The sequence below is a fragment of the Oncorhynchus mykiss genome, chromosome 28 (genome assembly GCF_013265735.2).
Source record: "Oncorhynchus mykiss isolate Arlee chromosome 28, USDA_OmykA_1.1, whole genome shotgun sequence".
Lineage (NCBI taxonomy): Eukaryota > Metazoa > Chordata > Actinopteri > Salmoniformes > Salmonidae > Oncorhynchus > Oncorhynchus mykiss.
Genome location: NC_048592.1, coordinates 23,224,782 through 23,513,139, shown reverse-complemented (window position 1 = coordinate 23,513,139; position 288,358 = coordinate 23,224,782). Strand labels below are relative to the sequence as shown.

The 288,358-nt window shown below is 42.3% G+C and overlaps 6 protein-coding genes across 22 annotated transcripts in view; 5 read left to right on the top strand and 1 right to left on the bottom strand.

Annotated features, from left to right (window-relative positions):
- The window catches only part of LOC110508770 (receptor-type tyrosine-protein phosphatase N2), a 144,468-nt gene extending 75,269 nt beyond the window's left edge, over nucleotides 1–69,199 (top strand). The window contains exons 14-25 of the mRNA XM_021589572.2: nucleotides 5,620–5,684; nucleotides 27,329–27,541; nucleotides 34,137–34,343; nucleotides 40,026–40,173; nucleotides 40,605–40,678; nucleotides 51,605–51,682; nucleotides 53,252–53,371; nucleotides 53,744–53,910; nucleotides 60,799–60,852; nucleotides 63,782–63,846; nucleotides 66,160–66,233; nucleotides 67,191–69,199. Of these exons, the coding sequence (XP_021445247.1) occupies nucleotides 5,620–5,684; nucleotides 27,329–27,541; nucleotides 34,137–34,343; nucleotides 40,026–40,173; nucleotides 40,605–40,678; nucleotides 51,605–51,682; nucleotides 53,252–53,371; nucleotides 53,744–53,910; nucleotides 60,799–60,852; nucleotides 63,782–63,846; nucleotides 66,160–66,233; nucleotides 67,191–67,262 (1,337 nt within the window). The 3' untranslated portion in view covers nucleotides 67,263–69,199. The remainder of the gene's footprint in view (nucleotides 1–5,619; nucleotides 5,685–27,328; nucleotides 27,542–34,136; nucleotides 34,344–40,025; nucleotides 40,174–40,604; nucleotides 40,679–51,604; nucleotides 51,683–53,251; nucleotides 53,372–53,743; nucleotides 53,911–60,798; nucleotides 60,853–63,781; nucleotides 63,847–66,159; nucleotides 66,234–67,190) is intronic.
- Nucleotides 69,200–105,418: 36,219 nt separating this feature from the next.
- On the top strand, nucleotides 105,419–156,827 carry LOC110508769 (nuclear receptor coactivator 2). Of its 9 annotated transcripts, none has more exons than XM_021589568.2 (23): nucleotides 105,419–105,570; nucleotides 112,629–112,696; nucleotides 121,882–121,992; nucleotides 122,520–122,692; nucleotides 128,657–128,760; nucleotides 130,818–130,995; nucleotides 131,423–131,620; nucleotides 132,597–132,698; nucleotides 133,888–134,028; nucleotides 134,148–134,295; nucleotides 138,251–139,568; nucleotides 140,657–140,876; nucleotides 141,226–141,429; nucleotides 141,634–141,816; nucleotides 142,028–142,151; nucleotides 143,376–143,544; nucleotides 144,230–144,496; nucleotides 148,576–148,653; nucleotides 148,924–149,413; nucleotides 151,606–151,789; nucleotides 152,530–152,734; nucleotides 155,352–155,399; nucleotides 156,191–156,827. In XM_021589568.2, the coding sequence occupies exons 3-22, from the start codon at nucleotides 121,901–121,903 to the stop codon at nucleotides 155,361–155,363; spliced, it is 4,590 nt and encodes a 1,529-aa protein (XP_021445243.2). In that variant the 5' UTR covers nucleotides 105,419–105,570; nucleotides 112,629–112,696; nucleotides 121,882–121,900; the 3' UTR covers nucleotides 155,364–155,399; nucleotides 156,191–156,827. The 9 variants fall into 9 exon arrangements, with proteins under 9 accessions (XP_021445243.2, XP_021445245.2, XP_021445241.2 ...); XM_036966053.1 differs by lacking the exon at nucleotides 155,352–155,399 and adding an exon at nucleotides 105,861–105,934 and having other exon boundaries at nucleotides 105,464–105,570; XM_021589570.2 differs by lacking the exon at nucleotides 155,352–155,399 and having other exon boundaries at nucleotides 148,579–148,653; nucleotides 148,924–149,179.
- A 3,150-nt stretch (nucleotides 156,828–159,977) lies between these two features.
- Nucleotides 159,978–195,565, top strand: LOC110508185 (solute carrier organic anion transporter family member 5A1-like). Of its 2 annotated transcripts, none has more exons than XM_036966466.1 (10): nucleotides 159,978–160,154; nucleotides 162,669–164,051; nucleotides 181,396–181,528; nucleotides 181,888–182,105; nucleotides 182,846–183,010; nucleotides 183,882–184,080; nucleotides 187,884–188,043; nucleotides 188,718–188,959; nucleotides 189,978–190,042; nucleotides 191,467–195,565. In XM_036966466.1, exons 2-10 carry the CDS (start codon nucleotides 163,085–163,087, stop codon nucleotides 191,937–191,939), a joined length of 2,622 nt encoding a protein of 873 aa, XP_036822361.1. In that variant the 5' UTR covers nucleotides 159,978–160,154; nucleotides 162,669–163,084; the 3' UTR covers nucleotides 191,940–195,565. The 2 variants fall into 2 exon arrangements, with proteins under 2 accessions (XP_036822361.1, XP_036822360.1); XM_036966465.1 differs by having other exon boundaries at nucleotides 159,978–160,158.
- A 3,131-nt stretch (nucleotides 195,566–198,696) lies between these two features.
- On the top strand, nucleotides 198,697–226,634 carry LOC110508767 (brefeldin A-inhibited guanine nucleotide-exchange protein 1). Its single transcript, XM_036966251.1, has 38 exons — nucleotides 198,697–198,982; nucleotides 202,585–202,615; nucleotides 203,625–203,781; nucleotides 203,987–204,133; nucleotides 204,713–204,892; nucleotides 205,825–206,110; nucleotides 208,630–208,749; nucleotides 209,547–209,737; nucleotides 210,008–210,141; nucleotides 210,625–210,859; nucleotides 210,998–211,097; nucleotides 211,387–211,526; nucleotides 211,621–211,729; nucleotides 212,303–212,507; nucleotides 212,718–212,829; nucleotides 213,012–213,217; nucleotides 213,937–214,021; nucleotides 214,131–214,296; nucleotides 214,491–214,642; nucleotides 216,080–216,367; nucleotides 217,855–218,005; nucleotides 218,306–218,396; nucleotides 218,533–218,573; nucleotides 218,810–218,979; nucleotides 219,113–219,264; nucleotides 219,530–219,702; nucleotides 219,898–220,058; nucleotides 220,357–220,487; nucleotides 220,893–221,022; nucleotides 221,196–221,331; nucleotides 221,469–221,607; nucleotides 221,722–221,788; nucleotides 222,940–223,099; nucleotides 223,368–223,507; nucleotides 223,707–223,875; nucleotides 224,537–224,675; nucleotides 225,025–225,142; nucleotides 225,406–226,634. Exons 1-38 carry the CDS (start codon nucleotides 198,862–198,864, stop codon nucleotides 225,577–225,579), a joined length of 5,607 nt encoding a protein of 1,868 aa, XP_036822146.1. The 5' UTR covers nucleotides 198,697–198,861; the 3' UTR covers nucleotides 225,580–226,634.
- An 88-nt stretch (nucleotides 226,635–226,722) lies between these two features.
- Nucleotides 226,723–250,270, bottom strand: LOC110508768 (centrosome and spindle pole-associated protein 1). 8 transcript variants are annotated; one of them, XM_021589556.2, is made up of 30 exons: nucleotides 249,589–250,266; nucleotides 249,174–249,251; nucleotides 248,646–248,766; nucleotides 248,420–248,495; nucleotides 248,208–248,311; nucleotides 247,935–248,000; nucleotides 247,358–247,719; nucleotides 243,539–243,694; nucleotides 242,928–243,019; nucleotides 242,715–242,811; nucleotides 241,744–242,073; nucleotides 241,221–241,345; nucleotides 239,581–239,722; nucleotides 238,814–238,928; nucleotides 238,694–238,732; nucleotides 238,334–238,481; nucleotides 237,524–237,655; nucleotides 236,870–236,976; nucleotides 236,469–236,618; nucleotides 236,120–236,263; nucleotides 235,805–235,921; nucleotides 235,610–235,676; nucleotides 235,390–235,516; nucleotides 232,894–233,039; nucleotides 229,173–229,319; nucleotides 228,949–228,992; nucleotides 228,771–228,831; nucleotides 228,401–228,504; nucleotides 227,960–228,110; nucleotides 226,723–227,815 (listed from the first exon to the last, which is right to left on the bottom strand). In XM_021589556.2, exons 3-30 carry the CDS (start codon nucleotides 248,748–248,750, stop codon nucleotides 227,595–227,597), a joined length of 3,675 nt encoding a protein of 1,224 aa, XP_021445231.2. In that variant the 5' UTR covers nucleotides 248,751–248,766; nucleotides 249,174–249,251; nucleotides 249,589–250,266; the 3' UTR covers nucleotides 226,723–227,594. The 8 variants fall into 8 exon arrangements, with proteins under 8 accessions (XP_021445231.2, XP_021445233.2, XP_021445230.2 ...); XM_021589558.2 differs by lacking the exon at nucleotides 249,174–249,251 and having other exon boundaries at nucleotides 226,723–227,812; nucleotides 249,589–250,265; XM_021589555.2 differs by lacking the exon at nucleotides 249,174–249,251 and having other exon boundaries at nucleotides 249,589–250,264.
- Nucleotides 250,271–259,233: 8,963 nt separating this feature from the next.
- Nucleotides 259,234–266,473, top strand: LOC110508766 (deubiquitinating protein VCIP135). Its single transcript, XM_021589552.2, has 3 exons — nucleotides 259,234–262,059; nucleotides 262,976–263,062; nucleotides 263,209–266,473. The coding sequence occupies exons 1-3, from the start codon at nucleotides 259,398–259,400 to the stop codon at nucleotides 264,030–264,032; spliced, it is 3,573 nt and encodes a 1,190-aa protein (XP_021445227.2). The 5' UTR covers nucleotides 259,234–259,397; the 3' UTR covers nucleotides 264,033–266,473.
- The last annotated feature ends 21,885 nt before the right edge of the window (nucleotides 266,474–288,358 follow it).

Genomic DNA, 288,358 nt, shown 5'->3' with positions numbered 1-288,358 from the left:
ACTTATCAAACCTCTATGCCCAATCTCTCCCTCCCTTCAGCCCTCCCTCCATCTCTATTTCTCCCTCCCTCCCTCCCTCCCTCCCTCCCTCCCTCCCTCCCTCCCTCCCTCCCTCCCTCCCTCCCTCCCTCCCTCCCTCCCTCCCTCCCTCCCTGTCTCCCTGTCCCTCCCTCCCTCCCTCCCTCCCTCCCTCCCTCCCTCCCTCCCTCCCTCCCTCCCTCCCTCCCTCCCTCCTCCCTCCCTCCCTGTCTCCCTCCCTGTCTCCCTCCCTGTCTCCCTGTCCCTCCCTCCCTCCCTCCCTCCCTCCCTCCCTCCCTCCCTCCCTCCCTCCCTCCCTCCCTCCCTCCCTCCCTGTCTCCCTCCCTGTCTCCCTCCCTCCCTGTCTCTCTCTCCCTCCCTCCCTCCCTCCCTCCCTGTCTCCCTGTCTCTCTGTCTCTCTCCTTCCATCCCCGGAAAGGTGCAGTAAAATGTGTTATTTTACAGCAGGGATAATCTACTAGATTCAGCTGCGGAAGGTTTTTTTCTTGAGCGCATGGTCAGGGGGCCTGAACATAATTGCAAATCATTTGTAGTCTGTAAATTGACCACAAGAAGCCCAAACAGATATAACGATTGACTAAAGCATAATAATTTCAAACCTTGCTTACATTTGTATACGATCAAATCAAATGTTATTTGTCACATGCTTTGTAAACAACAGGTGTGGACTAACAGTGAAATGCTTACTTACGGGCCCTTCCCAACAACGCAGAGAGAACAAAAAGAGAAATAATAACATAAGGAATAAATACACAATGAGTAACAATAACTTGGCTATATACGCGGGGTACCAGTATCAAGTTGATGTGCAGGGGTCCAAAGTAATTGAGGTAGATACTGTATGTACATATAGGTAGGGAGGAAGTCACTAGGCAACAGATAGATAATAAACAGGAGCAGCAGCGTATGTGATGAGTCAGCTTGGGCATACTTTGGAACAGATTTCCAAAATGTAAATCACTTGGAGCTGTTTTGCTGCTGTTTTTTCAGTATTTTATGTCCCCCCCCCCCCCCCCCCCCCCCCAAAAAAAAAGTTTTGCTAAGAAAACTTGGGGGCCCAAATAAATTCACCTGAGGGCCAATTCTCCAGTTGGGGAACCCTGTTTTACATGGTCAGCCATAGTAGTGCAAAGCTCCTGGAGCAAATTGTCGGCTCGGGTATTCGAATCAGCGACCTTTCGGTTACTGGCCCAACGCTCTAACCGCTAGGCTACCTGCCCACCATCCGTCCATCCCTCACACAAAGAAAAGAGAGACATCCCTATTCTGTGAACCATGATGGATGAGACACATGTAGACTAGACATTCTCTTACTTTTAAAGAGATCTTACTTTAGACTGTGAGATCCTTCATGAGAATGTATAGATATTCATAGATCTTTGGGCTTAGTTCTTATATAGCATTAGTGTGATGCATAAATGTATTACTTGGTTCATTACCCATCACTCTATTCTTGGTTAAAAATTAGTTGACAGCGTTAACAGCACAGTATTAAAGCTTCCATTACAGATTGTAATATGATGCTGATTGCTGTTGAAAGTCGAGGCTGCGATGTCGTAGTCTGCATTACATGTTAGTGCAGGAACCTCAATTCATTTATGCAGGGTCATTAATTGTTGTTGGCGGGTGTTGTTGTTGTTTACCCTCTGTAGGAGGGTTGTTTGTGTCATAGGCTGAATCCTAAATGGCACCCTATACCCTATAGTGCACTACTTTTAACCGGGGCCCATAAAATCAGATGTTTGTATACTGTACATTGTCATTGCAGTTTAGTACCTGCACCTGAATGCAACAGAAAAATAACTGCCAGTGTGGAGTGACAACATTACATAACATGTCACCATCTAATACCCAAATAAAATATGAACGGCAACATCTAATAATAAAATATGAACAACAACAAAACAAAAGTATTGTCTCAACAAAACTGCCGTGTTATGAGAATCAGTATCATTTTCATATTGAGACCAAGCACATTACACAACAAAAAAAGATATTCTTAGATATTTGGTATTATAACCGTTACTCAAAGTGGAACCATGTAACAGTAACATACAGTGTGTACATTTTGACATGAATATCATTCCGTTCACAGTGTTAGCCAGACTCTCCAAGCAGTGGAGAGTGATGATAAATGTTTCGATAGAGATGGAGCTTGTTTACCATTATTCAGCTGCCAGACAGTGACTGCTTCCCAAATGTTACCCTATTCCCTACATAGTGCACTACCTTTGACCAAAGCCCTATGGCACTATAAAGGGAATATGGTGCCTATTTGGGATGCAGGCAGTGTATGATGGAGTGCTGCTCTCTCCCCTCCACAGAGAGGTAATGGCTCCTTGCCCCAGGTGGCCTGGGATGCCATTTCTCCCCCTGCTTTTAATTTGATTACATATTGCATTGTCTTTGTGATGCTCTAAGTCGTCTCCCATTGCTCATTGCTTCATATTGCAGTGTAAATTACTGGAGGCAATAAGGCTAGGGTGTTGGAGATTGGTGAAAAACATCATTTGAAAGAGATTGAAGGCTGAAATGTTGATATCAGAAATCAAATTGATGCAAGTGAGACCTCCGAATACAATATGTAATTAAAAGCATTTGAAAAATGACTCTGGAATTGGTTTTGACAACTGGATGGTGACATGGTCTTTAGACACAAAATATTATAAATATTATTTATCAAGTCACCTTCCTTCTCACGCTGTCATATTTCAGAGAGCAGAAAACACACCACGATATATTAGATTATTTTCAGGTGTTATCATGATCAGGTAATGTGATTACATCTGTGTACTGTATCACAAAGTGATGGGGTTGTTATTCCCATCAAATGTGCTCAGAAGCAGTCCCCGGTGCGACACAGCATCCCATTCTGGGCTCTGAACTCATAGACATAGAACCAGGCCTTTTCCTTCAGTCAATGGTTAAATATTGAGCATTTTTTGAATCCAGGCTGTTTTGTTCCCCTCAAGGTGCCTCTGATACATTGAGTTAACATAAAGCAGCACTGAGAACACGGGGTGACAAATGAAACTCCTATGTATATTCTCGAAGGAAAAAAGGCAGCTACTCGCTCATAGAGGGAGATCTTTCTTATACAACAATCTGGCCTGTGATACTGTGTAACAAAAGATGGAGCACACTGAAAATGGTATATATAAAATGGAATGATGGGGATATGAAAATAATATAATACATGCAATGAAAACCTGTATCTAGTTTACTTTTGCAATGTGTATTCAAAGTGTCTCATCATACCTCAGACATTTCGAAACCTGCAGGTATGCAAATTGTTAACAAAATAGCCAAATGACCCTTGCCCGCTTTGTAGTTTGTTGGTAGTTTCAAAGATCCATCCATGCAGGTTATGATTTGGGAATCACTCAGTGTGATACAAATGAACTTGCTCATTCTGGTGTTGAGTTGCCGTGCTCTAGTTAGGCAGCTGTTCATTAAGAGTCTGTAGGAGAGGAGAGGAGAGGAGAGGAGAGGAGAGGAGAGGAGAGGAGAGGAGAGGAGAGGAGAGGAGAGGAGAGGAGAGGAGAGGAGAGGAGAGGAGAGGAGAGGAGAGGAGAGGAGAGGAAAGGAGAGGAGAGGAGAGGAGGCTGGATGTGGGGAAGCCACGCTCCACAATGTGGTGTTGCGATGCCAAAAGTATTGTCTAATGAAAGACTGTCTGGCTGTAATTACATTCAAGCACCAGGAAGAGAAGTCCCGCTTGTTGCTGTGTACTTGTTGGATCCCTCCCATGGACAGCATTGGGAGTCTTTTCATGTTCATTTGTCTGTTTACTTGTTTGATTGTTTATTTTATGCTCATCATGTTGCGATGTCTGGTTGTAGTTAATTGACTGTCTGGGTTTTTATGTCATTGTCTTTGTGGGCATGTTTCACTTGCTAAGGCAGTGCGTTACCACTGGCTGCACACAAGTTTCTGCTCTGCAAAGCATGTACTGGACAGTGGCGTAATGGCTATGGAGTAGACTGACTCCAGTGGCTGTGGTTCAGTAGAAATGGCCCAGTGGTCATTACGTATGTGTGTAGCCCAGGTGGTCTGGCTCTGACAGCATTATTAAGACATCCTTTTTGACAGGCTGGTCCATGGCAGACATGGTGGTCACGCTCCCCTCCTCAGGTTCAGAGCTTAGTTCAGTTCAATCAAATCACCCATCTGAAGCCGCCCAGCGTAATTATACTGGATTCTGCATAAATTGACGAGAGCAAAGAATTACTGTGATAGATTAAAACACTCATTAGATAGGCTATTGGATGGATTTGGAGAACGTTATAGAGTTGAGTGTTATGTCTCAAATGGCATCCAATTCCCTACATAGTGCACTACTTTTGACCAGAGCTCTATAAGGCCCCGGTCAAAAGTAATGTACAATAGGAAATAGGATGCCATTTGGCATCCTAGAAGAGCTCTCCTCAGGTTATTTGCATATCCTTCATCTGCCGGATGTGTCAACAAAGGAGGTGCTTTCACATGGAAAACAAAGTGAATGCCAATTATGCACAGTTTTTCATAACATTTTGTTCTTCCTTTAATATTAGTCCTCCATGAATTTCAATTAAACCTCACAATTATTTCCTCTTAAGGCAGTGGAAGGAAAGAAGGAAGGTTTCAACGTGAGTTTTATAAATCTATTTCGGGTACGATTCGCCTTAATATATTCAACAGTTGCAAAAAGAGATGGAAATATAATTTACCAGTAAGAAAATATACATACGTTATTGCTAGTTCAATCACCAAGAGGTAAATAAACCTTGATTTTGCTTTTATATCAAATACCCTCAGGCCTATTTAAAATACACTCGATGCCTTAAGCACATTATTTAATCTAGTGCTAGTTATTAACCAATTGCGTAGAAATAGATAGACAGTGGTGGTGTGTGTCCCAAATGACTCCCTATTCCCTATTGAGTGCCCTACTTTTGCCCTTGGTCAACAGTATATTGGCATAGGGCACCATTTCGACATAGACTGTCTCTCCTTGGAGCAGCTCCTCTAACCACCTGCTTCACATATTCTACTATAAGAGAGATTGGCTGCCTTTCCTTCCAGTTCTCTGCTGCCAGTGACTGGAAGGAATTACAAAAATCGCTGAAGTTGGAGACTTATATCTCCCTCACTAACTTTAAACATCAGCTATCTGAGCAGCTTACCAATCGCTGCAGCTGTACATAGCCAATCTGTAAATAGCCCACCCAACTACCTACCTCATCCCCATATTGTTTTAATTTACTATTTTGCTCTTTTGCACACCAGTATCTCTACTTGCACATCATCATCTGCTCATGTATCACTCCAGTGTTAATCTGCTAAATTGTAATTATTTCACTACTATGGCTTATTTATTGCCTTACCTCCTTACTCCATTTGCACACACTGTAAATAGATTTTTCTATTGTGTTATTGAATGTACTTTGGTTTGTCCGATGTGTAACTGTGTGTTGTTTTTGTCACACTGCTTTGCTTTATCTTGGCCAGGTCTCAAATGGTTAAATAAAGGTGAAATATATATATTTTTAATTGACAGCAGTCTAGTCTCACACAAGCTCCTGTTTCTCCCGTTCCCAGTTCACCAGAAGGATGCAGTGGAGAAGGAGGCCAAGGTGATCATTCTGGAGGCTGGAATCACAGATGTAAGTTCCCTTCTTTCTATGGGCTGCATCTCAAATGGCACCCTATTTGTCGTTTCAGTTGTTGTCCTATGTCCTATGACATTGATTTGAGTGGTTTCCTCATGGGCTGCTACAGCAAAGCATATTTGTGAGAGTGTCTGTTTTCCTGAGAGCATAAAGACATACTTTGACAGATTTTGTGTCGAAAATACATGTAAACAGTGAACATGACAGAGCAAATAAACTAGACAAACTCTTTATTTTCTGTGCTCAGCAGTCAGCAATATAAAGCACCTTTATGACGGTGGACGTGTCAGGTGAAACAGCACCGGCTGCCACTGGCTGGCTTGCTTTCCTGGGCTCATGTCGTGAACATTACCGTTCTCTACCACATCTCTATTAAATATACCATGGAGTGTCTCTCCTATTTGTGTTACTGATTTAGCAATGACTGTGTTACATTCAGGGAGGGAGGGAGGGAGGGAGAGAGAGAGAGAGAGAGAGAGAGAGAGAGAGATATATACTTTGACAATGTACAGTATGTAATTTAACTTGCCATGTCTATAAAGTCTATTGAATTGAGAGAATGAATTCAATACTAGAGGCCTGAATGGAGCCTATTATCACCAATTGAACTACTGTTGTGAGAGGGAAGGGTATGTGTCCCAAATGGCACCCTATTCCCTATGTAGTGCACTACTTTTGGCCATTGCCCATAGGGGTCTGATCACATTTCTTGGTATTTTAGCTGTTGCAAAAGCTTCTCTTCCTGGGGTCCACATGAAACATAATACAGAACATTAATAGACAAGAACAGCTCAAGGACAGAACTACATAAAATATAAATAAAAGGCAGTCTACATATCAATACATACACACAAACTATCCAGGTCAAATAGGGGAGAGGCGTCGTGCTGTGAGGTGTTGCTTTATCTGTTTTTTGGAGAAAAAAAAACGTTTTTAAAAATTGAAGCATTTTGCATATGAGTGGCCCCAAATGTTTTTTATATTGCACTATGTAGGGCATAGGGTGCATTTGGGACACAAACAAGGCCTATTCAGATTATGTCTGGTGCTGCACTGCTACCTCAATCTTCTTTGCCTAGCCTGGGTCGGGTGGAGAGTGCTACTCCATTTCACAATTCTGCTCCGAAATGGATTCTCTGAGAACACTGAGATGGATCATGTCTACTGTAACCAGACAGAGACTGAGTTAAGTTTTTTCAAAGTGCCCTCCTTCAAGGTTTTTCTATTCTACATACTGTATGTTCTGCTGGATATACTATATTTTTCTCATTGTAGATTGTAGGAGTCAGAAAAGGTGATGACGGGTAGAGCACCCATTTAATTTGTCAATATCTGAGTTTGAAATAAAACAGAAATTCACATTTGAAACAGAAATATACCATTAGACAACACAGGCATTGGTTGTTCCCCAAATGTCACCCTATTCCCTATATAGTGCTCAAGTTTTTAGCCAGAAGCATACCACCCTGCATACCACTGCTGGCTTGCTTCTGAAGCTTAGCAGGGTTGGTCCTGGTCAGTCCCTGGATGGGAGACCAGGTGCTGCTGGAAGTGGTGTTGGAGGGCCAGTAGGAGGCATTCTTTCCTCTGGTCTAAAAAGTGCCCCAGGGTAGTGATTGGGGACAATGCCCTGCGTAGGGTGCTGTCTTTCGGATGGGTTGTTAAATGGGTGTCCTGACTCTCTGAGGTCATTAAAGATCCCCATGGCACTTGTTGTAAGAGTAGGGGTGTCAAACCAGGTGTCCTGGCTAAATGCCCAATCTGGTTACCTAATAATCCCCAGTTTACAATTGGCTCATTCATCCCCCTCTCCTCCCCTGTAACTATTCCCCAGATCGTTGCTGTAAATGAGAATGTGTTCTCAGTCAATTTACCTGGTAAAATAACGGATAAATAAAAAAGGTTTTGACCTAAGCCCTGTAAGGGAACTATATACGGAATAGGTTATTATTTGGGAGACAGGCATTGTTGTTTCCACACTTCTTCAACACAGGTCCAATTATGAGTAGTGTTATATAAGGAATCTGGGCAGAAGCCAGATTATAATTGTCCTGAAGTAGCTACCACTAATCCCAGTCAGTTCCCTGCGCTGCTTTGTTCAGCTTGAGTTGTTCTCCTTCCAATCTGTCCTCAAAACTGTGTTTTAGACAGTAAGGGGAAGGAATGAATCAAAAAGAAAACACAAGCGTGGTTAGTGATTAGATAGCCCCACACAGCAATTTTAATTGATTACAACCATGGTGGCTACAAGTAACCTATCCTGGGAGAGATTGGTTGTGTCCCAAATTGCACCCTATTCCCTATGTAGTGCACTATTTTCGACCAAAGCCCTACAGGCCCCTGGTCAAAAGTAGTAAATTAAATAGGTTATAGGGTGCGGGACAAAACCACTGACTGCACAACTCTGTCTATAAAAAGGATTAAAGCTATCTGTTATGGTTTTACCGCTCTAAATACAATACGCTTTAATGCCTTTACTGTGTGGCTGCCTCCTGATGACATGTTATAATTGTTTTGATAGTAATAAACAGACAAACATTGATTTCATTTGAAATAAATAATTTATTATTATTTAATTATATGGCTGTTTAACCCATTTCACATAGATTGGAAGTCAATCTCATGCCTAGATGCCCTATCAAAAACATTTGTTGATATTGTATAGGAATATTACAAATGTTTAATTAATGTGAATGATGGAGCCCCATTTCAATGGATCAAGAAACAAATATATATATATACAGTACCAGTCAAAGGTTTTATTTGTACTATTTTCTACATTGTCGAATAATAGTGAAGACATCGAAACTATGAAATAACACATATGGAATCATGTAGTAACCAGAAAAGTGTTAAACAAATCAAAATATATTTTATATTTCAGATTCTTCAAAGTAGCCACCCTTTGCCTTGATGACAGCTTTGCACACCCTTGGCATTCTCTCAACCAGCTTCATGAGGAATGCTTTTCCAACAGTCTTGAAGTAGTTCCCACATATGCTGAGCACTTGTTGGCTGATTTTCCTTCACTCTGCGGTCCAACTCATCCCAAACCATCTCAATTGGGTTGAGGTCGGGTGATTGTGGAGGCCAGGTCATCTGATGCAGCACTCCATCACTCGCCTTCTTGGTCAAACACAGCCTGTGGGATGGCGTCTCGCTGTAGAATGCTGTGGTATCCATGCTGGTTAAGTGTGCCTTGAATTCTAAATCAATCACAGACAGTGTCACCAACAAAGCACCCCCCACACCATCACACCTCCTCCTCCATGCTTCATGGTTGGAACCACACATGCAGAGATCATCCATTCACCTACTCTGCATCTCACAAGATACAGCGGTTGGAACCAAAAATCTCCAATTTGGACTCATCAGACCAAAGGACAGATTTCCACCGGTCTAATGTCCATTTTCCACATTGACTGACCTTCATGTCTTAAAGTAATGATGGACTGTTGTTTCTCTTTGCTTATTTGAGCTGTTCTTGCCATAATATTGACTTGGTATTTTACCAAATAGGGCTATCTTCTGTATACCACCCCTACCTTGTCACAACTGATTGGCTCAAACGCATTAAAAAGTAAAGACATTCCACAATTAACTTTTAACAAGGCACACCTGTTAATTGAAATGCATTCCAGGTGACTACCTCATGAAGCTGGTTGAGAGAATGCCAAGAGTGTGCAAAGCTGTCAAGGCAATGGGTGGCTACTTTGAAGAATCTCAAATATAAAATACACTTTTTTGGTTACTACATGTGTTATGTCATAGTTTTGATGCCTTCACTATTAAATAAAGGTTAAATAAAAAATTATAAAAAATATTCTGTAGAAAATAGTAAAAATAAAGAAAAACCTTTGAATGAGCAGGTGTCCATACTTTTGACTGGTACTGTATATATTTTTATTGTCACATACACCAGATAGGTGCAGTGAAATGTGTTGTTTTACAGGGTCAGCCATAGTCGTACAGCACCCTTGGAGCAAATTAGGGGTAAGTGCCTTGCTCAATAGCACGTCAATAGATTTTTCACTTTGTTCAGCTCAGCTATTCAAACCAGCAGCCTTTCAGTTAGTGGCCCAACGCTCTAACCACTAGGCTACCTGCCGCCCACTACTAAGCTACCTGCCCAGAGAGAGAAGGCTTATCTGTTTACCGGCATACAGACATTATCCCAGCTCAAATTTCCTTTACAAAGAGAGAAAAATATTGGGACATCAGTGCTATGGAGAAAAATACATCTGCATCTATTGTAATAGATATTTAAATGTATCTGTGAAAATGTTATCAATAGGCTATTGAAGTACTACCTCTATTTTTATGCCCAATATATCAGCATCCACATGGGGTTTGATATGGTAATAAGGCCCAGCGTGCATGCAAAATGGCAACCCTTTCCCCTATATAGTGCACAACTTTAGACCAGACCTCTATGGGCCTGGTCAAAGTAGTGCACCATATAGGGTGTCATTTGGGATGCATCCCCACTATGAGGCCTGTGGCCAGGGGCATGCTGGGATAGCGCTAGAGTTATTCACCAGATCAGATGTTGCTCTTGGATCGCTATGGTGCTGTTGCACATAACTATAAATACAACGGGTAGGTGACTCTCACAGTTCAAAACCAAACAGACTCACATATAGACTCTCGATCACAATCTCCATCTCTGTCTCAATCTCTGTCTGGTTTCTGTGCTATCACAGTATTTTAGAGCTGTAATGCAAAGAGCTGTACTGTATTAGTCGTGTTGTACCATCTCAGCCTCAGTGATCTCAGCAGGGACTCACTGTTGGTAGTGACATATGTGTTTTGGGTCTGTAGTGTGTAATGTATTGGTATGTACTCATAGGGTACATTTTTGGTCTTCTTAACAGCCCTCCCAACTCACTATTTTCATTATTGGGAGGGAGGGAGGGGCTGAGCAGTGTGAGTTAATTCCTGACCTTTAGAGCAGGTGGGTTCCCGGGGCTGTTGCGGTATGAGGAGACAGTTTGTTATCATCAACTCCTTCCCTTCTGCCTCGTGAACACATTAAGCATCATCATGTGACTCAGGACGGATCTCATCAGATGATTTCTGCAGAGACAAATATGAAAAAGACCAGTTTTTTATACAAGTTTCTTTGGTATTTTTTGTATTTTATCAGGATCCCCATTAGCTGTTGCTATAGCAGCTGCTACTCTTCCTTGAGTCCATAGAAAACATGAAATAATACAGAACTTTATTAGAGAAGAACAGCTCATGGACAGAACTATATAAATGTAAAAGGTCACACATAGCCTACATGTGTGTACATACACACAATATCTAGGTCAAATGGGGGAGAGGCGTTGTCCGGTGAGGTGTTGCTTTATCTGTTTTTTGAGACCAGTTTTGCTGTTCACTTTGATGGGAGTTCCATGCAATCATGACTATATAATACTGTATGTTTTCTTAAATTAGTTTTTTGGGGACTGTGAAAAGACCCCTGGTGGGGTAAGTGTGTGTCTCAGTACTGTGTGTAAGTTGACCATGCAAACAATTTGGACTTTTCATAACATGAATGTTTCTTATAAAAACAAGAAGGGATTGTTTTAGCCAAGAAAGACTGGCATGCGTAGTATTGATATTAGCCCTCTGATTACAGTGAAGAGCAGCACCTGACCTTCTTTGCAGCACCTGACCATATGACTGGGCAATAATCAAGATAAGGTAAAACTAGAGCTCTTTATCACAGACAGACCTCTCCCCAACTTCACAACCATTGAATCAATATGTTTTGACCATGACAGTTTGCACACCAAGTCATTTTGTAAAGTGTTCGCAGGGAGTCGGGAAGCAAGTTCAGGGAGTGAATAATTTAATAAATGAACAAAACATAATACAAAACAAGATATACGAACAACGCACAGACATGAAACTGAAACAGAAACAATAATGCCTTGGAGAGGAACCAAAAGGAGTGACATGCATAGGGCAGGTAATCAAGGAGGTGATGGAGTCCAGGTGACTGTCATGAGGTGCTGATGCATGTGACGATGGTGACAGGTGTGCGCAATAATCAGCAGCCTGGTTGACCTAGAGGCCAGAGAGGGAGCACACGTGACAAATTTAGTTTACTCAACTTGTTCAACAGCCACATTATTCATGATCAGATTCAGCTGAGGTCTAGAACTTAGGGAATGATCCGTACCAAATACAATGCTCTTAGTTTAATAGATGTTCAGGAGTTTAATAGATGTTCAGGACTAGTTACTAGCCACCCATTCCTAAAACCGACAGCAAATCTCTGTTTAGGTTTGCAGTGATTTCTCTAGTTGTGATTGCTGATGCGTATAGGGTTCAATCATCAGCATGCATAGACACACAGACTGTTTAATGTCAATGGCAGGTCATTTGTTAAAAAAATAATGTTAAATAATTGACGACCAAGAGAGCTGCCCTGCGGTACAACACCCTTTACATGTTTAACATTAGATAAGCTTACATTAAAGAAAACCCTATGTGTTCTATGACAGAGGTTGAAAAGCCATAACACATACGTTTTTTCAACAGGTTATGGTCAATGATATCAAAGGCTGCACTGAAATCTAACAATACAGCTCCCACAATATTCTTATTATCAATTTCTTTCAACCAATCATCAGTCATTTGTGTCAGTGCAGTACATGTTGAGTGCCCATTTCTATAAGAATGCTGAAAGTCTCTTGTTAATTTGTTTACAGAGAAATAGTATTGTATCAGGTCAAACACAATTTTTTCTAAAAGTTTGCTAAGAGTCAGCAACAGGCAGACAGCATTGTGTCGAGGCACAAAAATGGGGAAGGGTATCAAAAAATGTCTACAGTATTGAATGTCCCCATGAACAGTGGCCTCTATCATTCTTAAATGGAAGAAGTTTGGAACCACCAAGACTATTCCTAGAGCTGGCCGCCTGACCAAACTGAGCAATCGGGTGAGAAGGGCCTTGGTCTAGCAGGTGACCAAGAATCTGATGGTCACTCTGACAGAGCTCTATAGTTCTTCTGTGGAGATGGGAGAACCTTCCAGAAGGACAACTATCTCTGCAGCACTCCACCAATCAGGCCATTATGGTAGAGTGGCTAGACGGAAGCCACTCCTCAGTAAAAGACACATGACAGCCCACTTGGAGTTTGCCAAATGGTACCTAAAGACTCTCAGACCATGAGAAACAAGATACTCTGATCTGATGAAACCAAAATTGAACTCATTAACCTGAATGCCAAGCGTCACGTCTAGATGAAACCTGGCACCATCCCTAATCTGAAGCATGGTGGTGGCAGCATCATGCTGTGGGGATGTTTTTCAGCGGGAGGGACTGGGAGACTAGGAAAAAATTAACTGAGCAAAGTATAGAGAGATCCTTGATGAAAACCTGCTGCAGAGCTCTCAGGACCTCAGACTGGGGTGAAGGTTCACCTACCAACAGGACCACGACCCTAAGCAAACAGCCAAGACAACGCTTTGGGACAAGTCTCTGAATGTCCTTGAGTGGCCCAGCCAGAGCCCGGATTTGATACTGATCGAACATCTCTGGAGAGACCTGAAAATAGTTGTGCAGTGACGCTCCCCATCCAACCTGACAGAGCTTGAGAGGATCTGCAGAGAAGAATGGGAGAAACTCCCCAAATACAGGTGTGCGAAGCTTGTAGCGTCATACCCAAGAAGACTAGAGGCTGTAATCGCTGCCAAAGGTCTTTCAACAAACTACTGAATAAAGGGACTGAATACTTATGTAAATGTGATATTTCCGTTTTTTTACAAACCTGTTTTTGCTTTGTCATTATGGGGTATTGTGTGTAGATTGATGAGAGAAAAAAAAACATTTGAATCTATTTTAGAATAATGCTGTAACGTTTCAAAATGTGGAAAAAGTCAAGGGGTCTGAATAGTTTCCGATGTTTGTTTGTTTATTGTGTGTCTCTTCTTGGACTTCTATTTAATCTGCATGGCGGAAAGTTCAGTTTTACAGCGTGATTGAAATTGAAAGGCAATTTTCCTGCTTTAGCGGAGACTTCATTCATGCTATGCGCTGGCTATGTCGGCTCAATCGGAAATTACCTTTACATTTCTATCACGGAATCTGTAACGCTTCAGCTTTACAGATTGAATAGAGCCCTTTGATTTAATAATCAACATTACAGCGTTGTCTTGCACAAATTTCTCATGATATTAATTTAATGTAATTGAAATCATAAAAGGTCAAGGTAACATTTGTTCAGTTGTAGGCTTATACTGGTATTGTTGCTCAGTTGTTTTACATATGCATTTAATACATTACTTTAGTAGTAATATTGTTGTTTGTCTTCCTCCTATATCGGCAAATTGAGTTGTTTTTAATCGGAGCATGCAGTGTATGCTGAACAATTAGCTGGAGTTAATTTTCCATTTAGTGTATTACTGGTTTCTGTTATATTCCCTACCTGATCAAACACAATAGGATGTCTACATCTATATTATGATTAGCAATTGGTACTTCCTGTGCCAGACATTTCACCAACATTTCACCAATAACTATAATTTTTTTCCAAAAACAATCTCTGCTGGAGAAGGGAAGACCGAAGCATTGGCAGAGAGAGAGAGAGCTAGAAAGAGCGAGAGAAGAGGTTGTTGGAGACCGAGAATAATAGCGAGAGAGCAATCTCCCATCGGATTGACCTTGGTAGCTTTTATCAACTAATTACTGAATAGATGTAATCATTTTGATGGCAATATAACTATTTACTGCTCACCACCAAACACTACATTTATCCTATCCCAGAGCAACAAAAAAACAAAACGATTTCACTTTTGACAGATTTTTATCAAGTTTATCATTTGGATCACAGTGAAAAGATTTAAATGTTGATGTAGTTTTATCTGTTTCCTCTCAAAGGGCATCTTAACACACCCCTGCAGGATAGAAAGGTCTCTGTGGAGATCAGGCACTTTCACTACCAAGAGAGACATTTCAAATGAGTAACTGATAATTACATATTTTCATTTGAATACGCATAAACAACAAAAGTAGAACAGGCAGGCACCATGAAATGAGCACAAGCCCAAATGTAATGGATGAATACCTGTCGGAGGTATCTGTCTCAAGTGACTGATTGCATATCAATTATAAATGCATAAGGAGAAATTTGATTAGAATGTTTCTTAAATTAAAATAGAAGGTTCAGGAGTTTCCCTCATCACCTCCTCCCTTCTTCCCACAAATCCGTCAGTCAATGAGTAATAAAAGAGAGGCAACATTTATTTGGAATATTATTTGTTTTTCATTTTTGTTTGTAAACATATTTGAATTGCGCATTGCAGAGCTGTGCAAGAGCTGTGCGAGCTACTGTGCCGTAAAATGCAGGATCCTGTGCAATATAGAATGTAGTAGAACTCTTCATTACAAATTCACGTTTACTTACTTAAGGGTACAAAGTCTTCATGTAAAAATAATATCAAGCTCAGAAACGAATCCTGGTTTCTTATCCCAACACCCTGTCCTGACATTCCCCTGTGTTGCTACTTTGTGTGTGTGTGTGCCAACCCATTACCATTGGCCACACTTCCTCAGATTAGCACTAATTAAACTGTGAAATCAGAGCCATTGCCTTAAGTCACTCTGTACACCATGAGACACCATGAGACATGAGCCAGGCTGGCTGGCCAGAGAAAGGGGTGGCAGGGGAGGGGATGGCTCAGGCTCAAGCACCCTGGCCCACTGCCACTCTCCCCTCCCTAACCATCAGAGACATGGGGTAATGTACAGTATGCGTCTCAAATGGCACCCTATTTCATATATAGTGCACTATGCTCGGGTCAAAAGTAGTGCACTATGTAGGGGATAGAGAGCCTTTTGGGAAGCAGACACAAGTTGCTTGCCTGGAGGACATTTTCAGTTGAGAGCGGGTCACATTGGTGTTTGGTGTTTGAGCGGTGGGGTGGGGAGGGTGCTGTGGGGGTGGGGAATATTGTTGTCATGACAATGACATGGGCCTGGTCCAGAGGGGGTGCAGCTAATGATGAATAATTATGCAAGCTTTTAATGTTTTCTTTTTTCTCTCCTTCCCATTGTGGAAAATGTGACCTCACCCCCTTCCTGACTTGTAGTGTTTAAAAAAAAATAACATGACTTTGATAATGGCCACAAAATTGTTGTGAAAAATGTGCCACAATGTTACCCTCTGGCTGTGTAGCAGATTTTGTTACTAGTGCTCTCAGGTCTTCAGTGTTTAAAAGTCACCCAGTTGTCTGTTTTCTTCTTCAACTAATGTGGCTGATTAAACCCCACCAGAGCCACATTAACAACACTGTGAGGGTCGGGTGATGAATACATGTCTGTACCAAGGGGAAGGCCTATCCTATCTCAGTCACAGTACGAGAACGTTAAGTCAATATTGTATTCTCTTTCTTTGTTTCTGTGAGTTGAATTATATTTCAGTTATTGTATTCCATGCTGTATTTCACTGAGACTCTTATATCTTTCCAATAGAATAGAATAACATCATTTTCCCTTAGGTTCTGTATAAAGTATATGACGAACAGCTGTGGAAGACCACCTCCACTGACAACAGCACATCCCCAGCTAGCCACCTGTAACATTATGCCAGTGAAATGCATGCTCTCGGAGAGCAATCCCATTCAGTGGATAAGCGTTGAACATCCTGCTCGCTTAATTTCAAGGTTTCTTCATTCACCCCGGCAGATACACAGGTGGTCAGTCAAAAGACACTTGGGAGAGACGACGTCTCCTCCCAACAATAACTGTTTTCAGAATTCTAATTGTGTTCGTAGCATGCATAGATCTTTTCAACATAGAGCGCCCATGCGCGCTTGCACACACATCTGAGAATGCCTCAGAGTCTCCTGAATGAATTGGCTCTCTTCGTTCCTGGCAGGCTGAGGGGATTGTGATAACAATAAGGTCCCTGACAATTCTAGGCTTTTTTTTTACATCTGGTAGTTCTTTGCTTTATGATGTACTTATGGAGCCAGACCTCAGTCTACTCAGTACCAACCAGTCTACTACTACTCCTCTTCTTCTTATACTGTGTAGTGGAAGAATGTGCTAAGTAACTGTACCTTATCTGAGCTACTCATTTCTTACACTCTCATGCACTAGCAGTTTTTTCTATTAATTAAAATCCTACATTCTGGACACAGTTGATGATTTTATAACCATGGGATAAGGGCTGTGACAGTAAGATGATCATTTGATTATTTATTTGAGAATTCATTGTGAGAAAATAACTAGAATACCTCAGTGGCATATTGAAGGGGTAGAGTATGTTTCCAGATGTAAATTAAAGCCTACCCATTTTAGGACTGATCACACTATTCTGCGACCAACCAAGGACTATGTGACCCGGGATGTGAAATCAAGCACACAGCATGAAATGCTCAATTTGGTGGAAATCCTGCAGACACCTGTCAGACTGCAGACAGAGCCTGAGCCCGGCCAGTCTCTCCGGCACGCACACGCAGGCTGGTTATATGGGCTTGCTTGTCAAAAATGTTCCACCTTGTGAAGTGAGCTTACTCTGGTCAACAGCAATGTACTATATAGGGAATAGGGTGCCATTTGGGACGCAGCCTCTGTGTGGGCTGTCTGGACAGGTACAGCTTGAGCAGCGTGAAGAAGCACCCGGACTGCAGAGAAAATAGCCTTCCTTTGCTTGCTTATTCTCTCTGTGTCCAATCCTTTTCAATATCACTATAAATCCTCTCTGCCCTTATGAGTGCCTCGTCACAGTTGGTTTTTCAGCAGCAAAGAGAGGATGTGGAGGCGAGGTGTTATAGGTGCATAATGGTGTACTGCGGCCTATGTTGAGGGGATACGAAGGTTAACAATGGGCCTGGACAAAAGTAGTGGACTTTTTAGGGAATAGGGTGCCATTTGAGACTCATCCAGGCTTTTGCTTTGCATGTTTGTTTTGTTCAGAATACCAAGAGACTTTGACAGGTGGAGAGATTAGTTTGGTGGGCTGCTACTGAATTTGTGCTCTCAGCTTGGCAAAAGAAGTTGCACTTATTTTTTCCCCATCTCTCATATCAAATGTATTGCCATAGCATCATGGACAAGAGAGGTCAGGGAACTCGCCGCAGTTGGTTTTATATTTGCACCTCATTCGGAGCGGAAGCTATGAATAGTAAATCAATATAAATGAATACGTTCCAAAACAACACGTTTTTTTTAAACTCCAACGATTAATCCACCATAGAGTCTTCTTGCTGTGTCCTGCCTTTTAAGATGCTGCTTAGAGTTAGAAAACCCCTGTGCTAGCCAGCCTATCCTAATGGAGAGTGTTTGCATGCTGCTAAAGGGGAAATGAGATATTGAAGCTGTAGCTGGCTGTGGCATCCATTCTGTTTGTCCGAGTGTGGCCCGGTGCACAGTGAAAGGGCCCTGTTTTGTTCAAGAGCTGAGCCTGTCACCTCCAGCTGTCACACAGGGGAACAATGGACCAACGAACGCAAGAGTGGGGCCTGAATAGAAAGATAAACTGAAGCATCCCACCAAGACTTGTCATCTGCATTAGACAAGATCCCCTTCTCTCCCCTATCTAAGTTTGCTTCCCAAATGGCACCCTGTTCTCTATTGACCCTGGTCAAAAGTAGTGCACTATATAGGGAACAGGATGCCATTCAGGACACATACCTAAACTGAAGCATCCCACCAAGACTTGTCATCTGCATTAGACAAGATCCCCTTCTCTCCCCTATCTAAGTTTGCTTCCCAAATGGCACCCTGTTCTCTATGGACCCTGGTCAAAAGTAGTGCACTATATAGGGAACAGGATGCCATTCAGGACACATACCTTCTTTAACTCTTTCTCTCCCATCCACCGCTCCCCTCGTCCCCCTCCTGGTTTCTCAGACCCAGCAACCCAGCCTTCCTTCCCCCATGTTTGCTGCAGCTGTTGCCCTACATAGGAGCAGTCCTTTCTGGTGCTAATAACTAATTACCAGTATTTGTTGATTGTTTTTTGGGGGGATGTTTGTCCCTGTGTGTACTGTAGCAGACTAAGTCTCTGCTTCCTCTCTCTGCATATTGTGGTCTTTTGAGGGTAGGACATTGTGAGTCACTACTGCAGTTTATGGACATTGCTGACACCTCCAATACCAAACACCAGATACCTAGTTTTGTGTCTCAGCAGCACTGGCATAAGACAGCAAGAATGATGGTTGTCAGATTTTACTTTTTATGATGGCATTTTTGGGGGGAGCAGGTGAATGCTAAAGGATGATTTTCAACCCACAGATGTAAATGAATTCTATGGTTTCACCCCTTTGCTTCCATTAATTTGGTTGTTCCACGAAATGAGTGCCTTTTGTGGTAGTGTAACAAGGTGAAAGAAAACGTTGACATTCTGTCATGAAGAGCACATGTTCAATTGAATGAAAAACATATTTTACGATCTCAAGAGGTTCAATATTTTTTTTTTTATACGATAGTAAGTGCTTACTAAGTGACATAATGTAACAGGGTTGACCGTAACAGGGTTGACGATGTAATCTTAAATCTGCTATAAATCCCCTTTTGACAGAGTGAATGGAAGCTTGTTGTGTGCAACAGGGAGGGGCAATTGAATGCAAGCTTCACAAAAAAATGTGACATTGTAAAAAAAATGTCTAGCCTGTCTATCTATGGGTAACAGGGTTGACATGTTATGGTTGACCCACAGTTTTCTGCCACAAAACACCAGAAAAGTGCTAAAAGAGTAGAACCAGCTCACCTGCTTTTACACTATGATTTGACTATTAGATGTTCAATGTTTCTTTTGAAGGAATAGTTTCACTATATATTTGTTTTACCTTAAAATGAATCACTAGTCACATTAAATAAATAATTTACTTCAGAAATGAATTTGTCAAAGCAACAAAATAACTAGGGCTTCACAAAGATGCGGAAAACTTGGAGAAATGTTGGTTGTTAAGGGGTTTAGAAATCTTCCTGGAAGTCACAGAGTGCACAGAAGGACTTGACACCAAGCTTCATTTGTATTCATATTAAACATCAGATTTATTACATTTTCAATGCGGTCTATATTAAAGGGCACTTCATTTAATATAACAGGCATTTAAAATTCAATATTGGTGCATCATTTATACTTAAAATATCAGAGTGATGCAGAACGTACTATTTTCGTGGAATGACACAATTAGTAATCATGTCCAAGAAGGAAACAAAATAAATAGAAAGAAGTTTGGCTATTCCATCAACTAACCCTAAACAATTTTATAAATGAGAGGCAAGCAATTGCGCAGGGACCATTCATATTCCCGACAAGCTTTTCAACAGCCAGCTCTGAGCTCTACTCAAGCTTTCACTATGTTCACTGCACTGTCCGCAACATGTGGAGGCATCACCATAGCAACCAGTGGATGTGACGTGATGTGTTTCAGACACGGACTCGAGGACCGCTGAATATAAGGAGCCTCTCACTTTCTAGTCTTCCAAAGCGATAGAATCACCCACAGGCTTCTCCTTTCCACTGAAGCAGCTTTCAGCGTGCTGGTACAGTTGAGGCTTCTCTTACTTCAGAGTTTGTCGAGATAAAAAAAATATGTTGGTGTATTACATTTTTCTCCAAGCTTTCACCTCATTTGAGGAGTACGGAGCAGTGCAACCGCTGCCTTTGTCACAGATTAAATGAATGGAAGAGAGAGGCTGTGAACTTTTGAGAGACGAAAGACCAGTCATTCTTGCTGATGTCGCCGCAGCTGCTAGTGTCTGTGCATCCACTGCCGTGTCGCGCGTGCTCTCAGATGGAATAGGGAATAGCTGAAACTCAAGGAATCTCCGTAGCATCTCAACATGGATTTGGGTAAATACTCGCTTCTGATTACGCATTATTGCAACACCACTTGGCTTCACTTCTCTCTATCTCGAGATATATCATGTTCAGCAGGCGTATGTTGTGTAGGGTATTGATTAATCATCATTTTGATTGTGCTTTGAGTTCATATGCTTATCTATTAACGTATTTTGTTTTGTCATGCATAGGCTATAGCTATAGCAGTAGGATACTACTCAATATGGATAATTGCGCAACATGCATTGCGTTTTTGTATTTGATATGATGGCCATGCGTAATCCTCCTGTGGTAATATTGTATATTAATTAACCAAAGGCTGAAATCATAAAATAATATTTTAATTCATGTCTCTCACATTTTCGATCTATTTTGACAACACTTTTATAGCAATCAGAAGTTAGCGCGTGCAGTACCTGGAGTTTACTTTACGCATCACGAAGATTTGATGGCTCACAGTTGCCAGGGGTGGACTCCGTGCATATGTCTGTAGCCTAGACAATCTAGATTATTTTATAAAAAATATTCATAACGTTATATGTATCAGGTATATTTTTGTCTAGTCTATTCAGTATTATCAGGTATTCTGATACATTGAAGTGAGCAGACCTTATTGAATATAGAACACTTATTATGCCTGCAATAGTGGCACTTCATGTTGTAATTTATATGGATAATTTACTTATTTTAATGTTGTGTACATATCATTCATTTGGAGGACCATCGTGAATCACAATATGAGTGCATTATATCAAAGTTAAAAAGCTATGTTTATCAGACAGAGATCCAAAGAACAGAATAAAATAGAAGCAACTTCCAGTAGAGTATGTGTGAAAATTGTGTTACCAATTTATACACTCTTGAATTGTTAAATTGCTCTCCTGAAAAGTGGGCGTGGGTGTGTGTATGTGCGCACACGCCTGTTTGCTGAAAGGTTTTGTAAATGGGGTGAACTTTTCAAAGGCATTGTATTATCCGAGGTTAGGGAGAGATCATTGTTTCCTCACAAGTAGCTGGCTGGGAACAATAGTTAGGCGCCTCTCTCCCCCCTGACCTTTTTTCAATGATTTTGAGTAAGCCAGAGCTGTAGAAATCCATCTGCCTTTTATCTAAGGGAGCCCCCTAATCCGTCATGCCCCCTCACCAAGCCAACCAACATCCCTCAACTCAAGCCCTCTCTCTATGCCTTCTATTTCAAATTTAAGAATTGAAAAACATGTTGGATGGGATTTAGGAGGTCTCTAATTTTGCAAGAGAGAAGAAGAGACCTTTGTCTCAGTATGACTACGTTAAAATGAAGGTGAAAATAAAGAGCCCGTTACTCAAATCCACCTCTGCATTTGTATTGCCCAGGTTTTTCTGCCCATTTAATTCAAAGGTCTTAGTAACTTTATTTGGTATGTTTCGCTGTAGAACAGAATCCTAACAGTTTTCTCTCATCATACTGTAAACCTGTATAACCTATGGATTGTATGAGAAATACACTTGTCTTATATGGTGTCAATTTTGCGGCAAGAATACATCTATTTGAATGAATTTATCTGCATGAATTGAATGGTTTTTAATTAAGTATCCTTTCTCTCTCTTTCTTGAGATTATTGCAGCCTATAGGATATTCTTTCTCTCAGAAGAATCAGTGTTATTTTGGGCAGACTCGCCTACATCTGATATGTGTTGAAATGAAAAGCTTGAACCCAGAGTGTGCAGCATCCATCCTTGACGGCTATGCTAATGTTTTTCTCCAATGCATGCTGAGGAGGAGCTGTGTATGTCAGATGACGTTTGCCTGTGTGATATGGAAATTTGCAAGTACAATCACTTTAGGACAGACGAACAATAGACCTCTCGTCATAAAAGGAACTCCCTTCTCTTTTGCTCTCAGACATTATTTTCAGTTTATTCTATATATATTTTTTGCATTCCATTAAATATGGTTGAAACTAAATATTTGTTTCTTAAAATTGAGGTAGACAAATGTAAGTTAAAAACCCAACAGTAGCCTAAATATTATGTAAAACATTAGATGTCAGACTACAAATGATCTTTATACCAATCACATTTGTTTTCAAGGAAATCTGTGTCAAGTCATGATTTAAAAATATATATATTCATACTGGCACATATATTTTTTGTTAATCTATTTTTGACCAAACATAATTAAGAAATGCAAATGTTTCTGCATTTATTTCCATATATAATTTGATTCAGTCGTACACAGTCCTCTGTGCGTCAAGATGTTGCCATGTCATTTGATTGAAAGTGCTAAGCCTTTGGAGAGAGTTGTAGGAAATGAAGGCCCTGGAGCTGCAGTATTAAAGAGAAGATTCTGTCTGTCCGTCTGTCTGTCTAGCCTGCCTGGTCATCTCTATTCTATGTTGCTTTTGTACTGAATATTCTTTTGGTGTTCAATTTTATTTGTAAATGCATGAAGGGAAAAATGTGTCCTTCAGATAATACATCTCACACACTGTATAGGCATATTTATCTGGAACGTTCTCCCTCTGCAAGCTTTTTGATTTTCAATTATTATTATGTTTTTGCTCTATTCCATAGCATCTGGTTCTGTGGTTCTGCACCACAATCAGAACCTCAGCTCCTCATTTTTCATAGACGTGATTTAAAACGTCCCAACTTCACTGACAACCGCACCCAATGTTGATTAAGCAGAGGAAGTCAGGCTACATTTGTTTGAATCAATAGAAAGAGAGAGGGAGAGAGAGAGAGGCATAAGAAGGCAGCTATGAAGAAGAGAGTAAGTATTAGAAGCTAAAGCATCTGTCCAGTGAGGAATGAGTGAACAGTTACAGATTTTAGACTAAATATGGCCATTACTATCCAAGCAAAATGCCGTCAATCTTTCTCAATGAAATGTAATTTGACAAAACAAAAATACAAATTAAGTCATTTGATCTGTGTAAAAATATATTTTGCACAGATATTTTGCATTGGAATCAAAGCAAGTGTGTCATGCAGTTAAAATGTGTTATTAATGAGAGTGTTTACAATAAAAATTCTGCTCAGTTCATTTTGCAATATTTCTGTTAGCTACATCAGAGCGTTACATTATTTTTTTTCTCCCAGGGACTGAGAGAAGGTCAGTGGGAATAGAATGTTAAGAATCTTTTAGAGTGTAATCTTTAGAAATAATATAGTCTTTTTTGGATTCTACCTCCCAGACTGAGAAATGCTAGTTTTCGTCATAGCACTGAGACAAGAGATAAGAGAGCTTTCCACTGTTTCCTTTTAACACCATCACATTACCATTCAACCAGGCTTTACAGTAGGACTTAATGCTCCCAGGCAAGTTGGACCCCACAAAGCATTGGGCAACTGTTGTCTCCCTTTGTGGGGCTTTCTGTGTCCATTCTTTCAAGGTGCTGAATACAGCCAGCTATGAATGAAATCAGGGGGAACAGATCTACACCGCTCAGTGTAGTGGTGGGGTACCCTGCTTCACAGCCTCACAACACAAGGCATTCCAGAACAATCCTTGTGCAGCGCTCGTTGGCCGCCCCTTCCCTTCCACCCTTCCACCTCCCAGGGGCTTACACGTCTGTGACAGGCAGGCAGGCCCAAGCAGAGCCCATCTCACAGGCCACGTCCCAAATTGCACCCTATTCCCTATATAGTGCACTACTTTTGACCAAAGCCTTGGTCAAAAGTAGTGCTCATATAGGGAATAGGATGTCATTTGGGATGCCATCACAGCCTCTTTCAACACACATTTCCATTAACTGGGATGCAGACTGGTCCGGCCCTAATCCCAATGACCCCTGGCCTGCCACCGACCGACCAGGTTCCACTGGGCCCTTTTCATTTTTTTTTAGACCCACAATATTTGCTTGCCAGGTCTTTATGATGCAGAGATACAGAGCCTTCACTGTAAATGAGGGCCTTGCATTTCTGCAATGTAATACAGGGTAGAACATAGAATGTGGCACGCTGAATACATAGCATTACATTACTATTAGAACAAGATAATGAATAGCCTAGTGAGACATTTATAATTGTGAGAGAGAGGGCGGTTGGAAAATATATATTTATTGTAACACTACAAAGAGGATGTAAAAAAAAAGAAGAAAAAAAATGGGTTAAGGAATTATTCCCATCTTGTAGCAAGCAGCACAGAGTCAAGCCAAGCAACCAAGCCTTTCTCACTATTGATTTCTTTTGAAAATTCTGTAAAAAGGGGGAATTGTAGGTCTGGTAGTTGGGATTGCAATTTGCAGCTCTCGTCTCTTCATTCTTCCCACTGCTCCGTATTGTTGCTAACATCATTTATGCTGTCTCTAATGAGAGATAATTATCAGGCTATTGTTGATTTACTGTGGATGGGACTGTGTCCCAAATAGCACTCTATTCCTTTTCCCAAATGGGACCCTAGAGACCCTGTTCAAACGTAGTACACTATAAAGGAATAGGATGCCATTTGGAATGCATCCCTGTTTGAATGGAGCAGGGCCATTATCCATAGATCACTGGCCTCTGAAATGAATTCCATGTAGCAGTAAGACAGTCTGCTTTTAATGAATAACATAATGAATATCCCTTCTCTAATATGTTTTTCTACATGTAATGCTTTTTCCATATGTAGCCTATTTGGGTGTAGGTTTATATGGTGTTTTAATTTAGCACTCTGTATATTGTTGGGCTTTCTTCCTAGCAATGTATTGTGCCAAATGAAGTAGGCTGTTTCACATCCCAATATTTGCTTTTAGAGGTATTTTTCTTTGCAGTGGATTACGTGCTTGACAGGTTGTAGCTACTCAACTAGTCATTGGCTACGAGTCTCAGGTTCTACTTTCAATGATGTCATAGGAAAAATACAGCAGGGAAACTATTGTGTCCAATGAAGCAAACAGTGGTTGCGTTACTGATTTCAAAATATACTATTTTATTCAATTTGTTCCTAAATAATCTAGATCTTGTTTTTCTATTTGGGGAGTTTACATATTTAGTGCACTAATACGCACAGATGATGGAACAAAAACATGATCAGCTTTTTATCTGCAACTTCGATGTGCATACTTACAGTTGAAGTCGGAAGTTTACATACACCTTAGCCAAACACATTTAAACTCAGTTTTTCACAATTCCTGACATTTAATCCTAGTAAAAATTCCCTGTCTTAGGTCAGTTATGATCACCACTTTATTTTAAGAATGTGAAATGTCAGAATAATAGTAGAGAGAATTATTTAATTCAGCTTTTATTTCTTTCATCACATTCCAAGTGGGTCAGAAGTTTACATACACTCAATTAGTATTTGGTAGCATTGCCTTTAAATTGATTAACTTGGGTCAAACATCTTGGGTAGCCTTCCATAAGCTTCCCACAATAAGTTGGATGAATTTTGGCCCATTCCTCCTGACAGAGCTTGTGTAACTGAGTCAGGTTTGTAGGCCTCCTTGCTCGCACACGCTTTTTCAGTTCTGCCCACAGACGATTGAGGTCAGGGTTTTGTGATGGCCACTCCAATACCTTGACTTTGTTGTCCTTAAGCCATTTGCCACAACTTTGGAAGTATGCTTTGGGTCATTGTCCATTTGGAAGACCCATTTGCAACCAAGCTTTAACTTCCTGACTGATGTCTTGAGATGTCAATATATCCACATAATTTTCTACCCTCATGATGCCATCTATTTTGTGAAGTGCACCAGACCCTCCTGCAGCAAAGCACCCCCACAACATTATGCTGCCACCCCCGTGCTCTATGGTTGGAATGGTGTTCTTCGGCTTGCAAGCCTCCCCCTTTTTCCTCCAAACATAACGATGGTCATTATGGCCAAACAGTTCTATTTTTGTTTCATCAGACCAGAGGACATTTCTCCAAAAAATACGATATTTGTCCCCATGTGCAGTTGCAAATCTTAGTCTGGCTTTTTTATGGTGGTTTTGGAGCAGTGGCTTCTTCCTTGCTGAGCGGCCTTTCAGGTTATGTTGATATAGGACTCGTTTTACTGTGGATATAGATACTTTTGTACCTGCTTCCTCCAGCATCTTCACAATGTCCTTTGCTGTTGTTCTGGGATTGATTTGCACTTTTCGCACCAAAGAACGTTCATCTCTAGGAGACAGAACGCGCCTCCTTCCTGAGCGGTATGACGACTGCATGGTCCCATGGTGTTTATACTTGCGTACTATTGTTTGTACAGATGAACGTGGGACGTTAAGGCGTTTGGAAATTGCTCCTAAGGATGAACCAGACTTGTGGAGGTCTACATTTTCTTTTCTGAGGTCTTGGCTGATTTCTTTTGATTTTCCCATGATGTCAAGCAAAGAGGCACTGAGTTTGAAGGTAGGCCTTGAAATACATCCGCAGGTACACCTCCAATTGACTCAAATTATGTCAATTAGCCTATCAGAAGCTTCTAAAGCCATGACATCATTTTCTGGAATTTTTCCAATCTGTTTAAAGGCACAGTCAACTTAGTGTATGTAAACTTCTGACCCACTGGAATTGTGATACAGTGAATTATAAGTGAAATAATCTGTCTGTAAACAATTGTTGGAAAAAGGACTTGTGTCTTGCACAAAGTAGATGTCCTAACCGACTTGCCCAAACTAGAGTTTGTTAACAAGAAATTTGTGGAGTGGCTGAAAAACAAGTTTTAATGACTCCAACCTAAGTGAATTATAACTTCCGACTTCAACTGTATGTCCAACCAAAACATAAACATTTTTAGATAAAGAAAATGTGTGAGGTCTTAAAACATCCTCTCATCATGTAAAAATGTGTAATCCTCTCTCTCTCCCTCTCTCTCTCACCCTCTCTCTCTCTCCCTCTCTCGCTCTCCCTCTCTCGCTCTCCCTCTATCTTCCACCCCTCTGTCCCCCTCCCTACAGAGAAGCCAGATAAACCAGATCCCTACCAAGTACAGCACGGCCGAGTCCACCAAGTACATGATCCTGACAGTGGTGTCTATCCTGTGTATCGTGGCTGTGCTGCTGGCCTCCGCTGTGGTCTACTGCCTCCGACACCGCTCTCACCACAAGCTCAAGGAGAAGCTCACCAACCTGGGAACAGACACAGGCAGCGATGCTACCTCCACCTATCAGGTAAGAGGATATATGTCAGACGTTAGTTAGTCTTTATTTCAATACCTGCGTCCCAAATGGTACCTTATCCCTATGGGCCCTGGTCAAAAGTAGTGCACTATTTTAGTTAATAGGGGACCAGTTGTGACGGACACAAAAAAATACAGATGACGTGATCTGTTTGGTCTTTTTTTTTTCATTCTGAATCTCAGTGTATGTTAGATTGTTTTGAGTGTGTACACTTGTTAATCTACTTGGATAGTGTAATATATACATTTTATGTGGTGTAATTTATGTCTGTATTTGCCATTTTTCTTACTGTGGAGTAGATTCCATTCTGAGTGTTTGGGAATTGGGAAAATGTAAGATGATATGAACCCAACAGGTTTGCGGGTGGCAGTGTCTATCTGTGCTGGAAATCATTTAAATTCCCCTCTGGCGTAATTATCCAACGGCCTACAAGTCCAATTAATATAATACAATATTAAGTGCCTTTTTAAGCAAAGAGTTAGATTTACATTTCCACCACTGACCATTTCTCCCCTATGTTTTTAAATGAGGGCAGTCCGGTGAGCATTGATTTAAGAATGCCCTTCTCTTTAGTATTTACATTTACTGTAGGTGCTTTTCTCACGTCTTATTTCAATAAATAATACTAGTGTAGGTTATTCAATTTAGTTTCAATCTGCATTTACATTTGAGTCATATAGCAGACACTCTTTTCCAGTGACTAACAGTTAGTGCATTCATCTTATGATAGCTAGGTGGGAAACAACATATCTCAGTCATATTAAGTACATTTTTTTCACAGTAAAGTAGCTATCAGCGAAGTCAGTGCTAGTAGAAAAAAGCCAAGTGCTAGAGTTAGTTCACGATAGGCAAGGGGGGTAGTTCTTTTTGGGGTTTTCTTTCAGTGAGGGGGGATGGGGGTGTGCCGTGGGATTATTTAAGATACTCATTGAAGAGGTGGGGTTTCTACTTTGAAATGTATATGTTTGACTGTGACATTATAGGATGTATTTCATATTAACCAACAAGGTGGCTGGATAGTTTTATTAGTCTTAAATCATTTTCATGATCCACTTACTGCTGGGCTCCTGCACATTTCCACTTAATTGATGTTTACTGTGCCTTTACACAATTCCAGTAGGAGTCAGTGGCTTTTCCTAATGCATTTACCACCTTGGCCATGCAACTAAAACGCAAATATTTTAAGTGTGTGTGTGTGTCTGTGTGTGTGTGTGTGTGTGTGTGTGTGGCCCAGTAGCAGGGGACTCTTTAGACCTACATGCAATTAAAGCAGAGGGGTAGCAGCGGGCAGCCTGACACACACACACACACACAGCCTTGCTGCATGCTAATGACCCAGGCCCTGGGTGCGTCTGTCTGAGGCCATGCTCACACACACTCATACACATCTATATACCCCCACACACAATGCTCCCGTTGCGTTAGTGTCCAACCAGATTTCTGTTTATCACAGAATCCTCTGAGCCTTAGCTAGGTCTCCAAGTTGTCAGGCATATTTTCCTGTGTTATGAAAGTATGATGTTGACACTGAGAGAGAAAAGCTTGATTGACAGGCTGCCTGTCGTACCTGAGTGCTTGCTGTTGGCTTTCATCTTGGGGGATATTGTGGATGATACCTCTCTGTCAGTCTCCTTCTCCCTTGATAGCCAAGCGAGACATGGGAACTGCCTGTCATACTGTTGAAGAGTCTACTGAGGCTTATGTTATGTTCTGGCCTTCCTCCTCTGTCCTCCTCCCTCACCCTCCCCTCTCTCTGCTCACCCGAAAACCCACCCACCCACTCTCTCTGCCCAGCCTCTCCCTCTCTCTATTCTTTCTCTCTCTCTCTCTCTCTCTCTCTCTCTATTCTCTCTCTCTTTCTCTCTCTCTTTCTCTCTCTCTCTTTCTCTCTCTCTTTCTCTCTCTCTCTCTCTCTCTCTCTCTCTCTCTCGCTCTCTCTCTCTCTCTCTCTCCCTCTCTCTCTCTCTCTCTCTCTCTTTTTCTGTCTCTCCACCACATTGTGCCAGAGGGTTTGTTTGTTTGATTATTTGTTTTAGCATGAGGGCAAAGCGGTGAGAATGTCCCCTACATTTGTTGGAGGGCGTGCAAACCCTGTGCTGTTGTAGCGTTGCTACCCTCTGCCACCCTCCCTATTAGCACTCTATTATAGATGGCCTACATCCCAAATGGCACCCTATTCCCTATATAATGCACACATTTGGGCCATAGCCCATTGGAATAGCGTTCCATTTGAGATGCAGCTATGGACTGGTGTTGGAGGCTCGCCCACACTGGCCACTCTTCACAGACGCTCCCAATGCCCAGGGTGATGTATGGGTGCCTCACAAATGGTACCATAATCCCTATTTTGTGCACTGCTTTTGACCAGAGCTCTATGGGAATAGGGTGCCATTTGGGAGTCACATGACTTATAGGCCTCTTGTGTCTTTGTCCATTTTTTTAATGTTATTATTTTATGTCAGGCCAGACTTTGTTTTGTGAGATAGCTAGTGCTTTCTGTATCGTCTGAACCAAACCAATTGGAATACATTTCCATCATGAAACATTTTTCTTCATTTCTACCATGTACACTTAAACAAAAACATCTGTGTTCCATTACATATTTGTGTGTGAGAAATATAACATAACACAACCATAGCTTGTTTTCAAACATCATTTGGAAGCATGAAACATGAAACATCTTCTGTCTCTGGCTCACACTGGAGAACAGATGTATCTTTTGACGCAGGGTTTTTGTTTTCAACATTCCTCCACATCCTACAATACAACATGGTGATCAACCATATACAGTATAACAGACTGACACCAGGGTTGCGTGTTAAATGGCACCCTATTCCCTACATATTCCCCCTTGGGCGCTGGTCAAAAGCAGTGCACTAGAAAAGGAATATGGTGCCATTTGGAATGCAGAGGCATAAATTCCTGATTAAGTGTATAGATGAAAATCAATATCCCATAAATTAGGATACATCTGAACTGCATCTCAAATGGCACTCTATTCCATATATAGTGCACTACTTTTGACCAGGTTTTGATCAAAAGTAATGCACTATATAGGGAATATGGTACTATTTGGGACGCTGTTCATTTCTCCATTGCCTGGGCAGTGCCATACTGAAGCTGTAAATAATGTGTTATTCAATGTGAACCTGACCTTGGTGGAACGTTTAAAAAAATGTTCTCCTTGCCTGGTTCATTTGGGCTTTTTGCAGGCAGCTAATTGAATATCTCAGGAGAGGCCATTTTCATATGGGGATTTTTTTATTAGGACTTTTAACTGGTACAAAGTTTAGCATGTAGAGTTGTTCTAATGTGAATGTTAGAGCCTGCAGTAACGCTGTGGCTGTCTGGCTGTAATGGGGTTGTAGCAGGGGGATGGGGGAGAGGCAGGCCCTCCCTGGTGGCTGCGGGGACAGATAAGCGAGCTGGCTGGCAGACAGACAGACAGGCAGGAAGATAGATGGTCAAGCAAGCAGATAGACGGTCACGCAGACAGACAGACAGGCAGGCAGGCCGATAGACGGTTACGCAGGCAGATATACGGTCACGCAGGCAGACGGACAGACAGACAGGCAGGCAGATAGACGGTCAGTCAGGCTGGCAGGCAGATAGACGGTCACGCAGGCAGACGGACAGACAGGTAGGCAGGCAGATAGATGGTCACGCAGACAGACGGACGGACGGGCGGGCAGGCAGGCAGGCAGACGGAGAGATTTTTGTTGAATTTAGTGGTTATAAGCTACTAGACTTCTAGCATGTTAATATAAACATGACTAGCTGGATTCCTGTATTTTTCTATAACGTTGCAGATATTGTGTGTGCTTACTCTGAAGCAGAGTGTAAGCACACATTATATCCTTACCAGTTAATGGTACTAAGTGTATGGTTGCTGGTAAAACACAGACAGACCTAATTGCCATGGTTATGGTTTAGACGACAGCCAATAGATCAAGGTCAGAGGGAGAATGAGGAGTAGTGAGATAATGAAGGGATGGTGAAATGACTTGTGTTGTCACTCACAGCAAGTGTTAATCATGATTATCTCTCTCCTAAGGACTGGAGCATGTGTAACTCGACGTCCTCTGACATTAGCTAGGCTACATCACTGCTACCCCAACAGATATCCTCACTCAGCTGTGACTGAGAAAAAGTAGAATTTGAACTCATTATTAGAGAAAATGTCATTCTATCGTCTGTCTCTGGCTCACACTGGAGAACAGATGTATCTTTTGACGCAGGGTTTTTGTTTTCAACATTCCTCCACATCCTACAATACAACATGGTGATCAACCATATACAGTATAACAGACTGATACCAGGGTTGCGTGTTAAATGGTACCCTATTCCCTACATATTCCCCCTTGGGCCCTGGTCAAAAGCAGTGCACTAGTAAAGGAATATGGTGCCATTTGGAATGCAAGCCCAGATCATGAAGCAGAGAAAAATAATAATTTGAACACATTGTCTTGGCGAAAATGTCGTAACTATTTCAGTATTCCTTAAATATTCCTCTAATAATATTAATATTTCAGTTTTACTGAAATAACAGGTTGAACACATGCTTGAGCACAAAATACTAAAATGACTCTACAGAGGGGCCTTTTATATAGGCCTTTTGTATTTTCATTAGATGTGCCAAGCCACCAACATCATGTAAGCTGAGAGTATGCAAACTGTAAATGTTAACGTGCGCAATAGCAAAAGTTATATGACATCAGTCAAACCCTCACTGATTGTGAATGTGCACTCCTAAAGGTAGTGTATAATAGTGACGTACATTTAGCAACGGCAGCCGTTTCCTTGGAGGTGGTCATTAACATGGTCATTAACACCAAAACCGTTTGGAAGCAGGAAGCAGGAAGCCTTAGGAACATCTAAACTCAGCAAAACAAGAAATGTCCTCTCACTGTCAACTGCGTTTATTTTCAGAAGACTTAACATGTGTAAATATTTGTATGAACATAAGACTCAACAACTGAGACATAAAATGAACAAGTTCCACAGACATGTGACTAAAATAAATGGAATAATATGTCCCTGAACGAATCGGGGGTCAAAATCAAAAGTAACAGTCAGTATCTGGTGTGGCCACCAGCTGCATTAAGTGCTGCAATGCATCTCCTCCTCATGGACAGCACCAGATTTGCCAGTTCTTGCTGTGAGATGTTACCCCACTCTTCCACCAAGGCACCTGCAAGTTCCCAGACATTTCTGGGGGGAATGGCCCTAGCCCTCTGATCTAACAGATCCCAGACCTGCTCAATGGGATTGAGATCCGGGCTCTTCACTGGCCATGGCAGAACATTGACATTCCTGTCTTGCAGGAAATCACACACAGAACGAGCAGTATGGCTGGTAACATTGTCATGCTGGAGGGTCATGTCAGGGTGAGCCTACAGGAAGGGTACCGCATGGTTCCCTGTAACGCACAGCGTTGAGATTGCCTGCAATGACAACAAGCTCAGTCCGATGATGCTGTGACCCACCGCCCCAGACCATGACGGACCCTCCACCTCCAATTCGATCCCGCTCCACAGTATAGGCCTCGGTGTAACGCTCATTCCTTCGACGATAAACGCGAATCTGACCATCACCCGCGACTCGTCAGAGAAGAGCACTTTTTGCCAGTCCTGTCTGGCCCAGCGACGTTGTTGCGACGTTGTTGACAGTCTGAGCACTGATGAAGGGATTGTGCGTTCCTGGTGTAACTCAGGCAGTTGTTGTTGCCATCCTGTACCTGTCCCGCAGGTGTGATGTTCAGATGTACTGATCCTGTGCAGGTGTTGTTACACGTGGTCTGCCACTGCGAGGACGATCAGCTGTCCGTCCTGTCTCCCTGTGTCTTAGGCGTCTCACAGGGACATTGCAATTTATTTCCCTGGCCACATCTGCAGTCCCCATGCCTCCTTGCAGCATGCCTAAGGCACATTGACACAAATGAGCAGGGACCCTGGGCATCTTTCTTTTGGTGTTTTTCAGAGTCAGTAGAAAGGCCTCTTTAGTGTCCTAAGTTTTCATAACTGTGACTTAATTGTCTACCGTCTATAAGGTGTTGGTGTCTTAACGACCGTTCCACAGGTGCATGTTCATTAATTGTTTATGGTTCATTGAACAAGCATGGGAAACAGTGTTTAAACCCTTTACAATGAAGATCTGTGAAGTTATTTGGATTTTTACGAATGATCTTTGAAAGACAGCATCCTGAAAAGGGACGTTTCTTTTTTTTGCTGAGTTTATATTTTAAACAGCCTATTAATAATAAATTTAATGTATACCATAAAAATACATTGTTTCTGTATAGGTAGGTCTTAAGAAACATTAGGATATGAAAAACGTGTATTTCACGGAATAAGTGAGTTTACTTTGTTACTTGGGGCGGCAGGTGGTTAGAGCGTTGGATGAGTAACCGAAAGGTTGCATGATCAAATCTCCGAGCTGTCGTTCTGCCTCTGAACAAGGCAGTTAACCCACTGTTCCTAGGCCGTCATTGAAAATAAGAATTTGTTCTTAACTGACTTGCCTAGTTAAATAAAGGTAAAATAAAACTGTGCTTATGGTCTACCCGTGTCCCTCCTTCTGCTCCTAGGAGCTGTGTCGTCAGCGGATGTCGGTCAAGCCGCCGGCGGAGCGCCCAGAGCCGATGCACAGTGTGTCGTCACGGCTCAACAGTGTGTCGTCCCAATTCAGCGACGGGGGGCCCATGGTCAGCCCCTCGGCACGAAGCTCCACCTCCTCCTGGTCTGAGGAACCCGTCCACTCCAACATGGACATCTCCACTGGACACATGATCCTGGTAAACATCCTTATTTCTGTCTGACTTTTTGTCTGTCTGTCTGTCGTTGTGTCTCATCTCTCTCTATCCCGTCTGTCTTTCTTTTTATTTCTCTCTCTTGCACATAGTCTCTTTTTTCCTCTCCTCCTACTCTGTCTCTCTCTCTCTCCGGCACCATCTCTCTCTTTGTTTCTATTCATCTCATTATAGCCACATTTCCATGAGCAGGCTTGTTCCACATGTCTTATTTTCACACAGATTAAAATATCCATTGATTCTGAAAAACTCAGTCTACCATAATTGCAATACATAGCTATTCTTCACATAACTCTGTCCTCCTGCTCTGAGTCTACATGCATCATATGCTTCTCACAGTGATAGAAGGGCCCTGGGATGTGTTCAATTGGCATGAAGCTCTTAATTGCCCCTGAGATTTACGCTGGGAGTATATGAGACACACAGACATGCACATGAACGCACACACACACACACAACGGTTGACCCTCTGTCTGGCTGTGCTATTCTGACTGACTGACAGTGAGTGGAGCAGCAGGGTAACATGAGAGAAAGCTCTGTGAGCTTCAGTACCTTGGACAACTCCCTGGCAGCAGATAGTAACATGTGCTGCTACTCAACTGAGCCCATTATCAATGGATCGGCCAAAATGTTTGTCCCGTCCTCCCACGTACGCCAGTTTAAATATGAGAATGAACTGGGCCACGAGGCCGTCTTTGGAGAGGTTCTGTTCAGTGTTCATGATACTGGGCCTTTGGTGGGTTGGTGCATATTGGAGCCAGCCAGGGCAGGGAAGCAAAGGCAAATTATTCAGGAGGTGTGAGCCACGCTCCCTGCCTTCCCACTGCGCCCCTGGCCCCGCCCCCCATCCTGAATGCACTGCTTCATTACATACTGCAAGAGACGTGGGCAGATCCAGGGGCACGCATCTCTCTTCTCCTGCAATTAATCCCCCCTCTCCTCTCTCTCTCCTCCTCCCCATTTCCTCTATCTTCTCTCCTCTTTCTCTCCTCTCCCACTCTTCTCTAAAATAAAGAAGAATGCCATCTTCTTGATAGAGAAGGGTTGATGTTTCCCTTTGTTTTTCCTGAAGCTTTCAGGTCAAGGGATACTTTTTCTTTGTTCAGTACTGTGTGTGATAAGCTTTTACTTGATACGTTGTTAGTAGTCTGTATTTTAGTTTATGTTTTTTATGGTCTGTAATTTAGTTGATACGTTGTTAGTAGTCTGTATTTCAGTTGAAATGTTTTTAGTAGTCTGTATTTTAGTTGAAATGTTTTTAGTAGTCTGTAATTTAGTTGATACGTTGTTAGTAGTCTGTATTTCAGTTGAAATGTTTTTAGTAGTCTGTATTTTAGTTGAAATGTTTTTAGTAGTCTGTAATTTAGTTGATACGTTGTTAGTAGTCTGTATTTTAGTTTATGTTTTTTATGGTCTGTAATTTAGTTGATACGTTGTTAGTAGTCTGTATTTCAGTTGAAATGTTTTTAGTAGTCTGTATTTTAGTTGAAATGTTTTTAGTAGTCTGTAATTTAGTTGATACGTTGTTAGTAGTCTGTATTTCAGTTGAAATGTTTTTAGTAGTCTGTATTTTAGTTGAAATGTTTTTAGTAGTCTGTAATTTAGTTGATACGTTGTTAGTAGTCTGTATTTCAGTTGAAATGTTTTTAGTAGTCTGTATTTTAGTTGAAATGTTTTTAGTAGTCTGTATTTCAGTTGAAATGTTGTTAGTAGTCTGTATTTCAGTTGAAATGTTTTTAGTAGTCTGTATTTTAGTTTAAATGTTTTTAGTAGTCTGTATTTTAGTTTATGTTTTTTATGGTCTGTAATTTAGTTGATACGTTGTTAGTAGTCTGTATTTTAGTTGAAATGTTTTTAGTAGTCTGTATTTTAGTTGATACGTTTTTAGTGGTCTGTATTCATTCCAAACACCATAGCAATTCTTATGGACATCAACACGGAAGTCCATAATGCCCTCAAATGCCCTTTCTTAAAAGTGATTGTTCATCTAGACACAGGAAATGTTCTGAGCAGTTTCCTCAGACATATCATATGACCAGTGTCAGACCAGCACTATTCTGAAATGATATTGAGTTTGCACAAGCAGTACTGAAAGACAGTACCAACAGTACGAGCTGCATACTTACAGTACATTGTAGAGTGATTAAAACTGTGGGTGTCAGAAAAAAGCATAATTGCTTACTAAGTTTTTTACACTCAAAATGAATTGCCTTCTGTAAAGCTGCAAATCCCACAACATCATGATCCCCGACTGATTTTAATTTGAGAAATGGCTTGCACCATCTTATCTATGCTAATGTATTACTTTTTCCCATGTGACTCATTCAGAATATGACTCCATACAGAGACTTGGCTGTGCCTTAAACGGATTAACTTGCCCCATATATAAAGCACATTATCTTGTCTTTTGTTGTTGGCCCAGTAAGTGTTATAGATTATACTGCTTGGAGTCTATATAGATTAGGGGTTTGTGAAGCCGGCAAGTCGGAAGTTATTTTGAGTGTGAGGGTGTGTGCTGAGGTGTAATTTGGAGTGTTGATTTACACCACAATGTTGCAGGCACAATGTGTATATGAAGTAATATGTTGTATAATCACTTTAAAACAGCAGTGTCAGAGGAAAACCCTACCGGGAGCATTTATGTTGGAAAGCACAATATGTGTTCAGGAGCAGGTCTTAATCTTCCATGATACCCCCTATTCCATGTCTGTGTCCCAAATGGCACCCTGTTCCCTTTATAATGCACGCTCTTTGATGGGCTCTGGTCAAAAGTAGTGTCATCTGGGACATATCCCATATAAACTTAATCCAGGATTTTTTTAAGCTTGCCTTATTAGAACCATGTGATACTGTAGCTACCTCACTGTACTGTGTAAGTTGCAGTTGTACGCTAGTTCCTTTTCCTGGCATCTCCATGTCTACGTCCAAAATGGCCCCCTGTTCCCTATTTAGTGCACTCCATTTGATGGGCTCTGGTCAAAAGTAGTGCATTACAGTATAACGGGAATAGGGTGCCATTTGTGAACCACCCCATCAGTGTAAAACCAAACCTGCTTATACAGTATGTGCATATGTCCTTCTCCTACCCAGGTGCTCTATTCTAGTTCATTACGAGGCTCTAGCCCTGCCTCAACGTCATCGACAGCTCTGAGCAGCCCTGAGCCGAGCGCTAGTTCCTCATCGAGCGTTATTTCATTCTGATTTTATTGAGCACCTTTGGCAGCTGTAAACCCAGCAGTAAGGGGATTAGCCAGTGTTTGCCTGACACATGGTGATCTCAGCACCTCCTGATTGGATTGCAATAATCCCTTTACACAGTACAAAACCCCATTACTCTGGCATTAGCACAGAGGAGAGTGTGTCTCTCTGATGCCCTGGCAGGTAGGGCTGGTGGAGGAGGGGGGATGCAGGGGTAGAGGAGGGGGTATTTGGGAAGGGGATAAGTACAGAATGAAGCTGCTATTCGATAAGGGGCTAAATCAAGGAAGGGCCATGAATTCGTGCCCTGCTAAAAAATTTAGCCCGTTTCCCAGACTGTGTTCAGTGTGTCAGCACATAATGTAATAAGTGTTGATATGATATGGAGACCGATGTGTACCGGGGTAGTGTGGGCAGGGATTAAAGTAGCATTGTTAAATGGAATGTGTGCGTGTGCGTGTGTGTGTGTGTGTGTGTGTGTCACACGCGCGCCTCTGTATGCTGTATTCCACTATCCTTTTTCATTATCATAGTGAGTAAGAGTCAGACAAGGATACATCCAAAATGGCACCCTATTCCCTAGTGCACTACAGTACTTTTGACCAGGGCCCATACGGCTCTGGTCAAAAGTAGTGCACTATACCCTGTTACGAGTAAGTCTATTAAGCCCCTTTGAGTAATGAACATGAATCCAGATTATGTCCCTACTCATTTGTAACCTTATGTTATTAATAGAATTACATTAGGGTTGTGTCCAAAATGGCAGCCTATTACCTACTGTATACTGCTTTTGACCAGATCCCTATGGATCTGGGTAGTATGGTAGTAGTATGCTACATAGGAAATAGGCTGTCATTTCTGACGCAGACATTGAGTCCGTTTTAGGAGACTATTTTATTTAATTAATACAAATTCTAATAGTTCACATAATTTAAGTTTGTGACAAAACAAGACATTTAGAAAATCATTGTACCATCTAAAACGTTGTGAAATATCTTTCAATAACCGAAAATATAGTATTTTGAGCTGATTGAAACTGGTGTACAAAATTGAAAGCAAAAGGCGCAAAAACTAAATTTAAGATTGGGAAGCGTAGAAATAGCCCACATAGAACAGATCTACAATTTCTTAGACTTGTTTTCAATGAGAATGACAGATCTATAACTCAAATTTCTATGTGAATTTGGTTGGGTCGCCCAAAAAGTGACATAATGCAGCTTTAAAGAGACATTTCTGGTGATTGTTTCCTGCCTGTTTGTGTATGGACCCTGGATAATCATTGATGTCCAACAACCATCTCAGTCCAACTGTCCTCTATCAACAGAGAGGAACAATAGCTATTCTACCCGTTTGGCCCCTGTGCTAAAACATGCTACAGTAGGTTTCACATTTAGCTTTGACAATCTCATTAGCGGCAGTTAATCAAAGTCAGTGCTCCTGACTTAATGATGAATACAGTATGAGAGGTAATGGGCTCGGTTGAATGGCTTATCATTGTGAGGGAACTATTCCTGTTCCTGACTACAGATGTAGTTTCTTCATTTGAGCCAGTTTGCTCCACCAGGAAAATAATCATGCAGCAACAGCCAATTTGAATTATTATGTGGATTATAATTAAAGATGCACTATGCAGAAATCTCTCCGCCATTTCCTGTTTGCTAAAATTCGAATAGTTTGCCTTAATTTCAGTTTGTGATTAAACAAGAAATATATTGTAGAGAATCGTTGTACCATCTAAACGGTAAAATATATTTTCAAAACCCGAAAGTAAAAAATGCAAAAACAAAAATTATGAATGCAAAACATTGAACAGATATTCCACTTCTTAGACCTGCTTTCAATGAGAATAAAATATCTATAACACACATTTCTCTGTGGATTTGGTAGGGTTGCCCAAAAAGTTGCATATTGCAGCTTTTTTGGACATTTTTGTAGTGGTTGATACATTTTTTTGTTCCGGCAAATCAAGTCAAATTTTAAAGTAGAAATTACTAACTTTTGAAGCCTTTTTAAAACCTAAAATACACTACAATATTGCATTTCCTGCTGTGAAAGAAATTTCTCAGCAACAAAAGAGTCTACTGTACATGGCTAGGACCACATAGAGACCATAGATAACAATAATAAAGACACACACACACACACACACCTCGGAATCAAATGCCACAAAACATTAGCATTATTATTCATATAATTATAAGAACATTTCTACTAGCTCATCTTTACTCCTGCTGAATTAAGAATATTCTATTTTGAGTTGTTTGTATGTCTTTCTTTGCATTGCTCCTTCTTGGTCAGATCATTATTGTCAAAGAGAACGTCTTCTCAATTGGCTTACCTGGTTAATATATTCTCTTTCCTCAACCTCCTTAGTCTTACATTGAGGAGGAATACACACCAACTGACATGATGGGTATAACTGTAGTTATTGAATGCATATTGACTCCATGTCTTCTTTTTCCTCCCTAGTCTTACATGGAGGACCACCTGAAGAACAAGAATCGTCTGGAGAAGGAGTGGGAGGCTCTGTGTGCGTATCAGGCTGAGCCCAACGCCTCCACTACAGGCCTGGGGGCAGGGAACACAAAGAAGAACCGCTCCAATGCAGTGGTGGCCTGTAAGTAATTATTCTGTTTTTAAAGGAGTGGCAGTCCCACTCCTTCCGTATTGTTCCATGTTTATTGGATAGAGAGGAAAGGTAGAAGAGAGTGTGCTAAAAGAGCAGTGAATGGGATTTGAACCCATGCTCACAGCAGTACATCAGGCAGCAGCTTAGACCACTAGATCACCCCAGGTCACAAGGCCTGTAAGCTCTCCTCCTGTTAGATATCATGCTCCTGTCAATTGCACCCATCTGAGACTATTTCAAATAATAAGATATATGGAGCAGGTTTGCTTTAGGTTTGAGTAATAGCTTAAAGGTTATGTTTGAGGGTGTATTCTTGAGTATTTGAGCAGTCCAGTGCTTATAACACACTTCAGGCAGGCCTAGCACGGTGATGAGTCCTTGTTGAGTTGGTGCAATAAATTCCTCCATTTATATTTCAGATGATCACTCAAGAATTACCTTGAAGGTTGAAAACAGCCACAGCAATTCAGATTACATCAATGCCAGCCCAATTGTAAGTACCGTTTCAGTATACTAAACTCTGCTTTATAGTGTTGGGATGCTTTAGAACGAACTAAAGCAAAGCAGTGCTTTACAATATACAATTTGATGTAACAGATTGCTTAGCTTTAGTAAGATGCCTGGTATTGCTTATGCACACTGTTTTTCATGCGTTGAATATTAATGATTGTTTTATTAGAAATAATGAGTGAATATTCACATGGGGAATGGGTGGGGAAGGGTACCGCGCATGATTCACCCTATTCATTCCCTCATTTTGAAAGCACAGTTGATCTGTGACTGTTATTGACCTTGAATTATGCTAATGTACTGTTTTTCACAGCTATGCAGTTCAGTTTTGTTGTGCTTTGATGTTGCCTATATACACTATGTACCTGTGTACAATTCATTCCATGACATAGACTGACCAGGTGAATCCCTTATTGATGTTACTTGTTAAATCCACTTCAATCAGTGTAGATTTTAAAATGTTTCTTTAACCTCTATTTTAACAGGGAAGACATATTGAGAGGTACAGTATGTCTCTTGTAAATGCGCCTTGTATAATACAACATAAATTTACACATTTACCCCAAATATACAGAACCAGTCACAAGTTTGGACACACCTACTCATTCAAGGCTTTTTCTTTATTTTTACTATTTTCCACGTTGTAGAAAAAATAGTGAAGACATCAAAACTATGAAATAACACATATGGAATCATGTAGTAACCAGAAAAGTGTTAAACAAATCAAAATATATTTTAGATTCTTGAAAGTAGCCACCCTTTGCCTTGATGTTGTTCCTAGATGTTTCCACTTAACAATAACAGCACTTACAGTTGACCGGGGCAGCTTTAGCAGGGCAGAAATTTGATGAACCGACTTGTTGGAAAGGTGGCATCCTATGACGGTGCCACGTTGGAAGTCACTGAGCTCTTCAGTAAGGCCTACTGACAATATTTGTCTATGAAGATTTCATGGCTGTGTACTCAATTGTATTTACCTGTCAGCTACAGGTGTGGCTGAAATATCCAAATCCACTCATTTGAAGGGGTGTCCACATACTTTTGTATACAGTACCAGTCAAAAGTTTGTACACACCTACTCATTCTAGGGTTTTTCTTTCTTTATTTTAAAAAAATGTTTACTATTTTTCACTGTAGAGTAAAAGTGAAGACAGCAAAACTATAAAATAACACATGGAATCATATTTATATTTGTGTTACGGTTTTCTTCGGTTGAAGGAAAGTCAGACCAAAATGCAGCGTGGTTAATTCGATACATCTTTAATAAAGACGAAACAAAAACAATACAAAAACAATAAACGTAACGTGAAAACAAACACAGAGACAGGAACAATCACCCAAGAAACACTCAAAGAATATGGCTCCCAATCAGAGACAACGATAATCACCTGCCTCTAATTGAGAACCAATTCAGACAGCCATAGACTTACCTAGAAAACCCCACTAAGCCACAATCCCAATACCTACTAAAACCCCAAGACAAAACACACCACATAAATAAACCCATGTCACACCCTGGCCTGACCAAAATAATAAAGAAAACACAAAATACTACGACCAGGGCGTGACAATTTGAGATTTTTCAAAGTAGCCACCCTTTGCCTTCATGACAGCTTTGCACACTCTTGGCATTATCTCAACCAGCTTCATGAGGTAGTCACCTGGAATTCATTTCAATTAACAGGTGTGCCTTGTTAAAAGTTCATTTGTGGAATTTCTTTACTTCTTAATGTGTTTGAGCCAATTAGTTGTCTTGTGACAAGGTAGGGTTGGTATACAGAAGATTTACCAAATAGGGCTAAGACCAAGTCCATTTTATGGCAAGAACAGCTCAAATTAGCAAAGAGAAACGACAGTCCATCATTACTTTAAGACATGAAGGTCAGTCAATGAGGAAAATTTCAAGAACTTTTAAAGTTTCTTTAAGTGCAATCGCAAAAACCATCAAGCGCTATGATGAAACTGGCTCTCATGAGGACTGCCACAGGAAAGGAAGACCCAGAGTTACCTCTGCTGCAGAGGACAATTTCATGATTGTTACCAGCCTCAGAAATTGCAGCCCAAATAAATGCTTCACAAAGTTCACAAAGACACATCTCAACATCAACTGTTCAGACGAGACTGCATGAATCAGACCTTCATGGTCGAATTGCTGCAAAGAAACCACTACTAAAGGACACCAATAAGAAGAAAATTATTGATTGGGCCAACAAACACAAGCAATGGACATTAGACCAGTGGAAATCTGTGCTTTGGTCTGATGAGTCCAAATTTGAGATTTTTGGTTCCAACCGCCGTGTCTTTGTGAGACCCAGAGTAGGTGAATGGATGATCTCTGCATGTGTAGTTCCCACCGTGAAGCAGGGAGGAGGAGGTGTGATGGTGTGGGGTGCTTTGCTGGTGACGCTGTCTGTGATTTATTTAGAATTCAATGCACACTTAACCAGCATGGCTACCACAGCATTCGGCAGCGATACGCCATCCCATCTGGTTTGCGCTTAGTGGGACTATAATTTATTTTTCAACAGGACAATGACCCAACACACCTCCGGGCTGTGTAAGGGCTATTTGGCCAAGAAGAAGAGTGATGGAGTGCTGCATCAGATGACCTGGCCTCCACAATCACCCGACCTCAACCCAATTGACATGGTTTGGGATGAGTTGGGCCGAAGAGTGAAGGAAAAGCAGCCAACAAATGCTCAGCATATGTGGGAACTCCTTCAAGACTGTTGGAAAAGCTTTCCAGGTGAAGTTGGATGAGAGAATACCAAGAGTGTGCAAAGCTGTCATCAAGGCTTCTTTGAAGTATATACAATATAAAATATATACAGTTGAAGTCGGAAGTTTACAAACACTTAGGCTGGAGTCATTAAAACTCGTTTTTTAAACACTCCACACATTTCTTGTTAACAAACTATAGTTTTGGAAAGTCGGTTAGGACATCTACTTTGTGCAAGACACAAGTCATTTTTCCAACAATTGTTTACAGACAGATTATTGAATTTATAATTCACTGTATCACAATTCCAGTGGGTCAGAAGTTTACATACACTATGTTGACTGTGCCTTTAAACAGCTTGGGAAAAATTCCAGAAGATGATGTCATGGCTTTAGAAGCTTCTGATAGGCTAATTGACATCATTTGAGTCAATTGGAGGTGTACCTGTGGATGTATTTCAAGGCCTACCTTCAAAATCAGTGCCTCTTTGCTTGACATCGTGGGAAAATCAAAAGAAATCAGCCAAGACCTCAGAAAACAAATTGTAGACCACCACATGTCTGGTTCATCCTTGGGAGAAATGTTCAAATGCCTGAAGGTACCACGTTCATCTGTACAAACAATAGTACGCAAGTATAAACACCATGGGACCACGCAGCCGCCATACCGATCAGGAAGGAGACGTGTTCTGTCTCCTAGAGATTAACGTATTTTGGTGCGAAAAGTGCAAATCAATCCCAGAACCACAGCAAAGGACCTTGTGAAGATGCTGGAGGAAACAGGTACAAAAGTATCTATATCCAAAGTAAAATGAGTCCTATATCGACATAACCTGAAAGGCCGCTCATTAAGGAAGAAGCCACTGCTCCAAAACCGCCATAAAAAAGCCAGACTATGGTTTGCAACTGCACATGGGGACAAAGATCGTACTTTTTGGAGAAATGTTCTCTGGTCTGATGAAACAAAAATAGAACTGTTTAGCCATAATGGCCATCGTTATGTTTGGAAGGAAAAGGGGGAGGCTTGCAAGCCGAAGAACACAATTCCAACCGTGAAGCACGGGGGTGGCAGCATAATGTTGTGGGGGTGCTTTGCTGCAGGAGGGACTGGCGCACTTCACAAAATAGATGGCATCATGAGAATAGAAAATTCTGTGGATATATTGAAGCAACATCTCAAGACATCAGTCAGGAAGTTAACGCTTGGTCGCAAATGGGTCTTCCAAATGGACAATGACCCCAAGCATACTTCCAAAGTTGTGGCAAATGGCTTAAGGACAACAAAGTCAAGCTTTTGGAGTTGCCTTCACAAAGCCCTGACCTCAATCCCATAGGAAATGTGTGGGCAGAACTGAAAAAGCGTGTGCGAGCAAGGAGGCCTACAAACCTGACTCAGCTACACCAGCTCTGTCAAGAGGAATGGGCCAAAATTCACCCAACTTATTGTGGGAAGCTTGTGGAAGGCTACCTGAAACATTTGACCCAAGTTAAACAATTTAAAGGCATTGCTACCAAATACTAATTGAGTGTATGTAAACTTCTGACCCACTGGGAATGTGAAGAAAGAAATAAAAGCTTCAACTGAATATTTGTTTAACACTTTTTTGGTTACTACATGATTCCCATATGTGGTATTTCATCATGTTGATGTCTTCACTATTATTCTGCAATGTATGAAATTACATTGAAATACAATAACATAGTCATGGGAAGCACAAAATAAAACAGCACAAATCACCCAGATAAACAGTTTAATTCATCCACAAATACGTCCCAAATCAATACTTTAAATTGCCCGAATGACACCAGAACATCAATATTAAAATGTATTTTGATTTTTGCCTAGCTCATTGGAGACGCTAGAAACCTCAAGAGTTAACCAATCCTGTGAATGGATTAGGCAACTCAGGTGTCTATACTTCAACAGCAAAGTTAGATAAGATGGAAGTTTATGAAGAAGGGGCTTGTAAACAAAAAGGGAGTAATGTAGTGATCTACGGGTCTTTAGCGAAGTCCAGCCAACCTGCAGGGATGAGTATCAAACCTGTAAAAAACAAAGGGCACTATGATAGATGGCATCCAAAGGTTTAAGAGTTGTAGCAGTTGGACTTTGATAAATAATATCACCATAATCAAGAACAGATAAAAACGTTGACTGAAGGACTTGTTTCCTGAAGGCAGCATCTGTTGCTGTAGCTTCTTAACCAGCTCATCTATATGTTTTTTGAACGTTAAATCCACATCAATCCAAATGCCAAAATATTTATATGCGGGAACACGTTCGATTGGAGAACCCTCTGAGTGAACATGTAGTTCATCGGAAACATTCTTATGAAATTTTAAAAACAACAATGTATTTTGTTTGGCCTGTATTAAGCACACATTTTAAATTAGGAATGGATTCCTGCATAGCTATAAAATCTGACTGTCGTTTTAACACAGCCAGATCAACAGTCGGGGCAGTAGCATACATAATATTATCATCCGCATATAGATTAAGTTTACAATTTTAAACAGATTGACCAATGGTGATTATATAAATAGTGAAGAGAACAGGTCCCAGAATCGACCCCTGTGGTACACCTTTATGGACTTCAAGAAATTCAGACTTAACCCCATCAATCACGATGGCTATGCCCAGGCCTAAACCCTGATTGGTTTACATTCAAAACATATTTCTCAGATAAAAAAAAGAGAAAAGGTCTACATTTACCAAGGATTCAAGATACTTAGCAAGAAAAGGAAGTCTTGAAATGGAGAGATAATGATTAAGATCACTACTATCCCTGTGCTTGTGGAGTGGCAGAACAACAACAGAATTTCCATACTTTTGGAATATTTCCTGATAACAATGTTAAATAAATCAATAAAATTAAAAGCCTGTATACTGAAGTTTTTAAAGTTCCTCTTTGTGATAACATTAGGCTTAGATTTTTGTATTCTCACTTCTCTTAGACAAACAACATATATTTTGTTTGTCTGAAGCCTGCATTTCCCAATCATAATTTTGGTCACCCAGGATAATAACTTCGGATTTAATAAAATAATACAACAAACGAGTTAACTCTTCAAGTGTACAAAGGTTAGCCGATGAAGGACGGTAGGTAGACCCCTATAACAGTTATAGAAACATTTTTACCCAGACAAAGGCTTAAATATAGTAGCTAAACATTTTTGGCAAGGGAAATGGATTTCAGTCAAGAGAGAGAAATTATTTTGAATAAAAATAGCCTCTCCACCACCTCTACCCTGTCTGTCAGCTCTGAACCAATTATAACACTCAATATTAATATCGGAGTCCAGAATATCCCCAGAGATCCAAGTTTCAGTCAATACTAGAATGTCAGAATTTGTCTGCGTAGCCCAGATCTTGATGTAATTAAGTTTAGGAAGTAAGCTCCTAGTGTTTAGATGCATCAACACAGTCAATACTAGAATGTCAGAATTTGTCTGCGTAGCCCAGATCTTGATGTAATTAAGTTTAGGAAGTAAGCTCCTAGTGTTTAGATGCATCAACACAGTCAATACTAGAATGTCAGAATTTGTCTGCGTAGCCCAGATCTTGATGTAATTAAGTTTAGGAAGTAAGCTCCTAGTGTTTAGATGCATCAACACAGTCAATACTAGAATGTCAGAATTTGTCTGCGTAGCCCAGATCTTGATGTAATTAAGTTTAGGAAGTAAGCTCCTAGTGTTTAGATGCATCAACACAGTCAATACTAGAATGTCAGAATTTGTCTGCGTAGCCCAGATCTTGATGTAATTAAGTTTAGGAAGTAAGCTCCTAGTGTTTAGATGCATCAACACAGTCAATACTAGAATGTCAGAATTTGTCTGCGTAGCCCAGATCTTGATGTAATTAAGTTTAGGAAGTAAGCTCCTAGTGTTTAGATGCATCAACACAGTCAATACTAGAATGTCAGAATGTGTCTGCGTAGCCCAGATCTTGATGTAATTAAGTTTAGGAAGTAAGCTCCTAGTGTTTAGATGCATCAACACAAGTCATTTACGATTTTTTGAGTCACATGGACTCTCCAACTCAAACAAGCTACATTCAATAGGTAGTTGCAGGTCCTGTCTGATGTTTTTTATTTTTTATTTTATTTAACTAGGCAGGTCAGTTGAAATTCTTATTTACAATGACGGCCTACCCTGGCCAAACCCGGACGACGCTGGGCCTATTGTGTGCCACCCTGTGGGACTCCCAATCACGGCCGGATGTGAGAGGCCTCTTGCACTGAGATGCAGTGCCTTTGACCGCTGCGCCACTCAGGAGCCCATTGATATAGTTGATAGAGATGAAGGGGAGGAGACAAGTTAAAGAAGGATTTTTAAGCCTTGAGACAATTGAGACATGGATTGTGTATCTGTGCCATTCAGAGGGTGAATGGGCAAGTGCCTTTGAATGGGGTATGGTAGTAGGCGCACCGGTTTGTGTCAACACTTTCCCATGTGTATTAAGAAGGGTCCACCACCCAAAGGACATCCCGCCAACTTGACACAACTGTGGGAAGCAATGGAGTCAACATAGGCCAGCATCCCTGTGGAATGCTTTCGACACCTTGTAGATTCCATGCCCCGATGATTTGAGGCTGTTCTGAGGGCAGGGGGGGGAACTCAATATTAGGAAGGTGAGCTGTTTTGTACACTCACTTAAAAATCCTTCTATAACCTGTCTCCTCCCCTTCATGGACACTGATTGGAGTGGATTTAACAAGTGACATCTTTAAGGGATCATAGCTTTCACCTGGATTCATATGGTCAGTCTTTGTCATGTAAAGAGCAGGTGTTCCTAACATTTTGTACACTCAGTGTATCTATTCAGGTTTAGTTGATTACATGTAAGCCTACACATTGGCAGCAGGGAATCAGCATGGGAGCTGATGCATTTATTTATACCGTTTCTACTGGTGCATTTTTAAAGGCTAAATCAGGAGTTTAATTAAAGACCCACTCCTTTGCCTCTCACAAATGACAACCAGTGTATAAATTGGGTAATTTACACACACTTAAGCATCAAACAATACATTTTGAGCAAATGTTTTTTTTTACTCAACTGTGAATGTCCAAGAACCAAACATTTGTAAGAAAGAGAGAAATAGGAGCCATGTGAATTCAGGATCTGAGCATACCCATTTGAAAAAGGTGGTCAAATCAAATAGATGCAGTTATCTTCCCCTGGAGGCAGATACAGAAGTATTCCATTATAAGAAACTGAAATGCTATGCATTTCAAATCCAAGGTCTTGTCCAAACTGGCACCCTGTTCCCTTCATAGTGCACTACCTTTGACCAGGGCTCATAGGGTTCAAAAGTAGTACACTATATAGGGAAAGGGGTGCCATTCGGGACACTGGCCCGTTGTCGTTGCACCAAAGTGCCAGGATGTGACGACACAGAAGCACCATTTCCTACACACCGAGCTGGATGGGTACAACTAGATATTTGTACACTCAGTGTATCTATTCAGGTTTAGTTGATTGACACAGAAGCACCATTTCCTACACACCGAGCTGGATGGGTACAACTAGATATTTACAGAAATACCTCTGCTGCTGGCAATTTGATTTCCTCAACAACACTTACTGGCTCAGCGCAAAACATTGTTGTCGGCACTCTGGAGAATGTTTGTCTGCAAAGTAATACTGTGAATCACTGTAAAACTTATGACGATCTTATAAGAGGAATTGTGTAACTCCCTTGTGATTGTCGCTTTAAAGAGCCTATTATTTCTCTTGCTACTGTGGGATATCTGGCTTCAAGCTAATTGAGCTGTTATTGTATGGCTTCATTTCGAAGACATTACTGTTGGTGTTACATTGATGAAGTAGAGATTCTATGGGCGCTCTAGATCGTCTTATGGACTCTTGCTTTCACATCATCACCACTAGCCCCTCACAATACATGGGAAACCTGTTCTAACACCTCTGAAATGAGGACCAGAACAGAAGTGAATCTCCTGTGAGAGAGTATCTTTGCCTCCCTCTCCCTGGTCTCACAGTGTAGTGGGTGAAACAAAGAGCTGACAAGCCTTGGTCCCCCACGGTGCAGTGGTGACAGACAACCAGAGGCAGAGCAGTGCTCTGCAATAACTACTGCTGCCACCGGTAGCCACTGGCCAGTAGGGAAGAAAGCCTGATAATTACAGCACACAGACCCTGGCTGGGCAGAACAAAACGGCCATGATTACGCCTGTCACGTTGCCGCTTGCTCCTCATTAGGTCCCAGGGAAATCATCCACTGGTAAACAATGTTTCATCTCTCTCTCTCTCCCTCTGCAACTCCAACCAAGAAGTTGGGTGGGTGGAAGAGGGAGGGATGGACAAGGGACAATGGGTTCCTGGAGACCCATCAACAGCATTAGCCCCTCAGCCTACTGACGGCTGAATGGACAGACACACTCAAGAATGTCATTAGCACCAGTTCTTAGTTCAGAGACAGCAGACACTTGAAATTGTCAGGAAACATTGTGTCTCCAAGAGATTGGAGAGAGAGACAGAAGGGGAGCATCAGAGAGAGAGAGGTAGAGAGCGCTAGAGAGAGAGAGAGAGAGAGAGATATGTATACTTTGACAATGTACAGTATGTCATTTAACTTGCCATGTCTATGAGAGAGAGAGAGAGAGAGAGAGAGAGAGAGAGAGAGAATAGAGTTTATCTGTACTGAGTGTACTGCAGACACTGAGTTTCTCTCAGTATTGAGTCTAGACCAATGACAGTCAGTTTCTCTGTTGCAGCAGCAGACCCTCTCCAGGGGTACAGCATCAAACACTAGACATTGTTGTATTTCTTTTTTCTGCCAAAGCTAAAATGTTTTACTTGTTGTTAGCATTCGTCATTATTGACAATTATATAAAAGGACATAAAAGCACTCTCCCATTCACAGCCCCTCCTCTATTCTCCTCCATCTGTTAACAAATGCACTTTGCAGTGACAGTTTTTCCGTTTTAATTGAAATGCAAACCCCTTGTTAAAACTGTGCCTTTCTTTTCCCAGTTAATACATTTACGTTAAAAGCTTAATCTTCTGTGTAAACCCAAGTTTATTTAAAACATTCTATTATTTTAGTTCATAAAGCAACAGAAGGCTATTAAACATCATTTTCTGTGTGCAAGCCTTGGAATTATCTGTCTTTCCCATAATTGCTTCCAGATAAATTGGCCTATCCAATTATAACATTTTCCATACAATTTGCATGGTAATAGGTATGACTGACACTCAACTATTCTCTTCTCGCATTCGCCACACATTTCTGGACCACGCTTATTTTTTTAAGATGGCATTGCTCTCCAATTTGTGAGAGTTTAGCAGCCTTGTTGTTTTAAGCACTGCAGAATAAGAAATGACGGCACACAGACAACATTTGGGATTCATAGAAAGGATTTCTTCCACAAACGTTTGGTTAACAATACATGGGAAAACTCTGATCTCATTCCCATTGAATACCTATTCAAACATATCCAAAATGAAAATCAGAACATAAGTGAATGGCTTTGCACACTGTATTGAACCTTGAACGCTTCACTGACCACCTACACTATTTCTCAGGGAGGGAAGAATAGGCAGTAATACTCTGAATTTCCTCTTTCTACAGCGTAGAAAGTGGGTGTTACTTTAAAGCGGAAATAAGCGGTTGAAGCAATAGCGTTCTCCCCGCCCCCGTTTCGGTAAAAAGCTGTGGGATGGGGCTGGAGAAACGTGACCACTCTCAAATTCATAGAAAGAGCTATGGATGCAACAACTGACCATCCATTACATCAAAATAATAGTTTTAACCATGTTTTTAGGATACATGGTGTTTATTTACAAACATTGGAGTATAACAAGCTTATATTTTAGGATCTGATGGGGTACGACAGTTGAACTAAGCTCAGGAGGCATTTATAAGTTGTTTTCTTCAAGAATCAATGGGTAAATATCATACATTTATGAGTGGAATGTAGCAACTATGGATTGCCCCTTTATTTCAACATTTTGCTACATCATTTTTTATTTGACTTTAAGTTGGTATGTTTTTCACTATATCCAGTGTAAGAATATTGTTCTTTCTCAAAGCACTCACTAGGGTAAACCTTGTGGTCCTTTACTTGATCAATAATTAAGTAATAACATTGCTCTTTCTCTCAACCTCTCTCTCTCTCTCTCTCTCTCTCTCTGTCTCTCTCTGTCTCTGTCTCTCTGTCTCCCTCCCAGATGGATCATGACCCACGGAACCCAGCCTACATCGCTACTCAAGGCCCTCTTCCCTCCACGGTGGCTGATTTCTGGCAGGTACAGTCCTCTCTTTCATAAAATCAATATCTTCTCCAGACTTAAACAACAAGGGAACAGTGTTATTAGAAGTGTAAGTCAAACTGGAGACAAGTGCTTTTTGTAATCCCACCATGGCCTCCATATATACCACTACACAATCTACTTGCAAATGATAATCAAATATTGCTGCACATTTTATGTATACAGATATGCCTGGTTGTGTCACACTATAGGAGAGAAAGGGAGGCTGTCTTGAATTATATTAGATGATTTTATGTAATTGATAAGGTGCATGATAATGGGAGAATTCCGAGGATGGAATTGTTCAGGCCGCATTCCAAATGGCACCCTATTCCATATAGTGCACTACTTTTTTCACCAGGGTGCATAGTGCTCTGGCCAAAAGTAGAGCACTATGTAGGGAATAGGGTGCCATTTAGGATGCAATCCTCTGTCACCCGTGTGCTACTTGTAGGCACTACTTTTTTCACCAGGGTGCATAGTGCTCTGGCCAAAAGTAGAGCACTATGTAGGGAATAGGGTGCCATTTAGGATGCAACCGTGTGCTACATGAATTTTGTTACTGAGTGGATGGAATGTCTGGCCCAACATGACAACCAGAGTATGGGCCTCGGCCTGGGCCCCCTCTCTGCCTAATCCCTGTTTGGCTCTGAACAAACTCTGAGAGGGGGGGTGGAGGCTCTCTCTCCTCTCTTCTCCCTAATCTTCTCCCTCCTGTCTTAGTAAATTATACTTTTTTTAAAGTGCATTTTACATGGGTCACAACACACTCTACATCATTAAACTATATTAGAACTTTGTCAAGTGTGCTAAACTTTGTTCAATGTGCTAAACATTAGCAAATGCTCTTGGTAACTGTGAAATCATGAGCCATGGGTAAGAGAGCCAGCCCCCTGGTCATCTGATGAGTGTAACAATAATGTTTTATTAGCTTCATTAACCAGGCTGCTGTCTTTCTATCCTGCCAATGGCTCTCTAGAGCCTACCTACCTTCTGACCAGCGCCATCTAGAATGTATGTTAGCGAGAAAAATTCCCCCTAAACAGACACTCCTAGTTCTGGAAGGACACAATAGGGACAATAGTGTATTTATTTGTTAAGGGACAAATACAATTAAAACATTGATACATTGAATCGTCGATATGCTTTAGCTTGCGCTGATTTGCACCATCAGCCCCCCCCCCCCCCTACATATGAAGCTGTTAGTTTTTTAACCTAACTGTTTTACTATTGTTAAAGTTTACAAAAATACTTTTTAAGAATTTCACAGCGACAGCTAACAGTGTTTTCCCCAAGTATGAAAAGTAGATTGTACTGTAATTTAGATGCAGATGATTCAATAAGAAGGAATGGATGATAATTCATAATTTTAATCAAGCATTTTTTCCATATTCCTGTTTGTCATGTTTTGTCTTTTCCCTCTAATACTAGTAAATGGGCTCATACATAAACGTTTGAAGTGTATGTGGGAGCGTCTCAATAGAATAGCGTGAGGGTGCATGTCACGAGGCAATTACCGGGTGTTGCCTTGTGACAAAATGGCCGTTCTCTGTCTTTTGTGTGCAGATGGTTTGGGAGAATGGCTGTGTGGTCATTGTCATGCTGACGCCCCTCACTGAGAGTGGAGTCAAACAGTGCTACCACTACTGGCCTGACGAGGGGTCCAACCTCTACCACATCTACGAGGTACCAGGCCTGGTTATCCAATGTCTGATGTTCGCTCAAAATGATTTTTTTTTAGTTTTTCTAGTCTTATCTATTGTTATTGCTCTAAATCGGAAATATGGTTATAGTCGTTTTTATTTTAAAATTCATGTGTAATTTCAACATAATTTGGTTGCAAATGTACTCAGTTTTAATTGCATTCAACTGTTTACTTATATACTGTAAAAGCACAGTCAGTAATACCCGTTTTCTAACTTTTCTGTAAGGTGCACAGTGCACTGCATATTTAAAATCAAGTGCACATGTTTTACTGTGTATTCACGGATAACTTACAATAGAATAAGAATGAGAACTCATTATATTTATATGACTCTGACATAACTTCCTCTATAGGTGAACCTGGTGTCGGAGCACATCTGGTGTGATGACTTCTTGGTTCGTAGTTTCTACCTAAAGAACATGCAGACCAACGAGACTCGCACCGTCACACAGTTCCACTTCCTTACCTGGCTCAACCAGAATGTCCCTGAGTCCAGTCGGACACTCCTGGACTTCCGCAGGTAGGACTTCCTAGAGTCAGGGCTCCACAGGGCTGTCCTCACCACTATCTACAGTTGTAAAAATCTGCAAACTTTCAAAAAAATCCCAGGTTTTCCAGAAATCCTGATCGGAAGATTCCTCGGAAAACATGGATTTCTAGAAAATCTGGGAAAGTTACTAGACTTTTGCAACCCTATTGCTGTCAGATTGATATGGTAACAATAAGGTATTTTGTGGGATTAAACCTTTAGTTTCCTTCTTTTCCTCTGACTTTATGTGCCAGTCTTCAGTCTTCTTAAGATATACTATGACTCAGTAAATCTCTTTATTGCTAACCTTGCTGCTCTCTTAGGCCCACTGAGGAATTTTTCAAATAACAGGACAAGTCTGAGTACTGTGATGTTATATATCCTGGTGTTATTGTATTTGTGCTGCACACTTATGAGGTTAGATCTTCCGGGAAAGAGCAGGGCCAGAATATGTGGTGAAACACATCATACTGCCATCAAGCCACCAACTGTGGTCAGTGTAGGCATTTATCATGGGGTGAGGGAATGGTGAGGAGAAATACTAGGATTAAAAATGTGTTCTCGCTCAATTTCTTATCACATGCTATTGCAGTAACACTTGAATCTGAATCTTAGTTTGTGGTTTCGACAGCAATTATCACACTTGAGGGTTCGAGATCATAAACTGCGAGCTAATTCCTCTCTCTGTATGCCGCCATGTATTTAATGAACAAGTCTTACTTCTGATCGTGCAGCACTTTCTTTTATTTCTCAGTTTCATAGCTACCTACCTGTTTTGGTTTGTTTTCTTCCTTGTGTTATTTTGCCAGCTAATTAGCGGTTGCCAGTGTCATTTTTGTGATGTTGCAGCTAGTAATATGAGCCCAGTTGCATAGTCACAAAAGTGATCATTGGAAACTGTGACTCTGCAACCAGGGGCCTTGCGGAATCTCCCTGCTCCTCCTCTCTCTCCTCAGCCTCTCTTCCTCTCTCTAATGACCTCTCACCTTTTGCTTGCTCATGATTTGCTTGACTTCCTCTGAATGATACTCTATACGTTTAACTTATTTAAGGATCACCTCCCTCCTTTGAATTCCCCCACTTCCCCCCAACCCCCCATTGGTGATCTGCTGTTGTTCCTAAGGTAATTTGGTTCATGGTGGGTTTGGTACTTCTGAATTGTGAATTGGTTTTTCGGTTTGTTGCGTAACATTTTCTGTCAATTTACTTTTGATCGATGAAGGAATACTATTAATTTAAATCCAGTTTCTTAAAGAGATAAACATTGGGGAATATAGTGAGAGCTTGAAATAAATCCCTAGGCATAAGTATTCAGTGTCCTGCCTAACATACAGTAATTGTATACAGTTGAAGTCGAAAGTTTACATACACTTAGGTTAGAGTCATTAAAACTCGTTTTTTCAACCACTCCACAAATTTCTTGTTAACAAACTATAGTTTTGGCAAGTTGGTTAGGCCATCTACTTTGTGCAAGACACAAGTCATTTTTCCAAAAATTGTTTACAGACAGATTATTTCACTTATAATTCACTGTATCACAATTCCAGTGGGTCAGAAGTTTACATACACTATGTTGACTGTGCCTTTAAACAGCTTGGAAATTCCAGAAAATGCCTTTAGAAGCTTCTGATAGGCTACTTGACATAATTTGAGTCAATTGGAGGTGTACCTGTGGGTGTATTTCAATGCCTACCTTCAAACTCAGTGCCTCTTTGCTTGACATCATGGGAAAATCAAAAGAAATCAGCCAAGACCTCAGAAAAAAAATTGTAGACCTCCACAAGTCTGGTTCATCCTTGGGAGCAATTTCCAAATGCCTGAAGGTACCACGTTCATCTGTACAAACAATAGTATGCAAGTATAAACACCATGGGACCACACAGCCGCCATACCGATCAGGAAGGAGACGTGTTCTGTCTCCTAGAGATGAACGTACTTTGGTGCGAAAAGTACAAATCAATCCCAGAACAACAGCAAAGGACCTTGTGAAGATGCTGGAGGAAACAGGTACAAAAGTATCTATATCCACAGTAAAACGAGTCCCATATCGGCATAACCTGAAAGGCCACTCAGCAAGGAAGAAGCCACTGCTCCAAAACCGCCATAAAAAAGCCAGATTGCGGTTTGCAACTGCACATGGGGACAAATATCGTACTTTTTGGTGAAATGTCCTCTGATGAAACAAAAATAAAACAGTTTGGCCATAAAGACCATTGTTATGTTTGAAGGAAAAAGGGGGAGGCTAGCCGAAGAACACCATTCCAACCGTGAAGCACAGGGGTGGCAGCATAATTTTGTGGGGGTGCTTTGCTGTAGAGGGACTGGTGCACTTCAGAAAATAGATGGCATCATGAGAGTAGAAAATTATGTGGATATATTGAAGCAACATCTCAAGGCATCAGTCAGGAAATTAATGCTTGGTTGCAAATGGGTCTTCCAAATGGACAATGACCCCAAGTATACTTCCAAAGGTGTGGCAAAATGGCTTAAGGACAACAAAGTCAAGGTATTGGAGTGGCCATCACAAAGCCCTGACATCAATCGTATAGAAAATGTGTGGGCAGAACTGAAAAAGCTTGTGCGAGCAAGGAGGCCTACAAACCTGACTCAGTTACACCAGCTCTGTCAGGAGGAATGGGCCAAAATTCACCCAACTTATTGTGGGAAGCTTGTGGAAGGCTAAACGTTTGACCTAAGTTAAACAATTTAAACGCAATGCTACCAAATACTAATTGAGTGTATGTAAACGTCTGACCCACTGGGGAATGTGATGAAAGAAATAAAAGCTGAAATAAATCATTCTCTCTACTATTATTCTGACATTTCAGATTCTTAAAATAAAGTGGTGATCCTAACTGACCTAAGGCAGGGAATTTTTACTAGGATTAAATGTTTAAATTTATTTTCGGCTAAGGTGTATGTAAACTTCCGATTTCAACTGTAAGTACTGTAGTAGGGTTGAATATTTTCCTGATATTTTACAAATGTTACAACCTGAAAGTAAATCACTTTTCTCTCGGGTAAATCGGTATTTCCCGCCAAAACGGGAAGTGTCATTCAAAAGAATTATAGAGCATACAAATATGTCTGGATTTGATTAGAGCTTTGATCAGGATGAAAAAATTAAACCCTGATGCTACCTGAGCCTGATGAGTCATGTATTAAATAAAAATTGTATGATCCCTAGATAAATTAAATTTAATGAGCCCAAGCCTAAAAAAGCCCAAATGATTGTGCCATTGTCCAATACATATAACCTATGATATAGGCTACTGCACATTACGCACAACAGAAAAACATAACAGCCCATAGATGTAGCTAGCTACAGTATATGAGCTCTTGGGTAAATAAATTAAACTAGCTCCAGTAGGCTAATCATTTTGAGTGTGAACTGTATTACCCTACTGTATTGTATTATACTGTATTATATGGGCTGGAATTACGCACATCATTCAAGCCATGATAAAGCAGAAGAGAACATGCAAATGTGGTGCAGCAAATGCGGTCTACAAAGTTACAAGTATAAGCTAGTGAATTTGATTTTAATTTTGAAATATAATAGAGCCTATTTGTATAATTAGTAGGCTGACGCATATATACCTTTCATAATATTTCCCATAATGTTATTAGCCTACCTCCTCTTTCTCTCTCTATTGTTGCTTCATTCCTTCCTCTCTTTCAACGGTTAAATGAAACAAGTTTTGTTGTACTTATCTTCATCATTCTAATGACATGCTTCAATAATATAGGACTTGAATTAGATGCAGAAGGCTTTCACTTCTCTTCATGAAGATTGAATGATTATCGGTCTGAATAAATAACTGCTTTAGCCTACCACCATCCCTCATTCCCTCTTCTTTCAAACTACCTGTGAGTTCTATTAGCTTCTGTATTTAACATTTAGCAAACAAGAGCTTGCATCCCTCTTCAAATAGTCTATTGGTATAAGAAATGCCCAAAAGATTATGTCCAGCAAGCTATTCTAGTCTAGCTTTTCCTGCATGGGACTCCAAGAGCTGAGTAGCGTTTTTTTAAGGAGAGGCCATTGAAGCACTGCGGCAAGAGACAGAGGCTATAAGTTAGAAGCTTATGATGCATAACCCATCATTCATTAACTAAATATAAGGCTAATACTGCATTGAATGTATTACTTGAAAGAGGGAAGCTAGGACATCTATATATAAGGCTATATACAGTGCCTTGCGAAAGTATTCGGCCCCCTTGAACTTTGCGACCTTTTGCCACATTTCAGGCTTCAAACATAAAGATATAAAACTGTATTTTTTTGTGAAGAATAAACAACAAGTGGGACACAATCATGAAATGGAACGACATTTATTGGATATTTCTAACTTTTTTAACAAATCAAAAACTGAAAAATTGGGCGTGCAAAATTATTCAGCCCCCTTAAGTTTGTAGCGCCACCTTTTGCTGCGATTACAGCTGTAAGTCGCTTGGGGTATGTCTCTATCAGTTTTGCACATCGAGAGACTGACATTTTTTCCCATTCCTCCTTGCAAAACAGTTCGAGCTCAGTGAGGTTGGATGGAGAGCATTTGTGAACAGCAGTTTTCAGTTCTTTCCACAGATTCTCGATTGGATTCAGGTCTGGACTTTGACTTGGCCATTGTAACACCTGGATATGTTTATTTTTGAACCATTCCATTGTAGATTTTGCTTTATGTTTTGGATCATTGTCTTGTTGGAAGACAAATCTCCGTCCCAGTCTCAGGTCTTTTGCAGACTGCATCAGGTTTTCTTCCAGAATGGTCCTGTATTTGTCTCCATCCATTTTCCCAACAATTTTAACCATCTTCCCTGTCCCTGCTGAAGAAAAGCAGGCCCAAACCATGATGCTGCCACCACCATGTTTGACAGTGGGGATGGTGTGTTCAGCTGTGTTGCTTTTACGCCAAACATAATGTTTTGCATTGTTGCCAAAAAGTTCAATTTTGGTTTCATCTGACCAGAGCACCTTCTTCCACATGTTTGGTGTGTCTCCCAGGTGGCTTGTGGCAAACTTTAAACAACACTTTTTATGGATATCTTTAAGAAATGGCTTTCTTCTTGCCACTCTTCCATAAAGGCCAGATTTGTGCAATATATGACTGATTGTTGTCCTATGGACAGAGTCTCCCACCTCAGCTGTAGATCTTTGCAGTTCATCCAGAGTGATCATGGGCCTCTTGGCTGCATCTCTGATCAGTCTTCTCCTTGTATGAGCTGAAAGTTTAGAGGGGGCCAGGTCTTGGTAGATTTGCAGTGGTCTGATACTCCTTCCATTTCAATATTATCGCTTGCACAGTGCTCCTTGGGATGTTTAAAGCTTGGGAAATCTTTTTGTATCCAAATCCGGCTTTAAACTTCTTCACAACAGTATCTCGGACCTGCCTGGTGTGTTCCTTGTTCTTCATGATGCTCTCTGCGCTTTTAACGGACCTCTGAGACTATCACAGTGCAGGTGCATTTATACGGAGACTTGATTACACACAGGTGGATTGTATTTATCATCATTAGTCATTTAGGTCAACATTGGATCATTCAGAGATCCTCACTGAACTTCTGGAGAGAGTCTGCTGCACTGTATCAATCTAGAACAGGATTAAACATTTTGGATGCAATTTGAATGGAGTTGATCGAGAGAGAGAAAGACTGCGAGAGAGTGCTCGCGCGTGCACTGATTTAAAGCAAGATATTCTAGTGACAGGCTGTTGTAAAACTCTGGAGCTGCAATTAAAAAACTAGATGACCCCAGAAAGCCAGATGAAGATGGGTAAATTAGACGTTCAGTCTTTATATTACTGTAGCATAGGCTATGTTGCAGCAAATGTAGGCCTACCTGTCACAAGAAAAACAGTTACCATGATGAGGAAATAGGTCTACATGCATTGTGAAGTGCGCTCCATACTGAGATGGGCTGTCTGTCCCCACCCTGAGCGTTGATTCATCATGCGGAGGCCGTAGAGAAGCCAGATTTAGACACTGCATATAATTTAACTGTTCCATTTCATGCCATGTTCATATAAATAATTTATTATAATTTACCGGTTTCTTGCAGTTATTTATCCTTGGAAAAGGGAGTGGTTTTGGGCAGTAAATTCTGGGTAAAGCTTGGTTACTGGGATTTCAACCCTATACATTCAACCCTACACTGTAGTATACATACAGATGGAAGTTGAATTCTTATTTAGTTCTAGAAGTTTCAGTAGATCATTAGCCTACTGCATGTACTTTTATGGGAGTGAGTGACCCCTTACCTCCACCACCCCCTTCCCCTTTAACATTTTAGTTCTTGCGTTCCATGATGAAAAGATCTGGTCCAACATAATCCCCCCCCCCCCCCACAACAACAGCCAATTAACAATGTGAGGGCCGCTGTACGGTGCTGTTGGCAGGAGTGTGTCTTGCCACTGTATAATGTCTTTAATTGTACAAGGTTAATGCATGGTGGACAAGGGGCTGCATCTCAAAATGGCACCCTGGTCAAAAGTAGAGCACTAATGTGTCATTTGAGATGCAGATACCCAGCAGCCACCACACCTCATTACCACAATCCAATATATCACCACTGCAATGGCATATCTTCATTAAATAGGTCTTCATTAATTATGGTTGTGAAATGTGGATTTATATATTTTTTTATAGATTGAGAAGGGATGTATCTTTTCAAAGTCCACAGTATCATTATAATATTTAACCTTGATGTATACTTGTTCTAGTCTTCAGGGCCTTATTAATATGAAAAGTGTTGACCAATTAAAACCGATCATAATGGGAATAAAATTGGTTCAATCACTGGGTGTACTCATTTGATCTCATTTTGATGTTGTGATTTGACATACGGTTTATGATGCTTTATGTCTGTCTGTTCTGTTGCAGAAAGGTTAACAAGTGCTACCGGGGAAGGTCTTGTCCTATAATAGTCCACTGCAGGCAAGTATAAACAGTATTGTACCTCAGTAGAGGAAGTCAATTATGTAATCACAGAATGCCATATGTCTAAGGTGGGTCTTACATCTATGATTATAACACCCCTCTCTCTCAGAGTCATACTATTATGCATAGATCTATTATGCATAGATCTACTGTGTTTTCCTTTCATATATATGCTCCAAACCACAGTTCCCAAAAATAGATCAACCCTGAAACCTGAAATAAATGGTTGGAATATAGTTTATACACTGAACAAAAATATAAACACAAAATGAAAAGTGTTGGTCCCATGTTTCATGAGCTGAGATAAAAGATCCCAGAAATGTTCCATACGCACAAAAACATATTTCTCTCACATTTTGTGCACAAATTTGTTTACATCCCTGTTCGTGAGCATTTCTCCTTTGTCAAGATAATCCATCCACCTGACAGGTGTGGCATATCAGGAAGCTGTTTAAACAGCATGATCATTACACAGGTGCACCTTGTGCTGGGGACAATAAAAGGCCACTCTAATATGTGCAGTTTTGTAACGCAACACAATGCCACAGATGTCTCAAGTTTTGAGAGAGCATGCAATTGGAATGCTGACTGCAGGAATGTCCACCAGAGCTGTTGCCAGAGAATTGTATGTTAATTTCTCTATAAGCCACTTCCAATGTCAATTTAGATCATTTGGCAGTACGTCCAACCGGCCTCAAACCGAAGACTACGTGTAACCACGGCAGCCCAGGACCTCCACATCCAGCTTCTTCACCTGCGGGATCGTCAAGGACCAGCCACCTGGACAGCTGATGAAACTGTGGGTTTGCACAACTGAAGAATTTCTGCACAAACTGTCAGGAACCGTCTCAGGGAAGCTCAGCTGCGTGCTCGTTGTCCTCACCAGGGTCTTGACCTGACTGCAGTTCGGCGTATTAACCGACTTCAGTGGGAAAATGCTCACCTTCATTGGCCACTGGCACGCTGGAGAAATGTGCTCTTCACGGATGAATCCTGGTTTTAACTGTAACGGGCACATGGCAGACAGCCTGTATGGCGTTGTGTGGGTGAGCAGATTGCTGATGTCAATGTTGTGAACAGTGTGCCTCATGGTGGTGGTAGGGTTATGGTATGGGCAGGCATAAGCTACAAACAACGAATACAATTGCATTTTATCATTGGCAATTTGAATGATGAGATACCGTGACAAGATCCTGAGGCCCATTGTCGTGTCATTTATCCACCTCCATCACCTCATGTTTCAGCGTGATAATACACGGCCCCATGTCGCAAGGATCAGTACACAATTCCAGGAAGCTGAAAATATCCCAGTTCTTCCATGGCCTGCATACTCAACAGACATGTCACCCATTGAGGATGCTCTGGATTGACGAGTACAACAGCGTGTTCCAGTTCCCGCTAATATCCAGCAACTTTGCACAGCCATTGACAACATTCTACAGGCCACAATCAACAGCCTGATCAACTCTATGCAAAGGAGATGTGTTGCGCTGCATGAGGCAATGGTAGTCACACCAGATACTGACTGGTTTTCTGATCCACGCCCTACCTTTTTTAAAGGTATCTGTGAACAGTCATGTGAAATCCATAGATTAGGGCCTAAATAAAGTATACGAGTTAACTGATTTCCTTATATGAACTGTAACTCAGTAAAATGTTTGATATTGTTGTATGTTGAGTTTATATTTTTGTTCAGTGTAGTTTAAAGCTTGTGTTTTCAGTTTTCATATAACCAATAGCACAAGCAACAACATTAGCATAGCTATAGCCTAGTAGACTATACAGAGGCACCTTGCAGATAAATCACAGGTCTCTATCTCAGCTCAGATCAGTTTAGCTCAGCTCTGAGTGGCTAGCCAGTCGAGGCCAGGCAGGCAAACAAACATCTTAAAATGTGTTTTCTGTGGCCCAGGGCTTTGTCCTCAGCCTTATCTTTGATCAGTTCATAATGACCCGTGCTAGGCGTTGCTAGGTATCGATACATACTGCAAACTGCAGACCTCAGATCCCAGACATAGATAGCAGTATTGCCCCGGAGTCCCTGTCTACGTTCCAAATGGCACCCTAGTCTATTCATAGTGGTACTATACCAGGCCCAAAAGTTCTGCACTACAAAGGGATAAGGGGGCATTTGAGAAGCACATCCTGTATACTGTAGCGGGATTGTGCCCAATTATCTCTGCCTAGTTTGTTCAGATACACAACGGTGTGTTTACTGTGTGTGTATCTACACGTCTCGTGCTTTTTTAAGGGGATTTGGTGTCTTTTCTTTTTCTTTTACAGCACCAACACCAGATTTAGAAATGAAAAGACATAGATTAAAATAGTACTGCATCTCTATTCATCAAACTAAATGTTCAGTTTACCCCCTATTTTTTCTACATGTACGGAGTGTTTTTGTTAGTTTTTCACCAGCAATTTTAATCCAATAAATGTACTCTTCTTTGCATCATATTGCAGCTTTGCCACTTTTGAGAATGGTTTACTATTCCTGTTATTATATTGAAACCCCAGAACAACCTTTTTATACAAAAATCATCATGGTTGGATGTCGTTCAGCCTCTCAAAATAGCGCTAGTAATTTTATATGCTTGGAATATTAAACCCTCCTCTATGTTGTCACTTGTTAAAAACAGCTCACATTTTTATAAGCTGATACAATATCAAACAACAAAAAATTGCATTCAAAATTAACAATTCATTTAGGGCTATAAGTAAAAATTGTTTTGACCAAAACGATAACACATTGAAATAGTCTTGTGTCTTTTAAGTCATGCCAATGACATCCCATCTCTCTCTCTGTCTTTCCTTCTCTCTCTCTGTCTCTCCTTCTCTCTCTCTGTCTCTCCTTCTCTCTCTCTGTCTCTCCTTCTCTCTCTCTGTCTCTCCTTCTCTCTCTGTCTCTCCTTCTCTCTCTCTCTTGCAGCAACGGCGCTGGGAGGAGTGGAACATACATTCTGATTGACATGGTTCTCAATAAGATGGCTAAAGGTGGGAGTCAGACAGCTTTTCTTTTCTCCTTACGCATGTTAAGCAGCATCGCCATGTCAACGTTAAAGCCATACTTTTTCAGCTGTCGGACTTTAAAAGCATTAGAGGGTGACTGGCTCGGGTGCAGCTTCCCTGAATTAATGATCGATGGGAGAGAAAAAAATATGGAGATATATATCAGTGTTCCTTTTCACATTGATGATTTCAGATGTAAATGTAGTTTAAGAATTCCTATTCTGGCAATTTATGTCAAGCAAATTGTAAATTTGTTCATGCAGATAAATTCATCCTGTTTATTGGAATTTAATGCCATTTCTTTTCAGCAAACAGTATACCTAATTGTGTTCATGTAGTCTCACATGCACATTTGTTGAAATGTGTTCTTCCATTCAAATTGAAAGCACCTTACACCAATTGCTTCAGTATGGCATTCACACACACGCACGCATTTGTTCTTGACCTATTCTCCCCTTGGTTTGTCGTGGTATTGCGTGTGTGTGTGTGTGTGTGTGTGTGTGTGTGTGTGTGTGTGTGTGTGTGTGTGTGTTCACCCATGCATTTAAATTTGTGTGTATTAGGCATGTCAATCTCCTGACCGGTGCTGTGGCCCTGGCCTTAATGAAAGATCAAAGGCCAAAGCAGGCATCTTAGGCCTGCTGAGAGAGGCTTTTCCCAGGCTGTCACACTGTGAGGCAGCCCAAAGGCTTTTTTCTCTGTGCCGGGGAGGAATCTGGGCCCGGCCAGTTAGGGTTAGGGTCCTCTTTGTCTGTCTCCTGAGAAGCAGGAGGCCCAGGTTCCCTCAGCCTGATCAAAGACCTGTATGCCCTTGGACACAAAATCACTCTCCTCTCTTTTTTTTTTACCCTCTTTACCTTTCTCCCAAGGAATGAATTGTAAATTCGGAGGCTGAGAATTATGCCTTTTTTTTTAACTTACTACCAAAGCCTCTTCTTTTTTTCTCCTGCTGTAGTGTTCGCTCTAACTTAAGAATCGGCAGCACAAGTGCAGGAGCTTTCAGCCCGGGGTCCAGCTGCTAGCCACAGCTCTGTCTCTTTCAGCCCGGGGTCCAGCTGCTAGCCACGGCTCTGTCTCTTTCACAACTCCCATAAGGACTTGGGGCTTTCTCTTGTTTCTTCTCAGAGCTCCCCTCCTTGAAGGGAATCTTGCGAGGGAAACTCAAATGAGCCATTTATACTGTTCCTCCACAGTCTGGTTTATTACAACCAGCACAATAGCCTGGCTGTTGAGTCCTAGAAAATGAAGAACTTATCAGTGTGGTGCTCGTAGAACTGTGCAAGCGCCATTCTTGGGTGGGAGGAATAGACTTGAGTTACTCTATTGTAACTGTAGAGTAAAAACTGTCATTGAAAGAGAATGGCTTGAATAAGCTATTCTTGCTCATTCATTTTTTGATTTGTAAAACAAAAAAGTTTGCCCTTTTGATACACAGGAAAGATTTTCTGAGGAAAGTGTGGGAGTGGTTGATGTAGTTAGCTTTTTCTTTTTCCATTTTCCTCACCACTCCTCATTAATGTAATTTTGTTGTGTTTGTCTCCCTCGTTCTGTTACTTATTTATTTTCTCCAAAGGTTTCACAGTAGGCCTTCAGCGCCAGACAGGCGATCATGTAGTCTGCCCCCAACTCAAGGGCCTCAGATAGCCGTCTTCTTTGTGATCACAGCCGTGTTTGGTCGACAGGGGAGCATAGAGCAGTGCCAACTGGGCATTGGGTCTGAGGGCAGGGCCAGCTGCCAGGCTGACTGGGCACTGGTGCTGCAGGGACAGGGAAGAGAGCGTTCTCCACTCTGCTTGCCCAGTATCCAACACATCTAGCTATTCACCTGGGTGGTAGCTTGCCAAGTAGGCAGGCAGAAATACAGACAGGCAAATCGGCAGGCAGACAGACACTCACCATCCCTTGCTGCTTGAGACTACGACAGCCTATGGGGCACCTTGGTTAGCTCACAAAGCAACAGGGGGGACAGGGCTTTGGTCAAAACTAATTCTTATTTGAAGTGTTTATTTTATTTTATCCTAAAATAATCCCTCTGATTCCTTTATCTTACATTTTGTGGTTTTACAAATACCTTTGCAAACATTCTCTTTCCCCACCCTCTCATTTTCATCTAGGCAACTAAAACAATCGGAGCCTTGTTTGTAGCATCTGTGTGGATATGGGATGAATGTAATCATTTTCAGTCGCTGTATGGCGGAGGTTCCAAAGGGAGCGAGTAAAAAGGAGATTGACAGACGCTGCCTGGATTATCTCCTGGCTTTGAACTCTGTCCAATTTGTTGTTGGTGTTGTGTTGCAGGTGCTAAGGAGATTGATATTGCTGCCACCCTAGAGCACTTGAGGGATCAGCGGCCAGCTATGGTCCAGACAAAGGTAATGTCCTCACCTCTGCTGGGAACTCTAATGGACTGTGATTTCTGAAAGGAGATGGAGGGAGGGTATGAAATGGGCTAGCTAGTTAGCGGTGCGCACTAGTAGCGGTCACATTTTCAAAGCCTTTGATTTAGTGCAGTGCTAGGTTTGTAGTGGGTGTATGGTGCTTCCCAAATCATTTTACAGAGAGAGAGAAAACTGGCAGGCTCAGTTAGTTGTCTTTCGATAGGTAACACAGGTCCACTCTGTGTCCTCAAGAAATGTGGAGCTTTTATGTCTGTTTCATGAGGCAGAGCTCTCTCTCCAGAGTATCAGCTCAAATGAGACCCAAGTTATTCCCCAACACTAAACACAAAGAATTAACAATATGTGTTCTGGTCAGACAATCGACAGCCAGTTTGGAAACATCAATCATAGTGTGGATTCCCTGAGAATTATTAGATTGGTCCAGCAGTCGTATCGATCCATTCTTTATTAAACCATGTATCCTCAATGAGTGACTCATCTTTTCACTATTATTGGTGATGAGAAAAAGTTTTATTAGTATAAGTATTGCTTTCTTCAATATCGTATAAGCCTATTGTATATAGTTTGATTTCATTAGTTAAGGGTTCTACATACATTGTAAATGTTTGTCATTTGTTTCGTTAGTAAGCGCTACAGTTGTACTCCCCCTAGTGCTTGCTTATTGAATAACTTCTGTATCAAGTGACCAATCGCAGTGAAGTCATTGTTTTCTAGACTTCTTTCACATGATTCTCTATAGCTCTATAGCTGCTTTGTAAGTCTGATCTGTGTCTATTTCTGTATTGCAATTCATCTGGAAAGAACATTGGCATTAACTCTACAATGACTCTCTCCCCTCACTCTCTCCCCCTCCCCCACTCTCTCGCTCTCCCCCTTCCTCTATCTCTCTCTCCCTCTCCTCCCTCTCCTCCCTCTCTTACTCCACCTCAGGAGCAGTTTGAGTTTGCATTGACAGCTGTTGCGGAGGAGGTGAACGCCATACTCAAAGCTCTTCCACAGTGAGAGGTTTACCCACTACCAAGCCTCAGCAGATCTCCCCAGGGACCTCCCTCCTGTTCTCCTTCTCTCGCCCACGCTTTCTTTCCCCCACTCCTTCTCTCCACCTCTCTGTCTTTGTGGATGTTGTGCGAGAGAGCATGACCTGATCTTAGTCGTGTATAATAAAAAAAACATCTATTGTGAACCTATGGAGCTTGTTTCCAAACAGACAATTTAGTGCATCAAGACTTTTACTGATTGAAAAACATGTTTATCTGTTAAATTACTAGAATATATCAATGACAGAAATATTGTTTTTGTGTGTGTGTAAATTATTATCTTGGTCACAACATCTGTATCATATGGCATATTTAAGTTGAATATTTGTTTTTACTTTGATCCTATTATGCGGTGTACTAAATCATACCATGTAATGTGTATTAAAAAATTTTAAAAATTAAAACTGCTTAATTAGGTCAAGTGAACACTGATAACAATGATGCTGATGTTAATTCTAGTTACCATAGTGATAATTACACCAAGCAATATGTGTTTCTTCAGCTTGTCCAGACCTGGACAAATAATTGTATGTTGTGGACAACGATTGTGAGTAAACTTAACTAATGTCAGTAAACTAAACTAGCTAATGCCTGCCTCAAGTAAAGCAGTTCTATGAATTGGTGTACTGTATGTACAATGAAAACGATATTGTCATTTTGTAAATAAAGCAGTTCATTTAATCTAGGGTCTGGATTCAATCCGTATCGCCAAAGTATCACAGAAGATCTGGGTTCAAATGTGAAGGTCATTTCTAATTTAGTCGACATATCCAGCGTTTACCGTTAATGCAGTTTTACCGTGAATGCAGCCTCCGCAACCGCGGGAACATTGCCTTTCATTTTCAATCATGCTATAAAGTGGATCATCGGTGCTACGGATTGAATAAAGCCCTAGATGTACATGTAGCATCAATGGCTTAAGTGTGAATATAAGCTGCCACTGGATGTCCCTGTGTCTTATTAACAACTGAGTCCATATCTGCGTTCCAAATGGCAACCCTTTCCTTATATACAATAGATAACTTATTTTGACCAGAGCTCTGGTCAAAACAAGTGCACTATGTAGGGAAAAGGTTGCCATTTTGGATGCTGACCAGGCAGGTTTGTCTGCACTACAGGAGTACTGTCAGCTAAATAATAATAATATATGCCATTTAGCAGACGCTTGTTTCCTGTACAGTCACGCGGGCCTACAGCTCTACCCCAACACTTTCTGCTTTGACTAGACTCATGCCATTAGATCACAAAATCTTGGGTCAAGCTTTCATGTTTGTCCACTGGATTCTGTTTTTTGTACACCCACTATTTTCTGAATTGCAGATGATATGACCTGTTTTTTTTGCATACACTCGCACATGGCTTTTTGAAACTATTATTCCCCAAATGTATCTCCTTCAGCCTCAAAATATATCATGTCACCATGAAGAAAGCCAAGGATATGATTTACTATTTACTTTGACAAGCCAAGGATATATAATCATGCCATTTGAGACATTCATTTCTGAAGAATAGTAGTGCAAGTACAGAGGGGAAGATAGTGGATTGTTATATTACATATTGGCATAAACTTATTTTACCTATCACGGCTGTGCTTCCAAAATGGCACCTGATTCTCTTTCTATTACACTTCTTTTCCTTTGGTCCCTGGTCAAAAGTAGTGCACTATAAAGGGAATAGGGTGCCATTTGGAAGACATTCAGAGTTAAAGCGGGCCATGTTATGTGTCCCATACTGTAACCACTGCAAAAAGCTTTCAACTAATTTATTGCAAGAGATGGCTGGTTTGACCATTAATTTGTATATATATGATTATTAAAAAAACAACAGAAAATATTTTGTTCTATCAGTGAAGATAAACTATTGTGAATAAAGTCCCATTATTGATGGCGTGTTGTATTGCAACCTTGTACTCCCAGATGTTGTTCTTTCCACCACTATCTGCTGGGCAGTACGTATTTCTTTTTTGCATTGTCTGATTAGGCAAGGAACCTCTATAAAGACCTGATCCTATTTCCCAATACCTATAAAATGGTCTCAAAGAATCCTTAGTTTCTTTCTAAAATTCTAAGTTTCCTTCTGGTTCAAAGGTTCTTTCTTCTTTGCCAGAGTGTCTGAATGGCTGGGTGCTATTCTGATCTCCAATCTGCATGGTGATTCACATGGCTTGGCAGCTTCATGCTACTTCAGAGTGTAGATTATGCTATCAACACTTCCTACCAACCACACAGTAACAGGATGCAACACTGACTGTCTCCTGTCTCATAACCACACTCTCGCATGCACACACACACACACAGTATGAAGAAAAATAAGTCACCATGAGAAATATCACAGGGATATTTTAAAACATATAAATAAAGAACAAGCTTCATAGACAGAAATGGTTCTGCTTTACATAGTAGAAAGTTCATTTAAAGAGATCGACAGGTGGCATGGTGAGATTGCAAACTAAATCTTCCCTTATGCCTCATCTTTGAGGGCCTACTGTAGTCTTTCAAGACATCGATGTGTTGTTTTATGCTTTCTAAGTCAACATCTCAGCCAGATACAATACGGTATGTACCTAGCTCAGGGATAGACTTTTCTCTCAATCATTAAGCTCTTGTTTTGCCAGGATAAGCACACTAAATAAACAGTAGTCCTAACCTCGCTCCTTTGGTCCCTCTAAGAAGTGACTCCTACAGTAGCTAATAAAAATGACCGTGGTATATTGTATTGCAACTTGTACTCCCAGATGTTGCCTTCTTTCTACCACTATCTGCTTGTGCTGTAACTATCACCACCAAAATAAAGTTATTATATTATATTCTTCTACCCTACAAATTAGGAGTCTTTTCAGGACCATGGTCAACTCTCTTCCAAGCATGGGCTCTAGTCTAGTCTACTGCATGTTATGTAAGAGCAATCCAAAAGGTGTAAGTATCTCACTGGAATACTTGGAACAAGCTCTTGTTAAATGTCAACCTGTTTACAGAAACACCACTAAGATTTGTCATTTGACAGCTAGCTACAGGTGCTGGTGGTTGACCCTGAAAACAGCCACTCACCCTTTTTGGGATGTCATGTCAATATATATATACAGCTTCCGCCAATATATATATTGTGAATACTTGAAATAGAGCCTTGTTCAATGTCAACCTGTTTTCATCAAGTCTCATTTGCTATAGTGTAATGCAAAATGATCAACAGTTGTAGTTTGCTATTAGTCTGAGAGCCACAGTTAGGTTACAGCTTCAAGCCCATTATACGGTTGCCTGTGTTATGTTTTGGGTTTTGAGTCCAGTCTCTGAATGAGGCTGGCTGCAGTGACGTAGGCTACAGATGTAGAACACAAGGCTGATGGATCTTCAGAGAGGTCAGTTGAATGAAACCGCCGTGGAATGTTTGAACGACTGTTGCTCCAACAGGCTTCCAACATCTCGGGGAATGAACAGGGGAAAGGCTGAGTCCCAAATGTCACCCTATCCCCTATATAGTGGACTACTTTTCAAATGTAGTGCACCATATAGGGATAGGTCCCATTTGGGACAAAACGACTCAGCCTCACTTCAATCACGATGGAAATCTTTTCTCATTACATCCAATCCAATTTGATTATTAATAGGCGTCGATGTGACCATGGCATTTCACTCTGTTTCATCTCGTCCCCCATGCGTCCGTACTGGACACTTCTGGCATTTAGTTGATCATTTTCATTGGTGTCATACGTGTGGTGACCCCAATATCGCATGGTGTCACTTATCATTAGGCCGTTTAACTATTTGCATACAAAAATTGCTTTCCTTCTGCATGGCATGAAAAGACTGCTTTGCATAATTACAAATGATACAGTGATCTCAGACAAACTGTGTACTGGGGAATCATAATGAAAAATATTACTATAATAGAAAAGAAAAGCTATACTACAAGACATGAGGAGAGGTCATGGAGAAATTCCTCTTGTTATTTAGGTCTATAAGTAAGCGTACCTCACACGCTGCTGGTAATCAGCTTGTTATTGCCCATTAGAATGAGTGGAATCATGTCAGAACATTGACCTCCATGCATGTTCTTTTCCTTAAGTTATTTTAATAGAATCTTAAAGGGCTCTCTGATCCTTTCTTTGGCTAAAAGCAAAAGGTCAAGTTGGAGCCGAGGATGGTTAACTTTTCTTTGTTGAAAGTATTATTTTAGGAGGGCAAAGAACTCTAATTATCTTATTGAAGGAAAGAATGAATGGTGTTTTGGTTGTATGATCTAAAAGAATTTGGACTGATTTGAAGAATAAATGTATAGAACAGCAGCTAAATAAAACCTAAGAGAAGAGTTGCAAAGAATTATAAGAATCAAACTACGTCTGATAGTTATTGGACTAGTGATTTGATTATTGATGAGTATTGCCCATTAAAGGTGATGTGTGTGTGTGTGTGTGTGTGTGTGTGGGGGGGGGGGGGGGGGGGGGGGGGGGGGGGGGTTCAGTATTATAACAGTTGAAAAACAAAATAAACGTGATTTAAAGGATCAATTAATTAAAAGGCCATCTGGGAAAATTCATTAAAGGGACATTGGAGAAAATTCATGAAATTGAAAGCAAAAATGTAAAGATACATTTTTTTAAAATGTAAAGATACATTTTTTTAAAATGTAAAGATACATAATTAGCTAACAACTGTAAATAAAGACTGAGTTGTAAAAATCACAGGAGATATGAACAAAATGAATAAATCACCAACAAAATGGAGACAGCTGGAGACAATGAGAAAAGTGTGACTGCAGCCTCTAACCCAGAACAGCCCGAGGCCTGGCTACACCTATTGATGAATAATATTTTTTGAAGAAGATGTAAAAAGCATTCATGACCTGGATCCAAAGCCCCATCATCGCCAGGAAAACAGTCAGCCTGGTAGTGATAGAATGGCACTCCAAACGCGTTTCTCCACATCTTCCCATGATGACTCCGCAAGGTAAACCCCCCCATCTAATCACATATGACACCTCATCAGCTTCTGCCAATGCTTCTCCAGACTTTGCCCCAGAGCTACAGATCATCCGACAATGGTCCCATACCTCAGCACCACCACGCCATACATGGAATCCTGAGTACCCAGACACAGAGCAGAGACACTGCAACACGGAGAGAAGAGGTGGAGCTCCGACCCCAACTATGGCCACTCCTCCTTCTACCAGCACCCACCTGTACATGTCGGTAGACAGAAAGATGACTTCAGTGGCTCTCATGGCACCTAACGCTCTGCCTCCTGCTGTTACAAACTCATCACCCCTTTCGATAGAAAAAAATGACTGGAACACCTTTTTCGTAACGCTCGACCGGAAGGATCAGAGACAGACATAGACTAGCGCGGAAAGAGTGGACAAACTTCATGAAAGACACAGGCTTCGCCATCCACTTTGTCTGCTCTCTGCCAGAGCATGTCAGGTCACGATTTCCACCGATATACTTGAGTAAATACATTGATCACTCATATCTGCTGTCCTGCGCCTGACTCTCTACACCAGCTACACACAGATCGATTACAGAATCACTCACCTCAAGAATGAAGTCAGCAGGAGCAGACGTCCTCCCTGTGGAGATAGAGGAGCGCGTCCAGCAGCACGCGACCATATTGCAATCTGGGCACCGCCATAGATCGCGTGCTGCAGAAAATGGATCATTGGGACAGAGGAGGAGGTCGTCCAGTGCCTGCCCCACTACAGAAGGTCCCACTGTCCACCCATCCCTCACCCGGTGCCAGCGGGATTCGACTCGCGCTCCCGAGGGAGTATGATGGGATTGCTGCCGGATGCCAGGGGCTCCAGCTGGAGCTCTACCTGGCGACCGTCCACCCGGCTCCTTCGGGACGTGAGAGTGTGTCCGCCCTGCGTCTACCAGGAGTTTATCGCACAATCCCCCCGTCGATGCGATAAATTGTGCAATAAATCTCCTGGTAGATGCAGCACTTCCCAGGAGTCATGTGTATCCTATGTCACAGGAGGAAACGGTGGCTATGGAATGAATCCCTGGGACATGGATACATTCGGCCCTCCACTTCACCTGCCTCCTCGAGTTTATTTTTTGTGAAGAAGGATGGGGGTCTGAGCCCGTGTATTGACTATCGAGGTATCAATTAGATCACGGTGAGGTACAGCTACCTGCTGCCTCTCATCGCCAGTGCGATCGAGTCAATGCACGGGGCGCGCTTCTTCACAAAATTGGATCTCAGGAGCGCTTACAACCTGGTGAGTATCCGGGAGTTGGACTAGTGGAAGACGGAATTTAGTACCACCTCAGGGCACTATGAGTACCTCGTCATGCCATACGGGTTGATGAATGCTCCATCAGTCTTCCAGGCCTTTGTTGACGAGATTTTCCGGGACCTGCATGGGCAGAGTGTAGTGGTGTATATCGACGACATTTTGATATACTCCGCTACACGTGCCGAGCATGTGTCCCTGGTGCGCAGGGTGCTTGGTCGACTGTTGGAGCATGACCTGTACATCAAGGCTGAGAAATGGCGAGGAGACTGAACCATCGCCAGGCAAAGTGGGCCATGTTCTTTATCCATTTTGTTTTCACTGGTTCCCAGAACACTAAGGCAGACGCATTGTCCCGGATGTATGACACAGAGGAGCGGTGGACTTCCTGACAGATCTGCCTCCCTCACAGGGGAACACCACAATCCTGGTCGTTGTGGATCGGTTTTCTAAGTCCTGCCGTCTCCTCCCTTTGCCCGGTCTCCCTACGGCCCTACAGACTGCAGAGGCCCTGTTCACTCATGTCTTCCGGCACTACGGGGTGCCTGAGGATATAGTCTCTGATCGGGGTCCCCAGTTCACGTCCAGCGTCTGGAGAGCGTTCATGGAACGTCTGGGGGTCTCGGTCAGCCTCACCTCAGATTTTCACCCCAAGAGTAACGAGCAGATGGAGAGTGTAAACCAGGATGTGGGTAGGTTTCTGCGGTCATATTGCCAGGACCGGCCGGGGGAGTGGGTGGCGTTCATCCCCTGGGCAGAGATGGCCCAACACTCACTCCGCCACTCCTCCACTAACCTCTCTCCTTTCCAGTGCGTACTGGGGTATCAGCCGGTTCTGGCACCTTGGCATCAGAGCCAGATCGAAGCTCCTGCGGTGGATGAATGGTTTAAGCGCTCGGAGGAGACCTGGGACTCCGCACATGTACACCTGCAACGGGCCGTGAGGCGGCAGAAGGCGAGCGCCGACCGCCACCGCAGTGAGGCGACCTGCCCCTCCGCCTGCCCTGCCGAAATCTGGGTCCGCGGTTTGTGGGGCCATTCAAAGTCCTGAGGAGACTGAACGAGGTATGCTGCAGGTTACAGCTTCCCCCAGATTACCGTTTTATCCCTCGTTCCATGTGTCTCTCCACAGGCAGGTGGTGGCTGGTCCAATCCAGGAGTCCGAGGTGCGGGAGGTTTTTTGTGCTTTTTTTTCTTTCTTTTACCTTTATTTAACTAGGCAATTCAGTTACGAACAAATTCTTATTTTCAATGACGGCCTAGGAACAGTGGGTTAACTGCCTTGTTCAGGGGCAGAACGACAGATTTGTACCTTGTCAGCTTGGGGATTCGAACTTGCAACCTTTCGGTTACTAGTCCAACGCGCTAACCACTAACCATGACTCCTGCATCATGCTTTGTTGACTACAAACGTTCTTTACCCAACCGTGGGACAGACTGTTTGTTCCCACACTCGGGACTCAGACTCTCTATTGGTTACACTTTTGGCCTCCCATCCCATTCTAAATACCTGTCGCCGGCTTTGTATTCATGCTACCTGATGAAATTGCTGTACAATATGATCTTGTTCCCATCTGATGCACATTCAGATGTCATAAATCAGTACTGCAGAGCTCTCCCTGTCCTATGCCGTGCCTTAATTGTATTACTGTTGATGATATCTGGAAATGTGCATGTACACCCTGGCCCATCTACTATTCTGACTTCTGCTCTGATATCTGCTTCACTAATTTTTGCTCTCGTAAAAGCCTGGGTTTTTCAGCACGTTAACACTAGAAGCTTATTATCTAAAATGGATCAATTGAAAGTGTGGGTTCACAGCTCCAATCCCGATGTGTTGGTCATTACTAAGACGTGGTTAAGGAAGAGTGTTTTGAATACTAATGTTAACCTTTCTGGTTATAACCTTTTTCGGCAAGACAGATCTTCCAAAGGTGGGGGAGTGGCAATCTTTACCAAGGAACACCTTCAGTGCTCGGTTGTCTCCAATAAGTCTGTTCCCAAACAATTTGATTTGCTGGTTTTGAGTATTAAACTTTCAAATAGCTCTTTGTTGACTGTTGCTGAGTGCTATCCTCCTCCATCAGCACCGGCCTGTACCCTACCTGCCCTAAACTCTCTCCTGGCCCCTTACACCAAGTCTGAATTTGTCCTGCTAGGTGACCTAAACTGGGACATGCTTAAACTAACTGACCAAGTCCTAAAGCAATGGGACTCCCTAAATCTTTCTCAGATTATTACCAATCCCACAAGGTATGAATCCAAACACCCAGAAAAGGCTACTCTTCTTGATGTTATCCTCACAAATAATCCCCATAGGTATCAGTTTGGTTTTTTCTGTAATTACCTTAGTGATCATTGTTTTACAGCCTGTGTTCATAATGGCTGCTCAGTGAAACGACCTGTCCTGATTTGTCATAGAGGCTTGATAAAAAACTTTAATGAGCAAGCCTTCCTTCATGAACTGGCCTCTGTAAAATGGTATAATCAACTTGATCCCCTCTGTTGAAGACACTTGGAACTTATTTTTTGATATTTTCAGTGGTTTTGTTAGCAAACACACCCCCATAAAGAAAATGAGAATTAAAAACAGGTTCAGCCTCTGGTTCGACCGTGATCTTGCAGAGTTACTCCACCTCAAGAATTGCATTTGGCAAAAGGCTCGGCACACGCATACTCAGGCTGACTGGCTCTCGTTCAGGCAAATGAGAAATAAGCACACTCAGGCTATCCGGAAGGCCAAAGTTAGTTACTTTAAGGAGCAGTTCTCTCTCTGTGGGTCTAACCCCAAGAAGTTCTGGAAAACGGTTAAAGATCTGGAGAATAAACCCTCCTCCTCACAGCTGCCCATGTCCCTTAATGTTGATGATGTGGTTTTTACTGACAAGAAGCACATGGCTGAGCTCTTTAATCACCACTTCCTTAAGTCAGGATTCCTATTTGACTCAGCCATGCCTCCTTGCCCGTCCAACATTTCCTCATCTCCCACCCCTTCTAATGTGACTATGCCCAATGCTTCTCCCTCTTTCCCCCCTGCCCCGCTACAAAGTTTCTCCCTGCAGGCAGTCACTGAGTCCAAGGTGCTAGAGGAGCACCTGAAACTTGACCCCAAAAAACATCCGGGTCAGATGGTTTAGACCCTTTCATCTTTAAGGTTGCTGCCCCTATCATCCGATCTCTTTATTCTGTCTCTCCTTTCTGGGGAGGTTCCCATAGCCACGGTTCGTTCTTTATTTAAAGGGGAGATCAAGCTGATCCTCACTGTTATAAGCCTATTTCTATTTTGCCCTATTTAAAACTGACTGGCTTTCTTGATGTCTATTGTATTCTCTCTGGTATGCAATCTGGCTTCTGCTCAGGTTATGGATGTGTCACTGCAAACTTAAAGGTCCTCAATTATGTCACTATTGCCCTTGATTCTAAGCAATGTTGTGCTGCTATTTTTATTGACTTGGCCAAAGCTTTTGATACAGTAAACTATTCCATTCTTGTTAAGGAATATTGGTGTCTCTGAATATTGGTGTCTCTGAGGGGTCTTTGGCCTGGTTTGCTAACTACCTCTCTCAAAGAGTGCAGTGTATAAAGTCAGAAAATCTGCTGTGTCAGCCACTGCCTGTCACCAGGGGAGTGCCCCAAGGCTCAATCCTAGGCCCCACGCTTTTCTCAATTTACATCAACCGCATAGCTCAGGCAGTAGGAAGCTCTCTCATTCATTTATATGTAGATGATACAGTCTTATACTCAGCTGGCCCCTGTCACGCCCTGGCCATAGAGAGGCTTTTACTCTCTATTTTGGTTAGGCCAGGGTGCGACTAGGGTGGGCATTCTATGTTAATTTTCTATGTTTTGTATTTCTTTGTTGTTTGGCCGGGTGTGGTTCTCAATCAGAGGCAGCTGTCTATCGTTGTCTCTGATTGAGAACCATACTTAGGTAGCTTTTTCCCACATGGGTTTTGTGGGTAGTTGATTTCTGTTTAGTGTTTTTCACCTTTCAGGTCTGTTTCGGTTATTCCCTTTGTTATTTTTGTATTTAGTGTTCAGTGTCAATAAACAAACATGAACATGTACCACGCTGCACCTTGGTCCTTACCTTCTTCCACCAACAGCCGTTACAGCCCCTCCCCGGAGTTTGTGTTAAATGCTCTATGACAAAGCTTTCTTAGTGTCCAACAAGCGTTCTCTACCCTTAACCTTGTTCTGAACACCTCCAAAACAAAGGTCATGTTGTTTGGTAAGAAGAATGCCCCTCTTCCCACAGGTGTGATTATTAACTCTAAGCGTTTAGAGTTTGAGTTAGTCGCCTCATGCAAGTACTTGGGAGTATGGCTAGACAGTGCACTGTCCTTCTCTCAGCACATATCAAAGCTGCAGGCTAAGTTAAATCTAGACTTGGTTTCCTCTATCGTACTCGCTCCTCTTTCACCCCAGTTGCCGAACTAACCCTGATTCAGATGACCATCCTACCCATGCTAGATTACGGAGACATAATTTATAGATCGGCAGGTAAGGGTGCTCTTGAGCGGCTAGATGTTTTTTACCATTCGGTCATCAGATTTTCCACCAATGCTCCTTATAGGACACATCACTGCACTCTATACTACTCTGTAAACTGGTCATCTTTGTATACCCGTCGCAAGGCTCACTGGTTGACGCTTATTTATACAACCCTCTTAGGTCTCATCCCCCCCCCCCCCCCCCCCCCCCCCCCCCCATCTGAGATATCTACTGCAGCCCTCATCCTCCACATACAGCACCCGTTCTGCCAGTCACATTCTGTTAAAGGTCCTCAAAGCACACACATCCCTGGGTCGCTCGTCTTTTCAGTTCGCTGCAGCTAGCGACTGGAACGAGCTGCAACAAACACTCAAACTGGACAGTTTTATCTCAATCTCAATCATGGACACTCTTACTGACAGTTGTGGCTGCTTTGCGTGATGTATTGTTGTCTCTACCTTCTTGGCCTTTGTGCTGTTGTCTGTCCCCAATAATGTTTGTACCATGTTTTGTGCTGCTACCATGTGTTGCTAACATGTTGTGTTGCTACCATGTTGTGTTATGTGTTGCTGCCTTGCTATGTTGTCTTGGGTCTTTCTTTATGTAGTGTTGGGCTGTCTCCCTTGTCATGATGTGTGTTTTGTCCTATATTTATGTTATTTATTTAAAAAATGTAATCCCAGCCCCCGTCTCCGCAGGGGGTCTTTTGCCTTTTGGTAGGCCGTCATTGTAAATAATGATTTGTTCTTAACTGACTTGCCTAGTTAAATAAAGGGTAAATAAAACATTTAATATATAACAAATTTACAGGACTGTACTCATCCCCTTCACTCAAAACTCAGTCACAGCAGCATCTGGACAAGGGAAAAGAGACTTCTTTCAAAACAGATAGATACATATGTTGACTCTTTTATTCCAACAGCCATTGGGCTGTATAATCGATAGTCTGTTGGTCCCTCGAGTATACAGCATATTGTACTTTCACTTTAAATGTGTACCTATAGCACTTTCAATTAATTATATTGTGTTGTTTCTGTGTTTCATGTTTCCCCCTGGTGGGATAATAACGTTGATCTGAATCTGAATCTGTCACGCCCTGATCTGTTTCACCTGTCTTTGTGATTGTCTCCCGCCACGTCCAGGTGTCTCCTGTTTTCCCTATTAGTCCCTGGTGTATTTATCCCTGTGTTTCCTGTCTCCCTGTGCCAGTTTATCTTGTTTTGCCAAGTCAACCAGCGTTTCTCCAAGCTACTATTTTTCACCAGTCTCTGTTTTTGGTTTTGATCCTTTCCTGTCCTGGCACCGTATCCGCCGGCCTGACCACTCTTCCTGTCCTGACCTCAAGCCTGCCTATCACCTGGTACTGTTTGGACTCTGACCTGGTTTATGAACTCTCACCTGTCCCCGACCTGCCTTTTACCTACCCCTTTTGGTATAATAAATATCGGTGTTCAACCATCTGCCTCCTGTGTCTGCTTTTGGGTCTCACCTTGTGCTCTTATAGAATCTGAAATGACCATACAGGCAGGAGGTAGAGTTGGCATTGCCGGTGAGCCAGTACCTAGCTATATCTTTAGAGGATCAGTTCAGACTCATGCAGTATCCTGAGTTCACCTACTTATCTCCTCAACCCTTACAACTCAAAGTGAATACCATGTGTAGGGAGTTGTAGAAGACCCAAGGCCTGGAGTAGCAGTAGTTCTAGAGCCAGCAGGCTTAGCAGACAGGCTCTCGGGCAGTGTACTCATCGAAATGGATAAGCAGGTGCTCATCTGTTTCTGTAACCTGTCTCCTGTTACCAGAGGGTACTTGTCCTGGAATCCTCATTGAGGCTGACCTCCAGCCCACAGAGTCGATTTCTGAAATAACAGGTGCACCCCAGCAGCAACTCCCCTCAGCAACAGATACGACGCCTCCAGCCAGTAAATGCTCTAGACCTACCTGATAACCTGCGTGAGCTGTTCACTCCATCAAGAAAAGACTTAAGCGATACTCAACAAGAGAAATTAATCAGCCTACACCTGGAGTATCAGTCAGTCTTCGCCACCAGTGACAAAGATCTGGGTCACTTAATTACAGTCTCACATCGTATTGACACTAGAGATGCACGGCATGTGAGAGAACCAACACGGCGCACACCACTTGCATTCCAAGAAGAGGAAGGACAGCACCTTCAAGCAATGTTGGATAGTGGTGTTGTCAACCCTTCTACTTCAGTGTGGGCGTCTCCAGTAGTGCTCGTCCGCAAAAAGGATGGAGGATACAAGTGGTGCATAGACTAGCTGAATTAATTGACCTTTAAGGATGCCTATCCGCTTCCAAAGATTGAAGAAGGCTTGGACACACTAGGGGGTGCCACAGTTTTCTCCACCCTAGACTTGGAAAGCGGGTAATGGCAGATTGTCCATGAACAAGACTGCTGCAAGACTGCTTTAATAACAAGGTTTGGGCTGTTTGAGTACACAATAATGCCTTTTGGGCTGTGTAACGCACTGTGTACATTCCAAAGAGCCAAGGAGATTGTTCTCTGGGGGTTGCAGTAGCAAAGTCTCCTCATATACCTTGACGATGTGATCATACTAGGCAAAGGAGTTGAAGACAGTCTACAGAACCTAGCAGAAGTCTTCAGTCACATGAAACAGCAAGGATTCAACTGAAACCAAAAGTGCCATCTCCAGAAGGATGAAGTGCTCTTTCTTGGTCATGTGGTCAATGGTCAAGGTATCGGGCCAAACCCAAAGCTCATCCAGGATGTCAAGGAATGGAGCACACTCACCAACCTGCAGGAGCTGCAGGCATTTATGGGGCTCTGTAACTATTATCGCCAGCGTTCTCAGCGATCTGCAATTCATTGAATGAGCTCCAGAGAAAGGATGTGGATTTCCAGTGGGGTGAGGCACACCAGCAAGCTTTCGAGGAGCTCAAGGGCAGATATATAGCAGCTCCTATACTGTCATACCCTACATCTGAAGGGCTGTTCATACTGGACACAGATGCCTCGAACTTCAGCATAGGGGCTGTCTTGTCTCAACTTCAAGAGGGGGAGGAGAAAGCATATGCCAGCTCCCACCTATTGAGCACCAATCAGCAATACTGCGTAATCAGGGGAGAGCTCCTATCAGTGGTGAAGTTCGCCAGGCAGTTCAGACACTACCTGCTGGGTCCACGAATTGTCCTTCGCATGGTTCACAACAGCTTGGAGTGGCTGTTCCACTTCAAACACCCTGAATGGCAGCTAGCACGGTGGCTAGAGGAACTCAGCCTGTATGACCGTCAGATAGAACGCAGAGCTGGAGCTCCGCATGGAAACGCTGATGCGTTGTCGCAGAAGGAACCAGACTCTGCATGTGACTGTTACCATGCAGGCAAACACGTGACCACGTTACCCTGCAGTGGATGTTCACATTGCCGAAGAGTATACCAGCAGTGGAAAATTAGGTTGACAGATTGGCTGACAGATGTACTGTGAGGTACGAAGAAGATCCACAAGTGGCAAGTTCAGACTCAGCTCATGACAACAAAAGCTCAGAGGATGGTCATGAAAGCTCAACTGAACACACACAAAGTAGACCAGGAGCCAACTGGACAGCGCAGCAGAGTAAAAGAGAGTTGGAGAATAAGCAGAGGATGGATCCTTCTCTATTGGTGCTGGATCTGTGGAAAGATTCAGAGGAGCTACAGTTGAAGTCGGAAGTTTACATACACCTTAGCCAAATACATTTAAACTCAGATTTTCACCATTCCTGACATTTAATCCTAGTAAAAATTCCCTGTTTTAGGTCAATTAGGATCACCACTTTATTTTAAGAATGTGAAATGTAAAGAGTGATTTATTTCAGCTTTTGTTTCTTTCATCACATTCCCAGTGGGTCAGAAGTTTACATACACTCAATTAGTATTTGGTAGCATTGCCTTTAAATGGTTTAACTTGGGTAGAAACGTTTTGGGTAGCCTTCCACAAGCTTCCCACAATAAGTTGGGTGAATTTTGGCAAATTCCTCCTGATGGAAATGGAATAACTGAGTCAGGTTTGTAGGCCTCCTTGCTCGCACACGCTTTTTCAGTTCTGCCAACAAATGTTCTATGGGATTGAGGCCAGGGCTTTGTGATGGCCACTCAAATACCTTGACTTTGTTGTCCTTAAGCCATTTTGCCACAACTTTGGAAGTAAGCTTGGGGTCATTGTCCATTTGGAAGACCCATTTGCCACCAAGCTTTAACTTCCTGACTGATGTCTTAAGATGTTGCTTCAATATATCCACATAATATTCCTCCTTATGCTGCCATCTATTTTGTGAAGTGCACCAGTCCCTCCTGCAGCAAAGCACCCCCACAACTTGATGCTGCCAACCCCTGTGCTTCACTGTTGGGCGGCTGTTCTTCGGCTTTCAAGCCTCCCCTTTTTCCTCCAAACATAACGATGGTCATTATGGCCAAACAGTTCTATTTTTGTTTCATCAGACCAGAGGACATTTCTCCAAAAAGTACGATCTTTGTCCCCATGTGCAGTTGCAAACTGTTTTTTATGGCGGTTTTGGAGCAGTGGCATCTTCCTTGATGAGCGGCCTTTCAGGTTATGTCGATATAGGACTCATTTTACTGTGTATATATATGTTTTTGTACCTGTTTCCTCCAGCATCTTCACAAGGTCCTTTGCTGTTGTTCTGGGATGATTTGCACTTTTCTCATCAAAGTACGTTCATCTCTAGGAGACAGAACACGTCTCCTTCCTGAGCGGTATGATGGCTTCGTGGTCCCATGGTGTTTATACTTGCATACTATTGTTTGTACAGATGACCGTGGTACCTTCAGGTGTTTGGAAATTGCTCCCAAGGATGAACCAGACTTGTGGAGGTCTTGGCTGATTTGATTTTCCCATGATGTCAAGCAAAGAGGTGGGTAGTATGTCTCCGTAAATCAAGTTTATTTCTCACGTGCGCCGAAAACAACAGTGCTTACTTACAGGCTCAAACAATGGTGCGGAAAAAAAGGTATGTGTGTGTGTGTATGTGTGTGTGTGTGTGTGTGTGTGGGGGGGGGGGGGTAAGTAAAGAAATAAAACAACAGTAAAAATACATTTGAAAAAAGAGTAGCAAGGCTATATACAGACACCTGTTTGTCAGGCTTATTGAGGTAGTATGTACATGTAGGTATCGTTAGTGACTATGCATATATGCATATTTGATGAACAGAGAGTAGCAGAAGCGTAAAAAGAGGGGTTGGCGGGTGGTGGGACACAATGCAGATAGCCCGGTTAGTGAATGTGTGGGAGCACTGGTTGGTCGGGCCAATTTAGGTAGTATGTACATGAATGTATAGTTAAAGTGACTATGCATATAAGATAAACAGAGAGTAGCAGCAGCATAAAAGAGGGGTTGGGGGCAGAGGCACACAATGCAAATAGTCCGGGTAACCTGGTTACCTGTTCAGGTGTCTTATGGCTTGGGGGTAAAAACTGTTGAGAAGCCTTTTTTGTCCTAGACTTCGCACTCCGGTACCGCTTGCCATGCGGTAGTAGAGAGAACAGTCTATGACTGGGGTGGCTGGGGTCTTTGACAATTTTCAGGGCCTTCCTCTGACACCGCCTGGTGTCGAGGTCCTGGATGGCAGGCAGCTTTGCCCCAGTGATGTACTGGGCCGTACACACTACCCTCTGAAGTGCTTTGCGGTCGGATGCCGAGCTATTACCGTACCAGGCAGTGATGCAACTGGTCAGGATGCTCTCGATGTTGCAGCTATAGAACCTTTTGAGGATCTCAGGACCCATGCCAAATCTTTTTCGTTTCCGAGGGGGAATAGATTTTGTCTTGCCCTCTTCACGAATGTCTTGGTGTGTTTGGACCAATCTAGTTTGTTGTTGATGTGGACACCAAGGAATTTTAAGCTCTCAACCTGCTCCACTACAGCCCCGTCGCTGAGAATGGGGACGTGCTCGGTGCTCCTTTTCCTGTAGTCCACAATCATCTCCTTAGTATTGGTTGCGTTGTTATTCTGGCACCACCCGGCCAGGTCTCTGACCTCCTCCCTATAGGCTGTCTAGTCGTTGTTGGTGATCAGGCCTACCACTGTTGTGTCGTCAGCAAACTTAATTATGGTGTTGGAGTCGTGCCTGGCCATGCAGTCGTGGGTGAACATGGAGTACAGGAGGGGACTGAGCACGCACCCCTGGGGAGCTCCAGTGTTGAGGATCAGCGTGGCAGATGTGTTGCTACCTACCCTCACCACCTGGGGCGGCCTGTCAGGAAGTCCAGGATCCAGTTGCAGAGGGAGGTGTTTAGTCCCAGGTTCCTTAGCTTGGTGATGAGCTTTGAGGGTACTATGGTGTTGAATGCTGAGCTGAAGTAAATAAGTCCTAACCGACTTGCCAAAACTATAGTTTGTTAACAATAAATGTGTGGTGTGGTTGAAAAACACGTTTTAATGACTCCAACCTAACTGTATGTAAACTTCCGACTTCAACTGTACTTACACAATAACAAGTCACAAGTCCCTGAAAATACTGGCTCTGCTGGCCTCAGAATGTTGTGATAGTATCCTGTAATAATGGCGCCGACAGACATGGCAGCTCTGCTTCTAGCTCCCAAGCAACTTTGCAGTATTTTGTTTTTGTTTTTTGTGTTATTACATACAGCTGGAAATAACTTTGGATATCAGAGCGAAGGTAACCCACGACGCTTAACGACCAGAAATACAACTTTCCCGAATTGGATCCTTTGTTCGTACCCTCCAGGGCAATGAACTTATCCCAGAAGCTGCTCCGAGAACCCGCCAGCGGAGAAAAGGTATTCGGAGTGGACTTCATACACCGCTTCCGAGTATAGTACTCGCTAATGTTCAGTCTCTGGACAATAAAGTAGATGAGCTCAGGGCGAGGATCTCCTTCCAGAGAGACATCAGGGACTGTAACATACTCTGTTTCACCAAATCATGGTTTTCTCTGAATATGCTGTTCCCGTCCATACAGCCAGCTGGGTTCTCAGTACATCGCACAGACAGGAATAAAGAAGAAAGGTGGTCGTGTATATTTCATGATTAACTACTCATGGTGTGATTGTGATAACGTGCAGAAACTCAAATCCTTTTGTTCACCCATCCTAGAATACCTCACAATCAAATGCTGACCGTATAACCTTCCAAAGGAATTCTCTTCGGTTATAGCCACAGCCGTGTATATTCCCCATCATGCCGATACAAAGACGGCCCTCAAGGAACTACACTGGACTTTGCGCAAACTGGAAACCACATATCTCGAGGCCTCATTTATTGTAGCTGGGGATTTTAACAAGGCAAATTTGAGGAAAACGACTCCTGTAGTACTCGAGCTGCAGTAATGCTCGACTATTGTTATAACGATGGCTACAAGGCCTTCCTCCGCCCTCCTTTCAGCCAATCAGATAAGGACTCCATTTTGCTCCTCCCTTCCTATAGGCAGAAACTCAATCAGGAAGTATCTGTGCTAAAGTCTATTCAACGCTGGTCTGACCCATCGGAATACATGCTTCAAGATTGTTTTGATCACGTGGACTGGGATTTGTTCCGGGTAGCCTCTGAGAATAACATTGATGTATACAGTGACACGTTGACTGAGGAAGGACTGAGGACTGACATCAGGAAGTTTATAGGGGATGTTGTTCCCACTGTGAATATTAAAACCTACCCAAACCAAAAAACGTGGATAGATGACAAAACTGAAAGCGTGAACCACTGCATTTAATCATGGCAAGATAACTGGGAATATGGTTGAATACAAATAGTGTTATTCCCTCCATAAGGCAATCAAACAGGCAAAACGCCAGTACAGAGACAAAGTCCTCAACACAGGATCAGTGAAGTGTACTCCCTGCTCACCCATGGCTGCGTGGCCACGCACGCCTCCAACTCAATCATCAAGTTTGCAGATGACACAACAGTAGTAGGCCTGATTACCAACAATGATGAGACAGCCTACTGGGAGGGTGTGATGCCAGGAAAATAACCTCTCCCTCAACGTCAATAAAACGAAGGAGCTGATCGTGGACTTCAGGAAACAGCAGAGGGAGCACGCCCCTATCGACATTGACAGGACTGCAGTGGAGAAGGTGAAAAGCTTCAGGTTCCTTGGCGTACACGTCACTGACAATCTGAAATGGTCCACCCACACAAACAGTGTGGTGAAGAAGGCACAACAGTGCCTCTTCAACCTCAGGAGGCTGAAGAAATTTGACTTGGCCCCTAAGACCCTCACAAACTTTTACAGATGCAGAATTGAGAGCATCCTATCGGGCTGTATCACCGCCTGGTGCGGCAACTGCACCGCCCTCAACCGCAGGGCTCTCTAGAGGGTGGTGCGGTCTGCCCAACGTATCACAGGGGGCACACTGCCTGCCCTCCAGGACACCTACAGCACCCAATGTCACAGGAAGGCCATAAAGATCATCAAGGATATCAACGATGTCACGACTCCTACCGAAGGTGGCTCCCCTTCGGGTGGCGCTCGGCGGTGGTCGTCACCGGCCTACTAGCTGCCACTGATTCTTTCCTCCCCCTCCTTGTCTGTTTATTGGTAACACCTGTTGTATATTTGCTGATTAGTTGGGCTTTATTAGCCAGCCGGCCCGCCTGCTCTTTGTGCGGGATTGTTTTGTGTAACTTGTGTTACTTGTCTGTGGGTTACGTGTTTCCCATTTCGTGGGTTTTGCTGGACAGTTTAAGTCCCCGTGTTTGGGCGTTTGTTTTGTTGTACGCCCTGTGTTTTCGTGAGGTTGGCTTATGTTCGCCGTTTTGTGCATTAAATTAGCACTACCCTGAACTCTCTGCTTCCTGTGCCTGACTTCTCACCCACTACACCCAGAACGTGACAAACGACCCGAGCCACAGCCTGTTCACCCCGCTATCATCCAGAAGGCGAGGTCAGTACAGGTGCATCAAAGCTGGGACCGAGAGACTTAAAAACAGCTTCTATCTCAAGGCCGTCAGACTGTTAAATAGCCATCACTAGCCGGCTACCACCCAGTTACTCAACCCTGCACCTTAGAGACTGCTGTCCTATGTACATAGACATGGAATCACTGGTCACTGTAATTATGGAACACTAGTCACTTTAATAAGGTTTACATACTGCTTTACTCAAAATGCAAAATGGACCACAAGGACCTGGAAAGAGACTCAGAAGCACCAGCCTCCACAAGCAAAGATGCACATGTAAGGTCTCCCAGTGTTTCTCCCTCCTGTTCCCACCCTGGTGTTATGGAAGGGCCTGCCACGCCTCACACAAAGGGCCGCACCCACCAGACCTGCTGCATGACGCTGGTGCCAAAGAGCAAAACCAAACTTGCAGCTCACAGTCCCAGCAGACTCTACATCTGAGTCTGAGAATGAGACTGAAGGTATGGAGACAACGACTTTGAGAGGAAGGTCTATAAATAGACCTGCTCAGCTCCAGAGCTGACTCTTGACACAAAAAAACATAGACTGTTGACATACTTAATGGACACATTCTTTATTACACTGTAGGTCATGTTTACTGTTAAAAAGGAACAGCTCATGTTCAGGAGTTAGGACATTGCCTGTAGTGGAGCATTATCTGTAGTCTATTATTTATATTTTTGCTGAAGGGACAGCACTGTTAAGGGGATAGTTTAGTGCTGGCCACCCAGTCACATATGCTAAGGTTTTGAGTACTTTGAAAAAGGCAGCTATACATGCTTGTAATTTGGCTAGAGCGCAGGGCTGTTCACTATATTGTTGTGTTCCCAAGGTTGCCCATTGTTGGTTGGCTGGTAGCTCACTGCATGGATGCTGGCTCTCCCAGTTCTGTCCCCGAGATAGCTCACCTTACTAGCCCACACTCTGTATAAGACAGTTCTAGGGCTTTGTATTATTTACCTTGGAAGCTGATCATCAGTAAACCGTGTGAATGAATAGCCTTCTGATGGACTCAGTTTGTACCCACACACAGCAGCAGGACAGTTTGCTAATGAGGTTCGTTTTTATTGGAGGTCGGGTTTAGTATTGGATGTGGTCATTTTCAGAATAGTAGAGTTCATATGTATCAATCAATAAACATTTATTTTATAAATACCTTTTTACATCTGCAGTTGTCACAAAGTACTTTACAGAGACGCAGCCTAAACCCGAAAAAGCAAGCAATGCCAGACTGGTCTCATAGATTAGACAACGTAACATAGTAAACAAAAATCCGATACATTCAAATTAGTATATTTTACATTTGGTACTTAAGGCAAAAGCGAAAGGAGGGTGGTTGGTCGGGGTGGATGGGTGGGCGCAGCGGCAGCCGCTGATTGGCTGAATGACCACTTCTGCAAATGCTGCCACTGTTTTGAACAGATTAGATTATACTCTTTTTAGAATGAGCAGACAGCTCACAAAAGAGTGCACCAGGGAGAACGCAACAAGCATGCATACACAATAAGTGAAAACACATTATCTAACTGGGGATAGCTAGTTAACATAATGTCACAAAGCATGATGCACTAGCCAGTTGGCTTTCATTCTGAAATAACGTAATATTTCCGAGTTAGATACTATACTGAACAACAACAATTCAATAAAATTGGCCATGCTTTTTGTCCTTCCAGATATGCTTTTTGTCTGACCAGATCCGCAAGGAAATCCCGCCCGGCCAAACCCTCCCCTAACCCGGACGACGCTGGGCCAACTATGCGTCGCCTCATGGGTTTCTCGGTCACGGCCGGCTGTGATACAGCCTGGGATCAAACCCGGGCCTTAGACCGCTGCGCCACTTGGGAAGCACCTGAACAGCTTATTTAGAACAATATATTTTTGAAACAGCAACATTTACACATTTCCGCACTTATGAGCATTTAAAACAACCGTGAATAATATACAGTTGAAGTCGAAAGTTTTCATACACTTAGGATGGAGTCATTCAAACTTGTTTTTCAACCACGCCACACATTTCTTGTTAACAAACTCTAGTTTTGGCAAGTCGTTTAGGACATCTACTTCGTACACGAGACAAGTAATTTTTCCAACAATTGTTTACAGATTATTTAACTTATAATTCACTGTATCACAATTCCAGTGGGTCAGACGTTTACATACACTAAGTTGACTGTGCCTTTAAACAGCTTGGAAAATTCCAGAAAATGATGTCATGGCTTTAGAAGCTTCTGATAGGCTAATTGACATCATTTGAGACAATTGGAGGTGTACCTGCGGAAGTATTTCAAGGCCAACCTTCAAACTCAGTGCCTCTTTGCTTGACATCATGGGAAAATCAAAAGAAATCAACCAAGATCTCAGATTTTTTTTTTTTTGCAGACCTCCACAGGTCTGGTTCATCCTTGGGAGCAATTTCCAAATGCCTGAAGGTACCACGTTCATCTGTACAAACAACAGTACGCAAGTATAAACACCATGAGACGCGTTCTGTCTCCTAGAGATGAACGTACTTTGGTGCGAAAAGTGCAAATCAATCCCAGAACAACAGCAAAGGACCTTGTGAAGATGCTGGAGGAAACAGGTACTAAAGTATCTATATCCACAGTAAAATTAGTCCTATATCGACATCCTTGCTCAGCAAGGAAGAAGCCACTGCTCCAAAACCGCCATAAAAAAGCCAGACTACGGTTTGCAACTGCACATGGGGACAAAGATCGTACTTTTTGGAGAAATGTCCTCTGGTCTGATCCAATTAAATATAACTGTTTGGCCATAATGACCATTGTTATGTTTGGAGGAAAAAGGGGTACCTTGCAAGCCAAAGAACACCCTCCCAACCGTGAAGCATGGGGGTGGCAGCATCATGTTGTGGGGGTGCTTTGCTGCAGGAGGGACTGGTGCACTTCACAAAATAGATGGTATCATGAGGTAGGAAAATTATGTGGATATATTGAAGCAACATCTCAAGACATCAGTCAGGAAGTTAAAGCTTGGTAGCAAATGGGTCTTCCAAATGGACAATGACCCCAAGCATACTTCCAAAGTTGTGGCAAAATGGCTTAAGAACAACAAAGTCAAGGTATTGGAGTGGCCATCACAAAACCCTGACCTCAATCCTATAGAAAATTTGAAGGCTGAACTGAAAAAGCGTGTGCGAGCAAGGAGGCCTACAAACCTGACTCAGTTACACCAGCCCTGTCAGGAGGAATGGGTCAAAATTCACCCAAATTGTGGGGACCTTGTGGAAGGCTAAACGTTTGAATAAAAGCTGAAATAAATAATTATCTCTAATATTATTCTGACATTTCACATTCTTAAAATAAAGTGGTGATCCTAACTGACCTAAGACAGGGAAATGTTTACTCAGATTAAATGTCAGGAATTGTGAAAAACTGAGTTTAAATGTATTTGGCTAAGGTGTATGTAAACTTCTGACTTCAACTGTACATACCATACCAATCGTAACATATTATACTCATTTCAGTGTCCCAGATGTTTGTTTACTACGTCTACCCCTGAGTCCAGGTTATTAAGGCAGATTGCAACTCTGCCTAGAAGGCCAGCATCCCAGAGTCGCCTCTTCACTGTTGACATTGAGACTGGTGTTTTGCGGTTATTATTTATTGAAGCTGCCAATTCAACAGTAACTCTGAAATTAGTTGAATTTGATATGCAAGTATAAGGATATATTATTTGTTTTAAGCTCTTATGAACCTTCAATAATGTGTTATTATAAGGCTTATAATAGGTTATGTTGTTCAGTCCTTAGATATTGTTATATAAGTTATATAAAATGACAGCTACGACCACATTGACCATCAGGTAGAATCTGTTCATCTGGCATTAATTCTCCACATTGCTCTCACTGGCCACTTCCTGTGAGATAATGCCTCTTGTATTGTGGTTTTCTCTGCTGTGCTGCCAGTGTTTCGTCCCTCGGGAAGGGGGGGGGGGGGGGGGGGGGGTTGAGGGGATTGTTCTGAGTCATCATCCATGCAGAGACAAAAAAAAACTATATTGACCTCTGACCTCTTTTTGCATTAGAATTGAATTGAATATCAATATTCTAGCGTACCGACAGCGGCAAATGGCTTTACACAATGGCCGATGGCCGATTTCCAAACTCCTGATTTCTTTAATGAACCCAGAATAAAGTCTGTGTATTGGGAAAGCAGGGAGCGGAGGGTGGAGAGAGGGAAGAAAGAGAGGGAGGGAGGATTGAGCTCATCTGCATTTCAGATGAGGCCTCTGAGAAAAATCAACCATCCATAATTCATTACGTTTTCTACAGAGCCTAGCGACAGAGGTGATCCTAGCAACAGAATCCTAGCAACAGCAACAACCACCCCCTCACCCTATCAAGAACCTGCATGTCTGATCCAATTTAGCCAATGGAGAGAGGGAAGGAACTGAGAGGGAAAAATTATGTTTCCTTTCTCCCCCAGCTGTGTGGACATACCACTAACTCACAACCTTTCTGTGTCTGTTGCTCAGGTACGCACACACAAACACACACACAGACAAATACCATGTTTGTTGGAGAAACACTTATGAATAGAGAGTGCTTTATACATATCCACCTTTGTACAGAGGCTGGACAAAAATAATAACAACTGTCATGACGTAGACCATGTTGATCAAAACATTAACATTATTAAAGATTACAGAAAGCAAAGCAGATATTATACTTTCTCTGCTATTGCAAAAATACCTGTTGACACATTTCTTCAGGTTTGTTTATTTGCACATGGTAGCACATTTGGAAGCCTGAATATTTTTTTATATAATGTGTTTAGATTTAATATCTCCCTTCCAAAAAGTTCCTGCAGGAATACTTCAGGAAATCCCACCAGAATCCCTCAGGAAACATCGAAATGAGCATGTCCTACAATATACCATAAATCCTAGTGGTTCTACTCCTACAGGCTCCTGCAGGAATATATGTGAGATGTGCAAGATATTTTAAATTCCTTCAGGATATCTTTTTCCTGCAGGATTTCATCAAACCACAATCAGTCCACAATTGGGCCACAATCAGCCCAGGGACATTCTATGGTATGAAGGGGAAAATCTTGTATTTAACTTTAACTTCTTTGACTGAATCCAATATGGCTTTGCATCTGACAGACACAACAGCGTCTTTCTCTTTCCTGGCCAGAGGTGGGTATTATCTAGAGATGTATTATTTGGCTTAATCTAAAAATAAAAATGGGAGTCTTACCTGATCTTTCAAAAGCTAACACTGCTCATTCATGCCTCCATTCTCTATCAGGCAATCTATCACAGACACTTTCATCTCAGATGATTTCTATAAAAATAGAAGAGCTGTTGTTTGTAATGTGATTTAAAGGGCTTGTCCATGATACAGGAAAGGGGTGTCAGTGTTATATTCTGTGTTGTCCATCCAGGGCATCAGCTACAGATAATGTGCTATTACTTTGGTGGAGTCCAAAATGGCACAAAATGATACGGTCCACTTCTTTTGACCAGAGCCCTGTGGGGGAATATCAAGTAGTGTCAACCAATAAAATCTCTGAACTCTACCACTATGTAATTACAAAGCTGCAACTAAATAACATGTTAGTAAAATAATACTTAAGTAATTACAGCGATATTACACAGACATAACAGCAGCTAATTAGTGTTACCAGTTGTTATATTGTCTGTCTCCAGAAAGTTAAAACTGCTGTTCCTATCTGAAGAGAGAGAAAAAAAACATGTCAATATTTTCATTTGAAAGTGACATTGAACTTCATCAGATCTCATCGTTACCACCATCCCCTTGCTTTTTGAAAATGTGTAAGTAGGGAGGAATATTACGCTCTTTAAAATTAGAATTCAGAGAGTGTGTAATTGAAACAATTCTAGATGAGACAGTGTGTGGGTAGAGACCCCATTAAAGGGCTAGCAAGGCCTGTGTGACGACTGGGTGACACACGGCTCATTTGGATCAAGATCAGAAAACTGCAGGTCCCTTGACAGGTGGTGGTCTCTCAATGTGCTATTAGAAATAAGGACACTGCACTGAATCATATACAGACACAGGATATGTCCCAAATGGCACCCTATTCCCCACATAGTGCACTACTTTTGACCAGAGCCCTATGCACTACATAGGAAATAGTGTCATTTGGGACCTAGATATATAGTTCTAAATGAGAGAGTATGAATCATCATCTCCAGATTAAATTAAAATTATAGGGTCTCGCTGTTGACATCTATGCAATCAGCAAGGATCACACTTTGGAGTCCCATAGATATTCAATATTTAAAACTTTCACAAATGTGATAAAAATCTGAATTGCAAATTCAGTTCATCATTTCCCCTTAGCCAACAATAGTCACCTTTCTATTTTAAAAGGTAATGACTCTGAATGTGCTAGTCGGGTGAGAAAAATCCCATTAGAATGGTATGGCATGGACGAATGAAAAGCCTTACGAAATTGGGTAACCAGCCATGCAATAACCTGTCCTAGCATAGAATAGATCAGTATTTTCCTATTACTTCAGTTCAATGTTCATATGTCTGATTCTTCACATGTAGAACCACTGCCATGGATCCTTGCCAGGTTCCGTATGGTGCACATTATTTGCCCTAGCTTTCAGGATTTCACAAGGCAGCAATTTATGTCTCAACACCTCAGTCTGTGCTCTTCTTCTATTAACAATTTAGCAATGGATGCCATGGTCGCACTTCAGGATATCCTCTCTCACTCTCTCTCTCTCTCTCTCTCTCTCTCTCTCACTCTCTCTCTCACTCTCTCTCTCTCTCTCTCTCTCACTCTCTCTCTCTCTCTCACTCTCTCTCTCACTCTCTCTCTCTCTCTCTCTCTCTCTCTCTCTCTCTCTCTCTCTCTCTCTCTCTCTCTCTCTCTCTCTCTCTCTCTCTCTCTCTCTCTCTCTCTCTCTCTCTCTCTCTCTCTCTCTCTCTCTCTCTCTCTCTCTCTCTCTTACTCACTCACGATTGTTTTTCTCCATGACTGCTCAGATTAATCAGCAGTTTACTGCCGCTGTCTGACAGTTTTCCCCTAGTTGGCTCTGGTCCAGATCAGCCTGAGACACGAGCCTGCCGTGAATCAGCATATTGGCAAATGGAACAGTTGTAATTTAGTCCTGAGGGGATACAAGCTGCTGAGTAACAATCTCTCACTTCCACCCCTTGTTTCAACACTGTTTTGAATTATTCAAACAGACAACAAAAGGACCCAACGTGGCAGTTGGTACCTGCACATATGAAAGGAGTGTGAATCTCCTTGACAGCAGGATTTAACAACTGATAACAACAACACAATCGGGTCGAAGAATATGTTTAAAATTAGATGATGGATCTTCTGCACATGCAACAAGAATGAAACCAAAGTACTAGAGCCTACATTTAACTTAGAACATGAAGAAGCTGCAGTTTTCAGACAACGTGGAGCTATCAGAAAATACAATATTGAATATTACAATGATATAGCACCATGCTCAAAAGCTAAAGTTATCTAACTGTCAGGGGTTGTATTCAGTACAAGCAGCTACTGTAGTCAAGCAGTTATAAAAGACTATGGTAATTGAGGAGCAGCATGGAGAAGGAAAGAGATGAGTAGGACATGATGAGGTCTGGAAATTCAACAGCAGTACCCAAACAGCAGCTCTTTCAAGTACAATCAAATGGAGGTTTTATTCAGTGTGGAAAATCAATACACTTGAATATGTTTTTACAAAGGGTCTCGTTGTCTCTTGGTGTAACCGGATTTAATGTATTCCAGCTGACGAAACTAATTAAGCAATATCTAGCTAACTCTCCACTCTAATGAAGAGCCAGGAGCAGTCAGACAGGAAACATTGAGAATGCTGATGTGGTAGAGTAAGGTAAGGTAGGCTAACTGAGTCTGGTAATGTTCCAAATGGCACTCGCATAGTGTGCTACTTTCAACCAGGCTCTGGTCAAGCCTGGTCAAACGTAGTGCACCATATAGGGAATAGGGTTCCATTTGGGCTGAAACCTAAGTCTGTCTGCCCACATATCTCATGCAGAGCCTTGTTATACACATCATATTGATTTTGGCTGGCAATATTGACACGATGCCGTGGCCAAGGTAGGGGGACAGCTCAATAGCATCATGCTCTTTCATTGCTGGTGTAAATTGTCAATCCCACGGTGTTATATACACTGAAGGTACAAAACATTAGGAACACCTTCCTACTTTGAGTTGCACTCCTTTTTGCCCTCAGAAGAGCCTCAATTCATCAGGGCATGGACTATACAAGGTGTCAAAAGCGTTCCACAGGGATGCTGGCCCAAGTTGACTCAAATGCTTTCCACAGTTAGTTGTGTCAAGTTGGCTGGCTGTCCTTTGGGTGGTGGAACATTCTTGATACACCCGGGAAACTCTTGAGCATGAAAAACCCAGCAGCATTGCAGTTCTTGACACAACTCAAACCGGTGCGCCTGGCACCTACTACCATATCCTGTTCAAAGGCACTTTTTGTCTTGCCCATTCACCCTCTGAATGGGACATATACACAATCCATGTCTCAAGGCTTGAAACTTAACCTGTCTCCTCAGGTTATCATTTACGATGATTGAAGTGGATTTAACAAGTGACATCAATAAGGGATCATAGCTTTCACCTGGATTCACATGGTCAGTCTATGTCATGGAAAGAGCAGGCGTTACTAATGTTTTGTACACTCAGTGTATATTTTGTATCTCGCATCAGAATGTGTTGACGTCCCTTCTGCCTTTCAGCACTCTCATCAGTCTCCCCATATGACCTCTAGCCACAGAACTTTAAAGAACAACATATTTTACGACTGAATCCCAAATTGTACCCTTTTCCCTATATAATGCACTACTGAAGGGTGCCATTTGGGATGTATCCGTAGACTACAGTACAAGAAGCTTCATCACAGCAAGAGGAGGGGTAGTGTCCTTCATTGGTAGGGACATCATACAGGGTTAGGACATGGACAAAGTATGCCATGGGACAGAAAATATTGACACATTTCATGCATGGTTGATGCACATGCACAGAGAATTGTATCACAACTTTGACCGGAACAGTCCTTAGCTGCACTCATGGTTCATGCATACCTCATTGCTTCTCTCTCTATTTGAAAGGACTCAGGACTGACAGGGTGGAGTGCAATAAATGGTGGCATATTGCTTGAATACAAGAATCCTGAATGGTGAAACAGTAAACAGCCGATATATGGAGTGCAGCCAGAATATTCTAAGAGACACATACGCAAACGGGAGGCTGTATTTGGATAATAATACTTTGATAACAACATACACCAAAGTGGGATATTGAAGCGATGATTGTGACTCAGCATCCTCACGACTGTCTGCTTCCATAAAAGATTAATGGGCGTAGATCTCAGCGAAGTGTTGAAGGATGGGGGAGAGATTACACATCAGGCATTTATCCTAAAATGGCTGTTATCTATGATCCATATTTAAAACTCATCCTGCTACACCTGCTTGGTCATACATTATTAACAACCGGTGTCTCGGTCCAATGAGCTGGTTCCTCTGCTTCTCTCTCTCTCTGCTTCTCTTTCTCTCTCTCTCTCCATTTAATCCATTGGTAAATTAAGTTTCTAAATGGGAAACGTAATTACACCACGTTTTTTTGCATTTTGAATAATAAATTATGATAAGATTAGTGCCATTATAATTCTTATTTTTATGAATTATGAAGGGTTCTATGATATTTTTTTCGGTGTAGTTTTTTTCCCTTGGTTAATGTCTGAATAGCACTATGCTTCTGCAGGGCTATAATAAAAGCAGTGTGATGGATTTGTATAACAAAATGCTATAACCAAAGGAGCCTTCAGTAATCCTCAACTTTCTCTCATTTCCCCCTTACCCTCTACTACTACCCCATTTATTTTTCACAGAAATTCACACAGAACAATTTATTGTGATTAGGCATGTAAATAAAAATATAATTGCTATATTTATTTTCTCCTTTCTTCCTCTAAGTCAATTACATTTATATTGAATAGGCGGCAGTGGAGAGAGAGTGAGGTATGGAGGGAAGGAAAGCAGAGTGATTATAATGTGAGATTACAGGCAGATTGAGCAGCCATTTTGTTGTAATTACAGAGGGAGAGAGAAGAAGTAAAGGGCCCTGATGCTCAGATGGCAGTATCCATTTAATTTAGGAACGGTCTCTGCTACCTCTCAATGCTCCTGTAAATATTATATAGCCCAAGCACAGCATTCAGTGGGATTGATTGTTGGCCCCATTGTACGATTCATGGCTGCATCTTTATCTCAGTTTTATGGGTTCATTTGAATGTATCGATCCTGTTGTGTTGTAATGCACGCAGTATTACTCATGATGCACAAAGGGGGTAATAGAATGAATAAAATCAATCCTCTAATCAATTCCCTTCATAAAAGATCATGCTGTTCTTTATGTTGGTCATGGGCCTACTGACAATAAGGGGGATAATGCAGGGGAACTGCAAAGCCAAAACAAATGGAAATGGTTAAATCCTATAAGAAATGTATCTATTTCCTATTGCATATTGAGTGTCTATCTAGCAGACAAAAATAATCTGACTTTACTCATTCTAAAGAATCCTGGTCAATCCATTTAGAGAGGCTAAACCATAGAAATATAATCATTCTTGTTCTGTGGGTTGGACAAACCCATGGACATTTTTTAAGATGGGAAAACCTAATGCTCTCACACACACAATTTATAACCCAACATTTAATAGAAAAATATGTGTTAATCTTTTTTTTTTTTTTACATATAAATGCAAATTAGTTTTTCATTTTATTGTTCTGTAGCACTTTATAAATTCTAAAACATACTGGTTAAAACTTACGGAACCAAGTCTAGACTGCACACGTATATTATCTCTGAATAAGATGACAATGGCTCCACCTACTGATCTACCTACCAGCTTGTGCATTTTCCTCCCACAATACTTTTACTTTGAAAACGAGGCGATACGTTATACAGGTTATACCTTCCACTGGGTGAATGTTTATTTCCAAGTTCAAAGCAAATGTCTAGCTGAATTTTCCGTGTCTTTGGCCTCGCCTTTTCCTATTGCACACAGGCCTTTGAATTTACATTGAGATTTATATTCTAACCTAGTTGTTTGCCGTAAATCGCACCAGTTGTGTGAATTCTGGCATGCAACCCTGGTCCAATGACACTACAAGAAACCAATACATATTTAGTGGAAACGAGAAAATGCGATTTTCATTTTGTAAAATATACTACAGTTGCTAGCCACGCTTGCCCCTCTTGGATAGCATCGGCTCAGCTTTCCAGGTGTTATTGTAGCAAAGAGGGTTCCATTCTTTCTGGTTGGTCTAATGTAGCCCAATAATGGACTAAATGAGCCTACCGTTACTCCTTATAGTCCAAGGATCTTACATGTTCAGTTGAGAGGCGAATTGGCTCTGGCAGCCAAAACGGACAAATACTCCATCTAAACTAGCCGACTAAACTCAACTCCACCGTGTGCGACGTGTGTGAGCGCACTGGAGCTTCAAAGTTACATAAAATTAAGTTATCAATTACACAGAACAACGTCATGTGTAATCGGGGGCTGTTCTTTTGAAATCTGTCGTTTTTGATAACTTCCTTTATTGTGAGGTTCAGTCCGCCCACACTAGTCGCCGCTCAACTCCATCTTAAATGGCGGAGTTGGTGTTTAATCGGTTACATGTAAATAAATAGATTCTCAATTGCTGAAAAATTATGTAAAGATAGCTAAAGCGCTCTACATTTATATCACCTCTAAATAATTTCACAAATGCAAAATGTACACTTACTGTACGCTGTTTTAACCGTTTTTTACACACTTGGATGCGACTGTATTTTTCAGTGACAACACGTTCTAACGTTACCCAACATTTACACTCAGACTCGGATAGCTATTTGGCACAGGTAAGCCTGTCTTCCTCTTTTTTCAGTAAACATGCCCCGTAACATGGAAACATGGCAGTGTGGGAATTCTAACCCCATAAAGGTGTGTAGTAAGTTAACATTTTCTTTTTAGAAAATTATTTCTCGCTGATTTCAGTTCCTTATGTTCCCAAACCCGTACTGCAAGCGATGCGTTTTAAAGTTCATAACGAGCGTCAGGGCTCTTAACAAAACACCCCCGATCAGAAGTTACTATCGTCAATAGACGTAGTTAGCGTCTATGAATGGGCTAGGTCAAATGCGGTAAGATTGTAGGCAGCTATTGTTTGTATGGATATTGAAATTGACCAAAAGTGTCAAGCTGCTATGTTACTAGTATGTGCATGCATGTGCCCTTTTAAGTAATATATTGGCCAAAGCCAGTGTCCACTGTGGTATGTGTGCCACTGTGGTATGTATGTGCAGTGTCTCATCCACAGTCTGAGCGCGTCTGTCTGTGCATGGTCCTGTTCTCCCCAGGACACACAGAGGTCCTCGTGTTGGAGGAGGAGAAGGCCAACTTCTCAGGAGACTGTATTCTGGGGAGGGAACTGCAATGTTTGAAGATCTCTATGACTATGTGAAATCTCTGCAAATCCTGTTGGACTCACAGGCTGACCTAATATACCCAACTCTGAAACACTGAATGGTGTAATTGAATGAAAAGTGCTCAAAAAAGGCATGGATATCATCCATTAGAAAAGACACATTACATTACATAAATTCTACTGTCAGTCACACCTTCAAATGGCTAGTTCACATTAGCTACAGTGCATTCAGAAAGTATTCACACCCCTTGACTTTTTCTACATTTTGTTGTGTTACATCCTGAATTTAAAATGCATTACATTGAGATGTGTCACTGGCCTATACACAATACCCCATAATGTCAAGGTGGAATTATGTTTGTAGACATTTTTACAAATGTATTCCAGATGAAAGCTGAAGTGTCTTGAGTCAATAAGTATTCAACCCCTTTGTTATGGCAAGAAGTAAAAATGTGCTTAACAAGTCACATAATAATTTGCATGGACTCACTGTGTGCAATAATAGTGTTTAACATGATCTTTGAATAACTACCACACATACAATTATCTGTAAGGTCCCTCAGTCAAGCAGTGAATTACAAACAGATTCAACCACAAAGATCAGGGAGGTTTTCCAATGCCTCGCAAAGAAGGGCACCTGTTGAGCATGGTGAAGTTATTAATTGTACTTTGGATGGTGTATCAACACACCCAGTCACGACAAAGATACAGGCGTCCTTCCTAACTCAGTTGCCAGAAAGGAAAGAAACCGCTTAGGGATGTCACAATGATGCAGGCCAATAGTGACTTTAAAACAGTTTAATGGCTGTGTTAGGCGAAAACTTAAGGATGGATCAACAACATTGTAGTTACTCCACAATACTAACCTAAATGACAGAGGGAAAAGAAGGAAGCTTGTACAGAATAAAAATATTCAAAAACATGCATCCTGTTTGCAATAAGGCAAAAAAGTAAATCTGCAAAAAAAAATGTCAAAGAAGTTAACTTTATGTCCAGAATTCAAAGCGTTATGTTTGGGGCAAATCCAACACATCACTGAATACCACTCTTCATGTTATCAAGCATGGGGGTGGCTGCATCATGTTATACGTGTGCTTGTCATCGGCCAGGACTAGGGAGTTTTTTAGGATAAAAAGAAACTGAATAAAACTAAGCACAGACAATATCCTAGAGGAAAACCTGGTCAGTCTGCTTTCCAACAGACACTGGAAGACAAATCCCCCTTTCAGCAGGACAATAACCTAAAACACAAGGCCAAATATACACTGGAGTTGCGTACCAAGATGACATTGAATGTTCCCGAGTGGCCTAGTTACAGTTTTTACTTACAATGAACAAAAATATAAATGGAACATGTAACAATTTCAAAGATTAAGAGTAACAGTTCATATAAGGAAATTAGTCAATTGAAATTAATTCTTTAGGCCCTAATCTATGGATTTCACATGACTGGGAATACAGATATGCATCCGTTGGTAACAGATACCATTTAAAAAAGGTAGGGGGTGGGGATCAGAAAACCAGTCAGTATCTGGTGTGACCACCATTTGCCTCATGCAGCGCGACACATCTCCTTTGCATAGAGTTGATCAGGCTGTTGATTGTGGCCTGTGGAATCTTGTCCCACTCCTCTTCGATGGCTGTGCAAAGTCGCTGGACTTTGGCGGGAACTGGAACATGCTGTCGTACACGTCGATCCAGAGCATCCCAAACATGCTCAATGGGTGACATGTCTGGTGAGTATGCAGGCCATTGAAGAACTGGGCCTCTTTCAGCTTCCAGGAATTAAGTAAAGGTCCTTGCGAAATGGGGCTGTGCATTATGCTGAAACATGAGGTGATGGTGGGGGATGAATGGCATCAATAAAATGCAATTGTGTTTGTTGTCCCTAGCTTATGCCTACCCATACATAATCCCACCGCCACTGTTCACAATGTTGACATCAGCAAACCACTCACCCAATTGAGGCCATACACGCTGTCTGCCATCTGCCCAGTACAGTTGAAACCTGGATTCATCCGTGAAGGGCACACTTCTCCAGCGTGCCAGTGGCCATCAAAGTTAAGCATTTTCCCACTGAAGTCAGTTATGACACCAAACTGCGGTCAGGTCAAGACCCTGGTGAGGATGACAAGCACACAGATGAGCTTCCCTGAGACTGTTTCTGACAGTTTGTGCAGAAATTCCACAGATTCATCAACTGTCCGGGTCTGGTCTCAGACCATCCCATAGGTGAAGAAACCAGATGTGGAGGTCCTGGGCTGGTGTGGTTACACGTTGTCTGTGGTTGTGAGGCTGGCTGGACGTACTGCCAAATTCTCTAAAACGACGTTGGAGGCGGGTTAGGTAGAGAGATAAACTTTAAATTCTCTGGTAACAGCTCTGATGGACATTCCTGCAGTCAGCAAGCCAATTGCACACTACCTCAAAACTTGAGACATCTATGGCATTGTGTTGTGAGACAAAGCTGCACATTTTAGAGTGGCCTTTTCTTGTCCCCAGCATAAGGTGCACCTGTAAAACGATCATGCTGTTTAATCAGCTTCTTGATATGCCACATCGGACAAGTGGATGGTTTATCTTGGCCAAGGATAAATGCTCACTAGCAGGGATGCAAACAAAATTGTGCACAAAATTTGAGAGAAATAAGCTTTTTGTGCGTATGGAACATTTAAGGGAACTTTTATTTCAGCTCATGAAACATGGGACCAACACTTTACATGTTACATTTATATTTTTGTTCAGTGTAAATTGGCTTGAAAATCAATAGACTTGAAAATGGCTGTCTAGCAATGATCAACAACCAACTTGACAGAGCTTGAAGAATATGAAAAAGAATTAACAAATATTTAACAATCCAGTTGTGCAAAGCTCAGAGACTTATTCAGACATGTATTGACTCAGGGGTGTGAATAAATTATACATTTCAGTGTTTACATTTCAATACATTATGCAAAACTGTCTAAAAACGTGTTTTTGCTTTCTCATTATGGGGTATTGTGTGTAAACGGGTGAGAAAAAAAATATTTAATCGATTTTGAATTCAGGCTGTAACACAACAAAATGTGGAATAAGTCAAGGGGTATGAATGATTTCTGAAGGCACTTTATGTATAGAAATCAACACAAAAACATATTCTACAAGAGTCATTCATTTCTTCCTTATCTAATATCTGCAGGCCATAGCCCTGTGGTCCAAGATGTAGCTTCTAAGATCCAGCATTACATCAGCCATAGAAACCTCAGAGAGCAACAGTTCCTCACTGTTCTCCAGGCAGCCGTAAGGGAACACATTGACTTCTATGGAACTGCTCAAAGTCGTCTACAAGGTGTGGGAATTGTAACTTAAAGTTACGATCCTCTGTTGGTAACCGTAAGATTGATATACAGTATGTGTAGATGCTGACCCAAGAATGTTAAGTCATTCAAAACATACTAACACTGCTTTGCCCATAGAAATTAACATTTACAAATCTGTGGAATCTTGTGCTATACTCTACTTTGTATCTCACTTTAACATTTAGGAGACACCTGAACGTCTGCATAATGCAACAAAGGTGAACCTTGTGCAGCACCTTAAGACATTTGAGAAGGGTGGGAAGATAACTGTTGGTTTTGTCTTCATTTCTGTCAATTAAATTGTCATCTTATGTTACACTATTTGATTAATGTACCGTAATACTATGTTCTAGATGTTTTTATTTTGTCTCCAATTTTCATTCAGCCAGTGATTAATCTTCTCACACAAATACATTGAAGAGTAGTTTGTGATCCACACTTTAATTCGACAGAGGACACTTGAGATCTTGGATTTCCCTGTGCAACGCACAAATGAGCTTGGTTTGGTGTGATATGAAGAGTATTTTGCAAGAATATGAAGTTATTCTTCATATCAATTAAATTATTGTGTCTGTACTGTCTGAATACAGCCAAAGGAGAAAGTTGAAATGTGAAAGAAGAATATAGCTGGCCCGACACATCAATTTAGGGCGCTACCAATATACTGGTGGCCACCTTTCATTCAATTTTAACATGCCGACTTTGGACATTTGAGGACATCATTTGAACTTCGGTATGTGCCTAGGGACAGCTGAACTCAAGATAAGCACATATAAATTGAAACCCTGTGCAAAGAGTTCATTTCAACCAAGATCACACTGATTTTCCAATTGAAACACCAAGATCAAACTATATGAATCCATAATGCAAAATGTACAGATGCCTAATAAATTATAGTTTTTCAACATAGAATTAACGCTACTGAACGTTCTAATTTCATCATTCATTGCCTTTTGCTGATTGTGCAATTTAAACCTTGTATGGGGGCCCATGATCAACGCTAATGCATTTGCTAATGTCACTCTGAGAAATACTCACTAGGTGGCAGTGTTAATCAAAGAAAGAATAAACGACCTGGAAAATGAGAAAGAGGAGTAGAATCAGAGACGGAAGTGGAAGCAAGAGACAACCCACCAACCCACTCAATGTTTTTTTTCTGGTTCAATGAAAGTCAATTAACTAAGTAGACCAGACCCAGATGCTATTGCATTGGTGCCTATGGAAGACCCTCCCCGTTAAATAGACCGGAACTGACCTTGGTAGAATGTCAGCCTATAATGGCATAGATTTTGCATTAGCCCACAAGCAGGGAACCACTCAACAAGCAACAACATTAGGATATTACCAATTGCCTTCCATGGGTGGCTTTTGAATGTACTACTGAATTGTGATTTTTAAACTGTAATAGGCTGCCAAAGCAATGATTGGCTGCCCTTGATTCCACCCTATGAAATATATGGAACTAGATCCCCCAAATGTCTCAAACTAGATAAGTATTATATTTACAGGATAGAGAATTAAAATGTGTAAAATACTGCTAAAAAGCTTGAAACGAGTATAACACAAGGCAGAGAAATAGCTACATGAGTCCCTCTTTCAAAATGTACAAACCCTTTACCTTGCCCAAACAATCTCTATTTAAATGAAGCACATTATTTAACAACAATTTATTTTATCAACAGCAGGTTTGACCAATTAGTAAGTGGCTGTGGCCACTATAAAGGCAGAAATGGGGGAAAGTAAGTAGCCTGATTGGTTCTATGGATATTTTGAGGATGCAACATTGTATCTGTCCCCAAATGGTGTCTTTGAGAGCATGGGCAGCACCATTGAAGCTATCTCCATTTTGAAGTAGGACATTTTTGTATTCTACTACTTCTATGAGTTTGTAAACAAACTGAAAGGGTACATACTACCCCCTGGATTGTGTTGTTTGAACAGGTATAAAACCAAGGTTGTCGATTTACTGCCACCTGCATTTATGGAATGTTTGCTCAGCAGTATAATTAATTGGCTGATCCCTCCTGATGATGTGGATGGAATTGTGATCGTTCCTTAACTCATGGGAAGTCCCATCCAGTTGACCAGTTAAAAATGATGAAAGTCCTCAATGGCACTGCCCATGTTAACTGGCTTTTGGGCACTAGACTCTATGTAGCTCTATGATTTGGACCGAGATGATTTATGAGCGGTTCCAACATCTGCCTGAGACATTTTTACCATGCCATAGAGACAAAATTCATAATCTGAAGAGGCATTATCTTACTGTGTTTGTGTGGAGGCATGTTAATTGACTCCTACTTATATTAATGTGTTGTAGCTTGGGCTACATGGCAAATACAAAGCCTAACATCAAATACAAACCTGAAGAGTAAAGGCACACTTTTTTACTCATTAATTTGGGCCTAAAATAACGGGGTGTTTGTTGGTAGCCTACATTTGAAAGACTCCAAAATGTAATGTTTCATTATTTAAATTCAACCTTAAAGGACGATATGACTAAAACACTTCTGAGTAAGCACAGCAGGGTCAACCTATTCAAGTAAAAAACATTGTTAACCAACTTTAATCGGTCGCATTGATACCATGAGTCTGTCTGCCTTTAAGCTGTTATGGCTGGCTGCAGAGTCATTATTCTGGCCTGTTCTGTGAGCAGCAAAGTCTATTGTGGTAATGAGGGCTGGTGCGCTGCGCGTGTGGGGGAGGACTATGGGCATGATAAACAAGCACCACAGTCATCGCAGAGGAACATGGCGGCAGTGCTGTTACATTGCCGATTCACGAGTACGAAGGTCCTGACATAACAGTTCAAATTTATGGGACTTCAAGTTACGGTAAGTTATGGAGAGTAACTTACAATATATGCATTTTGTAGTGAAGAAGTGTGTTTTTGTCCAGATATATATGCTATAATCCATAATGTCAGTTTAGGTTTACCATCGGGAAGCTGCGTTGTTGCTTGTTATCTGAAGCGAGATATTTCTTTAGATGGTTCGAAGATTACTTCTACACTAGTTTTGTTTTGAAGCGTTGCTGAAGTTTAACTTTGTTTAGGCTACTAAGCAATGTAAATCACATTTGTTTTGGCTTGTGAGTCTATAGGCTACTCTGTTTTGAGTTTCAGAGAGAAGTTGAAGGAGGTTCCTATTTGCAAATTCATTTGAAGATTGAACAACGACATCGATAGCGGATATAGTGGTAAACATTGCACGTAGTTCGAGGTTTTTGCATAATGCAAAATAGCTTATTGAAACCAAAAGAACAGACGTGGTTGAAGAAACCAAACGTCACTGGCGTATGAGTTCAAGTAGGAAATCCTCAGCAAGCAAGGCACCACATTTTCGATTGGTAATCCGCCCTATCAACTATTTAACACTTAGAAACGTTTGCGATCTGAGAAGTGCAACATTATATATCAGTCATATTGACATATTCAAAGGAATTATATCATTTTGACTTCAACTGTTCATCAACCTTTGCGTGACGTCATATGGCGAACGTGACGCAAGTCTTCCCACAGGAGTTATCTATAACTGTTTAAAAACAAAAATTGTTCCAAAACACAAATATTTGGCAATTCGTTCCTATAACCTAAGTGTTGGTTTATCCGTGACTATCACCTAAACGGTTAAAACCAATATCTCAATCATAGTATTATTTTTTTGCTTGCCTTGTGAGAATCTCTGTGTTACTGTGTGTTAATGCATCATAATGAATCATCAGCTTTAAATTGCTAGTAAAGAATATTAGGAGAAAGGAATGGCACCAAAATCGAATACAGTTCACATTGAGCAGGGCCAGTGGGCCACCAATCAATTGGCCTGCAGAAGGTTGACCATATGGCAGGTGCATAGTGTTATCCATAGTGAGATATTACCTAATAAGTCAAACTGCTATTAGAGTAGAAATACATAAAGATTGGACGAAAGGCTGGGTCTATTGGTAGAGAATCTCTTAATATTGGACTAGCGGCCCTTTAAAGACTTTATTCTCTGCTTCTGTATTACACACCAGTGAACTTTGAAAGGTATTGCATCACACAGCCTCTTTCCTAGTTCTGTCATTGTCCATCTTTTCATTAATAAATGCACGAATCTTACATGAAAAGCAGAACTTTGTTGACAGAGATGGGCAACTTTATATTTGTTTAGTAATGGAACATATAGTATTTTCAATCTTATTTTGCTTATCGTTTTAGAGCCTTTTAGCCTGTTAATTTGCCATTATTTAGTAAGCTGTGCAGAAGACTTGGCATGTGCTTCAAACATACAGTACACAGCGAGTGATTTGGAAGGGGTGCCATTTCATTGCATAGCTTGATGACTGTACTGTAACATTTAAAGTGGAACTGACAGTGTTTTAGCATTTTAACCTTTTAAAATACATTCATCCAGAGAAACATATGGTAGCAATTAGGGTTAAGTGCCTTGCTCAAGGGCACACTTGCAGATTTTTCACCCAGTTGGCTCATGGATTCAAACTAGCAACCTTTCGGTTACTGGCCCAATGCTCTTGGCATGAAATCTTATTTAAATGTGTTCATATTCAGCCCCAGGAAGAATATGATGCCTTTTTTTTAATTAATTTTTTACTTTACATTTTCTGAGTAGCGAGCACTTAGCTATGGTAATTTTCACGTTTTCATACTTGACGTAGAGGAAGACTTTTGTGAAAAATTCTAAAGCAATATAGAGTGGGAAAGCGGCCATGCATTTGGACAATTAATAGATAATTCAGTAAATAACACCTAATAAACGTGTCAGTCTTGTCAAGGACCGGACTCTACACAGACCGGTTCGCCATAGCCAATCGGAGCTACAGTAGGTCTATATGCAAATAAGCAATTTTCCACATTCACTTTGAACTTTGACTGCGTTTACAGGCAGTAGCAACAGTGAAATTTTAGATAATTAGAAAAGCATTCGCCAAAAGCGACAAAATACCAGAATGAAATTAGCTAAAAATGTAATGAGGGAACAGTAGATAAACTCTCTCAAACTTTCAGCTTGTAGTTGGCAGTCAAAATTGAATTGATAAACGATGGGGAATAGTATCCTGCTCACCTGCCAATGCATGCTTGTCCCAGCCCACGTTTTGACAACTAAATGGGGACTTGCCTGCCTGCCTGCCCATTTTGATCGCTGGGCAGTTTTTCTCAAGCAGGTTTCTGCAGGCTAAACATGAATTTAGGGCTTGCAAAGTTATCGTGTAAATGACTAAAATAAAATAACCCTCAACCGTTTTTTATTTTTTTATTTATTTTATTTGTGGAATGAACAGCTGACTGAAGACAGGCCAGGCATTCTTTGCAGCTTACTTTCTGTGGTAACATGAACTCTTTTCAGCTGCGATGAAACTGTGTTGCTCCTTGCTGAAACAAGCTAGGTGTTTTAGGAAAGGAGTCTGCTTGACTAGGCTCTGCCACCTTCACTTCAGCAGTAGAACATGCAGTCAGGAGAGGAGAAAATGTGTGCCTTTTCATATTTTTTAAATATATTTTTTTAATGAAAACAGAATACTATTCAAATTATTATAACAGTGACTGCGGTCGTTTGGCTGACCAATAACCATTATTGAAAATTCCTTGACGTCACAGCCCTGCCTGAACTTAAATCCCATCTTAGATTGGGTCTGCTGAAATCACAGCAACATCAGTTATTCCTTTTGCATTGAGTTTATTTACTCATTTCAAAGTAATCATAACTCTGATATTTGAAGTGCTGCATCAGTAAATTGAGTGCTCTAACCTACATCTCACCTTGTGCTTTCCTCCACTGGCCATTGAAATTCTGCTTCTCTCAGTAATTGTATTGTATATCCGTTCTTATGTGGCCTAGTTATGAGAGGCTGTGTACTACTACAGTATGATTATTCATTTATCCATTAGCGTGCCCAGTTCCTGTCACAGTTGTTCAATTGATCTGTTCATATGGATTCATTTCATTTCCTTTTTTTATTTTTGTATACAATGCAGACCAGGTTATGATACAGCAGCATTGTTTGTTCATATGTTGTCCTCCATACTGTTTGACAGAATGGCTCTGTAGGGTGACTACAAATCTAAATGATTGGACCTAGCTCAGTACTGGAGAATTACTCACATGACAGTTTTCTTCCAAGTGCATGCAGGCCAGTGCTGCTTACAAGGGCACTTCCCAGGAGAGAGAGTGTGTGTGTGTGTATATGGTGCTGCCACCCCCTGGCAGTCATCTCCTCAAATACCTCAATGGCGGTTCATGGGTGGACTGTCACCTTAAGAGTAAGCGGTCCATTCCTTTCTAGCATTCAACAATGCAGAAAAATAGCAATTACTGTCATGAAATGGTGGATGTAACATACTGGACTGAGGAGACTGGTTCAAATGGTGTATCTGTGGACAGTCCGCACACACACACACGCAGTCGAGAAAAATAATTTTAAAAAAGAGCTGATTTGATTGGTCAAAAGACACAATTAGTGAAAAAATATCAGAATTGGGCTGCCTGTGTAAACGCAGCGTTAGTGTAGACATAGTCACAACCCACCATGGTGAACTGTTTCTAGGCCACCCAGCAAACAAGAGGGAATGCAGCAGAATGAACCAGTGGCCAGGGAGCCAAGGTCCAGGGTTGCATAACAAGTGCTAATTTGGTTTGCGCTGTGGCCATAATTCTGCAGCTATGTGACAGGGCCCTGGTGGTAAAGTCTCCCCTGTGCTACACCCTGTGTGAAGCACTGTGGGCTAACATGACTAGCAGCCAAGCCTGCATGCTTGGATCCAACCTCTGTTTTGTTTAGAATGTTATTTTCTTCTTCGGGAATCCCACATTGCTGTGAGAAATGTCAGCAGCATTTTCATGTAGGTGCTCGCATGTTAACTCCACCAGTGGTTAGGACCTGTACTGTTCTGCAGTATTTGCCTGCATGTGTAGAGAAACCTGGAGGCAGTGGTTGCATGAATTATCCTGGAATAATATTAGGTAGTATGGGTGTGAAAAGCCTACAAATAAACTCTAAAGCCTTGTTCACACTGCAGGCCTTAATGCTCAAATCTGTTTTGGAATATTGACTGTCCAAACACCAAGCTACGAGTGACCAAACTGGATTTGTGTGTGTGTGTGTGTGTGTGTTCAGACAGCAATTATTTGCTGACATGGCTACAATAGTTATCATAGTAACGATGGGTGTGTGTGCAGTGGTGTAGGCTGATTTGGTAGTGGTTCTCGTGCTTCTGATCACTCAGAAGTTATGTAGCAAGCTAAAGTGACAATGTCTGTCATGGCTGTTTCCCAGTTGCTTTGAATGTTCAAAATCATTGTGTAAGAACTTAAAAAAAAAAAATGTTTTAAAGCCTCAACGGATAAGATGGTCCAACTTTCAAAACAAGTCATTTTTTTGCCACATCACTGAGCTAGCTAGCTGTTTAGCTTTCTAGCACCTTCACTCATTTGTTTGTAAACGATTAACAAGCTAGTTAGCTACCACATGTTCTTGTCAAACTGTCAACAGAATAGCTAGCAAGCAACAAGATATGCCAAATAGCAATCTAAAAACCACTTGAGATCAAATCAAATTAGACCGTTCAGAGACAAGTCACATGGCCAAGGTGGTTTGAAATGTGGCTTGAAATATCAGATTCCATATGCTTTTGGGCTGTTTAGACTGCAGGAAAAATAACAGATTCTATATGCTTTTGGGCTGTTTAGACTGCAGGAAAAATAACAGATTCTATATGCTTTTGGGCTGTTTAGACTGCAGGAAAAATAACAGATTCTATATGCTTTTGGGCTGTTTAGACTGCAGGAAAAATAACAGATTCTATATGCTTTTGGGCTGTTTAGACTGCAGGAAAAATAACAGATTCTATATGCTTTTGGGCTGTTTAGACTGCAGGAAAAATAACAGATTCTATATGCTTTTGGGCTGTTTAGACTGCAGGAAAAATAACAGATTCTATATGCTTTTGGGCTGTTTAGACTGCAGGAAAAATAACAGATTCTATATGCTTTTGGGCTGTTTAGACTGCAGGAAAAATAACAGATTCTAGTCGGACATGCAAAAAAAAAAAAAAAGATTTAAATGATTTCAAACTACCATTGTGAACAAGGCCTAATTGTGGCATGTTATGAAAATAAGTTTGTGGTTCTAAGTTAGGATCCATGTAAAATCATCAGGTATTACAATGTGATCATGATATCGACCATTTAACATCCTAACTGTCATCACTGCTGACATCGGCAGGCAAGAAGTATTTGTTGCAATACCATAATGACTAAAGGCTACTAAGGCTAGATGCTTACCATCTGGTTGCTTGGTAACACAAATTAATCATAGCCTGGAAGTGTGTGTGTGTGTGTAAAATGGTTTAAGGATGACTACCATCACTTGTGCTTCTGTGGTTTACTATGTTGGTGTACAGATGTGAAACTAGACACCTAGAACACACTATGGAGAAAACAATATTTACTTTCTACAGATCTTAGATCAGCTGTACTTTGTACCGTGTAATGGCTAAAGCTTGGATTGGTTGAAAAAAATCTGATTTTAGATCTGTGCAGGCAGGGGGCAAAGTCTACCATGAGCCAGTTGGACAAATTAAAATTCATGGCAGCATTCCGTGTCGATTGAGTAATGACTTGTAAGCACTCGGCCAAAGATCTCAGAGATCCGCTCGGGTATCTACTGTAGCTTCAAGCCATCAACCAGGAGAGAAATTCCATCTGAGTGAGGTGCCATTTTATCCTGATGTGTTGTGTTCAGATCACATGACTGGATCAAATGAATTGATCTGGGTGAACCAGCATTGCTCTTCGAGATGCCCTGTCATTGGCTCATTCCGGGGGGAATGAGCCAATGCAAAGCTGTCATTGAAGAATCTCAAATATGTAAATATTTTGATTTGTAGAAACCAAAAATAATTGTTAAACATGATTCCATGTTTAATTTCATAGTTTTGATGCCTTCACTATTCTACAATGTAGGAAATTAGTAAAAAATAAAGAAAAACCCCGGAATGAATAGGTGTCCAAACTTTTGACTGGTACTGTACATCCTAAGCATAGCTCATTGTTCTGAGTTCTTCCTTTAACTGATTGACTATCAACAGAAAGCTGATGTCTTCTGGCCATGCTCCCCCACCCATCCCCTCTCTCTCTCTCCTGGGCCCTGTGGTTGGTGGAGATCATGTTACAGCAGGAGGAAAGCACTGCTGCTCTCAACACGCAGCATTACATGATAGTCCTGACTGACTTGGGGAGATTTAACCTGTCCCTGTTCAGTGCGGACTGTGTCTGCCACTGCTTTCTGTGCGCACACAGCACCTGTTCTCATTTGAAGACTATTTGACTTTTGTCCTGCATATTTTTGAAATTCACATAACAGGAGATGTAGGCCTACATCAATATGCAATGAAATAAAAAAAACCCTGAAATACAACCAGTGTGTCCTAGGTCCTGCTCCTCCCTCTGAATGGGATGGTGTGTTATGATCAGCTGTCGGCCACACTCCCCACACCTCCCTTTGGTCTCTCTGTGACCAGGTGCAACTTTAAGTTCTCTGTGGTTTAAGGCTGCAGCCTGCTGAGCATCTGTCATACAGTACAAATCAGACAAACACCACCGGGGAAGCTCTAGCAGATGTTTACAGTTGACCAGTCACCAACAAATGTGCTTCCCCTTTCTACTCTTTCTGACTTGTTGCTCTCAATTTCATGTCATGCTGCTCACACATTGAAGTGAGGTAATCATGATATAGCTACCGGTCCTCGCAGATTCAACTAATGCAAATTAGCAATGTGTCTGTGGAACTTGGCTGATTGCATTGAAAAATGAACGATAGCTCTCAAGTCAATTGAATGTACAGTAACTGTGTCTTTAAGTTTGGATCAAACTGTAGTATGCCTCTTCTTGTTCAGGCCTTCAAAGAGAGGAGTGGGTGATGCCTGCAGAAGTTCATTAAGAAGGATGCGTTTCATAAGCCAAGGTGAGTCAGCTGAATCAACCGTTCTCATTCCCTCCCTGATATTGTGCCATTTCTGCTTTGGAACTGTCCTGTTTACTATAAGAAGCGTAAGCTTTGTCTGAGCCATAAGGCAGGAGCCTGTCTCGTGTTTCCGAGGGCGTGAGGCAGTTTGATGTACAAGTACAACCCCTGTACAGGACGCTAGCCAACGGTGTATAATATAGTGTATATTATATTTGTATTTAACAACAATCTACATTTACTGACATACACAACTCTATGACAACAACAATAAGCTGTTTTGTTGGTTCTATAGAACTGCTATAAACCAAATATTGATATTATGTAATGCTCTGCAAAGTGAAAGTAAAGAGAAGCGACAGGCCTCTGCAGGTTGACTGGCTAGTGAAACGAAAGCCAGCTGCCTGCTGTGTTTAAAACACACACACACTTCTTTTGTCTTTTGCCAGCCCATTGTTGCCTCTGCTTTGTCTCATGTGACAAGAGCAGGCCATTATCTTGGTAAAAAGGGAAACCACTTTTCGGGGCCGGGCATCATCAAACTATTGGAATTTTCGAGTGCTCTCTGCTCTCTCTAGCTGCTGGATTTCCGGAGGTGGGGCCAGGGAAGAGTGGGGGAGGGGATTGGAGATCATCGGCTGTGGCTCTGAGGGGATTGTGCTGTAGTTTGTCAGCTGTCATTAGGAGCAGATGACACAGGAGGTAATCTGCTGTTTGTGCATGTCCTTGCTCCAGCATGTGCCTCTGTCTACATCGCTGCGTAGCGTGTACAGCGCTGTGACTGCCTGTCTGCCTGGGCTCAACGTTAACCAGCCTATGTGGGAGGGCTTCTCCTGTTTTTGCTGTGAAACTGAGTCGACAGTAGCCATGGGTCAGACACTGTTGATTTATGGACCCATGTTTGGTCAAAGGGGTAAGTAATCAAGGAATGGAATAAATAGCTATTGTTTCCCAATGGAGGAGATTACATTGTGTTTGTTTAGAATTGTTTGTTTCTTGGTATAGAATTGTTGCTGTTTTTAGGCGAGTGTTTTGTGTGTGGGATTTTTATCTATGTTGCGTCTTTGAAATACACAGCGAACTTCCTACGGTATCCTGAGAGGAATTTAGATGTCCAGAGAACATTCCATTAGCTCTTTGTTGTGTGCTGTCAGCAGTCCTACTGATGCCACTGGAGATGAACAGGTAAAGCCCCTCTGTAAACAACCCCATAAGGGCCACCAGTCTGGTGAGGAGGCTGGGATACTAAATTAACTTTGTATATAGAGCTGTGAATGTGTGGCCAAATAAATGTGTACAGTTAACTGACAGTAAGGAATTTAGGCTTCTGGATCCTGTCATCAGACACGAGGGCTCAGAAGTGCATTTCATTGGGCTTTGGTCGAAAGTAGTGTACTACATACTATTTTTTATTTTTTGACCAAGTCGTATAGCTGTCGGTCATGGGGCATCTCTTCAGTAGAGGGCCGAGGAAGGTGAACCTGGCTCTTTAACTCACCTCTCACCCTGCCCTCACTCTGCCCTCACCCTGCCTGCTTCTTGCCTGGCATAGCAAAGCATAGGTGTCAGCAACAGGTGGGCTGCAGGCCTAAACTAGTTCGCCACAGGGTGTGTTCAATGGTATTGATCTGGTTCCATGATCAATGCATTATAACATTTGGCTCCTTATGTAGTGCACTACCTTTGACCAGAGCCCAATAGGCCTATATAAGGAATATGGTGCCATTTCTGACACGGACATTGTCAAGCCCACACAGGCTGTAATGTAAGGTCAGCCTGTTATTTCTATGTTGCCTTCCATCGGCCCATTGAGCATAATCTAAAATCTAAACCAATTTTGTGTGCTCAGTCAATGTACAGAAATATTTCTTAGAGGATCATTTGGACTAAATCTAAGTAAATTACATTGACTGTTCGCTTCATTCAAATAGCAATTTGCGATGTATTAATGTGACAGAAGTGGGTCATTGACGATGAGCACACTTGGACTACACTTCACTTCACAGCGCGTGCACACAGTCAGTCGTTTGGTGCACATTCCAGCACACAAGTGTCACAAGCCATCAGTACATTAGGAAAACACAATAAAAGACTGTTAGAAATGCCTATCCTGCTTTACCAATGATAGCAGCCAGGGCTGAGCAGATAACATCTGGATGGTCCTATGCTTTCGGTCTATTAGGAGTGACTCATTTCTTCTAGATACATCCAGTCTTCTGGATATTCTATGATATCACCATTAATTCACAAGAGAAGTGTTTGCTAATTCCGCTATGGGTTGTGAGTCATAGGATGTGTCCCAAATGTCACCCTATTCCCCATTTTTAATTCCCTATATAGTGCGTATGATCCCTGGTCAAAAGTAGTACACTACAACAGGAATAGGGTACTGTTTGGGACGTACCATAGCTGTCCACTGAAGACTGAGCAGGGACGCCAGCCTCTTGGACCAGGGTTGATAGCCATTAAAGTGCCTTTTTTTCAGGTCTGACTTTTGTCTTGGCTGGCATTGCTAAGTGTGTACCCTTACTATAGGGGAGAGGGGCTAGGGGACATAGGCAGGGGAGTGTATCTCAAATGGCACCCTTTCACCTAAACATGTGCTCTACTTTTGACAAGGGACCACAGCTCTGGTCAAAAGTAGTGCACCGAATAGGGTGCCATTTGTGATATCCCCAGGTAGTGTGAGTGGGCCAGGGGACGTCGGCAGGCCAGGGCTGAGCCCTGATTCAATTTGACCTGAGGGATCAGCCTGATAATGGCTGGCTCCAGCTCTCATCCGACGTCTCGTTGAATTGATTATTTTAGTCTGCTACCTCCCTGGTCGCACCAGTATCAGATCAATGTGCAGGGGTACAAGGTATTTGTTTATTTATTTGTATTTCACCTTTATTTAACCAGGTAGGCTAGTTGAGAACAAGTTCTCATTCACAACTGCGACCTGGCCAAGATAAAGCAATGCAGTGCGACACCGACAACAAAAAAATATGTACATAAAGGCAGGGTAAAGTCTCTAGGCATCAGGATGGATAATAAGAGTAAGAATAAAGAACAGAGCAGGGGCGAGTTGACTTTGTTGTTCCTTTTTGTAATTTACAGTTTAGGAATTGACTTGCGTGACAATGGAAAAACCACAGTATTTAATTTGGTTTTGTTTATTAGGATCTTTTAGCCCACCAAGGGCTAGTTTTCAAGAGTAATTGAAAAAGTAAGAGCATTTTCATTGTTTTAGCCTACCCAATGTGGTGGTGTTGGGCTGTGTGTGTTAGTCTATTTTGGTCCATATGTCTTTTGTCTCCCAGACAGCGAAGAGGTTACAGGATAAACAACAGCTGCAAACATACGTAGCTACAGAAAAATGAAGGCTCCTAATCTACATGTACACTAAAGATTTAATACCCAGTGTATATGTCTGATGGGAGGGCTTCAGCCCTGTTACCGTGAGGTTTTATACAGGCTTAGACCTCTGTCTCTGTACAGGCTTAGACATCCTCCAACAGTCGAACTGACTAAGAGGGTCCATGTCATGTCAGTCTGCATGCGTGGTATCTCAACATCCTCAATAAGGCTATTCTGAACTCTGTTACGCAGGAAAGCAATCAGGCCTATGTGATCAGAAATATTTTGATTTGATATTATTCCTATATTTGGTTGTGCTGGCCAGCCTTGATACTCTTGTCAAAGCACTTGACTCTCCAGGGAGGATGATGGTGATGAAGAGAGCAGTTACGTCTGATTATGACATCATGGCGTTGATCTGATGTGGCCCCATTCTCAGCTCCCAGGAGGGTGGTGACCTCACAAAAAGCATGCTGGGACAGATTGTTCCATCACCGCTCGAGGCAGGCACACTCTTGATGAATTAACAGTGATGAAGCCTACCACAAAATGCTAACACCCCAGCATCTTCTCCTTCCAATCCAATGCTAATGAAATTAGAGCCAAGTGCCTCAAAGTAAAACCATTTAAAAACAATTTCAGCAGAGAGAAGAAAACAGTTCAGAGATCAACTGAGCCATTTAAAGAATGAACCGTTGGATTGATCACTGCTTCCTAGCGGGATTATCCTCCTGATCAAAACACAAACCACTGTTCTGCTTTTGGGAGAATCAATTGTCATGTAGTGTGTTATTTTCAACCATAAAATAATTACAATTGTTTTAATCGTGTTGTGCACCTTTGTAGGCTGTGCAGAATGCCTAAAACATTCATACTATTAAAAAAAAAAAATGAAGGCCATTTTTATACTTAGGAGGAGAGTCTTACGCCTACTTTCCCCTCACGTGTTATGGACCTGTGGAAATTGGAAGACTAATGTGCTGGCCACACCGGTTGCATTACGTGCGTGAGTGTTACAAAATAAATGTACACGTGTTATTCAATCATTGCATCCACACTGCTCGAGTGCGTCAACGAGCATCTGCATAGCTAGGTGCTTCTGTTTGACGCTTGATGCGCTGCAAGTCCCGCCTCTCCCTTCTCCTGATTTAGTTTTTTAGGAGCGTATACCCATGTGGGTTATTGCCCCTTATGTGAAAAGTATTATAAGTTGGAAGACCTTGCTCCAAGTCACTATAGTCAAAGGCCATAGTGTGCTATTTTACTCAATGGTGGAAATGGCTGAATGGCCAACATTCTGAAATGATTTGTAACTTCTGAATGCATTGAGCTGCTACCTTGTACCTTGGAATGAGGATGTAGGCTCTGTCCATGCATTTAGAGCAAGCAGCCAGCCCAATAGCAGGCTGTTTTACAATGGGTTGCGTCCCAAACGGCACTCTATTCCCTGTGTGGAGCACTACTTTTGACCAGGACCTATAGGGCTCTGTTTACTGAGAGTCATGTGTGACCATGCCTCTGTTGTATTGTACTACCATTACCTTTAGGAGGGCATCTCTTGTTGTCTCTTCATCAGGACCAGAGGCTGTTTCACAGGGTAGGCTATATAGCGTTCTATTACATAATATTATATTCTCCCAAACACCTGCTCTGACTTTAAACTCAAAGCTACTTTTCAAGCTACTTTTCTCAGCACCACGGAAAGTGCTACAGTCTAAATGGGACAGTGGCTGATGTCTTCAATATTATCTAATGCCTACAGTACAGCTTTACATTTATACCCAATCAGTTGAAGCTTTACAGTGAGAATGTCTTGTAATTAATTACCCATCAATGTGAGCAAGGAAACATGTTTCCCTGCATGGTTTAACATGAACATGTTGATTGCCATAATCACTGTGTCTCAAGATGATTGTATGATCTGTTTTGTTTCATGAGAGCTTTGATAAGCTCTCTCTCTCTCTCTCTCTCTCTCTCTCATATTTAACTGATCAAGTGATTAGCCCTAATGATTCCTTCCTGTATAAATTTGCTAAGCATGCATACATGAAAGAAGTAGATTGAGACTCCTCCTGCTCCCACTCCTCCTCCTCTTTCCTTCCTCCTCTCTCTGCTCCTCCTACTCCCCTCCTCCCTCTCATCCTTCTGATCGAATGGGGCCATTGTACTCTCAGTAAGGATCTGTGGGCTGATTATTCATTTAGATGAGCAGGGAGATTTGCTCCAGCCGGCCCTCTACTCCTCTCATCTGCTCAGTGGCAGGTCCCGGCTGTGTGTTATGTAATGGTCAGGTGATGTGCTGTCCTGTTAGTAATTTAGTCTGCTGCTCCACCAGCAGATCAGCTCAACGCTAGGCTAGCTGACACCACCACTGCCCTAAAGACCAGCTAGGTGGCCACACTGTCGCATATGTAATGAAACCTCACTGTACATAATATGCTTTTGCTGTTTTCATTTGGGATATATTTATTCAGGAATTGGGGTATTTATTATGATTAATTTATTTAAATTGTCCCCCGGGTAGATACAGATCACCATAGAAGTGTATTTTCACATTTAGTCAGAAATCTGTGATGCGTTTTGCTTATAACCATCATTCTGGCTAAAGCAGTTCCATTTTGAATGAGGCCACGGGAATCTGTCTATTCAGATCAGTTGTTGTGATTATCCTCTGTTTTTAAGAGTTATTTGCGTGACTGTTCTTGTCTCTATGTACCACTGTTGTTTCATGTATTTGTGTGGACTCCAAGAAGAATAGCTACTGCTTCAGCAAAAGCAAATGGAGATCTGAGCAAACCAATAGTTCACAGCCCCTTGTTGTTGACAGATGTCTTATTGTTACTTTTCAAGTATCAACCAATGCAGGACTTGAATGTCAGCCTAGTTGCCACATCCACACATACTGGGTACAAGGAAAGAGTTCTGTTTGGACTACTAAGGTGCTTTGTCCCAAATTGCACCCTATTCCCTTTAAAGTGCACTGCTTTTGACCAGAGCCCTGGTCAAAGTACTCTACCATAAAGGGAATTGGGTGCAATGTGGGATGCAGGCAGGGTCTCCAATATTGTTCGGTCTGGCCTGGTTATACACCCTTTAAGAGACGCTCTTATGCTGCTTTTTGACTGTAACACCAGTGTTGCACCAGTGTATATACTATACTAGGGAAATTGTTTCCATAGCTGGAGCTGACAGTGAGGACTTGTGAAGAGCAGAATCAACAACCTCTGCATAATCAAAACAGTTGCTTTGTGAGAAGGTGTTAATTCACAGTCAGCCATTAGTAATGTAAATGCAGGCTGAACAAGAACCAGTGGCCTGGCTTTGCCCTCAAGTGAAAGCAGATGCACCAGAGCCATGGCCCAGTGAGATACGGGTGCCGGCCTGGGTAGATGGAAGCTGAGCATTTTGGGTAAAACACTGGTGGAAATGCGGCATTACTTTCTGTAATGGACAAACAGAGCATTGACCGGGGAAGGGTCTTGGACAAACAGACTAGTGGGGGGAGGGGTACCTCGGCTGCAAATGCAGCAGAAACACACGGTGGCCATACACTCGGGTCTTCCACCTTCTGCTTGGATTTGATGAGAGACGTGTTAAACCGAAGCCCATGCTATAACACAGCCACACAAATTGCCTTATGTTGAGGTAAACATTGACACCTCTTACAATTAGCCTTCCCACACAACGTAGCTTATTGTGGGATGCCGTGTACTAGATCTGTGGCTGACAGTCATGATTAACACCCATCTCAGTCTCTCATAGGTTCACTAGCTGCTGTCAACACATTTTGTTAGTACAATGATGATCCACAACATCTCTCCAATTCAATTTTAACGGCATGATCAAATGTTATTAGTCACATGTGCCGAATACAACAGACCTTACAGTAAAATGCTTACTTACGAGCCCCTAACCGACAGTGCAGTTTCAAAAAATGCGGCTAAGAGATAAAAGTAGCAAGTAATTAATGATGTAGCTAGTCTCTGGGTTGCTCATTGTCCTAAAAGGCATCTTTGTTTCAAATGTATTGCACAGACATCCAGTAACTTGCAGGTGCTAGGGTAGAAAAAATGAATGGATAAAATATTGGTAGTAGAGGTTGACCGATTATGATTTTTCAACGCCGATACCGATTATTGGAGGACCCAAAAGCCGATTTACCGATTAATCGGCCAATTTTTTTTATTTTTATTTGTGATAATGACAATTACAACAATACCGAATTAACACTTATTTTAACTTTAATATAATACATCAATAAAATCAATTTAATCTCAAATAAATAATGAAACATGTTCAATTTGGTTTAAATAATGCAAAAACAAGGTGTTGGAGAAGAAAATAATATGTGCCAATATGCAATACTGCCGGGGCGGCAGGGTAGCCTAGTGGCTTGCCAACCCACTGTTCCTAGGCCGTCATTGAAAATAAGAATTTGTTCTTAACTGACTTGCCTAGTTAAATAAAGGTAAAATAAAAATAATAAAATAAATATGTGCCATGTATGTGCCGTGTAAAAATGTGTGCCATTTAAAAAAGCTAAGTTCCTTGCTCAGAACATGAGAACATATGAAAGTTGGTGGTTCCTTTTAACATGAGACTTCAATATTCCAAGGTAAGAGGTTTTAGGTTGTGGTTAATATAGTATTTATAGGACTATTTCTCTCTCTCTACCATTTGTATTCCAAATGGCCCCTACCTGGGCTCAAACCAGGAACACGTCGACAACAGCCACACTCAAAGCAGCGTTACCCATCGCTCCACAAAAGCCGCGGCCCTTGCAGCACAAGGGGAATAACTACTCCAAATCTAAAAGCGAGTGACATTTGAAATGGTATTAGCGCACACCCAGCTAACTAGCTAGCCATTTCACATTGGTTACACCAGCCATTAGGCTGATAGGCTTGAAGTCATGAACAGCGCTGTGCTTGCAAAGAGTTGCTGGCAAATCATTGAATGAATGATTACGAGCCTGCTGCTGCTCATTCAGACTGCTCTATCAAATCAGACTTAATTATAACATAATAACACACAGAAATACGAGCCTTTGGTCATTAATATGGTCGTATCCAGAAACTATCATTTCAAAAACAAAACGTTTACTATTTCAGTGAAATACGGAACCGTTCGGTATTTTATCTAACGGGTGGCATCCCTAAGTCTAAATATTCTTGTTACATTGCACAACCTTCAATGTTATGTCATAATTACATAAAATTCTGGCAAATTAGTTCGCAATGAGCCAGGCAGCCCAAACTGTTGCATATACCCTGACTCTGCGTGCAATGAACGCAAGAGATATGACACAATTTCACCTGGTTAATATTGCCTGCTAAACTGGATTAGTAGTTATAACTAGTGAGTATGATTGATTGTTTTTTATAAGATAAGTTTAATGCTAGCTAGCAATTTACCTTGGCTTCTACTGCATTCGCGTAACAGGCAGGCTCCTTGTGGAGTGCAATGGTTAGAGCGTTGGACTCGTTAACTGTACGGTTGCAAGATTGGATCCCCTGAGCTGACAAGGTGAAAATCTGTCGTTCTGCCCCTGAACAAGGCCGTTAACCCACCGTTCCTAGGCCGTCATTGAAAATAAGAATGTGTTCTTAACTGACTTGCCTAGTTAAATAAAGGTATAAAAATCGGCGCCCAAAAATACAGATTTTCGATTTATGAAAACTTGAAATTGGCCCTAATTAATCGGCCATTCCGATTAATCGGTCGACCTCTAATTGGTAGATACCCGTATACTGATTAATGCTCCAGCGGTTTATTGCAACGTTTCAACCTGAAGGTCTTCGTCAGGCTTGAGCCTTAATGGTGTCTTCTGCTCTCTCTTTCTGTAGTTGGTGATATTTGCTGAAGATGAGTAGTGCGGGGGACAACACCCCCGACCCTGCTGCCAGGGGAGAGTCTCTTAAGCGGAAAGAATGTGGCCCGGATCTCCTGGGGCCCAGGTAAGATCAGCTGTCAAACACACACAACCATAGTATGTGGCGCAAATGGCATCCTATTCCCCCTATATAGTGCACTACTTTTAATTAGGGCTCTTACAGATCCCTCTCCAATATGTGCGCGCACACCTACGCCTCAACACAAACTTAGTTACGGATCCATTTCCGTTGTAAAGCTCTAGAAGGTCATTCAGCAGTCAGGTTATACACCGGTCATACGGAGAGCATGTCGCCATTCAAAATGGCACCCTATTCCCTATTTAGTGCACTAGTTTTGATCTGAACGTGATCCAAATAATTGCACTTTGTAGAGAATAGGGTGCCATCGTGCAATGACAATACAGAATGACATGTTTTTTACTTTCTTGCCGTCTATTAATCTTAAGTACATGTATAGGCTATCTAAATTGCTTGCTTAAGTTTGGATAAAAAGACACCACACACATTTGCTGTGAAAGTATTTTTCCTAATCAGTGTTGTTCACTTGCCCTGGGTTGTCGGTTGTCTTACCTCGGTCTCTGTTTCCACAGCCCCAAGAGGAGCATGGAAAAACCAAACCGGGAGCATGAAAACAAATACATTGAAGAACTGGCGGAGTTGATCTTTGCAAACATCAATGACATTGACAACTTCAATGTCAAGCCGGACAAATGTGCAATCTTGAAAGAAACTGTGAAGCAGATTCGTCAAATAAAAGAGCAGGGTAAGGCTTTATTTGACTTTATTGACCCTTTTATAATATATAGTTAATTCCACTCCATTGTAAGCACACACATTCCTATGTCACAACAATCACTTTCTTCAAAATACCACACTTAATGTACATTTCATGTGTATGTGAGCGAGCAGGACTGCGCGTGTATTTCAGTCAGCTGCGTTGTGTGTGTGTGTCTGCTTGAAGGGCAGACAACAGCCGAGCAGATGCGCACGCACACACAGTGGAAGATCAGATGAGACACTCTTCTTGATGATAATGAAAAGCAGGCTGTTATTCACTGACTGGATTATATAATGATGAGCAATGTGATGTAAGACTCAGAGGAAACTAGGAGAGAGGGAGAGAGACGGCCTACTGTATTATGCAGTTGAAGTCGGAAGTTTACATATACTTAGGTTGGAGTCAATAACTCGTTTTTCAACCACTCCACAAATTTCTTGTTAACAAACTATAGTTTTGGGAAGTCTGTTAGGACATCTACTTTGTGCATGACACAAGTAATTTTTCCAACAATTATTTACAGACAGATTATTGCACTTGTAATTCACTGTACTTGTAATTCACAATTCCAGTGGGTCAGAAGTTTACATATACTAAGTTGACTGTGCCTTTAAACAGCTTGGAAAATTCCAGAAAATTATGTCATGGCTTTAGAAGCTTCTGTTAGGCTAATTGATATAATTTGAGTCAATTGGAGGTGTACCTGTGGATGTATTTCAAGGCCTACCTTCAAACTCAGTGCCTCTTTTCTTGACACAATATAAATCAGCCAAGACCACAGAATATTTTTTTCCAAATGTCTGAAGGTACCACGTTCATCTGTACAAACAATAGTACGCAAGTATAAACACCATGGGACCATGCAGCCGTCATACCACTCAGGAAGGAGACGCGTTCTGTCTCCTAGAGATGAACGTACTGTACTTTGGTGCAAAAAGTGCAAATCAATCCCAGATCAACAGCAAAGTACCTGGTGACGATGCTGGAGAAAACGGGTACAAAAGTATCTATAGCCACAGTAAAAACTAGTCCTATATCGACATAACCTGAACGGCCGCTCAGCAAGGAAGAAGCAACTGCTCCAAAACTGTCATAAAAAAAAAAAAGCCAGACTATGGTTTGCAACTGCACATGGGGACAAAGATATTACTTTTTGGAGAAATGTCCTCTGGTCTGATGAAACAAAAATGGAACTGTTTGGCCATAATGACCATCGTTATGTTTGGAGGAAAAGGGGGAGGCTTCTAGTCTAGTGGTTAGAGCGTTGGACTAGTAACCGAAAGGTTGCATGATCAAATCCCCGAGCTGACAAGGTAAAACAAATCTGAACAAGGCACTGTTCCGTGGCCGTCATTGTCTGGTGCACTTCACAAAAGAGGAGGAAAATTCTGTGGATATATTGAAGCAACATTTCAGTTCTGCCCACACATTTTCTATGGGATTGAGGTCCGGGCTTTGTGATGGCCACTCCAATACCTTGACTTTGTTGTTCTTAAGCCATTTTGCCAAAACTTTGGAAGACCCATTTCCTGACTGATGTCATGAGATGTTTCTTCAATACATCCACATAATTTTCCTCCTCAAGATGGAGGAAGTGCACCAGTCTCTCCTGCAGCAAAGCACCCCCACAACCTTGCTTCAAGGTTTGGATGGTGTTCTTTTTTCTTTCTACCTCCTAACCTATCCTTAACCTCCTATAACTAACTAAGCAAGTGAGGTTAAGAACAAATAATTATTTACGAAGACGGCCTAAGTGCCTTGTTCAGGGGCAGACCTTGTCAGCTCGGGGATTTGATCTTGCAACCTTTCGGTTACTGGCCCAACGCTCTAACCACTAGGCTACCTGCCGCCCCAGCAGAGTTGGTTAGGCTGTCTACATGTTATCTAGAGCGATAGTGACTAACTGTGCTGCTGGCAACACTGGCAATTACTTCTTTTTTTTTGCCAATGTTTACTGACACTGGTCATATTCAGCAGGTTTTGTGCATTCCTATATTACTCAGTTATTTTGCATTCTGGCACACTCAGGCCTTGAAATAAATCCAGTGCTCTGAAATTGGAGTAGATATCCAGAGAGAATTTACGAATGCAAGAGATGCTAACTGAAGAACAGTCGATCAAGTTTAGAATGGCTATCTAGAAAAGCGATTCACATTTCTTCCTTGCTAACCAAGTGACACCTGCATCTCTAGCTGTAGCCACGGAAAATAATATGAGGGGGGGGGGGGAGTCGGTCACTCACCCACTCCTTTGATGACATGACATCCTCCCAGGAGCTAGCTAATGTTAGGCTCCGGGTTTTTAGCTTGCTAGATAAATGGATATGCTAGCTTATTAGCCATGGTATAACTGACTTGTGATTATTGCCCATGCTAGTTTGTCAATAAAATCAATCTCTGCCTTAGTTACATTCGTCCATTTTTGTCATTGAAACCAACCGTGCTTACTGACTGGGTGGAGGCAGCAAACGATTGTATTGTATTAAAATTGTATTAACCGTGCATCCGTCTATTCTGCCATCATGGAATCTTGAGTCAAGTAGAACCTATTTTTTATTTTTTTTGGGGGGGGGGGGGGGGGGTTTTGCATTTTACCCCTTTTTCTCCCCAATTTTGTGGTATCCAATTGTTTAGTAGCTACTATCTTGTCTCATCGCTACAACTCCCGTACGGGCTTGAGAGAGACGAAGGTTGAAAGTCATATGTCCTCCGATACACAACCCAACCAAGCCGCACTGCTTCTTAACACAGCGCCATCCAACCCAGAAGCCAACCGCACCAATGTGTCGGAGGAAACACCGTGCACCTGGCAACCTTGGTTAGCATGCACTGCTCTCGGCCCGCCACAGGAGTCACTAGTACGCAATGAGACAAGGATTTCCCTACCGGCCAAACCCTCCCTAACCTGGACAACGCTAGGCCAATTGTGTGCCGCCCCATGGGCCTCCCGCGACAGAGCCTGGGCTCAAACCCAGAGTCTCTGGTGGCACAGCTAGCACTGCGATGCAGTGCCTTAGACCACTGCGCCACCCGGGATGCGGACTGCACCAGATTTGCCAGTTCATGCTGTGAGATGTTACCCCCTCTTCCACCAAGGCACCTGCAAGTTCTCGGACATTTCTGGGGGAAATGGCCCTAGCCTTCACCCTCCAATCCAACAGGTCCCAGACGTGCTCAATGGGATTGAGATCTGGGCTCTTCGCTGGCCATGGCAGAACATTGACATTCTTGTCTTGCAGGAAATAACGCACAGATTGGACTAGTGTGGCTGGTGGCATTGTCATGCTGGAGGGTCATGTCAGGATGAGCTTGCAGGAATGGTACCACATCAGGGAGGAGGATGTCTTCCCTGTAATGCACAGCGTTGAGAGTGCCTGCAACGACAACAAGCTCAGTCCGAGGATGCTGTGACACACCGCCTCAGACCATGACGGACCCTCCACACCTCCAAAAAGATCCTGCTACAGAGTACAGACCTCGTGTAACGCTCATTCCTTTGACGATAAACACAAATCTGACTATCACCCCTGGTGAGACAAAACCTTGACTTGTCATTGAAGAGGACTTTTTGCCAGTCCTGTCTGGTCCAGCGACGGTGGGTTTGAGCCCATAGGCGACGTTATCGCCGGTTATGTCTGGTGAGGACCTGCCTTAGAACAAGCCTACAAGCCCTCAGTCCAGCCCCTCTCAGCCTATTGCGGAGAGTCTGAGCACTAATGGAGAGAGTGTGCGTTCCTGGTGTAACTCGGGTAGTTGTTGTTGCCATCCTGTACCTGTCCTACAGGTGTGATGTGTACCGATCCTGTGCAGGTGTTACACGTGGTCTGCCACTGCGAGGACGATCAGCTGTCCATCCTGTCTCCCTGTAGTGCTCTTTTGGGCGTCTCACAGTACGGACATTGCAATTTATTGCCCTGGCCACATCTGCAGTCCTTAGGCATGCTGCAAGGAGGCATAAGGCACATTCACGCAGATGAGCAGGGACCCTGGGCATCTTTCTTTTGGTGTTTTTCAGAGTCAGTAGAAAGGCCTCTTTTTAGTGTCCTAGGTTTTCATAACTGTGACCTTAATTGCCTACTGTCTGTAAACTGTTAGTGTCTTAACGACCGTTCCACAGGTGCATGTTCATTAATTGTTTATGGTTCAATGAACACGCATGGGAAACGGTGTTTAAACCCTTTACAATGAAGATCTATGAAGTTTTGGGGATTTTTACAAATTATCTTTGAAAGACAGGGTCCTGAAAAAGGGACGTTTTCTTTTTTTTTTTTGCTGAGGTTACTAGCTACCATAATGTCAATGCGGTAGTAGCCCGCTCTACAGCTTATAGTTCCTTCAGCTGTGTAAAGATGTTGGTCAGGTTTAGCTTTTAACTAGTTAGCAACAGGATGAGCTAGCTAACATTAGCATTATGCTACAGATTGAATGCAACTGGCTAGTAGCAACACTTTGTTAGCTACATAGTTTACATAACAAACGCCATCCATGGCGATAACATATATTTAGAACTTTACTTTTCGTACCATTACATGTTTCCTCAAGTTAGACAGAGTTTTTGTAGGCAGCCACCTCCACCATCTTTGGTAAGCAGAGCTTAGATTCCATAAATACACCTTGTTCTCTGTTTGAAGCTGAAGTGTTCTTTGAGATACGGCCAGGGATTTCCTTCCTCATGGTCTTCAGAAGACCCGGCCACTGGCTTGGTCTCTGTGTGTCGTCTCCTGAACCTGCTCAATCTCGTTAGGCTCCATTTTATTTTTCAAGTTGATTAGGAAACCTTTTTTTTTCATGGCACATGGCTACTTTTTTTTGTTTTTTTTTACTGTTAGAAAATCCTGCTACCGATCTTCATTTGGTTTGCATACACAGCTGTGATTAGGCCGTTTTGGCGCGATGCGTGAAATTGAATTGGTCCATCTAGTCATGTTACTTGTCACTGACGAACAAGTGAACAGTTCTAGCTGCTACAAAAGGTGCAAACTTTATGCTTGCCATGATGTGTATCCTTTTTTTAGATTGTACTCTGTAATGGATGGTTTTGAAAGTACACAGAAAAGCTATTCAATTACAGGAACGTGAGTAGTTGTAATTTGTTACTTCCACCCCTGAGTTTAGAATACCAATTTGTAGTTCAAAAAGATCTTAGCTGAGAATTAATCAAGGATTCTAATATTTTTGCTACATTTAATGCAGTGGTAGTTGGTGGACAGGAATGTCAGCTATGTACCCTATTGAGGCAGACAGGACAGACAGAGGACAGCTTGACTCCAGTGGCACCAACCAATGACACCACAGTACGAGGGAGAGAAAGGGAGAAATATGGGAGGGGGGAAGAGGAACTCCAGAGGGGAGGATAACTGGATGGGACGGACGGGCTTATTGAGGCATTAATACAATATAAAAAAACACTCAATGATGCACACTGGTATTTAAGTCAACACACACATTCCCAAGTACATCAACAGTATGGTGGTTTACTGTTTGCACTTGGCTAGGTATAGACTGTGGGAGACTTTAAAAAAACATTTTTTTTATGGGAAATTATGTTGCTAATGATTATCGGTTGTCCCAGACTAAATAATATTAACACAACAACATCCTGTGGTAAGTCATTCTCAGGGTTGGTAAAATGAGTGCTTCCTAGAAATTAATCAGCACCCACACAAACCACTTATTAAAAAAACAAACAAAAAAAAAGTTCTGTTGACAGGATTCTGTTAGTTTGAATGACAAATTATTCTCATTGTCTTTTTGATCCTCCCATCTCAGGATTTTTGTTTAGAATATGGTATATTTAACTAGTTGTGTTTTCTTTCAACACAACACTCCCTTTGCAATGACTGTGCTGGGGCTGACGTGATTACATGTCAACTAGTGAAACATGTCTAACAACCTCACTCTCCTCCCTCTCCCCCCTCACTCTCTCCCTCCCCTCTCTCCAACCCTGCAGAGAAAACAACTACTGCCAATGCAGAGGAGGTACAGAAAGCACACGTCTCGTCAACAGGCCAAAGTGTTATTGACAAAGACGCTCTTGGACCAATGATGCTCGAGGTGGGTGTGAGCAATGCACACTATTCACAACACTGACTCACTTTGGATCATGTGATCCTTTACCTTGAACACACACAAGTTGCATGATTAGCAGGACTTGTGAAATCGACACATTTAAAATATGTAGGGTTGTATAACTCCCCCTGCATAGGGTTGTAGCTAACGCCCCTGCAAGTTTGGTAATGCACGATGGAACAAAAAGTAAATCCTCACACTGGTATAATGCCCCCAAAATGTGTAATAAGACAACATTTCGACTCAAAACTGGGTCTTCGTCAGGACAAGTTGTTCACCAATGCACTAGCCTGGTCCTCATTTGGCGACAGACAGAGGGGTCCCTCTATCTATAAGCAGGGAAAGTGGTAATCAGCGAGTGGCTGCCAGTGTTATTCTCCAGTTCTGTCTAATCTGTTGTCAGTGGGTATTTATTCTCCCTCTGGCTCATACGTTTCTGCATTCAGACAGTGTCTGCGTCCCAAATGGCACCCTATTCCCCACATAGTGAATAGGGTGCCATTTGAAATGGCCTACGTCATGGCATTGACACAGTAGACTCTAAATATAACTGCTGCGGCCGGTTGTCCGCGCTGTTTGAAGTGGTGCAGGTTGGGAGCAGGGACAATTCACAGCCGGGCTGCTGACGTGGTGGAGGAGAGGATTACTCATCAGTCCTGGCGGTAACCAACCATGGGCCATAAAGCAAACTCTGAGAAACCTCTCTGTAGCTGCCAAGAGGACAGGCGATTTACCCGAAATCATAGCTTTTAAAACCCGTTTCTGTCTATGTGGAGTTCCAACTGTGTTTTCTATTGCACACAGAATAGCTGCTGTAGCACCATGGCTAAAGCACGTTGATAGAGGAAGAGTATTCCTATTTTAATCATGTTAGTGTTTCAAGCAGAGTTTTACCCTAGTTTGACCCATTTGTCATTGCAGTTTAGTTACATTGTGTACAACCCAAACCCACTAATATGACAGTGAATTGTTGCCAGGCCAGAATAAGCGATTACAGGCTTAGGCTCAGGGAATGCGTTTAATGGCCTAGCTGTCTTGTATACACTCTCCTGTCCTAAGAGACACACACACACACACACACACACACACACACACACACACACACACACACAGTCTCTGGCTGAAACTTCTTTTTCTCTAAGCTATTTAGTTCACTGAGGATGATGAGCCTGTTGATACACAATGCTCTCAGTGGAGTCGGTTCGCTATGCAGTAATGCATGGTTATACTGTATGGTTATATTCCGACTTGACTGTCCGACTTGCGTGCCGTCATGTTTTAATGATGAAGCCCACGATGCATCCCAAATGACATCCTATTCCATATATATCATGCACTACTTTGGACCAGAAGCCTATAGGCCCTGATAAAAAGTAGGGCACTATAAAGGAACTAAGACTCACTTTTCACACGCTGTTAGCTAGCCCATTTTACGTCCGATCATTCCCTGCTAATGTTTTGATCTCGAAGCCTGTCTTTAGTATGGTAGCTTTGTGCTGCTTAGCCGTAATTGACTTCTTATGCCCTTTTCTCTTCGTAATGGATACGGGTGTTTAAAAAATAATAATAATTATAATATTCCGTAGATGATGGCTCTCTATTTTGTATCCTCACTGTAATGGCTCTAGAACACTTTGGCTAATGGCTCAGTAATATCGCATAAATCTCCTCTTAACCCATTGGAACCCAGACCCTGGATCAACACCATGCTTGCATCCCAAATGGTACCCTATTGCCTATGCACTACTGTCCAGGCCTCATAGGACTCTGGTCCATAGATGTGCACTATATAGGGAATAGAACATCATTTGGGACACAATAGATAACAAACCTGAATATACCAAAGGTAGCTGATGTTTCTCCCATTTTCGATAATCTGTCTACAGTTTCTGTCAATTCACTAATAACCTTCGTCCTCTACTCCCTCGCCGACCTAATGGGTGTTTTTGTGTATATCAAAATACACATTTCTGTCTTGTATGTATCAGTTGAGTATTTTTCTTCTAATAAACCTCATCTTCTCCCAATGCCTTCCTCCACAGGCGCTGGACGGGTTCTTCTTTGTGGTGAACATGGAGGGGAACATTGTGTTTGTGTCGGAGAACGTGACCCAGTACCTGCAGTATAATCAGGAGGAGCTGATGAACACCAGCGTCTACAGCGTCCTGCACGTAGGAGACCACGCAGAGTTCATCAAGAACCTTCTGCCCAAGTCCCTCGGTGAGTTATACTACACCTTTCTCTCACTCCTTTATCAATCCATCACTGCTGCCCAAGTCCCTGGGTGAGTTGATGTACCCACTCACACTCACTGTGACCCATCTATCAAATATATACACTTTTGCGATTCATGTCTAAATCATGTACAAGTCATTTAATTGAGTTGAACATGAAGTGTGAAAATGCTAATATAAGTTGCATTGCATTGGATTTGTGTCACAAATGCTAAAAAGATAGCATTTGAAACAGTGGCCAGGTAAACAAATCCAAAGCATGGGTTGCTGTCATACCTTCTTTAAGAAGATTTTAGATCGCCAGTGAATGAGTCAGTCATGAATGAGACAGGAAATTATGATTTGATATTCGGTGCCAATGGGGATAGTAAGTTGATCGTTTTGACCTTTTGCCCACTGTGTGTGCCCCCTAGTGAACTGCAGAGCACCGCGGTCCAGTGAGAACCCCAACAGGAATAGCCACACGTTTAACTGCCGCATGCTGGTCAACCCCCACGGGCCCTGGGAGGGAGGTGAGCAGGAGCCCCAGGACCAGGAGGTGCAGCAGAAGTATGAGACCATGCAGTGTTTCGCCGTGTCCGAGCCAAAGTCCATCAAAGAGGAGGGAGAAGGTACATAAATGTTTGTTTACCATCAAATCAAACTTGAGTTGAAAACTGAAGAAAATTAAATGATTGACATAAAAGAAAAAGGATGTTTACTGTCATCATGAAGTACCTTTATGATCAGTTATCCACTCCCCTGTCTTCCCATGAGGGGTTAATGCTGAACTCTTGGAATGATGTCTTCTGAGTAAATGTCACTAAATCTTCCAACATGGAACATTAATATGTTTGTGTCAGATGTTACATGTGCTCTTCAAGAGCACTACACTCTACATTCCTAAAATGATTCGTTTTAGAGTTTTTCCAATTTTGGATGCTATTATTAGTATGCTTATCACAAGAATACACTTTGGTCAGCCATATTGGGGTGTGGAAGCTTTGGTTTGGACAGAAATCGTAGACTTGGGTCGCGTTCATTAGTGCAAAACATTTTACAATGGAAAAACAAGCTTTCCTTATTGGACATGTGCAGGTAGTCCCTCCTCTTTTCGGCTGTTTGTTTCTGTTCATTCCTAGTGAATACAGCTCTGTGGGTCTGGGTGTCTTTCCTCTCCGTTCATCTCCGTCTCTCCAGTGTCCTGTCCTCCTTTAGATTCCTGTCATCCGTCAGACGCATCCTCAGAGAGGACCATGGGACGTCTAATTAGTGTCTGCCACTTCCTCCTTTCCCTTGGAGCTCCCAGGGAAATATGTCTTGTCTAATTTTAGTACCGCCGTCCATCCGCCACTGCTTCCAAGATATTCTGCAAAAAAAAGTATTTTGACATTGAAACCGCATCATAGCTTCAAATTCAATGGAGACGTGTTGATATTGAGTAAGGACAGTAGCCAGGAGAGTTGAGGCAGGGTGTGAACTGAACATCGCCAAGTTGTATCACTTACCGCCTCCAACCAAGAGGATAAGTTGGAGGTCATGTTCATGAACTTGGACTACTTCTAGGTAAAGCTTTTAATATGTTTGTTTTTGGTTCTCTTTGTAAAGATTTCCAGTCTTGCCTGATCTGTGTAGCACGAAGGGTTCCTGTCAAAGAGAGGCCCATGCTCCCAACATACGAGAGCTTTACCACCAGGCAGGATCTCCAAGGTAGGGGACAACTACCACTTTGCTACTGTACTGTAGTCAACTGTTCTAAGTAAGTCTCATCACCTCTGTGGGTTGGGTCTCAGAGTTTCATCTTTCGGATTCAATGTTTGCTTGAAATCTACATTAGGATCACAATTCTGACACCAGTTGAATAGCCTATGCGCAATGAAGCCATTGTCTCATGTCAGAAGGCCGTTTGTCTGATAACTTGCAAGTACTGATGGGATAGCTAAAAAGAAGTCGGTCTACAATATGCTGTCCTAACTTTTGAAGATGTTACCAAGGTGATATCGTCCACTGAACCCCCTTTCATCCTCAAGAGTCAGAGTGAATCTTACCAAAAACTATAAACCTGTAACTAATATACGTAGTTTTTTTCATGAGCACTTCACTATCTAAATCCAAGTCTAGTTGAGGTGTTTTGTGGTGGTAGAATCAGTATTTATGAAATTCAAAATGTGCACAAAAATTGGCTAGCTAATGTGTCTGCTTGCTGGCTGAACCGGTTTCAAATCAATGGTAACGATGCCAATTCACATACTCAATGTTGAATACGCCCACTAAGCATAGTGAAATTCTAGCTAATGCACATGATACCTTCATGATTCATGAGTCTTCATGATACCTGTTGTGATTAGTGCACCGAGTTCTACAGCAGAGCTGACTGCTCTCTGCTACGTTATCGCATTGGCCAAATGATACAAAGTAGCGAGGCACAGTTCCAGATGTCAGATGCTGATTTTTGAGAACAGTCCCATAACTTTGGTGCCTTACAACTTAATCAACAAGCTGGAAAATTAGCTACTGTATGACCATTCAAACAAGCTTGCACTAGGCTGCTAGTTGCAGCATGGTTTGTCGTAATCGCTAGTGCGTCATAGCTTCCGAGAGCAGAGTGATTTTCAGAATTAGGAACTAGTGTTAGGCAGATGAGCATAATCTTGATTTTTAGAGCTGAGTTCCACATCCTTCAAGAAAGATGGGTTGAGGGACGAGCGTTGCGTAGGAGTGATGCGATCTGACGTAAGACAATGCAATAACGCATTGTGCTTCTTTCTGCTTTGCTTGCTGTTCAGGTTTTTTTTGGCAGGGTAATTGTAAAGCACTTTGTGACAACATGCTAATGTATTAATAAAATAAAGTTTCATTGATTGAAGCTGGGGAAACTAACTTAGCATTGCAATCTTAGGTAAGATCACGTCGCTGGACACCAGTCTGCTGAGAGCCTCCATGAAGCCAGGCTGGGAGGACCTGGTCAGGAGATGTATCCAAATGTTCCACCTGCAGAACGACGGGGAGATGTCATTTGCCAAAAAGCATCAGCAAGAAGGTACATCTCACGGGATCTCTAGGCCTTTGATCCTCAGTTGATGAATGCCCAAATTTGAAAGCATGTCATTAAATCTCTCTCCCCCATATCTCTCACTCTCTCCATCCCTCTCTCTCCAGTCCTGAGACAGGGCCATGCGTTCAGCCCTCTGTATCGCTTCTCCCTGTCCGACGGTACCATTGTGTCGGCTCACACCAAGAGCAAGCTGGTGCGCTCCCCTGCCACCAACGAACCTCAGCTCTACATGTCCCTCCACATCCTCCAGAGGTACGTCTCCCCTGAACACCACCTCTCTCTAGTTCAGGGTTATTCAACCAGGGGTCACGGAGGTACTTCAGGGGGAGCTGCGAAAATATAAAAAATGTGAATGTTTTTATTTTTATTTCATTGTCTTTAGTTCTATTGCTTGCAACAACAAACAATATTTTTGTTAGTTATCTACAGTAGAAAATAAGAATATATTATTTCTAATGATGTCAGCTTCATTTCACAACTCCTAATATACAGTTGAAGTCGGAAGTTTACTTTCACTTAGGTTGGAGTCATTAACTTGTTTTTCAACCACTCCACAAATTTCTTGTTAACAAACTATAATTTTGGCAAGTCGGTTAGGACATCTACTTTGTGCATGACACAAGTCATTTTTCCAACAATTGTTTACAGACAAAATTAAATAATCTAAAATTCCAGTGAGTCAGAAGTTTACATACACTGTTGACTGCCTTTAAATAGTTTGGAAAATTCCAGAAAATGATGTCATGGCTTTAGAAGCTTCTGATTGGCTAATTGACATAATTTGAGTCAATTGGAGGTGTACCTGTAGATGTATTCCAAGGCCTACCTTCAAACTCAGTGCCTCTTTGCTTGACATCAGGGGAAAATCAAAATAAATCATCTAAAATTGTAGACCTCCACAAGTCTGGTTCATCTTTGGGAGCAATTTCCAAATGCCTGGCGGTCCCATGTTCATCTGTACAAACAATAGTACGCAAGTATAAACACCATGGGACCATGCAGCCGTCATACCACTCAGGAAGGAGACGCGTTCTGTCTCCTAGAGATGAACGAACTTTGGTGCAAAAAGTGTAAATCAATCCCAGAAGAACAGCAAAGGACATTGTGAAGATGCTGGAGGAAACAAAGTATAGATACAAAAGTATCTATATCCACAGTAAAAGGAGTCCTATATCGACAGAACCTGAAAGGCTGCTCAGCAAGGAAGAAGCCACTGCTCCAAAACCGCCATTAAAAAAGCCAGACTACGGTTTGCAACTGCACATGGGGACAAAGATCGTACTTTTTGGAGAAATGTCCTCTGGTCTGATGAAACAAAAATAGAACTGTTTGGCCATAATGACCATTGTTATGTTTGGAGGAAAAAGGGGGATGCTTGCAAGCCGAAGAACACCATTCCAACCATGAAGCACGGGGGTGGCAGCATCATGTTGTGGGGGTGCTTTGCTGCAGGAGGGGCTGGCACACTTCACAAAATAGATGGCAACATGAGAATAGAAAATTATGTGGATATATTGAAGCAACATCTCAAGACATCAGTCAGGAAGTTGAAGCTTGATGTCAAATGGGTCTTCCAAATGGACAATGACCCCAAGCATACTTCCTAAGTTGTGGCAAAATGGCTTAAGGACAACAAAGTCAAGGTATTGGAGTGGCCATCACAAAACCCTGACCTCAATCCCATAGAAAATTTGTGAGCAGAACTGAAAAAGCGTGTGCGAGCAAGGAGGCCTACAAACCTGACTCAATTACACCAGCTCTCAGGAGGAATGGGCCAAAATTCACCCAACTTATTGTGGGAAGCTTGTGGAAGGCTACCCAAAATGTTTCACCCAAAAGTCAATGCTACCAAATACTAATTGAGTGTATGTAAACTTCTGACCCACTGGGAATGTGATTAAAGAAATAAAAGCTGAAATAAATCATTCTCTCTACTATTATTCTGACATTTCACATTCTGAAAGTAAAGTGGTGATCCTAACTGACCTAAGACAGGGAATTTTTACTAGGATTAAATATCAGGTATTGTGAAAAACGGAGTTTAAATATATTAGTCTAAGGTGTATGTAAATGCCTGACTTCAACTGTAGTTCAAATAACACTAACTGGAGTCAATTACACTTACTGGAGTATATGACATGCACAACTGTAAAAAATAAAAAAAGACTCAAGTCCAACAGGCAGCTTCATTAAATAGTACCCGCGAAACACCCGTCTCAATGTCAACAGTGAAGAGGTGACTCGGGATGCTGTCCTTATAAGCAGAGTTCCTCTGTCCAGTGTCTGTGTTCTTTTGCCCATCTTAATCTTTTCTTTTTATTGGCATGTCTGAAGTATGGATTTTTCTTTGCAACGCTGCCTAAAAGGACAGCATCCCAGAGTCGCATCTTCACTTGACGTTGAGACTGGTGTTTTGCGGGTACTATTTAATTAAGCTGCCAGTTGAGGACTTGTGACGTCTGTTTCTCAAACTCGACACAAATGTACTTGTCGTCTTGCTCAGTTGGACACCGGGGCCTCCGACTCCTCTTTCTATTCTGGTTATAGCCAGTTTGCGCTGTTCTGTGTACACAGCGTTGCACGGGATCTTCAGTTTCTTGGCAATTTCTTTCATGGAATAGCCTTAATTTCTCAGAACAAGAATAGACTGATGAGTTTCAGAAGAAAGTTCTTTATTTCTAGCCATTTTGAGCCTGTAATCGAACCCACAATTGCTGATGCTCCAGATACTCAACTAGTCTAAAGGCCAGTTTTATTGCTTCTTATTCAGAACAACCATTTTCAGCTGTGCTAACAGGAGGGATTTCTAATGATCAATTAGCCTTTTAAAATGATAAACTTGGATTAGCTAACACAACGTGCCATTGGAACACAGGAGTGATGGTTGGTGGTAATGGGCCTCTGTACACCTATGTAGATATTCCATTAAAAATCTGCCGTTTCCAGCTACAATAGTCATTAACAATGTCTACACTTTATTTCTGATCCCTTTGATGTTATTTTAATGGACAAAAATGTGCGTTTCTTTCAAAAACAAGGAAATTTCTAAGTGATCCCAAACTTCAATGGTAGTGTATGTAAGCTTTCTTGAATTGGACAAATGACTAACATTTGTTTAAACAGCTGCTCTTAGCGAAAATGTGTTTGGAGTTACTTTTCCAGCTAATAGGCAATATTACTGTTTACAATTATAGTGTCATTATTTTTCCCTCCCTACATTATCTTCCAAATCTATTCCTTTTTAAAATGTTGATTACCTTCCAATTATCATTTATCTGATAAGTCATGACATAAAAAATGCTAACGTATGTTTGGGGTCACTGGTTTGCCTGGGAGGGGGTTGACGACCCCTGCTCTAGTTCAACCCCCGCTCTAGTTCAACCCCCAATGTTTGGGCCTCAGCAGCCATTGACATGGACCCTGGGCCGTTCTACTGATTCTATTTCTATGGGTGCATCCACACAACGGTGGCTCAGTTCATCCCTTGCCACAGCTAATAAATGGCACCCTATTCCCTGTATAGTGTACTGCTTTTGACGAGAGCTCTGTGAGGTGCACTCTGAAGTAGTGGCACTATCAAGGAAATAGGGTGCCATTTCGGAAGCAACCCCAGTGTTTCACCCGTTTATCTGGCGGCCTTGGGGCAGAGCTCGACAGGAACAGGAAACAATAACAGGACTGTTGTTGAGAATGAGTGGATCAACTGCAAACTTGGCGCTTTCTTGTCTAATTCTGAAACTCATAATGTTGCTTCAGTGCCGTGCACAATGACGCCTTTGTGTTTTTAACTGTGCCTGAAGCTGCTAAAGCCCGCTCGGTGCGTACTGCTTTATAGCTGTGGACTGGAGACTCCACTGGCATTTGAGTTTGCGCTGTCTCATAGGACGGAACTTTAGTTATTCGCCTACATTATCTTTTATCAGTGTCCGTCATGGAAGTAATACTGTGTGAAAGGAGAACGTTGACAGTGAATGCCATTTTATGCTTTTCTATAGTTTAGCCAGCATGACTAAAAATGGCTTCCTTAAGTATGTTTGCATTCCAAATGGCACCCTATTTCCTTTATAGTGCACTACTTCTGACTAGGGCCCATAGGGCTGTGATCACTTCACTATATAGGTAATAGGGTGCCATTTGGGATTGAGCCTATGATTATTTCCATCTCCATCCCTAAAGCTGTGTGTCTATTTGTTTTGCCCTCTTCCAGGGAGCAGACGATGTGTGGGATGAACCCAGACATGTCTGCCCAGGGACAGGGGATGGGGAAGCAGCCAATGAACACTGTGTCTTCACTGACTCCTCCCAGTGTGGGTGGGCTGTCCCCAGGGTTGGGGGGACAGGACACAATGGTTGGCAGCAATACCAACATGGCCACCATGGGTGGACGTTACAGATGCCAGGGGGCTATGAACCGTTCTCCCACTCCTCGGGGTAGCAGCAACTATGCACTCAAGATGGGGATGAACAGCCCGTCGCAGGGCAGCCCCAGTGTGACCTCTCAGGGGGGTCAAAGTGGCGGTGGTACCATGGTGTCCCCACGCCACCGCCAGAGCCCCAGTGTGGCGGGTTGCCCCCACGTTCTTCCCACAGGACCCTTCTCCCCAACGGGCAGCCTGCACTCTCCACTAGGGGTGTGTAACAGCACAGGGGTGGGGAACAACCACAGTGCCTACACTGGTAACAGCTCCCTCAACGCCCTTCAGGCCCTCAGCGAATGCCACGGGGTCTCCCAGCAGGGGCAGTCCATAGGGTCACCTGACAGGAAGCCAGGCAGCATGCTGCAGATGCAGAGTCCCCCTGGTAGTGGTGGAGCTAGCAGCACTAGTAACCCCAACCTCAACTCCAGCCAGCTGGCCAACCGCAGCAGCTGCACGTCTGAGAGAGAGATAGAGATGTTTGGAGCGTACGGGGAGCAGTCCCAGCCAGACGGGGAGGAGAGGGAGAACGTGGAGCAGAGGAAGTCGAAAGATGACACCCTCAAGCCTTTTGGAGGATCAGGAGGAGAGCTAACCGAGGCCCAGAACAGGCTCCTCAACAGTAAGGGCCACACCAAGCTTCTGCAGCTACTCACCAACAAGTCAGAGCACATGGAGCCCTGCTCGCCCCACGGGGCCCCTGGGGGAGGGGAGCCCAACTCTAAGGATCCCGGGATGGGACCAGGTGGCCAGAACAATCACTCCACCTCGCTGAAGGAGAAACACAAGATCCTCCATAGACTCCTCCAGAACAGCACGTCCCCGGTGGAGCTGGCCAAGCTGACAGCTGAGGCCACGGGGAAGGAGCTGGGTCAGGGCCAGCAAGACCAGGGAGGACCAGACAGTATGGCTGCCACCATGGCTGAGATGGCCACTAAGCAGGAGTCCATCAGCCCCAAGAAGAAGGACAATGCGCTGCTGCGCTACCTGCTGGACAAGGATGACAACACCATGCAGGAGAAAGGCATCAAGATGGAGCCCGGGACAGAGATGAAGCTGGCCAATGTGAAGACTGAGAAGCACGACCCGGGATACAACATGGCAGACCAGGTCAGTAGAGCAACAATGTGTATGGTCATGATACACTGGCTGCGTCCCAAATGATACTCTATTCCCCCTATGGGTCCTGGTCAAAGGTGGTGCGCTATAGGGAATAGGGACACAAGATCGAGAGTCTGAAGTAGGAGGTAGCGGTTGTAGTAAATCTGTGTTCAAGGGATAAGAGATGGGTGGATGGATGGGGAGGTAAAAACTACAGCCTTTAGTTGTAAGTTAGGCTACACGTTTGCTCTTGGGAAGCTACAGAGATTCATCTCAGATGATAATATTGAGCATAAGATAACATCCCGAAATACACTACATTCACAGATCTCTTTTAGCATAGCCACAATATGTGAGTTCTCCCAAAGGGTGCACTTGTACACACCATTTTTAACAATGGTGAAGACTCCACTTCAGCCAATGTTAACTGCAATCCAATATTTTTAGATCATGACTGGAAGTGTGCAAGTGCACATTTTGGGAGATTGTTAGAGAATCGGGACACTGCCCGAGAGGAGGCAGGAGGTGGAACAGGAACTAACCAACAGCAGGTCACCCTGGCATGCAGACGTGCAGTGCACAGGGAGGAGGGCAGAGTAGAGCTGGGAGCCGTGCGGATCGGAGGGCAGAGCAGCCTTACATCATACATGACCTCATTAGTTCAGCTTGCTATTTATATCCTCCCCTCTATTCATTGGCCTGCCTGTATGAAATGGCCTGAGCAGGAAGATTCCATTCCTGTCTGTAGGCCTCTTTCTCTCTCACTCTTTCTCTCTGCTATCATATTTAAATGAAAAATGTAGTTCATTCTCAGTGATGATTGGTACAGTAATTAGCCTAGGCTAGCTATGCACTGGTTTTGTTGATTGGAAGGCAATCAACATTTTCTTTACATTTGAATGTGGAGAATTGTGTTTTCCTGCGCTAGAAAATATGTTCCATAATATCTATATATTATTTATGTACATAGTAGTCAGATGTTCTAAATGCTCATGGACACTGTCTCCCACATTCTACTATCCTACTCATGTCTGGTCCTGAAGTCTACTCTAATGCATATAAGACTTGTCTGCGTCTTTCTGTGTGTGTGCATGCAGTCTAGTGCGCTGGAAGACATCTTGGATGATCTGCAGTGTCGCCAGCAGCAGCAGCTCTTCTCAGGCCAGCACCACCAGCAGCAGTCCAGACCCGTGTCTCTGCCCACCAACGTAGACAAGCAGTCCATCATCAACGACATCCTGCAGATGACAGAGAACAACCGCAGTCCCACGGGCACCAACACAGAGCAGAAGGCCTTCCCAGGCATGGGCCCAGGACGTGAGTTAACCATACCCCTGCTCATATCTGTTCTAGTTTGCATCCCAAATGGCACCCTCTTCCCTATGGGCCCTGGTCAAAGTAGTACACTGTATAGAGAATAGGGTGCCATTTGGGAAGCAACCCAAGTAGCATGAGATGGTAGTAGCCCTTAACCACAGATCTGAGATCAGCTTACTCTCCCCAAATGTTAATAACCTTCATCATAAAGAATATCTGACCCGGTGTCAGCAGTTAGTTAGGGGCAACTTCTACCTACTTTGTCCCACTTTTGGGGAAAAGATTGTTTGGTCAAGCCAGTATCGTTTAGTAAGATGATTGTGTAACTTTTTCTGTCTTGTGCTCCCAGACTTCAATGGTCCCAGGATGGGTCAGCTAGGCCAACGGCCCCCTGTCCGCAGTATGTCCCTGGATCAGTCCAACATGTCTGCCCATGGTTCTCCCCGACCCTTCCCTCCTCCCAGGAACAGCAGCCCCTACTCTGTCATGCAGCAGCAAGCCATGATGGGAAACCACGGAATGTTGCAGAACCAGGCTAACATGGGCAACCCAGGTGAGTCGTCTAACAATTCATTAAGCATTTCCATCAAAATGTCTAGTGCAAATTTAAGAGATGTGCTCTGTGTTATTAGATATAGGATCAGTCCCAAATGGCACCCTATTCCCTATATAGTGCACTAATTTTGACTAGGGACCGTATGGTCCAGTTTCAGTGTTTGTAAGCTGAGCCAGGATCACTTCTTTCCCCCTGTCCCAGGCTTGCCCCAGGCTAGCATGCAGCAGGGTTGGGGTCCTCAGGGGCCAATGGGCCAGGCTCTGCAGCAGAGAATGGGGCCTGATGGTCGCATGGTGCCCAACATCTCAGCTGGAGTCCCCATGAGGCCCAGCAACCAGCAGCCTGGACCCAGACAGATGGTCCCAATGCAGATGATGGGAAACGGTAGGTGCTGGTGCTGCCCACCTTTCGCCACACACACCTTGCCCTTGTTTTTCCACGCACACCTTGCCCTTATTTTTCCACGCACACATTCACAACTTGCCGCCGTTTCTCCAAACACACAAACGTCTCTATTGTCTCTGTATCCTTCTAGAGACATATGAAGCCCATAATTGAAGTTATTCTGAGTCTTTTCATAATGTCTGTTGAACAGTGCAATCCGATATGGAGATGGCTGGTCCTCCCTACCCAGGACAGCAGGCACTGCCCAATCAGACAGCCCCGTGGCCTGACCGCATGATGTCAGTGGATCACAGGCCTTATGGGAACCAGAACCGGTAACTAGCTACACACCGTACAGACCCCTTCTCTCAGTGACCGTACAATACACCTCTCTGCTGTCTGACACACTCTTTTGAAAAGTAGTGCACTATATCGGGTACCATTTGGGACGAAACTAACTCAGTCTGAACCTACTCTGGGCCCAGGTTACTAAAAGCATCTTAAGGCTAAGTTCATCGTTAGAATCTTAGTAGGAGCATCGTTAAATCTCCAAACTGTTTCCCAAAACCATTGTTATTAATGTTGCACTCAAAAGCTTGTAATCTAACGCCTGCCTCAGACCACTCGTAGAAGTGCATCAATGGGTGCTTTTTTTTTGACCTCCCACATCACTTTATACACAGATCTCTGCTAAACATAAAATCACATGCTTTATCCATCTCTGTGACCACCGATAACTTTAGAACAAAGTTGACTACAAATACAAAGATGCCAATGTCTTTGCAATTGATACAAACAAACAAACAAACAAACAACATACTGTAGAAAGATATGCTTTAAATGAAAACTGAGATGACTGCATTAAAATATAAACAGTAAGAGGCCTATTTTCAGTCCTATTGAAATACATTCCATGTTCAATCGGTTGCATTATATTTTGCTACTTGTAGGCTCCTGTCTGTAATGTGTCTCAACATACTTCAAGATGTGTAGCCTAACGTGCGCAATGATGTGCCAAATCTGTGATTTTATGCATTTTTATTGGGTAAACATTAGGAAAAAAACACCTCAATAGGTGATATCTCTCTAGGCGCTGATCCGTCGTCCGTATTGTGAAATAATTGTAATGTTAAGGAAATATTTTAATGTATAAAGCTGATCCGAGAGCAGCACCCCCCCCCCTTTCCTTCAATCCTATCAGTATCGACACATGCTCCAACAACTTCAGTCAGGGGCTGTTGAGTGAGTGGAAATGACAGTGGTATGGTATGCACGGGATGGTGTGTGTATGATAAGAAGCAGATGATTCACCGTGGTGATCTCCTTAGCCAAACGGCCCTTTCCAGTCGGATCTTTGACCTCTAACCTCAGACCTTGTGTTGTGTTCTTGCATTTAAAACCCACACTTTTTCTCGCACCGATTCTACTGATAGGGGCTACCTCGTGAGGGTCTACTTGCAATAACTGTGATATGTGATTGTATTTTCCTACTGAACCTTGTCTGGATCAGAGCGTCTGCTAAATGACCTTAATGTGATGAAACGTCGTGTTCCCCACAGACAGGCTTACGGTAACTCCCAGGATGAGGTGCTGTGTTCTCCCTTGCGGCCTGGGGAGGGGCCTTCGGACGGGGATGCCCTGCTCAGCCAGCTCTATTCAGTGCTGAAAGACTTTGACGGCCTGGAGGAGATTGACCGCGCCCTGGGAATCCCCACTCTGATTAGTCAGGTAATCTCTATTAGCCACTCTAATATGCGCAGTCCACAGATATGTACTTGAGCAGGGTTTCCCAAACTTGGTCCTGAAGCCCCTCTGGGGGCACGTTTATATTTTTTTCCCCCTAGCACTACACAGGTGATTCAAGTTTTGATTATTTGAATCGGCTGTGTAGTGCTAGGGCATAAACCAAAATGTTTACTGGCGCGGGCTCAGGACTGAGTTTGGGAAACCCTGTACTAGAAAGCTCATCTCCTATCTTTGCAATGGCAACTTCAAAATGGTGTACACCCTCAATGGCGCTGTCCATGCTAACACAGGCTTTGGGCCAAGTGTGCCCTCTATCCAACTCTATGGCCTAGGCCAACAAGCCTTTTGCAGGCAGCTGGACTCAGCTCATTTTCCCTTGAGGCCTTACTCTAGTACTGTAATTCACTGACTGCTGTACTGTAGTTAGCTGTCCCCTAAGGTCTACAGGGAATGTGTATGTTGCTGTGGGTTCTGTCAATTTAATGGATAGAGATATTAAGGAAGTTGGTGTAGAAACTACAAAATCTCAAATTAAATTAACTGACTAGTTAGCAAGCCATTGCTTATTAACGGAAGGAAGACAGCCAAATGAACACTGACCTACAGTAGCTTTTTTTTTTATGTCCTGCTATGTGACTAAATTTCTTACTTGGTTTGATCTCTGTAGGGCCAGCCAGTGGCGCAGGAGCAGTATGCCAATCAGGAGTCACCCATGAGGAAGCCACCCATGTATAGCCAGTACCCCCATGCTGGTAGTATGGCACAGGGCAACTACATGAGCCAGCAGGACCCTGGCTTCCATGGTATGCCCGGTCAGATGGGCCAGCGGATGGGGTACCCCATGCTCCGACTCCCTGCCCGACCAGGAGGCCCGGTGCCCGCCCAGCCCAACAACCTGAGGCTGCAGCTGCAGCATCGACTACAGGGACAGCTGGTAGGGCAACACACCATCCCTGGAGCCCTCACTGTTAATAATATAGGCCCTATCCTAATGAATTTCTTCATCTGCAAAGAAACGTTTAAAAAGCTTGAAATTATGTTTGAAATGATAAATGCTTTACAAAGTTTACATATTAGACCTAAGGCACAATATACAAACTTTCCTCTTTCAAAATCAGACACACCACCCCTAGAGCCCTCAATGTAAATCATAGGGCATATAGAAGTCCTGACCTGAAAAGGACAATTGATAAGCTAAAGCTTGAAATGGTATTTGGAATGAGTAGTTTGCAATATTGACATCGATAATTGAACAACCTTGCCCCTTTCCCTTGTCAAAATCATAAAGGGACTGGACATTTAAGAACATTGCAAACTGAACTGGACATCTGAAATCAACTGTTAATTGTCTACTCAGTTTCTGCAGTAAACTCTGAGGATTCTACTGCCACCTGCTGGAGAGTTTGAGAAATGGCTAAACTATTTTATAGCAATGACTCAAATCAAATGTTATTTTAATTTTATTTATTTCACCTCTATTTAACCAGGTAGGCCAGTTGAGAACAAGTTACTTTTCATATTTGTCGCCAAACCTACTGGCTCCAGGTCATCTATAAAAATCTTTGCTAGGTAAAGCCCCGCCTTATCTCAGCTTCAAACATAAAGATATAAAACTATATTTTTTTGTGAAGAATCAACAACAAGTGGGACACAATCATGAAGTGGAACGACATTTATTGGATATTTCAAACTTTTTTAACAAATCAAAAACTAAAAAATTGGGCGTGCAAAATTATTCAGCCCCCTTAAGTTAATACTTTGTAGCGCCACCTTTTTCTGCGATTACAGCTGTAAGTCGCTTGGGGTATGTCTCTATCAGTTTTGCACATCGAGAGACTGCCTGGTGTGATCCTTGTTCTTCATGATGCTCTCTGCGCTTTTAACGGACCTCTGAGACTATCACAGTGCAGGTGCATTTATACGGAGACTTGATTACACACAGGTGGATTGTATTTATCATCATTAGTCATTTAGGTCAACATTGGATCATTCAGAGATTCTCACTGAACTTCTGGAGAGAGTTTGCTGCACTGAAAGTAAAGGGGCTGAATAATTTTGCACGCCCAATTTTTCAGTTTTTGATTTGTTAAAAAAGTTTGAAATATCCAATAAATGTCGTTCCACTTCATGATTGTGTCCCACTTGTTGTTGATTCTTCACAAAAAAATACAATTTTATATCTTTATGTTTGAAGCCTGAAATGTGGCAAAAGGTCGCAAAGTTCAAGGGGGCCGAATACTTTCGCAAGGCACTGTATCTGTTCCTGGTTCTACATTTTGAGAACGGGGCATGCTTATTTAAGATGGTGAGGAAAGCACTTTTGAAGAATAACCAGGCATCCTCTACTGACGGAATACCCGGGCTAGGTTGATTAGAAAGGCCTGCTCGCTGAAGTGTTTTAGGAAGCGTTTGACAGTGATGAGGGGTGGTCGTTTAACCGCAGACCCATTACGGATGCAGGCAATGAGGCAGTGATCGCTGAGATCCTCGTTGAAGACCATAGAGGTGTATTTGGAGGGCAGGTTGGTTAGGATGATATCTATGAGGGTGCCCGTGTTTACGGATTTGGGATTGTACCTGGCAGGTTTTTATAGATTTAATTTTTTTTTTTTAAATTTTATAGATTTGTCATATGCTTTGTAAACAACAGGTGTAGATTAACAGTGAAATGCTTACTTAGGGGCCCTTCCCAACAATGCAGAGAAATAACTTATAGAAAGATAATAACACACGGAATAAATACACAATGAGGAACAAAAACTTGACTATATACACAGTGTATTGAGTCAATGTGTGGCGGTATGAGGTAATTGAGGTAGATACTAAATGTTAATATGGGTAGGGGTAAATTAACTAGGCAACGGCATGGATAAAAAGGAGTAGCAGCAGTATATGTGATGAGTCAAAAGAGTTTGTGCAAAGGGGGGTCAATACAGATAGTACAGGTAGCTATTTGGTTAACTATTTAGCAGTCTTATGGTTTCGGGGTTAAAGCTGTTCAGAGTTCTGTTGGTTCCAGACTTGGCGCATCGGTACCGCTTGCTATGCAGTAGCAGAGAGTATTTGACAATTTTTAGGGCCCTCTGACACTGCCTGGTGTAGAGGTCCTGGGCGGCAGGGAGCTTGGACCCAGTGATTTATTAGGCCGTACCCACTTCCCTTCTGTAGCTCTTTGCGGTTGGATGCCAAGCAGTTGCCATACCAAGCTGTGACACAGCCAGTCAAGATGATCTCAGATTTTTTAAGCTCTGAGCGCCCATGCCAAATCTTCAGCCTCCTGGGGGGGATGAGGCTTTGTTGGTGTGTGGGCCATTTAAGTTACTTCCTTAGTAATGATGGTGTGGATGTGAGCCATGACCATCCAAGCATTTCATAGCTACAGATGTGAGTGCTACAGGGGCGATAGTCATTTAGACGGGTTACCTTGGCATTCTTGGGCACAGGGACTGTGGTGGTCTGCTTGAAACATGTAAGTATTACAGATGGGGTCAGGGAGCGGTTGAACATGTCAGTGAAGACACTGACAATGCCAGCTGGTCAGTGAATGCTCTGAGTATTCCTCCTGGTTATCCATCTGGCCTGAGGCCTTGTGAATGTTAAAGGAAAGGTTCACCCAATTTGAATGTTATATAGTTTTTGTGCATCTCTGAGTAATGTATGATTGATTCCCTGGATAATTGCATGTTTTCATGTGTATCTGAGTTATTGGCCTTCAAGCAGGGAGAAATCCGTCCTGTATGACGCAGCACCGTGATAGTCGCTCTCACTACACTGGAAGTTAATAGGAATACGACTTTTAGATTGCAAAAAACGTCTATCATAGATTTCAATACTGACTGATGTCATAACTCGGTAGGTTGTCTTCTCTCGAATGAGCCATTGATCATATTTTAACGATATTCCTACCTCGAGAAATGTGTCATTTAACGGAGGGTCTAGCACATTATTCCCATTTGTCTGCTACTTTAGTCCAGGGTGCATTGCATGGTGCCATTGCCAGAGATATTATAGAAAGTAGATAGGAGTCCAATGAATGAATGAATGAAGGACCGTATACCGTCCCAATCAAGGCCACTTTGTAATGCTGCTTCACGCAGTTGTTAAGCTAATCATCATGCAACCCCTTCTCAAAGTCAGTGTGTATGTCGAGAAATGTGCTTATTTTCCTCTAAAGTACGTGATTTCACGATTCCAAAGCTCCTTGTCCCAGAATCACCCAGAATACACAGTGTGGCCCATTGACGTAGCATGGGCAACATTTCCCATCCCCTTAAGTATATCTGTCGTTTCGAATGTTAGGTTGAGCGTTAGGTTGAACATGGCAAGATTGTAGACTCCTAAATTGATAGTGCATTTTGTTTAGGTGATTTTACAGATACCTAGCTATGTTACATGCTGATATTGTCTTTGGTATTACTGTGTGTAGCTATGTTTGCTTTCTACCTGCCTAGATAGCCCATAGATAGAGAGCATTGCATTGTGTATTTTGTAGTTGACTTGAGCTGCAACACATTTCCACAACGATTTTCCAGGTTCCCACCAACCTTATAACGCCAAAATGAAACATTTGTTCGCAAAAAATATAATACCAATACATTGGCTACAGAGAGCGAGATCACACAGTCGTCTGGAACAGCTATTGCTCTCATGCATGGTTCAGTGTTGCTTGCCTCAAAGCGAGCATAGAAGGCATTTAACTCATCTGGTAGGCTCGCGTCACTGGGCACCTCATGGCTGGGTTTCCCTTTGTAATTCGTGATAGTTTGCAAGCCCTGCCACATCTGACACGCATCAGAGCTGGCATATTAGGATCCATCTTAGTCCTGTATTGACACTGGCTATTTGATCACTCTTCAGAGGTCGTAGCGGGATTTTATTACATTATCAATAAAGTGCAGTATCATAAATGTCTTTGGACTTCACCAAGTAATGGGTCTAATAGAATGTCAAGGGCTATATAATTAACACGTTTAAGTTGGTTAAATTCAACAACAAATTGTTTTATTTCCTCAGCAGAATCGTCAGCCAATGATGAACCAGATGGGTGTGTCCAACATGAACCTACCTCTTAGACCCAGTGTACCCAACCAGGTTAGTCAGAATACTGTAGCAGATCATTATTATTACAGCTCCATGCGTGTGTGAGTTTGCATCCTTAATGGCACCCTATTCCCTATAAATAAAATTCAAATATAGTGTACTTCTTTTGGCAGCACCCTATTCCCTATATAGTGTACTACTTTTGACCAGGACCTATAGGGCTCTGTTCAAAAGTAATGCACTTTATAGGGAATAGGGTTCCATTTGGGCTGCACTCTAATGCCTTAAGTCTAAATGTGTATTGTCTGTCTGTCCTCCTAGGGAACCCTGAATGCTCAGATGTTGGCCCAGAGACAGAGGGAGTACCTGAGTAACATCCTGCGCCAGCGCCAGCAGCACGTCCACCAGAGAGCCATGCTGATGCGGGCCCAGGGCCTCATCGCCCCCCCCAACATGGCTTCAGCGGCTGGGGCAGTGGAGCCCTCACAGTCCCCTGGCATGCCCCCCGGTTCCATGGGCACCAACCCTCGGATCCCCCAGGCAAACCCCCAGCAGTTCCCCTACCCGGCCAGCTACGGTACTGGTCTTACGTCTCCGCCACCCTCCACCAGCCCCTTCCCCCCGCTGTCCCCTGGTCTCCCTGGGGCTCAGCAGCTCCTCTCCCCTCTCCACTCCTCCCCAATCTCGCATGGCTCCTCCCAGATGAGTCTAGCTAACCAGCAAGGGATGATGGGAAACGTAGGTGGCCAGTTTGGAGTCGTAGTGAATCCACAAATGCAGCAACACCGTGCCTTCCAGTTTCCCAGCTCAGGTATACTGTAAAATAATGCTCCCCGTCACCTCGCTGTGTGGCTTCTTGTCACAGCTTTGGTTTAATTTCAATTGATAATCATTTTAATCATACGTGGGTTTAATTTGGTGGTTGCATGACTGTAGTGGTATTTGTTTCTCATACATACTCCATGGTGGTTTAGCTGAACAGCTGCCAAATGAAATAGTACACTACTGGTCAAACCTTTTAGAACACCTACTCATTCAGGCGTTTTTCTTAAATTTTTACTATTTTCTACATTGTAGAATGATAGTGAAGACATTAAAACTATGAAATGACACACATGGAATCATGGAGGAACCAAAAAAAGTTTTATATTTTAGATTCTTCAAATAGCCACTCTTTGCCTTGACAGTTTTGCACACTCTTGGCATTCTCTCAACCAGCTTCATGAGGTAGCCACCTGGAATGCATTTCAATTGTGCCTTATAAGTTAATTTGTGGAATTTCTTTCCTTCTTAATGCATTTGAGCCAATCAGTTGTGTTGTGACAAGGTAGGGGGCATATACATAGCCCTATTTGGTAAAAGACCAAGTCCATATTATGGCAAGGACAGCTCAAATAAGCAGAGAGAAATGACAGTCCATCATTACTTTAAGACATGAAGGTCGGTCAATACGGAAAATGTCAGGAACTTTGAAAGTTTCTTCAAGTGCAGTCGCAAAAACCATCAAGTGCTATGATGAAACTGGCTCTCATGAGGACCACCACAGGAAAGGAAGATCCAGAGTCACCTCTGCTGCAGAGGATAAGTTCATTACAGTTACCAGCCTCAGAAATTGCTTAATGGTTGAATTGCTGAAAAGACACCACTACTAAAGGACACCAATATGAAGAAGAGACTTGCTTGGGCCAAGAAACACAAGCAATGGAAAGTCCAAATTTGAGATTTTTGGCACCAACCACCATGTCTTTGTGAGACGCGGTGTGGGTGAACGGATGATCTCTCCACATGTGTATTTCCCACCATGAAGTATGGAGGAGGAGGTGTGATGGTGCTTTGCTGGTGACATTATCTGTGATTGATTTAGAATTCAGGGCACACTTAACCAGCATGGCTACCACAGCATTCTGCAGCGATACGCCATCCCATCTGGTTTGCGCTTAGTGGGACAATCATTTGTTTTTCAACAGGACAATGACCCAAAACACCTCCAGGCTGTGTAATGGCTATTTGACCAATAAGGAGAGAGATGGAGTGCTGCATCAGAGGACCTGGCCTCCACAATCCCCCAACCTCAACCAAATTGAGATGGTTTCGGATGAGTTGGACCGCAGAGTGAAGGAAAAGCAGCCAACAAGTGCTCAGCATATGTGGGAACTCCTTCAAGACTGTTGGAAAAGCATTCCAGGTGAAGCTGGTTGAGAGAATGCCAAGAGTGTGCAAAGCTGTCATCAAGGTAACGTGGCTATTTTGAAGAATCTCAAATATAAATATATTTTGATTTAACACTTTTGTTTACTACATGATTCCATATGTGTTATTTCATAGTGCAATAGTGAAGACATCAAAACTATCTGCAATGCCTAAAAGTCAAAATAACTAAAAACCCTCGACTGAGTAGGTATTCTAAAACTTTTGACTGGTAGTGTATGCCTCATGTAATCTCACAGGTATATCTACCTAAAGATATCAGAGTACTTGTGATCCATAGTATTAACTCATTGCTTCTGTCATGTTAGTCAAAACAATCCATTACATATGATACAGGGATATGAATTACTAATAGCATTATCAGATTGCTTCATGTTGGTGTTCACATAGATGTTGGTAGTGGCTGAGCTGTAGAATTTTCATATTTTTCATCTTCTCTTACCCATTCATGTGACTGTATAGACTTGATTGTGCCACATTTTTGGCCAACTGTATGTACTTTACTTTGGCTCTTCATGTATTTCTGATTCTTCATTAACATATCTGCAGTAGTCAACTACAACACATAGCTTATCTTAAGCCTGGTCCCTATTTGTGCTTTTGGCAATTCCATTTCTGTCATTGTCAAGCCAAACATGGCATGACGATGAATGACAAGGAGTTGGAATGGTGGAAAAAAACAGACTGGCATTCAAGCAATCTTATCTTGACAATTAAATTAATGCTTAGGTAACGTCTACTGTACTCTCCACCCCTCAGTACTGATAACAAATGTCTCCTCCCTGGTCCTGTCAGGTATAAACCAGCAGCAGCAGGACGCAGGCTTCACAGGAGCCACCACCCCCCAGAGTCCCCTCATGTCCCCCCGCATGAATCACGCCCAGAGCCCCATTATGCAGCAGCAGGCCCAGGCCAACTCCTCCTACCAGCCCTCCTCTGAGATGAACGGCTGGCCTCAAGGCAACATGTCAGGAAACAGGTGAGACTGACTGGCAACTCTACCTGGATCAAAATCTAATTTTATCACGTGTCAAATTTTTATTTAACCTTTATTTAACTAGGCAAGTCAGTTAAGAACAAATTCTTATTTACAATGACTGCCTTCCCCGGTCAAACCCAAACGATGCTGGGCCAAATGTGCACCGCCCTATGGGACTCCCAATCCCAGCCGGATGTGATGTGATACTGTAGTGACGCCTCAAGCACTGAGATGCAGTGAGTTAGAACGCTGCGCCACTCGGGAGCTAAAGCGTTAAAATAACTATGCATAGATAATGACCAGAGAGTAGCAGCAGTGTAAAAGGGGGGGGGGGGGGGGCAATGCAAATAGTCTGGGTAGTCATTTGATTAGCTGTTCAAGGAGTCTTATGGCTTGGAGGTAGAAGCTGTTAAGAAGCCTTTTGGTTGCAAAATTCAAGTAACTTCGGAAAGGGTTTCCAGGAAGTCCTGGTTGGAGGATTCTCTGAATCAGGAGGAAATTAACAGAAATCTGTAATTCTTCATCCAGGTTTTCTGGAAAACCAGAATTTTGCAACCCTACTGCTAACCTTTGTATTTAGTTGTCATGGTTATGATCATAGACTTTTATGTTTTGATTCTGCATGAATCTACACTGTCTGTAGGATGTATCCAGTATGCTCTCATGATACACATTTTTATCAACCTGTGGTCAAATCTGTGATTGAACATGTACCTTTTGATTTCCATGCTCTGTTTCAGCATGTTCACACAACAGTCTCAAGCTCAGCAGTACATGCCTCAACAGTCTAATGGTGGAATGTACACCGGCACAAACGCAAACCTGAACATGAACATACAGGGTGTCCCCATGGCCTCCAACGGCAGCATGAACAACATGAACCAAGTCTCAGCAGGCCAGATGACCATGCCTACAGGAAGCCTGTCTTCCATGGACCCTGAGCAGGTGTGTGTCCAGTTCAAGTTCCACCCACTCCTTTGTGTACTTTAGTTTCTCTTTATCATTTAGAGGTACTTTTAGAGAAACTAAAGTTAAATCTGATTTAGAAATTAAAATGAAGGAAAAAAAAACACCATCTTAGAAAAAGCCAATAAAAAATCTTTACAAGCTAAAGAAGGAAAATACAATTTCATAACTACGATCTTTTACTTTTGAAGAGAGCTAACAACTACAGGTTAAACTCCAATAAAGAATACTACTTAATGGCAAATAAAGCAGTAAAATATCTCTCACCTCTCACAAAACAAATACATGCTAAACCAGTTAGAATTTTAAAAGATACAAACTCTATTTAGAAACAATGCGATTTTGACAATTTAAAAATCTGAAATGAAAATGTATATGAATCCAAATTAAACATTTGGATGGATCCTATAGCCTTCTTAGACTCAAAAGCTCTGAAGCAGTTATCAACAGAAAAAGTATCACTAAAAACAGAGATTACTCAAGAATAAATATTAGATACTGTTATAACATTTGCACAGAGAAAAGCACCAGAAATGGCTTTCCCATAGAAATCTATTCAACATTTTGAGACAAAGTAGCACCCCCTATTTACACAAATGACAACACACGTCACTCAACGCTTCCTAGTTCCATGTATCAAAATGTTATTTAAATTATATTAAAACCAGGAAAATCTGTAGTCCCCTGCTGATTATAAACCCATAAGTTTAATAAATTGTGACAACATGATAACAAAACTTACAAGACTTGATACACATCAATCAAACAGGAATTATTAAAAATAGACACAAACAAGAACATCAGTTTAATACAATAAACAACAACAACAAAGATATACAGATTTATCAATAATGGCTGTTGATGCCAAAAGGCTTTTGACTATCTTGAATGGCCTTTTCTATTCAAAACTTCGGAAGCTTTCAACTTTCCATCTGAAATAATATATTTAATAAAAACATTGTATAATTGTACCTAAGCAAAAATATACTCATACAGTTGAAGTCGGAAGTTTACATACATACACTTAGGTTTGAGTCATTAAAACTCGTTATCAACCACTCCACAAATTTCTTGTTAATAAACTATAGTTTTGGGAAGTCGGTTAGGACATCTACTTTGCATGACAGAAGTCATTTTTCCAACAATTGTTTATAGACAGATTATTTCACTTATAATTCACTGTATCACAATTCCAGTGGGTCAGAAGTTTACATACACAAGCTGGGCCTCCCGGGTGCGCAGTGGTCTAAGGCCACCAGAGATTCTGGGTTCGAGCCCAGGCTCTGTCGCAGCCGGCCGCGACCGGGAGGTCCATGGGGTGACGCACAATTGGCCTAGCTTCGTCCGGGTTAGGCCGGCAGGGATATCCTTGTCTCATCACGCACTAGCGACTCCTGTGGCGGGCCGGGCGCAGTGCATGCTAACCAGGCGCCAGGTGCACGGTGTTTCCTTCGACACATTAGTGCAGCTGGCTTCCGGGTTGGATATGCGCTGTGTTAAGAAGCAGTGCGGCTTGGTTGGGTTGTGTTTCGGAGTACGCATGGCTTTTGACCTTTGTCTCTCCCGAGCCCGCAGGGGAGTTGTAGCGATGAGACAAGATAGTAATTACTAACAATTGGATACTACGAAATTGGAAAAACTAAAGATGTATAAACCGTAAATGACTTGGTAACAGGAAATACACTGAACAAAAATATAAATGCAACATGCAACATTTTCAAAGATTTACTCATTTACAGTTCCTGTGAGGAAGTCAGTCAGTCAATATAAATAATTAATTAGGCCCTTATCTATGGATTTCACACGACTGGGCGGGGTTGGCCTGGGAGGGCATAGTCCAACCCACTTGGGAGCCAGGGCCCAGCCAATCAGGATTATTTTTTCTGCACATGGGGTATTGCTGAGGAAATTGTTTTATTTAATCCATTTTAGAATAAAGCTGTAACGAAACAAAATGTGGAAAAAGTCAAGCGGTCTGAGTTTCTTTCCAAAGGCACTGTATAAGGAATAGGGTGCCGTTTGGGAGGCAGCCGTAGTGTGGTGATGTAGTGGAACATCAAACAAGTCTTTGGGTGTTCCTACTACCACAGGTGAATCATGATAATGCCTTGAGACGAAGGAATAGCATCATTCTAGACCAGTTGGCTGGAATTGACATGTTAACACAAGGTGACGCAACTCCAGTGAGTAACGTTTCATCTTCTGTTGTTGTCTGCCCAACATTAGGGATTAGTGTATTTTAAAAACGTTTACACATCAAAACAGACCGCACCGATTTGTCATTGAGGGCCTTCTTCCCATGTCCTTATAATCCCGTGTCTCTTTAGAATGTTGTCAGTCGTATTTCACTCAATTCTTCCCTTTTGTCCCCCACAATGAAATCGGATGAGAGACTGGATCTGTCTCCGTCCGGTCCTATATTAGTTAGATGTGATATCTGACACCACTGGCCCAATTCTGACTAAACTTGGGTGAATGATGTGTCTTGCCATAGAGATCTGGCATTTACAATATTACACTGATTGGCCTAAGGGGGGCAGTATAGTGATCAACTAAAATGTTGCCTTGTTTAAATCAAAAACATTTTCTTTTTCAGAACTATTGCTGACCCCGGTCTATTGTTGGACAACACGGTTTACAAAAGGTCAACACCCAATGAAAACACTGGCATCCAACCAATCAAGGAGCTCCTGCAGTTCTCCCTGAACCAACCAACCGCATTCACCTTAGTGTGACTTAGGTCCTTCTCAAATAGGCTACACACAGACACAGACACTTGCGCACACACACACACACACACACACACACGTATATATGTGTATATATATATAATGGACTCATACTCACACAATATAGAAGCAAAACTGATCCTGTCAGCAGGCATCTGGTCAGATAAATGTATTCATTTCAGGGGATAGAATGCAGACTATGGCTCAACTCTGAAAATGCTCTCTTTACTCTTTTAGGTATTTTCTTAATAACAATATTTTCTTTGTCTGGTTGTTTCTTTATATGCACAGGTAGGTGTGAGACAAAACGATATCACATGATTTCAAAAATTAAATAAGTGATATTATAAATGGTTTGAAGAGCATAAACTATACAATGATGTTGAATGGTTACATTGTAAAGCCTGACTAAAGTAGTCACTTGAAAGGTTTAAAATAAATGTTTTACAGGTATTTATAGTTTTTAAACTTGAGAAACTTTCTTTGTATGAAACTATAAAAAGGGGGCAAGTGTTAAGTTTCTTAACAAGTATCCCTTAATGGTACCTTATTGTGTCTATTTGAATTACATATTTTAGGTCCTGTAATTTCAGATGAAATTGTCAAATGAATCACCCTGCTGCGATATGTATGAAGGTGAATGTTCATAGTTTGTATATATTACAGTATAGATGAATTAATTAAGATGTATTTTTTTTTTCTCTAGCCTGGTGTTACGACCACTGAAATATGACTTCACAGTCATACCGTTTGTGTTGGATTAACTAACAAAGGACTGTTTATCAGGGTTTCAACCAATTTGCGCAAGGATTTTTCCTTGCACTTCACCTCGACCTCATCACAATGAAAGGAATGGACAGACCTACCAACAGGCATAACTGAATACTTTAGGGTGCTCTGACTTTGCTGATTTTGTGTGCTGCTCTATTAAAAAAAAGCTGGAAGTGTAAAATGAACAGGTAATATGTATTTTTCAAGCCATATTCCTGTACTATTCCCATTTTTGTTTATCGTCTGTAAACACATAGCAAATATGAACTCATAGAATTTCTAATTTTTTTTAGTAAAATGTGAAAATTCCAAATTGTCTGCAAACACTGAAATGACGTTGGGCTCACATAATCATGCGTTTAAAAATGTGTGGCCAGAAAATATCTATTTTGTAGATTTGCACTGGTTATTATGATGTCACTCTGACGATGCAAAGGATATTTCTAATTGTTTGTGATGGCAAATTTCTCCCAATTAATTAAACATTTTCCTAAACAAGGCATTATTAAAGAGTTGGGCAAAGTTTGAAGATTAGGATGCTCTGATATAAATATATATATATATATATATATATATATATATATATATATATATATATATATATATATATATATATATATATATATATATATATATATATATAAAAATAACAACTTATAGAATGATGCACTGCTCTCATTGCAAATCCAAAGATGTTATTACTACCTTTTAAAATAAATTGAAGCCATGAAGTGTTACTGTGTTAACAGACTTTTTTAAGGCATGCATTTTGGCAATCATGATAAGTTTTAAGGAAAGAGTTTGCATACAAATATAACTCACAAGGTTTGGGTGAATTTAATTGCTTTTTTTCTTCAGTTCTGACTGATCAAGACTTTTCTTTGTTGTAAAATGTGTTATTAATTTATAGTGTGTTATTTTATCAATTGGTAAATATTACATTCAACTACCTTAACATGCTAAAGACCTAGCATAATGCCTTAGATCTGTTTTTCTGTCATGTGTAGTGCTGTGAAGTTGAAAGTTGTATCATATATGTATAGTGAAGTGACAATACTGAAGAGTGCATTGTTACTCAGTGGCCGTATCTGAAGTGGCACCATATTAACTATATATAGTGCACTACTTTTGAGCAGGGCCTCTAGGGCACTATATAGGGAATAGGGTGCAATTTCAGACACAGACTTGTGCTATGGTTAGACTACTACACCCCTGTTTTTTTCAGTTGTTTTTCAGATTTTTCTTTCCCCCACATTTTATTTGTGATCAGTGGGTTTAATTATTATTATTTGTACAATGGTTTCATATTTTGACTAAGATGAGTATGTAAACAATGGTAAATCAAAGCAATATTGTAAAACATGAGTTTTTGTGTAGAAAGCTCTGTTGCAGTTCAGAGATGTTTTTCGAGGTGTGATGTTCATATTAAATATCACTGTTCACCTGCATCAATGTTTATCCAGAGTGGGAGCATTTATGTAAAAAGTTTTACACCTTATGCAAGCTGTTGACTAATATTGCTTTTGCCAATGCCGCTTGCTAATTTATGATTTATGCATTGTAAATAAATTATTTTTTATTGTTGATTTGATGTGTAATTACTGATTGACTTGGTCTACAATTCATGTCACTGTCCCATAAAAGACACATGGTTGACAGTTTTGGTAATCATTTAATGAAGGTTTCCAGAATGTAATTATTCAGTTGCACACGAAACCACAAAACTGTATCGTAATAAGACTGAACAAATTATCAAATCAGTTAGTTGTACGTTTGGCTAACTGTAAGATACTGTGCATGTGTTACATGGTATCGTTGCAACTTAATGTAAAGTTTGACAAGTTTAATATTTCCCAAACAACGGTTGAAATACTACCCCAATTTAAGGTTATCATAGATCTTGAATTAATACATTTATTTGTGTTTGACATACAGTACAAGTCAAGTTTGGACACCAATGTTTTTTCTTTATTTTAACTTTTCTACATTGTAGAAAATAGTTTGTCTTCACTATGAAACCAAAAAAGTGTTAAAGAAATCAAAATATTTGTCAAAGTAGCCACACTGAACACTCATGGCATTCTCTTAACCAGCTTCAAGAGGTAGTCACCTGGAATGCTTCAACAGTCTTGATGGAGATCCCACATGCTGAGCACTTGTTGGCTGCTTTTCCTTCACTCTGCACTCCAACTCATCCCAAACCATCCCAATTGGGTTAAAGTTGGGTGATTGTGGAGGCCAGGTCATTGATGCATCACTCTCCTTATTGGTCAAATAGCCCTTACACAGGCTGGAGGTGTGTTTTGGGTCATTGTCCTGGTGAAAACAAATGATTGTCCCACTAAGCGCAAACTAGATGGGATGGCGTATCGCTGCAGAATGCTGTGGTATGCATGCTGGTTAAGTGTGCCTTGAATTCTAAATAAATCGCTGACACTACCATCACACCACCTCCACGCTTCACGGTGGGAACCACACATGCGGAGATCATCCGTTCACCTACTCTGCGTCTCACAAAGACACGGCGGTTGGAACCAAAAATTTCCACCAGTCTAATGTCCATTGCTCGTGTTTCTTGGCCCAAGCAAGTCTCTTCTTATTGGTGTGGTTTCTTTGCAGCAATTTGACCATACATTTATTTGGGCTGCATCTGAGGTGCAGTTAATTGCCGATTTCTGAGGCTGGTATCTACTGCAGAGGGTAAATTCATTAGAGGTAACTGGGTCTTCCTTTCCTGTTGTGGTCCTCATGAGAGCCAGTTTCATCATAGCGCTTGGCGGTTTTTGCAACTGCAGTTTAAGAAACTTTCAAAGTTCTTGAATTTTTCTGTATTGACTGACCTTCATGTCTTAAAGTAATGATGGACTGTCATTTCTCTTTGCTGATTTGAGCTGTTCTTAACATAATATGTACTTGGTATTTTACCAAATAGGGCTGTCTTCTGTATACCAACCCTACCTTGTCACAAATGATTGGTTCAAATGCATTAAGAAGGAATGAAATTCCACAAATGAACTTTTAACAAGGCACACCTGTTAATTGAGATGCATTCCAGGTGACTACCTCATGAAGCTGGTTGAGAGAATGCCAAGAGTGTGCAAAGCTGTCATCAAGGCAAAGGGTGGCGACTTTGAAGAATCTCATCTAAAATATATTTAGATTTTTTAAAACACTTTTTTGGTTACTACATGATTCCATGTGTTATTTCATAGTTTTGATGTCTTCACTATTATTCTACAACGTAGAAAATAGTAAAAATAAAGAAACTATTGAATGAGTAGCCATCTCCAAACTTTTGACTGGTACTGTACATCACCACATGGTTGGGCCATCCAAGCACAGATACCCAACAAAACTAAGTATTACTTTCAAGTATTTTTAATTTACACCACTGGAAATGACCTGCCATCAAGCAAGCTGGTAAATGCTACTATATCAGTATTTTAAAAAAAATGTAGGAAGTGAACATGTTTCCGAATGCAACAAAGTCACGCATGAACTGAGAGGATGTTATCACTGGCAGGTGCCAGATGCAGGAGCAAACCGACAAGTGATCATAAATCTGCAGTGACCATTAACAGCTGTATGGTCAAGTACTGGGCTTTGTACAATAAGCTGATTCTAGATCGGTTTTTAGGGGCAACTCCCCCCTCTCCCTCCCGACGACACTTCCGCCCCAGTAAAATCGAACCAATAAGGTGGCTCACTCAGTCGGACGCTGCAGAAGCCTATAACCTGGGTTGTGGTAAACATCTCAGATGTTCTTCAGTGAGAGGGTTATAATGTACAGCTTTCTACGGTATAGGATGACGATGGTTTTATCTGGTGCAATTTGATAACGGCCGTCAAATGGGATTTTCGTAGGAATTAAGGACCCTGATTTTGCTTAAAATCGTCAGGTTGGTAAGTAAAATTGGTTAGCCAACGTTAAACGTTTTCATTCATAACTACAACACGAGCTACAAGCCTGCCACCAGCAGATCATCAGCAGTTCACCAGAGCTAGCCGCGGTTTTTGGTTAGTTCGCGTAATGGTAGGCTATGCCTACTCTGGGAATTGTGATTGAAAACAGGTTCTGCTAACTAGCCAGTCACCATTTTTTAGTAACATGTCCGTTTTTATTCAATGTCAAGACTGGTTTAATTTGTTCGTTGTCATGTCTAGGTACTAGTAGTTACAGTACCTAGCTACTCGTTAACGTTGCCTCTGGAGAAGCCAAGGGTTTACAGCTTCCCCTGCTTTGGGTTCTCAGCTGGACGCATCGACCACAGCTGGCTATAGCTACAGATTGTTACACCAGATAATGTGATTTAAGAAATATTTGTGCTACCTACCTACTGTTTGGTGTAACAGATCATTTTCGACCAACCTTAACTTGGCGATGCTAGTTTTCTTCGTTCTCGATTTGGCCAAACATGTAACGTTATCTTAAACGTCCAGTTGCAGGTGGTGTTTGAATTTAGAACATTCTCCATTATTCAAGTAAAAATAATTGTTTTGTTCAATAAATAAACCCTACAATTTGTACGCTGCTATCTTGTCTTTCAAATAGTTTATCGTTCTATTTAGACAGGTACGTGTCATAATGACATGCCGCACTTTGCCAGCAGCATACCACCCTGCGTACCACTGCTGGCTTGCTTCTGAAGCTAAGCAGGGTTGGTCCTGGTCAGTCCTTGGATGGGAGACCAGATGCTGCTGGAAGTGGTGTTGGAGGGCCAGTAGGAGGCACTCTTTCCACTGGTCTAAAAAATATCCCAATGCCCCAGGGCAGTGATTGGGGACACTGCCCTGTGTAGGGTGCCGTCTCTCGGATGGGACGTTAAACGGGTGTCCTGACTCTCTGAGCTCATTAAAGATCCCATGGCACTTATCGTAAGAGTAGGGGTGTTAACCCCGGTGTCCTGGCTAAATTCCCAATCTGACCCTCAAACCATCACGGTCACCTAATAATCCCCAGTTTACAATTGGCTCATTCATCCCCCTCCTCTCCCCTGTAACTATTCCCCAGGTAGTTGCTGCAAATGAGAACGTGTTCTCAGTCAACTTACCTGGTAAAGTAACGGATAAATAAAAAATACAAATAAATTTGGGGTGGACCCACCTGTCTCTACGAATGAGAGATTTAGTCTATCTGGCCCGGGTTACCCCGTGGGGAGGAGTTTGGTTCGGGTGAAAAGTGATTTGCATTAGTTTTGGAACTGAGCAGACTCTCGGCGTGAGCCAGAGCGGGGCACCTGGCTCACGCCGAGAGTCTGCTCAGTTCCAAAACTAATGCAAATCACTTTTCACCCGAACCAAACTCCTCCCCACGTAGGACTCAAAACAAAAGCGATGTAAGCATGATTCTGCCTTTTCACACCCAGAAATGATTGCTTTTGATATAAAACGCTTTATCTGCCTTCCCAATGAACATTTGTGTTTCTGGATGATGCACCATGCTGCCTTGTTGACATGTCTGATTGGTGCAGATTTTACTGTTTGATTTGAGAAGGGCGCGCCTCTCCTCTTTCGCCCAATGATGTTACGGGCCATTGCCCGGTTTAACCGGTGCCAGCGTAATAGAACTCACTCGATATTTAAAATTGACAAGATGGCGGCGTACACATTGTTGGATTACTTCATGGTGCAGTACAATTACTTTAACCGGGCATTTTCTAAATTCAAACGCACCACCTGTAACATTTTAGAAGATGCATGTTTGGCCTAATCGAGAACAACGATGGTATCGCCAAGTTAAGGCAGCGTAGCCTAGTGGTTAGAGCGTTGGACTAGTGACCGGAAGGTTGCAAGTTCAAATCCCCGAGCTGACAAGGTCTGTCGTTCTGCCCCTGAACAGGCAGTTAACCCACTAGGCCGTCATTGAAAATAAGAATTTGTTCTTAACTGACTTGCCTAGTTAAATAAAGGTAAAATAAAAAATATATATCTGCTACACCAAACAGTACCTAACCTGTAACTCACAGTAATCGATACAAAAAAATATTTGGTTAAATCACATTATCTGGTGGAGCTAATCTGGCTCCATGTGAACTACAATCCCGAAACCCTGTTTTAACGTTTATAAACTTCAATGATCCTCACTTGCGATATGGTCTTGGAAACACACTTTCACATCAAAATAATTTCACAAATGCAAAATATACATTTGCTATATACGGTTTCATTTACAACACTATTCTGGCATTCTCCTTTCGTTACTCATCGATGTTCAGAGACGCTTTGATGGCTAATTAGAACAGGTGGTTGATTGTCCTCTGTAAACAAGTGCTGTAAAACATGAAAAAAAAAATGGCAGTGTGGGAACCCTAACCCTATATAGTTTATGACAATGATGACATCTAACTAGTGTATGGAGGGAGGTGAAAACATTCAATATGTGTGAAATGTACCTTCTTTTTTTTAAATTGAAGGTGATTCCAAGGGAACCATGTCAACACCACTGTGTCATCTGCCCATGTCTGCCATTTTCTTTCTGCTTGACTCAAAACACCAACATCCTCCACCACCTGCCAAGTAGTGATGGGGAGATCCTGCAGCAAATCTTGCTAGCTGAAGGCGTGAGAGTCAACGAAACTAGCGGCCCGAGCTCAGAATCACATGCTGGCAGAGCACAAGTGTTTGCGAGATAAACAGAGGCAGCAACACTGATAAGCCAATGCAGAAACCATATGGCCATATTTTCTCAATTTTATTGGGCCTGACTTGCAGCCTGAATCTTTTTTTTTTTACTGGAAGTAAATGTGTATATTATAGTGTCAGAAATGCAGTGATTGGACTTTTAAACCTACACTTGTAAATTCAGCCAGCTCAACAACCACAAAACACAATGGCTTCTGGTGACTACAAAGAGACAGGGAATGAACTGTCAGAACACCTTCAAATGGATCATGAGTTATTGAGTCAAAATCAGTACCCTGCTGGGAGTAACTTCAAGTCCAAAAGTTTGCCCACTCTAAATGACTCAGGCCAGCATAGCAAGGCCTTGTTGACCAAGTCTTTGCAGCAACAGGTGTCAATAACGGAGGAGAAGAGTACTGAATTCATCCAACTCCCACAGAGGATTAACCTGAACCAACCTTTACCTGAATCGCCCACCAGGACTAATGTTAACTATTCCCCTTCCAGGTCTAGTGTGGTGGGGATGAGTCTTTCATTTAACACAGAGACGCAGGTCAGCAAACCCAGGCGTAAAAATGCCTCTCGACTACCCCTGATGCGTTTACCCACTAGGAAATACATGAGTGTTATTCTCGAAGACTCTCGCAGTTTTTTATGCTGCATGTGCTACCTGACATTTATCCAGTCACTGATGGTGTCTGGCTACCTTAGCAGTGTCATCACCACCATAGAGAAGAGGTACAGCCTCCGGAGCTCTGAGTCTGGTCTGCTCGTCAGCTGCTTTGACATAGGCAGTCTGCTGGTGGTGGTCTTCATCAGTTACTTCGGAGGCCGAGGGCAAAGGCCCAGATGGTTGGCCGTGGGTGCAGTGTTTATAGCTGTCGGAGCAGCACTCTTCTCCTTGCCTCACTTCATCTCCCCTCCTTACCAAATCCTGGAGGTGAACTCATCACGGGGCAATGAAGGCCTGTGTATGAACCACAATGGCAGTGGCAAGGACTTCCTGGATTTGTCCTCCTGCCCCAGAGACCAAGAGGGTAATGAACACAATCTGTACGTGGCCCTATTCATCATAGCACAGATCCTGGTGGGTATGGGGTCGACACCCATCTACACCCTGGGACCCACCTACCTGGATGACAATGTCAAGAAAGAGAACGCCTCACTTTATCTTGGTAAGTAACTGTGTGTCTGTCATGGGGTTTGAAAGATGTGAAGATTACAACCAAAGTTAATATACTACTATGACATAAGGAGGGTAGCTCAGCTAGCAAATATGTATTGATCAGGCCCAGGGCACGAGACCAACATTTTTTCAGTTGGTTGCAGCATCCCGTGATTTGGTTGCACCATTATTCTTTTCCGGTATCACGCAATAGAAAAGTAGGTTGGTTGACGGAAGGAACCACTTCACAAAGTAACATTGATTATTATCACTAGACGATGGATGGTTGCTGGTCTCTGATACAATGAATTATATTTCCTGCCCTTGTGGCCTTGAGCAAGGCACTTAACTGCACTGATGGGCTACTGTATAAAACACATGTGATCTGTCAACCCTCCATCTGGAGAGCTACTGGGTGTGCAGGCTTTTGATCCTACCCTGCTCATCAAACACAAGTCTGCTCATCAAGGTCCTGTTGAGCATGATTTGTTTATTTTTTTACAGTGTGTTTGAGCAGGGCTGAAGCAAAAGCCTGCACAGCCAGTAGCTCTCCTGGAGAATGGTTTTCCATCCGGCAGCATTACAATCACAACCAAATACTTGTTATGGTCTTTATGATAAAATTCAGTGAACCAGGGATCAAATGGCTAAGGTGGGCGGTGTAGCTACTGACTTAACATGTTTGTCTATTTGTAGGGCTAAAATGTTCAGGGTAGATCTTGACAGCATAGTTACTTGTCCAGGAATATTTGTTTTACTTTGTCAGAATTACGTGGCCAATATTGAATGGAGGAGAATCCTAGCTTAGCAACAGTGTCAGAATTATTTGTTAACACCCAATTTTGAGCTCTTGAGACTGTTCTACAACCCGAGTATGCAGCATTGGTTTTATCAACTGTGCACCTGTATCAACTGGCCATTTGCGGTTATTCTCGAGTACCGGTTGAAAGGTATTTTAGGACATGACAATGACATTAATGCATGCTAAATAGTTAACAAGCAAGATGACCAGCCAAACTACACAATGTTTTGAATTGGCTATCTAGGTAGTCTGTTGTGCAGTATATCATTATTTTACCTGCTGTGCAATGTCTCCTCTCTCAACGGCCCACTGGCACATACACAGGTGATGCACACACCATGACTTTTCCAGGATTTTCATTGCTGACTAAAAATGTGCTTTAACTGAGCAAATAATTCACTAACTAGCAATGCATATCAACAAATGTGCGCACACACTAGGCTCGCTTTGAACTCAAACACGTCTCACGACTGCATGGTTGAAAGACTACTCATGCTTGCCAATGCAGAACTACAATTATGCTCCGATGGCCTCTGCAGTGATTGGAAAGACAGTGCCCAACACATCGCATCCGGAGGACGCGTTGATCCAATTCTGACCGGAATAGCCTGATTCTTTGATATTGGGATTATTGCATGAACTTGTTTTTTTACTTGTCCATTTTGACAACTTAAATCTACTTGTCCAACTATTTTTTTTCTTTCTTCTTGCAAGCCTACAAGCGTTAATGTTGAGCCCAGAGATTACTGAGATTGTCATGCATTTTGGGTAGACAATTATGCTATTGTTATATTTTACTGTTAAAATAGGGCTCCAGAATTAGTCTAGGCAGCCGCTAGTGGGCACTAGATCTCCAGTATCGTCTAGGCTTAATGTGCTCAGCTGGTAAAACACTTGTCTCCAACGACTGGTTCGTACATAACATTCAACACGAAGGCTACAAAGGTATGGGTTTCCTCCTTAACTAGCTTTAATGGCGTGCCGCCGGAAGAAAACTGGAAAAATATGCGTACCGTCTTTAATATAAACACATTTTACGGCTGTTGCACACTGCGTTCAGCCAATCAGGTTGCAGCAGCCTGTTTACCTATGCTGAATGCAACATCACAAAGTAGCATTAGCCATTCTAGCTGCCTTTCCACCTGCCTATGCCTATACACAAGGCCTTACAATACACATGTCTATTACGAAATTCGAACCAGGATCTCTAGTGGCACAGCTAGCAACTTCGCTGCAGTGCCTTAGACCACTGCGCCACTCGGGAGGCCTGGCTACTTTGACTTCGGTTATTCAATCAATCCTTGTCCCTTTCAACTGTCGTCCTAGATCTTCTCCTTCCAGTGCTCTGAAACAATGTGAACTCATTAAGGCCTTAACACTGAAAGAAAAGACTAGTTGTGAAACAGGCTTGTATTCTGTGGTGGCCTGGTGCCTGCCTCCATTACACTCAGAAAAAAACCTACACAAAGGGATTAGCTCCTAGGATGTGTCCCAAATGGCACCTTATTTTTATATATATATATATATATATATATATATATATATACACACACACACACACACCAATTGTGCAAGTTCTCCCACTTAAAGATGAGAGGCCTGTAATTTTCATCATAGGTACACTTCAACTATGACAGACTAAATGAGAAAAAAAATCCAGAAAATCACATTAGGATTTTTAATGAATTTATTTGCAAATTATGGTGGAAAATAAGTATTTATTTTTCTTTTCCACCATAATTTGCAAATAAATTCATAAAAAAATCCTAAAATGTGATTTTTCTGGATTTTTTTTCTCATTTTGTCTGTCATTGTTGAAGTGTACCTATGATGAAAATTACAGGCCTCATCTTTTTAAGTGGGAGAACTTGCACAATTGGTGGCTGACTACATACTTTTTTGCCCCACTGTATATTACTGCACTATTTTGACCAGAGCCTTATAGGGTGCCAATTGGGACACAGACCGTAGTCGCCTTTCTTCTCCTCAACCCTGTCTCCTAATGATGTTCTTGTGGACGGCCAGTTCACAAAGGACTTGGTGCTTTGATCATGCGGTCTGTCTTTTGGTGCCAACCAGCAGTATGGTGGCTGGTTATGCATTGGCCAGGATGTGAGGGGGTGGCCCATCAGGACCCACCCGCCTGGCTGGAACACACTATCAAATGACACCCATCAGGGCTCTGATCTAAAGTAGTGAACTACATAGGGAATAAGGTGTCATTTGAGACAGCCTAGAGTGGACAACACTAAAGGTCCTTGACAGATCTCTGGTCAGTATAGCCACAGACAGTTACTCTGTGAGGACAGGACGTGACTGTTGGGTAATATAGCAACGGTTTATTAATTGTATGTTCATGGAGTTCCAGGAAGAGCCATTTATGAACTTTGGAAATGAGAGAATGGACCTATAGTTAGTCCAAAAAAGGCTAGATGACCAACGTTCTTTACCAGATTAAGAGGGTGCCTGCAGTATTCTATAATCTGAGATTGTATACACAGTGTATATATATATAATCTGTGTATTATATATAATCTGTTATATCTCAGTGTAGGATATTTTGTTGATACTAGAGTTATTACATAGGTAAGGTTATTATGAGGAGTGTGGACATGTCTGACCAACAAAAAGCAACATTTTCTGCGACTGCACTTCTAAATATAAGATCAAGAACGGGTGGTCTGACATCATCCTGAAACAAAATATTATTTTATTCTGAGTGTTATGTTATTTAAAGAGGCACACGTTGAAACAGACCCAAAAATAGGGGGTGTTCCATGAGAGATGAATACTGAAAAAAAATAAAAATAGGTCCGTGTTGTCATTAGACAGAATAAAGATATTGCCTCTCAGCACCGCCAATAGATGCATGGCAATTCAAGTAGACCTAATATAGTAAGAGAACTTATTTCACATAGTGACTAGTGAAAGTCTATGCACAGTTTTTTTTTTTGACACATTTTACTGCCTTAAAATTAATGATATTATAAAAAGGGATTTACAAGGTGTCGAAGCATTCCACAGGGATGCTGGTCCATGTTGGCTCCAAGCTTCCCACATTTGTGTCAAATTGACTAGATGTCCTTTCGGTGTTGGACTATTCTTGATACACACGGGAAACTGTTGAGTGTGAAACCCAGCAGCATTGCAGTTCTTGACACACTCAAACCGGTGCGCCTGGCACCTACTAACTACCCTGTTCAAAGGCACTTAAATATTTTGTTTTGCCCATTCACCCTCAATGGTACACATAAACAATCCATGTCTAAATTGTCTCAACTAAGGCTTAAAGATCTTGTAACCTGTCTCCTCCCCTTTATCTACACTGATTGACAGTGATATCAATAACAGGCTGACTGCACCGCTCGCGTGACATAGATAAAGGGGAGTGCGCTAGCGTTGCAGAATAAATTTAGAAATCTATATTATTCAATTATTGTGTCTGCGTTGCCAAGGACTAAAATAGAAGTCAGTTCTATTTGTGATTCAGATCGCGCTGAAAGTCCTGCCTCTCCTATCCTCATTGGTTTATAGAAGTAGGTACCTACGTGCCATCTCCTCATTGGTTATACCCAGGTGCGTGACTGAAAGACGAACGAGGTCAGTGGCGGTAATGCATCTAATTTATGAAAGTTGCCAATTGCAATAAAGTCGAGAAGGAAAGGCCTGGAAGGAGGAGAGATGACTAGAAATGATTTGGTTGACCGTTTTGTGTGTGGATTGTCAGAGTAGAGGACCTAAATAACAACTCAATGTTTATGTCCCAGAACAAATTACCTAGCAACAGCAAGCTAGCTAAATAGGACAAATTAGCTAGCAACTGCAAGCTAACTAGCTAAATTGCCATATGTTTAATGCTCTTCAACATGTCCCCAAATTAATGTAATTGGTTCAGTTTGTTTTGATATTTTAACTTCTTGGTGACTGGGGGCAGTATTGAGTAGCTTGGATGAATAGGGTGCCCAGAGTAAACTGCCTGCTACTCAGCCATATGAGCTAGAATATGCATATACAGTGGGGCAAAAAAGTATTTAGTCAGCCACCAATTGTGCATGTTCTCCCACTTAAAGAGATGAGAGGTCTTTAATTTTCATCATAGGTACACTTTAACTATGACAGACAAAATTAGGAAATAAAATCCAGAAAATCACATTGTAGGATTTTTAAAATGAATTTATTTGCCAATTATGGTGGAAAATAAGTATTTGGTCACCTACAAACAAACAAGCAAGATTTCTGGCTCTCACAGACCTGTAACTTCTTCTTTAAGAGGCTCCTCTGTCCTCCACTCGTTAACTGTATTAATGGCACCTGTTTGAACTTGTTATCAGTATAAAATACACCTGTCCACAACCTCAAACAAGTCACACTCCAAACTCCACTATGGCCAAGACCAAAGAGCAGTCAAAGGACACCAGAAACAAAATTGTAGACCTGCACCAGGCTGGGAAGACTGAATCTGCAATAGGTAAGCAGCTTGGTTTGAAGAAATCAACTGTGGGAGCAATTATTAGGAAATGGAAGACATACAAGACCACTGATAATCTCCCTCGATCTGGGGCTCCACGCAAGAGCTCACCCCGTGGGGTCAAAATGATCACAAGAACGGTGAGCAAAAATCCCAGAACCACACGGGGGGACCTAGTGAATGACCTGCAGAGAGCTGGGAACAAAGTAACAAAGCCTACCACACACTACGCCGCCAGGGACTCAAATCCTGCAGTGCCAGACGTGTCCCCCTGCTTAAGCCAGTACATGTCCAGGCCTTTCTGAAGTTTGCTAGAGAGCATTTGGATGATCCAGAAGAAGATTGGGAGATTGGGTCATATGGTCAGATGAAACCAAAATATAACTTTTTGGTAAAAACTCAACTCGTTGTGTTTGGAGGACAAAGAATGCTGAGTTGCATCCAAAGAACACCATACCATGTGAAGCATGAGGGTGGAAACATCATGCTTTTGGGCTGTTTTCCTGCAAAGTGACCAGGACGACTGATCCGTGTAAAGGAAAGAATGAATGGGGCCATGTATCGTGAGATTTTGAGTGAAAACCTCCTTCCATCAGCAAGGGCATTGAAGAAGAAACATGGCTGGGTCTTTCAGCATGACAATTATCCCAAACACACTGCCCGGACAACGAAGGAGTGGCTTTGTAAGAAGCATTTTAAGGTCCTGGAGTGCCCTAGCCAGTCTCCAGATCTCAATCCCATAGAAAATCTTTGGAGGGAGTTGAAAGTTCGTGTTGCCCAGCAACAGCCCCAAAACATCACTGCTCTAGAGGAGATCTGCATGGAGGAATGGGCCAAAATACCAGCAACAGTGTGTGAAAACCTTGTGAAGACTTACAGAAAATGTTTGACCTCTGTCATTGCCAACAAAGGGTAGATAACAAAGTATGGAGATAAACTTTTGTTATTGACCAAATACTTATTTTCCACCATAAATTGCAAATAAATTCATTAAAAATCCTACAAATGTGATTTTCTTGATTTATTTTGTCTGTCATAGTTGAAGTGTACCTATGATGAAAATTACAGGCCTCATCTTTTTAAATGGGAGAACTTGCACAATTGGTGGCTGACTAAATACTTTTTTGCCCCACTGTAATTAGTAAATTTGGATTGAAAACACTCAAGTTTCTAAAACTGTTTGAGTGATGTCTGAGTATAACAGAACTCATATGGCAGGCGAAACCTGAGAAAAGTCCAACCAGGAAGTGGGAAATCTGAGGTTTGTAGGTTTCAACTCAGCCTATCGAAGATACAGTGGGATATTGGTCTTGTTGCACTTCCTAAGGCTTCCACTAGATGTCAACAGTCTTTAGAAACTTGTTTGATGCTTCTACCGTGAGGTGGGGCCGAATGAGGGGAATGAGCCAGGTGTCTGGCAGATTGCCACGAGCTCGTGACATGCAGTCATGTGAAAGTTAGCTTGCGTTCCATTGCTATTTTACAGACAAAGGAATTCTCCGGTTGGAACATTATTGAAGATTTATGATAAAAATGTCCTAAAGATTGATTCTATACTTAGTTTGACATGTTTCTATGACCTGTAATAACTTTTTGGACTTGTTTACCAAACGCCCTAACAAAAGGAGGTATTTGGACATGAATTATTAACTTTATCGAACAAATCAAACATTTATTGTGGAACTGGGATTCCTGGGAGTGCATTCTGATGAAGATCATCAAAGGTAAGTGAATATTTATAATGTTATTTCTGACTTCTGTTGACTGCACAATATGGCGGGTGTCTTTTTTGGCTTGTTTGGTCTCTGAGTGCCGTACTCAGATTATTGCATGGTATGCTTTTTCCGTAAAGTTTTTTGAAATCTGACACAGCGTTTGCATTAAGGAGAAGTTTATCTAAAGTTCCATGTATCTTTTATCAATGTTTATTATGAGTATTTCTGTAAATTGATGTGTCTCTCTGCAAAATCACCTCATGTTTTTGGAACTACTGAACATAACACGCCAATGTAAAATGAGATTTTTGGATAGAAATATGCACGTTATCGAACAAAACATACACGTATTGTGTAACATGAAGTTCTATGAGTGTCATCTGATGAAGATCATCAAATATTAGTGATTCATTTTCTCTTTCTGCTTTTTGTGACCCCTCTCTTTGGCTGGAAAAATGGCTGTGTTTTTCTGTGACTTGGTGGTGACCTAACACATAATCGTTTGTGGTGCTTTCGCTGTAAAGCCTTTTTGAAATCAGACACTGTGGCTGGATTAATGAGAATTTCTATTTTTAAAATGGTGTAAAATACTTATGCTTGAGGAATTTTAATTATGATATGTTTGTTTTTGAATTTGGTGCCCTGCACTTTCACTGGCGGTTTGCGGGGTGGGACGCTACTGTCCCGAATATCCCAGAGGTTTTAACTTGCGTGTCGTGATCACGTTTAGTGTGGGGGGACAGAATAAATGTATGCACGATGGCGCACGCCGGTTTGGGTTTCGTGTAAGGGATCAAGGTGACATCAATAAGTAATCAAAGCTTCAACATGAATTCACCTGGTCAGTCTGACATGGAAAGAGCATGTGTTCCTAATGTTTTATACATTTATAAAAAATAAAAAAAATTGTTTGGCAAAATTGCCCAAGCTCAGTACATGTGGTTGGAAATGATTTTGAAGCAAATTCTACACAGGACTGAGAATGACCACTCCAGAACACTCAACACCTATTGGAAAACCATTCTGGTGTACCTTTGGCATTAAATGTTGTGTAGTTGTCCCGCTGAAAATAAAAACTATTCCAGGTTTAGGTATTCAGATGACTGAGGCAGGTTTTCTTATAACTTCTAACCTTTTCATATTTTTGTTGTTGTCCCGACAAACTCACCAGCTGCCGGTGACAAGCATACCCATAACATAATGCTGCCACCACAATACTTGAAAATGCAGCACTCTCTTAGTCTGTAAAAGAACATTGGTTAGCTAAAGACACACCAGAATGGTTTCCCAAGATGTGTTGAGTGTTCCTGAGTGGTCCAACCTCAGTTCTGACTTCAATCTGCTTAAATCAGAGACAAGGTTTGATTGAATAATGCTGTCCATCAATGATTGGCAACCAAATTTACTGAGCTTGAAATTTTGACAAAACATTGGATAAACAGAATGTTGCCATAAGAGTTGTGCAGAGTTGGTAGAATCTTATTCAAAATTATTTGGCTGTAACGGCTGCCAAAGGCACTTACACCAAGTATTATCTCTGGGGTGTGAAGACATTTGTTGCGTATATTTCTTGGTTTATTTTTTTTACATTAACTAATTCATTTTAGGGCAGCAAAATGTGACAACCGCAAGGGATGTATAGACCTCACTAGGCACTGTACATAAAGCTATTTTGATTTTCAATTGCACTTTGTAGGCCTAGGCTGACATTTGTTCATGGTACGTGACTATGTATGAAGCAACAGTAGACATATACCAGGGATCATCAACTAGATACAAGCTCGAGCCAATTTCTTTCTTGAGTGGATGGTCAGGGGGCGAGAAAATAAGTTCAGGAGTAAAAATGTGCTTAAGTTACGTAATATGTTGCATGAACTCACTCTCTGTGCAAAAAGTGTTTTTAACATGATTTCTGAATAACTCCGTCATCTCTGTAACCCACACATACAATTATCTGTAAGGTCCCTCAGTCGTGCAGTGGATTTCAAACACAGGTTCAACCACAAAGACCAGCGAGGTTTTCCAATACCTTGCAAAGGGAACCTATTGATAAAGTAATTAAAAAAAACAGACATTGAATATCCCTTTGAGCATGCTGAAGTTAATTATACTTTGGATGGTGTATCAATACACCCAGTCGCTACAAAGATACAGGCGTCCTTCCTAACTCTGTTGCCGGAGATGAAGTAAACCGCTCAGAGATTTCACCATGAAGCCAATCAATGGTGACTTTAAAACAGTTTTAATGGCTGTGATAGGAGAAACTGAAGATGGATAAACATTTTAGTTACTCCACAATACTGACCTAAATGACAGTGAAAAGAAGGACGCCTGTACAGAATTGAAAAAATATTCCAAAACGTGCATCCTGTTTGCAATAAGGCACTAAAACTGCAAAAACTGTGGAAAATAAATTAACTTTGTCCTGAATACAAAGCTTTATGGTTGGGGCACTTCCAATAGAACACATCACTGAGTACCACTCTTCATATTTTCAAGCATGGTGGTGGCTGCATCATGTTACGGGTATGCTTGTCATCGGCAAGGACTATGGAGTTGTTTAGGATGAAACAGAATAGAGCTAAGCACAGGCAAAATCCTAGAGGAGAACCTGGTTGTCTGCTTTCCAACAAATACTGGGAGACAAATTCACCTTTCAGCAGGACAATAACCTAAAACACAAGCCCAAATCTACACTGGAGTTGCTTACCAAGATGACATTGAATGTGAGTGGCTAAGTTATAGTTTTGACTTAAAGCGGCTTAAAAATATATGGCAATACATAAATGGCTCTGGCAATGATCAACAAACAACTTGACAGACTTTGAATAATTATTTAAAGAATAATGGGCAATCCAGGTGTGCAAAGCTCATAAGAGACATACCCAGAAAGACTCACTGCTGAAATCTCTGCCAAGGGGGATTTTAACATGTATTGACTCAAGGGTCTGAATATTTATGTAGTCAAGATATATTAGCTCAAGCTGTCAAGTTGGTGGTTGATCATTGCTTGATATCCATTTTCAAGTCTTGCTATAGATTTTTAAACCTTTAAAAAATGAATTTAAATTTACAACTATAACCTCAGTAACAGTTTCGTGTAGATCGTTGACAAAAAATTACAATTAAATCAAGGGTTGTGAATACTTTCTGAAGGCACTGTAGGCCTATGCTTTGACTTTTGAGGTTTGTTCAAGATGAGTCCTCCTGGCAGGCTGTGATGTAAAACCATACGTGGGTCATACAGGCAGTTCTGTATCAGTTGGTGTGATGGGCTGGCCTTGTCTGTGGGAAAGATAGCAGGTCGTTTGGAAAATTGTAAGAAGACGGTGCTATGTCAGCAGGTTGCCTTGATGATGAAGTTAACCAACATTTAGTTGTGCATGTCCCTGCTGCCTGTGTCTCCCTCTCTCCAGCAAGGTCACGCGGTCCAAATTGGTCCAGCTGCCAGGTTGAGGTTCACGTCACTTTCCTGTAACGTACAGCCCTGGCCCATTTATTACTCCTGCATCGATCTCTTTTGTGTACAGAACAGTAACACACCTAATTTAACTCATCTGAGCTCATGTACTCAAGGCTGTAGAGACAAAGAACATATTTTCGCTGCCTGATAACCTTGTAACTCCATATTTGCCCTTTTCTTTTACATGTATTGAAAGCAGTAACTTCACCCAATGTAATCTGAACAGTTCATGACTCTAGGACCAAGAAAATGTATTCAAAATAGCTTCTAAATTGTCATGATTGTATTTTGGTTAATAGGAAAATATGGCAATGTTTTCTGTTTTGGAGAGGTTTTCATCTGACCGTTACGATATGTAATTAGGCAATTCCATAAATATGAAAGGCGCAAAGCCCATTAATGGTAATTTTGGACTGAATGACAAGCCAGTTCACCAGTCTGTTCCCCACTGAAAGTAAATTAGCCACACTCAGTACAGTACAACCAGTTCAAAACCCGTACATGTCTCTGAATCTCCCCTGGTCTCGGTGACGGACAGAAGAGCAGTTGGTGAACGGGGTCGCTTGCCATCGCCTTGCACTCTGTTAAACTGTATTGCTCCATGCACACACAAGCCTAGCTGCAGACTGCCTGGTGGGTGCTGTGAATCAGCCAGTGATGTGTGATCTCCATTGTCCCTAGTCTAACAGGTCAATGGAAATGGGCGGATAGTGTGGTTGCACCAGAGGGAGCCTAGTGTTCTGTTCATTCTCCCTTCGGAATGTGCCTGCCGGCCGGCCGTCCGATCCACATGCTGAGTAGTCAGCAGCATGTCCCTCTCTCAGAAAGACGGTCATACCTTTTTCATAATGTTGATCTTTTATTAAAAAACATTTTTGGTGAGTTTGTGGATTGATACGAAAACTGAATTTGATTTTAAATTGTTGATAGGTTGTAGCTGATAGCTCCCTGTAACACATTGTTTTGGTTGGAAACAGTAAAATCTTTTTCATTTTGACCTCAACAAAGCAGCTTACTGAAACCGGACGTGACTAAGATGGCCAATGCACTGGAAGAACTACAGTACCTATTGAAAGTCTGCACACCTCTTGCACAGTCTTCAAATTATTTATTTTTTCTACTAATGTACATAATTTACTCCACATTTACAAAGTGAAATAAATGATCAAAGTGGCTTGGGTGGTAGGAGTGGCAATTTGCACGGTCGGCTCAGCAACATTTGAGAACATTTTAGAGGCCCCCATCTTGACGGTGTAGAGATGTTTCCGTTTTTAAGCTAATATCCTACACAGTTTGCTATTCAGCTGAGAATTTTTTGCACTTTTAAAGCTGATTTCCTTGGGTTCTATATATTCTGGCATGGAGCTGAGAGAAATGTTATGTTCTGTGTTTTGCCATGGCTAATACTGTGTTTTAGTTTTTTGCTCAAACATAACACAAATACTGTTAAATTCATTGTTTTTGGAATTTAATTCTCATTGAGTGTCTAGCTTTTATTTTGGTGATTTGTTAGTTCTCAAATATTATATTATGAAAAAAATATATAGGCACATTATCTTTCCTACATACTTTGTCTGGGTTTAGCTGTTTAAGTTGCGTGTTTTTCAATCCCAACTTTATTTTTTCTTTCACTGTTTGGATTTAGGCATCCTGAAAAACCACTTAGGCAACCTGCTCAAGGATTTAAATTGAAGAAAAATCCATCCACTCCAAATTACCCGCCTGTAGGACAAAGTGAAAAGACCTTAAGCCTGTGTTAAACATTTTTTTTTTTTTAAAGCCATTCCAAATCCACTGCAACAAGGCTGTTAAGTAATACTGCAAGACATGGCAAAGAAATTAACTTTTTGGCCTAAATGTAAAAACCTACAAGCTTGGGCTACATCCAATACCACACAACACAATGAAACCCTGTGTATTGTTGTGGCAGCATCATGTTACGGGTACTGTATGCTTGTCACCAGCAGGGATTGGGGATTTTGTCAAGGGTCAAAATAAATATGAAAGGAGCAAAGCCCAGGTACAAAGTTGGAGGAAAACCCCCTCAGTCTTTTGAAAAGTTAACCCCGAGATAGAGATGTATTTTTAGCGGGACAATTAGCATTGAGAATAATGTATCAGCAGAATGGATTTTCCAAAAGGTGTTGAGTGTTCTTCTGTGGGTTTGAATATTGCTGTCCATCAATGATTGGAAACTCAGTAAAACAAATTCACTGAGCTTGAGCAATTTTGGCAAAAACAATGGATAAATATTGCCCTAAGAGTTGTGCAAAGTTAGTAGAATATTATTTTAAATTATTCATAGCCGTAATGGATACAAATGGTGCTTCCATCAAGTATTGGGCGTGAAGACATTTTTTTATGCTTATTTGCAACATTTTGGCAGGCTATTTGTCTAATTAGATACATGCAGCTTCTGTCATTACTGCCCTAGAAGATTAAATAAACTAATGCTCATCAGAATAATGTAATAAATCTAGTTGACATTGACATCGGTAAAATGTTCTTTCATCTCTGCTTCTCTCTTGCAGCAGGCATTTGGGGACTGGGGAGAAAATGCAATAACCCCCAAAAAATGGGAAAGCTCTAACGTGCAAAATTTCCAAATGACATCGGATTGACCGGTATAAGGAAATTTTAAAAGCAGTGAAAACGACCCAACGTGTTCCTGATAAGATTTCAGTTTGGCTTGGATTGCATACTTTGTGGTTGACATACTATCACCTTTTGACGCTGATAAAGATAGCATCTTTACAGACGGTCCCTAACCATAGTCATTCTCTCAATCATATTTCTCATCTCCTTTTCCTAAGTAAAAATGTCCATTTGGTGTATAATTTTACTGCAAGAAATGCTTAATCCTGCAGAAGTTCATATTATATTAGGCTGTGTAAGAGGATATAGACCTAGACAGAGTCCAGATTTGTTAGGCTATTACATTTAACCCATCTGAACAGTAGACTGCAGTTGCCTTGACGTGCCATATTTGAAGTTACCTTCTTGTAACTCTCGAATAGTGACTAACCATCATCACACAACATAACCGACCGGCACTGCTATCATTTGCTTTTACCACTTCACCAAATATTTCCCAAACATGACTTTTCTAGCCCTCCCTTCTCTTTATTTTCAACTCTCAATTTTGCAGCCGAACTCTTATTGAATTACACTCTGGCATTGCCCATTTTGCATCTGTGGATCGAAGTTGACTTGTTTTGCCCGTTCTCAAAAGCATTTGGTGATTGGCGTGTAGGCTATTTGGCTCGTGAACAGTTAGTCCCTAAAGCAGGCTTATGTACTATTGTAGATAGACTAAAATAATGAAAGGAAAAACCTTAATGTAGCCTAGATATAAATTGCACAAGAATGATACATTTCTGGTTCTTTGTTCAACCCACCCGCCCTTCATCCACACATTATTTCATGACCCTAAACCCAGCTGCCCTGCGGATAAGATCACGGGGACTGTGGGGTATGAGTCAACCCACGCATCACATGTTTGTTGACACTGAGTCAGGGAGAAGACTACTTGGTTCATGATGGGATGATGACATTAAGCAGTTTTGTTTCAAGTGGGCGTGAACTGCTGGATGCAGTAAGAGAATGCCTGGTCTGTGTCCCAAATGGCACCCTATTCCCTAGATAGTGGACTACTTTTGACCAGAGGGTCAAAAGTAGTGCACTACATAGTATGGGTTCCCCAGGTTTGCTTGTCATTATTCCTGCAGCACTAGACTACTGCAACACCATTTCCCCTGCCATGACCCCTCAAAAGAGCGAAGATGTGGTGGTTCACGGGAATAAAAAAAATGTGCTGTATTTGGATATTGATTAGCGATTGTCAAGGATGCACAGAAATTCCAAAATGTGTATTTTCAGTTCAGATTATTTGTTTGAAATATGTGACCTATAGGCTGTGAGCTTCATAAGCTGTTTATTGATTAAATATTTAGTGAGAATCACAACAGATTTTGTACCCTATTGTAGCTCTTAAATGTGCTGAAGCCTACCTAGGGTGTACAATGTTCAATTACAGCATTTATTTATTCTGCAGTTATTCTATTACCAGTCAAATGTACATGTTAATAGGACAGTCGTGGCCAAAAGTTGAATGACAAATATACATTTTCACAAAGTTTGCTTCAGTGTCTAGATATTTTTGTCAGATTTTACTATGGAATACTGAAGTATAATTACAAGCATATCGCAAGTGTCAAAGGCTTTTATTGACAATTACATGAAGTTGATGCAAAGAGTCAATATTTGCAGTGTTGACCCTTTTTCAAGACCTCTGCAATCCGCCCTGGCATGCTGTCAATTAACTTCTGGGCCACATCCTGACTGATGGCAGCCCATTCTTGCATAATCAACGCTTGGAGTTTGTCAGAATTTGTGGGTTTTTGTTTGTCCACCCGCCTCTTGAGGATTGACCACAAGTTCTCAATGGAATTAAGGTCTGAGGAGTTTCTGGCCATGGACCCAAAATATTGATGTTTTGTTCCCTGAGCCACTTAGTTATCACTTTTGCCTTATGGCAAGGTGCTCCATCATGCTGGAAAAGGCATTGTTCGTCGCCAAACTGTTCCTGGATGGTTGGGAGAAGTTGCTCTCGGAGGACATGTTGGTAACATTCTTTAATCATGGCCGTGTTCTTAGGCAAAATTGTGAGTGAGCCCACTCCCTTGGCTGAGAAGCAACCCCACACATGAATAGTCTCAGGATGCTTTACTGTTGGCATGACACAGAACTGATGGTAGCGCTCACCTTGTCTTCTCCTGACAAGCTTTTTTCCGGTTGCCTCAAACAATCAGAAAGGGGATTCAGAGAAAATGACTTTACCCCAGTCCTCAGCAGCCCAATCCCTGTACCTTTTGCAGAATATGTCTGTCCCTGATGTTTTTCCTGGAGAGAAGTGGCTTCTTTGCTGCCCTTCTTGACACCAGGCCATTTTCCAAAAGTCTTCGCCTCACTGTGCGTGCAGACGCACTCTCACCTGCCTGCTGCCATTCCTGAGCAAGCTCTGTACTGGTGGTGTCCCAATCCCACAGCTGAATCAACTTTAGGAGACGGTCCTGGCGTTTTCTGGACTTTCTTGGGCTCCCTGAAGCCACCTTCACAACAATTGAACCGCTCTCCTTGAAGTTCTTGATGATCCGATAAATGGTTGATTTTAGGTGAAATCTTACTGGCATCAATATCCTTGCCTGTTGTTACGAATCCCTTTTGGCCCGACAGTCTAGGGGGGATGGTAATGAGACGCGTAACATAACTCATGCAAATTATAATTGTGACAAAGTAAAAGTGTGAACAAAATAACCAGGACAACTGAAATCTACCGTCAAACTCAAGGTTTATTTATAAACACATGGTAATGGGGGGAGCAGGAAAAGGGGCTGAGCTGGCCCAAGGAAAGAAACTAAGTATACAAAAACACCCCTAAGCTAGACTAGCCTACTTCAACAACAGCTAACTAACCAAAAATACAGTGGGTGGTCCGCCCAGTTCTAACTAGTGTATTTAACAAGGTCTACCTACGGGTAGTGTATGCCCATGGGCGACTTGTCTTGGTTTCCCCCTTTTCCCACCAGCAACAAACAAACATCATAACCAAAACAATACTCACAGGGGATGACAAAGTGCTATGGAGGTGCTCAAACAAAAGAGAGGTTAAGACACAAAGAGAGAGTGAAACACAGAGATCTACATACATGGCATTTACAGAGAGATTGAGCTCTAGAGCAAACAAATGATGGGGTTTTTAAACCATGGGGAAGGAACTGTGATAGGGTAGGAAACAGGAGGAGGTGTGTCTTCTGATTGATGATTGATTGTTGACTGATTGGGGAGTGATGATTTTCACCTGTGAGGGGAGAAGGAGAGAAAAGAAACACACACACACACAGGATACACACACAGGAGAATGGTATCCGTAACACCTGTGAAGCCCTTTTTGTGCAAAGCAATGATGAAGGCACACGTTTCCTTGCAGGTAACCATGATTGACAGAGAAAGGACAAGGATTCCAAGCATCACCCTCCTTTTGTCTGTTATTTGAACTCAATCAGCATGACAGAGTGATCTCCAGCCTTGTCCTCGTCAACACTCACACCTGTGTTAACGAGAGAATCACTGACATGTCAGCTGGTCCTTTTGTGGCAGGGCTGAAATGCAGTGGAAATGTTTTTGGGGGATTCAGTTCCTTTTCATGGCAAAGAGGGACTTTGCAATTAATTGCAATTCAGCTGATCGCTCTTCATAACATTCTGGAGTATATGCAAATTGCCATCATACAAACTGAGGCAGCAGACTTTGTGAAAAACCTTTGGCCACGACTGTATATTCTGATTACAATTATCATGTCTCATTTTATTAGCTTCCAAAATGTAAGTAGATATATCTAGCTGTCCAATAACACATTCTGATTGAATGGCTTGTCCTGCACTTTGTAAAAACCTGCATGTTGGAAAAAGATCGTGGTTCCTTGCTATGTTTAGAAATGTTTAATACAAAGAGGACTGTCCACAAAAATAAGAGTTGAGTCTTCATTCAAAGGCAATGGCAGCTTTGAATACAAAGAGAACTGAGTTATTTAGCAAGAGTTCACCGAGATCAGTTATTTAAAGAGGACTATATGTGAAAATACCCTTAGATGCTTCATATGACTGAGTCAAGGGTAGAACATAGGCTTCCGCCCCAAATTGCACCCTATTCCTTATAGTTCACTACCTTTGATCATAGGGCTCTGGTCAAGAGGAGTGAACTATATCGGGACTATGGTGCCATTGGACGCACCCATGCTCTTGATTCTCCATTCTGTTGATCCATTCTCTTAGCACCCATGCTCTTCTAACCCATTAAGTTTCATGTCCATTTGTCCTGATGCCTCAAGCCTGTTTTTCTCTGCAGCTGTCATGTATGTGATGGGAGCCCTGGGTCCGGCTGCTGGGTACCTGCTAGGAGGAGTTCTCATCGGCTTCTACGTAGACCCCAAGACTGTGGTCAACATAGATCAGAGCGACCCTCGCTTTATTGGCAACTGGTAATGTTCCAGACTTTTCACTGAATATGTTAAATTATGAGATGAAATAAAGATATTAGCCATTTCCATGTTTGGTTGCCATATGTAAATATGATTGGATATATTAGACATGTACATGTTAGCTTGTCAAATGGTGTTGGACTTTGAAATGCGTATTACTATTGTAGTGTTCCATGGTGTGTTTAATGGGGGGCTTGTATGTTGTGGGAATGTGCTATTGAACTCAGTGCAGATAATAGGATAGGTTGTCTTCGACACACAGTAGTTGTATACATAATAAATACTGTACATTACACTGAACATACATGTAATTTTGTAACTAATATAGGGCCTAAGCTAAACCCTCCCTGCTCTCTCAGGTGGAGCGGATTCCTGCTCTGTTCTGTCGCTATGCTGCTGGTCATCTTCCCCATGTTTACCTTCCCCAAAAAGCTGCCTCCCAGAAACAAGAAGAAGAAGAAGAGGAAAAAGATCAGCCTGGACAACGTGTCCAGTGATGATGAGATCACCAAGGAGAAGACCAACAGCAAGAGCCAGACGGTTACATCGTCCATGGGCTTTGGGAAAGACATCAAAGGTATGCTATACAGAAAGCAGATGCGTTCCAAATGGCACCCAATTCTCTGCATCAGGGCTGTTCAATCCTGGTCTGAAACACTGTTTTCATCCTCTCCTTCTAATCAGGGACTAATTCAGACCTGGGACACCAGGTGAGTGTAATTAACTACCAGGTAGAAACAAAGTGTTTCAGCCATCCAGGACCAGAATTGAACAGCCCTATGTGCCCTTGTCAAATGAAGTGCACTATATATAGCTAGGCTAGGGTGCAATTTGGGCGGCTCACTGAGGCTATTATTTGAAGCAGGGATCTTAATGACTCTTGCCTCTCATACTATTACTGATGATCGTCTATCAGCGCTCGGCATGGTTTGTTGCTGCCACAGACTGATATATGTATATCTCTAGAGCTGCTGTCACACAAACAATCAAAGCTCATTGCCACTTGTTTTAATGTTCTAATAAAGTCCACTTCATTAAGCTACTACTGTATGGTGTTTCATACTAATCTGGGCAGGTGAAATGTAGTTCCTTTTAAGGTGATGCGTAATCTGAATAGGAAGTGAATTGCATTATACATAATCCTTTGTCTTCCTGGTGAGCAGATGTGCCCTAGGATAACTCCATAATATAATTGGACCTTCAGCCTTTGAGTCTGTCTGTGATGCTCATTTAGCTAACGTGCTGTGTTCTCTCTTTATATTTGTCTCTCAAACTTTCTCCCTCCCTCTCTTTCTCTCCCTCCCTGTCCCTGTGTAGAGCTGCCTAAGGCTGCAGTGAGGATCCTGAGTAATGTCACCTTCCTGTTTGTGAGCCTGTCCTACACTGCAGAGAGCGCCATCGTCACCGCCTTCATCACCTTCATACCAAAGTTCATAGAGTCGCAGTTCGGCATCCCAGCGTCCAGCGCTAGTATCTACACGGGTAAAGGTGCCCCTAGTATCTACATGGGTAAAGGCGCCCCTAGCATCTACACGGGTAAAGGCGCCCCTAGCATCTACACGGGTAAAGGTGCCCCTAGCATCTACACGGGTAAAGGCGCCCCTAGCAGCTACACGGGTAAAGGCGCCCCTAGCAGCTACACGGGTAAAGGCGCCCCTAGCAGCTACACGGGTAAAGGCGCCCCTAGCAGCTACACGGGTAAAGGCGCCCCTAGCAGCTACACGGGTAAAGGCGCCCCTAGCAGCTACACGGGTAAAGGCGCCCCTAGCAGCTACACGGGTAAAGGCGCCCCTAGCAGCTACACGGGTAAAGGCGCCCCTAGCAGCTACACGGGTAAAGGCGCCCCTAGCAGCTACACGGGTAAAGGCGCCCTTAGCAGCTACACGGGTAAAGGCGCCCCTAGCAGCTACACGGGTAAAGGCGCCCCTCTAACATTTCTCTAACTGTATCCAATTTAACTGTTCACCTGTACTAGAGTTGCACTCTGAAGCGCATAGCTTGGAATACAGGTCTGTTGGATCTAAATGACCTCCAGCTTCACCACAGAGAACAATTAGAAGTCAGAGCCTTCCCATTCCTCACAAGCACCTCAGTCTGGGACTCACTACTTGACCATGTCCCAGATGCCCCCTTTATTTGAGGGGGTGTCTTAATTAAAGCTCCCTTCACCACTCCCCTAGAAAGGAGTATCTACTCTGTAATGTGTACTTTGGATGGTGTGTTTGGAAGTGAACAGAAGGCCGAAGTAAATTCTGTTGCAGAATTGTATACGTGTAAATGTGAAACAGATTGCTGTGATCTAATCTTTCCGTTCTAGAGAACACCATTGACCATCTTTCTTGTGCTGGCCCAGGTGTGATCATCGTGCCCAGTGCTGGGGTGGGGATAGTCCTGGGGGGCTACATCATTAAGAAGCTGAAGTTGGGAGCCAGAGAGTCAGCCAAGCTGGCCATGATCTGTAGTGGGGTCTCTCTGCTCTGCTTCTCTACTCTGTTCATAGTGGGATGTGAGAGCATCAACCTGGGAGGCATCAACATTCCATACACCACTGGGTAAGATGCAGACCGCCCTCCTTTCTTTCCTTCACTCAATATCACTCCCTGAATATTTTGATTCTTTCTCTGCAAACATTCCAGCCTCCAAAAACCAATATCAAAGAATTAAGCAATGTGAGGATTTTTTGTTTGTTTGTATACTCAGCAGTGTGCGTGCATTTGTGGTGAAGGACATGATAAAGGCAGAAGGCCCCTGTGGCTGTCACCAGACTGAACAACTTTGATGCATGAAACTGTTATCTAGAATTTGAGGCTGATCGATATGCAATTTTTGGGTCTGGTACTGATTTTAGGAAGGCAAAAGTCACTGATTACCGATATCTGCCGATTTTATATCGTTTTTTAGAGGTGGAATAAAAGACAAATTGACACATTGTGCTCAAAAGGATTAACAAGATACTCTAAATTATGATGATTTATTTAAGCACATTTTATTTGTGGTTTAACATGAAGAAACTATATCCTCTATAAATACAACCCTTGTTTAGTTTACCTTCTTGGGGACCATGTAAAAATGTGTATATCGATGGAAGTGGATAAGAAGTATGCAAAAGTGTTTGTGCTAAACTACCACAAGGGGTATCTGACTGACAAATTCCATTTTGTCTCAAGGTAAATCTGAAACTACACCGTTCACAAATAATTGAGTAGATTTACTACAGCGTTTACAACAGTCGAAGGTCATGTAAACAAACACTTGATGACACCTCAGTGGTTATGACAAGCACAAGCTTGTCTTACAGAAAGCACATAATAATTACACTGTTATTCAATATAAAATATATTGGCTAGATTTCGACTTCAAATTGCATGTGCCGATGACAGAAAACGTTTATGCAGCCAAATGCTTGTCGCTCTGGTTTTAGTCACACATTCTAATTTAGCTAGCTAACATTAGCTTCTTTGATCTGCGCCAACTGTCTTGCTGTTTGCAGATTGTATATTTCAGGAAAAACTAACCAAATAAGCCCACTAGATAACATAATGGGGCCCAGAAAGTAACAGCATAGATATGTATTACTAACCCAAGATGCTGTACTTCATCTGTATTGTTTAGTGGGAGAAAATTAGGCATAGAGGGCAGAACAAGCAAGGATGTGGGCAAAGTCAAGCATGAGCTAGCGAGACCCGATTGGCGTGTTGTAGGGTGTCTTTGCATTTTTCCGTTAGGGAAAAGCGTTATGTTCGTAACAGATTCTAGTTTTGGGAACTGAGAAATGTATTGATTTGTTTCACTGATTGCGAAAATGAGCATAATATCGGCCAAGTTTCATGTAGTTCCATCCTCTCCTACTACCTGCTACTGGACTTCCACTACTACAGTGTTCTTTTTGTATCAAGGACGAGTGTTCACTTTGGCACCAGTTCAGTGTTAGCTTAGCTTGCTAGCTTGCAACATGTGCCAACTACCTTTCTAGCTAGCTTACATGAACTAAGTGAGAATGTGCTGAGGACAGGCCTGCTTGCTTGGTGACAAATACATTTAGATTATTTACTTATTCAAATCCGCTGGCTGTGGCAAGCTGCTCATCGTCAAACCACCATGCCTAGTCTCTCTCACAGTGTGACCTAGAGCTGAATGTTGTTCAATGAGCAGCTGGTAGAGCGCCCTCTTCAGGCAAACAGTTAACATTTTAAAAAATTACCGCAGATTAGTTTATTATATACATATAATACCGGCGCTTTATCTGTTGAATAAAGATCGACACAAATATCTCAATGAAAGGCTAGTATCAGACGATTTTAATATCGGTGAACCGATTTATCGGTGGGGCTCGATCTAGAAGGGAACTCTTTTCTGCATTCCTGGGGACTTGTCTCCTCTTATGTCCAACCACTGGTGCATCCCAAATGCCACCCTATTCCCATTTAGTGCACTACTTTTGACTAGGACCCATTTGTTCCTGATCCAATTGATTTGTTCATCCCTCCCTGATACAACAATTGCAGATAGTGGGGCAAAAAAAGTATTTAGACAGCCACCAATTGTGCAAGTTCTCCCACTTAAAAAGATGAGAGGCCTGTAATTTTCATCATAGGTACACTTCAATTATGTCAGACAAAATGAGAGAAAAAAATGAGAGAAAATCACATTGTAGGATTTTTAATGAATTTATTTGCAAATGATGGTGGAAAATAAGTATTTGGTCAATAACAAAAGTTTCTCAATACTTTGTTATATACCCTTTGTTGGAAATGACCGAGGTCAAACGTTTTCTGTAAGTCTTCACAAGGTTTTCACACACTGTTGCTGGTATTTTGGCCCATTCCTCCATGCAGATCTCCTCTAGTGCAGTGATGTTTTGGGGCTGTTGCTGGGCAACACGGACTTTCAACTCCCTCCAAAGATTTTCTATGGGGTTGAGATCTGGAGACTGGCTAGGCCACTCCAGGACCTTGAAATGCTTCTTATGAAGCCACTCCTTTGTTGCCCGGGCGGTGTGTTTGGGATCATTGTCATGCTACATTTAATCTTCAATGCCCTTGCTGATGGAAGGAGGTTTTCACTCAAAATCTCACGATACATGGCCCCATTCATTCTTTCCTTTACATGGATCAGTCGTCCTGGTCCCTTTGCAGGAAAACAGCCCCAAAGCATGATGTTTCCACCCTCATGCTTCACAGTAGGTATGGTGTTCTTTGGATGCAACTCAGCATTCTTTGTCCTCCAAACACAACGAGTTGAGTTTTTACCAAAAAGTTATATTTTGGTTTCATCTGACCATATGACATTCTCCCAATCTTCTTCTGGATCATCCAAATGCTCTCTAGCAAACTTCAGAAAGGCCTGGACATGTACTGGCTTAAGCAGGGGGACACGTCTGGCACTGCAGGATTTGAGTCCCTGGCGGCGTAGTGTGTTACTGATGGTAGGCTTTGTTACTTTCTGCAGGTCATTCACTAGGTCCCCCCGTGTGGTTCTGGGATTTTTGCTCACCATTCTTGTGATCATTTTGACCCCACGGGGTGAGATCTTGCGTGGAGCCCCAGATCGAGGGAGATTATCAGTGGTCTTGTATGTCTTCCATTTCCTAATAATTGCTCCCACAGTTGATTTCTTCAAACCAAGCTGCTTACCTATTGCAGATTCAGTCTTCCCAGCCTGGTGCAGGTCTACAATTTTGTTTCTGGTGTCCTTTGACTGCTCTTTGGTCTTGGCCATAGTGGAGTTTGGAGTGTGACTTGTTTGAGGTTGTGGACAGGTGTATTTTATACTGATAAGTTCAAACAGGTGCCATTAATACAGGTAACGAGTGGAGGACAGAGGAGCCTCTTAAAGAAGTTACAGGTCTGTGAGAGCCAGAAATCTTGCTTGTTTGTAGGTGACCAAATACTTATTTTCCACCATAATTTGCAAATAAATTCATAAAAAATCCTACAATGTGATTTTCAGGATTTTTTTCCCTCATTTTGTCTGTCATAGTTGAAGTGTACCTATGATGATAAATTACAGGCCTCTCATCTTTTTAAGTGGGAGAACTTGCACAATTGGTGGCTGACTAAATACTTTTTTGCCCCTCTGTATAAGTGCCCTTATTATGGGAAATGTCAGTGTAAATGTGCCGATTTGAATAGCAGCACGGTAAGATATTCTGACTTAATATTATGTTTAATCAGTCTTCGGATAAAGCTCTGATGGACATTTTCCTCTAAGGGTATTTTGGTCTCTTCATCCCTCTCCCTTTCTCTCTCACCACCTCTTGCTTTATCTCCCTCTTCCTATACTCCCCCCCCTTCATCTCCCTCCCCTTCCCTATACTCTGTCTCTATCAATAATATATCTCTCTCCCTCTCCTCAGTCCTACTCTGACCATGACCCATCGTAACCTGACTGGAGGGTGTAACGTGAACTGTGGCTGTAAGATCCATGAGTATGCGCCAGTCTGTGGTTCTGATGGCATCACATACTTTAACCCCTGCCTGGCAGGCTGTAGCAGTGTGGGCAACGACAGCAAAGGAGTGAGTCACGACAGTAGGGTTGCAAAATGTTAACTTAATGATAACCAGGTTTTCCTGGATTTCCTACTTATTCCCTCTAGATTCCAGAAATATTCCAAATAGGATATCTGAGAATTTGGGGAAAGTTACACAACTTTGCAACCTAAAGCTAACCCTAAGGGCTCAGACACACCAATAGTGTTTGCTGGCCAAGAGTACTTAGCACCTCTGAACGTAGTTTACAAACCAAGTGCTCACCGATTTTACGTGTGGAATCGTGTGGAAAATGTCGGCAGTGAGATGTCCACAGCGGGTGGTCCCTAAAACACAGTGAGCTGAACGATCGGCAGATCAACTTTCAGAGTTATGTGTGTGTGAGAGCATTAAAGCTAAGGCCAGGAGTTCTTCTTGGCCATCATGACTTAACCAGTAAAAACTACACTGTTAGGCCTAGTTATAGCTAACTGTCACGAACCGGCTCGAAGTTCGTAACAAAAGGGAGACAATGTGGAGACAAGGAATAACAAAATATATTTACTAAATAAAGTCAACTAAATACAATGTGTGTGTGTAATCGGTAATCTGTAGTGTAAGTGAGTTTTTGCATGCATAAATGTGATAATGTGACGTTCACATCTATAGTACAATAAGATGAGCTGAGTGTGATGCTTTGTGTCCCTCCCTCCCTTTCTCAGATCCGGAACTACGCAGACTGTGCGTGTGTCCAGAGCAGGCAGGTCATCACCCCCTCCTCCAACGGCCAGGGCAACCAGCTGCAGCTGGTCATCGTCAAGACCTACCTGAATGAGAACGGCTACGCCGTGTCTGGGAAATGTGACCGCACCTGCAGCACACTCATCCCCTTCCTCATCTTCCTCTTCATCGTCACACTCATAACCGCCTGCGCTCAACCCTCCGCCATTATCGTCACTCTCAGGTATAGACCAAAAGAAAGCACACTTGCAGTGCATTCGGATAGTATTCAGACCCATTCACTTTTTCCACATTTTGTTACGTTACAGCCTTATTCTAAAATTGATTTAAATACATTTTGTTCCTCATCAATCTACACACAATACCCGATAATGACAAAGCGAAAATATAACAAAAACAGAACTTATTTACATAAGTATTCAGACCCTCTGAAATTGAGCTCAGGTGCATCCTGTTTCCATTGATCATCCTTGATGTTTCTACAACTTGATTGAAGTCCACCTGTGGTAAATTCAATTGATTTGACATGATTTGGAAAGACACACCTGTCTATATAAATTCCCACAGTTGACGGTGCATGTCAGAGCAAAAACCAAGCCATGAGGTCAAAGGAATTATCCATAGCGTTCCGAGACAGGATTATGTCGAGGCGCAGATCTGGGGAAGGTTAACAAAAAATGTTTGCAGCATTGAAGGTCCCCAAGAACAGAGTGGCCTCCATCATTCTTAAATGGAAGAAGTTTGGAACCACCAAGACTCTTCCTAGACCCGGCCGCCCGGCCATACTGAGCAATCGAGGAAGAAGGGCCTTGTTCATGGAGGTGATCAACAACCCGATGGTCACTCTGACAGAGTTCCTCTTTTGGAGATGGGAGAACCTTCCAGAAGGACAACCATCTCTGAAGCCCTCCACCAATCAGACAGAAGCCACTCTTCAGTAAAAGGCACGACAGCCCACTTGGAGTTTGCCAAAAGGCACCTAAAGGACTCTCATACCATGAGAAACAAGATTCTCTGGGGACTATTTCATCCATTTTAGAAGGCTGTAACTTAACAACATGTTGAAAAGGTCAAGGGGTCTAATTACTGTCCGGATGCACTGTATAGACACACCTATTTTGTAAGGGTTGAGATATGGACCCATCCCGGTACAAAACAAAATATACAAACAAGAAGTTGTGTGAAGTAGTTGTATTGTGAGCACTCTTCTCTTCACGGTTTCATCCCTTTTTTCTCTCTAGATCAGTAGAAGAGCAGGAGAGACCCTTTGCACTTGGGATGCAGTTTGTTCTCCTCAGGACCCTTGGTGAGGGATGCAGCTTGGCTAACCAGTGAAATACACTGAATACAGTCGTGCCATTCTGAGAGGTTGTTTTTTTTTAGTTAAGTGTGATCTGACTCTCTCCATGAGGAGTAGTTGAAGGGGAATGTCATTTGGGAAAACCCATTTCCTGTCAGAGTATTACTAAGAGGAAAAGGAATTTAAAAATATTCTCTGCATTTTGAGACATGTATTGGTGATAGGGCTGTCAAAGTTAATGTGTTAATTAACTTTTTAGATTTTTTTCACACCTTTCACTTTGGAATGGTGGGCCGCTGCTGTTAAATGAATGTAGGGTAAACACTGGAGTCTCTTGTGATGCTTAAACCATCCACTCTGCACTCAGCTTTCAGCAACAAAGTGGAAGGAAAACTTAGTTTTACCATTAACACTTTCCCAGGTGTTTAAGTTAACTGCAAAAAACGTAATTTGCACAGAAGTAGCTAGCCAGTTATGTTAACATTAGTTATGCTAACCAAACAAGAATGTTTACAATGCCATGGCTTAATGCCTCTAGATTCAACACAATGATTTTAATCAGAAAATAACTTCTATTCCATATAGCTACAGTTTTTGTTGTAGGTCTCATTTCAAAAGATGAAAACCAATTATCCCAACTCTATTGTAGTAGCAGCTTGTGACGAGTTTGTTGGACATGGATAAGAACTAGCCAAGGCTAGATCTAATATATATTACGATTATTATATTATATCCGTGTATATATATATATATATATATATATTTTTTTTTTTTTACCTTTTATTTATTAACTAGAAAAGTCAGTTAAGAAAATAACAAATTATTATTTACAATGATGTCCCACCCTGGCCAAACACTCCCCTAACCCAGACGACACTGGGCCAATTGTGCACCACCATATGGGACTTCCGATCACGGCCGGTTATGATACAGCCCAGGATCGAACCAGGTTCTGTAGTGACGCCTCTAGCACTGTGATGCAGTGCCTTAGACCGCTGCGCTACTCTGGAGCCCAAGCTGTATGATATTTGACATTCTTTTATATCGGACCAAGCTGAGTTTTTATTTTGTTTCCTAACCCTATAATCAAAATATATTACACCTACCGCCCAATGGAATGAGTTCTAAATTGAATCTCTTTTAAATAGGGTCAAATTTGAACAATTTCTCAAATAAATTAATACAGAAACCTCTGCGATCATCTAGCTACATTTAAAAAAAATATCTTTAACTGCCCTAATTGCTGATATTTAATATCTCAAGATCAAGTTCAAAACTTACTGTAACTAGGCTGAAGATATTAGGTTTTTGAAATGGGAATATGTGTTTGGCTTCTTGCTCTGAAAGATGTTCTTCCTTCCCCTCAGCCTACATACCTATACCAAACTTACTTCTGCTGTGTTCTAACTATTCCTCTCCTCTCTCCCCAGCCTATATCCCTACTCCCATCTACTTTGGGGCGGTGATCGACACCACCTGTATGCTGTGGCAGCAGGACTGTGGCGTCCACGGCTCCTGCTGGGAGTACGACGTCACTTCCTTCCGCTTCGTCTACTTCGGCCTGGCTGCCAGCCTCAAGTTCATTGGCTTCATCTTTATCTTCCTCACCTGGTACTCCATCAAGTACAAGGAAGAGCGTCTGGAGCGCTGGCTGAAACACCTCTCGCCCATGGACACGGTCAGCGACCTCATCTGCCACGCCGGGGGTCACAAGGGGCACGCCCGTACCCGCTCCTGTCCCGTAAATATACCACGCAACGAACCTCCCATCATCCCCATCCTCAACAGGGGCCTCAGCAGCCAGAGCTGCCCGGGAAACAGCCTGAAGAGCCTGAAAGCAATAACCCCGCCGGCCCCTCGCCCTCCCACTCGCTCTCTAGAACAGGTGTCTGCCCGTATCTGAGTGCTGGGTGTTGTTTCCAACCATCTCCAGCCCTCCCTGCTAGCCACAGTCTGCAATGTGTACCTTTCTCATTCTGGTTCTCACTTGTATAGTATTATAGTGTGTAAACACACACACACAGGCACTGGATGTCACTCAAACAGTCAGCGGTTGGTCAACACGTATACAGGAAGACACTGGGATGGGTACCTCGACTTAGCTAATCTCCTCTTCCTTCTGCCTAGTATGTTAGTTTGCTTTTTCGTTTTCATCATGTAAGTGAATGTTTATTTCCCTGCATATCATTTCTTTAGAAAATTGCAAGTGTGATCTTAATGATGGTATTATGGGATGGTGCTATGTGAAAATGACATTAATAATATCCTACATTGCTCAGTTTTATTGTTAATTCTGAGACTTCAGCAGGATGAGGTAAGAAGCTTGGCCGGCTAGCACAACTAAATCCTGTACTATGCAAGGTCTTTTTGCCCTATTATACAATGGCTAGCAGTATTAAAGGCACACAGTGAGTGTTGCCTTCCTTCCCATACAATGTGCAAACGTCATTCAGCATTGCCCTATACCTGCGTGTAATGATGACTGGTTGACTTGGAAAGGATATTATTGAAACATTTGGAATTGGTACTTCTTCTCCTGTATTCTGTGGCAACCTCAGACAGGCCCACAAATACTTCCCTTGCTGTAGTTGTAGTTCAGACAGTTGGCTTGCATCCTAAATGGTTCCCTAATACCTATATAGTGCAATACATTTGACAAGTGCTCATATGCCTTTGGTCAAAAGTAGTGCACTACATGGGGAATAGGGTGCCATTTGGCATGCATACAATGTTTTAACCAACCAGACCCCCTGCTGGCTCTGGTGGAGAAGTCCAGACCATTGCTGCTGGTGCCAAGAGACTGATGTGCTTCCCATGATCAGCTAAACCACACACCACTCTTTCACATAAGTTATTGTCAGTATTTTAGTGGCCTGTCAGACTTCACCTCACTTTTGAATGAAGCCTAGGAGTCTGAGGCTATCAGTTTAGTTCAGTCTGTCTGTACCACACCAAGCATGAGTAAAAGGTATGGATGTATAAATGTAATGCATATACCAGTAGCGCTCCCATGTACTGTGTAACCGAGCCACATTATCATTTTTAAACAATACTCTTTAGGGAATTAGTATAAAGTCCAACTACTCAGTATGTCTACCATACAGCATGTGCTACTGAACCACTGTCGGTGATATCAATCATGGCTTCTGAGGTTGTTTTGTCTTTTGGTGTAACCCTTTTTTACTAAGTCAGACTAATTGTTTAAACAGTGCTAAGTCGAGTTTAGGGCTGTGAGTTACTAAACTCCCACAGCTCAGTAATCAATAAGATTACATGGATGGGGGGGGGGCCTGATTCTAGATCACCACTTCTACTTTAAGACTTGATACAGAAGGCCCATGAGCTGGAGGGCAACAAGATTGTTGAAACATTCAGGTAGCTTGTGGGTGTAACATGCAATATTCAAGTACGTATTGCTGTTAGTTTTGCAGGGTGTTTGAGGACACCTGCTGGTCAGATGTAGTAAGCAATATTGTAGAAAGACAAATTAAACTAGTGTTTTCCAAAGTGAAATAACTAGGCAATTATTTGGTGGAATAATCAATATTTTCAGTTCAATCTAACACTTTAATGTTGGGAGTTAAATTGTGTTTTTCTATGTACCTATGTTGAGTTTGGGCAGTTGGGACAGCACTTACATGATACAATGTGGCAGTTGGGTTAGAGTTAATAGCATTAAAAGCTCTGATTTGAGTTGCCTTTGGGATATTATACTGAACTAAAATATAAATGCAACAAATGAAAATCAGATTTAGTCACATACTTACTTACGAGTCCTTAACCAACAATGCAGTTCAAGAAATGGAGTTAAGAAAATATTGACTAAATAAACTCAAGTAAAAAATAAAAACATGCAACAATTTCAACGATTCTACTGAGTTACAGTTCATATAAGAAAATTAGTCAACTTAAATAAATTCATTATGCGGTAATCTATGGATTTAACATGACTGGGCAGGGGCACAGCCATGGGTTCGCCTGGGAGGGAATAGGCCCACCCACTGGGGAGCCAGGCCCAGCCAGTCAGAATGAGTTTTCCCCCATGAAAGGGCTTTATTACAGACCCATACTCCTCGGTTTCATCAGCTGCCCGGATGGCTGGTTTCAGACGATTCCGCAGGTGTAGAAGCCGAATGTGGACGTCCTGTGCTGGCGTGGTTACACGTGGTCTGTGGTTGTGAGGCTGGTCGGAGGTACTGCCAAATTCTCTAAAATGACATTGGAGGCATCTTATGGTAGAGAAATTAACATCCAATTCTCTGGCAACAGCTGTGGTGGACATTCCTGCAGTCAGCATGTCAATTGCACGCTCCTTTCCCTTGTTAGGCCGGTTGTCCCCAGCACAGGGTGCACCTGGGTAATGATCATGCTGTTTAATCAGCTTCTTGATATGCCACATCTGTAAGGTGGATAGATTATTTTAACAAAGGAGAAATGCTCACTAACAGGGATGTAAACAAATATGTGCACAACATTTGAGAGAGAAGCTTTTTGTGCATATGGAACATTTCTGTGATCTTATTTCAGCCCATGAAACATGGTACCGACACATTACATGTTGCGTTTTGTATTTTTGTTCAGTATATAAGATGTTGCCGGTTTTAATATGGAAAGTTACCATAGCTCTTTATAACTGAATGATTAAGTGATTTTTAAATGATTAAACTGACATTGCAATGTTATTCTAGATGACCATGTATCTGCCAATAGTAGTGACAGACAGGCTAATTGATGTTAATAATTTTCAGTACTCAGTGGAAAAATACACTAAAGGATAGAAATCACAATTCTTAGTCAAACATTACGTATTCTTTCACATGAAATGCAGTGTATGTAGTGCGCATTTAGGCGCAAATATATTATATTTCTAGCGACATTTTGAATCAAGGATGCTAACTTTAGTGTTATTGAATCCAATGTTAGTGAAAGGCTACATTATGTTATGTTTCAGTGCCTACTTTTCCTACTCGTTGATTACAGTTGAGATGGATTAATACGCCAGTTGTTTATTTAACCTTTTTATGCCATTTTTTTTTATTTGGAGATTCTGAACTGCTCTTGACTTCAAGTAATGACACTAAATGATATGACTGACTGACTGAAGAATTTAACTCTTGGGCTTTTTGTTTACTTGCTGCTATCAATAGACCATTTCAACCTGTACCTACAGTACCAGGATGTTTGCTGCAGAATTCCAGTAATCTTGTGATACTCACCCTCAAACCAACTGTTCCTCTGGAGCGAGAAGCTCTCTGTTACCTCCTTGTGTAGTGCTGTCATTGTATGTGGCATAAAACGAGGACTTGACCTGGATGCTACGATAGACTATTTCAGGTAGATTGTAGTTGTATCTTCTTTGTCAGTATTGTATTTATTTCAATTCAAATTAGTGTTTAATGACAAGTTAATGCCTCAATTATATGGTCAACATCATCATAGGAAGAAAATGGTCAATTGTTTGCAGACACACTGTTTACAAATGCCTTGGATACTTGACCTCTGTCAATAAAAATGTGACAAATAAACCAATCCTGTGTATTGAAATGTGATTTTTGACTGATGCAACAAAAAGCCTGGGAGGTTGTTAATGAAGAGCTTGTTGGAGCAGGTAATAAAGATAACATTTTGTCATGATTGAAGCTGGTCATGAGTCCCAAATGGTAACCTAATCCCTACACAATGCACTACTTTTTGACCCGTGGACCCTCAAAAGTAGTGCAGTATATAGGTAGGATATACGGTACCATTTGGAATCCACACACTGTCTGGGACTGTGGGCTGTCTTCTTCCATTGACCCTGACAGCTAAGCATGTAATGATGAATGATACATTTTTAATGGGGCTTGCAAATATAGTCACAAATTTAAATATTGTAAAAAGTATTATTCTTTAGAACTCTATTTTTCATACACTGTTTAAGCTAGAAACATCATTCACACTTAAAGAGCAGACCGGTCAGGATTGAGATGTTGTATACCAAATCAAATTTTATTTGTTACATACACATGGTTAGCAGATGTTAATGCGAGTGTAGCGAAATGCTTGTGCTTCTAGTTCCGACAAAGCAGTAATAACCAACGAGTAATCTAGCTAACAATTCCAAAACTACTACCTTATACACACAAGTGTAAAGGGATAAAGAATATGTACATAAAGATATATGAATGAGTGATGGTACAGAGCGGCATAGGCAAGATGGCGTAGATGGTATCGAGTACAGTATATACATATGAGATGAGTATGTAAACAAAGTGGCATAGTTTAAAGTGGGCTAGTGATACATGTATTACATAAAGATGCAGTAGATGATATAGAGTACAGTATATACGTATACATATGAGATAAATAATGTGAGGTATGTAAACCTATTAAGTAGCATTGTTGAAAGTGGCTAGTGATATATTTTACATCAATTCCCATTATTAAAGTGGCTGAAGTTGAGTCAGTGTGTTGGCAGCAGCCACTCAATGTTAGTGGTGGCTGTTTAACAGTCTGATGGCCTTGAGATAGAAGCTGTTTTTCAGTCTCTCGGTCCCAGCTTTGATGCACCTGTACTGACCTCGCCCTCTGGATGATAGCGGGGTGAAAGGGCAGTGGCTCGGGTGGTTGTTGTCCTTGATGATCTTTATGGCCTTCCTGTGACATCGGGTGGTGTAGGTGTCCTGGAGGGCAGGTAGTTTGCCCCCGGTGATGCGTTGTGCAGACCTCACTACCCTCTGGAGAGCCTTACGGTTGTGGGCGGAGCAGTTGCCGTACCAGGCGGTGATACAGCCCGACAGGATGCTCTCGATTGTGCATCTGTAGAAGTTTGTGAGTGCTTTTGGTGACAGGCCGAATTTCTTCAGCCTCCTGAGGTTGAAGAGGCGCTGCTGCGCCTTCTTCACGATGCTGTCTGTGTGGGTGGACCAATTCAGTTTGTCTGTGATGTGTACGCCGAGGAACTTAAAACATACTACCCTTTTGATAACGTGTACTTTTTAAACTATTACTTTTTGTGTCTTTGTCCGTCTCTATTCACTCCAATGGGATGTATTCAACATTCTAAAGCTTCAACTGTTAACTTCTAACATTCTATTCACTGTAAACAAAGTAACTTTTATTTTTACCGTCCCTTTTCTCCCTAATTTAGATCTCGTCTCATCGCTGCAACTCTCCGAAGAGCTCGGAAGGCGAAGGTCGAGTCATGCGTCCTCCGAAACATGACCCGCCAAACCCTGCTTCTTAACACCCACCCGCTTAACTCGGAAGCCAACCGCACCAATGTGTCGGAGGAAACCCCGTTAAACTGACGACCAAGATCAGCCTGCAGGCAACCGGCCCGCCACAAGGAGTCACTAGAGCGCAATGAGCCAAGTTAAGCCCCGCGGGCCAAACCCTCCACTAACCCTTGACAACACTGGGCCAATTGTGCACCTCCCTATGGGACTCCCGATCATGCCGGTTGTGATACAGCACGGGATCGAACCCAGGTCTGTAGTGATGCATTTAGCACTGCGATGCAGACCGCTGTGTCACTCGGGAGGCCAACAATGTAACTTATGACACAAATCAGTTCATTTTGACAACTTCTCCAAGAAATTATACAGAAACGTAGGGCATCCAGAAGTCTTAGTCTACTTTTATCCTATTCAAAATTGAAATCAGAACAGAAATATCTTCTATAAATCAAATGATACAGCCTATTTTAGTAACTACAACTTATTTTCTCTCAACTTTTACAAACAACTGAAATGTTGACCAAAAAATCAGAACATAAATATATTCTACCAATCAAACTATATGTTGCCTGAAGAGTTAAGCAAAGTTGGTAGAATCCTAGTCAAACTGATCCACAGCTCTAATAGCTGCCAAAAGAGGGGAACGCATTTTGTAATTTGGGCAGTGCTTGACTTGGGCAGGAGCTCACCGGCACCTCAAATTTTCCACTGCTTGAGTTCGTTCCCCTTGTAGAATATTAGATCATACGTATTGTGGAGCTCCTGCACCTAAATATAAACAGTACTGGCACCTGAAACTAGTACAAGCACCTATTTCAGTCCAAGTCAAGCACTGCATTTGGGTGAATTATTCCTTTAAGCTCCTATTTAATGGGAGTTATATTTTATTTGATAGGAGATGATTTAAACTGTATGGGTTTTCAAGGCAGTTTTCTTTGGACAGTGTGTAAATGTGTAATATATGTTGTTTTTCTGGATATAATACAGTGAAGCTTAATGTTGGAACATTGATCAAACTGGACATTGGTGATCCACAGTGGTGCAAAAGTTTTTGGTGTCCCTAGCTCTTGAGAACCCAAGGGGTACCAAGTGGCTTACAGCCAGTCCCCCTCTTGGGTTCTCAACTGAAGGTATGGACCACTGCTGGCTCCATTTGAATTACAATCCAGAAGCTCTGTTTTAATGTTTATAAATGTCTTGCTCATATGAAAGTTAAGTTCCAAATGTTTCCAAAACCGTATAGCCAGCGTCGGGGGATTTGCCTCAGTCAGCAGCATATAGACAAAGATGTTTTTATAACTAACCCTCTGTGATATAGCTATGTGGAATGACCCAATGTAAAGCAATGGCATAGGAGTAAATCCCCCCCCCCCCCCAACCGGCAGAAACAAGATTTCATTGCTGACGTAAGTGACGGAATGACGTTACTTCCTTTCAACATGGCGCTGACAGGTTGCTGACAGAAATCGGTGGGATTTCCTTTCTGGAATAAAGGATATTTTTATGTTTCTTCTTAGTGCTCCAATGTTACCCTCTCTAAAAAAATAAGACTATAACAACACTATTCTGTCCACGGGGCAGCAGCTTTGAATACAGTTCCATTACATCATGTATGAGAGTAAAACGAGAAACATGTTTTTAAACCGAGCACTGGAGAAGATTTTAGCCGATAAGGAGGTGAAAAAAGCTCACCATTCCCAGTTGCGCAAAGCCTGTGAGGTGGCACTAGGTGAGTTATATTGTGGCAATGTGTAAGTTTGGGGTGTCATCATCATTTGTCATAGGCTACACACATCGTCCTACTGCACCAATGACTCTCGGTTCGATACATGAAGTGCTTGGATACATCGTTGCAATTCGTTCATTGTAGTAACGTTCTCAATATGGGCTGCGTTCAAAACAAGTATTGCTTTTAAATCGCTGCAGAATCGGGATTCGATTCAAATACTGGGCCGAAAACTGGTATTGATCACGCTTAATTTTGTAATCTAGTTTGTTAGGATATGTATGCTTGTTGTCGTCTGGGGTGTAGCCTGGGAGAGGGCGCAGGTGTGAGAGGGGTGGTCCACTCCATTGTGACCACACCAGTATCCCGTAATTACCCTGTGCCTTCCAAAGACGGCGTGTTTAGTTACGAATCCTTACTAAATAATTAGTGTTACATTTTGATCAGCGCAAGCCTCTTTGTATGCTGCCATCATTGCTTTAATAATGTTGACAGTGATTACATTGGCAGATTCATTGTTTATAAATGGGCAGATTCACACAGATACAAAGATTTTTAGAGATTTTGTTGTAATTTTTTAGGGAGAGGAAACATGGTAAAAATATATTATATTACATTATCTTAATTCAGGATTAACATTAGCAATTGATGCAATTATTCACTGAGAGTTTGGTCCCACCCTGTGGAGACAGACAACAACATTACAGTGAATGATGTGGCTCAAGAAGGGTACTGTGGGCCGGACTGTGGCAATGGGACAAGAGTTTGCATAACATCACTAGATAAGGTATGTATCCCAAATGGCACCACATTCCCTATAAAGTACACTACTTGTACCCAGAACCCTATGGGCCCTGGTCAAAAGTATTGCACTATACTTGTGTGTGTTTGTGGGCGCACCACTAACCCACAAATTGTGTCAACGGTTTTGGTCTCTAGTCGTAATAGTCTAAATAGGCTATGATCCCAAAAATGTCCCAAGTAGTGAACTGTCCACAGAAAGTTCTGATCCATAATTCCTTGAAGTCAGTCTATGGTAGTGCTGAAAAACATCCCGTGCCAGGAGGTTTATGCTTGCCAGCAGTTGACAACAATAAATAAAATGCAATTGCATATACACTGAACAAAAATATAAAGGCATCATGCAACAATTTCAAAGATTTTACTGAGTTACAGTTCATACAAGGAAATCAGTTAATTTAAATAAATTCATTAGGCCCTAATCTATGGATTTCACAAGACTGGGAATACAGATATGCATCCGGTTGTCACAGATACCTTAAAAAAAGACATACAGACTGTCTGTCATCTGCCCGGTACATTTGAACCTGGGATTCATCTTTGAAGAGCAAAACTTCTCCAGTGTGTCAGTGGCCATCAAAGGTGAGCATTTGCCCATTAAAATTGGTTACCACACTGAACTGCAATCAGGTCAAGACCCTGTTGAGGACAACGATCATGCAGATGAGCTTCCCTGAGATGGTTTCAGACAGTTTGTGCATAAATTATTCAGTTGTGCAAACCAACAGTTTCATCAGCTGCCTGGGTGGCTGGTCTCAGGTGAGAAGCCGAATGTGCAGATCCTGGGCTTGAATGGTTACACGTGGACTGCGGTAGTGTGACTGGTTGGACGTACTGCCAAATTCTCTAAAATGACTTTGGAGGCAGTTTATGGTGTACAAATGAACATTAAATTCTCTGGCAACAGCTCTGGTGGACATTCCTGCAGTCAGCATGCATATTGCATGGTCCCTCAACTTGAGACATCTATGGCGTTGTGTGACAAAACTGCACATTTAAGAGTGGCTTTTTATTTTCCCCAGCACAAGATGCACCTGTGTAATGACCATGCTGTTTAATCAGCTTCTTGATATGCCACACCTGTAAGGTGGATGGATTATCTTAAATCAAGGTTCAATAAATTACATTCAAATCTTGTCAAAGGAGAAATGCTCACTAACAGGGATGTAAACAAATTTGCACAACTTTTTAGAGAAGTAAGCTTTTTGTGCTTATGTAAAATGTTGGGGATATTTTATTTCAGCTCATGAAATATGGGACCAACACTTAACATGTTGCGTTTTATATTTATATTTTGTTTTAGAAACATAATTACTTGAGCGGCCGTATCTATTCAATTCAATGGGTCTGCAATGGGTGGGGCCGGTTCTAATAATTCAATGTCTATGGTTGCACCTGCTTCTAAGCATGGTTAAACATCTGGAACACACTTATACAACACTAGATGTACCAGATGGTATATGGTTGTGTTTTGTTTAAGGAAGAAATCTAAAGGGGAATGGAGAGAATGTGTAGGTTGTTTGTTAGACAGTATCTTACCAAATGAGTTTATCTTATAATATGGACTTCTATACATAGGCTAAACTTTCAGCTGTGCTATGAAAGTAATTCCAGAACAGAAAAGCCAGTTTGTCAAAACCAAAGACTATTTGCTCACTAATGAATCAGTATGACAAGTACATAGACTTGCATATCTTATGCACACAACTTCACTGTCAGCTATGTAAGCAGCCAGCCTAACATGCGCCATTGCTTAGAAGTATACTGCCATCCAAGATGAAACCAGGTGGATGATGACCATGACCCCAACCTCTCCTTCAGTGGCTCCTGCTCCACCGATACCCGAATGTTTAATTAGCTACATTAAACGTCTGGATGATCTGCTGCCTCTTAACTTGGAGTAAATGGTTTTTAGGGTCAAATGTGGTGTATATTTTGGTGAAAAAAAGATTGATTAAAAAAATACTTACTTAAATTGTTTACTGATTGCCTTTCGGGTTGACAAGTCATGGGGTGCATTTGTTTCTTCTGAATTCCACCAAACACTAGGTTTGTTATTTAGTTCATCTTCATTCTGTATTGATTGTGTCTGGTACACTGTTGAGTGGTCAGTGCCTCCCGTTACATTGTAGTCTAAATAATGATGATGATGATGATGGAGGGGAGGTTACCTCTGTATCTGGTCCCACAGTGTTGCTCTTATTATTTATCTGGCCCAGAGTGATCTCAGTCCTACAGGTCTCGATAGTATTCGCTAGACACCAAACACAAGAAAACCAACCAGAACAGGGATGGACCTACCTGAATTTGTCCAACAAGATACTCTTGTTTTCTTTTTTAATTTTTGCAAAATGTTTCGCTACTGTGTGCACTAATGAATACAACTCTGGTTGGTAGAGGCCAGGGGTGATGATGTCACTGATAATGAGGCCATTGGTGATGATCTCATCATGACTCATGAAGTAATCATAAAATGGACAGTAGCTCCTATGAAGAGAAATTATATTACGGTATTGGATGTTTTCTGTCCTGTTCACAGAGCATCTCAACTGTAATTGTATTGCCAGCGGACATCAATATCTGTATGGAGTATTCAATTTGGCAGGATCTTCTATGAAGGTCAAGGGCAGGAATGTATAGTCGTGGAGGACATCGGCTAATTTGACAAAGTGCCCATGCCTTCATGTAATGAAACCCTCTACTGCTGCCATTTAACATTGGCTGTTGATGTACAGCATTATACAGGCCATGCAGGGCCAATATCAAAGGTATTTGGTTAATTGTTTCTCTCTTCCTGTTTTCAGAGGAAATTAAAGAAGAAACAGAGAAGCTGAGGTGGGTTTACTATGAGATGTAGTGTGTGTGTGTGTATGTTTGAAATGTCTGTAGTAAATAATGGGTTGTTTTGATGTGTCTCCTTCTCTTGGCTCCTGAGAACAACAATCTTCCTTTCTGAATATGTTGTTGGTTGGTAAGCCAGACAGGCCCAAAGTTCAGTGCAGCTCAGTGACCCGCACATCTCCTGTTGGCTTCTGTGTGGAGGTTTCATCCCCGTCACACCTGAGCTCTCACATGTCCAAGTCACCACCCCCCAGGCCCCAGGCTGGAACACTGACCAGACACAATGTGATTCCCAAATGAAACTCTACCCCCTATATAGTACGCAACTTTTGACCAGGGCCCATAGGGGAAATGGTGCCATTTGGGACACTCCCACACACACTGTAGCACAGCAGTCTATAAAGCTTTCATCACTTCTCACTCAATGTTAAAAACAAGACACTTTTTTTTTACATTTATTGACAAAAACAAATATGCTTTGGGGAGATGAACGCCTCTCGAGTCTGCATTAATATGCAATTAAAGTTTTGGCTGATCTGCTTCGTTGCCAGCCGAATTCATGTTTGAGGAAATGAGAGGGAGGGTGTGTGGAGCTGAAACGAGAAGTGTGATACAAATATTGACTCCGTAGACTGGCTCCCCCAGCTACTGTAACTGACATTGGCTACATCCTGATTCTCTACCTTTCTCCCAAAATGTGTTCACTCGTACATCTCCCCTCATGCATTTAAAAGCATTGGATTGATGTAAGCATTGGCAGTAGGGAGTGTTCAAGTGCACACGTCTGGAGAAGGGTAAAGAATTGGAATGCAGCTATTGTGTTTGTGTCATTGTCCACCTAGCAGACACTGGTACCCCTCCCCTGTTTTCCTCCCTACCCCTGTAACCAGTTTGCCATTGCTCACTGAGGCACAAATGTCCAATGTTAGGTGGTTGAGTTCCTCAGACATGTTGTTTGGCCTAATGTTTTAACCATTTAGTTGCCACTGTGTGCCCCCCCCAGTCCCCCTCCTGGAGACAGCAATGCTGATTCCAGTACCCTACCACCGGTCAAGTCCAAGGATACCATCATTGAAGCAGACAAGTACTTCCTGCCATTTGAGTTAGCCTGCCAGTCCAAATGTCCTCGCATTGTCATCACATCTTTAGATTGTTTACAGGTCAGTGGTAGGTTACACTACACACATGGACGTGCACACATGCATACCCACCCAAATACACATACACACCCAAACACAAACAGCTTCATTAGATGTATGTCTTATCTTGGCAAATGGAACTGATCAAAATATGTCTACAGAATGTGTCTGTATTATTGTCCAATACATGCACCATGGAGGGTTAACCTGACCTTTCTTTCTCCAGAAACTCATTGCTTATGGCCACCTCACTGGAAACGCACCAGACAACACCACGCCTGGTAAGAGGTTGATCGATAGAATCATCGAGACGATATGTGGCTGCTTTCAAGGCCCTCAGACAGACCAAGGTATTCAGCTACAAATTATAAAGGTATGAGCTCTTCTCTTCCTCTCCTCCACACTGTGTGTGACAGACACACCAGCCCCAGCCTGCCTCTCCTCTACTCCCCTCAGTGTTAATCCTGTGTCAGGCCTGACTGGCCTGTGTCTGCCTGTCTTTCTGTCGTCTCGCCACTGAGCAGATAACACACATCAATGGTGTGTTCAGGCCCTTCTTCTCAAGGTTGCGCCAAACTGGTCAATCTAACATTTGGCAGATACATAGCGGACGAAATGCTCAGTTATTGGTTTTTACTGTTCAATATTACTGCCCACTAAGGAATAGCATCAAAATCATGATTTTAGAGACAGGAGGTAACCATAATTGATTTGTTAATGATAGGAATGATTGAAAATGGACATTCTCATGTTGTTATAATGTTTTGTGTTTGGTCATAAAAAGCATATCTTGTTAACTGTGAGCGGTAGTGATTGTTAGTTCGGTGCCATAGAAGTAGGAATGGGTGTCCCCATTCAAGTCAAGAATGTCGTAATGGGTGTACTAGCAATAATTTAGGGTGTACCCATAGGAGTAAAGCATTCTATTTCAATGGGTGCTGTCACTCTGCAGGCTCTGCTGACATCGGTGACCTCTCAACACATCGAAATCCACGAGGGCACAGTGCTGCAGGCTGTCAGGACTTGCTACAACATCTACCTGGCCAGCAAGAACCTCATCAACCAGACCACGGCCAAGGCCACCCTCACACAGATGCTCAATGTTATCTTTGCACGTATGGAGAACCAAGCAGTAAGCGCTCTCTCTCGCTCTGTCATAATTGGGCCATAGAAATAGAATGACTAGAACAGTCAATGTGCCATGACGGGTGGACCGGCGACCATATTGAGTGTACCCATAAGTGTAGTCTGAGGGCCTTTTCCCATTCCAGTAATTATATTTCTATGATTACGGCATCAATGGAAAAGAAGCTGGAACATAATTATATAATTTTTCAAGTTTATTTAAACTCGCCGATGATATCTAGCATTCAAATCACAGGATAAATTGTTCTGGGTCGTCCAGAAAGCAGGTGCGTCAGGTACAGCTTGCAGCAGGGAAGTGCGTTGCGTTTCGCTGCTTGGTGTTGAAGTGGCTGATGATATATGAACTCTTCTGGGTGTGTGTGCATCTTGGCATGACTCGTCTCTCTGCTATCTTTGCCAAGTGGGATTTTCTTTCCAGTAGAGACGCGCAGGCCTGCCTATCAGCTGGCTGCTGACCCGACCAGGGAACCAACCCTGACTAAGCCCCCTGCATTAAAGAGATACAGTATAGCATTCCCCAAAGTATGTTGCCTTGGTCAGTGTTTGCATTGTTGCACTGAATGCTTTGACCTTTTATGAGCTGTGACGTCACCACTTGGCAGCCAGTTGAGTTCATTTAAACCTAATCTCACAATGCCAGTCAGAAATCAAGAATGTAACATTGTTTATCATTTATGACTTGAAGACACTGGATTCAGAAAACAATGTATGTGCTTAGTACCAACATTGTGATTGGTTTCCTTATGTTGACCTGTATACCAGACACCTTGAAAAAAAAATCAAATGATACCCAGTGATGTTTTAGTGCTTGGCTTGACAGTGCATGGTCTAAAATAGTTTGGCCTATGATTATGTTTTGTGCCATCTAAGGCTATGCATTAAGTGAAAACTTGTGTGTGTGTCTTCCCTTGTCTCCAGCTCCAAGAGGCCAGACAGATGGAGAAGGAGCGTCTAAGACAGCAGCATCTGCAGCCGTCACCAGTCAGCCAACAGGGGCAGGAGCCTCCTGCCTCCCCTCATCTGGAGCCCCATGCCTCCCCTAAACAGGAGCAGCACACCGCCTCACCCCCACCTCAGGAGGAGGCCACCCAGATGCCTGAGCAGAACACTTGCGGGGACCTGGAGCCTGAGAACGGTTCTGTGTTCTGCAGTGCTGAGAATGAGCAGACGGAGGCGGACCAAGCTACCGCAGCTGCTGCACAGGGTAAGTCTCTCTCTCTATGGAAATCACTCTACTGTCTCTATGGAAAGTTGTCTACTGTCTCTATGGAAATCACTGTTCCATATTTCAGTGTGTGTCACCTTCATCACTGCATTCGATTAGGAGACGTAAAATCCATGCACGTGAATTAGTATTCCTATACATTCTCTGCTGAGAGAGAGGTTTGCCATGGCAGATTTTGTCACAGATAAGCGCCTAAGTTGGAACGCAGTGGCTGTACAATAACATAGTATAAATGATGTCAGAGCTCAGGCTCTGCGCTTCACAGCTCTGAATGGGTTTTGAATGGCCGACGTTCTGAACTTGAGCACCACACGTGACAAGAGGTTGCCCACATCCCTCCCAGCAATTGGGCAAAATGTTTTGTTGCCTGATAGAGAGTAGTGCTGTAAATTAAGATGACTCAATGTATTTTGAAACATGAGACGTTGAGGATTATAATGAATACCGCTTTGATGCCATACAAGCAAGCCATACACCCATGTGCGCATCACAATTCCATATCATAAAACTCATATACAGTGTCAACGTTTTCGTTCACTGTTTGATGTACAGTTACAACATGACATGACATGTTCCAAAGCGAATGAGCCTATGTTTGTCTATTGGGAAGGAAATTCTCTGCAGAACACACACCTGAATGCACCCCTTTCTATGCACACCAAAAGTATGATCTGTTTCTCTGAATTGCCTTGTGATTTGATGCTCACTTGACTCAGATTGTGATTTATAATGGGCTGTTTCTTGGATTGCGTAAACAACAACAGTAAAAGTGTGTTTTCTCCTCAATGGCACAGCTAGGAGAGCTAAAATAAAACATATTATAGCTCAAGGCTCTTCTTTGATTCATAAGTGCATTGAAAGGACTTCGGAAGTGTACACACTTTGGAGTTGTGTGTGGCCACTTGGAGACACCAGTTATTATTCTTATGTTGCACCTTGTCATTTTGTTGTTTTATGTTGCACCTACCCTACATTTTCCAGGAATATTCTTATCATGTTACTGAATGTATCCAGAGTATTTTTAGATTTCGATATCAACAAATGTGGTGAAAAGCAGTGCCTGAAAAAGTACCCAATTGTCATACCTGAGTAAAAGTAAAGATGCCTTAATAGAAAATGACTCAAGTAAAAGTGAATGTCATCTAGTAAAATACTGCTTGAGTAATAGTCAAAGTATTTGGTTTCAAATAATACTTAAGTATCAAAAGTAAAAGTATAAATCATTTCAAATTCCTTATATTAAGCAAACCAGACGGCACAAGTTTTAAAGTTTACGGAGCACAATCCAACACTGACATACAGTAATTTACAAATGAAAGCATGTGTGTTTAGAGAGTCCACCAGATCAGTGGCCATGGGGATGTCCAGAGAGGTTCCCTTGATAAGTGCGTGAAATGCGCCATTTTCCTGTCCTGCTAAGCATTCAAAATGTGATGAGTACTTTTGGGTGTCAGGGAAAATGTATGAAGTAAATAGTACATTATTTTCTTTAGGAATGTAGTGAAGTGAAAGTTGTCAAGAATATAAATGGTAAAGTACAGATACCCAAAACAACTACTTAAGTAGTACTTTAAAGTATTTTTTACAACACTGGTGAAAAGTACAGTACATGAAATTAACAGTGTAATGTTTAAATTCAGCCTTGTCGGGTGAACTGTTGTGTTCTCAACTAATAATTTCCCCATAATCTCCCAACTGTCCCTTTCAATTTCTACCATGCTTATGCATATTATTTTCATATTTCTTCTGTAAGGAACATTTCAATTTAGCCCTATCTATACAGCCCAATTACCACGAAGGTAAAGGGCTACAGAGCTCTTAGATGGCGGGAAGGAAGCTTCCATCATAATTCAAGGGCTATGTTCTAAATGACACCCTATTCCCTTTATAGTGCACTACTTTTGAAGTGGTGTACTTAGAAGTAGTGCACTTAATAGAAAATAGGTGATGTCTGAATATGGTGTACATTCTAGACTCCTTGGCCTGATCAGAGGCAGTTGAACTCTACAAGGTATTACAAGGCAGAGGTCCTTAATTGGGATTCATAATGAAATGGTCTTCAGAGACTTCTGCGGTTTAATATGTTTTGTACACATGTAGCTGTGCCGTGGTAGCAGTAGGGGAGTGATGGTAAAATAACTCTCTCAAAGACTTATGTGCATCTTTTTGTTGTTGGTATAAATATTTTACTGTCACACACACCAGATATATTCAGTGAAATGTGTTGTTTTACAGGGTCAGCCAGCGTCCCTGGAGCAAATTCAAGTTAAATGCCTTGCTCAAGGCACCATCGACAGATTTTTCACCTTGTCGGCTAGGGTATTCGAACCAGCGACCTTTCGGTTACCGGCACACTGCTCTTACCACTAGGCTACGTGCCGCCCTTAAATCCTACAGGATATTGTCCTCTACTGAAACTTGAAAGTAATTACATTGCAGCTCAATCTGTGTCAATCTGATTTAAGTAAGTATGGTGAAGTGTGTTTACATCGCTCTAGGTTTTTCTCCGCAAGATGCTGAAGGGGTTGTTGAGCAAGAACCATTCAACTATGAGGAGGAGCAGGCTCAAGAGATGGTCCAGACCATGCTGCAGGAAGTTGTCAATACAGTTGTTGGAGGTAACACGGCATTTTCTTAACTTTATACTCTTATATAGTCTGTCTTGTCTGTAGAAAATTGGACTCACTTTATTTAGTTCCTTGAAAGTTGTTGACCATGCACAAGGTGGATGGATTGTGAAATGGAAATGATCTTTCTTTATCATACAATTTTAGCCCCACAGTTCTGTTTTCTGAGATGATCCTAAGTTCTATTTTAGCTGCCAAGGCAGCAGCTACTCTTCCTGGTGTCCAGCAAAATTAAGGCAGATATACAATTTTAAAAACATTACAATACATTGACAACAGATTTCACAACACATTAAGCATGTACACTCAGGCCACTACTCTACTACCACATATCTACAACACATAATCCATGTGTACGTGTGTGTATAGTGCGTATGTTATCGTGTGTGTGTCTGCATGTGTCTGTGCCTTTGTTTGTGTTGCTTCACAGTCCCGCTGTTCCAGAAGAGGTATTTGTATATTTTTTTTAATTGCATCAGTTACTTGATGTGGAATAGAGTTCCATGTAGTAATGGCTCTATGTAGTACTGTGCGCCTCATACAGTAGTCTGTTCTGGAGTTGGAGATTGTGAAGAGACAGGTGGCATGTCTTGTGGGGTATGCATGGGTGTCTGAGCTGTGTGCCAGTAGTTCAAACGGACAGCTCGGTGCATTCAACATGTCAATACCTCTCACAAATACAAGTAATGATGAAGTCAATCTCTCCTCCACTTTGAGCCAGGAGAGGTTGACATGCATATGTCTGTTTGCCTGCGTGCGTGTGTGTGTGCTTGCGTGCGTGTGTGTAGAATGCAGGGAGAGTGTGTGCAGCGCTACAGAGTGTGTAGACGATATGCCAGTCCCGGTGGAGGAGGAGGGCGGGCTGGGCAGCGACACAGAGAACGTCCATGCCAACGGTATCCCTGGCACACCTATATCTGCCAGCTTCACCCCCTCACTGACAGATGACAGGATCTCTGTCTCCTCCAACGACACTCAGGTGCCCACCTACACTGCTCCCCAACATAGAATAGCGTTGTATGCATCTTAAATGGCACCCTATTCTCTTTATAGTGCACTACTTTAGACCACAGCCCTATGGGCCCTGGTCAGAATTAGTGCACTATATAGAGAATAGGGTGCCATTTGGGATTCATACATTGTCTATGGAGTTTTAACATCTGTTTGGTGCATTCATGTACATTTGTGCATATGAAAATGTATAATTTTTTCGTTAATCTCAGATGAGTCTGTGCGTTTCGTTTTCTAGGAATCTGGAGCTACGAGTGGTTCGTCTCCTGTTGCTAAGTTCTCCCATATCCTCCAGAAGGATGCCTTTCTAGTTTTCCGCTCTCTCTGCAAACTCTCTATGAAGCCACTGTCTGATGGACCTCCTGATCCTAAGTTAGCTCTCCTTCATACCCTGTCACACCTAGTTACTGTATGAATAGACCGGTAGGATATGGCCACAGGAAATGACTGTAAGATTGAACCTCTTGTTAAAACTTTACTTAAAGCCTACAGGTATAATAACTTAGCTTTATAACTTGTTTTATAATGTCTTGTAATAAGGCTAATAGTATGTTACATCCCTCTATGCCAGGGTTGTCCAATTCTGGTCCTGGATGGCTGAAACACTTTGTTTCTACCTGGTAGTTAATTACACTCACCTGGTGTCCCAGGTCTGAATTAGTCCCTGATTAGAAGGAGAGGATGAAAACCAGAAGTGTTTCAGCCCTCCAGGACCAGGATTGAACAGCCCTGCTCTATGCATGACCACTGTATATTAGATGATAGTAGGACATTATATACGTGCTCATGGCAAGTCTTAACATGCATTATATGTGGATGCTTAAAGTAAATGTTGTTTTCTGCTTGTCTCTGTAGATCTCACGAGCTGCGCTCCAAGGTGCTGTCCCTCCAGCTGCTGTTGTCCATCCTGCAGAACGCGGGGCCCGTCTTCAAGACCAACGAGATGTTCATCAACGCCATCAAGCAGTACCTGTGTGTGGCGCTGTCTAAGAACGGCGTCTCCTCTGTCCCCGAGGTCTTTGAGCTCTCGCTCTCCATCTTCCTCACCCTCCTCTCCCACTTCAAGACTCACCTCAAGATGCAAATCGAGGTACTGGAACTGTCTCGATTCATTATGGGTCTGTCCCAAATGGCACCCTATTCCCATTGAATCATTACAACATGATTTTAGACCGGATTTTGTTAACAGATATGGTGGAGTTTCATCACCAAGTTTTTTTCCCCTCAGGTGTTTTTCAAGGAGATCTTCCTCTACATCCTGGAGACGTCCACCAGCTCCTATGATCATAAATGGATGGTGATCCAGAGCCTCACCAGGATCTGTGCAGGTCGGTGTCTGGTTTGTCTACTATACTTCACACTACCAGGGTTTGTCTATCTGTAAAACCTGATGAAGGGTTGAAACACGTTGGTTTTACCAATAAAGAAAAGCTGCTGGATTCCCTCTTCACTTCAGTTTGCTCCTCTGTTCATGAACTTTGAAGGGAGAGCGAGGTAGCAGTAGTACTCCTTCCTCTTTGGTTGTCTGTCTCCCCGGCCCCCAGGTATGATACAACCTCCCACTACTGAGGCTCTGACAGACAGACACTCACCTCTGTCTCTTGCCTCTCCTCACAGACGCCCAGAGTGTGGTGGATATCTATGTCAACTACGACTGTGACCTGAACGCTGCTAATATATTTGAGAGGCTGGTCAATTACCTGTCGAAGATAGCACAGGGCAGAGTGGGGCATGAGCTTGGCACCACACCTGCTCAGGTAAGAGATGCTTCCAATGGACACTCTCACTATCCATAGATCTCCTTTCCTGTTGTGTGACCATTTTAATGTGTGTTTTTTCTTGTTGTTGTAGGAACTGAGCTTGAGGAAAAAGGGTCTGGAGTGTCTGGTGTCCATTCTCAAGTGTATGGTGGAGTGGAGCAATGATCAGTATGTGAACCCTAACTCTCAGACCAGTCTAGGTAAGATACCACTTACTTACTACTGTTGAATAAGAGCTTCTGTGTTTCTCCTGAGACCAAACTGTCCTCATTCATAACCAGAGCTACTGCAATAGCCCAGGCCCTTCTTACTGACACGCAAACCCGCTGAGGCTTTAACTACACACCTGAGATCTCTCTCCAGCTCACACTGAACTACGTTTTTGTTTATCGTTACGTTTTCCATCACTGATCTGGATCTGTTTTGCTCTCTATCTTTGATCTTGTAAGGAAGAGCAGGTAAATCCTGAAATGTATTCATAGCCTTAGACACCCATTGTTCCAGTTAGAGCCTGGGGTTGATCTTGATAATCAGTTTTAGCAAAAATCCCCTCTGCCTTAGTGTTAGGTAGTAGCTACCTTTCAGTTTGTTGTGTGGCCTTGTGTTTGCTAACCCGCTGTGAACACAGGTGGTGTTCAGGCTTACTGCTGCAGACCTGGTACAGTAGTGAGCCCCTGAGATGATACAGGTTGAGACCTCTAACAGTGTTTATAAAGGAAAAGGGTTATTCTTAATATTATGGGATGTCCCTACGTGCCGCCCCTCTTCTGTAGGTCAGGAGAAGCCCGTGGATCAGGAGCCCAGTGAGAGCACCAAACCACCAGAGAGTATCAACCGCTACGGCAGCCTCAACTCCCTGGACTCCAGCGCCTCCTCAGGCATCGGCTCCTACAGCACCCTCATGTCAGGAACGGACAACGCAGAGCAGTTTGAGGTCCTCAAGCAGCAGAAAGAGATCATCGAGCAAGGCATCGACCTGTAAGTGTGTTGGAGACTGGAAGTGTAGTCAGAGCAGCTATCAGTGGCCCAGAGAGCTCAGTGTGGCTGTGTTTGAGAGTCGGACTGAGCACACTGGCTAATCTACAAATCACCTTGCATCCTAAATAACTAATCATTATGATTTGTAGATCAGTCAATCTGCTCAGTCACTTATCACAGACTTATCCCCCTCTCTTTCTTCCTGTGCAGGTTCAACAAGAAGCCAAAGAGGGGCATCCAGTACCTGCAGGAGCAAGGGATGCTGGGTACCACACCAGAGGACCTAGCCCAGTTCCTGCACCAGGAGGAGAGGCTAGACTCTGTAAGCACCTGCTGAAATTACATGCAATGAATGAGACTAACTTCCTCTTAGCCTGTAAAAAGAGATATCTAACTTGTGTTCTTCTTACTGATGTCCACAAACATATTGGATATACACTGTATTTACGTTATGTTTGTGTATATTGAAATGCCTCTGTATGGACTTCCTTCTTTGCTTATCAGACTCAGGTGGGTGAGTTCATCGGGGATAACGAGCGCATTAATAAAGAGGTGATGTACGCCTATGTTGACCAGATGGATTTCCAAGGCAAGGACTTTGTCTCGGCTCTGCGTCTATTCCTGGAGGGCTTCCGTCTGCCCGGAGAGGCCCAGAAGATTGATCGTCTCATGGAAAAATTTGCGGCCAGATATTTAGAATGTAACCAAGGGTGAGTCTCTATCAGTAGACAGACTGCATGGCCTGCGTCCCAAGTGGCACCCTTTCCCCTTTATAGTGCACTACTTTTGACAATGGAATAGGGTGCCATTTGGGATGCAGTCCATGGTGTGGCTTTAATAGATGTAGGTTGTTCTAATGTTAGGCCGAGGCTGCGGATCCGAAGGTAACCGGCATGATCCGCCCCCCTGGAAGCCTCTTCCCCAGAGCTGATGATCCGGATCACGTTCTGTTCATGTACCTCTACTTTCCTCACAAATGTTTGTGGTCACCCTGCCTTCACATTTCTCACTGTTAATCCTGTATGATAATTCTTCAAGTTTTACCCACATGTCTGCATGCCAACCATTTGATCTCAATCAGCTTAATGAGAATGTGCCTTTAGATCTTGAGATGTACAGTGTTGTTACAAAGGTCCTGTAAGCCCAGTGGGGCACTCCGTTTTGTTTTGGCCGCATGAGAGGAATAATGGGATCTTGCAGATATCAACTGATCTAACTTTATTAAACAAGCACCTTTTTCCATTCATCTCTGAAATTCACCAGAGTAGCCTGTTCCCTGGGCAGCCGAACGAGTAGAGCAGAGACTGTGTGTAAAGCTTCTGACTTTTAGGTGTCGGGAAGTGGGTTCCAGAGAATTCCTATCCGCAGCCACCCTGATAATATTACACAGTACATGTTATGACATTGGGGGTTTTCTCTGTTCCTTCAGGCAAACTGAGTTCGCTAGTGCAGATACGGCCTATGTCCTGGCTTATTCAATCATTATGCTGACAACAGACCTTCACAGTCCCCAAGTAAGTATCTCAAGCAAACAGTTTCTTGATTAAGAGAGGTCATTTTCTCATATGTTAAAACATGAGCTGTGACCAAACATTTGTATTTTTTAATTTTTTAAAAATGTAGGTGAAGAATAAAATGACAAAAGAGCAATACATCAAGATGAACCGAGGAATCAACGACAGCAAAGATTTACCTGAGGAGTACCTGTCAGCTATTTACGATGAAATCGCAGGGAAGAAAATAGCCATGAATGAAACCAAAAAATTAACCCTCAAATCCAGCAAACAAAGTAAGTTGCTGGATGACAAAATGACACGGGTCAAGAAGAAACAAGCACACTAAATGGATTCAAAGCTTCTCTGTCCTCAGAGGCACAGTGATTGCATCAACATAGGGTATTGTGTGGCTAGTTGTTGACAGTGTGTGTACAGTAGGTGTGTTTTATATGTGAGAGCATGCCCACCAAGTCTCTGTTTCCTCCAGGTGTAGCCAGTGAGAAGCAGAGACGTCTGCTGTATAATGTAGAGATGGAGCAGATGGCTAAGACAGCCAAGGCCCTGATGGAGGCAGTCAGCCACGTCCAGGCTCCCTTCACCAGCGCCACCCACCTAGACCACGTCAGACCCATGTTCAAGGTAACCCACCTAGACCACGTCAGACCCATGTTCAAGGTAACCCACCTAGACCACGTCAGACCCATGTTCAAGGTAACCCGCCTAGACCACGTCAGACCCATGTTCAAGGTAACTCGCCTAGACCACGTCAGACCCATGTTCAAGGTAACCCGCCTAGACCATGTCAGACCCATGTTCAAGGTAACCCACCTAGACCACGTCAGACCCATGTTCAAGGTAACCCACCTAGACCACGTCAGACCCATGTTCAAGGTAACCCACCTAGACCACGTCAGACCCATGTTCAAGGTAACCCACCTAGACCACGTCAGACCCATGTTCAAGGTAACCCGCCTAGACCACGTCAGACCCATGTTCAAGGTAACCCGCCTAGACCACGTCAGACCCATGTTCAAGGTAACCCACCTAGACCACGTCAGACCCATGTTCAAGGTAAACCACCTAGACCACGTCAGACCCATGTTCAAGGTAACCCACCTAGACCACGTCAGACCCATGTTCAAGGTAACCCGCCTAGACCACGTCAGACCCATGTTCAAGGTAACCCACCTAGACCACGTCAGACCCATGTTCAAGGTAACCCACCTAGACCACGTCAGACCCATGTTCAAGGTAACCCACCTAGACCACGTCAGACCCATGTTCAAGGTAACCCACCTAGACCACGTCAGACCCATGTTCAAGGTAACCCGCCTAGACCACGTCAGACCCATGTTCAAGGTAACCCGCCTAGACCACGTCAGACCCATGTTCAAGGTAACCCGCCTAGACCACGTCAGACCCATGTTCAAGGTAACCCGCCTAGACCACGTCAGACCCATGTTCAAGGTAACCCACCTAGACCACGTCAGACCCATGTTCAAGGTAACCCACCTAGACCACGTCAGACCCATGTTCAAGGTAACCCGCCTAGACCACGTCAGACCCATGTTCAAGGTAACCCGCCTAGACCACGTCAGACCCATGTTCAAGGTAACCCACCTAGACCACGTCAGACCCATGTTCAAGGTAACCCACCTAGACCACGTCAGACCCATGTTCAAGGTAACCCACCTAGACCACGTCAGACCCATAGAATTGAAATAAACATTTATTTTTTTTAAGAATAAAAAAAAATACACTCGTTCTATTTCTATGGTTAGACCTATGTTCAAGGTAACTCACAGAGACCACGTCAGACCATTAGAATGAATTACCAGTAGGACAAACATTAGAATGAAACTCATTCTATTTATATATTCAGACCAATGTTCAAGGTACAACATCCCACTGCTGCTACCATATGCCACCATTACTCACAGTACTAATGCATTCCTTTCAGTATAAAATGGGAATGTAGCTGATGCTGTAACCAAATGCAGAATACCATTTTAAGATCATATGAACCCTCATGAAATCCTTCTTTGTGTATTGACGTTGTGTGTTTTTCCCCCCCAGTTGGCATGGACCCCGTTCTTAGCAGCGTTCAGCGTGGGTCTTCAGGACTGTGATGACACTGAGGTAGCCTCTCTGTGTCTGGAGGGGATCCGCTGTGCCATCAGGATAGCCTGCATCTTCACCATCCAGCTAGAGCGTGATGCGTACGTCCAGGCCCTGGCGCGGTTCACCCTGCTCACAGCCAGCTCTGGTATCTCTGAGATGAAGCAGAAAAATATTGACACCATCAAGACTCTCATCACCGTCGCCCACACTGATGGCAACTACCTGGGCAACTCCTGGCACGAGGTTAGTCTCAGTCTGTCTTCTATGCTGGTCCTGGGGACCCAAAGGGGTGCACGTTTTGGTTTTTGCCATAGCAGTAAACAGCTGATTCAAATGATCAACTGATCATTCAGCTTTGATGATTTGAATCAGGTGTGTAGTGCTGGGGCAAAACATTCAATGTCCACCCCTTTCATTCCCCAGGACCAGGATTAAGAAACTCTGTTCTATAGTATATTGTCACTGCATTTCGTTTTTTGGGGTTTTTTTCACCTTTATTTAACCAGGTAGGCCAGTTGAGAACAAGTTCTCATTTACAACTGCGACCTGGCCAAGATAAAGCAAAGCAGTGCGACACAAACAACAACACAGAGTTACACATGAAATAAATAACACAATATCAAATCTATTAACAGTGTGTGTAAAGGGCGTGAGGAGGTAGGGCCATAAATAGGCCATAGTAGCAAGTAATAACAATTTAGCAGATTAACACTGGAGTGATAAATGAGCAGATGATGATGTGCAAGTAGAGATACTGGTGTGCAAAAAAGTAAATAAAAACAATATGGGGATGAGGTAGGTAGATTGGATGGGATATTTACAGATGGGCTGTGTACAGCTGCAGAGATCGGTAAGCTGCTCAGATAGCTGATGCTTAAAGTTAGAGAGGGAGATATATAAGTCTCCAACTTCAGCGATTTTTGCAATTTATTCCAGTCATTGGCAGCAGAGAACTGGAAGGAAAGGCGGCCAAAAGAGGTGTTGGCTTTGGGGATGACCTGTGAGATATACCTGCTGGAGCGCGTGCTACGAGTGGGTGTTGTTATGGTGACCAGTGAGTTGAGATAAGGCGGAGCTTTATCTAGCAAAGACTTATCGATGAACTGGAGCCAGTGGGTCTGGCAACGTATATGTATACGAGGGCCCACGACAACATACAGGTCGCGGTGGTATATGGGGCTTTGGTGACAAAACGGATGCACTGTGATAGACTGCATCCAGTTTGCTGAGTAAAGTGTTGGAGGCTCGCTGAAGTCGAGGATCGGTAGGATCGTCAGTTTTACGAGGGTATGTTTGGCAGCGTGAGTGAAGGAGGCTTTGTTGCGAAATATGAATCCAATTCTATATTTAATTTTGGATTGGAGATGTTTAATATGAGTCTGGAAGGAGAGTTTACAGTCTAGCCAGACACCTAGGTATTTGTAGTTGTCCACATATTCTAAGTCAATGGTTCACCTCTTGATCAACCAGGATATGTTTTCAATAGCTTCTCTCTCCCAGTATATTGTCACTGTTTTTTAATTGTTGACCGACTTCGTCGATGTCAGAAAATTAATTTGTTCTCAATCACTTACCAGGCTAAATAAAGGTATTAGAATATTAGTAACTCTCACTTCTCTCCTGCTAGTTATCACAAATGAGAATGGTTTTTAAATGACTTACCAGGCTAAATAAAGGTTGAATAGTAACAGAAAGTATTAACCCCGACTCTTCTGTCCTGTCTTTCACAGATCCTGAAGTGTATCAGTCAGTTGGAGCTGGCCCAGCTTATCGGGACAGGGGTGAAGGCTCGCTACATCTCAGGGACAGTCCCGGCCAAAGGGGGCCTCCTGGCCAGCCTGAGAGAGCAGGCCTCAGACAGCTCAGAGTACCTGGGACTGGGTCAGTCCTCTTGCCTTTCCATGACAGAGGTTGCATCCCAAATGGCACCCTATTCCCTTTTCCACCCTAACCCCATTGGGCTCTGCTAAAAGTAGTACGCTATATGGGATATACTAAGGTGCCATTTGGAATGCACAAGGCTTTTAGATGAGTCTCTGGGCTATTGTCACAATGCCAGGTTTGGTTTTTATATTCTATTCATAATGTGTAATATAATCTTATGTATCATTGTCTGACTATTGGTGTTTTCTGAAAACATGTACCTTAGCTATTTCTCATTACACATTGTTTGTCTTGCAGTTGGAGGTAATGTGGACCGTAAACAAATAGCCAGTATTCAGGAGTCCATTGGAGAGACAAGCTCCCAGAGTGTCGTCGTTGCTGTTGACAGGTAGGCTGATAGAATGGGCCCTATGATGGAATTTATTAGCTGTTTCCTCTCCAGTTTTATTACTCAATAAACCTCTAAAAGAAGTCACTATTGCAAATGGAGAAAAATTCATCTTATGTTGTTTGTTTTTTCTCAGGATATTTACTGGTTCTACCAGACTCGATGGCAATGCAATAGGTTGGTATTGATTGATATTTCTCTACAAAAAAAATGCTGTGTAGATTTAACCTCATTTGTGCTGAAGGTAATAATGGTTGAACAAAAATAATGGTTGAAACAAACCAAATAAATCAGTTTGAATCGAGGTAGGTAGTTTGAAGTTATACAGGGTAAATGTATGATACATTTGATCATTATTGTCTGAGTATACATGAATATTAACAGCTTGATATGCATTTGTTGTCATTTTGCAGTTGATTTTGTCCGGTGGTTGTGTGCTGTATCCATGGACGAGCTTGCCTCACCGACACATCCGCGTATGTTCAGCCTTCAGAAGATTGTGGAGATTTCCTACTACAACATGGGCCGCATCAGGCTTCAGTGGTCTAGAATTTGGGAAGTCATCGGGGACCATTTTAACAAGGTTTTTGTGTTTTTTAACTAGGTAGCAATTTCTGTTGTAAAAATGCATCATCTGCATGTATTTATATGGAGCTGTTCTCTTGCTGGTTTTCGGGGGAGACAACAGTGGTTCAGATGCATTTGTATCTGTACAGGTTGGATGTAACTCCAATGAGGATGTGGCTATATTTGCTGTTGACTCCCTGAGGCAGCTGTCTATGAAATTCTTAGAAAAAGGAGAGCTCGCCAACTTCCGTTTCCAGAAGGATTTCTTGAGGCCTTTCGAACATATCATGAAGAAGAACAGGTCTGCTTTTGTTTTATTTTGTAACCTGCACTAATTCGTGCATGGAATGAAATTCCAATGCTTGTCAAAATTGCTGCAATTGTATCCTTTGTGGCCTTCTAAAACAAATAAATGATTCAAACCTTGAAACAATTCACTTATTCAAATCTTGAAATGATTCAACGATTCAAAACTTGAAATTATTCAACAATTCAAACCTGGAAAATGATTAAAACCTTGAATTGAAGCAATGATTCCATAATGATTCAATCTGTAACGCCAACAGGTCTCCCACCATTCGAGACATGGTGGTGAGGTGTATAGCTCAGATGGTGAACTCCCAGGCTGGGAACATCCGGTCAGGGTGGAAGAACATCTTCTCAGTGTTCCACCTGGCTGCCTCGGACCAGGACGGGAGCATCGTAGAACTGGCCTTCCAGACCACCGGCTACATCGTCAGTAAGTGTTGGGTTCTCTGAGTCTGACCAACACTAGCTACTCCTTGGGCAATGACATGACTTACCGATGTCAACATGAAGAATAATAGAGGATGGTAGTGCAAAGAGAAACTCAAAGAGGAACTCAAAGAGAAACCTGTCTATTACCCGTTCCTGTATCTAGTCATTTCTCTGTTTTTTCTGTTTTTGTTCTCAGCGAATGTATTTGAGAAGCACTTCCCGGCCACCATTGACTCTTTCCAGGATGCTGTGAAGTGTCTGTCTGAGTTTGCCTGCAACGCCTCCTTCCCTGACACCAGCATGGAGGCCATCCGCCTCATACGCCACTGTGCCAAATATGTGTCTGAGAGGCCACAGGTGAGCAGTGAGCACTATGTTGAGAAGGACTTGAAATACTCCAATAATTAACAGTTTGATGGTGTATAGCAGAGATAAAACTAAGATGTTTAGTAGTTGGGCAGAAGTTATAAAGTATGAAATAGTCAAACAAACCAAACATTATTGTAGGGTTATATAAGTGATAATGGAGATCACCTAGACGAAAAGGTAATGTATGGATTCAGGTATAATTTATTCAGGACAATCCAACTCTCTGAATGGCCATGACATTCCTCTCTTACCCATGGATGTACACCTCTCCTCCTTCTCTTACCAGGCCTTCAAAGACTACACCAGCGATGACATGAATGTAGCCCCGGAGGACCGGGTGTGGGTGCGAGGATGGTTCCCCATCCTGTTTGAGCTCTCCTGCATCATCAACCGGTGTAAACTGGACGTCAGGACAAGGTAAGGCCCTTCTCATCCTACCTGGAACAAACATCTAGGAAGTTTTCCCAGGCCACTGTGCTTCTGCATTGCTTGCTCTTTGGGGTTTAGGCCAGGTACCTGTAAAACACTGTGACAACTGCTGATGTAAAAAGAGCTTTATAAAATACATTTATTTGATTGAATACCTGTGTCCCTAGTCCCTGTCTCATCTCCTGACTGGAGGATAATGAGTCAAATCAATGTATGCACAATGAACTACCAGCAGTAGTCTTTATTTTGTCAACCTGGCATGAATTAATGAGTTTCACAAGTGATATGATCATCCCTGCTTTTGTAGCATTAATGAGTAAAATAGCAGAATAAACTCGTCGAGTGTGGACCCTCTACTAATAAATCATCCCTGTTTCCTTGCCATTGCTCTAGGGGCTTGACTGTGATGTTTGAGGTGATGAAGACCTATGGTCACACCTACAAGAAACACTGGTGGCAGGATCTGTTCAGGATCATCTTTAGGATCTTTGACAACATGAAACTTCCAGAGCAGCAGACTGAGGTTAGACTAAGCTAACCTAATTTTCCGGAACTTTGTGTCACTGCCATAAAATACATAGTGTGTGTCCCAAATGGTTTGGCACTATGAGTACTGGTCAAAAGTGGTGCACTACATAGGGAATAAGGTGCCAGCTGCTGCCTTTTTATGAACTTCGTTTTCCTCTTCAAACCCAGAAAGCTGAATGGATGACCACCACCTGTAACCATGCACTTTACGCCATCTGTGATGTCTTCACTCAGTACTTTGAGCCTCTCAGTGATATTCTCCTGGATGATATCCTGTCCCAACTGTACTGGTGTGTACAACAAGGTGAGAGGAGAGGGCTGGTTGGTTCCTTGTCTCATCTAAAACACCTCAGAGTTTAGGACTCTCTCTTTCTTCACTCTATCTTTGATCTGCTCTCCCTTCTCTCTCTCTCTCTCTCCTCTCTCTCCTCTCTCTCTCAGACAACGAGCAGCTGGCGCGCTCAGGGACCAACTGTCTGGAAAATGTAGTCATTCTGAACGGGGAGAAGTTCAGCCCAGAGATATGGGACAAAACCTGTAACTGTATGCTGGACATCTTCAAAACAACCATCCCTCATGCGTAAGACCCTTTTTAATTACAGGAAGTTATTACTGCATTTGAACCACTGTAAGTGTGCAGAATTCATAGCAAGAGTAAATTGCCTCTGTTCTGTGTTGGGTCTGCTGTCCTTAGGTTACTGACGTGGAGACCAGCTGGAGGAGAGGGGGAGCTGATGCCACAGTACGACCTCTCAAACCTGGTAGGTTTACTGCTCGTGTGTTCACCATTCCACTTTGACCGTTTATTTGGGTTATGTTTGAGACTTCACACTGATTTCCCAATACAGTACTTCTTAACGCTCAAATGAATCGAAACAGCATGCTGAGTTGTGATCGATGTTCCCTCTGATATTTTTCGGCACTGAGCAAATTTCAGGCCAGCTGAGCGCAAATGTGAACGTTGTGTTTACTGTGAACACTGAGGCTGTACCCGCGTTAATTTATTGTTTTAACACCACTGACTGATCATAATGACCTAACTGATCATAATGTAGGACTATCAGAGGGGCCTAGCATAAAAAACAATGGAGAAAATGCATCACATAACATTTTAACATGGAAATAGCGGTTCTACCATTCAGCATACAGTATCAACCAATGTGTGGAGTTTAATGTAGGCCTACATGCAGGGCTTGACACTAACCTATTTATCCACTTGTCCTTCGGACGAGGAGGTGACTGACATTTGGTTGTTTGATGCAAGAAACCACTTTACAAAATAAAATGGATTATTATTCCCATACCATTATTACAGAGAATAAGACAAATTATCCTACTCTCTGCCTTGTCTCGACACTGCCCCTTTAAGACACAAAAAAAGCTCTTTACCTGACTCGCATTTCAAAGATGGCTAGAAGTGTACATGTTTTGTGCTCTTGTAGGAAGCAATCACTCCCCCCATTGTTGACTAGAAATGATCTATAACTGGGCTAATAACTCACTAACTAGTAAATAATATGAACAAATGTGCACAAGTGGCTACATGCAGCTCTCACTTTTATCTTAAAACAAGCCCATAATAATCGTGACCGCTCATGCTGTAAAACCGTCCAGTTCAAAGTGAATGACACAAATCCATATATAGCAATGATTTATTTGCATAATAGGCCTACTATAGGTTCTGATTGGTTATGGCGCACCGATCTGTGTTGTAGGGGCCAGATTTGTGCGTGTCAATGTAAAATAATCCTACAATTAAATCTCGTGCATAGTTAGTTTTGCCTACTAAGTCTTGCATAGTTTTTGTTTCGGTATGTTGCATTGAAAGTGGCTAATAGGAATCATTCGTTGTGATTTTGTATGATGTGTTTCAAATCTAGGCTACATACCGGTCCCTCTCTTGTGTTCTCAGGACTCCATATCCCAGAAGTCAGTGGACATTCAGACTCGTACGGAGGACCAGCAGTCAGTGTGCAGTGTGGACAGGATCTCCCTGGAGAACCAGAGGCAGAGGACATACAGCGGCTCCTCGGGCACACATGAGGATGGCCCCAGGGCTAGGAACCCAGCCAGTGAGTTTGTGTGGAGATATATGGGCAAGTCCTAGGCAGCCCTCCCCTTGTTGTCTCTCCCTTGCCAATGACCCATGACTCTCCCTTTCTCTCCCCCTGTCCCTGTCTCTCACCTTCTCCCCCCCTGTCCCTGTCTCTCACCTTCTCCCCCCCTGTCACCATCCCTACCCCTCCAAATCTCTCCCTGTGGCCATGTTTCTCTCCTGCCTCCTATTCCTCTCTTCCTGCCCCTCAAACTGGCTGTGCTGTGTCTGTCAATGTGTTGCAGAGATGCAGGAGCAGAGGTTATTCTCAGCGCTGCTCATTAAGTGTGTTGTGCAGCTGGAGCTGATCCAGACCATAGACAACATGGTCTTCTTTCCCGCCAGCAGCAGGAAGGAGGATGCAGAGAACCTGGCTGCTGCACAGGTAACCAAAGAGTTAGTGTTGAAGTCGCTCTGTTTCAATAACTGAAGCAAAGCCATTAAGGGCAATATTTATTTTATGGCAAATAATATTTTGAGAGGGGCTGTCAATGTTATTACAACTAACAACTAAAAAAAGTTTGAATCAGTAAGGCTTACTAACATTTGGTTATAACTGAGCATTGTGTTGTCAACCTCTCCAGAGAGACACAGTAGATGCAGATGTCCAGTTGGAGGCCCAGGACCAGGGAATGTACCACTATCTGACCTCGGATCAGCTCTTTAAACTGCTGGACTGTCTGCTGGAGTCCCACCGCTTCGCCAAGGCCTTTAACTCCAACAACGAGCAGAGGACTGTCCTGTGGAAGGCTGGTATGTGACTCAGGACCCTCGATACCAGGGGTGTCAAGCGGCCCGAATCCTGCACGGGAGGGGGTCCAATCCGGCCCGAGGGTGGTTTGAGTAAAACATTTAAATAAGTAAACATTTTTAAAAAATAACTAATTTAAAATACTTTAAAATGACTATATGGGCCTATATTCATACCGTTTCTTGACTGTCCAGCTTGCTAATTTCCACTGTGCACAGTCAATGGACCTACATTAATAGAGTTTCTTGACTGTCCATCTCACTAATAATCACGAGACAGTCAGGGATCATCGAAAATTTTAAAAACTACAGATAGAGGAATTTTTTGATGCCAAGGAAATCAAACAGATTTTCAGTGTGGCCTTCCAGACCTCATTGAAGACCGAATGCGTTCCCCGGGGGGTTCACCGATGGGTTCGACACCCCTGCTCAATACCTTCACACTGTCACAGCAAACTCTAATCTGGAGGTGTATGTGTCAGGCGTCTCAGAGTAGGAAAGCTGAGTTTGGATCATTTTTTCCTTTTAGATCACAATGAATAAAATGACATGGGCGGAGGGGATCTTATCCCAGATCAGCACTTCTACTCTGAGACACTTGATACATACGGACCCAGACTAACATACAGTAGCAGTTGTCTCACAGCATGTTGATGTTTCTAAGGTTTCAAGGGGAAGTCCAAACCCAACCTGTTGAAGCAGGAGACCAACAGTCTGGCTTGTGGCCTCCGCATCCTGTTCCGCATGTACACAGATGACAGCCGCAAGGCAGCCTGGGAGGAGGTGCAGAGAAGACTGCTCAAGTGAGAACATAAAGATTTTTTTTTTTCCTGTTCTTTAACAAGACACTTTAACAAGAACTTCGCTAGAGGAAATGGTGCTATTGGCTTGTGTTAAGAGTTTGTCTGTTCAGCACATTTTAGTCCCTCATTGTGGACAAGAGTGAATAGCACAGACTTTGAGACAGGAACCTATATTTTGCTAGTCTGGTCAGTCAGACTGACTGCTGCGCTCACATTTTGTTTAAAGTGAAACAGAATGCGAGTTATCCCGAGATCAGGCTGGGTTCCACCAGGCTAATATTCTGCTGCTCGGATCTGGAAATACGTTCCACATTCACTCACTTCCGTAACGTCTCTCTGTCTATTGCAGTGTGTGTGGGGAGGCCTTGGCCTACTTCCTCACTCTGACGTCAGAGAGCCACCGGGAAGCCTGGACCAATCTCCTCCTCCTCTTCCTTACCAAGGTTGTGAAGATCAGCGATGACCGGGTGAGTCAATCAGAAAGTAGAGCCACATACACCTCTGACATGAAGTTTCCCCTAGGTACAGATCTAGCATCAGTTTCCCCTCCCCAGTCTTTAACCATAGTGGGGGAAATGTAAGACTCATCCAAGATCAGCGTCTAGGGGCAATTTCACCCTAAACCCCATATACAACACTGTACCAAAACATAAGTTGTAATTTTCCCTTCCCATGTCTTTGATGGAGAATGAGCTAATTGGGTCCCTTCCTGTATCCCTGTACTATCCAGTTCAAGGCCCATGCATCCAGGTACTTCCCGCTTCTCTGTGAGATCATGCAGTTTGACCTGATTCCAGAACTCCGGGCCGTGCTGCGTAAGTTCTTTCTCCGCATCGGCAACGCCTTCGACATCTCACTGCTGCCTAGTCACCGAGAGGAGCTAGGTCCTGCTGGGAGCCAGTGACATCATCACTAGTGGACCAGGACCAGCACAGTACACAGGCTGCTCAGAGTCTCTCTCTGGGGTGGGAGAGGGGAAGGGTGCATCCCAAATGGCACTACATTATGGTACTGGAAGCTCCTCCATGCTGCACAGTGATGTTAATGGTAGTGTGGTGAGTGGGGCCCAGAAAAGCACTGAATGAATGGCTGCAGTATGGCTTCCTTGTACAGCATAGAAATACCCTACAATATCATACAGATGATGGTTATAACAGTGCAATTATTCTGGTCATTTCTCCCCCTCTGACCAGAGGACTAACTAACATTGTGGAGGCTGTGATGTGTGCTTTTTGGTATCTCTTGGCATTATTTTATGGAACTGAGGAGGTATGAAATTGTTAGTGAAAAGGATGAGTAACGTTAGCAGTGATTTTTCTTTTGCACAGCCACTAGGTACCAAACAGCAGCCTTCCAATACAACTAGACAATTCAAAAGTAGCTTTGTAATATACTAAGGCCATGTTTACAGACTAGACAGACCAGTTCTGATCTTTTTTTAAATTCCACTAATTACATCAGATCTGATTTGTGAAAAAAAAGATCAGAATCGGGCTGCCGGTGTAAACGCAACTTAAAACCTGTCATGCATTTTTCTTTTGAAATCTAACAGCACTTGTCATTTCAACTTAACCTTACCATGACACTATTGTATGAAGATGAGTAAATGTTATTCCACTCTATGTATATACTGTAGTACTTTGTTTAAATTTAAACACATTTGAATTTGCTAAATCTTGTCAGCAGTCACCACATGTTTGATGTATTGTCATTTAAAAAAAGAAAACAATTCTACATTGAATATATGGAGGTTAAATAGATGTCTGAGTTCTGAAAATCAAGACACACATGGTGTTTGAAGCTGTACTGTGAGGATAGTGTTTCTTGGCGAGTCGGTTATATTGGGAAACAAGAGGTGTACATGACACACTGTTAATTACCACCAGGAACATTCTCATTAGTCAATAAAGGTTTGTCTTTGCATTGATATGTAACTGACAGACGATTCAGTTGCCTCAATGCTTATTTTGCTATTTGTCATGCATGGCTTAGGGGCCTGTCGCAAATTAAACAGCTATCAGGTGAACTGAAACACAATGTACAAAACTTCCTTATTTAAAATAGTTTATTCTATTAAGTTGAAAATGAGGTCACATCTTGGCCAAACATTTTACACACGGTACATATAAAAAATGCCATTTGAACAATTTACATTACAAATGTAGTGCTATTATTATAGATGTCCTGAACTGTTTCGAAGACTAAGAGCTCTATTCAATCCATATTGCAGAAGTTCAGCATGACTGAAATTTAAATGTTCGGAGACTGCATTTACAGTAACCGATGCATGTCAGCTCAATCAGCGATACAGAATTAATAGTCCTAAGGCAACCCTAGTACACTGTTCTTTTAGAGGATGGCAGCTGAGGCTGCAGGCTTTTGTTCCAGCCCACCTCTTACACACCTGATTTAACTAATCAACTTTAATAGTGCTTGACTGGAGAAAATGCCTGCACACAGTGTCCTTATAGGAATGGAGTTTTTCTCCCTTGTACTTACTAACCATTCTGAGACAATCTGCATATTTTTCATTACAGGTCCATGAAAGTACAATCTATACATTTTTCATAAGAAGCTCATAATTCTGCATTGCAAGAGGTATTTTGAGGTAGACCATGATACACAAGTCAAGGGTTAAGTTAGTAGACACATCGATCTAGAAGCTAAAGCAGATGATCCTTCTCTGTTGAGGAGATCCTGTCAGCATGACCACTGATGTGGATGCATCAAGCCAAGTGAGGGCAGTGTACAAACGTAGGTCCCCTACACAACAGTTTCTTCACAGAAATGTTTACACCACCATTGTGTGGCTATTTTTGCACAGAAAATCAGGTCTAACACGTGTGAAGCGTTGTACAACCTGAGTGTGTACGGAACCAAAGTGCTTTGAGTAACCATGTTAGAGCGGAGATGGTTAGATTAGCCATGGTAGGTAGAGGGGCCTTCCCAGTCCTGCACGGTAGACTCTCTGCTGGCCAGCCTCTCCCTGCAGGGGGTCTGGCCAGTCATTAAGCGCTTCAGCGTCTCCGAGGTGCCTGGCCTCATCCACGGCTCCGTGGCAACCGTATCCACGGAGCCCTGAGTGTGTGGGGTGTGAGGGGAAACCTGCAGAGACATATCTTCATCACCAGACAGGTCTGCTGGAAGAGAGAGACCGTAAACAGATATCATCAACCTAACAATGATTAATAGACAGATCTCCCAGGTAAGATGGCTGACAAATTGTTCCATTCCGGCACATTGGGGCACTGACAGCCTCAGTTTAATCTTTATACAACACCCACCTCTTCTGAGGCCATGGCGGCTCACAGCCAGCAGCCTCTTGGTCCTATGGTGGTTACGCTCTCTACCATGGTGCTGTGTGTTGAGACTGGCCTCTGACTGGCGGGAGTAGTTCTCTGGATGGCCAACAGGCTCTCTGGAGCTCCCCCGCTCCTAAACAAGCCAGAGCACAAGGTATAATGATGGTAGAGGAATATAGCATGTTCAATGGAGAGCTGCCACTGGCCTCTATTTAAGAAGTGAGGATATATTCATGATGTATGGGTCAGGGGTTGTATGTACCAAGTGTCTCAGTGCTGATTTAGAAACCATTTAGCCTTTTAGATCATGATGAAAAAGATTACAAGGACAAAGGGGACCTGATCCTAGATCAGCCCTCTGATGCTTGGAGAATACTGTCCCAGATATTAGAGACTGAACTTTGAGTTATAGAGGGTTCTTACATTGTGCAGGTCTGCCCTCTTGGCCAGCCTCCTCCTCTCCCTGGCTGAGAGCTGGGGCTTCTGTTCAGGTGGGGGGGACACTGGGAAGGCTCCACCCATGGGATCTTGGGGCAAACCACAGGTAAATAGTTAGTAGTGTGCTTCTCAAGACACTCCTTCCCTTACAACAACTGGTGTACATCCCAAATGGCTCCCTATTGTGTACTACTTTTGACCAGGTCCCATCGGCCTCTCCCATAGGGCTCTGGTCAAAAGTAGCACATTATTTAGGGAATACGGTGCCATTTGGGACGCAGCTTTAGTTGTGTGATTCTCAAGGCGCTCAATCCCATACTACACATGATAGTAGTGAACCACCACCAGGCTTTACCAATGAAGGCACTGTCAGACTCCAACAGGGAACCTCTCATAGGATCCCCCACTGCATTCCTCTGGGGAGAAGAGTGTACAGGCATTGTGTCACACACAGACAAGCATGTACTGTACAGCAAAGAGACCACTCTGTGGTTTAGGGCGATAGCTAAACAAACTGGCAAGTAGAAACTCACCAAATAATGGTTTTGTTGCTGGGGTGGTGACAAGTGAAAATAATCTGCAAAATAGAAAGACAAATGATTTCCAAGCCCTTAAAGTGCAAGTACTCCACCTGTAAATATCCTCATGTTAGTGATAAAGCAGTGAACAGAGGTGAGCAATGAGTATTTAAGCAGTTAGGTTGATATTAGGTCTGTAGTCAGCGTGTGGAGTTTGATATTGTGTGTGTGTTACTGACCAGCGGCAGGTTTCCTCCTCAGGCTGTTGTTGATCCTGCGTAGCTCCTCCCTGTAGTCTGCCTGTCTCTGGATGTCCACACTCTGTCCATCCCTGTCGCTAGGGTGCTCACAGTAACCATGGCCTTCCACCTCTCTGGAGTCAACATCTGCAGTACAAACAAGGCTTCTCCACTCAATACTCAATGCATGACAATACTGATCACCCGGGTCAAAAGTAGTGCACTAAAAAGGGAACAGGAAAACGAGTGCAGACACAGCCTTAGTTGCTGCATTTGTTTTATGAGCATAGTGTGCTGTTAAAGGGCAAATCCACCACTTTTCAACCTCATTTTCATTATCTCCAGCACAATACCAGTGTAAACATATGTGAAAACAGCACATTTCTACATTTTGCAGAAAAAAATGCAGATAAAAATATCCAATGACAAGTTACATTTTAAAAACAGTGATGTTCAAACACTAAGATTTGCAGTGCTGTGGGGAGCAATAAAATATCCTCCTGGGATTGAAAACTCAGGTTTTAAAGTTTTGAAAATCACTTTTAATCCTACCCTGTGATGTGACAATACTTTTTTTTTTACATTTTAATTATGTTTCTTAACCACAGATCATAGAAATGCACTGTTTTTACACATGTAGACTGGTTTCGTGCTGGAAATTATGAATAGAAGGTTGAAGTGTCAGAATTGCCCGTTTAAGACTTAACAATCAATAGCCTGGATTACGTTCCACATGGCACTCCATTCCATACAGTGTGTTACTTTTAACCTGACCCTATGGGCACTGGTCAAGGGTAGACCACTACATAGGGCATGGGTTCTCAAATGTTTTGGGCAGGGGACCCCTTTAGTGATAGCAAATTCAACAGGGACCCCTCATAACTCGAGTGAGATTTAAATAGCAAATAAATCATTTGACTACGACTTTGGCAATGCATGGCCAGACGAACCAAGTCTCAGGCCCAGGGAAGGAACATTTTAAAGGCCCAACTCTTGGCATAGGAAAGAAAATGTTGCAATTTTCAAGCTAATTTCCTGCAATTCTACATGACTCTGTTTTGGTAAAAAAAAGCTGAGGGATGGGCCTGGAGAAATGTAACCATTCTCAAATTCATAGACAGAGCTATGGATGCAAGGACAATCCATGATAACAAATGTATAGTTTCACTGTTTTGAGGCTATACAGTGTTTGTTTACATTTACATTCTTTACAAACAGGGGATGTAAAACAAGCTCATATTTTGGATTTGATGGGATACAACAATTAAACCAAGCTCCTGAGGCATTTATAAAATATATATTCTTCAAGAATTAATGGATATATATATATACATACACGCACAGTTGAAGTCGGAAGTTTACATACACCTTAGCCAAATACATTTAAACTCAGTTTCACAATTCCTGACATTTAATCCTAGTAAAAATTCCCTGTCTTAGGTCAGTTAGGATCACCACTTCATTTTAAGAATGTGAAATGTCAGAATAATAGTAGAGAGAATGATGTATTTCAGCTTTTATTTCTTTCATCACATTGCCAGTGGGTCAGAAGTTTACATACACTCAATTAGTATTTGGTAGCATTGCCTTTAAATTGTTTAACTTGGGTCAAACGTTTCAGGTAGCCTTCCACAAGCTTCCCACAATAAGTTGGGTGAATTTTGGCCCATTCCACCTGACAGAGCTGGTGTAACTGAGTCAGGTTTGTAGGCCTCCTTGCTCACACACGCTTCAGTTCTGCCCACAAATGTTCTATAGGATTGAGGTCAGGGCTTTGTGATGGCCACTCCAATACCTTGACTTTGTTGTCCTTAAGCCATTTTCCACAACTTTGGAAGTACAGTGCCTTGCGAAAGTATTCGGCCCCCTTGAACTTTGCGACCTTTTGCCACATTTCAGGCTTCAAACATAAAGATATAAAACTGTATTTTTTTGTGAAGAATCAACAACAAGTGGGACACAATCATGAAGTGGAATGACATTTATTGGATATTTCAAACTTTTTTAACAAATCAAAAACTGAAAAATAGGCCGTGCAAAATTATTCAGCCCCCTTAAGTTAATACTTTGTAGCGCCACCTTTTGCTTCAATATATCCACATAATTTTCTTTCCTCATGATGCCATCTAGTTTGTGAAGTACACCAGTTCCTCCTGCAGCAAAGCACCCCCACAACATGATGCTGCCACCCCTGTGCTTCACGGTTGGGATGGTGTTCTTCGGCTTGCAAGCCTCCCTCTTTTTTCTCCAAACAACGATGGTCATTATGGCCAAACAGTTCTATTGTTTCATCAAACCAGAGGACATTTCTCCAAAAAGTACGACATTTGTCCCCATGTGCAGTTGCAAACCGTAGTCTGGCTTTTTATGGCGGTTTTGGAGCAGTGGCTTCTTTCTTGCTGAGCGGCCTTTCAGGTTATGCCAATATAGGACTCAATTTACTGTGGATATAGATACTTTTGTACCTGTTTCCTCCAGCATCTTCACAAGGTCCTTTGCTGTTGTTCTGGGATTGATTTGCAATTTTCGTACCAAAGTACATTCATCTTGATGAGACAGAACGCGTCTCCTTCCTGACCGGTATGACGGCTGCATGGTCCCATGGTGTTTATACTTGCGTACTATAGTTTGTACAGATTGTCACGAACCGGCTCAAAGTGCGTAACAAACAAGGAGACAACGTGGAGATAAGGAATAACAAAATATATTTATTTAACTAAAGTAAAACTAAATATAATTAACAATGGTGTATGTAGTCAGTAGTGTAAGTGAGTGGTTGCCTGCATAAATGTGATAATGAGGGGTGTTGAAATTGCCGCCACATCCAAAATCTGTGTCTGCATGGAAAAAGTCTCCTCAATGAATGGGGAAGAGGTGCATTTATCCTGGGACACACCCGAGCCCAGGTGTGTCCCATTTTGCTGACGGCCCTCCCTGCTCCGCCCACCGACATCCTATTAAGGAAAACAAGAGCAAAGAGAAACAGTTTGGCAGACAGAGTTGGAGGGTCGTCACAAGATGAACGTGGTACCTTCAGGCGTTTGGAAATTGCTCTCAGGGATGAACCAGACTTCCCATGATGTCAAGCAAAGAGGCACTGAGTTTGAATCTAGGTCTTGAAATACATCCACAGGTAAACCTCCAATTGATGTCAATTAGCCTATGAGAAGCTTCTAAAGCCATTACATAATTTTCTGGAATTTTCCAAGCTGTTTAAAAGGCACAGTCAACTTAGTGTATGTAAACCTCTGACCCCCTGGAATTGTGATACAGTGAATTATAAGTAGTGAATTATAAATGAAATAATCTGTCTAAACAATTGTTGGAAAAATTACTTGTCATGCACAAAGTAGACGTCCTAAGTGACTTACCAAAACTATAGTTAACAAGAAATTTGTGGAGTGGTTGAAAAACAAGTTTTAATGACTCCAACCTAAGTGTATGTGAACTTCCGACTTCAACTGTATATCATATTATTTTCATACCGAAAATGGATGTAGCAACTAAGGATTCTAGCTTTAAACACAAAACATTTTGTGGAATACAAATAGTGTTAAAATGTATAATTGGTAGAGCACTGAGGATACCTTTTTTCTTTTCTTTTTTCTTTATATATATTTTGAGATCTGGCCACAGGCCCCACTTTGACAACCCCTGACATAAGGAATAGGGTGCCATTTGGGACAGGCCCATTATTCAAACAGTCACTGTATATCTTTACCTCTGTATCTGAACTGCAGCGAGTCGTGGATCCTGTGCAGGTTGTTGGGCTCTGTGTTCCTGGAGGAGGGTCTCCTGACAGGGGCCTGCAGCCGCAGTCTGGCCATGTCAAACACATCCACCTGGGGCTGCTCCCTGTCCCTGTGCCTGGACACCAGCACACAGTCACATCGTTCAGCGTGTACACACCGCACTGGGGCTAACATATAGCCTAGACCAGGGGTCGTCAAAGGTAGTTTTGTTTTTTTTGGCCCACAAACATTTTTGAATTAATAAAAAATGGCGGTCATACCACAGATTCTCAATTGGATTGAGGTCTGGGCTTTGACTTGACCATTCCAAGACATTTAAATGTTTCCCCTTAAACCACTTGAGTGTTGCTTTAGCCATATGCTTAGGGTAATTGTCCTGCTGGAAGGTGAACCTCCGTCCCAGTCTCAAATCTCTGGAAGACTGAAACAGGTTTCTCTCAAGAATATCCCTGTATTTAGCGCCGTCTATCATTCCTTCAATTCTGACCAGTTTCCCAGTCCCTCCCTGCCATGCTGCCCTACAGAATGATGCTGCCACCCCCATGCTTCACTGTGGGGATGGTGTTCTAAGGTGATGAGAGATGTTGGATTTGCACCAAACATAGCGTTTTCCTTGATGGCCAAAAAGCTCAATTTTAGTCACATCTGACCAGAGTACCTTCTTCCATATTTTTGGGGAGTCTCCCACATGCCTTTTGGCAAACAACAAATGTGTTTGCAAATGTTTTCTTTAAGCAATGGCTTTTTCCTGACTACTCTTCCGTAAAGCCCAGCTCTGTGGAGTGTAAGGCTTAAAGTGGTCCTATGGACAGATGCTGTGGAGCTTTGCAGCTCGTTCAGGGTTATCTTTGGTCTCTTTGTTGCCTCTGATTAATGGCCTCCTTGCCTGAACTGAGTATTGGTGGGTGGCCCTCTCTTGGCAGGTTTGTTGTGGTGCCATATTATTTCTATTTTTTTAATAATGGATTTAATGGTGCTCTGTGGAATGTTCAATGTTGCAGACATTTTTTTATAACCCAACCCTGATCTGTACTTCACAACTTTGTCCCTGACCTGTTTGGAGAGCTCCTTGGTCTTCATGGTGCCACTTGATTGATGGTGCCCCTTGCTTAGTGGTGTTGCAGACTCTGGGGCCTTTCAGAACAGGTGTATTTTTACTGAGATCATATGACACTTAGATTGCACACAGGTGGACTTTATTTAACTAATTATGTGAATTCTGAATGTAATTGGTTGCACCAGATCTTATTTAGGGTCTTCATAGCAACGGTGGTGAATACATATGCACGCACCACATTTCTGTTTTTCATTTATAATTTTTTGAAACAAGTAATTTTTTCACTTCACCAATTTGCACTATTTTGTGTATGTCGATTACATGAAATCCAACCAAAAATCCATTTAAAATTACAGGTTGTAATGCATCAAAATAGGAAAAATGCCAAGGGGGATGAATACTTTTGCAAGGCACTGTATCTGTGACCAACAGATGCATACTGTATCTGTATTCCCAGTCATGTGAAATCCATAGATTAGGGTCCAATTCATTTATTTAAATTGACAAATTTCCATATGTAATTCAGTAAAAAAGTTATTATTTCGCGGATGACAGACGTTTAGGGAATGGGGAGAAAGTGCACTAACTCAACAAAAAAACGGAATGATTTTCTGTGCAAAATTTCCATATGACTGGTTAAATAAATAGAAATCTGGGGAAACGACCCAACATGTTTCTGATAAAATGTCAGTTCAGCTTGCACTATTCGCTTTTATGATGCTGATAAAGACAGCATGTCTACAGACAGTATCTAACAGAGCATTCTTATTCTCTCAAGATGCTGAAAGATTAATTTCTCCACTGCTGTTCCGGAGTTAAAATGTTGCCTTAATTTGGTGTAGAACTTTACCGTAAGAAATGCTTAATTGTACATGCACTGATATTAAGGCTATGTGAGAGGTTATAGACCTACAGTCAGTGTCCAGATTTCAGTTTCCATTTAACCCATCTGAACAGTAGGCTACAGTCCCAGTCTTGTGACTGTTTCTCAAACATTACTTTTCTGACCCTCCCTTCTTATTTATTTTCACCTCTGCATTTCGCAGCTTTTCCCTTATTGAATTAAACTCAGACATTGTTATTTTTGCCTCCAGGATTGATGTTAACTTTTTCTGCGTGTTCCCAAAAGCTTTTGGCGATTGGTGTGTAGGCTATTTGGCACAAGTACAGTTAGGCCCTAAAGCTCTCCGGATATAAATTGCACAAGAACTATACATTTATTGATTTAAGGTATTGTTTTCTGTTTTCAACCCACCCACCCTTCATCTACACAATATTTAATTAGTCTACACCTGTCAGTCCCATGGATATAACTGTGGGGACTGTGGGTTATGAGTCAAACCATGCATCACTAACTCACAGCACTATACACGACCAACAGTGGAGGGCATCACCTCACCAGTCTTACCTGTCACTCATAGGAGAGTCCAGCTCCTCCCACTCTGACTGCAGTAGCTGGCCCTCCAGTCGTTTCTGCTCGCTACGCAGCTGTCTACGCAGCTCGGACAGCTCGCTGATCACACCCCGCTGGTCCTCTGGCACAGACACACACGTCAGCATCACAGACGTTGAGAGAAAATTAAGTTTCTACCTGCTGTGTACTGTATTATAGTGTGAGGCAGTGTTACCGGCAGCTCTCAGCTGGTTCCTGCGAGCTGGGACTGGGGGGGACTGGAGGCCTGACAGAGAGCGCTCCTACAGGGGGAAGAGAGGGAGGAAGACAAGATCCAGTCGTTGTGCTCCACTGATACTTCCTCAGTCAAACTATTTCTCTCCATGGTGGTGTGGAAGAGGACATGCTGTGTGCTCTGGAAGTCACTCACAGACAGCGGGACAGTAGTAACGCGATGGCTGTCCATGGACGGAGGTCTGGGGCTGTACTGGGGAGCCTGATGCCTCTTTTGGAGGGTGGGAATGGGGGGAGACGGCTCCCTTGGTACCTTCAGACAGACAACCACATGAATGTCCTCACTTATCTCATATGAATCTCTCAGGGCCTGCTTCCTGACTAAAAAGTACTTTCAATAGAGATTGTTCATTGAGCATGCTTTTTAATCCAGGACTAGGCTTAATGTCTGAACAGTAAACCTCCCCTCAATGCTCAGAGGGTCAAACAGAGAGCCTTCCATCGAGCTCACCTCCTGTAGGCGTGCCCATCTCTCCTTCTCATACTGCTTCCTCAGGGCAGAGTTCTCCTTCTCCTCTGCCTCTTTCTTCGTCCTCTCCACCTCTTTCTTTCGCTCCTCAGCCAGACGGATCAACTCATCATTCTTGGCTTTTTGCTGGAGGAAAAAAAAAAAAAAAAAACTTTGCTAAGTCCCCTTAGTGAGTGAGTTACAATAAAGATTTGCTGAACTGAATGACTCATGTCAAACGATAGCATTCAGGTGATAGACATGTTACTTGTAGTAGTAGATGAGTATTGCAGTGTAATCTAATGCTACAGCTCCCTTAGTGAACCCAAGCCCTGGTCCAGTTAATACTGACCTCCATCTCCTTGCGTTTCTTCCTGTCCTGTTCTTCTTCATACTCTCTCTGGATGCGTTCCCTCTGCTCAGCCAGCCTCTTCTCCTCCTTCTCCTCCTGCAGCCTCTGGCACTCTCGCTCCTCCGCTTCCTTCCTCCGCTTCTCCTCAATCTTAGGCAGCAGGACAGACAACCAGGGTCATCAGTGAGACAGTCTGTATGCGTGTATCCAATCAGATATCAAAGCTGAGTGTATGGTTAACCAAATCATCAATGCGCATCAGTACAACATTGAGTTTATGCTCAGGAATAAGCTTTTTTTTAAATGTGACTTCTGATCAAGTTTAGGGGAAGGTTTATGTCTGGTGATAATATGAAAACGCTACTCTAGCCACCACAGTACTGATGTGTAACATCCAGTACCTGTTGTTTGAGGTAAGCCTTGTACTTTTCCTGTTCTTGGAGCTGCTGTGGTGTGGGCAGGTTCCCAAAAATACTGCCTCTGGCAAACGAAGGGGCCTGAGCAAAACCTGTGTAGAGAAACCCACCAGGCAAAACAACATAGTAGCTGAATATGACAGTGAATTGGACAGGATGGTGAAGCTGTAATCGCTCATGGACGGACTACGTAAATGATACCGTAGGTCTGTCATGATACAAACGGGATGCGAGACATGATGAGCAGCATTAGTTCCGGTGCTTAGGTTTTTCGTCACTGGTTATTTGGACAAATCACGATTTCACAGGTGTTAGCATCTGACTTTCCGAAGCAGAGGGCTAATAGACTTGCTCGTAACTTGCAGAGAGGGTGGAGCTCTTCATTCCGTTTCCGATTCTCGCTCTCTCTCTTAACATGCATCGAGCATCTGACCAATTACACAAGACTTTAGTTCTGGATTAACCAAGATTACTGAGGGTGCCACTACCACTTTGGGTTGTTTCCCAAATGGCAGCCTAGACTCGGGCCCATAGGGCTTTGGTCAAAAGTAGTGCAATATGAAGGGAATAGGGTACCTTGTGAGACGCAGCTTTCCTCTCGGTCCTTAGAATCACATCAATGTGAAAACCACTATCTACCTGAGACTCTATGGGTGGAGGGAGGTCTAGTGTCCTCTCGGGGCACTGCCATGGTGGCTCTTGCACTCTTCTGCCATGTCTCAGGGTTGATGTAGGCCTCTTCATTATGCTTGTGCATCTGGTGCAGATCGGCTGGTAACACAATACACACGATTATGATTAGCAATATCCTTTTAAAGATTAAAAAACATTACACAATGGCTTTCTCTGCTATCAGTCTCCAAAACATTTGAACTGAAACAAAGTTTAGAGAATATGTGGACCATAGTGTGGAGGAAGGGAAATAACAGGGATATGGTGGAAATTACAAGATTGTTATAATGTTGTTATTGCATCAAATGGTCGTTTTATGCAACAGAATAAGGGGTTGTTAGAATGCTCATCTGTGTGTGTTCTACGAGGATGGACCTCTGGGTGATACCGCATTCCAGAGCATGAGTAAATGTTTCTGTTCTATAAGGTACCCGGGGGAGATGGCTCCAGTATGGAGTTGGGGGGGCCAGACCCTGGTCTCTACACGAAGAGGACAGTCTTTCCAGCAGATACTGTCTGTTGTGAATTATAAGTATCTTCCATACAAATCTTAACCTTGTGACCCACTCCATACATCTGTTGTGTGTCATGTAGACTCAAGGAGGTTTGCTATAAAATGCTGTGGCTCAAACCAGCAGGTTGAGTTCTCAGTGATCACCTCCAGGGGTGGTTACCGACCAGCTCCATTACTGCACTAATTAAATAATACAGTTTGATTGTTTTGAAAAAATCTAAGTCTCTCCTTTTGATTACAATAATTCCACCACAGGAACATACTGATGAGGTTGCCCCTGCTGTCTCTGAGAGGGGCTCCTCCTCCTCCTCTCCCCCAGGGGTCGTGGTTCTTCATGTCTGCCTCCAGCTTTGCCTCGTAGCGATCTGTCTCCTCCCTGTCCAGCCTCCGCCGCTCTCGTCTCTCCTGGATCTGTAGTCAGGTTAGGATGGAACACTGATCAGAATACCAAATAAGATATTTGTCTATTCATAACGCATAACGAGTCATCACCAGTCACAGAGGGCAATGGAAGAGGCTGGAGTGCAATGGTATATTGCTGTTGGAATGTCTAAACATTTTCAGTTAAATACTTTTTTCTAACACTTGTAATATTCTATATCAAGCTACAACTCATCTGTTACCTGGCAAAAAATCTGACTCCTCCCTTTCCTGGGGTCACCCTGCCGAAATAGCACACTCTGTGACAAAACGCACGGAGACGAAAGATTCTGCTGACTTCCACATTCACATTCTCAATGTACCTGTTGTCTTAGTGCCTCCTTGTAACGTAACACACTCTCTTTAGATGGCTTGACCTGCTCTGCAGGGAATACTCCAATCCCTGAACCCATGGTAGCAGCATCACTGGCAGGTCTGCTGAACAAGAGACAATGTTAATTCACTCATGTATTCCTTCTGTTCATTACTATAAAAAGCAGATAAATTTGAAATGGTCAATACTATACAAAAAGGTATGGGAAACAGGAGACACAATTGATGTGGTTTGTCACTTTTCATGCCTTACGTAATGAATATCAATGTGAAAAATATCTTCATACAGCCACTAGGAGGCGAGAGAGCGAGACAGCTCAGAGCTGTCCAGACCAGTGCAGACTGCAGCAGTGACTCAGCAGGGAGGGAACAACTCTGACCAGACCTGTGCAGACTGCAGCAGTGACTCAGCAGGGAGTCAACACTCCTGTCTGTCCAGATGGCCAGTGGACATGACCGTCTCATAACAGAACACTAGCCATCGATAGGGGGAACAGCTCTGTTTGTTCCTTTAGAGGAGGTGCCCCCAACTGGTGAATAGGGGATACACTCATTGTAGGTGTTGAAGAGTCCCGATTCTCTAACCTTCTCCAGAAGTGGGCACTCGTTCACTTCCCCATATTCCTCACAGCAGTCCATTCCTTTTCAATCAATGAGGGGGAGTGTACAAGTACACACTTCAGGAGAACGGTAGATAATCAGAATGTAGCCTAGGTGTTGAAGGGAAGAGAAAGGATGAGATTGGTACAACACATACTGTGGAGGGGGCTCTGGGTGGCTGCTCCCATTGTAATGGCTGTGAGGGCTGTGTTGACCCATCTGGCTGGGGTGAGGCCCTGCAGGAGGAAGGCTGAGGTAGGACATGGGCTGCACCCCTCCTGTCAGCGGGATCTGACCATCTAACATAGAAACACAGAACACTCATTATGCTGGATCAGAGAACACATGTATTATATGCCAAAATGTGCACACTACTTTGTATGAAGTGATGCATTGGTTATGCATACTAAATAGTATGCTAGTATGGACATTGGGACATAGTAAATTGTTTTCACTCCAGCAAACATCCATTCATTTTTTTGTAAGTGTATTGTAACATGGAACTCTTTTCATGTGTTAATATAGACTATAAGCTAAGGACCCTGGAACTAAACACCTCCCTCTGCAACTGGATTCTGGACTTCCTGACGGGTCATCCCCAGGTGGAAAGGGTAGGTAACAACACATCCGCCACGCTGATCCTCAACACGGGGGCTCCTCGGGTGTGTGCTCAGTGCCCTCCTGTACTCCCTGTTCACTCATGACTGCATGGCCAGGCACGACTCCAACACCATCGTTAAGTTTTCCGATGACAACAGTGGTAGGACTAATCACCAACAGCGACGAGACAGCCTATAGTGAGGTCAGCGACCTGGCTGTGCGGTGCCAGGACAACAACCTCTCCCTCAACATGATCAAGACAAAGGAGATGATTGTGGACTACAGGAAAAGGAGGACCGAGCACACCCCCATTCTCATCGAAGGGGCTGCAGTGGAGCATGTTGAAAGCTTCAAGTTCCTTGGCGTCCACATCACCAACAAACTAACATGGTCCAAGCACACCAAGACAGTCGTGAAAAGGGCACGACAAAACCTATTCTCCCTCAGGAGACTAAAAAGATTTGGCATGGGTCCTCAGATCCTCAAAAGGTTCTACAGCTGCACCATTGAGCGCATCCTGACTGGTTGTATTATTGCCTGGTATCACAACTGCTTGGCCTCAAACCGCAAGGCACTAGTGCGTACGGCCCAGTACATCACTGGAGCCAAGCTTCCTGCCATCCAGGACCTGTATACCAGGCGGTGTCAGAGGAAAGCCCTAAAAATTGTCAAAGACTCAAGCCACCCTAGTAATAGACTGTTCTCTCTGCTACCGCACGGCAAGCGGTACCGGAGCGCCAAGTCTAGGTTCAAGAGGCTTCTAAACAGCTTCTACCCCCAAGCCATAAGACTCCTGAACATCTAATCAAATGACTACCAACACTATTTGCATTAACCCCCCCCCTCTTTTACACTGCTGCTATTCTGTTTATTATCTATCCATCGTCACTAACTCTGCCTACATGTACAGCTCAATTACCTCAACACCGGTGCCCCCGCACATTGACTCTGTACTGGTACCCCCTGTATATAGCCTCGCTTATATATATATATATATATATATGTATATAGCCCCCTGTATATAGCCTCTGTTATTTTACTGCTGCTTTATTATTTGTTACTTTTATATATATTTTTTTTTTTGTATTTTTCTGAACTGCATTGTTGGTTAAGGGCTTGTAAGTACTTCACTGTTGTATTCGGCATGTGACAAATAAAATGGGATATATAATAGACTGGTAGGTAGGTGGTGCTTACAGTAGGCCAGGTTAGGGTCCAGTGGGTTCCTTGCACCATAGTAGAGATGGGCCTCATCATAGGGACTTCTATATGCATCTGCCAATGTGGATGGTGGATGAGGAAGGAAACCTGCCATCCTGAAACTCAATCATATGGCAATGTTAAATTGTCAGACAAAAAAATAATGTAGTGAATTTATCAGCTTGAAAACACACCTGGTCTATTCAAAATGGCACCCTTTTTCCTATATAGTGCACCACTTTTGACTGGAGCCCGGGTGCCATTTGGGACGCAGGCCAGGATTACTGTCATAGCAACCTAGGTGGCAGGTAGCCTAGTGGTTTGAGCGTTGGGACAGTAAGTGAAAGGTTGCTGGTTCGAATACCTGACAAGGTGAAACATTTGTTGATCTGCCTTTGAGCAAGGCACTTAACCCTAATTTGCTGCAGAGGTGCCATACTACTATGGCTGACCCTGTAAAACAACATTTCACTGAACCTTTCCAGTGTAATGTTATGTGACAATCTTTTTTTTGTTTTACCTGGGAGTGTCCATGCTCCTGTGAATGGCCTGGCTATAAGGGGAGGTGCCTCCACTGTTGAGGCCCAGGGTGTGGCTGTAGTCCAGCAGGGGGGACTGGAAGGCCACGCAGGGCTGCTCAGGGGGAAGCCTCTCTCTGTTTTCCTCACTGGGTCTCCCATTCAACTCATCCCCTGGTAGGTCCACAGCTTGGCCTGGTGGGCACCAGCTGTCTTTTCTCTTTCTGGCATGGTCATCACTATTCACTGCTCCAAACTGTTTGATCCGATCTGCCTTTTCCTCCGGGTCAGTTGTCCCTGTCACAGCAACTCTGAGCTCTAAATCCTTCTCCCTAATACGACAAAGGACATAACACACAGCTCATATGAGGTAACCATATCTGTGTTTGAAAACCTTAGTCTATCTTAGTGCGATGGGCTACATGATGTACATAGACGCATTTTAGCAGCATTGTGGTCGGAGGTAGATTTGTTTAAGCTGCGTTTACACAGGCAGCCCAATTCTGATAATTTTGGATCTTATTTATTTTACTCCATATATGAACAACAACTTACACAAACAACTTATTTTACCTTTAACTAGGCAAGTCAGTTAAGAACAAAATCTTATTTTCAATGACGGCCTAGGAACAGTGGGTTAACTGCCTTGTTCAGGGGCAGAACGACAGATTTTTTTTAACCTTGTCAGCTCGGGGATTTTATATTGTATGCTCACAACCCCGTCCCTAGTGCCTGCATTATTTTCCATTTGGCCTTAAAAAATTCTCGTCGCCCATACTATTTCAATAATTATTGGCAAAAGATCTGATTTGTCAAAATATCAGAATTGGTTTGCCTGTGTAAAGGCAGCCTTATAATCAAATCTACCTCAGACTACAAAGCTGCTAAAATGTAGCCCATCTCACTAAGATGGAAAATGTAAGGGTTTGTTCTTCATTGGACAGCAGGATCAAACGCAGATATTGACACCCACCTCTTCTTATTCCTTTGCTGTTCAGCTATCTGCTCCTGCAGCTCATGCCTGTACCTCTCCTTCCTTCCCTGCAAGGCAGCAGCTGCATCTGCAGCCCCTGTCAGACATGCCATGTCACCACATTTGAGGAATATCATCAAATGTTCAATTAGTCCAACAAAAAAACACAGCAGTTAATCTTAGTAATGAACTTCAGAACAGAGTGGGTCTTACCAATCATAAGCCCGGTAACGAATTCAAGCTCGTCCTTCTTGGTAGAGGATCTGGATCTTCCACTGGGTCTCATCCCTGCTGGTACCTGCAGCCTGGCAGATAGGACGTCAATCAGCACTCACAGTACACTCATCATACCTCACAGACGAGTGTCTCTCGGTATTCTTCAATGTTTGTTTAGTGAGCGAGTGGTTGAATTGTGTGTGAAGTTTTGAGTGCAGAGGGTAACAAAATGCTTAAGGTCCACTATTGGTTTGTCTGATTTCAGGCCGGCTTGGGATTTAATATGATCTTATTGTACGAGCGGAATCTAAATCAACAAGCCATGATCCAGCTACAGTGTGACATCAGACCTTTCATCTGTCCTTTTCCATCCAATGTCCTTAAAATTGAAACCAAAAAATGTGTTTTATCCAGATTAAAGTTTATATTTTGTCTACTGTTTACATACATTTACATAGAGAAAATGCACTGCATTATAAAATCCATAACAAAAAGAGAGACATGGCAATCCAATCATGTTCACTTGTCCAAATTGGTTTTAGCACAATCCTTTGGAAGTTAAAGTTATCAAAATTATAGGTATAGTGATTTAGTACAACTTGACGTACTTGGGTTTGGGGGTTAGAGAGGATGTCCCCTGGCTTGCCTCCAAATAATCCTCATTAGGAACAACAGACCCGTTAGTCTCCTTCCTGTCTGCATATTGACTACTCTCTGTGTAGTCAGGCAGTTCAGCACCTCTGTCCCTGAGCCTTGATATGTCCCTGGGCAAAAAAGAGGAAGACAATGAACAATACTTTTTCAAAACATAGACATAAAAACATACTGCAAATACCATGTCAGTAGGAATAGTTAACCAATTACATAGCTAAAAACTGAAACCATTAAAGGTAAGTGTAACATCATTAACAAGTTGGGCCAACAGGGAATGGGTGGAGGGAGGGGAGAGAATGTAATTTGTTTAATATTATTTTCATATTGTATATTTTTGTGCCTTTTTCTTTGTTTGCTGTTCAGGTAAGAAAAAACGGTATATTTGTAATTACACATAACAAGAATTGCACGACAATGGCACCGTGACTAGGAACATGGACGTGTACAAACAGACTGCCTATGACCTCCGTAAATCAAGAGGCAAATTGACAGTACAGGGACAAAGTGGAGTCGCAATTCAACGGCTCAGACACGAGATCTACGTGGAAGGGGCTCCAGACAATCACGAATGATAAAATGGAAAGCTAACCACGTGGAAGACACTGACACCTCGCTCCCAGACAAGCTAAACACCTTCTTCGCCCACTTGGAGGAAAACATTGAGCCGCTGACGCGGGCCCCCGCTGCTCACGAGAACTGTCTGCTCTCCTTCGCCGTGGTCATTTAAGCGTGTTAACCCTCGCATGGCTGCCGGCCCAGACAGCGTCCAAAACACTGCCTTATCCCACCTGGACAAGAGAAATACCTATGTAAGAATGCTTTTCATTGACTACAGCTCTTTTCATTGACTACAGCTCAGCCTTCAACACCATAGTGCCCTCCAAGCTCAGGACCCTGGGTCTGAACCCCGACCCTATGCACCTGGGACCGGGATTTCCTGACGGGCCGACCCCAAGTGGGGTCAGAGGGGCCCCACAAGGGGAGCGTGCTCAGCCCTCTCCTGTACTCCCTGTTAACTCATGACTGCGTGGCCACGCACGTCTCCAAATCAATCATCAAGTTTGTTGATGACACAATAGTGGTAGACCTGATTACCAACAACAACGAGACAGCCTTTAGGGAGGAGATGAGAGCCCTGGCTGAGTGGTGCCAGGAAAATAACCTCTCCCTCAATGTCAACAAACAGGAGCTGAACGTGGACTACAGGAGACAGCAGAGAGCACATCCCCATCGGCGGGCTGTAGTGGAGTTCCTCGGTGTGCACATCACTGACAACCTGAAATGGTCCCTTGACACAGTGTGTAGAAGGTGCCACATCACCTCTTCAACCTCAGGAGGCTGAAGAGGTTCGGCTTGTCCCCCAAGACCCTCACAAACTTCTACAGACGCACCATTGAGCGCATCCTGTCGTGCTGTATCACTGCCTGGTACGGCAATTGCAACATCTGCAACCACAGGGCCCTCCAGAGGGTGGTGGTGCGGTCAGCCCAACGAATCATCGGGGGCACACTTCCTGCCCTCCAGGACATCTACAGCACCCGGTGTCATAGGAAGGCCAAGAAGATCATCAAGGACCCCAGCCCCGTTCACTCCGCTACCATCTAGGAGGCGGAGACGGTACAAGTGCATCAAAGCTGGGACCGAGAGACTGATGAACAGCTACTATCTCCAGGCCATCAGACTGTTAAACAGTCACCACTAGCTGGGCTCCGCCCAGTACCCCGCCCTGAACCTTAGTCACTGTTACTAGCCAGCTACCACCCAGTACTCTACCCTGCACCTTTAGAGACTGCTGCTGTATGTACATAGTCATTGAACACTGGTCACTTTAATGTTTACATACGGTTTTATCCACTTTATCTATATACTGTATTCTAGTCATGTCTCATCCTATACAACTACTGCTGCACACACCTCTTCTATTCATATACTGTCTAAAAGTCACCATTGGTGATTTATCAATATATTGATAAAAGTCACCTTGTCCGAGAGAGATTTTATTGTCATCAAAACGGTAGGGTAAGCCTACATGAAACACAGCCCTTATTTTAAGTGTTTCTAAAATTCCTTATGGGAAAAATTAATGGTGGAAAAACTATTGGAACCAATTCTCTGTTTGACTGCAAGGTTTTAAGGGTATTATGACACCTCCATTATGGAATTGTGTTTTTAGAAATGTTGATAGATTAATCAAAAATGAAAATCTGAAATGTCAAGTCAATAAGTATTCAACCCCTTTGTTATGGCAAGTGTAAATAAATTCAGGAGTAAAAATTTGCTTAACAAGTCCGATAAATTGCATGGACTAACTCTGTGCAATAATGGTGTTTAACATGATTTTGAATGACTGCCCCATCTCTGTAATCCCCACATACAGATAATTGTAAGGTCCCTCAGTCAAACAGTGCATCTCAAGCACAGATTCAACCACAACGACCAGGGAGGTTTTCCAATGCCTTGCAAAGATGGGCACCTATTGGTAGATAAAAATACATTTTAAAAAAAATATCACATTGAAAATCCCTTTGACTATAGTGAAGTTGACTTAGTTGACGGAGAGGAAGGAAACCACTCAGGGATTTCACCATGAGTCCAATGGTGATTTTAAACCAGTTACAGAGTTAAATGGCCGTGATAGGAGATAACTGAGGATGGATCAACAACATTGTAGTTACACAATACTGACCTAAATGACAGAGTGAAAAGAAGGAAGCCTATACAGAATACAAATCATTCCAAAACATGCATCTTGTTTGCAATAAGGCACTAAAACTGCAAAAAAATGTGGCAAAGAAATTAACTTTATGTCCTGAATACAAAGCATTATGTTTGGGGCACTTCCAATAGAACACATCACTGAGTGCAACCCTTCATATTTTAAAACATGGTGGTGGCTGCATCATGTGATGGGTATGCTCTTCATCGGCAAGGGAGTTTTTTGGGGGATAAAAAGAAAAGGAAAAGAGCTAAGCACAGGCGAAGTCCTAGAGGAAAACCTGGTTCAGTCTGCTTTCCAACAGACACTGGGAGACAAATCCACTTTCATCAGGACAATAACCTAAAACACAAGGCCAATTATACACTGGAGTTACTTACCAAGACAACATTGAATGTTCCTTAGTGGCCTAGTTACAGTTTTGATTTAAATCACTTGAAGATCTATGGCTGTCTAGCAATAATCAACAACCAACTTGACAGAGCTTGAAGAATTTTAAAAGGGGGAAAATATTGCGCAATCCAGGTTTGCAAAGCACTTAAGAGACTTGCCCAGAAAGACTCACAGCTGTAATCAATGCCAAAGGTGATTCTAAGATGTATGGACTCGGGGTTGAATAATTATCTAATAACATATGTTTTATTTCTATTAATAAATCAAAAAGTTAATTTTTCTTCCACTTTGACATTGAAGTATTTTGTGTTGATTTTTGACCAAAAAAATGACAATTAAATCAATTTTAATCCAACTTTGTAACCACACAATTAAGAAAGTCAAGTGTGTGAATACTTTATGAAGGTATTGTATTTATATTCTGGTCTCTGACATTGCTTGCTCTGATATGAATTAATTTATTTAAACTTTTTTGATTAGTTGTGTATTGTTTTGTATTGCTAGGTATTACTGCTCTGTTGGAGCTAGAAAACATAAGCATTTCGCTGCACAGGTGATAAAATCTGCAAATCTGGGTACGCGACCAATAAATATTGATTTGTTTTGACCTTATGTCCAAAAATATTTTATTTGTATCACATAGGAAGTGTTTTTTTAAAAATACCTTAAGTCTGTTTTGTAGTGTCTTCTTTGCCACGTCCTCTCTTCTCTCTCTAGCCTCGTCTGCCTTGGTCTCCTTCTCATCATCAGATCCAGCTCTTCCTCTGTGAGGTCTGCCTCAGAGTCAAAGTCCACTCTCACCAACCTGGCCCTCTCTCTGGGAAGCAGCAGCTCATCCTCAGGCCACAGGCCCTCCATCCTCCTGCCCTCCACTAGGCAGCGTCCTCCCCTGTGCAGTCGCCTCCTTCCTTCTGTCAGCGTGGCTGCGTCTCTCATGGAGGGGGCCTGCTTGGGGTGCACCGGGGGTCGGGGGCTGCAGTGGACAACAGGTATTTCTGGAGGAGCTCTGAGAGAAGCAAGCTGCTCCTGTGTGTATAAGGGGGAAAGGACAGCTTAAAAATGATCGACTTTTCGTTCCAAGCACCCTTTTTACTTGCAGAAGATAGAGTTGAGCACGTTCTCTTAAGACATGTTTAAGGTGACCTGACGTCTAAAGTTCTCTCTCTCTCAATGAACTCTAAGCGGCTTCAGTTGACTGAGCATGGTATAAAATAGGCTATATGCAGAACTGTCTAGGTTACCTTAGCAGCTCTCCTCTCACCAATGGGAAGGGATGGGTCTGGTTCTGCAGCATTGAGATGTTTTTTCTATAATTAAGGAACAAAATTGGCCAAATCAGCCCATATCAGAGATTGTAAAAAAGATATATATTTGGTAGAAAAATATTTGGAAGATAACTGCACTGACTCCTTGCATCCACAACATTCCAGTAAATCTTGTGGCCCATGCATGGATGCTGACAGGTTACAAAGTAGTAAAAACTATATAACTTTTGGCATTGGTAATATTATTACCTGAGCCACGTAGCGTCTGTAGTCCAGACGGAGCTCTTGCTGTAACTTCTGTTTCTTCCTCTCATAGTCTTCACCCAAAGGTAAACTTAGACAACAATTCTCCTCTGAAAAACAGGATGACATACATGAAATAAGACCTCCCAACAGCCAGGATTTAGATCTACCACAAAGTGATTACAAATTGGGTTTATAACTTCAAATCTATACTGTACCCTTCCCTTGTTCTGTGGCTGACTTAAATGTTCGGATATTTGTGAATGTGGGGTCATGGGCCTTGTAGTCTTTTGTCTGTTGATCAGTAAATACGTCACAGGTCAGAAAATTGCAATAATTTGTTCAGCTGTCACCAAACACATAAAGTAGCATGCATTGCACTCATGTCCAAGTCCAAAATTTTCAGTATTCTAGCACCACAGTAAAAGGAGCATTGAAACACACCCTTATTTCAAGGTAAGGTGGATCCTGTTCCAAGCTGGCTTTATCCTCTGCCACTCTGTCCTTCTGTAGCTGGATGAATTTCTCAAGTTCATCATCCATCTCCATGTATATTACAGGCTCACTGAAAAAGACAGTGACAAAATGTCAAATGTATGAATACAGCTCAACTGTACTAGCAACGTACACACATTATAACGTTATCTAGCTAGTAAACAGACACTTCAATGTTTCTGTGAAATGGTTCAAATAGAGATGATGTTGACGTTTGCAAGAAAGGTCTTGAATTGTAAACATTTGGGCGCTACTGGTAGCTAACTGGCTACGTTATCGTACAATAGTAGTAGCAGCTAGGTAACGTTAGCTAGGTAGCTAGCATGACTGTAACTAAACCATCTACGCATGCTGTTGTAATTTCATCTGAACATCACATTGACAAAATGTAGCAATGATCCGCTGTCTCTTTAATTTCCGTTGTCAAGCAACCACTGAACACAAAATCATGTTTTAGCGAGAGACATGTGGTCGTACTTCGTAACTCTTGCGTTGTTGATTAAACAGAAAATAGAAAGTCCAGTCAGCGGTGCCGTTGATTGGTGTTTATTCTGACTATAGACAGAAGGAAGCGCATAAAAAAACACACATTAGGGCCAGGCACTGGTTTTTAGCTAACTAGCATTTAAACCATACCTAGCTAGCTAACAAGCAAACTGACGTTAACGTTACACGCAAACATGAATACTTTTACACGAGTAAGCGAACATGCCAGATTCTCATTATAAACTCAATTAGCTAGCTAACGGAAGTTAGTTGGCCAGCTAACCTGTTTGCTAGCTCACGCTACAACGACAAATGAATGTAAGTCAGGCGTTGACTGGAAAACTGTTGCTGAGTTGGTTTCCTAACACGCCAAGTGAAATATTAAAATGGCATAAACAATACTCACCATTTGAGCAACCAAGTTAGCTAGCGAACTTGCTAACATTTGCTACTCCGGTAGCTAAAGCTACAAGGCAACAGCTGCCAAATGGCAACAGCAAAGATGATGGATATACTGACAAGATACACGTTTCTCCGCCCTAACAATAGAGCCCCACAGTACGAGTCATAATCAAATGTTAACTCTAACATGAGCAGATGTCAGGTCTTGAACCTTGTGAAATTGCTGTGCAATTTCCGGCGAGCGTTTACTGTACCCGTTTTAATTTACTGTTCTAACAGTGGCCAATCAGGCTACTGTGGCTAACTGATCATAATGTAGGCCTACCAGAGGGGCCTAGCATAAAAAACAATGAAGAAAATGCATCACATAACATTTTAAAATGGAAATAGCAGTTCTATCATTCAGCATACAGTATCAACCAATGTGTGGTGTTCAATGTAGACCTAAATTCGATGTGGCTTTCCGTCCAACATCTCAGACCCTATCAAATCATCACAAAATAATAATGCATGTTCAACCGTTTCCTCTACCACTCATCCATTACACATTCCAGTACCATGTTAACCTATTAATTTCAAATATTAATTAAATCCCGTATGCCCTAATCACATCCTACACAACATCCTCCCTTCTGTTCCCATGACATGACACTATCCCCCGTACAGATTTCTTTGTACTATATAACACATTTCTGCCCTTACTACTTTCATCCCATTGTCTCTGCCAGCAACCTAACCCATTTTTACAAATCAATGTTTTAATTTCCCCTCTACCCAACTACACGTTTTGTCTTGTTTTGCACACTTTGTACAAAATAATAAAATGCAGTACTACAGGATATTTCTTAACGTAGCTCTTTATTAGCTAGCTATAACTGGCATGTTCACGTATCGCCAACCAGGATCAAACTGCCTATGACCTTACCTTTTGGGTGATCTTAACCAATCATAGCACAATATGATATGGCGGTAAAATGTATCCAATTACAATTCAGTATGTTTACACATATGAATATTACACCTTTATATCCACAAAATTATTTTTCACTGCTCTTTTTGCTATTATATCTACTATATAATTTCAATAAACACCTGTATGAGCCGGAATCCAACAGTACTGAATTTCAATAGCATTTCAATGTAACCCCAACAACATCATCATCATTATTATTATTTCTAACCATAAATCCTCATGTTCTGACTTTCACACAAGCAGTTTAGAGGGAACATTGGTCATATCAGTCAAACAAGGAAATGGTTCCAATCGTTTTTTCCACCATACATTTTTCCCATAGCTGATTTTAGAAACACTTAAAATAAGGGCTGTGTTTCTTGTAAGCTTACCCTGATGTGACGTTTTGATAACTGTAGATCTCTCTCTAGGACAAGGTTACTTTTATCAAAAGATTCACCTGTATTTACCTAATAGCTAATGTGGCTATCATAAAGAACTACAAATGCCATGATGACCTGGACGAGACTGACAAATCGAGGCAAAGGTAAGACTCTGGATAACTAAAGGTCCTCAATGATGTCCCCATTGCCCTTGATTCCAAGCAATGTTGTGATGCTATTTTTATTGACTTGGACAAAGCTTTTGATACTTTAGACCATTCCATTATTTTGGGCCGGGTAAGGAGTATTGGTGTCTCTGAGGGGTCTTTGGCCTGGTTTGCTAACTTTCTCTCTCAAAGAGTGCTGTCTCAGCCACTGCCTGTCACCAAGGGAGTACCCCAAGACTCAATCCTGATACAGTCTCATACTCAGCTGGCCCCTCCCCAGATTTTGTGTTTAATGCTCTACAACAAAGCTTTCTTAGTGTCCAACAAGCTTTCTCTAACCTTAACCTTGTTGTGAACACCTCCAAAACAAAGGTAATGTGGTTTGGTAAGAAGAATGCCCCTCTCCCCACAGGTGTGATTACTACCTCTGAGGGTTTAGAGCCTGAGGTAATCATCTCATACAAGTACTTGGGAGTATGGCTAGACAGTGCACTGTCCTTCTCTCAGCACATATTCAAGCTGCAGGCTAAGTTAAATCTAGACTTGGTTTCCTCTATTGTACTCGCTCCTCTTTCACCCCAGCTGCCAAACTAACCCTGATTCAGATGACCATCCTACCCATGCTAGATTACGGAGACATAATTTATAGATCGGCAGGTAAGGGTGCTCTCGAGTGGCTAGATGTTCTTTACCATTCGGCCATCAGATTGTTGGCCTCCTTGCTCGCACACGCTTTTTCAGTTCTGCCCATACATTGTCTATGGGATTGAGGTCAGGGCTTTGTGATGGCCACTCCAATACCTTGGCTTTGTTGTCCTTAAGCCACTTTGCCACAACTTTTGAAGTATGTTTGTGGTCATTGTCCATTTGGAAGGCCCATTTTTCGACCAAGCTTTATCTTCCTGACTGATGTCTTGAGATGTTGATTCGATATATCCACATCATTTTCCTTCCTCGTGATGCCATCTATTTTGTGAAGTACACCAGTCCCTCCTGCAGCAAAACACAACATGATGCTGCCACCCCTGACTTCACGGTTGGGATGGTGTTCTTCGGCTTGCAAGCCTCCCCCTTTTCCTTCAACATAACGATGGTCATTACGGCCAAGCAGTTCTAATTTTGTTTCATCAGACTAGAGGACATTTCTCCAAAAAGTACAATCTTTGTCCCAATGTGCAGTTGCAAACCGTAGTCTGGCTTTTTTATGGCGCTTTTGGAGCAGTGGCTTCTTCCTTGCTGAGCCGACTTTCAGTTTATGTCAATATAGGACTCATTTTACTGTGGATATACAGTGCCTTGCGAAAGTATTCGGCCCCCTTGAACTTTGCGACCTTTTGCCACATTTCAGGCTTCAAACATAAAGATATAAAACTGTATTTTTTTGTGAAGAATCAACAACAAGTGGGACACAATCATGAAGTGGAACGACATTTATTGGATATTTCTAACTTTTTTAACAAATCAAAAACTGAAAAATTGGGCGTGCAAAATTATTCAGCCCCCTTAAGTTAATACTTTGTAGCGCCACCTTTTGCTGCGATTACAGCTGTAAGTCGCTTGGGGTATGTCTCTATCAGTTTTGCACATCGAGAGACTGAAATTTTTTCCCATTCCTCCTTGCAAAACAGCTCGAGCTCAGTGAGGTTGGATGGAGAGCATTTGTGAACAGCAGTTTTCAGTTCTTTCCACAGATTCTCGATTGGATTCAGGTCTGGACTTTGACTTGGCCATTCTAACACCTGGATATGTTTATTTTTTAACCATTCCATTGTAGATTTTGCTTTATGTTTTGGATCATTGTCTTGTTGGAAGACAAATCTCCGTCCCAGTCTCAGGTCTTTTGCAGACTCCATTCTTCCAGAATGGTCCTGTATTTGGCTCCATCCATCTTCCCATCAATTTTAACCATCTTCCCTGTCCCTGCTGAAGAAAAGCAGGCCCAAACCATGATGCTGCCACCACCATGTTTGACAGTGGGGATGATGTGTTCAGCTGTGTTGCTTTTACGCCAAACATAACGTTTTGCATTGTTGCCAAAAAGTTCAATTTTGGTTTCATCTGACCAGAGCACCTTCTTCCACATGTTTGGTGTGTCTCCCAGGTGGCTTGTGGCAAACTTTAAACACCACTTTTTATGGATATCTTTAAGAAATGGCTTTCTTCTTGCCACTCTTCCATAAAGGCCAGATTTGTGCAATATACAACTGATTGTTGTCCTATGGACAGAGTCTCCCACCTCAGCTGGAGATCTCTGCAGTTCATCCAGAGTGATCATGGGCCTCTTGGCTGCATCTCTGATCAGTCTTCTCCTTGTATGAGCTGAAAGTTTAGAGGGACGGCCAGGTCTTGGTAGATTTGCAGTGGTCTGATACTCCTTCCATTTCAATATTATCGCTTGCACAGTGCTCCTTGGGATGTTTAAAGCTTGGGAAATCTTTTTGTATCCAAATCCGACTTTAAACTTCTTCACAACAGTATCTCGGACCTGCCTGGTGTTCCTTGTTCTTCATGATGCTCTCTGCGCTTTTAACGGACCTCTGAGACTATCACAGTGCAGGTGCATTTATACGGAGACTTGATTACACACAGGTGGATTGTATTTATCATCATTAGTCATTTAGGTCAACATTGGCTCATTCAGAGATCCTCACTAAACTTCTGGAGAGAGTTTGCTGCACTGAAAGTAAAGGGGCTGAATAATTTTGCACGCCCAATTTTTCAGTTTTTGATTTGTTAAAAAAGTTTGAAATATCCAATAAATGTCGTTCCACTTCATGATTGTGTCCCACTTGTTGTTGATTCTTCACAAAAAAAATACAGTTTTATATCTTTATGTTTGAAGCCTGAAATGTGGCAAAAGGTCGCAAAGTTCAAGGGGGCCGAATACTTTCACAAGGCATTGTAGTTACTTTGTACCTGTTTCCTCCAGCATATTCACAAAGTTCTTTGCTGTTGTTCTGGGATTGATTTGCACTTTTTGCACCAAAGTACGTCCATCTCTAGGAGACAGAACGCGTCTCCTTCCTGAGTGGTATGACAACTGCATGGTCCCATGGTGTTTATACTTGCGTTCTATTGTTTGTACAGATGAATGTGGTACCTTCAGACGTTTGGAAATTGCTCCCAAGGATGAACCACACTTGTGGAGGTTTACAATTTATTTCTGAGGTCTTAGCTGATTTCTTTTGATTTTCCCATGATATCAAGCGAAGAGGCACTGAGTTTGAAGGTAGGAAATAATCTGTCTGTATACAATTGTTAGAAAAATTACTTGTGTCATGCACACAGTAGATGTCCTAACCGACTTGCTAAAACAATAGTTTGTTAATTAACAATACATTTGTGGAGTTGTTGAAAAACAAGTTTTAATGAGTCCAACCTAAGTGTATGTAAACTTCTGACTTAAACTGTATCTACTGCAGCCCTCATCCTCCACATACAACACCCGTTCTTCCAGTTACATTCTGGTAAAGGTCCTCAAAGCACACAAATCCCTGCATCGCTCCTCTTTTCAGTTCGCTGCAGCTAGCGACTGGAACGAGCTGCAACAAACACTCAAATTTGATAGTTTTATATCAATCTCTTCATTCAAAAACTCAATCATTGACACTCTTACTGACAGTTGTGGCTGCTTTGTGTGATGTATTGTCTACCTTCTTGCCCTTTGTGCTGTTGTCTGTGCCCAATCATGTTTGTACCATGTTTTGTGCTGCTACCATGTTGTGTTGCTGCCATGCTATGTTGTTGTCTTAGGTCTCTCTTTATGTAGTGTTGTGTTGACTCTCTTGTTGTGGTATGTGTTTTGTCCTATTTATTTATTTATTTATTTATTTATTTATTTATTTATTATTTTACCTTTATAAAAAAAATATATATATATATATACACTGCTCCAAAAAAATTAAGGGAACACTTAAACAACACAATGTAACTCCAAGTCAATCACACTTCTGTGAAATCAAACTGTCCACTTAGGAAGCAACACTGATTGACAATAAATTTCACATGCTGTTGTGCAAATGGAATAGACAACAGGTGGAAATTATAGGCAATTAGCAAGACACTCCCAATAAAGGAGTGGTTCTGCAGGTGATAACCACAGACCACTTCTCAGTTCCTATGCTTCCTGGCTGATGTTTTGGTCACTTTTGAATGCTGGCGGTGCTTTCACTCTAGTGGTAGCATGAGACGGAGTCTACAACCCACACAAGTGGCTCAGGTAGTGCAGCTCATCCAGGATGGCACATCAATGCGAGCTGTGGCAAGAAGGTTTGCTGTGTCTGTCAGCGTAGTGTCCAGAGCATGGAGGCGCTACCAGGAGACAGGCCAATACATCAGGAGATGTGGAGGGCAACAACCCAGCAGCAGGACCGCTACCTCCGCCTTTGTGCAAGGAGGAGCAGGAGGAGCACTGCCAGAGCCCTGCAAAATGACCTCCAGCAGGCCACAAATGTGCATGTGTCTGCTCAAACGGTCAGAAACAGACTCCATGAGGGTGGTATGAGGGCCCGACGTCCACAGGTGGGGGTTGTGCTTACAGCCCAACACCGTGCAGGACGTTTGGCATTTGCCAGAGAACACCAAGATTGGCAAATTCGCCACTGGCGCCCTGTGCTCTTCACAGGTGAAAGCGGGTTCACACTGAGCACATGTGACAGACGTGACAGTCTGGAGACGCCGTGGAGAACATTCTGCACCCTGCAACATCCTCCAGCATGACCGGTTTGGCGGTGGGTCAGTCATGGTGTGGGGTGGCATTTCTTTGGGGGGCCGCACAGCCCTCCATGTGCTCGCCAGAGGTAGCCTGACTGCCATTAGGTACCTAGATGAGATCCTCAGACCCCTTGTGAGACCATATGCTGGTGCGGTTGGCCCTGGGTTCCTCCTAATGCAAGACAATGCTAGACCTCATGTGGCTGGAGTGTGTCAGCAGTTCCTGCAAGAGGAAGGCATTGATGCTATGGACTGGCCCGCCCGTTCCCCAGACCTGAATCCAATTGAGCACATCTGGGACATCATGTCTCGCTCCTTCCACCAACGCCACGTTGCACCACAGACTGTCCAGGAGTTGGCGGATGCTTTAGTCCAGGTCTGGGAGGAGATCCCTCAGGAGACCATCCGCCACCTCATCAGGAGCATGCCCAGGCGTTGTAGGGAGGTCATACAGGCACGTGGAGGCCACACACACTACTGAGCCTCATTTTGACTTGTTTTAAGGACATTACATCAAAGTTGGATCAGCCTGTAGAGTGGTTTTACACTTTAATTTTGAGTGTGACTCCAAATCCAGACCTCCAAGGGTTGATAAATTGGATTTCCATTGATAATTTTTGTGTGATTTTGTTGTCAGCACATTCAACTATGTAAAGAAAAAAGTATTTAATAAGAATATTTAATTCATTCAGATCTAGGATGTGTTATTTTAGTGTTCCCTTTATTTTTTTGAGCGGTGTGTATATATATAAAAATATATATTAAAATGTAATCCCAGCCCCACAAGAGGCCTTTTGCCGTTTGGTATGCTGTCATTGTAAACAATAATTTGTTCTTAATGGACTTGACTAGTTAAATAGATGTCAAATAAAATAAACTATCTAATATTTGTTAAATATAGTACTGAATATACTAGCTACATTTATTTAAATGGACAGTTCTGTGAAATGTCTTGTGCAAGTATTAAATTGACACAATACCTGTTAGTGAAGGTGTCCGCTTGAGGTGACATGCAGGGATTTGTAGTTTTGTATGATATCTACTTTGATGCTAATTAGCATTTTCAAATCTGAGCCAAATCTATTGATAAAAGTCACCTTGTCCGAGAGATATTTACGTGGTTATCAAAATGTCACACCAGGGTAAGCCTACATGAAACACAGCCCTTATTTTAAGTGTTTCTAAAATACCCTATGGGGAAAATGAATGGTGGAAAAATGATTGGAACCATTTCCCTATTTGACTGCTAGGTTTTATGGTTATTATGACACTTCCACTGTTGGGCTCTACGGGAGTAGTTGTCCACAAAGCGGAATGAGGGTTGTTGACTTCAACCACTGGTATTCAATAGAGAGAGATGCCGTCATATAAATAAGAATGAACAGTGACGCCCGCAGAACCTCTCACTCTAGCATTTTGACTGGTAAACTCATGGGTACACTCGCAATGGCTGTTTGGTATTGTGATGTAATGTAGAATGTTAATTCAAATTAGGCTAGCTGATGTGTCTCATGCAATTTTTGTAATGTCATTTGAGTTGATTTAACTTCCTGCTTTGTTCCTATGGGTACACTTGCAATGGCTGCCAGTCCCCCATTATGCAGTCATTGACTTGAATAGGGACGTCCGTTCTATTCATTCTCATTTCTATGGATGCTATGCTACTCATAGAAATAAGAATGAATAGAACGTGCTTGGAAGCTCTAACCCTGGCAATTAAACTGGTAAACTCATGGGTACACTCGCAATTACTGCAATAATCAACTGATGCTGGATTGCCATGGTATTGTGGAATGTTCATTCAAATGATGCGGCTCATGCAATGGAATGTATTTTTGGTAAACTCAGTTGAGTTGACTTGAGGGTGCAGAGCACCAGATTACAGAGCACTCTCGTCTGAGTGTGCTAAAGCGCAGAATAATCGATTAATTTACGAACGCTCAACACCGGTTGAAAATGGCCGGTGTCAGTAAACGTCGGTTAAAAAAAAGCGTCATTAAATTGTTGCCAGCAGTTAGTCACCAGCCTAATCAGCTCTGCTAGGTAGGGCGAGTAAAATGATCAGAGTGAGGTGTTCTCTCATTTGTGTCTGGATGTAGCTAGCACGTTAGCCAATTTGCTTGAGTGCCGTTGTGACGTCAGAACGCTTGGATCAACCCACTCCCCGGACAGGGCGTACAGTGTGCGCTCCGAGAGCGACACGCTCCGAATTTACGAACGCCCAGCTCTGGCACTCTATATTTAATTTATAAAAACACCCTTAACAAAGCACAGGACAGATTGAAGGGTACACTTCCTGCTTTTACTTCTTGGCATGGGTACGCTCAAAATGGCTGCCAGTCCACCCATTATGCCATCATTGACTTGAATGGAGACGCCCTTTCTATGAATTAATGACTCCCGAGTGGCGCAGCGGTCTAAGGCACTGCATATCGTGATAGGCACTGCATATTGTGATACAGCCTGGTTCGATTCCAGGCTGTATCACAACCGGCCGTGATTGGGAGTCCCATAGGGCGATGCACAATTGGCCCAGCGTCGTTATGGTTTGGTCGTGGTACACTGTCATTGACTTTACAAAAACTTGCTTGGTGGGCGAAACAACGAAAAAACGCCACCTGCTGGAGGGAGACAAGATTTCCCCCCTCTTTCCTCCTCTTCCTCTCTGAACAGAAACGTAACAAAACCAAAATACATCATGGTACTTGTAGTCAATTTGAAGCTAAATACACAACTAATTTATCAAACGTTATTGAAGCAGGCATAGCACGCAATAAGATAATTAGTCTAGCTTAGTATTGTTAAATTCTGGTATGCAGTGGCTGAAAGAATACTCAGTTGTCATACTTGAGTAAAAGTAAAGATACCTTAATAGAAAATGAGTCAAGTGAAAGTCTAAAAGCATTTGGTTTTAAATATACTTAAGTATCAAAAGTAAATGGAATTGCTAAAATTTTCTTAAGTATTGAAAGTAAAAGTATAAATAATTTCAAATTCCATATATTAAGCAAACCAGATGGCACAATTTTATTTTTATATTAACTGATAGCCAGGGGCACACTCCAACACATACATAATTTACAAACAAAGCATGTGTGATTAGCGAGTCCGCCATATCAGAGGCAGTAGGGATGAGCAGGGATGTTCTCTTGATAAGTTTGTGAATTGAAAAGTTTTCCTGTTAAAATGTAACAAGTACTTCTGGGTGTCATGGAAAATGTATGGAGTAAAAAGTACATTATTTTCTTTAGGAATGTAGTGAAGTAAAAGTTGCCAAAAATATAAATGCCCCAAAACACTACTTAAGTAGTACTTTATTTTTACTTGAGCACTTTACACCACTGGTATGTGCCTGGTTTGGACTATAACCAAAATATCAACTCTAACGCACCAAAGCGCAGTTTAGAAAACCACATGTACCACAATCCATTGCGAACTAGGTTTCGCAACAGAAAAAAACAACCGCTTCCGTGTTGTTATTCTGGCATATATCTAGCTTGTAATACGTGAGACAAAGCGCAATTGCTAGCCAGTTAATTTGGAATTTAACCATAATGGTTTTATAAGATCAATACATAGTGTAGTTTTATTCGCCAGAATGTCGTTGCTACAAAGCTCAAAGAAAAAGGACAAGCGTATTTTGTCCGGTACCTGCCCAGACCCGAAATGCCAGGCGAGGCTATTCTTCCCTGCTTACGGCTCGATCAGTATTGAATGCACTGAATGTGGCCAACGCCACGAACAGAATAATCTTTTAAACGTGGAAGAAGTAACTGATCCAGACGTTGTGCTGCACAATTTGTTAAGAAATGCCCTACTCGGTGTCACTGGAGCCCCAAAGAAGGGAACCGAGCTGGTGAAAGTGATGGGGCTTTCCAACTACCATTGCAAGCTCCTCTCTCCCATTCTCACAAGGTATGGAATGGATAAGCAGACGGGAAAAGCGAAACTGCTGAGGGAAATGAATCAAGGAGAGATGTTCGACTGCTCACTTCTAGGTGATCGGGCGTTTCTAATCGAACATGAGCATGTATCTACAGTTGGCTATGGCAAGGACAGATCCGGGAGCCTGATATACCTCCACGACACTTTGGAGGAGATTAAGAAGGCTAACAGCAACAAAGAATGCATAATACCTGTTCATGTGGATGGAGATGGACATTGCCTTGTTCATGCTGTGTCCAGGGCCCTGGTAGGCAGAGAACTGTTCTGGCATGCCTTAAGAGAGAATTTGAAACAGAATTTCAAGCAAAATCTGGATCGCTACAAGGCACTCTTTCAGGATTTTATTGATGCAGCTGAATGGGAGGACATCATCAACGAATGTGACCCCCTTTTTATCCCACCGGAGGGTGTGCCACTGGGACTTCGAAACATTCACATATTTGGCTTGGCTAATGTGCTGCACCGCCCCATAATCTTGTTAGATTCACTGAGTGGAATGAGGAGCTCTGGGGATTACTCTGCAACTTTTCTCCCTGGGCTTGTACCGGAAGAGCAGTGCAAGGGAAAAGATGGGAAGTTCAACAAGCCTATATGTATCGCCTGGAGTAGCTCTGGGCGTAACCACTACATCCCTCTTGTCGGAATAAAAAACACACTCCTCCCCAAGCTGCCGCCCAGGCTACTCCCCAAAGCTTGGGGGGTCCCACAGGAGCTCATCAAGAAGTACATTAATTTGGAACAAGACGGGAGCTGCGTCATCGCGGGAGACCGAAGCTTACAAGACAAGTATGTGATGAGACTGGTCAATGCCATGGAGGAGATCTTCATGGAGAAGCATGGAATCCACCCCTCCCTGGTGGCAGACGTGCATCAGTACGTTTACAGGCGGACTGGTATGATCGGCGTCCAACCCGAAGAGGTGACGGAGGCTGCCAGGAAATCAGTCATGGAAAACCGGCTTCATCGCTGTCTGATCTGCAATGCACTCTCTGAGCTTCATGTTCTACCTGAGTGGCTGGCTCCAGGTGGTAAGCTCTACAACCTGGCTAAATCCACCCACGGGCAGCTCAGACCCGACAAGAACTACAGCTTTCCGTTGAACAATGTGGTCTGCTCTTACGACCCAGAGAAAGACATCCTCATTCCTGACTACAAACTAAGCACCTTGAACACCTGCAACTGGTGCCACGGCACCTCAGTGCGCCACATCCATGGCAACGGCTCTGTGGTGTACTTAGATGGAGACAGAACCAACACCCGCTCCCAGGGGGGAAAGTGCGGCTGCGGCTTCAAGCACTACTGGGAGGGAAAGGAGTATGACAATCTGCCAGAGGCTTTCCCCATCACTCTGGAGTGGGGTGGGCGTGTCGTGCGGGAGACAGTGTACTGGTTCCAGTATGAGGTTGAGGTGACCCTGAACAGCAACGTCTATGATGTTGCCATGAAACTGGTTACCAAGCATTTCCCTGGGGAGTTTGGGAGTGAGCTCCTAGTGCAGAAAGTGGTGAACACCATTTTGCATCACACTGCCAAGAAGAACCCAGATGAGTATAACCCAGTCTCCATTGACGGTGCGCATGCTCAGAGACTCACAGACGTGGTGGAAATCCAGCAGGCCGTTGACACACAGCCACCGACTAAGATCATACTAACTGGGCAGAAATCAAAGACCATTCACAAAGAGGAGCTGACCATGAGTAAAGCAGAGCGGAGCCTTCAGCAGAGCATCAGCGAACAGGCCCTAGTGACCCAGAAAAGGAGGACAGATCGACTGAAGCAGGAGCAGAAGGGAGTCCAGGGACATGGGCGGCCGTCCTCTCCGAGTGCTACTCAGGAACCTTCCTCATCCGCTCCAGCCACACCCACCAAATCTTCCTTCTCTCCCACTTCCATTAAGGAGAAGAAGATCCGTGTCACCACTAGCGACGGGCGGCAGGCCATGCTCACTCTACAGGCTCAAACCACCTTTTCTGAGCTCCAGAGGAGCATTGCGAACGAGTTCATTGTGTCTCCAGCCCAGCAATGTATTCGACATGGGTTTCCCCCCAAAGAACTTTTACCTCCCAAGGATGGAGAGGAGAATGAGCCTGTGGCTCTCCAACATGGGGACAGGGTGACTGTGGAGATCCTGAGAGGTCCAGAGGATCACAAGGTTTCCGCCCCAAGTGCCTCCAGTTCCCATTCATCCCTGCATTCCCTCCACTCTGTGAAGAGTGATGATACAGTGACTTCCAGCAGAATGAATACTAGCAGAGAGCTACAGGAGAACATTGACCTTGAGATGTCCTCCCTCTGTCTCCTAGCAACCTTAATGGGTAAGCAAGAGGAAGTGTGGGAAAATAGTTTCTTATCCAAATCAATAGGAATCTTTACTTTATATAATTATTTACTGTTAAAAAAAAGACAGTCTAGCAACACGTGACATACCTGTTTGAGTTATGCAGAAAACTGCTGTGATGTCATTACAAAAAGTAAAAAATATCTTGCTGTAGAGGGAGAACCAGTTTGTTGATACACCTTTAAGACTATAGTACCAGGCATGCCTTAGATCATCCCTTCAGTAAATATAAGGCTAGAAACAGAATGTGATGGGTGTGAGAGGCTAGTAACTGATAGGCCTATAGGCTTTATAGACGGTAGCTTTACACAGCATACGGGCATGCTGTTCTTGGATTGGTTACAAGAAGCAGGATGAATGATAGTGCTACAGGTATTGAGTGACTGGTGGGCTTACCAGGGATGGATCAAGGCCTAATCTTTGGACATAATGACTTTTTCCCACTTGAAATAATTATAATCTATTCAAGTGCTTTTTCTGTACATCAGCGACGTGGCTTTTGGAATTCATTGAAACGCATGCAGCAGCACTCTCGGAGAGGAGAGTGCAGACTGTATGAAAGTGATGATGTGGTCATCGCCACTCCTTCACCTAACAACAGAGTCTGAGTTCCAGTCTCTGGACACGCTTCAGCCTTCAGTGTCTTACTAGCATATTGCAATGCAATCTTATCTGGCCTGTAATATTAGGACCAGTAATATTAGGGCCAGTAATGTAAGTTGGAATAGAGCCTTGGTAATTGCAAAGGGTGGCAAGGCAAATGAATGACAAGGCAACCTATTTTTACTACAGAATTAGGATTTTTATCTGAGGAAAACCACATGATAGCGTGTATTCTATTAATTTCTATTCTATTTCACATGCTAATTGCGGTATTTTTCATTCCTACGCAGGAGAAGATGTCTGGTCATATGCAAAAAAACTGCCTCACTTATTCCAGCAAGGTGGAGTTTTCTTCAACATTGTGAAGAAAGATATGGGTAGGTAAACATGTTTTCTGTTATTGTGCTCTTTGCATTTTGCATAACTTAAATGACAACTACAGTATATATTTTTTATATTCAACATTTGCATGTGAAATGTACTGATCTGTGACTACCTATAATGGCTCTTGTCTCATCTGCAGGCCTGATGGATGGCAAGCACTGCACCCTCCCACACTTGACTGGAAAGACGTTTGTGTACAACGCAGCAGAGGAGTGTCTGGAGCTGTGTGTGGATGCAGCGGGACACTTCCCCGTGGGCCCTGACGTGGAGGACCTCGTCAAGGAGGCCCTGGTGCAGCTCCGCTCTGAGGCTGCCTCCAGGAGTCGGGAGGGAAGCCCCTCTCACAGCCTGCTGAGGCTCGGAAGTGGAGGTGTGGTGCGCAAGAAGGAGCAGCTCCAGAGTGTCAACGCCTTCCAAGGTAAGGGCCACTCCCTGGGCAGCGCCCCGGGCGGCTTCTCCCCTGAACACAGGCCCATCACCCGCCAGCACAGCAGCGGGGTGGACCTGAGCGCCAGCGTCTCAAAGGGACCTGACCTCTCTGACATCTCAGAAGATGCAACCAAGGAGCTGGTGCGCATGGCTCCTGGTTTCGTCACCATGAAAGACAGCCGACACCTAGACCCTAGTATGATTGAAGAACAGAGGAAAAAACTACAGGAGATGGTCTCATCCATCCAAGCCTCCATGGACAGGCACCTGAGGGAGCAGAGCAATGCAGGGGCAGGCACTGGGGGCCCTGCAGAGAGGACAAGTGGGGCTAAGATGAGTGCTTCCCAATCTACCCCAGGGATAGGTGAACAGGAAGCCTCTTCTATGGACGTATCTACTGCTGGTGCTCATGGCACACCAGTGAAGGCAGGGAACAAGCCTGATGGAAAGGATGCAGGGTCAGAGGAGCTGGAGGAAATGGATAGCCAGGATGCAGAGCATACCAACGCCCTGGAGCCGATGGATCATTCCTGATGGGAAAAAGGCCCAGCCCTATAGTTATCTCAGTCATGATCAGTCACACCTCTGTCTGGTTGACATTTAGTATGTGAATGCTTCAGGTTGTATCAAAGCTTTGGTATTCATTGTGTTTTGTTGTCTTTACTGCATGATTGCCAGAGGTTGACCGTTACTGCCTTTGGTGACAGACTAATGTTATTATACAGAAACATGCACCAAGCTCCAAGGAGCGAAGCTGGTTCTCATGCTTGAAATGCATTCCTGTAGATGCCCCCCATGTCTTAAGACAAGAGGTAGTAGAACAGCTTGAGCTGATGAGATCCCATCCCACGCCAGTATTGTAATGTCCGCAAACATCTGCTTCAGCAAAGTGCACACTGTAAATGTAACGAGTACCATCATCACATTTTCTGATTTACCAAAATATTTGCTATAAACAACAGTAACATTTTCCAAATGTAGTTTTTTTTCTTTTCTTGAACTTTGCTCTCCATGTGAATGTTTGCTGTCTTAATTCCTGAAGGAAGGAGTCACATGCCCTTATGATAAGCATATACATCGACTGATGTTTGTTGTCGGAAAACCCTGTGATCTTTTTTTGTTTGTATTTGGGCCATTTTATAAGAATTGAAAGATTCTGTTTAAAATGATCATTTAAATGTGAGTGCCATTTGAAAGAAAGTGTAGCACTGTTCTGAATATAACCAATTGATTGGTGGAATTTAGAGATTGACATTGAAGTGTGCACTGATTGGGGAAAATGCCTGTTGATTCTTTTGGGTTCAAGGCTACTTACTGATGTTTGAAGAGTAATTTATGTTACTTTTGAGATTTCTCATAAAACCCAAACGAGTGGCCCAAGTTAAGTGTGCTGCGAAAATGCTGAACTACTTGATGTGGTGCTGTATTCTGTTGGAAGGGCCGGCATAACATACTACACACACCTGGGAGTATATTCCATTACTTGTATGCAATTTCCTTTAGTGAAAGATGGAATGCAGTGCAGGATTATTATTTTTTGAAATACTTTAGAAAGACTTTTGTGTAAGACTTGATTTGTGAATTTTCCAGGTTTACAGATTATCTTTTTAGGAATGATAAATCAATTCAAGAATAGCAGATAATTATTTTTCCATGATCTGCCTGCAGTTTTTGTTGTTTTGTAAACATGCAATGCTGGCATTTTATTATTCAATCTAATAAATGTATGTTTGCACTTGAATGTTGTTATGCAGGGGTGTGTTGAACCCTGTAGGCTCCCTTTAGTGTTCTTACCATTCATTAGGATATAAACTTGGGATGAACCAACCATAGAAATATAGTTATTCATTCTAATTTAATGGAAACCACAATCAGTTGGTATTACTAAGAATTGTGATGTATGTCTAGTTACTTTATGTCTTCAGCTCTAGGGATGTTTTTAAGTGCTGTGAACATTTATGTTGCCGATTTGTGACATGAGATGTCTGATCTTTTGGTGCAGAATGTGATGAAATCCTTGAAAGAGATTTCATGGAGGTTGTACATTTTGATATCTCATGAACAAAGTACTACATCTCTCAGTGGTGTGAAGTATATTTCCAATTGGTTGTTCAGCCAATCCAGTTGATTGTAAACTTATAGACAAACCGTGTAGTACCATGTTGCATTCAGATCAGTTTTGTGGCATTCAATTCCTCTCGCAACATTATAAAATGTAACTTTTGGTTTGTTTGTTGGAATTTCAACCAAAAACCGAGTTGGGGTGTTTTATAGGCCCTCACATTGGAAGGCAGAGGCTTCACTGTTAACTAATTTAAGTGGCCATTGAGATAAAGGCATTATGGGCCACATTGAGTTTACACTTTTGTTGCCAACCCAGATTTTGGAGTATTCCAAATCACCTTGTTGTTCTAGAATGACATGGTAACTTTGGATGCTGCCATTATCAGCTTATGGCCTTATATCCTTGAGTCTTACTGAGTCTTGGCCTGACTTCTGGACAAGGTTTCTTATTATGGCAAAAAGCAGTACCTGCCTAAAAAAACACATTAATTGCAGGTCATTTTTTAAAGAGCTCCACAGCTTTTCTTTCTAGTGAACAAAATGTAAAACTTAGCACTTTCATAAAAATAGGGAATATTAGAATAAAACATATACTAGATATACTCAAATATAGATATTGTCAGTCCAAGGGAACATTTAAAGGAAATATTAAACTCAGACAACACTGTTTTGACAAACTTGAAGTTTGTTTCTTTGTGACTGCTGTACTAATTATATGTATTGTAAGCCAGTTGTATTATAATAGTATATATTGTAGTATACTTTGATCTGTACAGAAACTCAAGTTCTTTCATTTTTTGTTAACTTTTTTTCTTGTTTGCTAATAAAAGATTGAAGATACCATGGCTACAACATTGCTGTTTGCATGTGTGATGACTTTTCAACCAAACAATAAAGTAATTTCTTCACAATGTTGTATTGTGGTCACTAATACTTCCTTAACTACTTGCCTTTGAATTCACTTACAATTATAATTTTTTAATTAATCATGTAGATCCACTTGATCAATAGCATATGTTTGGTCCCATCTTGAAGTTTGCCTCTTATCAAAAGTTTGCTGTCCATGATACAACAGGTGTAAACAGTACAGTGAAATGCTTAATTACAAGCTCTTCCTCAACAAAGCTGTGTTCAATATCAAAGGTAAAGAAATAGAACATTCTAGGTCAGATCAAATTAAAACACACAATGTATTCTATATACAAGGCCAGCACCATATCAATGTGCAGAGATATAGTGGTAGTTGAGGTAGATATGTACATGTAGGCAGGGGTAAAAGTGACTGGACAGCAGGGTAAATAACAATAAATAGTAGCAGCAGGGTATGGGGAATGTGTGTGGGCGTCAATATGTGTGTGTGCAGGGTTGTCGTGTGAGTGTGCACTGTCTGTCTACTTGACGGGTATATCTTCATTTCACCCGGGATGGGTCACTGCATTGTGGCGCACAAACATGAATGTGACAGAATATACAGTATATTAGACTAATGACAGGCAATTATGAATTCAAGGGTCTCTATCTGTCGTCCACCAGATGGTAGCATTGCTTCAACTTTGAAATATCAGAAACTTTCCACGTTCCATCTATCCCATGTCATAATGTAATTGTAAGATTTTTATGAATGACTTGGTGACCAACAGCCCAGTTAAAAATGCAGGCGTTGTCGTGGGCTTTGTAAAATACCTGGCTGGCTGAAAATGATTTTGATATATTTGACAATGGGAAGAGAGTCTACGTGTGGCTGTGGATCCAAGCACCTCTCTCGAAGGGGGTGGGCGCGAGAATCGGTGGTATATACACATTTCTGAATACCGGTAAGTGTCCCGTAAAGAGACAGTACTAGCTACCAGTATCTTTCCTACGGTGGAGCTGTCAAAAGGAGATGCGATGTGAGTAGCAAGATGAAGACATTAGCTAGCTGGAAACAGAATACAGAATCGTTTTTGATCATCAGTCAAAAACTCAACCTCATGAATAACTCAAAATAATTGTATTCACTCAGCTAGCAAAGTGTATAGTAACTAGCTGTCTTGTTTTAGCTAGATAGCCAGATAGATTACTTATCTACTGTAGCTAACGTTCTAGCTAACTTGCTAGTTTATTGCTAACTAGCTACATTTATTGATGACTTCATAGCTAGTTGAACTGATCTCTTATTTCAGAAAACTACATTTAATCAATATAATAAGATGCTTCTTGTACGCTTTCTCCATAAATAAAACAACTTGAACAGGAGACATATGGCCAGATGCAGCAGAAGAAGTCGATACTTTTGGTATGTTTGATGTGTATGTTGTCGCCTGTGAACATTATTATCATCTCCTGGCTTGTAATATTAACCTTATTGGTCTTTCCTTTCTCATGGATGTTGGGGATGCCCCAAGAAGCCTTTACAGAAAGTCAAGGGAAGAGGTAATACCTGAGTTGTCAAAAACAGAAGACAGTCAACTCCTGAGAAAATAGTATTTAATGCAGTGGCGACATGTCATTCAGGGCAGATCACCTGTTTTGAGCCGCACCTATTTAGCTAAAAAATATTATTATTTTGCCTGTTTTGCATGTTGTTTTGGCATTAATACGTGTCACATCAGTTTGCAAACAATGTTTAAAAAATATAAATAAAAAAAAAATCACTGAGTTAATTAAGCCGCATACAAACTTGGTCTCATTTTTGCTTTCTTGAGTAAGGCAGTTCCAAAATGTTTCAGCCTAGCTCAGTGCCTTCTGTGATGGTTGGGCAGCCAGCGGAAAATAAGGAGCGTAGTGGTTGGTAATTTTCTCTAGTTACGCCGTGATTGGCTCAGTGTTCTGTCACTCATGGGGACCTAATGTCACCGCAAAATCTACGGGTAGAGCTAGAAAGTTTAAGCCCCTTGGGTGCTGCAATATTAGAAGTGCAATATTAGAAGTGCTCATCCAAGAAGGCTCAAGGTCATTGACCACGTTACATCTACAGTAGCTTTGAATGGACTGATCATGTCAACATCATACTTTCAAAATCTTAGCTAGCAAGCTAGCAGTCATCATGAATCAAGTCAACAATCTACTGGCAAATAAGATAAATAATTAAGATACATTTTTTAAACTAGGGAAGTCAGTTAAGAACAAATTCTTATTTACAACGACGACCTACACCGGCCGAACCCGGACAACGCTGGGCCAATTGTGCGCCGCCCTATGGGATTCCCAATCACAGCTGGTTGTGATACAGCCTGGATTCAAACCAGGGTGTCTATAGTTACACCTCTAGCACTGAGATGCAGTGCCTTAGACCGCTGCGCCACTCAGGAGCCAAAAATCCTGAGAATGCCAGACTTTGATGACACCTTCCTGTTCAAGTGAGCACAGCACAACAAGGCGAGTCCAAAAGTGTCCCGTATGCTTTTGCATAAATTAGCTAAGAAAGTAATTCTAAGTGTATGTTGTGTAGTATGCTGTTAGTAGCCCATGTGCCTCACCCTAATAATTTGGTCCATTTTCCCCTCATAATTTAGCCTACTGGTATGACTTGGTGGTGCACATGTAGCCTGTAGCCTGTTTTAGAAAAATGTAATCATTTAATATTGTAAGAGCTTTTATTGTCTGCTTATATGCCCCCATTATTTATCCTACGGTTCTGACATGGTGTACAGGGAGAATACTGTCAGAACGTCCCATGTTCTGAATTCTGTCGCTGTACATTTCAAAAGTGCTGAACAAATAGTTATATTGACTACGTCTGTCCTAGCTCGCTCATGTCTTAATCGAAATTACAGATTGCCTCTTATCCCCTCCTCGCCCCCTTATGCCATAGTTTGTACATCTCAATTGTCAATAGAAACCACATTTGTTTAAGCAAGTCAGCCATACCAGCTGTTTCGCTGCCAGACAACGCTCCGATGATAGCCAGGTGTAACAGTGGTAAGGGACTGTTGGGACATCATTATGTCATGTTGGGACAGCTTTATGTAGGCCCTAACAGTTTGTCAGCACCGTTTGTCACCCTTATAGTGCAATTAATGTATTGTTTAGTGTTGTGTTGTATAGTGGCTTTGTTGGCGTGCATCAAAAACATTTTCTCCCCATCTTCACTACTACTGCATCAATATGTTTTGACCATGACAATTTACAATCTCGGGTTACTCCAAGCAGTTTAGTCATCTCAACTTGCTCAATTTCCACATTATTTATTACACGATTTAGTTGAGGTTAGGGTTTAGTGAGTGTTTTGTTCCAAATACAGTGCTTTTAGTTTTAGAAATATATAGGGCTAACTTATTCCTTGACACTCACTCTGAAACGAACTGCAGCTCTTTGTTGAGTGTTGCAGTCATTTCAGTCGCTGTAGTAGCTGACGTGTATAGTGTTGAGTCATCTACATATAATAGACACTCTGGCTTTACTCAAAGTCAGTGGCATGTCGTTAGTAAAAATTGAAAAAAGCAAGGGGCCTAAACAGCTACCCGGGGGAATTCCTGATTCTAACTGGATTATATTTGAGAGGCTTCCATTAAAGAACACTTTCTGTGTTCTGTTAGACAAGTAAATCCACATTATGTCAGGGGGTGTAAAGCCATAACACATTGTTTTTACCAGCAGCAGACTATGATCGATAATGTCAAAAGCTGCACTGAAGTCTAACAAGACAGCCCCTACAATAATTTTATCATCAATTTCTCTCAGCCAATCATCAGTCATTTGTGTAAGTACTGTGCTTGTTGAGTGTCCTATAAGCATGCTGAAATTCTGTTGTCAATTTGTTTACTGTGAAATAGCATTGTATCTGGTCAAACACATTTTTTTCCAGAAGTTTACTAAGGGTTGGTAACAGGCAATTTGAGCCAGTAAAGGGGGCTTTACTATTCTTGGGTCTGAGGGCACATGCTCTCTAGTAGGCTCAAATTGAAGATGTAGCAAATAGGATTGGCAATATCGTCTGCTATTATCCTCAGTAATTTTCCATCCAGATTGTCAGACCCCGGTGGCTTGTCACAATACTTTTTTCACCTCTTCCACACTGACTTTACAGAATTCAAATGTACAATTCTTGTCTTTCATAATTTGGTCCGATATACTTGGATGTGTAGTGTCAGCGTTTGTTGCTGGCATGTCATCCCTAAGTTTGCTTATCTTGCCAATCAAAAAGTCATTAAAGTAGTTTGCAATATCAGTGGGCTTTGTGATGAATGAGCCATCTGATTCAATGAATGAAGGAGCTGAGTTGGCTTTTTTTTCCCAAAATGTAATTTAAGGTGCCCCAAAACCTTTTACTATTATTCTTTAAATAATGTATCTTTGTTTCATAGTGTTGTTTCTTTTTCTTTAGTTTAGTCACATGATTTCTTAATTTGCAGTACTTTGCCAATCAGTTGGGCTGCCAACCTTATTTGCCATAACTTTTGCCTCATCCCTCTCAACCATACAATTGTTCAATTCCTCATCAATCCAAGGGGATTGAACAGTTTTTACAGTAATTGTCTTAATGGGTGAGTGCTTATTAGTAACTGGAATAAGTTGTTTCATAAATGCGTCAAGTGCAGCGCCTGGTTACTCCTCATTGCACACCACAGACCAGCAGCGCCTGGTTACTCCTCATTGCACACCACAGACCAGCAGCGCCTGGTTACTCCTCATTGCACACCACAGACCAGCAGCGCCTGGTTACTCCTCATTGCACACCACAGACCAGCAAATATTCTTTGCATGGATTCTCAGTGTCAGCATCGATGGCAAAAGGTGCTCAACCCAGAGATGATGAAAGGGCCATGGACCAAGGAGGAAGATGAGAGGGTGAAGACAGTTTCTATTCTGTGTGTTCTGTCTACCAAATAGGTTTATCACATGCTAAATTCTGAAACGTGCCGTGTGTAAATGTATCTGTGCACAGGTATGGCCCCAAGCAATGGTCCATCATTACCAAGCATCTGCACGGGCGTATCGGCCAGCAGTGCCGGGAGCGCTGGCACAACCACCTTAACCGGACTCAGGAGGAGGATCAGATCATATACGCTGCTCACAAACGTATCGGCAACCGCTGGACTGAGGAATCTAAGCTGCTGCCTGGCAGGTAATAACACTCTTATAAGTTAGAGCACTGTTATAGCAAAATGTAACACTCAGTATGCATCCCAAATGGCAGCCTATTCTCTATATAGTGCACAAATTTGGACCAGAGTCCTATGGGGATCTGGTCAAAAGTAGTGCACAATGTAGGGAACAGGGTGCTCTTTTGGACGCAGTCTCTGATATGCAGTCAATCTCATGATTGATAGGCCGTCATTGTAAATAAGAATTTTGATTTGCCTTGTTAAAAAAATATTTTTTTTAAAGATTGATCAAATATTTTATTTGTCTGAAATGCAGAGATATATAACAAATAACAATCAATATAACTTTAACAATATAGGACATAATATTGTTCTTATTCAATTTCTTTGGTCTGAATCCCCCCATAGGAGAGACAACTCTATTAGAATCACTGGAACTCCACCATGCGTAGGAAGGTGGAGCATGAGGTCTACCTGCAGGATGTCACGACACAGATCGACAAGACCAAGGCTCCCATCAAGAGAAGGACCAAGTCCTCCTGCTCCTCTAGGGACTCCTGCAGAGCCAGAATCATTATGCCATGATTATCCCCACAAAGGTGATCACTGAGCACCCATCTATGGTTTCTACCAGTCAGCACAATCAACTAGACTGAACAATAGCCAAGTGTTTGAATTGAAAATCACCATTGAAATCAGGATGAAATCAATCCCAAACTGTTTGTTGATTTTATGACACTGTTTTTTTTGTGTATGTTTTGTTAGATTTCAGGATATTCCCTTGGCTTGTTGGAGGGCCAGTATATGGAAAGTGTTCCTGAAACGGCTTACTTTGTCCCAGTGAGTGTCCCATCTCTGCACTCACTTAGCTTAGCTTAACCATGTTGCAAGTGAACCCCTCCCCTACCACCATCGTACAGTAGCTCCTATATAATTCAGTAAGAGAGGAATAAGACTTGTAAATGAGAAAATTAGCTGTTTATCCTTTTCCTGACCAATCTCTCCTGGGCTGCATGTACCCCAGGAGTCATTCACTGACTAATAAAGAGCAGAGAATTAAGGAACTCAAGTAGCTCTTTATGGCAGCTGAGAGCGAAGTCGGGAATCGGGCAGCTTCCTGTGTAAGACAGAAGAACCCTTGTATGTGTAGTCAATAGTGTAGTACGCTCTAGAACACATCCTTATCACCCTTCCCACCGGCTCCTCATCCTCCATCTTACTCACCTCCGGTTAGCTGCCCCTCCTAGCTGCTACCATCCTGTCCTTCCCTGCTTCATACTGTAGTATCTAGCAGTGAGTCATCATTAACAGCTTCTCATAGTAGCAGTGACTGTTCATCATCTGTTTCTGCTCTTGCCAACTCCATTGCTGTCATTGTCAAACCAAACATAATCTCTGTTAACCTAGAGGTAAAATCATGCTTAATTTGGTCAGCTGCGTGATTCATTTCTAAATTAGAAATTGAGCATTCCGGCAAAAATTCGCAACCCTCGCAAAAGGAAACCCTCAGCCAAAGCCCCCCCTCCGTGTGGGCACATGCACAAAGCACTTGAGGCGAAGCAGTTTAAGCACTGCCTTTGGGCCAATCCTGATCCCATTCAGTCCTGGCAGATTCTTTCGGTCTACTGTACACGCAGAATCTGCCCATGGGAGATTAAGCCAAACATGACCATTTTTGTATTTGTATTTATTATGGATCCCCATTTGCTGCTGTCAAAGCAACAGCTACTCTCTTGGCATGGCAGTTGCATGAGGAGTTGGCAAGGGCAGAATCATACTGGCGCCCAGGCTAGCTGTTCAAAACACCTGTGAGGCCTCTTTGGATAGAAGTGGACCTCTAATGAAAATCATGTAGATTTTCACTTCTGTGCAAAAATGCACAGTTCATGTTAAAGTTTTGGGATGTAACTGAGGCACCTGCTCCTGCTCATATCTACCCGTAGTCTCATTATATTTACATTGGTAAATGTACTTATCCTGTTTAGGGTCAAGAGTTTTTCCCGGGCAGATTATTTCATCTGGGAAACTCCTGGTCCTCACATCCCTACGTCCAAGCGTTCATAGCGACGTTGCTTTTTGATCCTTTGATGTGGGCTCCTCCTATCATTGTGAGGCAGAATTCACCAAGCGTTGGATAGTTCACCCACTAATAGGGAACGTGAGCTGGGATTAGACCGTCGTGAGACTGGTTAGTTTTACCCTTTCTGGTTCTAACCTTCGTCTAGCTCTGGTCCAGGGCATTACGTACGGCTTGCTTACGCTGAGCCTTCAGCATCAGCAAGCTGCATGTAACACCCTGGACCAGAGCTAACCTCTCCCTGACCTCTCGCTTGACACTAACTATAGGACTTGGCAAGAGAGCACAAACAGATCTGGGACCAAGCTAGCTAAAAGTCACTCAGATAAGTCACTCAGCTAAAAGTCACTCAGATAATTTTTACCCAGATGTATAATACTACTAGGCAATCTTACTGTAGGTAGAAAACATCAGATTTCCTACTTCTATTTTTACACAAAACAACCACCTGTATTTTTTATTTGTCTGTTTTTGCTTAGAGGTTAATATGAAAATTACATGACCACATGTAGCCAATGAACCATACTGGTACTTACATACTGGTGTAACGTCTGCTTCCAACTCACACTCTAAAACACATAGATCCCCTGAACGCAGCTCACTCTCCAGATCCCAATCACCTAAATTCTGATCACCTGTTCACACACCTGTATGTCATTTACACACACTATTTAGTTCAGTTCATTGCACCCCATCATTGTGAGTTATTGTTTGTTTTTTGTATACATTCTATTTGGAGCGCTGTTTATTTCTGTTTTAGTCCTCCTGTGTAGCGTAGTTTTTGGCCATCCTCACTAACAATGTTTTTTGCCTATTCCCTGCCTGTACATCAGATTTCCCGTCATCAATCTCTTGCCTGATCTCACTACGTTATTAGCTTTTTTCCCTGCCTGTACTGTTACCTTTTTGGATTCCCTGTGTACGACCTTCTGCCTGTCCCTGGAACCTGCTACCTGCTTCCCCCTGTGGTCCTTTACTAAATAAACACCTGCTACCCCCTGCACTTGAAACCAGCACTCTGTTTCCCATCATACTCATTACAACTGGTACTTACCATACTTACATATTTTTATGTAAAAACCTTATTCTGAATGTGCTCAATTAGCACATATTATTTAATACGTGAATATGAAGAGAAATTTATAAATTGAAGTCTTGAAGACCATAATAGCAAGAGAAAGTTGGAGGCATTTAATGATTGTTTTCTGCGTTGAAGGTGCAAAAAAATTGGAATGGTACCTTTTTAATTTATTGTGCAGAAACTTTTGAAGATTTTGTCATCCAAAATAATATTTATATTGGTCATCTGAAGTTGTTAATGCTGTTTTACTGCTTAAGAAAACCCCACCTGATATTTATTGTTAACACTTAATCGCTGAATCATGTTTGATACTGAATGTATAGTTTTCAAAACGTATATTGAAATTGACTGTTACTACTTTGCACAGACTGTTAAATATTTTCTAATTATTTTCAATTGGACAATAGCTTGTGTATCTATTGTGTCTCCCTAGAGATGAAAGCACTGCAACATTCACAGAGCACATTATGTCCCATATTCACTATCTGCTCTATATTTTTACGAACACAGTTTACAGCATTCCACCTCAGCTGTCTATACAAAAGCAAATTGCACTTATTGTTTTCAAGATGTGTGTATTTCTTTGGATGGAGCATGCATATTTTGTTATAATTTAATGTTGTTATTAACCAGAAGTAAAGTTGATGGAGGTGATTGTTTTTGCTGCTACAGAGACAGCAGAGACACCCACTTATCAGAGGGTCAGACGCCACTGGAGGAACACTGCCTGAGATATCCTTTAATTTGAATTGTGGAAGTTGGTTGTTAAATAACTTGCTCTATGGGTGTCCAAAGAGCAAGGTTTATGTTTATGAAAGGTACACTGATGCAGTGTAGAAATGTAAATTGCTTACTTTCTTAGCAAGGTTTTTTAAACATGGATTTGAATTCAAAATCATAAAACAGTATGTAGCAAGTTCCGTGAGTATCACGTTTAACACAGGAATAAATACACAGGAGATCATTGGGAAGATGGGCGAGACAAGCACAAAGACAGGTGAAACAGATTAGGGCGTGACAGTATCCCTCCCCTAGGGACACCACCTGGCGTCCTACCTGGGCGCATACCTGGTTGAGATGAGGCCTGGGTCCAGGATGTCCCTAACGGAGAACCAGCACCTCTCCTCCAGGCCCTAACCCTCCCAGTCAACCAGGTACTGGAATCCCCTGCCCCGAGGTCGAACCGAACAGCAGAGGGGCTAATGATTTTGGAGTGGGGGAGAGAGGTCTCGGCTTCTGGGGGTGTAGCCGTGGGGCTATAGCGGTTTGCCAGTGCATCTGGCTTGACCTTCTTGGATACCGGTCGGTGCCAAACTGGGCGGAGAGGTCCGGGGAAATTCCCAAGCCCCCAGGAAGATGTCCTGGGACAGGCAGAGCTGACTTCAGGCAATGCGTGTGGCAGGATGGGCTCGATGGCACCAGTAGCCCAGTCAATAGAGGGATTGTGTTGCTGGAGCCAAGAGAATCCCAATACGACAGGAACCTGCGGAGACTCAACTAGCAGGAATTTGATCATCTCGCTGTGGTTCCCTGACACTCGTAGGTTGATCGGGGTGGTATGGTGGGTGACCCGGCCTATTGAGCACCCGTCCAGCGCTCTAACATCCATGGGAATGGAGAGGGGTTGAGTGGGGATGCCCAGCTCAGACGCCAGGGTAACATCCATTAGACTCGCAGTCAATGAGTACCTGGACAGACTTGGACTGGTCGTCCCACAGCAGGATAGCATGGAGAGGGGGGCGAGTAAGGGGAGAAGAAAAATTATCTTTAAGAGATCAGAGTACTCACGCCAACGAATGAGCTAGGTCTCTTGAAGGGACAGGTAGACACATAATGACCGTAGTACAGACAACTCTGTGTGTCAAGTCTGTGTATGCGTTCGGTTGGAGACAGCCTAGCCCTGCCAAGCTGCATCGGCTCGGGAAGGGGTGAATCGGCAGTCTTCGGAGGCTCTTTGAGGAACTCGGGTAAGCTCGGATCCTCTTGGGGACGTAGACGCCTGGGACTTCCGGAGTTCATCAGATTTAAGGTGGGATCCTTGAGTGAGCGATTGAGATTGCATTCAAACCTTTTCTCCCTCCTACGTTCCCATAGCCGACCATCGATCCGGATGGTTAAAGCGATGAGTGAGTTGAGATCCGTCGGTAGTTCCCGGGCTGCTAGCTCATCCTTTACTTCCTCTGATAATCCGTGCATGAACTTTTCAAACAGCTCTTCCGGGTTCCAGGCACCTTCCTCTGTTAGTGTGCGGAAATCCACCACATAGTCTGCCACACTGAGGGAGTCCTGCCGAAGCTGGAGTAACTTCCGGGCAGCCTCTCTCCCGGACAACGAAGCTTCAAAAACTTTTTTCACCTCCACCACGATCCCTCCAGACTGAAGCATACGGCCGAATGTTGTTCCCAAACGTCCGTAACCCAAGCGAGAGCCCTCCCAGACATCAGCGTGATGAGGTACGCTATCTTAGAGCGGTCTGAGGGGAAGGAGGAAGGCTGCAGCTCCGTGACGAGGGAACACTGAGCGAGAAATGGCCGACAGGTGCCGACTCTCCATCAAAGCGCTCCGGGGGAGGTAAGCGGGGTTCCCGGGAAACCGAGGGGATGGTGCTGCTACCAGGGCTACTGAGGGCTGGGAGGTTACTGTTGTGGTAGGCTGCCTAGTAGACAACCCACAGAATTGCTCCCGCAATGTGTCCAATGCTTGGTCGTGACGTTCGGCCACGGCCTGGAACCCTTCCATCGGACCACAAAGCAACTCCTCGTGCCTTCAAATGATGGCTTCTTGGGAGGCGAGGGCGTTGCGGATCTGGTCCGAGTTTGCTGGGTCAGTCATGGCCAGTTCGTACTATCACATTTAAGGTAAGACCCAGATGCAGGAGCAAAGGTACAGGACAGCAGGCACAGGGTCAGGTCAGGCAGAGGTCGGTAATCCAGAGTAATGGGGCAAAGGTACCGGACGGCAGGCAGGCTCAGGGTCAGTGCAGGTAGAAGTCGGTAATCTAGAGTACATGTCACATATCAGTTTGCAAACAATGTAAAAATATGTATATATCATTGAGTTAATAAAGCTGCAAACAAACATGGTCTCTTTTTTGTTTTCTTGACTAAGGGAGCTTCAAAATGCAGGTGTTTCAGCCTAGCTCAGTGCTTTCTGTGGCGGTGGGGCAAGCCAGCAGAAAATACGGCGCATTAAGCCGTGATTGGCTCAGTGTTCTGTCACTCATCGGGACACTACGTCACCGCCAAGTCTAAGGGTAGAGCTTGAAAATTCAAGCCCCTTGGGTGCTGCAATAGAGTTACATTAGAAGTGCTCATCCAAGAAGGCTCAAGGTCATTGGCCAAACATAAAATTACGTCAAATTAAGTTATATCTACAGTAGCTTTGATTGGACTCATCAACATCATACTATCAAAATCTTAGCTAGCCGTTATCATGATGAATCAAGTCGACAATCTACTGGAACATCCTTTTTAATCCTTGTCATATGAAGATAAATAATGAAGAGAAATTATGGATAAAACATATTGGTGCTCATCAGCCATTGGCATAAACATTACACAACAAGTTGGAAATGGCAAATTCAACAATGAGTGGAAGGCGTCAGTGGCTAACTGCAAGCATTGCAAAGCAATCATTAGCCTGCTATTCAGTGGAGTTGCTGTGTGGTCCTAAATCTAAGATTAAGGGTCTCTTGTAGTTTAAAATTATTAACATTCAACATTGGCCCTGCTGTCAAATAAGCATGATTTGTGCCGCGCTCAAAACAACTGTTAACTCGGAACTGAAAAATCTGACTTTAAGTGAGTTCAAGACAACTGGGAACTCGAGAAAAACGAGCTACGACTGGGAAAATATGTTTTCAACTTTCATCCAATTTGGAATTGTAAATCGGAAACTCAATCCTCTTTCTAGAGCTACGACCTGAAGATCACTGTAGTCATGATTCAACCTTTTTTTCTCTCGAGTTCCCAAAGCACCATAAATCCAGAGAATGCCAGACTTTAATAACAAAGTTTGACAAAATTTGCCCAAGAGGGTCCGCCGCGCCACCTTCTTGTTCAAGTGAGCACAGCACAACAACTTAAGTCCCAAAATGTATTGTATGCTGCTGCATAAATGACGTAATATGCCAGGGAGATATGTACAATATATCACAAAAGTGAGTACACCCCTCACATTTTTGTAAATATTTGAGTATATCTTTTCATGTGACAACACTGAAGAAATGACACTTTGCTACAATGTAAAGTAGTGAGTGTACAGCTTGTATAACAGTGTAAATTTGCTGTCCCCTCAAAATAACTCAACATACAGCCATTCATGTCTAAACCGCTGGCAACAAAAGTGAGTACACCCCTAAGTGAAAATGTCCAAAATTGGGCCCAAAGTGTCAATATTTTGTGTGGCCACCATCATTTTCCAGCACTGCCTTAACCCTCTTGGGCATGGAGTTCACCAGAGCTTCACAGGTAGCCACTGGAGTCCTCTTCCACTCCTCCATCACGACATCACGGAGCTGGTGGATGTTAGAGACCTTGCACTCCTCCACCTTCTGTTTGAGGATGCCCCACATATGCTCAATAGGGTTTAGTTCTGGAGACATGCTTGGCCAGTCCATCACCTTTACCCTCAGCTTCTTTAGCAAGGCAGTGGTCATGTTTGAGGTGTGTTTGGGGTCGTTATCATGTTGGAATACTGCCCTGCGGCTCAGTCTCCCTGAAGGGAGGGGATCATGCTCTGCTTCAGTATGTCACCGTACATGTTGGCATTCATGGTTCCCTCAATGAACTGTAGCTCCCCAGTGCCGGCAGCACTCATGCAGCCCCAGACCATGACACTCCCACCACCATGCTTGACTGTAGGCAAGACACACTTGTCTTTGTACTCCTGACCTGGTTGCCGCCACACACGCTTGACACCATCTGAACCAATTAAGTTTATCTTGGTCTCATCAGACCACAGGACATGGTTCCAGCAATCCATGTCCTTAGTCTGCTTGTCTTCAGCAAACTGTTTGCGGGCTTTCTTGTGCATCATCTTCCTTCTGCGACGACAGCTTCCTTCTGGGACGACAGCCATGCAGACCAATTTGATGCAGTGTACGGCGTATGGTCTGAGCACTGACAGGCTGACCACCTACCCCTTCAACCTCTGCAGCAATGCTGGCAGCACTCATACATCTATTTCCCAAAGACAACCTCTGGATATGACGCTGAGCATGTGCACTCAACTTCTTTGGTCGACCATGGCAAGGCCTGTTCTGAGTGGAACCTGTACAGTTAAACCACTGTATGGTCTTGGCCACTGTGCTGCAGCTCAGTTTCAGGGTCTTGGCAATCTTCTTATAGCCCAGGTCATCTTTATGTAGAGCAACAATTCTTTTTTTCAGATCCTCAGAGAGTTATTTGCCAAATCAAATCAAATCAAATCATGAGGTGCCATGTTGAACTTCCAGTGACCAGTCAGTATGAGGGAGTGTGAGAGCGATGACACCAAATTTAACACACCTGCTCCCCATTTACACCTGAGACCTTGTAACACTATCAAGTCACATGACACCGGGGAGGGAAAATGGCTAATTGGGCCCAATTTGGAGATTTTCACTTAGGGGTGTACTCACTTTTGTTGCCAGCGGTTTAGACATTAATGGCTGTGTGTTGAGTTATTTTGAGGGGACAGCAAATTTACACTGTTATACAAGCTGTACACTCACTACTTTACATTGTAGCAAAGTGTCATTTCTTCAGTGTTGTCACATGAAAAGATATACTCAAATATTTACAAAAATGTGAGGGGTGTACTCACTTTTGTGATATACTGTATACTGTTGCTAAGAAAGTAATATGTTGTGTTAGTAGCCCATGTGTCTCACCCAAATAATTTGGTCTATTTTCACCTCTTAATTTCGCTTACTGTTCTGGCTTGGTGGTGCCTATAACCTGTTTTAAAAAAAAAAAAAAAAGCAACTTAATTGAGTATGATCCCCAAATAGAGACAACGATTACCAGCTGCCTCTAAATGGGAATCATACACAAACACCAACATAGAAAAATAAACCTAGAACCCCACATAGAAATAATCAACTAGACTAAACACCCCTAGTCACTCCCTGACCTACTCTACCATAGAAAATACAGGCTTTCTATAGTCAGGACGTGACATGTAATCATTGAGTATTGTAAGAGCTTTCATTGTCTGCTTATATGCCCCCTTGATTTATCCTACGGTTCTGACTTGGTGTACAGGGAGAACACTGTAAGAACGGCCCATGTTCTGATTCTGTCGCTGTACATTTCAAAAGTGCTGAGCAAATAGTTACATTGACTACGTCCATCCTAGCTCGCTCATTAATGTTTTACGGAGATTACGGATTGCCTCTTATCTGCTTGTCATCCCCTTATGCCATAGTTTGTACATCTCAATTGTCAGTAGAAACATAATTAGTTTTAAACAAGTCAGCCGTATCAGCTATCAGTAAATGAGGCTGAATGAACTCTTTTCTCTGTCAGACAAAGGTCCCCTGATAGCCAGGCGTAGCAATGGTAAGGTGTTGGGACTGATGTTGGGACTCTGCTGTTGGGACAGCTTTGTGTAGGCCTTAACAGTTTGTGGGCACTGTTTGTCATCGTTATAGTGCAATTAATGTGTTGTTTAGTGTTGTGGCTTTGCTGGCATGCATTCCATAATAATTGTTTTGCCCAACCAAGATTTACACGCTAAAATCGACCCTAGTCATACCCAAGAAGACTCAAGGCTGTAATCGTTGCCAAAGATGCTTCAACACAGTACTGAGTAAAGCATATGAATACTTGTGTAAATGTGATATTTCAGTTTTTTATTTTGAATACATTTGCAAAAATGTCTAAAAACTTGTTTTTGCTTTGTCATTATGGGGTATTGTGTGTAGATTGAGGGAAAAAACTATTTGATCCATTTTAGAAAAATACATTGTTAATGTTGTAACGACTATTGTAGCTGGAAACACATAAGAGTACATCTTGGGCTAATGTCGACGCAGCACTGCCATCTGGCTACTGGATAACAAGTTAGGTAAGTTAGATATTAAACTATCAAAAGTTTACAAGCATTTAATAATCTTGCATTTGTGCATTTTCGCTATAAAGGAGTCCACTTACGCTGCTTTTTTCAAGTTGCCTGAGCAAATGCACAATCCTGTTGAGTCCTGCCATGTCCAAGTGTTTAACCTTCGGCTTTTGGGTTTACTTATGGGCTCAACTCGAAGGGGGTCGAAGTCTGGAGTTTGAACTGGTACATGAGCGCCCCATACCACACAGAATGTAATATAGATATATGAGATATAGCACAGGTGTCATATAAGTCCTATGAGGTCTACCCAAGTCTCTACCACTCACGTTTTGCATAACCTAATCCTGATGAGGGAAACAACATAACAGGCAGTAGGGTACAGTTCACAAAGAGAAAGATGGCCTTCAATTGAAAATATAAATGAGTGTAGGCAAAATATGAATGTTTAATATCAAGTTCAACTCATAATAAGAAAAGGAGGATGACTGGCAGCTGAATACACAACCTGTCTCCTGGGGGTTTAGATTCATTCACTGCAAATCTTAAACTATAACTGAATCCTCGTTTTCATACTTTGATGAATAACCATGAATAAAAGCATCTATGTCCCATACTCCTTAGGAGTGACGTTCAGGCATGTCACTCACTATGTACATCAAGTGATGTGAGGAAGAGCACTTTAGACGGCTGGCCTCATGCAAAACATGCCAACCCCAAAATGTCTCAAAGTTGCCCTGCCACATACAGTAGGCTGCCAGTACTACTTTTGTGCTTGTCACTAGAAAGTGAAAAGGCAGTGAAAAACCCATTCATTGTTGCTTCTGATGTCCTCATAATAATCATGTGATAGCCTACCTTGTATTTATATTCCGGCTAAATCCATTCTACGTTGTTCTATTGAGCTTTCATTTTATTTTCATTTGTTTTAACTGACATACTTTATTCTTATTATTGTCACACTGTTGAGAGGTGAGCCTGCAAGTAAGCAGTTAATTGTAGTGTTTACACCGTGTGCATCCTGTGCATATGACAAATACACCTGACTAGATTTGACTTAACTCGACTTGATTGTGCATCAAGCTGCCTCTTGCTACAGAAACAGATAGGCTCCTGCCCAATGGGATGTTCTGGCTTGGACAAGACTTGCAGTACTTACTTACTGTAGCTAAATAGGTGATGGAAAGTCAGTTCAAATTGGAAAGTCAGTGGAAAGTCAGTTCAAATTGATAAATGACTAAAAATAGACTTTAAGACAAAGGGGTGGCATCAGAGAGGACATCCTAAGGATCCCTTCAGTCTTTTCTGTGTAGTAACTGTCTTGTAAAGGACCTCAGTCTATTATCTATAATTTTACCTTTCATTTATGGAGCAGACACTTACAGGAGCAATTGGGGTTAAGTGCATTGCACGAGGGCACATCATCAGATTTCTTTCACATAGTCCACTCTGGCATTCAAGCCAGCGACCTTTCGGTTAGTGGCCCAATGCTCTTAACCACTAGGCTACCTGCCTACCTCTAAATCTTATCATTATATTCAGCTAGATGGGTTTTTTCACCGAAATGACTCACATTGATTTAGTACCTGTGCTGTGTGCACTTGCACAACTACACTACATGTGTCAGCTATGACCTGTCTTAACCAGGGTATGGGGAGATCTGTGTTGAGCTGTGATGATGGCTATCAGAGGGGACAGACTAGCCAGGCAGCGAAAGAAAGTCCATGTCCTCAGCCAGCTCTAAAAAGATACATTCTTCTGTGCCCTTTCAGGATCAGCGTGGGGTAGCCAACACCAATTCTCTGAGACTGTGATACCGGTGGGCATCGCAAATGGCACCCTATTCCCTATATAATATACTACTTTTGACCAGGTTCAATAGGGAATAGGGTGCCATTTGGGATGCACACACAGTGTCAATGCTACATTATTACAGTCCCAACATGCTGCTGCTGTAGGGGCCCTCCTTTTTATGGGCACCTAGCAGATCAACAAATGAGTGCCTTAGAATAAAAAAATATATACAGTATATATATATTTTTATTGGAGTAGTATTCTGTGGTGTGGTGTTCTTGAGCAGCATTTGGCCAATAATTTATTTGAATTTGAAATAGTTGTTTTCATACATATTTTTTATGCAGTTGAGCATACTTCAGCACTATTGTTCCCCTCATTGAAATATATGATTAACTCGTTCCTTCCTCTTTTCAGATACATGATTATATCAGGCTGAATAGTGTATGAGGCCCTTTAATTAATCATTACAGCATTTCATTTTATAACACAGATAATGATATCCATACTGTATGAAGATTATCACTACGGGATACACACGTCTTGCCCCCTCCATCACACTATCATGGATCTAATTACAGAGGTACGTTACTGGTCAGTGGAGGGCCTTTGACATGAGACGGATCACCAGAAACAATGTTAATTGGATAGACATGGCACGTGATTCATTTGCAATATTAATATCACAATATAGTGAGAATATGGAAGGGAGTCTCCATGCAAGTGCTCATCTTGCAATTAACATGAATGTTCAGTTGATTTGAATTGACACAAGTAAATGTGTTAATGTGAATTGACGCAGTTAATGAATTAGTAGTAACAACATGCATTTGAATGCATGGCCTGAGAGCTTCTCCCAAGCATGAGTTCTCTCTCTGGATGAGCAATGAGAGGAAGGAGAGAGTCGATAGCTCCGCGAAAGGTCAAGCTGTCACATGCAGTTCCTGGGTGAAAATGTCTTCCGCCACAAATGATGGCATTGTAACACCTTGTGACTGGTGGCACCTTGGATGAGAGCAGACCGTCGTGATTAATGAATCACTGAGGGTGTGACCCAAATAGCACCCTATTGCTTATGTAATGCATTCATTTTGACCAGGGGCTTAAATTGGCCCTGGTCAAAAGTAGTGTGCCATACACTGAATGAAAAGCAGAGTTTCTTGGGTAAATCGGATCTGCTATAATCCCATGAAATTGGAGGTGCGTGCTCGTGGGTTGTAATTTCCCTGCTGTAGACTTCCACACATCCGCTAACACTTGCGTGATACGGGAATTTCTGGGATAGTAAATTCCAATTATGCATTAATATGTTTTTCGACATGTCTGGATCATGCACGTCACATAAATTCTCAACTGCCACAGGCGCGTGCCTCTCTACCTCATGTTTCGGAAGACAAGCCCAGTGAAAAGAAGCCAACTCTCCCTGTCTCCTTATCTATCCTGTTTTCAGGTTTGTAACATTTATAAGCACACTTTCGTCTTCAAAAACTAGAGATAACATGTTTATCTAAACTGTGATGACTTTTCTGTTCATTTTGAAGAGTTTTGACCGAGTGATTCATATGAGTGAAGCCAAGCTAAGCTAGCTAACGTTGTATGTACGTTTATTTTATTTGATTTATTTCACCTTTATTTAACCAGGAAGGCCAGTTGAAAACAAGTTCTCATTTGCAACTGAGACCTGGCCAAAATAAAGCAAAGCAGTGCGACAAAAACAACACAGAGTTACATATAAACAAACGTTCAGTCAATAACACAATAGAAAAATCTATGTACAGTGTGTGCAAATGTAGAGGAGTAGGGAGGTGTTGTGTCTTTGGTATCATTAAAACTGAAGATTTATTTATCAAATAAATCTCTGAAATTATTATTACGCCATTAAACTGATTAATCATGTAACTGTAATTAACTAGGAAGTCGGGCACCAAGGAAAATATTCAGATTATGAAGTTATAATTTTCCTAATATAACTTTCAGATATTTTGATATCTGATCACTTAGTCTTCTGATTAATTAATTATTATTTACCTCACGTTATTTACCTCATTCCAAAAGTCGTAAATTGTTGGTTATCTGCACGAACCCAGTCTTCACTATGAGTCATCCATACATCAATTGTCTTAAAGTCATTTATTTACTAACTAAGTAATTCACAGAAATGCATCACACAAACAAACAAAATAAATATGTTTACAAATAAATAATAGGGGGATGTGCCCTAGTGGGCTAAACCGTTATGGCGGCTTGTTAGACAGAGTGATAATTCTAACAATTGAAATGCTAATCCTTTGCACATGAACGCTCACTAATTCGGGAACAATTGCAATCAATATATATACACTGCTCAAAAAAATAAAGGGAACACTAAAATAACACATCCTAGATCTGAATGAATTAAATATTCTTATTAAATACTTTTTTCTTTACATAGTTGAATGTGCTGACAACAAAATCACACAAAAATGATCAATGGAAATCAAATGTATCAACCCTTGGAGGTCTGGATTTGGAGTCACACTCAAAATTAAAGTGGAAAACCACACTACAGGCTGATCCAACTTTGATGTAATGTCCTTAAAACAAGTAAAAATGAGGCTCAGTAGTGTGTGTGGCCTCCACGGGTTGTTGCCCTTCTACGGCCTCCTCCACGTCTCCTGATGTACTGGCCTGTCTCCTGGTAGTGCCTCCATGCTCTGGACACTACACTGACAGACACAGTAAATCTTCGTGCCACAGCTCGCATTGATGTGCCATCCTGGATGAGCTGCACTACCTGAGCCACTTGTGTGGGTTGTAGACTCCGTCTCATGCTACCACTAGAATGAAAGCACCGCCAGCATTCAAAAGGGACCAAAACATCAGTCAGAAAGCATAGGAACTGAGAAGTGGTCTGTGGTCACCACCTGCAGAACCACTCCTTTATTGGGGGTGTCTTGCTAATTGCCTATAATTTCCACCTGTTGTCTATTCCATTTGCACAACAGCAAGTGAAATTTATTGTCAATCAGTGTAGCTTCCTAAGTGGACAGTTTGATTTCACAGAAGTGTGATTGACTTGGAGTTACATTGTGTTGTTTAAGTGTTCCCTTTATTTTTTTGAGCAGTGTATTTACGCTCAGTGTGTCGTCTCTGTTGAAAAGTTTGTTTCTGTTGGAGAGTCTGTCTGCCCTCTCTCTCTCTCTGTCGTGGTTAGAATGGATAGTTCAGAGTGAATTTCATTCATGTCGTTATAGAATGGATGTTTCGGCGGTTGTCGGTCTTCGTGTTCAATGATACCGAATTCCTAGCTGCAGACTAGTAATTAATATCAAAGACATCTTTTTATTCTGTCGGTATCGATAGTCTAAGAGTTTAACCATGTAGTATGGTTAAACGATTCAGCCATCTACTCAAACTTTAGCTTATACTCAGGTTTATGGTCTCTACTCAAACCTTGGCCCTCTGGTGGTAAGTTGGTCTGCAACCTTTAGCCATCTCGTAATTGAGGTAAGCTTGGTCTCCTCTCAAACCTTGGCTCTCTCGTTATCGAGGTAAGCTGGTCTGGTGATAGAAAACCCGGGTGGGGGTTTTGTTCGAAAGAGCAGAAAAGGGCCTGTCCCAGGATGCCAGACCATAACTGTGCTCATGGGCGGTCCTCTGATTTAGCTGAACTCCAAAGGGAATTGGAGTTTCCTTCATTAAACAGTCCAAAATCACATGACACAATTTCACAAACAGTATCATCCTCACTCATTCATCTTATACAACAATTAGATGTAAGCCTTATATCTGAGGCTATTGTATAAACAGCGTTACGGTAATGTGGCCGTATTGCCTATCATGAGTTTCACAAAATTGTACCAAACCGACCAGTTCGTTGCTGGATTCTTCACCGATCTTTTATACGTTCTCCAGAACATAAATACTGTTTGGACCTCCAGTTCTGTGAGGTGGAAGAAATTCCTTTGTTCTCTCTATGAAAACTCACTCCCTCTCTATACTGTGTCCATGAGGAGATAATCTCCTCCAGGAATTTACGACCTGAGGTTGCAGCAGCCTGAGTGTAGGAGATAGAGAGAGGGGGATGGTGCTCGCTGTAACCAAAGAGGGCAACGTCATGACAGAGGTAAGGCAAGAAATAGGCCATAAAGGCAAAATAATTACAATTTAACATTAACACTGGAGAGATAGATGTGCAGATGATTATGTGCAAGTAGAGATACTGGGGTGCAAAAGAGCAGAAGGATAAATAACAATATGGGAATGAGGTAGTTATTTACAGATTGGCTGTGTACAGGTACAGTGATAGGTAAGCTACTCTGACAGCTGATGCTTAAAGTTAGAGAGGGAGATATCGGACTCCAGTTATTGGCAGCATAGAACTGGAAGGAAAGGAGGCCAAAGTAAGTGTTGGCTTTGGGGATGACCAATGAATTATACCTGCTGGTATAAGGGTGTTTAACTGGCAGCAGAGAAGTCAGACACTGGAGTCTGTGTTTCTAACTGCACAGTTTATTTACCAAAAAAACACCGGAAAACATAATAATACAATTCAATGGGTAACATAACCCAACGCACTTCAGTACAGACGTACACATACACATACACATACACTCACCGACAAGGACATGAGGGGAAACAGAGGGTTAAATACACAACATGTAATTGATGGGATTGGAACCAGGTGTAATGGAAGACAAGACAAAACCAATGTAAAATGAAAAATGGATCAGCGATGGCTAGAAGGTCGGTGACGTCGACCGGCGAACACCGCCCGAACAAGGAGAGGGAACAA

Bases quoted from the DNA above. Each gene is read 5' to 3' on its own strand.
- LOC110508769 (XM_021589563.2), top strand. From the start codon at position 121,901: ATGAGTAGTGCGGGGGACAACACCCCCGACCCTGCTGCCAGGGGAGAG. The intron at 121,993-122,519 runs GTAAGATCAGCT...CTGTTTCCACAG, and splicing joins CCGGATCTCCTGGGGCCCAG to CCCCAAGAGGAGCATGGAAA. The intron at 134,029-134,147 runs GTACATCTCACG...CTCTCTCTCCAG, and splicing joins CAAAAAGCATCAGCAAGAAG to TCCTGAGACAGGGCCATGCG.
- LOC110508185 (XM_036966466.1), top strand. From the start codon at position 163,085: ATGGCTTCTGGTGACTACAAAGAGACAGGGAATGAACTGTCAGAACAC. The intron at 181,529-181,887 runs GTAATGTTCCAG...CTGCTCTCTCAG, and splicing joins CCTCGCTTTATTGGCAACTG to GTGGAGCGGATTCCTGCTCT. The intron at 190,043-191,466 runs GTGAGGGATGCA...CTCTCTCCCCAG, and splicing joins TGTTCTCCTCAGGACCCTTG to CCTATATCCCTACTCCCATC.
- LOC110508767 (XM_036966251.1), top strand. From the start codon at position 198,862: ATGTATGAGAGTAAAACGAGAAACATGTTTTTAAACCGAGCACTGGAG. The intron at 204,893-205,824 runs GTAAGCGCTCTC...CCTTGTCTCCAG, and splicing joins CACGTATGGAGAACCAAGCA to CTCCAAGAGGCCAGACAGAT. The intron at 221,023-221,195 runs GTTAGACTAAGC...CTTCAAACCCAG, and splicing joins TTCCAGAGCAGCAGACTGAG to AAAGCTGAATGGATGACCAC.
- LOC110508768 (XM_021589556.2), bottom strand. From the start codon at position 248,750: ATGGAGATGGATGATGAACTTGAGAAATTCATCCAGCTACAGAAGGAC. The intron at 235,517-235,609 runs GTAACACTGCCT...TGTCTGTGCCAG, and splicing joins GAACCAGCTGAGAGCTGCCG to AGGACCAGCGGGGTGTGATC. The intron at 228,832-228,948 runs GTGAGTTTCTAC...TCTTCTCCCCAG, and splicing joins AGCAACAAAACCATTATTTG to AGGAATGCAGTGGGGGATCC.
- LOC110508766 (XM_021589552.2), top strand. From the start codon at position 259,398: ATGTCGTTGCTACAAAGCTCAAAGAAAAAGGACAAGCGTATTTTGTCC. The intron at 262,060-262,975 runs GTAAGCAAGAGG...ATTCCTACGCAG, and splicing joins TCTCCTAGCAACCTTAATGG to GAGAAGATGTCTGGTCATAT. The intron at 263,063-263,208 runs GTAGGTAAACAT...TCTCATCTGCAG, and splicing joins CATTGTGAAGAAAGATATGG to GCCTGATGGATGGCAAGCAC.